Source organism: Marmota flaviventris, chromosome 3 (genome assembly GCF_047511675.1).
Source record: "Marmota flaviventris isolate mMarFla1 chromosome 3, mMarFla1.hap1, whole genome shotgun sequence".
Classification (NCBI taxonomy): Eukaryota; Metazoa; Chordata; class Mammalia; order Rodentia; family Sciuridae; genus Marmota; species Marmota flaviventris.
Window position 1 is genome coordinate 39142995 of NC_092500.1, and position 219830 is coordinate 39362824.

Below are 219830 nucleotides of genomic sequence, written 5' to 3' on the forward strand. Positions count from 1 at the left end.
CTGTCTGTATGCAGAATCTGAGAACTAGTTTTTTTATGATAAGTGGGTAAAAAGTAATGGTAACAGTGAGTTTCAAAATAGTTGTTTTGTAGCACAAGATTTCATTTCCATAAACATTTTGTGGTTTTTAAAAATTAAACCTGTGCTTTTTTTCCCTTAGCTGCAAACATAGATTTGTAGTACATATGAAGATAATATTCCATTGAAATAAAAATTTTACTTTTTTAATATTAGATCATTCTTCAACTTAGATTTGTCCAAGGTTCAATCTATTAACAGTCTAAAGTTAAAACTTTGATTTTTGGTATTGGCATTCTGATACAAGACTTATAAAATAAGACTGTATTTAACTAAATTATTGAATTATTTTCTTTCTACTTTAGTACTTTTGCCTATTTATGCTTACAGAATTGTTGATGTTATTGTAACTTGTTTTCCCCTGAAAAAAACTTGTCATGTGCAAAAGCTTGAAAAGTAGCTGTAAAACTATCACCGAGAGTTCATTTGAAAAAGTAAAGTAGGTTTTAGGCTACTTTATTCATTGCCTAAAAGTTTATTACCCCTTAGTCCTTCCTGGCTTATCTGAGATAGTCATGACTCCCAATGCCAGCACAAGAAGAAAAATATCCAGTAAGCCAAATTCTTCTCTAAACTAGAACCATATTTTCCATAGGGCATAAATAGCTTTGTAGACTTTACTTCTATCATTATAAGCAGAATACAGAGCAAAGTCCACTAACAATTATTAACTACCCATTAGCTTATCTTGTTAATGAAAACCTTTGTTGCCAAGATGAGAGCTGATAGATACAGTCTTTGCTGTTCTGTTTTCTACTACTATATGTGTGTGGTCTCTGTGTGTCTGAGTACGCACGTTCGGCAGGGGTAATTACACATAAATACTACTGTCCAAAAAATATTGGGTTTAGAATAAAATATTATTTATTTTCTTATTATATGTCTCTTAATACTAAATCTATTTGAATTTCGTTTTGGAAAACCTCTGTGAGTAATTACTATATAAATAACAATGTTTTCTTCTTACGTGACAGTCATATTAATATTCAATGTCTACAAAATAGGTTGCAAGTACTAAATTAAAATAAAAACATAGGAACAAGTAACTTAATGTTCTATTTCTGTAATGTAACAATAGAGTATCTAATGCATAATTTATCTGTAATTTGAATTTTTATTAAAACTTTACTATAGTTTACTAGAAAGAAGGCCTTGAGTCAGACTAACTCAAAATGTCACTGCTTAAATTCCAATAAATATCTGGGTCACATAATTAACTGGATTTTTATTTTTTTAAAAAACAAATTAGAAGAAAAGGTAGGCATGTACTTAGTGCTTATAGATCTGGGAGAATAGTAGTAGGAAAGAGATGAGATTTACCTTCCCTTTCTCACAGTTTTTTTTATGGGTTTGTTTTGATACTGAGTCTGTTTCAGTAGCTTATCATTTGATTCTTAACAGGCTAGGTAAATAAGAGCATATCTCCACTTTACAATGAGAAAATTAAGGTTTACAGGTTACAAATTAGGTTAGCTCCCCAAAACTGGTACAATACAGAGCTCTTCCCAAAACTTAAATGTGGTTGTTCCTATTTTCCCCCACTCAAAATCTGAGACTTTTTAATGTATATTAGTTAGTTCATAGTTTATTTCCATTAAATTACATAAAATATTTTAGTCTATTTTATAGGTTTAGGCTGAAGATACTTGATGCTTTGAGGATGGCATTTCTTGATTTTTTTTTCCTAATCCCATGTTTTGAATCTCACACATGCTAAACTTTTCTTCTTTCTTTATAACTTATTACTGAATACCACTTTGGGTTATAGTGGTATTTTATTGTTATTGATTAATTGATAAATGCTCTAATGCTCACTAATTGATTCCCTAGTGCAAATTCTGACTATGGCCTATAGTCACCATAAGTTTGTAAAAGATTTTACATGTATGCATGAAAAAAGAAATGCCTTTTGCATTCTTCAGAAATACATTTTTTTAAACTAGTAACTGTAGTTCTAAGAACTTTTTTTTAAAAAATTCCCTAGTAAGATATACAATATTGATAGTGCTACAGGTTTAGCAGATTTTTTTCTCCCAATGAAAATATATGTAGAATGTTATGTGTATAAAACAATTGCATTTCTGTGAACTCATTAACATAAGCCCTCCCCCCCCCCAAAAAAAAAAAGCATTCCAAATAGGTCCAAGACATTATCATGACAGAAGCATGACTCCCTTACTTGTTCAGTACACAGTTCTTAGGTTGCAATAGCATTTTTAAGCAGTTTTGCCTGACCTGCACTTCTCTTATAAAAGTACTTTATTCATGCTTTGGTATACTAGTTTATATGAGTGAATATGTGCAAGTCTGAGTTTTAAGGTGCTTCTAGTTTCCCTCTCAATGAAAAAAAATCAAATACAAATACAGGCTTCCACACAAAAATAATATAACTTCACAGTAAAAGTGTCTTGGTATTCTTCAATAATTTACAATTAAGTATATTTATAATTTCTAAAGCATTTGAGCTGAATTAAAATATTGTGAGATCTGTAAAATGCCTTTGCAAAACTGTATTCCCAGTGTCTTGGGAGGCTGAAGCAAGAGAATTAAAGATTCAAGGCTAGTCTGGGCAACTTAGAAAAGACGCTATCAGAATAAAAATAAAAAGGGCTGAAAATATGGCTCAGTGGTAGAGCATCCCTGGCTGCAACCCCTGTTACCACTAAGAGGTAAATAAAATAAAACCAATTTGTAAACCTTTACTAGTGAACATTTGGATTCAGTCAGATCTAGGAGGAGGAGGAAAAGAACCCCACTTGATAAATGTCAGTAATGTTAAGCATCTTGTAGTAATGAAACATTTAATAGTATTGTTCCTGGTTTGAATATATTAAAACAAATTTTTCAAATAGTTTACTCAGTTACTATAAACATCTAACTTTTTGCCCTGAAACCAGTAAAAGAAAAAGGTACAAGAGGTGGATTTCAGAGGACTTCTTTGAACCATTGGAAAGGAGACAGTACACCTCTGTAACCTTGCTGCCACACGTGTTCTAAGGATTCCAGGGACACTGACCTGCTACCCATGTGAGTTTAATCTGTTTATGAACCCCAGTTACTGTTTACAAAGAGGGAAAAGTGGCTGGGCATTTATAGGCATCATATACAAAATGTATTTGCCATGGCAGAGACAGGTGGTGTGGGCTAGTAGTTTAGAAATGAAACTTAAAATTATCATTAGCAATTGCTGCTCAGTATGTCCTATTTTAATTACAAGTTATAGTTGTTGGAATATTAGGATTATCACTAATTTTGAATGCCTTTGAAGTTTACACATTGGTTCTTCATATTCTGAAATCATCTGGGCTATTTGTCAGCCTTCAAGTCAGACTAATCTTTTTACAAAATGGTCTCTTGCGTAGCAGTTTTTAAATCTGATTTATTCCTTTAGTCCTGCCTATCTCATTCATTCTCCATGAATACCACATTTCCAATATGTATTACTTGCTTGACTGAAACCAGTAGATGGAAAACCAAAATTTTAGCATATTCTTTATAGCAAACCCTACACCTATCTTGTATTTCTGGTTTTTAAAAAATGTTTCTTTTGCTCTGAGCTCCTGGAGAGGACAGAGTCTTGTTCATCTTTGTTCCCAAAACAGCACAGTGCCTGGCACATAGTTGGTGTCCACTGGATGTTTTAAAGAGGAAAGAGTAAATGAACTACTTGACTGGCATCTAATTCCTTTCTCCCCCAGGACTGACATCTAGATTTTTAAGGAAGTTTTTAAAGTTATTAAATATGAACAGTCTGGGCTAGAGCTATAGCTCAGTGGTAGAGCACTTGCCTAGTAGGCATGAGCTCTGAGTTTGGTCCCTAGGACTACAATAAATAAACAGATACAAACATGATTTTTTCATACTTTGTCTCAGTCTTTCAACAAGTGCTTGTTAGCATTTACATGCCCAACATCCAATAGCAAAGCAGGCAAAAATAAAATCCTTACTTATGGAAGTTACATTCAAATAGAAAAAGATCAAAAACAAACAGTTACATATTAATTTAGAAGACAATCATGGGGAAAAAAATAACAGGGTAAGATATCTCAGGAATTAAGCAAAAGTAGAAAGCTTTACTGAGAAGGTAACTTGAACCAAAATTGCAAGAAAAGCTCGCCAAAAAAATATGTGAATTAAACAAGTTAAAGTAGTGTGAGAGAAAAGAGAGGCAACAAGAATGCTAGATTAGGGACTTAATTTAGATATTTGTTGACCATGCTATGGATGCTAGACTTGTTTCCTCAAAAACCTTATCTATCCTCTTTTCCCAAGAATTATTTGTAGCTCTTTAGAGTAAAAGCCACAAACATATAACTGAAATTGTTTTTTAATAAGTGAGATAATAGTTGGATTATAAATTGTGAATTAGAAAACTTGGGTTGAGTCTCCTGACAGAAACTTAATTAAATGTAAAACATTTTCCAACTCTGCAAGGAATCAAGTCAGAAATGGAAAACTGGATTTTTATAAATATCATTAAAATATAAAAGAAATTTTCATCAGTTCTTTGAGCAAAATAAATAGTTCTTAGAAAACAATTTTCTCTCATTGGTCTGAACATAAATGTACAGATTTCTCAGGAATTAAGCAAAATTGTTACTATGCATTTTTCTAGCATTTGTGTTCAGGTAATTTCTTGTTTCTTTCCTGAAAAGCAAAAATTGAATATTAAATTGTGCCTCCATAAGTATTATGTACTTACAACAGAGATTATAGTCCTATAATCCACATGTGTGATATTCATCATCTTTCTTGTTCTAGGAGTGGTTACCTTTATTTTTCCTCTACAACAGCTTTTCTTAAACCTAAGGCACCTGGGGAGCTTGTCCATACACAATTTGAGCCTGCTTAAGTTTCTATTTTTTTTTTTTTTTAAAGAGAGAGAGAGTGAATTTCAATATTTATTTTTCAGTTTTCGGCGGACACAACATCTTTGTTTGTATGTGGTGCTAAGGATCGAACCCGGGCCGCACGCATGCCAGGCGAGCGCGCTACCGCTTGAGCCACATCCCCAGCCCCTTAAGTTTCTAATTCAGTGTTTTGGGTTTGGGGTGGCACACGATTTTGTGTTTCCATTAAGTTCTTAGATGATACTGGTAATGCTTTACTATATTAATTGCCTCTCTTCTGAGTGGAAATAAAATGTCCAAAAGTAAAATCACTTGTGAGAAACAAAAATGTAAGCATCCTGTGTTAATTTGCTAAAAGGAGACTGTATGGATATCAAACGTTGGATAGCACCAGTGATAGTTTAAAAATAAAAGATTATGTATTCATTCACAACCACATTCCCTGGGAGGAAAAAGTACATTTACAGGTAAGTTTATCAAAAATAAAAACAGGAAAATATTATTTTAATATGTAACATACCATTCTCATACATTTAATTAGGAAAAGATTATCCATTACCCTTATTTCTCTCTTCCCCCATCCCCCTCTGGTACTGGATATTGATTTTGGGGGTGCTTTACCATTGAACTTCATCCCCAGTTTTTTTTTTTCTTTCTTTCTTTTTTAATTGTTTTTTTTTTCTTTGTGTTTATTTTGCTTTTTTTTTTTTTAGTTTAATTTTTAGATGGTCTAGCTAAGTTGTCAAGGCTGGCCTCAACTTTTGATCCTCTTGCTTCAGCCTCCTACATTGCTGGGATTACTGGCATCACCATCATGCTCAGTCTTAGATCTTTTCTCTACGTGCTACAGAGAAAAAAAAGCCAGGTGTGGGTAGGCAAAATGTATTGAAATCTTGGTTTCTTGCAAGATTAAAGTCTGACTTTGAGATTCAGGCTTCCTGCATCTTATTAAGCACATCATGACTAGAGCACAGCATACTCTAGACACTCTATTTTATCTAAAATATTTATCAATTTGCTGCATGGCTTAAACACTAGATATACTAGGACTGCCAATTAGTGTAGGTACGCTTCCTCAGATTAAGGGAAGAATCATCCAATTTCTATTAGTATATGAATCTACATCCATAATTCTCCAGAAACTAATCTGAGACCAACAGTATCAGTATCACCTGGGAATTTGTTAGAAATACAAATTATCAAGTCCTGCCTTAGATCTTTTGAATCAGAAACAAGGGGGAGCCTAGCAGTCTTTTTCAACAAACCCTCCCAAGAAATTATGATGCAAACTAAAGTTTGAGAACTACTTACGGATAGGTGTTAAATCTAAATCACTTAGGCTGAAGTGGAACTAGGGATTGAAAAAATATTTTTTTTCAAGGATATTAGTGAGAAATGAAAAGTTATTAGTGGGGAGTGAGAAATCTCTAGCTGTGTTAGAAGTGCCCTTTTGATTCCATTTCCTTATCTGAAAAATATTAGGGAAGGTCTTAATGTCTGAAACTGCATTGGAGAAGTTCATTTAATTTAAAGTAGAGCAAATTCACCTCAAAGAAAAAAACAACCACCACCTCTCAGTGGATTTCTTTAAAAGGTATTTAACAAAGATTTTTGTTTGAGGACAGATAAGCTTATACTATGAAATAAGAAGTACATTTTTCAGCATTTATCAATTTACAAATGAAGAAACTCAAGATGGCAAGAGGTTGGGATGGGAGGGTAGATCAAATATATTGACATGAGTTGCCAGAAAGTTCAAGAACATAGTTAACCTTTTGGCTAGACCAAATCTGGGTGTCATTTCTCTCTTCTCAGTTCATTGGCCTCATTCTCTCTTAACTGCAGATCAGCTTCCTTCATGCAGCTAGTGGAGGAAACTTTGGGCTATGAATAGCTAGCAACTCCAGAAAGAAATACTGTCTCTTGCCCCAGTATCCAATATGTATCCCAGGAATTGAGCCTTTTTCATCCCTTGAACTTACCTCTTTTTCCATGGAGGTGGAATATTGGACCAAGTGAACCCAATGTCAGCTACTTTTTCCCAAAAGTATTTGCCAATTTGTAACTAGTGGTCGGAAACTGAGTCAGATATGTTATCATTCACAAGTTAGGGGCATCAGAACACAGGAGTTCACAGCCTGCCTAAGGGGAGGAGCTGCATTAAACACCTCAGGCTTTCAGTTTGGCTCTTGAAGGGGGCCTACACTATAGAAAAAATACCTAATCCTGAAATAAGTAGGCCATCTTATTTCTGAAATTAGCTCTTTCCTAAACAAGATTAAGATGATCTGTTCTTACCTCCCTGCCAGAAGTGAAGTATATTATTTCTGAAGAAAATAACATCATCCAAAGGCTCAAATTTTTATATTTTTTGTTAACAATGTTCAGTATTGAGTCAAAAAAATTACAAAACATATGAGGAGAAAAAGCAAATGACCATAAATACAGGGGAAAAAATAGAGGAAATTCCATTTTTTAAGTTGTTTTTATCCGAGTTCAACAAGGAAGCAGAACCAGTATGAGAATCATGGAATAAGGAATTTATTGTAGCAATACTTTATACAATTGTGAGAAACTAAACAAGTAGAATCTGAAAAGGCGGTGGTGGATCAGAGTAAAAAGTCATGAACCAACACTTTTAAAGCACTGATATGGTCAATCAAACAAACTAATCAGAGAAACAGAAGCCAGGCACATCCAGCTGCTGAAGTGGACCTTCAAAAGAATGCTAGATGAGTTGTATAAAATGTATTGCCTCTTCATCTGGTGGTAAACCTGGGGTTATTGTTGGTCACTGAGTTCTTTGGTTATGAAAAAAAGATGAACATGGAAGAATGAGAACAGAGTGGAATCTACTGGCACCATTGCATTTGTTTCTAATAACAAAGACTATCAGAATATTAGGTGCTACTTCACCTTTGCCTTCCAAATCTCATACTTGTTTCTCTTTGGTCAGTTTTAATCCAGAACTAAATGGAGGAAAGGATTCTTTGAAATGTTGTTACAACCTGTATATAGATACACAAGTATATCAGAAGGGATTTTAAAATAGCTGCAATTCACAACAAACTAAAAACCTAAAAGGTTTCCATGGTGATGCCTACCAAGAATAGGAAGAATAACACAAATCTTACATAAACTCTTCAGAAAACAAAGGAGGAGGGTGCACTGTCCAATTTATTTTTTGAGATCAGTGTAACCCTAATCCCAAAACCTAAAAGATATTACAAGAAAATCCCAAATCAACATCCCTCATGAATGTAAAAATCTTTAGCTCTATTATCAAGTCAATCAATATATAAAAATGTAAATCATCAATCAAATGTGGTTTGTACCAGCATTGAAAGATTTAATTCAACATTTAAAAATCAACAACTGCTGGGCACTTTGGCACACACCTGTAATTCCAGCAAATGTCCTTTCTTGCAACTTGTTTCAACTTGTTCCCTTTTGTATATATTCATAAATTTTAAATTTAAACATAAAGTGTATCAGTATTTTTATTTATGATTTTATCTTTGCATTTTATTTAAAGTTTTAACCTTATTTAAGGTTAAAATTTTCACCTTATTATGATCAGAAAGACACAGTCTCCTAAATTTTATTTAAAATGTTAAGGTTTTGCTCTTCATAGTTAAGCTATAATTTGCCTGGAATTTCTGAAGGATCTAATTTTATTATTTTGTTTAAATAACGAACTGTAAAAAGTGAAAAAAATCGTATCATGTCCATTTACAACTAAATATTTTTAAAAAATTTATATAGAGGGGCTGGGGTTGTGGCTCAACGGTAGGGTACTCGCCTAACGTGTGAGGCCCTGGGTTCGATCCTCAGCACCACATAAAGATAAATAAATAAAATAAAGATATTGTGTCCAACTAAAACTAAAAAATATAAAAAAATTATATAGACAACTGAAATATTCACTGCAATATTTTTTGTAGTAATAACAACAACAAACAAGGTTAAAAAAAGGCTGGGTGTGGTGGTACACCCAATTAGTGAGACTCTGATTCTAAATAAAATATTTAAAAAGGGTTGGGGATGTGGTTCAGTGATAGAGCTCTTGTCTGCCATGTGTGGGACTCTAGGTTGGATCCCCAGCACCTCAAACAAACAAACAAAAAGAGACAAAGCTTTATTTATATCTGTTTATGTGTTTCTTTTCTTTTTTTCTTTCTTAATTGTGCTTTAGTTGTAGGCAGACACAATAACTTTATTTTACTTATTTTTATGTAGTTCTGAGAATTGAACCCAGGGCCTCACACAAGCTAGGCAAGCACTCTACCACTGAGCCACAACCCCAGCCCCTGTTTATGAGTTTCTTGAAGTGAGGTAGAAAGCTTAGATTTTGGTATGTCAAGTAGTTCACAATAAGTTGATGTTGCATAGTTGTGGTTTTCGACTTATTCTTAACTTCAGAGTCCTTTTTTAAAATTAAAGCTGATGCAGAATCCCAACAGATGAAAGAGACGAGTTTTCTATTACTTGAGAGGAGGATGGGACAGAACTTTACTCAAGTCTGGCAATGTCTTTACTCTCCAATTCCATCTAGCATAGCCCATAAAAAGTTTTCTCAAACTCCTCAGGGTTTCAAGGGAGCACATTTGAAATTTACTGTTCTAGAATGGTATCTATTTTTAAATTATAAGCTAGCATGAAGTTTTGTAAAAATGAACGTTACATACTAATATATATGTGTGTGTGCGCACGCGTGTGTATTTGTGTGTGTATTGGGTTGACAGTTCCATAGTTGGACAGTATAATTTCAATTAACTTTAAATTTTCTAATTTTGTGATAGTGAGTATGGATTTGGTGAGAGAAAAACATTTAAATGGGGAATCTTAGGGCTAGAATTGTAGATTGATGTCAGTCACATAAAGCTTCACCCAGACACTTCTTCCCTAAATAACAATTATAGACAACAAATTCTTCCTGAATACAGGTGACATGCATTGCATCATGGAGAATGGAAAAGAACGAAACCCTCTAACTCTGATTGGAGGGGCAAGAAACTGTCCTGGGCCACTCCATTAGAAGTCTTTTACTTCTGGGTGAAGGACATGATCTTTGAAAAAACTGCCTGTGAGACCCAGAGATACAAGGTCTGGCTAAATCTAAGGCTAGAGCAAGAGGAGAGAAAGCTCTCCTGCTTCTTTCTCCCATCCCAGTGCCTATCAAACACCAAACAACAAACAATGGAAGTTTCCTGTTAGGGAAGAGGCAAGACCTGAAGAGACCCTCTTTGTGGCACAAACTTAGAGGGAAGGCATAAAATGAAGGAAGAAGCAGAATGTTTAGGAAAAAGTATCTGGGAACGAACTCCCACCCTAAGCACAAGGTAAATCCAATAAATTTAAAACCAGTGATATATGGACTATAAATATAGCAACACAAAAGACAAACCATCTTAAATCTTTACTGTCTCAACCCTCTACAGGCCTAGCAGAAGATGTCATTTTCCGTAATAGTACTTATCACTATTTATCTCACTAGCTACTGTTCTATGCGCTATATTTATTATGCAATTAAAGGGTAAAAGATAGGAAAAAGAAAAAAATAGATTTTCAAGAAACCAAGAAATCAATAGAATCTGATTTGCAGATGATACGGATGTTGAAACCATCAGATAGGAAATTGAAAACAACTATGATTGCTGTGTCAACCTATAAAGAAGGTAGGGACTATGCATGAATAGATGAGGAAAATCAGTGAAGATAAAAGTTATAAGAAAGGCCAATGGAAATGGCAGGAGAGAAAATGTAACATGTAAAGAATGAATTCTATAGAAACATTGATAGATTTAACAAAACTGAGGAAAGAAAAACTGAAGCTGAACAAAGGTCCATAGAAATGATCCAAACTGAAGCTCAAACAGAAAATTAAAAATGAAGAAAACAAAACAAATAGCATTCAAGAACTATGTTACATTGTCTGGTCTACCACATGTAACTTGAATCCCAAGAGAAGAGTGATAAAATGGAACAGATGGAAATATTTGAAGAGATAATTGCTAAAAAGTTTCCAAAAATGAGGAAATGCATCAAACAGCAGTTGGTAAAAGCAAAAGGAGGATTTAAAAACAAGAAAACTAGATACACTATATTCAAACTGCTAAAAACTGAAAAGACAAAATTCTATAGACAATCAGAGAAGAAAAAAATTATATACAGAACAAGAATAATAGAAGACTCCTCCTTCAGAAACTGTGCAAGGCCAAAAAAACCAAAAAACTGAGAAGTGATATCTTTAAAAAAAAAAGAACTGTTGTTGTACACAGCAAAAATATCTTCCAAAAATAAATGACAGGCCAGGCTGAGGTCAAACTGCATTGCTTAGCGAGAACCTATCTCAAAAAAAAAAATGTCTGGAGATATATAACTAAGAGGTAGAGCACTCTTGGATTGCATCCCTATTACTGCTGTATTTCCATTAAATACATAAATGACAAGCACTGGGGAAGCAGCTCAGTGGCAACAGTGGTAGAGAAATTTCTTAGTGTGCACAAACCCTGGGTTTGATTACTAGCACTGGAAAAAATGAAGCCGGGCATGGTGGCACATGTCTGAAATCCCAGTGGCTTGGGAATCTGAGACAGGAGAATCGCAAGTATGAGGCCAGCCTCAGCAACTTAGTGAGACCCTTTCCCAAAATGAAAAATAGAAAGGCCCCCTATGACTCAATGGTAATGCACCCCTGGGTTAAATCCCCAGTACCAAAAAACTCAATATGCATACTTATCATCTACTACAAATTATTATATTATTTCATGTAAAATGAAATTTTAAACATTTGTTTATCCTATTTACTCCCTTTACCTCTTATGAAGGGTGCTAGTGCTATCTTGTGCTAGTGCTATCATACATTTTATATCTACATATTTATGAAAGCCAAAAAAGTTATTATTTTTGCAATAATAGTTATACTTTAACAAAATTAAGAGGGAAAAAGTTGGTGTATTAGACCCAAAATGTCTACCCTAATAATAACCCTCAAATATGTTCATGTCCTAATCTACAGAATTTGTGGATATATATGTTATATGGTAAAGGATAATTAAGGTAGTAGGATAAAATTGAGTTTGCTAATCCACTGACTTTAAGATAAGACTGGATTATATATGTAGATCTAGAGTAATCACAAGAATCTTTAAAATGAATGGAGGCAGTTTGAGAAGGACTTGATTCAACATTGCTGGCTTTGAAGATAGAGAATTGGGGCCATAAGTTAAGCAATTCAGTTGTGTCAGGAACCTTGAATGAATTATGGTCCTTGAAGTGTCTGGAGACAGAGGCAGAACCTCTCCTTGGAAGTTTTCAGTGTTAAGGCACTGACTGAAGTTTGCCCAGTTGCTATGGTGATGTCCTGTTTAAAGGGAAATTCCATGCCAGCCACAGATTTATCAATTCCCAGCTGCCCTGGGTAGAGAATTATGGACACAATCTGATAATTCTCAATGGGCTATTGATACCCTTAACTTCAGTTCTGTTTATAGTTGTTGATGGATCTTTATTTATTTATTTATTTATTTATTTATTTATTTATTTATTTATATGCAGTGCTGAGAATCCAACCCAGTGTCTCAAACATGCCAGGCAACTGTACCACTGTTGAGCCACAGCCCCATTTCTGTTTAACTTGAAGCAGTTTTCTCACAATAAATTCTTTTGATGTTAAAACCTATATAATAAATGTTCATGGTCACTGCTTCTCTTTCTGGGTTGTTAGTGAACTACCAGGACCCAGCTTTTTATCTGTTTGTGTATCTGTCTTTTCTCCATCTCCTCACTACCTGGTTGGTTACCTGAATTAAAGGGCATGCAGGTCACAGCACAGGTTGCCTCTAGAGATTGGAAAAAGCAAGGAAGTAGATCCTGTCCTAAGCTTTCAGTAGTAACACAGCTCTACTGACACTTTGATTACAGCTCAATGAGACCCATTTCACACTTTTGACCTCCAGTGTTAAAAGATGCTTCTGCTTTATTTTAAGCCACTAACTTTGTACAGATTTGTCATAGAAACAATAGAAATATAATATAAATGGTCTTTTTATATTTACCACTTTGGGTGTTCTTTATTTCTCCCTGTAGATTCAAATTATCATATTATGCCATTTACCTTCAACATAGATTTGTATTATCTGAATAGAAGCCTCCTTGTGATGCATTATCTCAGCTTTTGTTTATATCTTTATTTTATTTTCATTTTTGGATAATATTTTCTCTGGATATAAGTCTTGGCTGAGTTTTTTCTTTTCTTTTCTTTTTTTTTTTTTTTTGTTTTTGTTAGTTCTCTTATTTTTTGGTTTTTCATTTTTTCCCAGCACTTTAAATTTGTCATCCAGTGTTTTCTGGTCTCCATTTTTTTCTGATGAGAATTTAGCTATCATTTATTCAATCACCTCCTTTATGTAAATGAATCTTTCTTCCTTCCATTGTTTTGTATCTTTCTTCCTTCCTTGTTATTTTGGTATTTTCAAGAGTTGATAGTACCTAGGTGCTGTTTGTTTTTTGTAAATTTCAGTGAGAAGTTCACTGATAGTTTGTGGATTGTAAATTATTATTTTTACCAAATTTGAGAGAATTAAAGCCATTTTTTAAAAATGTTTCTTCTTCTACATTACATTATTTTTCTCCTCTCCTAAGATTCTAGTTATGTGCATGTTAAGCTATTAAAGCCCTGTTCATTTTTCTTTATCCTTTTCCTCTCTGTTTTTCACATTGGATATTTTCTATTGATCTTCATGTTCACTGACCCTTCTGCCATCTCCATTCTGGCATTAGGCCCATCCAGAGAAGTGTTCATTGCAGATATTGTACTCTTCAGTTCTATAATTCATTTTAGTTCCCTTTTTTTTAGTTTTCATTTTTCTCCTGAGAGTCTTCCATATATCACTGACTGATTATATTTTAAGTCTGAACATATAACTGCTTTGAAGTCCTTGTTGGCTAATTACAACATATAGTTCATCTTATAGTTTGTTTCTGTTAGCTGTTTTTCTCTTGATGTTAGGTTACATTTTCCTGTTTCATTATCTTTCATATTTTTATATTAGACATTGTGTATAATATGTTAATCCATCTTTTCTGAAGAGTACTGACTTTTATTCTTGTAGGCAACTAAGTTTACTGACCGATGACTTTGTAAACTTGATTTTAGTATATTTAGGATGAGTCTAGTCTATTTCATACCCTTAGTTTTAGAGCACATACTAGAAAAGAGTCTTTACACCAAAGGTATGACACCTATTCAGTTTTAGTTGAAAGCCTGACGTGTTTACCAAGCCCTGCTGACTTGGCAGACTTCAAACTCCAAACCCTGTTTCTCCTGCGGTGGGAAACAACTGAATCTCTGCACAGCATTTCCACTGGGCTTTTTTGAGACAACATATACACAATTCAGAGATCATCTGAGGATTTGAAAGAAGTTGTTACATAGGTTTAGGATTCCCATCTCTATGATTCTCATTTCCACAAATCCACCCCCACCCCCAACTTTCAGCTGTTCTGGTAATCCCAAAGTGTGTCCTCTCATTTCTCAAGCCAATATGACTTCAGTTTCAGTTCTAGCTGCCCTTTACTACACCCATTAGGATATGCTCTCAGGGATAAATCTGTTTAAATAACAGATCTCACCAAGTTGGTTTCCCTTCTTTTCGGGGTTGAATCTCTTCCAAGTTTGTGCCTGCTTTTTGTCACTATCCAGTAATTTTTTCATATTTTATCTAGAGTCAATAATTATTATCTGTGGAAGACTTAGTCCAATATATGCTTCTCTGCCATTACTGGAAATGAAACCTCTGTATTACTTTTATAATTTAAAAACTGTCTTTAAAAAGTACTAGAACAGAGTAGAATAGTGGTTACCAGAGGAGGGTTGAATATAGCAGGGGGAAGAAAGGTATGGGTAAATATTGGTCATTGGTTACTATTATAATTAGAAGAAAACAGTTTGAGTGTGCATTGCACAGTAGATTGGCTATTGATAACAATAATGTACTGTATATTTTAAAAAAACTAAAACTAAATAAGGGATTTGGGGATGTTTTTACCACCCTCCCACACACATAAAGGTAAATGTTTGAGGAAATAAGTGTTATTCACCCTGATTATATGAACATTATACAATGTGTACATGTATCAAAACATCACGATATACCATTAAAATGTGTGGTTTTTATGTGCTAATTAAAAAGAAGAAAAATAAAAGGCTAGAACAAATGGGAACCACTTTATAGGTAATATTTTTATTTAAAATGTTTTCTGTTGTTTTTTTAAACATTTTTAAAATTTTTTTTAGTTTAACATGGACATAATACCTTTATTTTACTTATTTATTTACTTTATATGTTGCTGAGGATCAAACTCAGTGCCTCATGTATGCAAAGCAAGCACTCTACCACTGAGCCACAACCCCAGCCCCAAATTAACATTATTTTTGATGGATAAAATTTGTGTAGACTAAATTCATTCCAGATAGTATGAAAGTACTAAGTAAAAGCTGTATTTATGTGAAGAAACATGAGTCATCTTTGGGTTAGCTATTAGGTGAGAGGGCAGGGTGGTTTTGAAAGGGTGAAGAAGTAGTATAGAATTATATTGAAAGAAGGAAATTCCACCATATAGGCAATTAGGCTCATTGCTAATTTCTGGGTTAAAAACAATCTGGATTATCTTGTGTAGTAAATAATCTCCCTCAGATAATGTTGCATATTTTATTTTAAATTTCCAACTTAGTATTACATTTAAAATGAAGATAATAACTGAATGCAGTGGCACATACCATTATCCCCAGTGACATAGGCTGAGGTTGAAGGATCTTAAATTAAAGGCCAGCCTCAGGGCTGGTGTTGTGGCTTAGCAGTAGAGCACTTTCCTAGCACATGCGAGGCCCTGGTTTCGATCATCAACACCACATAAAAATAAATAAATAAAATAAAGATATTACGTCCAACTACAACTGAAAAATAAATTTTGGGGAAAAAATAAAAAGGCCAGCCTCTACAACTTAACAAGACCCTGTCTTAAAATAAAAAATAAAAAGGGCTGGAGATGTAGCTCAGTGATAAAATTCAATCTCTAGTACCAAAAAATTTTATATATATATATATATATATATATATATATATATATATATATATGAATTTTTTTCCTTCTGGAACACACAAAATTGTTAACTTTCACATTCTAATGTTTTCTAGATGGTGGCCTCTGGTATAGGTAAGACAAGATTATGAGAAGCTTCCTTTCTGCCTGCAGTAAGATACTCTCCCACCCCCTTTTCTCTACCTTCCCAGGAAAGTACAATAGAATTGAAGTAAGTAAGAAGAAAATTATTAACAAAAAAGCTTGACTCTGCTCTTATTAAAGTAAATAACTAGAAAACTTCATTCATTTAACAGATATTTACTGAATATCTGCTATGTGTAATGAACTGGTTCTATTTTACTGTTATTACAATTTGTTTTTTAAACATTTATTATTTTAGTTGGACACAATACCTTTATTTTATTTATTTATTTTTTTTATGTGGTGCTGAGGATCCAACCCAGGGCCTCGCTCGTGCTAGGCGAGCGCTCTACCGCTAAGCCACAACCCCAGCCCCTACAATTTGTTTTTAATATTTTTTTTTACTTGTAGATGGACACAATACCTTTACTTTATTTATTTTATTTTTATGTGGTGCTGAGGACTGAACCCAGTGCCTCACACATACTAGGCAAGTGCTTCACTGCTGAGCCACAACCCGAGCCCTCTGTTATTACAATTTACTACACAATTCATAACCGGTTTAGGTAAGTCAGATGTAAGGTAACAGAGAGTTTGAGAACATCCTTGTTTTATATAATTTCAGTTGTTATAAAATAAATTTTAAAATTTAATAATGTAGGAAATATCAGTTGGTCAATATTCAATTATTTAAAGTCTTAACTCGGGGGCTGGGATGTGGCTCAAGCGGTAGCGCGCTCGCCTGGCATGCGTGCGGCCCGGGTTCGATCCTCAGCACCACATACAAACAAAGATGTTGTGTCCGCCAAATACTAAAAAATAAATATTAAAAAATTCTCTCTACCTCTATCTCTCTCACTCTCTCTTTAAAAAAATAAATAAAGTCTTAACTCCAGCATACCTTCTCAATAGTGAGAATAAACAGACTAGAAAGAAGGATTGTGAAGCAAGACTCAAAAATCTAAAATGCGTCTCTTGCCTTTGTTCACTATGTTCAATCACTGCCCAAGTCCTCTTTTCTCTCCCTTTAAAATATATTTCATGTGTACCCCGTTCTCTTAGTGAGTACTACCTGTCCTTCATATCTTTATCACTTGATATCTTCCTGTTATACAATCTCCATGAGCACAGGGACTTTTACTCACTGCTGTAGTACTTTATACCTGATAGGTACTCAGTAAACATTTGTTGTTGAATCATTTATTTCCTGACACATTACTTTCACTGTCTCCTAATCACCCTTAAGACAAAGTCTAAATTCTTTTTTTTTTTTGGTACAAGGGATTAAACTCAGAGGCACGCAACCACTGAGCCCCCCAGCCCTGTTTTGTATTTTATTTAGAGACAGGGTCTCACTGAGTTGCTTAGTGCCTCGCTTTTGCTGAGGCTGGCTTTGAACTCTTGATCCTCCTGTCTAAGCCTCCGGAGCCGCTGGGATTACAGGTGTGCACCACTGCCCCTCTACAAGACAAAGTCCATATTCTTTAGGTTTGTTTTCAAGGGCCTTGTTTTGTAACCTGGCTACAAAATTTCATCACTTCCTTCTCTCCCTCCTTAACATTATAAGCAGTCTTATTCCTTGGCTTCCCGTCTTCAAGTTCCAGCCACCTTTTTCCATGTTCTGCTTGAATGCTGTATGCTCCCTGCTCCTTGCAGGCCCTTTTGTCTCATACTCTACCTCTTTTTTGTTTCCTCTTCTATGGGACTGACAGTCTTTCTGTCTCACTCATTACTATAACCATTGCTCTATTGCTCTTTTCCCTATTGTTACTTACTTTTTTTTTTTTTTTTTTTAACTTTCTCAAATGTTCATGTCTCATCTCCCTAGCTGGACTGTTAGCACCCAGAAGACTGAGCTTGAGGCTCCAGCCATATAAAACTTCTTGGATTTCTTCATATTCCCTTTTTTAATTATTATTTTTTAAATTTTTATTTATTTTTTACATGAGCTCTCTTATTATTTTTTGCATTATAATTCTTAATACACCTTTATACCACAATTTATCATATCTCTGTATACAAGATATGTTGACACCAAATTCACATCTTCATACATGTATTTTGTACAACGATGAGGGTCTCCTTCCACCATCCATGCAATTCCCCTTCTCCCTCCCTTTCCCTCCCACCCCTCTTCCCTATCTAGAGGTAATCTTCTTCCCATGCTCTTCCTCCCTACCCCATTTTGAGTCACATCCCCCCTTATATCAGAGAAGACATTCGGCATTGTTTTTTTGGGATTGGCTAACTTCACTTAGCATAATCTGCTCTAATGCCATCCATTTCCCTGCAAATGCCATGATCTTATTATTTTTTAATGCTGAGTAATATTCCATTGTGTATAAATGCCACATTTTTTTATCCATTCATCCATTGAAGGGCATCTAGGTTGGCTCCACAGTTTAGCTATTGTGAATTGTGCTGCTATAAACATTGATATGGCTGTGTCCCTGTAGTATGCTGTTTTTAGGTCCTTTGGGTATAGTCCGAAAAGAGGAACAGCTGGGTCAAATGGTTGTTCCATTCCCAGCTTTCCAAGGAATCTCCATACTGCTTTCCATATTGGCTCCACCAATTTGCAGTCCCACCAGCAGTGTATGAGTGTACCTTTTTCTCTACATCCTCGCCAGCACTTGTTGTTTGTCTTGATTCATAATGGCTGCCATTCTTACTGGAGTGAGATGGTATCTTAGAGTAGTTTTAATTTGAATTCTCTGATTGCTAGAGATGATGAGCATTTTTTTTGTATATTTGTTGATTGATTGTATATCCTCTTCTGAGAAGTGTCTGTTCAGGTCCTTGGCCCATTTATTGATTGGATTATTTGGGTTTTTTTTTTTGGGGGGGGGGGTGCTTATCTTGTTGAGTTCTTTATATACTCTAGAGATTAGCACTCTATCTGATGTGTGAGGGATAAAAATTTGTTCCCAGGATGTAAGCTCCCTATTCACCTCACATATTATTTCTCTTGCTGAGAAAAAAACTTTTTAGTTTGAATCCATCCCATTTGTTGATTCTTGGTTTTAATTCTTGTGCTATAGGTGTCTTATTAAGGAAGTTGGGGGCCTAGCCCCAAGTGATGGAGATTAGGGCCTACTTTTTCTTCTATTAGACGCAGAGTCTCTGGTTTAATTCCTAGATCCTTGATCCATTTTGAGTTAACTTTTGTGCATGGTGAGAGATAGGGTTTCAATTTCACTTTGTTGCATATGAATTTCCAGTTTTCCCAGTACCATTTGTTGAAGATGCTATCCTTTTTCCAGTGCATGCTTTTGGCATCTTTGTCTAATATAAGGTAGTTGTAATTTTGTGGGTTAGTCTCTGTGTCCTCTATTCTGTACCATTGGTCTACCAGCCTGTTTTGGTCCTTTTTTACATTATTGTAGGAGGCTGACATAGTATGTGACCAGCATTTGTCTCCCCTTCTGATTGGTGTGGCATTGTCAGTCACCTTGTGATCTGGTTGCCTAGGTAACCATAAACGGTAGCTCCTATCTTTAGGGTTTAGCAAACGTGTCCTCGTGCATGGGCATGCCTTCCTACATCCCCGTGAGTGGAGCTATGCTCACCTGTTCCTTTGTAATATTACCCTTGCCCTGTTTAGGATAGAATGTTCCATGGAAACACCCTTTGTATGTTCCTTTCTCTTACTGAGCCCTTGGGTGTGGCCTACCTAGTTGTCAGGCAACCTGCTGACAGCAGACATCATGAAGCTAGACTCAGCCCCCTGAAAACCTGACCCCTTGCCTCATTTGAATGGCTTCTCCTCAATAAAAGGGGTCAGCACGTGGGCGCTCTCTCTCTCTCTTTTCTTCGGACCCTTAAGGTCAGAGGAGCCGTCAGAGTACCCCAAAGAAAAAGGTACTTCTGTCTCTTGTGTAGTTATTTCGCGCGGCCCAGTTCCCCTGGAGTGATCCCTGAGTGTTTAAGTCTCCGGGAAAGCAACACATTATGTTTCCTTGTTAATCTTCATCTTTCCCCTTTTACCTGACTGACTCACATCTCAGGTATCAGCATGAACATCCCCATCTTCTAATAAATTTTCATTTATTTGCTGTGCCCTCATATATAATAATACATTAACTATAGGCTAGGTGTTTAATATATTTCTATTTGATGAAGGAAAAGAGGAAAAGGATTTTTAAAGTCTATTTATAAGCTCAGAGATGAGTACAGGTATGTCTGGGAGACAGGAATTGAGCTATTCACTACAAAAGGTCCCATTCCTAATATTATCACACTGGGTGTTAGGATTTCAACAAACAAATTTTGGAGGGACATAAATATTCAATCTACAGTGGAATGTGACTACTTCAGATAGTGTGGACAGGAAATAGATCTTTCTAAGGAGAAAACTTTGACCAGAGATCTAAGAGAAGTGAGAGAGAGAAGACAACAGGCTAGAGCAGAACTAACCAGGGTGAATAGTGGTAAGAAATAAGAGAGGTAAGAGGGCAGAAATGTAAGCCCTATGAACCAGGGGGAGGTTTTTATTTGGATTTATTAGAATTTTATTTGGAGTGAGGGAAAGATTTTAAGCTGAAGAGTGACATAATCCACTCAGCATCTGTTATGTGCCAGGCACTATGCCAGGCCTCCTTTTTCATCCATACTTGGTTTGTCTTCATCTGTGCATCCAGAGCATATCTGCACTCTTAGAATAGGCCTCTGATTTTTCATTCCTTTACCCATGATATACCTTGTTTCCTCTGCAGCTCTCAGGATTCAGCCTAGAAAGCACCAGTTTTGTAAAGACTGGTTTTCTTTGGGTTCCCATGGCACTACTTTTTGCTTTTGCCACAGTGGTTAAAATTGGTTATGAGTACATCAGTTCCTCCCATTAGACCATAGGTCAGCAGCATATCTTATTTTTGTCTAAGGCCCTGACATGAGTCATTTCTTCCTTTTATACTTGTACAAATTAAAACCATTTTAGGGGCCATTTTAAGCATGAAAGAACAATCTGTATAATAAGATAGGAAGCAAAACTAGTTCAGTGACATAGGAAAAAAGATACTGATTGAATCGTAAAAAAAAATAATTACAGTACTAGCTAAATTTTATGAAGATTTCATCATTCATAAAATTTAACAAAAAGTTTCAGTGGATACCATTGAATCACAGAATTGAGTTGATCTTGTAGCCGGCCTCCAGATCAAGCCAGGGAGGTTGGAGGCTAATCAGCCATCATGTCAAAGAAACAATGCCTACAGCTAAATTCTCATGCAAGCAGGCAAGGATGTCAGAGACAGAAATGAGGAAACAAAGAGCAAGAGTAGAGGAAAACAGGTACTACTGAGTTAATATCACAAATGTGGAAAAAAAAAACACCTCTCCATTTTCACACCCTCAGGGACTCCTTGCACAAGTCAATTGTGACTGTGGAACTCATCCCCAGAAATGTCTTTTGTCCTTTATATCTGGATTTGGAGTATTAGAGCAACATTTAGAAGCTCCTACACTCTCTTCCATACTTCTTCCCCTCAGAAAGGAGGAGAGGAATGTAAAAGAAGGACAGTAACTATATTAAAGGTGAGTTTAGATGACTGCTCAGAAAGAAATGCACTTCTGAAGTATTTTTCCTGCAGTCTTGGCTAGAATATACTCATCAGGGATACAGGCAAATCCAAAAACTCCCCTGTCTTGTGAGAAATGCTCAAAATTGAATGAATGATTGAATAATTAACTTGAATAGTGTTTAATTGAATAATTTAGTTGAATAGTGTTAGATGTATATCAAGGGACAATAATACAAACTCATAAAAATCAAAAAACAATGTTGAGGGCTGGTGTTATAGCATAGTGGTAGAGCACTTGCTAGCACGTGTGAGGCACTGGGTTCAATCCTCAGCACCACAAAAAATTAGCAAATCAAATAAAGATATTGTGTATATCTACAATTGAAAAAATATATATATATTAAAAAAATGTTGATGGGCTAAATTTTTGTAAAGGCACTACTGGGAAAAAATAAGAACAAAAATCCTTTTAGTGGCTTAATTAGGGAAATATGCAAGATTTCAAATGGCAAAACTACACACTTAATAGGCATAACTAAATACTATTTCTTTTTTTTTCCTGTTGACAGTATTAAAGCTGTTAGCTTTTTAAAAAAAATTTATTTATTTATTTTTTAGTCATACATGACAGTAGAATGTAATTTGACATATTATACATACAACTATTTCTTACATATAACCAGTACTCAACATTTTAAATTATTTTTAAATTACATTATATTTTTATTTTAAATATTGCCAGATTTTTTAAAAAGGGCTGAACTTGCCCTTTATCAATATGCCTGTCTCTTTTTTCCTTCTACCTTTGTCAGTAAACCATTGAATGAATATCTATATGCACAATTTACTAATGTGAGAGTGTTTTTAGATAGTTGTTGAGGGTCCATAATGTACATACTACATACATCTCAGTATTTTGCCAGTTATAACATGTTTATGCTTCTGGAGTTTGGACAGGAATAACACTATAAGGGGTACTGAATCCTGAGTAAAATTATTTAAAATGATCATCTGTAATAATTTATACATCTTTGCAAATGTCAATAGCAGCAAGAATATTTTCTCAATCTGGGTTCGAAAATATTTTTTTAGGAACTGCCAACATCTCACATTTAGTTGATACTGATCCTAAAAATAGAGGTGTTGTTTTTGTAGCTTACATACTTATTATGCCTTATTAAAAAGTCCCAAACTAAGAAATTTGCAACTTCAAGATAAAATGGAACAAGTTAGTTTCATTACCTTGTAATTATTAGAAGATTTAAAAATATGTAACCGGAGGCACAAAATCTACTTGTTATAATTATATATAATAATAGATTCTTTGGGCATTAAAACTTTTATGTGAAACTTATTAAAAACAACCTGTGACATTTTACCAGTGAAGTCTATGAAACCAAAAGACTGTGGGAAAGAATTCTGGAGGTTTTTCTGGTTGTTTTACTAAGTATTGTCTGGTATGTTGAGTCACAAGAATAAAAACAAAAACAAAAACAAAAAAACATTTCTTGATCACCTACTGTGTGGCACCTATGCACAGTATAACTTAAGATTCTCTCTCTCTCTCTCTCTCTCTGGTCTTGGGTATTGAACCCAGGGGTACTTTACCACTGATTCACATCCTCAGCCCTTTTTTTAAAAAATTTTTGAGACAAGGTCTCACTAAGTTGCTGAGGGCCTTGCAAAGGTGCCGAGGCTGACCTCAAATTGTGAGCCCCCTGCCCCAGCCTCCTGAGTCACTGGGATTACATGCATGATTATACTGTGCCCAGATTTATGATTTAATTTTCACAACCATATAAAACAGTATGATTATTGATTTATAGAGGAAATAAACTGAATTAGTGATCATAGGGCATAAACAACAAAGTCAAGATCCGAACAACACCTGATTCAATGCACAATCTACTTCATATTACTTCAAGAAATCAACACAAAAGTCCCCATATACTTTTCCTTCAGGAATGGCGGTGGGGGAGGGAGCATGGGAGGAATGGAGAAACTTTAGATAGGGCAAAAGGGAGGAAGGGAAGGGAGGGGAAAAGCAGGTAGGAATGATGGTGAATGAGTTAGACATCTTTACCCTAACTACATGTATGAAGACACGAATGGTGTGAAAATACTTTGTTTACTATCAGTGACTTGAAAAATTGTGCTCTATACATGAAATGAATTGCATTGTGCCATCATGTATAACAAATTAGAATAAATAAATAATTTATTTAAAAAAAAAGATCTCCCATGTATTCAACATGCAATTTGAACTGTTAACCTAAAGAATCGTGAGGGCATTTCAATATTCATATTTTTTTAAGGACAAAATAGTCTTCAATTTGTTATTGACTTACATGAAGGACTTAATATTTCCTGACATGGTTCATGAGTACTACCATAAACTTTATCTCTGATCCTAGCCCTCGGAAATCAACTACATTTGCATGATGTTTTCTTAATAACTCTTTTTTGAATTGGCAATTTGAAAATTATACCTCTAGTCAACTGTTTAAAAAACTCAGTTATTAAAATAAATAAATATGGAACAACCAAAAACTCAATTTTTAGTAAGTTACGTTTTAATGGGCACTTAAATTTATATTCCAAATTCCTCTTGTTAAACTTTTTCAGCCTTATCAATCATTGTCTCAGATCTTTTCCCCTTTCGCAATGGTGATTATCTCACTTTTTCTAAACCCTCTGAGACCTTTGGCTATCCTTGTACCCTGTTATTCTTGGATTAATTCAGTTTCCCTACAGACTTGTTAACAATATTACTTTTCCTTGTCATCAAATATCTCTTGTGTACTTGAATATTTAGTCATCATTGTCATAATTGTTCTGAAAATAGCTTTGATAAGTGGGCCAGCTTAGAAGACCAGTAATTTCTACAGTTAATAACACCTTGAGCAAACAAATTATTTTATGATTCACTCCTTTTATGACCCCTTATAAGAGAAAGAAAATTGTTATATGGTGAGACTATAGATGTAATTAAGTGTTTTAAATATTCAGTAGTTGTGGTGATGGGCTTGGTTTGCTCAAATAATTCTTTTGATGTTAGGACAAGGATTATATCTGTTCAATATAACTTTTCATTGAACGAAATGTATGCTCATAGAATCTTCAAACAGTTAAACCTTCTAATGATTAAATTATGCACTTAATTCCAACTGTAGTCCTTATGCTATTAGTCTTTAATGTGGCTATAAGATTTTTTTAACACAGAGTAATATCTGATTTAGTAAAAAATGTAGGCACAGAATTTTTTAAAAGAATGTATTAGTACTTTTAAGTATCTACTAAACCTTACTATTAATTTTACAGGAATCCTATGGATCACTACTAAGTAAGAGTTTACTGTTGTGATTTAAGAATTAGTTGTAATTAATAAGCAATTTGGGTTTGCATATAATTTTTCAAAGTTATTTTTCTATCAAGAAGAAAACCTCTAGTTCGCAGGGATAAACTTTAGCTAAGCCAAAATTCAGTCTCTTACTTTATATTCTGAAAAGCATATTTCACCTAAAACATTGTAGAAATAAGGTGCCTGAAGCTGGGTGCAGTGGTGCATGTCTGTAATTCCAGCAGCTCAGGAGACTGAGGCAGGAGGATCCCAAGTTCAAAGCCAGCCTCAGCAACAGTGAGGCACTAAATAACTCAGTGAGACTCTGTCTAAATAAAATACAAAATAGGGTTGGAGATATATATCAGGGGCTGATTGCCCCTGAGTTAATCCCCAGTACTCCCCCGCCCCAATAAAAAGGTAGGCTGAGGGAGTTGGTAATGACATTTAGTCTATAAACTGAAATAGCATTAGCAAAGGAGGGATTTTAAATGTCTTCTGAATTCCTGGTATTAGTAGCTATCATTCTTACCACTAGGTGGCACCAACAAGCTTTTTCCAGTATACACTCTAAGCCATCAAGTATGTTGAACACTACAAATTCTACCCACAGTATCCCATACCAACATTATCAAACATTATCAAAACGTCTACAAATCCCATCCATATGCTTAAGGAAGACTATATAAAATTATGCCTCTAGACAACAATAAATAGGATTCCTTTGGCAAAACACTAGCTGCTTAAGAATCTATTGACAATAATGTTGAGAAATCAATCAACATACAAGACACCATGATTTAGTGGGGGAAGAAAATAGCCTACTGGACTGAGAGTCAGATAGCTTTTGTTTTGTTCTCACCAACTACTTCCATGTCTTAAGTAGGTCACTAAACCTCTTTGATACTAGTCACTTGGTCAACAAAATGGAAGATTGGGACTAAAATCCATTAAGTAAAAGCCATTTTTTTTCTTGCAAAACCTCTCAGAATCTGACTGTGGAAAACAGATGAAAGCATGACTGAGGGAGAGTTGGATGTTGAGAGGAGAAGATATGAGAGGCCACTTCTGCCTTGCTTTTCTTCTCTCATTCTTCCAGTGTCTTAACTGATAGTCCCTATGGTCCAGAAAAAAATAATAGAGAGCCCAATGAAATAGAAAATTACTAATAACCCTCTGTTCCAGAAGTCTTTGACTCCAAATATGTAGCACACTCTAAGTTATTAAGTGTTTTCCAACTTTAGGTACCCAATTTCAGGATATAGTGTATCTGTTATTTCCTCCATTTTACAGATGAGTAGTAAATGACACTGACTAATGTCTGTAAATTTCCTAGATATAAGATCAGAACCCACATCTTCTGGCCTTTCTTCTTTTAATTAAGTTTTTTATTTTGAGAAAATTTGTAGTTTTGCATGTACTTGAACACAGAGAAATCCCATATACCATTTAAGCAGTTTCCCCAGTGGTAAAAATTTTGTAAAATTATAGTACAATATCACAACCAGGATACTGACATTTACAGTCAAGATACAGAACAACTGCAATACCACAAAGATCAATATGTTTCCCTTTTATGGCTATAATACTTCACTTCTACTCCTACTCCTCCCCACCTAGGAACCACTTATGTATTACATTTCTATCTTTTGTCATTTCAAGAATGTTATATAAATTGAATCATATGTAATCTTTCAGGATTTATTTTTTTTTGCTCAATGTAATTTTTAGGAGAGTGACCAAGGCTATTGGTCTTGCATATACCAAGAGTTCCTTAATAGTGGTGGGAAATATTCCATGGTATGAATGTACCACAGATTTTTGAACATTTACCCATTGAAGGATATCTGGATGGTTTCTAGTTCAGGACTTTTATACATAAGGCTGCGTATTATAAGCATTTATATACAGGTTTTTATGTGAATGTAAGTTTTCATTTCTCTGAGATAAATAATACCCAGGTATACATTTGTATTTTGTTCTGTATTGCATGTTTAGTTTTTAAAGAAACTGCCAAATTATTTTCCAGAGCAGGTATATCATTTTATATTTCCATCAGCAATGTCAATTGATCTAGTTTCTCCCCATCCTAACCAGAATTTGATGTTCTCCTCCATTTTTCACATGCCTATTTAAAATCTATACATTGTCTTCAGTGAAATGTCTTTTTCTCACGTTGTAATTTTTTTTTTAACTGTCGAGTTTTGAGAGTTTTGGGTTTGTTTGATGTTTTTGTTTTTGTTTTTTACAGTACTGGGGATTGAATCCAGGAGCACTCTACTACTAAGCTACCTCCCCAGGCCATTTTATTTTTAATTTTGAGACAGATCTTGCTAAGTTGCAGAGGCTGACCTCGAACTTGTGATCCTCCTGCCTCAACCTCCTGAATTGCTGGGATTACAGGTGTGTATCCTTTTGCCCAGGGAAAGTTCTTTATATATTCTAAACTTTAGTCCTTTTTTTTTTTTTCATCTCTTTAACAGGATCTTTCACACAGCATACATTTTTTTATTGTGATAAAGTCCCATTGATCCATTTTTCCTTTTCAGTTTCTTTTCTCTTTTCTAGAGTTTTTTTGTTTTTGCAATGCTGGGTGGGGACTGAAACCAGAGCTTCATGCATGCTAAGCAGATGCTCTATCACTGATATACACCCCACCCCTTTGTTTTCTTTTTATGCATCCTGTTTTTGTTGTCAAGTCTAAGATCTCTTTGTCTATTTCTAGATCGCAACTTTCATTTTTTTCTAAAAGTTTTAAAATTTACATTTATGTCCATGTTCCATTTTGAGTTAATTTTTGGATAAGCTCTAAAATTTAGGTTGAGATTCACTTTTTCAAATGAATGTCCAATTGCTCCAGCAATAGTTTCTTTTTTTTAACCTTTATTTTATTCATTTATTTATTTATCTTTATGTGGTGCTAAGGATCGGACCCAGTGCCTCACATATGCAAGGAAAGAACTCTACCGCTGAGTTACGTTCCCAGTCCCTACAGCAATAATTTTTAAAAAGGCTTTCTTCCACAGTCCTTCCTACTACATTCTTCTTTTTCAAATTAGTTTTAACTATTCCAGTTTCTTGGCCCTTCTGTATAAATTTTAGAATAATCTTGTCTATATCCACAGAAATCTTCCTGGGGTTTTGGTGGTAATTACAAATTACATTCACTTTGAATATCCAATCAGGGAAAATCAACATCTTTACTGTGTTGTCTTCTAATCCCTAAACCTGGTTTGACTCTCCTTTTAGTCACATCTTTGGTTTCTTTCACCAGTGTTTCAGAGTTTTTCAGCGGAAAACCCTAGTACATATTTGGTGATATTTATGCTTAAATATTTCACTTTTTAAAAAAGACAAACTACATTTTAACAAATGAAAAATAATACCTATAAATATTATAACACATTCTTTTTTTTTTAAAGAGAGAGAGAGAGAATTTTTTTAATATTTATTTTTCAGTTCTCAGTGGACACAACATCTTTGTTTGTATGTGGTGTTGAGGATCGAACCCGGGCCGCACGCATGCCAGGCGAGCGCGCTACCACTTGAGCCACATCCCCAGCCCAATATAACACATTCTTAACCAGTGATTGTATCACTACCTTTATATATATATTTATTCAAGCAACAATGTTCAATAAACATGCAAATTCTCATTAAGAGTAATGCCAGGGCTCAGCGGTAGAGTGCTCGCCTAGCACAGGCGAGGCCCTGGGTTTGATCCCCAACACCACATAAAAATAAATAAATAAAGATATTGTGTCCAACCACAACTAAAAAATAAATATTAAAAAAAGAGTAATGCCAGATATAGACAATGCTTTTTTTGAGTCAACAACAATCATGTCAAGAGGAAGCAAGTGATATTTAAAATACTGTTGTTGCCTTGGGTTCATTATGCCCATAAATGATTTTTCACAGTGTATATTTTTGATCTAGAAGGACACAAGGACTATCTCACAAAAAGTCATTTCTATGAAATAAAAATATTATAGAAACAAACATTCTAAAACACAAATTTAGCTCAAAAATAATAAGGCAAAATCCCCCCCAAAAAAACAAAGGCCAAATGTTCTCTCTGACAAGTAGATAGATGCTGATCCATAATGAAGTGGGGAGGTGGGAAAAATGGAGGAACTCTGATTGGGCAAAGGGAAGCAAATGGTGGGGAGGGGAAATGGGTCCTAGAAAAATGGTGGAATGAGATGGGCATCATTACCCTAGGTACATGTATGACTGCATATATGGTGTGACGCTACCTCACGTACAACCAGAGAAATGAAAAGTTGTGCTCTATTTGTGTACAATGAATCAAAATGCATTCTGCTGTTATATATACCTGATTAAAATAAATTAATTAATATTATTTAAAAAACAGTAAAAATTTAGGACAAAATCAATTTTCTTTGCCAAGAAATTGCTAATTTCTTACAAAATGTTGGGTTTGCTGCTGTGGAGACGCTATCCGAACATTTCTTTGGTATGTACCAAAGAACTGAAAAGATTTAATAAACTATATTTAAATAGACTTTAAAAAAAAATTTTCTTAGATGTTGATGGACCTTTTTATTTTATTCACTTATTTATATGTGGTGCTGATAATCGAACCCAGTACCTCACACATGCTAGGCAAGCTCTCTACCACTGAGCCACAACCCCAGCCCTTAACTAAACTTTTAATAAACTAGTTTATTAAATACAGCATATATGCTGGGCATGGTGGTACACACCTGTACTCCCAGCAGCTCAGGAGACTAAGACAGGAGGATTGAGAGTTCAAAGCCAGCCTCAGCAATTTAGCGAGGTGCTAAGCAACTCATGAAATCCTGTCTCTAAATAAAATACAAAATAGGGCTGGGTATGTGGCCCAGTGGTAGAGTGCCTCTGAGTTCAACCCCACTACCAAAAAACAAAATAAAACAAATACAACATATAGCATTATACAGCATAATAACAAAGTAGAGCTTCTGTCAGTCATGCTGAAATCAACATCACTTACTTGATATTGCATCTCTTCATCTGTATCCTTCATAATATCGTTTATAATACATGGGTAAACAGGACTAAATTCCAAAGTGTGTGAAAATGTGTCAAGAAAAAAGACAATGAGAAGAGGAGTATGCAACAAACACTGTGGACTCTCCTGGCCTAAATCTTAGGCTTAACAAAAGTTCTTTACCTGTTTCACTTTGGACTTCAGACTCATCTTTTCTTGATGCAAAGCTTCATTAATTGAGTCTTAGATTCCAATAGGTTTCTTTCTTTCTTTTTTTATTTATTTGAGGATGATAAGTTTATATGGGCCTCACTCCTTCAGAGGTCTCAGTCCATAGATGTCCATCTTCATTGCTCTGGGCCCAAAATGAGGCAGAATATCAAGATGGAAGGGTGTGGTGGAGGAAAGCAGCTCAGGACATGGCAGCAGAAAGCAAAGAAAGCTCTAATAGTTTCCTTGGCAATTGAAGATTAACCATGATAATAACCCCTACTTTGGTTTTTTTTCCCCTTCAATATGGAGCAGAACTTTATTTCCCAAATCTGTAACTAATACATTTTTCAAACAGTTCAAGTGTCTATTTTTTTTTCACTCCATTTTTATGGAACAATGGTGTTTTTGACAATTTCATAAAGGTCAATTGAGACTTAAAACTTCTTTCTCAGGCCAAGTTGCATATATCTTGAAATGCTCTTTTTGCAATCTCTGCTATCTCCAAAAGTGGATTTATGTGATCTCCTTTTGCTGGTTTCACAACCCAACCTGATTTCCAAAAGTGCTAATCCCTCAAAAGAGTGAAGTCAAATGTTTTACTTGAAGGATTCTGAAAGAGCATCTGTATCGATGTTTACTTCTTCTTCATTTAATACTTACACTATTGTAGAAGCACCCAAAGTTGATAATCAATTCAGTAAGTTGATTATCTTACACTATTGCATTTTAAAGAACTTTAATTCTTCTTGCAATTTGTTTGTTGATTACTGGAATGGATAGGAAATAGATGAGTTGGTAATCTTTTTGCCTTTTCCTCCTCTTTTTTTATAGTGCCCGGGATGGAACCCAGGACCTCACTACCCAAACCATCCTCTTCTTTATCTGATCACTTCTTATTTACTACTTCTTGAATTTATTTGAGGTACATCACACAATCATCTCTAATATCTGTTACGTCTACCAAAAACTATACAATTTTGGCTATACATTCCTCTTTTCATTCACCTGTCTGCTGATACATACCCATGCTTACTGGAACCCACTACTCATTTACCAATCAACTACAAAGGATACAGATGAAGGAAGAGATGCACAGGTTAACATATAGGAAAAAAGGTGCAGATCTTTCATGCCCTCTCTTAGCATGTCAACCTCTAGGAACCTCCATATGGTCAGCTAACAAGAAGCTTTTAGTATTATTGTGCTTTAACTTTTTATATGTTTATTGTTGCTGTTATTGTTATTATTATTTTGGTTATAGATGGACACAATACCTTTGTTTTATTTATTTTTATAGGGTGCTGAGGATGGAACCCAGTCCCTCACAAGTGCCAGTCAAGCACTTTACCACTGAGCCACAACCCCAGCCCCATATTTATTGTTATTTACCTGTATAACATTTCCTTATAATTTAAAAAATGCTAAAAAAATTTTTTAAATAAAAAGGAAAACTGGGCTGGAAAGGTAGCTTAGTGGTAGAGAACCTGTCTAGCACATAGAAGGCTTTGGGTTCAATATTCAGTCCCGGGGGAAAAAAAAGAAAACTGTGCATTTTTTTTTTCTTGGTGTGGTGCTTTAGCATTCACCTCTTTTTTTATAAAAAATTCCCTGTAATTCTGAAGGTAATTCCCCCTTTTTGGTGCAGTTCAGAAACTACTGACTTACCATTAGAATAACTTCTAAAATCATCATTGATTGTGAATCCATTTTTCCATAATTTTATCTATATGTACCTCTTTTTTCTGTTCAGAGGGGGACAAATATTTGGCTCCAACCTTCTGAATTTCCTCAAAAAGCCTGTAAACAAAATATTCTTCAGTGAAAATATATAGGCCTAGATATTTCTTTTGGAGAAGTTTTAAAAACAAATTCCATTTCCTTAACAGTTATAGTCTACTCAAATCATCTCTCATATTAGGTAAGTTTTTCAAAGAATTCTAATTGATGAAGGTATAGTTCTTAATTCCTTGGTTTTTTTTTTGATGTCTACAAGGTCTATATGATATCCCTGTTTCATTCATGATAGTAATTAACATTTTAACAAATTTATCGTTTATGTCTTCTCTTTTTCGTTCCACCTAAAGGATTGATTGATCTTTTTTAAAAAAATTTTTTTCAGTTGCAGATGGACACAATATCTTTATTTTATTTATTTATTTTTTTATGTGGTGCTGAGGATCAAACCCAGTGCCTCACGTATGCAAGATGAGCACTCTACCACTGAGACACAACCCCAGCCCCTGGATGATACTTTTAAGAAAACAATACTGTTTCACTGATTTTTTTGCTTTTTTTTTTTTTTTTTGCTTTTGATTTCACTGACTTTATTGTTTTTCTGCCTCCAATTTTGTTGATTTCTGCTTTTTTCTCTTTATTATTTCCTTACTCCTGTTTGCTTTGGTCTTTGTGGCGGGTGGGGGGGGGTTCTTCAGCTAGAAGATTTTAGACATTTTTGTCTTTTATAATGTATGCTTTTAATGCTTAAATTTCTTGTCAACACTGTTTTAGCTGTGTCCTGTAAATTTTGATATGTTTTGTCTTCATTGTCATTTAGTTTAATGTAATTTTTGTTTCCCTTGATATTTCCTCACTTATGCATTGTTTACTTAGAATAATATTGTTTAATATCCATGTGTTTTGAGATTTTCCTGTTATCTTTCTATTATTGAATCCACAGTAGTCAGAGAACATATTCCATATAATTTTAAATTTGGTGATATTTGTTTTAAGGCCTAGGATATCATATGTCTTGGTATAATCTATTTTGGTATATGAAATTCTATGGGAATCTGAATGAGTATTTTATTGTTGTCAGGTATAGAGTGTTGTTGGTTGATAATGCTATTGAGTTCTGTATCTTTACTGATTTCCTACCTAGTTGTTCTAGCCTCTATTAAGAGAAAGGTGTTGAATTTTCCACAGATATTATTGTAGATTTTCCTATATTTCTATTCAATTCTGTTTTCTTCTTTACACATATTGCAAATATGTTTATTGGTGCACAAATATTTAGGACTGTCACGTCTTTGTAGTGAATTAACTTTTTCCCCCCTTTACAATGTTCTTCTCTGTCTCTGGTTATTGTCTCAAGGTTTCTACCTTTCTGTATTTCCCCTTTCTTGTCCTTTAGTTAAAGAAAGCAATCTTTTTAGGGGCCATTCCTTCTCAGTCTGTGCCTATTGGAATTTTTGGGTCATGCACTTCTCTTGCAAATGATTCAAGATATATAAAACAAAAAGAAAGCAAACAAAAAATTACTACTGTGTCATTCCTTGAGTCTCAAGATCCCCAATTGTTCTTCCTTCTCTATACTATTCAGAGATTGTCTTATAGATAATACCAGAGTTTTGAGTTTACTTAGTAGTATCAGTATGGAAAATTATGTTTAGACTATCTTCCCAGAATTGGAAATCTCATTTCTGGTCTTTTTGAGATCACAGTATCTACCTACTGTAGAAAATAATAATAAAGGTATTTCAAACTATGTGATTAAGATCAAATACAGAAGAGATTGTTCTTGCTTAAGGACTCTATGAAGCAAGAAAGATTTGAGCTCTCATCTTAATAAGTAAATGTTTTCCCACAATTCCTACAATTCTCCAAATAGTATCTAATAAAAAACTCAGAAAGAATGAGCTTTTTAGTTTTTACTATATGCCTGATACTGTGTTTATTGGCTTAAATGCAGTTATATTCTCAACAATCAAATGCAGTAAATATTATTATTATTATCCCTATTTTGCAAATCAGGAAACTGACACTTATAGACTCAAAATAAATAAGCTAGGTTTTGAATTTGAAAAACTTTTGTCTAAAACCAAATAATAAACTTTAATCACTCTACAATACTGATTTAGTCCTTTTGCAATCAAAATACATGCTTTTAAAAGGACCTCTGGGCACCATCTGCCTAATGCAAACCAAAGCTAAACAGGTACAGATAAACAATAAGTGAATAAAAGTATTTGATAAAGAAGCAAAGATTTTACTTCTGACAATGTCAATTGCCTTCATGTTCCTCAGTTTCTCTGTGGGAGGATGATGTGTAGAAACGGCACTGTTCTTTAATTGAGTGTGATGTAAGTTGTGCCAGCATTATGAATCAACAAGACAATGAAATATTTCATGTGGCTTTAAAGCTCTTGAGCCTCAGGGGAAAACACATTCCTGGTCAATGAAGTGTTAGGAGGTTGTACATCAATTTCTACATTTTCAAGTTATATAAAAGAACTTTTCCTTTAACCATTAGTGTTGTCCTTTTCATTAATCAAATGCATAGCAACTGTATCATCTTTGAATTCATTATTTTTCTTTTTAAACATATAGGTCTCTGGGAGTGTCATTCTAGACAAACACCTCTCACAATAATTTGAAAACTCAATCTGAGTCAGTCTTTTCTTGTTTGTATTCTACTTCTCTCACCAAATTTAGCAAATATCCTTGGTCTTTCATTCTGACCATTTGAATCTCATCATATGTAAAAACATTCTAGTTCAAAGATTGTCTCCTTGGAGTTGAAGACTGTGAATCAGCATAACTGTGCCAAAGCTAAATAGAAACACAATATAGGGATTTGGATCATGAGCCACCCCTCAGACACATGGCATCCCCTTTACTAGGCATCTATCAATCGTGTGTTGCCTCTCTTCATTGACATACTCTACTCATCAAAATGTGCTTTTGTTTACCAGAAGACCAAAAAGTATTTTGTTTCAAGTTTTTATATTTCTGTCACACAGAACTTTATAACTAGAAATTGTGGTTTTTATTAGTATGTTAAGTAATATTTTTAATGTTTCTATATGATCCTCATTTACAAATTACTAAATTCTTCATATATTTGAATTATATAAAATGGAGTCCTTCCAGAATTTATATATTCTTTAAATGTCTAATTAGCTTTTTAAAGAATTAACTAGGCATTAGACAACTACTGAATATTTAAGGACAGGTTTGTGAAATAAACAACATTTTAAGCTTTTTTTAAACAATTAGATAATTTTAGAAGAAACATCTGTAGCATACAGGTCAATGTACTTAACTATTAATAGTAATAGCTACCACTAATTAAGTACTTTATAAGATTTTGGTTGAGGATTTTAAAAAATAATTTCCTTTATTTTTTTACAACAAATATATGAATTAAATACATTTTTTTGCCCATTTTACAGATGAAAAAGACAATGCTTAGAAAAGGTAAAGAAATCCTTCCAAAGACAAACCCAGATGTGTTTAACCCCTAAGTCTGATCTCCCCTGGAATATCTATAAAAATAATTAGAAACTCCAGATTCTTATTTCCCCCTACATCATGACTGCTATGGTCATAGTTTTCTTTTTTGACTGAAAAGGTCTAGTGGGGATAACATCCATCTAGTAGAAAATCGTTATATGCTAAGCACAGTTCTAAGCTCTTTATAGTTTCATCCCATTTATCTTACACAAACCAAATGAAGTATTATCATTTTCCCCTTATTCAGGTGTGCTAAGAGCCACAGCCAAGTAATATGATGCATGGCATTTTTGGTTGAAAGGTGACACCAGCAAGCCATTGAGATGATATGATTATGTTAAGATCTGCATTCATATGGATATTGGACTCCTGCTGTCCACCTCGGCTAGCTACGGGAATCCTGGAGAGTTCCCATTGGTTGGGGAAGTGCGGTAGGAGAGAATTCTGGAGGAGGGACTTCCTGTGGGAGTCCGGGAGAATGCCGCGTGGGTTGGTGGGCAATCTTGCCGGGAGCGTACAGGGCATTGGCGGCAGTTTCAAAAATAAAGTTTGTTCCTGCATGAGTGGCTCGTGATTTTGTGCCCAGCCAGACTGTGGCAATTGGTGGCCCGTGCGGGGGACGCCTGAAGCTTGGAGGTGAGTAAAATTGCTTGCCCCTGAGGGAAGGCGAGAGAATGGGTGACCATTTCAAAAAACAATGTGTTCTTGTTTTGATTTATTTTGTTTTTGTTTCAAGCTGCCTATCATTAAAACTTTCTCAGGCAAACTGGGAAAAATGGTTGGCTCAAGGTTTGAAGTTGTTCAGCCCTGAGAAAGAGAAAATTGATACAACGATTTTTTGTTCTGTTTTTGTTTCATTCTGTTTCGGTTTTGTTTTATGTTATCTTATTGGGTTGTGTTACCTTTATAGTAGATTAGAAATTAGTAAAAAACAAACCAAAAGACTGTTAAGTAAATTGTTAGAGGTCCAGACTATGGTAGAAAACATGTTAGGTCAAGCAAAAGAGAAGGTCTCTCGAGCTAGTCAGACAGAGGAAAATTTAAAGGAAGAAAGCTTGAAGGACAAACAACCATCAGGTGAGGAGCTACAACAGGAGGCTGCTACTAACTCTGTTCTATCACCAGAGGGCGTAATTCAACCAACAGCTCCATCTACAGCTGAGTGGCCCTCAACTCCCGTAGTTGATGGACGGAATCCTGAGGCAGGACCCCAAAGATTAGCATGCCCTGTACTTGAGCAGGCAGGAGGGCAACGAATTCACCGTGCTTTAGATTTCAAAACAGTGAAGCAATTAAAGGAGGCTATGACAACCTATGGTCCGCAAGCACCCTTCACTGTGAGCATGGTCGAATCCATTACCAACTTGGACATGATGCCAGTAGATTGGGCTAACATGTGTCGATCTGTGCTAAATGGAGGAAAATATTTGTTATGGAAGGTTGCCAATGAGGAATTTTGCACGGAGACAGCTAGGCGAAATGCAGCAGCCGGTTACCCTCAAAGAAATCTAGACATGTTGTTAGGAAAAGGACCTTATGAGGGTCAACGGCAACAAATTGAATATGATCCTGGCATATACGCACAAATTGCTGTAGATGCGGTTAGGGCATGGAAAACTTTACAGGGACATGGAGATTTACAAGGACAATTATCTAAGGTAATACAAGGAACTAATGAACCTTACGCTGAATTTGTAGACAGGCTTATTCAAATGGCTTTCAGAATTTTTGGGGATACAGAATAAGCAATGCCATTTATAAAACAACTGGCTTATGACCAAGCAAATCGTTGCTGCAGAGAGGTCATTAGACCATGGAGACATGAAGATTTAAACACATATATTAAATTATGTAGAGACATTAATGAACAAGGGCAAGTCTTGGCAGCAGTACAACAGGCTTTAGATGCCAGGCCAAAAACATGCTACAATTGTGAACAAACAGGACATTTTAAAAGAAGTTGCCCCATAGGAGGAGGGTTTAACAAAGCTAGGTATCAAAGGAATAGAATACCAGATATTTGCCCACGATGCCGTAGAGGGAGACATTGGGCTAATGAATGCCGTTCTCAAACCACCATAGAGGGTACTCCATTATCAAAAAACGAACAAGGACCAAGTGTTTCCACGATATCGTGGAGAAAGGCATCAGGCTCCATTGCCAAAAAACGGACTGGGGGGCCCAATGCTCCGGGGCCCAACCACAAATATACGGGGCAATGGAGGAACCCAGCAACACCATCAGGGTAGTGCCCAGGACACATTATCCATTAAATCCCTCATCAGACAAACTAGAGGGAGTGCAGGGTTGGACATCTGCGCCTCGGCCAGAGCAGTACTAACTCCAGAGATGGGAGTTCAAATCATTCCCACAGGAGTAAAAGGACCTCTTCCCCAAGGAACAGTAGACTTATTATTGGGACGCAGTTCTTCTACACTAAAAGGACTTATGATAAGTCCTGGGGTAATTGATCCCGATTATGAAGGTGAAATAAAAATTATAGCTAGTTCTCCAAGAGGTATATCAGTAATTTCACCAGGAGATAGAATAGCACAGTTATTAATAATACCCAGCCTGCATGATAAATTTTCCAGTCGTTCTGTAGAAACAGGTTCCAGGGGATTAGGCTCCACAGGTGTGGATTGGGCTATGCTGTCTTTAAATTTAGATTCTCGCCCAATGCTAAAACTAAATATTCAAGGACATGAATTTAATGGGCTACTGGACACAGGTGCTGACCTTAGCACCATATCTCGTCAAGAATGGCCAAAACATTGGCCATTACAACAAGCCACTCAAACGCTTCGAGGCCTAGGAGTGGCAACTAATTCCCATAGAAGTGCAATGGTATTAGATTGGAAGGATCCTAAAGGATGTGAAGGAACTATACAGCCCTATGTATTGGATCATCTTCCTATAAATTTATGGGGACGAGATGTCCTAGATCAATTAGGTTTGACATTAACAAATAACATCAATCCTAACGCGCCCACTACTAGGGCTAGACAAGGCTTTAGGAAAGAAAAAAGATTAAGAGAACAAGAACAAGGTATGACAGCACCAATTCAAATAGATCAAGGAATAAACAGACATGGATTGGGTTTTCAGAAAGGGCCACTGAGACAATCAAAATTACTTGGAAATCAGAAAGACCAGTGTGGGTTCCTCAGAGGCTCCTGACTAAAGAAAAGATACAAGCAGCCTGGTCAAACAACAATTAGCAGAGGGACATATACAACCTTCCGTATCTCCCCATAATACTCCCATTTTTGTCATTAAAAAGAAATCTGGTAAATGGAGATTATTGCAAGATTTAACAGCCATTAATAATGAGATGGTTATTATGGGACCTGCTCAATCAGTGATTCCCCAATTGTCTGCTTTACCAAAAACCTGGTATGTTTTAGCTATAGATATTAAAGATTGTTTTTTTTCAATTCCAATTCATCCTGAGGATAGTCCACATTTTGCATTTACTATCCCTGCACCAAATCATGAAGGTCCTGATCAGAGATATGAATGGAAAGTACTCCCTCAAGGGATGGCTAATAGTCCAACTATGTGTCAAATTTATGTTAACAAAGCAATCCAGCCACTTAGAAATCAAAATCCTGAACTACAAATATTTCACTATATGGATGATGTGTTATTGGCACATAAAGATAAAAACACATTGCTAGAATGTTATGCCACACTTACAAATTTATTAAAAAATTATAATCTAGAGATAGCAATAGATAAAGTACAATTAAATCTTCCAATTAATTATTTAGGAGTTCTATTATCCTCAACCATGGTCTGTCCACCAAAAATTCAAATACGAGTAGATCAACTCAAATCACTTAACGACTTTCAAAAGTTATTGGGAGACATAAATTGGATAAGGCCTTATCTAGGCATACCAACAGGAGAGCTAGGACCTTTATTTGATATCCTAAAAGGTCCATCAGATCCAAATTCACCCTGCATGTTAACACCTGAAGCAAGAAAGGCATTAAAAATCATTGAAACATATATGGAAAATATACATTTGGATAGAATTGATACAAGTTTGCCTTTATTATTTATTGTACTACCAACAAAAAATATTCCTACAGGAGTATTTTGGCAAGAAGGTCCATTATTGTGGATACATTTATCTTATTCTCCTAACACTATTCTTACTAGGTATCCTGAGGCTATAGGACAATCAATACTCAAAGGAATAAGAGCAGCAAAGGGAGTGTTTGGGATTTCTCCCAATAAAATTATTACTCCGTATACTATGGATCAAATTGATGAGTTAGCTAATGAGTTAAATACTTGGGCAATAATCATGTGTAAATCTAATGTTTCATTTGATAATCACTTAACATCTAATCCTTGGTTGTCTTTTTGGTCTAAGCATCCTGTAGTTTTTCCAAAAATAACAAGAAAAACCCCTATCATGAATGCTCCAAATATATTCACTGATGGGTCAAATAATGGTACAGCAACAGTAGTTACCCCTGATAAAACTTTTACATTTTTAGTACCCAAACAATCAGTTCGAAAGGTAGAGCTTAATGCAGTATTACAAGCTTTTGTGATGTTTAAAGATTCTGTATTTAATTTATTTTCTGATAGTCAGTATGTAGTTAATGCTATAGTATCCCTTGAAGATGCTGGTAGGATTTCCCCTTCTTCTACTGTTTTCTCTTTGTTTTCCACTATACAAAGTCTAATCTGGGACAGAAAAGATCCATTCTTTATAGGACATATCAGGGCACATACAGGATTGCCTGGAGCCCTTAGTTTGGGCAATGAATTAGCAGATAAATCTACACATGACATACATATTTTCTCCACAATAGAAGAAGCTATAAATTTTCATAAAAGGTTCCATGTCAATGCTAATACTTTACAAAAGCATTTTAAAATAACTAAAGAACAAGCCAGACATATAATAAAACAATGTCAAAGTTGTGTGACCTTTTTACCACAAGTTAATCTTGGAGTCAATCCTAGAGGACTGATACCTAATCATATTTGGCAGATGGATGTCACACACTTGCCAGAATTTGGAAAATTAAAATATTTACATGTTACAGTTGATACTTCTTCCGGATTTTTGATGGGCTCCCTTCATGCCGGAGAAAAAACTAAAGATGTTATAGCTCATTGCTTACAAAATTTTGCCACTGTGGGCGTTCCAAAACAGTTAAAAACAGATAATGGTCCTGGTTATACTTCTACCTGTTTTAAACAATTTTGCTCATCATTTGGCATTACTCACATAACAGGAATTCCATACAATCCACAGGGACAAGGCATAGTTGAAAGAGCTCATCAAACTATTAAAATGTACTTATTAAAACAAAAGGAGGGAATTGGAAAGGGGTATATATCCCCCAAAGATAAACTTAAAATAACCATTTTTACTCTAAACTTTTTAAATTTAGATTCATCAGGGCTTAGTGCTGCGGAAAGACATTTGTATCCAAAAAATGTACATAAGCCTAAGGTACTTTGGAAAGATATTCTAACAGGACAATGGAAAGGTCCTGACCCAGTGATTGTCTGGAGTCGGGGTTCTGTTTGTGTGTTTCCACAGGGAGAACAGCAGCTGATTTGGATTCCAGAGAGACTAACCAAAACAATTTCTACAGACCAAAAAGAAGATGATTTGACTCAAATCCATAACAGCTGATATCCAGAGCTCCAGCTTGGCTATTCTTACATCTGCGACAGTGATTAACCAGGATGCTTTTTTCAATATCTATTTTATTATTGCTTTTTCCCACATCATAAAGTTCTATTTTATTTTTGAGCTCATACAGACCTAGGTTAATGTTTTTCTGATCAGTTTTATTTTTTGACTGTGGAGCTTTTAAACATTGCAATTGAGATTTCACCTAGGTAAAGCTACAAGGCCTTTACTATTGTCTTATGTGTTGTATGTTACGTGTGCACACTTCTGTTTTGTGTTGTATGTCTGTATGTGCGTATGTCCATATATCATATATGAGGAGTGCTCATGAATAAATGGATCCGAATTTTTTTTTATTATTCACGTGATTTTAATGGTTTAATTTAAATTGGGTAAACAGCTGTTGAGGATTGTTTTAATATGTGTACAAATAAGCAGGTTAACAGATCTGTTTGTTTACTTTCACCTTTCCTTTTCATTATATTTATTAATTCTGTTCAGGATAATGTAAATTGTTCAAAAAATTGTTTTCTTAGTACCTGTTGGAATGTTACATAATTTTTTTTTTTTAGCATCATTGTCAGAATTCCTATCTTCATCCTAGTGCCGGTGAAGACAAAGATGAAACCAAACTACAGTTTCTTCGATAGTTATCACAACAAACTGTATAAACTGATTCATCAATGAATAATAACAAGTAATGCTCATTCAAGGAGTCGATTTATTTTGGGAGGAAATGGACATATTGATAGATTCCTCCGCTTTGAACTGCTTGCAGAACTTGCCTGGACTATGTATCACTTGTATGCATTGTGATCTATCTGTTGATGCAGCGAATTACGGTAGTGCTGGCGTATCTTTGCTGATGTGCCACCAGTGATGCAATTTTTCCTAAGGAGCCATCAATTGGCTTGGTGTCGTGGCATTTCTGTATCCTCCTCCCTTCTACTAGTGATGGTCTAATTTTGGGGACCAACAGAGGTGAGGCAAAGAACCTCACCCCCCCACCGGCACCAAGGCCAAATTTGGGGGCCAACAGAGGTGAGGCAAAGAACCTCACTCCCCCACTGGTGCATAGGCCTATCCACAAGTATGGCTATATGCTGGACCGGTAGTCAGTGACGGGTATGATCCAATTGCAGTGGTCTCAACCTAAGACAGGAGGCTGACGCCTAGAGGTCAGTTCATCCGATGATGGGTAAGAACCATATGTTGAATTGGACAAACCTAACAGGCACGGTCCCTAGCCACATTGCTTGTTGCTTAATTAAACAGAAGGGGGGAGATGCTAAGAGCCACAGCCAAGTAATATGATGCATGGCATTTTTGGTTGAAAGGTGACGCCAGCAAGTCATTGAGATGATATGATTATGTTAAGATCTGCATTCATATGGATATTGGACTCCTGCTGTCCACCTCAGCCTGCTACGGGACTCCTGGAGAGTTCCCATTGGTTGGGGAAGTGCGGTAGGAGGGAATTCCGGAGGAGGGACTTCCTGTGGGGGTCCGGGAGAATGCCGCGTGGGTCGGTCGGCAATCTTGCCGGGAGCGTACAGGGCATTGGCGGCAGTTTCAAAAATGAAGTTTGTTCCTGCTTGAGAGGCTCATGATTTTGTGCCCAGCCAGAAACTAAGTCAGAAGAAAGTAAGTTACTTGACACAGAGTAAGTGGAATAGACAAGATTCAATGAAAGAAAGTCAGACTTCAAAATTCATATCTTAAAGAACCACTATATGATGTAGCAGTTCCATTACTGGGTGTATATAATTCAAAGGAAATGATATCAGTATGTAAAAAAAAAATCTGTATTTCAATATTAATTATATATGTTTTTTACAATAGCCAAGATATGGAACCATCCTAAGTGTCCATTAACAAATTAATGAGTAAATAAAATGTAAGACATACAATGGAACATAATACAGCCTTTTAAAAAAGAAGAAACTATATCTTCTATGACAACATGGACAAACCTGGAGTACATTACATGGAATAAAATAAACCAAGATGAGAAAGAAATGCCACTGATCTTATTTATGTATATTTATATACATGTGAAATCTAAAATAATTGAACCCATAGGTGTAGCAAGTAGAATGGTGATTTCCAGGGGCTGGCGGAGGAGGAGTTGGGAAAATATTTGTCAAAGGATACAAAATTTCAGTTTGATAGAAGAAACAACTTCAAGAGATCTGTTGTAAGCCAATAGCAATATTTTTTGTTTTGGTTTTGGTACTGGGGATTGAACTTGGGCACTTTACCACAAAGCTATATCCCCAGCCTTTTTTTATTTTATTATTTTGAGATAGGGTCTCACCAAATTGCTTAGGGATTTACAAAATTGCTGAGACCAGCCTTAAACTTGTGATCCTCCTGCCTCAGCATACTGAGTTGCTGGAATTATAAGCATGTGCTGCTACTGAGCCCAGCATTAATAAAAGTGTATCCTTGAAAATTGCTGAGAAAGTAGATTTTAAGTGTTTTCATCACAAAAAGGTAAGTATGTGAGATAATACATATATGTTCATTGACTTGGCTTAGCCATTCCACAATGTACACATATTTCAAAACAACATATTGTATAGGGTAAATAAATATGCATATAGTGTATTAAAACATTTTAAGCTGGGTGTGGTGGTGCACACTTGTAATCTAGAAGCTTAGTAGGATGAGGCATGAGGATTGTGAGTTTAAAGCCAGCCTCAGCAATTTAGCAAGGCTCTAAGCAACTCAGCAAGACCCTGTCTCTAAATAAAATATTAAAAAGTGCTGGGAATATAGATAGATCAGTGGTTAAGTGCCTCTGGGTTCAATTCCCAGTACAAAAAAAAAAGTTTTAAGACTCTTTAAAAATAATAACAATGATAAACAATCTATATTTTAACCTGTAAGCTATATAGTCTCTGGTTAATACTGATACTTTCATTTTTGTGGAGCCCTTCAGAAGATTAATGTGGCATGAACATATCTTTTACTTTTAAAATATTTTTAATCCATTTCAGCTTTTTTCTGTGAAGTTTAAGCTTATGAATTGGCTGATATTAAACCATTTTTAATGACAAAATGGCAATTTTTTGATAATTTGGTGGAACATGCTTGTCTTATCTTACCTCTCCCTTGATTTCTTAAATGGCCCTGCTATTTTCTCTAACTGCCCAAATCTTTCACAACTTTATAGACACACAAAAGTATCATCACACAAGAAAAAGAAATTTTGGCCCCATCGTCATTCTAGGCAAGCACTCTACCACTGAGCTACAACCCCAGGACCCCCATCTTCACTCTAATATGGGCCTATTGCTTTCTGATCTGCAACCTTTTGAACATTACTTGGTACATTTACTGTAGTATTTATACTGTAATAGCTAGAGCCATGGGGAAATCAGTCATGATTTTAGGGAGTTTGAGAATGGCTATGTTTTTCCCTGTTATTTACCTAGATTTGAAAGAAATAGGCCCAAGGCAAAAATACAGTTGGATTTTTTTTTTTTTAAACTCAGGGGTACTTGACCACTGAGCCACATCCTCAGCCCTATTTTGTATTTTATTTAGAGGGTCTCACTGAGTTGCTTAGTGCCTCACAGTTGATGAGGCTAGCTTTGAACTCTTGATCCTCCTGTCTCAGCCTCCCAAGCCACTGGGATTACAGGCATGTGCCACCATGCCTGGCCAGTTGGGAAATTTTTCAAAGGAAATTTCTTCTTTCAACAGTTTTCAATCAGCATGTATTAAGTACCCAAAAAGGTATTGGCACTCTATGAGACTCTGAAGTATAGAGGGTTGTAAAATGGGGGGGGGGCGGGGGGGGAGGAATCACCTTGGCCCTAGATGAACTCCAAGAATAATTTATAATTTTTACAAAAGCTGAACAATTAAGCTTTCTTTGAGATTTTCTGGTTTCTGACCATCAGCTCATAAGAGAATGATATAGAAAAATCTGACAGGGGATCTTTATTTTTCATCTATTGTTGACTAACTTTGCAAATTACCAATTAGGATTTTTTAAAAATTCTGATTGAGAGTTCACAAAATAATTTCAAAAGTAACAGCCATATGAATCAACTGATTATCAGTCTACAAAGTTGGCCGGCAAAAAGTCACCTCAATTTCTTGGATCACTCCGGTTGGTTAGTCTCACAAACCTGGATTCAGGGAACACTGAAGACACAAAGCGTCCTTGAGTTCTTTCATGCTCTGGGGCCCACACCACACCAGTGGACTTTACACTGGAGGCTGAGACAGTAGGAGGGACCAAGCCTTTTTCTTTGACCCTGACTTGCTCCTCCAAGATGAAGTGATGTATATAGTTCATAACTTTTAGGTCTCATGTTATTTATTAAGGGTGGTTCTTTTTCACATTCCCATCATTTACTTATTCGTTTGGCAAACATTTGCTCAGGGCCTGCTTTCTTGCCAGGTCCAATGCCACATTTTGAGAAAATGACAATGTACTCAATATGTTCATTAACCTTGAGGATCAAGGTCATGCAAAAATGTAACAATTATAAAATAGGATAAAAGTAAAGTACAGAGGAAGAAGCACTTAGATCCTTTGGGAGTGGGCATAAAGAGCATCAAAGAAGGTTTACTAAGGGAAATATTTGAGCTGTTTCTTAAAGGATAAGTAGGTATTTTCAAAGCAGAAGAGGGAGAAAAGGGAAGCCACTATAGAAGAAGAAAATAAATTTTTACATGCTAGTCTGTTTGTATGTACCCAGACTTACTTAAAAAGCAGGTAAAGACAAGATTTTAAAATATATTATGAAGAGGAGACTTGGAACTTCTACTGAAGTAAACTAGAGAAAAATATTTTTGTAGTGTATCATTCAATTTATATTATGGAATATCATTCTCCTTTTAATGTGGAGAGTAACTTCATGGTTAATGGAGTTTTCCTGTCTAGAACAGAAAAGAGTTTTCCAGACTGGAAGATAAGGCAGAAATCTATGAGATTTTGAAAGTAGAAATTTCAGTGACTGGTTATTGATAGAACATGAGAATTGAGAGAGGGCAGCCTGATGATGACCTTTAGGTTTCCGACTGCCTTTAGGTTTCAGACTGGATTGTGGTAATAATACATATTTCATCAATTTTAAGAAGGACCTTTTCACATTTTAACATCTCTGAAATTGAGATTCATCTTATATTTTATGGTCTATCTACCTAATTGGCAGTGTTTTATTCTTCTGCTGTGATAAATATATAGTGGTACAACCTCCACATGATGACACATTAGATTTAGTAAAATATGGGAAATAAGTTTTAAATATAAAACTGCTTATTTTAAAATAAGCAGTTTTTTTTTAAAGAGAGAGTGAGAGACAGAGAGTAAAGAGAGAATTTTTTTTTTAATATTTATTTTTTAGTTATCGGCGGGCACAACATCTTTGTTTTTTTTGTATGTGGTGCTGAGGATCGAACCGGGCCGCACGCATGCCAGGCGAGCGCGCTACCGCTTGAGCCACATCCCCAGCCCGAAATAAGCAGTTTTTAAAGTGAGAGATCAAATTTAGATCAGAGGGAACAGATCATCACCTGTGAGAGATGAGAGAGATGATGTTGTTTGGTGCTAGGGAGTAAACCTTACTCTACCACTGAGCTACACCCACAGCCCTGGAATGGTGTTTTAACCATTTTACATTACTTCATTAATTAAAACAAAACCTACATTCCAATTCTCTGCTTGAGTTGATGACAGGACATGGAACACTTGATTATTGATTAGGCAGATGAAATTTTCTACTCATGTTTCTGGACATTATGGACAGAGCTCAGGTTGACATCTTGGTTTACAGAAGGATGAGGCGGTTTCTCACTGACTCATCTTCTTTTGAATTTGGAAAACTTCATTGTTAGATGTTAATTATTAATAAAAACTCTTAATATAAATGAATATCTCTAAACTTCAATCTTGTAGTACTTTAGCAGTGCAAAATACTTCGATTTATCCCATTCTAAAAAAATAAATAAATGATCACAATCCTATCAGCAGACACCATGAGTCAATATGTGCTACTCCTATGGTGTCCTAACGTCTCTGTACTTTATGCTTCTCCTTTTGTATTCATTACATACCAACCAGAGTCATCACTTAAAACCAAAATTTCATGTTAGCACTATGCTCAACCCCCCGCCCCAGTATTTTCTATTACCTTTTGAATAAACTCCAAATTTATCTCAGTCTGTAAGTTACTGTATAATCAGGGCTACTTACCTAACTGACCTGATCCTTCATGTTCCTCTCTAGTCAAACCTGCCAACATCACCATTGCTTTGTCACCTCAGGATCAGTGCCTGAGTTTTTCTCTCTGCCTGGATTGTCCTGTATCTAGATTTTTCCAATGTATGTCTCCCTTCATTTGGGTATCTCTCTGTCAAATATCACTGATCCAGTGAGGTTTTGCCCAAACACATAATCTAAAACATATAACACCCCACACTGCCATTATCTCTGTCTTCAGTCTATTTCACTTTTCCTCATTATATTTACCATAATCTGAAATTACATATTTAATTGCTCACCCCATAAAAATGTAAAATATAGAGGACTTTATCTGATTCTAGAACTGGGCTCAGCACAGTAAGTTTTCAATAAATAAATAAATAAATATTCATTGAATGAATACCATAGCATTCAAGATCTGAAATAAATGTTGCTGTACTAGGTAAAAATCCATGCTGTTTTAAATGCCCAACATGGCCACAGTGGTCAAAGATCCTTGTGTATAGATCTCAATATACTTTGCCTTGACTGATTAAACCAGGGAATGAGCCATCAGAACCAAAGACTAATATGTTTAGGTTTACATCTCAAAGTGTAGTCAAGCATTAGCATCTCCTACAAATCTGTTAGAAACAAAACTATCCCAAAACTATTGAATCAGAATCTGTGTGTGTTTGTATGTGTGTGGTGTTGGGGATCAAACCCAGAACCTGATACATGCTAAGCATATGCTCTACCACTGATCTATACCCCAGCACAGATTCTGGGTTTTTTTGTTCTTGTTTTCAGTACTGGTGATTGGCTCTAGGGTGTTCTACCCCAAACTAGATTCCTAGCCTCACATTTCCCACTTGTATTTAATTTTATTTTGAGACTAGGTTTCACTAAGTTGCTGAGGCTGGCCTTGAATTTGTGACCCTCCTAACTCAGACTCACTGGGATTATAGGCATGTGCCATCACACCCAGTCAGACTGTGTTTTTAACAAGATCCCTAGATGACTTGTGTGCACACTAAAATTTGAGAAGTAATGATCTTAGTACTATTTTATAACTCGCAGAGTTACAAAATCAATTCAGCACATACATCACAACTACAAATTTTTTAAATGTATACAGTAGAATGGAATAAGATAGAATTAAGAATAGAACCTATCAGAAGATAAAACATAGATTGGTTAAGTATTATCTTTAAAAAGCACATGCTTGTATGCATAAGATCACATGTAAAATATATTTATTACTATGAATTGTGGTCAAAATTCTTGATAACTCTGATCCACAGAGCAGCCTGGAACTTGATGTGAGAACCTATTGAGGACCACAATATTATAACAATTGAACCAATCATATCTTCTTTCTCCTGGATTTTTAATACAATATATGCTAGGGAGTATGAACTAGTAAGGAAAAGTAGAGTGAGTGAACAGGAGCCAGTAAGCCATGAGAAAGCAAGATTACTGAATCTGCCATTGTAATTTACTGTAGATGTAGCTTATAAATCTGGTCTTTCCTTTGCTGCCATGACTTCCTTTCTTACTCACTTTCCTTATTTTTTCAATAAATCTTCATCACCAGACAGAGAGACCCTGCATACAGAGCTCACCTAACAACTGGAAACAGCCCAGAACACTGGCCATTGCCAGTATAAGGTTGTGAGAAACCAGCCTCTGATGCATCTAGAAGTCCTTAACACTCACTTAAGTGAGTCACTGAACTTATCCACTAGGGGAATCTCAGGACCGGGGAATATATACTTTACTATAAGTACTGTCCTAAGTAGACTGTTTACATATCTACTTTACCATGCAGGACCTAATTATTGGACTAGAGTTCATTTCTCAAATAAGTGTGGGGACCAAGCAGGTAGGAAAAAGTATTTGAGGCAGCTGAGTGAAAAACAAAGGAGATAACACAGAGATTAGGAACCTACAAAACTGACATTTACCTTCAAAAATGATTCAAAATTATGTTTAAAAGACAAAACAAAATCAAATAAGAAAGCTAATGTGCTAGTGAGGAAAAATCTGAGAACCTGGTAGCCACCAATTTGAGTCCTGTGTTAGAGGCTATCTAGTGTTGCTTCTAGCTTTCTCTGATCCTGAGATTCCTCTATTGGATAAGTTTAGTATCTCACTTAAGTGAATACTGATGACCAGCTATCATCAAAAAGTATCATGTAGTACAGAAAACTTTATTTCCTGGGATTATTTTATATATTAACTGTGTTGAAATTATGAAACATTGAAAGTGACTCTGAAGATAAATATGAACATTTTCTTATTCAAATAAAAATGTTAGAGAATTATTATGAAACATTTCTTCCTAATTAAAAAAAATTTTTTGTAGTTGTAGATGGATAGCATGTCTTTATTTCATGTGTTTATTTTTATGTGGTGCTAAAGATCAAACCCAATGCCTTACACAAGCTAGGCAAGTGCTCTGCCACTGAGCTACAGCCCCAGCCCTATTTCTTCCTAATTATATTTCAGTAGTTGAAACTACTAAGTCTGAGCTGCATCCCTTAGGTAGAGAAGTTAATATTCTAAATGGAAATCTTTATTCAGTTTACTTATTCATTTAACATCATTTAGTAAGTGTCTTCCAATTGATTTGAATATTAATTATGAAATATACTAACTTATAGGATTAAGGTCTTTTTTTTTATCAATGGCTCACATCAAATGAATAGCTAAGAGTTCAGAGAATTAAACCAATGGGGTTATTCTGAAGAAATTGTTTTTCCAAACTATTAAATTTTTTTGGTTTTGTCCTTTCACACATAGAATATGTAATATCACATGTATTCATTTCTTTGTTCCCACCACTGAAATTTGAAAGAAAAAAATAAGAGACTAAAACATCTGAAAAATCAGCAATTTAGGCATTAGAAATATCCTTACCTCAACATATGTACTCTTAATAAATAACAGATTTAGAGGTTATATAGTGCCTTGGGGGTGTTTTAAAGGGAAAAGAAAAAATATCAGAGGATAAAATAAATTTTATTCATAATGCTTGATAGTATTTCCGTATAAATCCAATTGTTAGCAATCCATTAAACTCAATATTTTTGTAGCAATATGACATTTTGAAACTATCTGCATTTATCACCTTTTTAAAAGCTGATGCATATGTTAGACTAACTAAAGTGTTTCATTTGTTCGGCAGACATTGCAACACATCACAAATATGAAACCACACAGGGTGCACTAATTACCTAACATTCATTCAACAGATATTTTTAAACATCTGTTTTACTTAAGGCATTGTGGAGAATGAAAATGAAAGCCTTTGCACTTCTCAAAGCAATTTTTTTTTTAGACAGGAAATCTTGAGTATTGATAGATTATACAAGTAGAGACCAGATTTTTGTGTTTGAGAAAAAAAGAAATAATCTCTAAGCTAAGACCAAATTTTGGCTAAGTAAGGATTGATGAGTTTGTGTACTACTAGGGAACTTGACTCTTTTAACTTCTTCCTATTCTTATTTGGCAATTTCATTATTTACCAGTACATCTATTAAAAAATGCACAATTTCAGAGCAAAAAGTAAAATTTTTATCACTTGCAAAAGGTTTCCTTTTGGAAAATGTTGCTGCTGAATATAGCCTATAATTCTTGAGGAGATAAATTTCAGACAATCCCTTGTTGTGTAAAAGTGTAAGGAAGATGTTAGTTTAGCAAAAAAAAAAGAATGAAAAGAGTAATTAGCAGCCACACTGTCAAGGTTTCTCATCTCCCTTAGTTTCCAAACAACCTTATGATAAATACCCATTACCAGAAAGAACCTATGTATAATTGTCCTTATTTTCAAGGAGTTTGGTTCTGGGTAAGCACTCAGATTATGATGATTAAAAACCTGTCAATTTATTTATTTTTTATTTTTTAATATTAAAATTGTTATTTCTTTTCTTTTTAAAATTTTTTAATTTTTAAAATACATGACAACAGTGGAATGCATTACAATCCTTATTACACATATAGAGCACAATTTTTCATATCTCTGTATATAAAGTATGTTCAAAACCTGTCAATTTAGACTTCAGCTTCTAGCTATGACAAAGCAACTTGTATGGGAGTTCCATTCCCAGCCATGTCAGGAGTAGGTAAAGGACCTTCCTTGTCACTACGACTATTCAGTCACCACAATTAGTTAACAGAAATGAATACAAATAAACACTGGGAAAACTAAAGCACAGTAGTCATTAACTGCTAATGGTAAGTGATTATTTACCTGGATAACTTAAAAGAATCATATGATAGCCTGCTGAAAATATAAGAATTCAAAATTAATATATTAAAACTAAAGGTTTTTATATAAATGGAAGAAAAAACTTTGAAAAAATAAAGTATACAGAAAATATGAAAGATTTGTATGAAGAAAACTGAAACACTACTGAGAGGTACAAAATAAGAGGTATCAAATGATATAGGGAAGTCTCGATGTAGAAATTTTAGCATGACTAAGGTTTCGATTCTCCCTAAATCGATCCTATGAATTTAGTACAATCCCATAGAAATACCAAAATGATTTATTTTGGAACTACGTAAGTTGATAGTAAGGTTCAAATAAGAAATAAGTGAGGAAAGTAAAAACAAAAAAACAAAAACAAAAACAAAACACACCAAAAAAGTAAAATGAGATGCATTTCTCTATCAGATAGTGAAACGTAAGTTCAAACATTGTTAAAAGTGGCACATGTGTGCACATGTACAGAACACAGCCTGGCACAAATGATAGACATTTGTAGAATAAATGAACAATCAAATCAATGGAATTGAATAGAAAATCCAAATTGGAACCAAATGCTTTGGAATTTGACATATGGAAAAAGAAGGAGTTCAAATCACAGACAATAAGAATTATTATTCTATAAATGGTATTCAGAAAACTGGGTAACCAATTGGAAAACAAATGAAGACATGACTATACCTTACACAGAATGAATTCCATATGAGTCAAGTATTAAAAATTAAGGGTAAAATACTAGAATAAAACATAGGAAATTTTTAAAAGTAATTTGGAAGGCAAAAAAGATGATTTAATTGAACAAAAAAAATAATAAAAAGTTTCTACATACATTAATACTGTCAAAAGGAAGCAAACAAGTTGGGTAAAATATTTACTATCCTCATCCCAAAGGGTTAAATTCTATACTAAAGCAGGGCTTCTACAAATAAAAAATGAAAACATGCAAATAAAACCAAAACATTCCACCACCATCCTTGAAAATTAGCAGACACAAACAGCAGTTTACAGGAAACAAAACGATCTTAAAACATATAAGAAGACAGACACACTCTATCAAAAAAGTGAAATGCAAATTAGGTCTATTATAATGGAATTTTATATTTTACTCACCAGGTAGGCATATATAGTGTTTATATGACTGTAAGCTCCTTGAACACGAAGCTATTATTCCTCTTTGAACTCTTTTGCCTAGAATAGTAACTTGTGTGAAACAAAAATTAGGGGCAGTCATACTTTTGGACTGAGTTCCTGCACTAGATACCAACAGATCAGACCAAATGAAAATGGTGTCATTCAAGCTAAAATCAAACCGAAACTTTAAGGAAGTGTATAGATCTCAAAATTGATCTGTTTTCCCAGAAGAGAGGAGATTCTAATCAATTCAATAAAAAAGTCCTTCTGCTTTAACCCTTACCAAAAAAGTAACCAGATGTTAGCCAGTTAGATTTTCCCCTCATCTTGTTCTGTTTCCTTGTTTTCACAAGGAAGACCTCTGCTCTGCTGTTGCTCAGTTTCTGGCAGCTCCATTCTATTTTGTATAATGAAAGGTGCCCTGGTTTCATAAATTGCAAATAAGAACTGATTAATCATAATAAAATTGGTGTAATATTTTTACAGTTGCATAGAACAAGCCTGGCACACAGTAGGATGTACTCAATGGTAACCTTTGTGTGTGCTTGGAGCCAGGGAAGATTGAACCCAGGGACACTTTACCACTGATCCATATTCCCAGTCCTTTTTACTTTTTATTTTGAGACAGGGTCTCACTAAATTGCAGAGGCTGGTCTCAAACTTGGAATATTCCAGCCTCAGCCTTGAGTCACTGGGATTTCAAGTGAGAGTTATCACATCAGGCTCCAAAATGTACCTTGAGTGAAGGACTGTGATCCTTTTCTTCATGTAGTTTATAAAATATTAACTTTAAAATTAGGAGCAATTTCTGTTAGAAGACAAAGAACTCTTTTGAGTGGCCTTTGAAAACATTAGTCACCGGTACTCTGAAGTTATAGTAGAATGGCTACTAATAAAATTGCCCTGGGAAAATTAAATTTTTTAATGTTAAAAAATTGATTTTGCAGATCCTTCGGTTCATAAGCGTGATGATTGGGTATTCATGCTATTGTATGATATGTGCCTCCCCCTAAACCTTGTTACAACATCGGCACATGAACTTTGAGGAAAAAAAATTGATTTTGCAGATATGTAAATTCACTTGAAAGAGATCTGACCAAATAAACATAATCATAACCAGACTAAAATCATGAGCATATACAAAGAAAGAATGTGTTCCTCAGTAGCAGGGTTAGTCACCCTTCTTAGCAGACAGGGTCCCACTGCAAAGGTCCTGGGAAGAACCATTCTGTTGTGTTCACTTTGGCAGGACTTTCCTTATTTGTGGAGACATGTGTTGTGCTCTCTTAGCTGAGGCCAGTAAATACTAGATGCCTCTAATTAACCCTCCCTTATTCATTTTCCATACTTACCAAGTAAACTGCCAGTTATGCTTTCATTCCTGTGTAGGTCTGCCTTCTTGGAAAATACAACACTGATCATGATGACTTTAACAATCTTGTATTCCTGACCCCATATTTTTTTTTCATTGTCAATCAATAAATTATCTGGGTCTAACCCATCAGGCAAATGGGCTTTGTTAATGTGACTGTGCCCTTGAGACATTAATATGCTCTTCAGATGTGATAAAAATCAGCATTCTAATCAATTTTGCAAGACTGAGGATCGAACACACTCTATGTATACTTATCAAGAAATATTTCCTCAACCCAAACTGTCACCGTGACTCTAGCAAAGACCTGGGATACAGTGAGCTTCTTCTGAGGCAAACTCAGGAGTCATCTTGATTGCATGCCACTTGACAAAATATTTATTCATAGAGCACCTATGGATGCTGCACATTGATGCAAAGAGCAACCAAAAAAGACTCCCTATGCAGCCCAAATTATGTGGTTGATTTAATCCAGTGATTCTTAGTCTTTTAATGATTATGAAGCCCTGAAATTTGAAATCTGAACAAATGGTCACAAAAAATGCACAAAAATTAAACTGTTTGCATTCAGGGTATTTTATTGCATTGAAAATTAACTCCTTTGGTATATAAACTATGAATGGGCTCCAGAATCAGAGAGATGTGTGCTGAAAGACTTGGCATTATGTACTAGTTGGACAAGTAACACTGGACAAGTTACTTTATCTGTTGTGCCTTCTTTTTCTGATAGGTAAAGAAAAGTAACATTAATGCTCCTTTCATGGGACTGAAATTAGACTAAATTAGACACTATATAAAATGGCTAACATAGTGCTCAGCTTATAGTAAGAAGCAAATCTCTGCTATAATTATTAAGCAAAATATTATATTTAGCAATTTCAATTAAATCCAAGTTCATTGGTAAAATAAATTCAATTTTTAATTTTGCTCAATGGTAAAATGGCAGTGGAAGACTTTACTTTTGATTTGAATAAGAAGTTAGGTTATGTTATCTATGTTATGCAATTTATTTCTTCTCTTTTTTTTCTAGTTGTAGGAAACACCAAGAAACTTTGATTAATATAAGTCAATACTGAAAGATGAAACTGAATTCATGTTATATCACCATTATTGTACAGCAACAGAATCATCTTTGGTGAAGTATATATCTTTGAAGCATTTTTGTAGGCCAAAAAGGGTGATGAATTCATGTTTAATTTTAAATTCATCTAAGCAGAAGTAACACGCAAAAGTATCCAGTGGTGATGTTTAGGTATTGAAAATTTTTGCTTGCAGAGAAACCAGCAAGCTTTTCAATGTGCTTCAGACCATACAAAGTCTTTCCTCCTACACATTCCACCTCTACTTTTTGCAATTGTGATTAAAATAGTTGGAGTATGGCAGGTGCAGTGGCGCACACCTGTAATCTCAGCGACTCAGGAGGCTGAGACAGGAGAATTGCAAGTTCAAAGCCAGCCTCAGCAAGGGTGAGGCACTAAGTGACTCAGTGAAACCCTGTCTCTAAATAAAAATACAAAATAGGGCTGGAGATGTGACTCAGTGGTTGAGCGCTCCTGAGTTCAATTCCTGGTACCAAAGAAAAAGCTGGTATAGCTTCTTTTAGCAGCATCCATAATACTCTGTGTAGAATCAAAAGATTTATCTTAGTCTCGTGATAAAAAAAAATCTACAGGCTGGGGATATAGCTCAGTTGGTAGGGTGCCGGCCTTGCATGCACAAGGTCCTGGGTTCAATCTCCAGCACCAATAAACTTTTAAAAAATATTTTTAAAAATCTACAATGTATTTAAACCATTAATGATTTCTCCTAAGTTGTTCTGAGAAGGTCTCTCCCACACCAACTTACCCCTGAATTTCAACCACAAACTTCCAAGATTTGTTCCTTGGGAAAGTCAGAGGATAATGGGTACTAGAGAAAAGCTTTCTATTCTGATCTTCTTTTTAGACAAAATTTCTTGAGGACACTAAGGTCAGGATCCAGCTCCGATAAAGCTGATGACTTTCACAACAGCAAACTCCTTTCAAACTTGCTGGCGCAGCCCCTGTTGATGGAAGGAGCAGTGAGTCACAGCCATATGTGGAGCGTCTGCAGCAAAGCAGCCAGACCAGGTGTGTTTCTGAGCTTTGGTGCTCTGTTGTGTAGACACACTGTCTCTATGAAGTTTTCTTTGACAAAGATGCTTTTTCACCATTTTGAAAATGATGGGGGTTTGTCAAGTTTCCCAGAGGGGCTTCAATGGCAATGGCAATGGCACTGTTATACAAATAAAGAGTAATAATGAAGAGCTAAAATGAGAGGCATCAGCAGTTTTGCCCAGCCGTTTGCCTGTGAAAGTAAAAAGGTTTAGGAGCCAGTTGAGATCTGTTTCCAGATATTAGAAGAAAGATCAGTGAGATTAGAAGAAAGATCAGTGTTTCTAAAGGGGACGGTGCTTTTTGAAATTGGCCTGGCTTCAGTTTTCTTTTGCTCCAAGCCACAAAACATTTCAAATATTTCCAGGGTACACGGCTTCAATAAGTTCATCCCACTTATGTGGGGTTTTTGCTTGTCAAAAAAATAGGGAGGTTTTAAGGTTACCCCATGACAAGCTGGGACAAGTCCAGTTTTGTTAAAGTTGCAGCCTTTTAAAATCAGTCTGTTCTTATAAAAATATTTATAAAAATCTAGGCATTTTACTTTAAAAATTCCTTAAATTCTGGTATATTTCTAATGTGCAAAAGTACAGAGTATAAAAGTATCTCAAGTACTCCCACTCAGATTTAAGATTTTTATTAGATCACTTTCTTTTTAAATAAAACATTATAAAACCACAATGTCTCAGCTTCTATACTTTTTTCTCTTCATTTTTTCCTAAGAAGTATCTAATAAAGGGGTTGGGGCTGGGGCTCAGTGGTAGAGCGCTTGCCTGGCATGTGTGAAGCAGTGGGTTTGATCCTCAGCACCACGTAAGAATAAATAAAGATAACTGTGTTTGTCTACAATTAAATAAATATTAAAAAAGAAGCATCTAATAAACTGAATTTGATGTACTTGTATTTTTACTACAAATGTATCTATCAACAATAAATGTATCATTCTTTGTACATTTTAGAAGTTTATATGAATGGTATCATGCTTTTGATGCTCTTTTGAAACTGTTTTTTAAAGATGCTTCTGAGATGCTATAAAATAGTCCATTATATTAGAAACTTATAGATCCACTTGACCACTGGTTAGTCTTTCCACTTTATCAGTCTTACCATTAGTTGCAATGCACATTTACATCCATGTGTCCTTGTGGCTCATCTTTTCCCTGTTTATCATGAGTGACTTTTTTAGTGTTAGTCAAATTATTCAGTCTTCTGTGCTTCGGTGCCTTAAGACATTTCCCCTCATTCTGCTATCTTAAGGAATTCTTATTTTCTTCTTTTGGCCATCTAATTACAAGACAGAAGATACTCTTTCAGATTTGTTGAAATAAGCTTTTTATTGGCAACAGTCTTTCTATATAAAAGAATGCTGTGGCTTTTGTGTCTCAGTATGTTCAGTGGTTATGTAAAAAGCAAAGTTAGAAGATAAGTTTCATTTAGTATACCCAATAATACGGTGAGAAGAATATTATGACAGAAAATTTAATTAATTAATGTCACATCATTATAGTGAGCACGAAGAAGTATAATTTAAATTCCTGTTCTTGACCACACCTTACCTACCTCTGTAGTAGTTTCTTCTTTAATATTTATCAACTTTCATATTTACCAACTTAAACTAGGTTTGATATAAGCAAAAGCAGAAGCCCATTATTATAATGACAGAATATATTAAACTCCTAACAATAGACAGATCATAATATGAAAGTCATATACTACTTAACCATATAAGTCATAATTTGACATACTAAGTAATTTTCTTTGTATTCAGATAAATTTTATTTTATTTTTTATTTGTTCTTTTTAGTTATATATGACAGCAGAATCCATTTTGATATAATTATACAAGCATGGAATCTATCTTATTCTAGTTAGAATCCCATTCTTATGACTGTACATGGTGGTGGGATTCACTGTGTTTTTTTAATATTTGGGAAAACTAATACATTTTAAATAAGAAAAAATCATCATGAAAAAATAAACTGTTTTTCTCACTTGATTTGTAAACCTTCCTAAATCTATCCAGAGAACTCAGATTAGATGAATACCTCACATTTATTGGCTGGCAGGTTGAATACCTAATATTTATGGGGAATTACTGGTGTTGGAGATACACCTGTGAAGAGAATAGGCAAGATATCTGTTTCAGCATGTTTACATTCTAGGGTGGGAGAGATTGTCAATAAACATATATGGAAGGGCTGGGGATGTATGTAGCTGAGTGTTAGACTGCTTGCCTAGCATGTACAAGGCCCTGGGTTTGATCCCCTGTACTGCAGAGCAAAAATAAAAACAAAAAGACTACCTATGGCTAATTTCCAACAATGATAAGTGTTGTAAACACTATAAAACAAGGGACTACAATAGTGACTGAGGTTTGGGATGAAGAATTTGACATTTTTATATTGATCAGGGAAGGCATTTGGGAGGAGGTGACAGTTAAGCAGAGACTAGTTAAAAGGCTGAACTTAATAAGAAAGGGAACAAGTCAAAATTAATTGTAAAGGTGGAAATTCTATCATCTAGGATCTGTATAAGTTAATTTTTCATTACTTAAATGAAATACCTCAGGTAGGATAACTTTATAAAGAAAAGAGGTTTAGTTAGCTCACAATTCTGGAGATTCAAGGGTATGGCATTGACATCAGTTTGGCTCTGGTGAGGACTTCATGGCAAATGGCAGGAGCATGAGCAAGAGAGAGCAATCACCAAACAGGAAGCCAGGGAGGCTAAAATCGCATAGTCATGCTCCCAGTGTCTTAAGGACCTCCCACTAGGCTCCACCTCTTAAAGGTTCCATGTCTTACACATTCATCCTGGGGACCAAGCCTCCAATGTATGACTTTCTGGAAACAAACCAAATCCAAACACTTCTGTCTCTTGCCCCTAAAGTTCATATTCATCTCACAATGCAAAATGCATTAAAATTTTATCCTCAACAGTCCAAGATTCAACTGTTCCAAATCACTCAAAAATCTAAGTCCAAATGTCCTCTGAAACTCAAGGCAAACTCTTACAACTGTTAACTCTTGTAAAATAAAAGTAAAACAAACAAAAGCAAACAAACAAAAAAACAAGTTATATGCTTCCAAGACAATGGTGAATTAGGGATACGATAAACATTCCTATTCCAAAAGGGAGATGGAGAAAGGCAACTCAGCCCAAAAGAAGATCAGAACCCAGTAGGACAGACATAAAACCCTAGAGGTCCAGATCCAGCACCCTTGGTGCAATTCTGTGAGGGGTAGAACCCCAAAGCCTTGGGCAGCCTCCTGCCCCTATGGCTTTGCTGTTTGCCACCTACCTGGTTTCTCTCTCAGGCTGCACACTGATGCTGGAAGCTTTATAAAATTGGCATGGCACACATATGTCATTCTACCTTCTGGGACCCTCCCTGTAACTGTACTCCCACAGCTCCACAAGGCATTGCTTCATTAGGTGCTCTCTGTGGGGATCCAACTCAGGAGCAAACTTCTCCTGACTGCCTTTGCTTTCCTTTGAAATCTCAGTAGAAGCTTCCAGAACTCCATAACTCTTGCATTCTGTACAACTGTAGAACAAGCACCACATGGGGAAAAAAAAATGGTGCTGCTGGCATGAGCTACACATGGGACTATTCAGATCAGAGCTGCAGGCGTGGAAGGGTTTAGGGATAAATACAGGGAAACAAATCCCAAAGCAGTCCTGGGTCTAAGTATATTTTGAGAAGATCATTCTGGTTGTTATGAGGAATAAATATATTTTGAAATTGCTGCTGATAGGATGATGGACTGGATTATGGGGTAAGGGAAAGAAATGAATCATGGAAGGCTTTTAGGATTTTGCTCAAAAAACTGGATGGATGATGAGACCTTTTATCATGATGGGGGAGAGATCAGAGAAGAATGGATTGGGCCAGAAGGAGAAGTGGCTAGAGAGTTTTGTTTGGCTATAGTCATTTTAAGAGGATTTTTAGACATTCACATGGAGATGTCAAATGGTCATATGGGATATGTGACTCTGGAATTCAGAGAAGAAAGGTTACTTTGAGTTTTGGCAGTGATTTGTAAAACTACAGGATTCCATGGAATCATCTAGGGAGAGAATGTTGCCTGAGGGCTAATGACTGTGTCCTGGGAAGACCTTAGTTTTTATAGGTTAAGCAGCAGAGGAATGGGTAAAGGAGACTGAGAAGAGTATCCATTGAGGTTGGAGGGGAAAGAAAACTTTTCTGGTGGATTAAAACAAAATTATAAGAAGGAAGATTTAATGGATGAGGGAAACATTATTTGTGCCAAATAATGCAAAAAAAAAAAAAAAAAAAAAAAAAGCTAAGTAGGATTTTTTTTTTTTAAAGATATAAGCACTGGGTTTGTCACCATAAGGTTTACTGATAATTTTGACAAGCATAGTGAGCAATAAGTGGAGTGGTGAGGAGGACCAAAGACCATTTGGAAATGATTAGAGAAAGAATGGTGAAAGTAGAAGCAGCAACAGTGACTAAAGATAATTCTTCCAAGAATTTTGAACTGAGAAATAAGAACATTGACCAGATTGGATTCTAGAGTCAAAGGAAGTTTATTTAAGATGGTGTGGCAGACAGATAATGATCCCCCAAAGACTTCCAGGCACTAATCCATGGAATTTGTGAATATATTTAGTTACATGGCATAGGGGAATTGAGATTGATAATCAACTGACCTTAAAATAGTGAGATTATCACGGAACATCCAGGTGGTCCCAAGGATCCTTAAAAGTGGAAAAAAAGGCAAAAGAGAGACTCATAGGGTAATGTGAATATGGTGCACAAAGAGGACCACCAGCTTGCTTTGAAGATGAACAAAGAGGACCACCAGCCAAGGAATGTGTGTGGTCTTTAAAGGTGGGAAAGAAAAAAAAAAACACAAACATCTAAAGGATTTTCCATAAGAACTTCTACCTTCTAAAAGGAAATGTGACCCTATGGGCCTCTTGATTTTAGCCCAGTGAATCTGGTGTAGAACTTCTTTTAAAAAAAAAAAAAAAAAATATATATATATATATATGGATATATATAACTTATATATATATATATGGATATATATATATATATATATATATATATATATATATATATATATATATATATATATATATATATTGTCAATGGACCTTCATTTTACTTATTTACATGTGGTGCTGAGAAATGAACCCAGTGCCTCACACATGCTAGGTAAGTGCTCTGCCACTGAACCACCACCCCAGCCCCTGGTGTACAGCTTCTATCCTATGAAACTTTGAGAAAGAAAAGTTTAAAAATGACTTGTGGAAATGTCTTGTAAGAGTAAATAGGAAACCAATCAGGGGGAATTAATAGAGCTCGTTTCTGTGCTGAAGAAAATGATTTAATAGAGAAGAAATTGATTGTACATGACAGATAGTTATAATTGTAGGATCAAAGCCCTTGAAAGGAGAGAGACAGGCAAAGAAGTTCATCTTAAAAGTAAGAAGGCAGATCAGGTGGAGGCATATGGGCAGAGTTGTCTTAGAAAGATGAGGAGCTGTATTCTGAGTAGTTACTACTTTAGTCAGTGAAGCATGAAGGCAAGTTCATCAACTCAAACTAGTCATTTTAGAGGACAGGCAGGGAGTCCCACTAGGATTTGCCAGACAGTGTGGACTACCCAGTCAACTGTCTTGCATTTAAAATGGGATTAGGAAACATGTCACATTGTTTTAAACCTAACCTTATTCCACTGAGCAGGTATACACAGAGAGGAGGCTGATAATGATAAACTTCAGAATTGAAGCTGAATAAGGAAGTTAGGACATGCAAAGGATAGGCAATGAAAAGTTGGTAGGACCTGTAGAACAAAAAAAAGGCTGGGGTAGGGGTACTAGAGTAGGTGTGTAGAAGAGGTGGGAGGTAGTGGTTGAAAAATAGAATGGCCAGAGATGAGATTTTAGAGGTACAAGTACAGGTGATGATGAAGTCAAACTGTGGGTGAAGAGGGGTGAAGAGGAAAAAGGTTACTGGGAGTGAGGAGGTCAAATATCTGAGATTCCAGGAGATTAATGATATTTTTAGCTGTTATCACTAAGAACTAGACATAAATAAGAGTGCAGAGGAAGATAGCCAGTCAGCAGTTCCTTGGTAAGTAAGAGTAACTGGGAAGTGGGTTGATGATAAAAATGAGGAAATTCTTCCAATTATCAGATGTGTAATATAAGCAGAGAATTCTGTTTTCACTGACATCTAGTCAAAACTGAAGTTTTATCTTATCAGGAATATAGTAAACCATACAAGGTATAAAACATGAATGCTAGGACTGTGGCTGTGGCTCAATGGTAGAGCGCTTGCCTGGCACACGTGAGGCACTGGGTTCAATCCTCAGCACCACATAAAAATTAAATAAATGTATCTTGTTCACCTACAACTAATATATATCTCTCCTCATACACACACACACACATATGAATGCTCAATGAATTATTATTTTTTCCTTATGGGAATAGTATGAAACAGAATTCTTGTGTCTATGATACATTGTTATGCCTTTAAATATGAGCTCATGTGTGAGACAATGCAAGAAAGATTAGAGGTAAGATGATTGGATTTCGAAAACCTTAACCCAATCAGTACATTGATCCACTGATAGGATTAACTGGGTGATCACTGTAGGCAGGTAGGGTGTGGGTGAAGGAGGTGAGTCACTGGGAGCATGCCTTTGGGATTTATATTTTGTCCCCAGTGAAAAGAGAGTTCTCTCTGCTTCCTGATTGTCATGTCTTGAGATGTTTTCCTCTGCCCACACTCTTCTTTGGTGATGTTCTGCCTTACTTTGGGCCCAAAGTAATGGAGCTGGCTATCCATGGACTGAGACCTCTGAAACCATGAGTGCCAAATAAACTTTTCCTTTTATAAAATTGTTCTTGTTGGATCTTTTGGTCACTGTGATGAAAAAATGGACTAAAATATGAATAAACATATATTTACTTATATTACAAATAGTGAATACATCTGGATGTGAAATTACACATACTTTATGTACCAATATATAATAACAAAATCAATAATAAAGTACACATACAACAATATTGTGAATAGGTCAGGTTTTTAAAATATTCATCGAATTTGTCAATTTGTTTAAACATAATTAAAAATATTTTTCATTCAAACTATTTATTTTTATGCCTATTCTTTCTTAAAGAAGGTTCAAAAATTGTATAAGCTTCAGGTACCATAGAACCCAGATCTTTCCTGGTAAAGCCAAAATTCTGGTATTAGATTACCTGTAAGCAATTACAAGAAGATAAGTCTCTAGCTATATAATGTATAGTTTACTAGGGTTAAAGAAAATGAAACAGCTGGAAAAGAGAAATACATCAGTAAGCAACACAGATGTCAGAAAATTTCCCCCCTTTTAAAAAAATAATAGAAGCATCGTATAATGTAATGGGACCACATATTAAAAACAGCCTACAGAAAATAAAACATTTTGTAAAGTTCTTTCTTACAGTGATAATCAGTAGTGGCTTAAGATGTGTAATTCAATGAGTAAAGAAATAAGATGTAAAGGTCTCTACTGATCTGAACCTACAGAGCACATTTCACAGTATTTGGAAATCTGCAAAGTAGATGAATTGGATTTCCTACTATAGACACCAGATTAAACACACGTTTATCCTTTTTTCACTTAAGTCACTTCACTAAAACAAAAGATAAAATGATAAACCAGTAACAATGAAGAGGATGGGATATAAGAAGGTAACACTGGAAGATGCAAGATGGATAACAGCAGGTAAAGATGAGTTCTAATGATGTACAGGAGACAGAGTCAATAAGGAGTCATCCTTTTTGTCCTGCAGACCCCTGAAGAAAGTTTTGGAAATTGTAAGCAGCAGCATATAATTCTGAAAAGGAGCAAAGGATGGAGAGAAAACAGAAAGATTAGTTCAAAATTGACACAAGAATGGCTGGATTTTCATGTGCCCTCTGCAGGGCTCATTAGCAAGGAAAGCTCTTTCTCCTGATCCTGCTGGAGGACTGAAAACTCACCTTCTGCAGATGTTGAATCACAAATGCACTGCACTTGAGAATGCCAGGCATACTGAGCTTATGCATTCATTAGAAACCTGCAGATTGAGTAATGAGACTCCCCCTGTCCTCCTTCCTTGCTTGGCACCTGAGACAGTTGGCAACAGGCAACACAGGCAGGGACACATTTTTCTTATGGAAACTGATGCAACCAAAAGAGAAGCTGCATAAATGCTGACATATGTAGGACATGACACATGCCTCCACAAAATGCCTGGGTCTTTTTAAACCTACACCCATAAGTCATCAGGTTCCACCCTTTCACAGAAGGGCTTCCAATCAACTTTCTAGTGCTTCAATCAATCTTAAAGATGAATGAACAGATGATTGATGAACAAAGCTCTCACTTGAAAGATTAAGATTAAACAAGAAGGGAAATATAGGCAAGGAACAGTGCAGGATCAGTAGAAATTAAAGACATTTCCTCAGGGAGGGAAAAGATACTATAAATGTGACCTAAAAAACAGCATGCTATGGAAAAGGAACATTTAAAGAACAAGAAACAGATCTTAGAAAAAAGTAGTGACAGAAATAGAAACTTAATATGCTGGCACATAAAATGGATAAAATGTCAATAAAAGTAGAATAAAATCCCCCAAAAGACTGAAAATAGGACAGAAAAGATTAAAAATGTATTAGAGAAATCCTAACAGTCTAATACCTACTTAACAGGAGTTTTAGAAAGAGAGAATGGAGAAAATAAAAGGAAAGAATTATCAAAGAAATAGGATAAGGGAATTTCCCAACTGGAGGGCAGATAGCAGATTAAAAGGGTCCACTGTAAAGCTAACAACAATGAAAAAAGATCAAATCAGAGCATATCTTCAAGATATTTCAGGAACTCTCATTAAGAAAGACTCAAAAGCTTTCAGGGAGAAAACAGAAAGGAATCAGTCTTTGAAACAGCAACTCTGGAAAATAGCAGACAATATACTGATGACTTCAGAATTATGGAGGAAAATGATTTCCAACCTGGAGTTCTGTTCCCAACAAACTATTAATCAACTGGGAAGACAAATTTAAACTAATTTCCATCATGCACAGTCTCCATGAACGTGTAATTTATACCATCTCCAGAATATATTGAGGATGGACTTCACTAAAATAAGTGAGAAACAACAAGAAGGAAAATATGGAATTTGTGAAATAAGTGGTCTGCACAGAAAATGATTCCAAGTGTTATAATAAAAACATAATTCCTGGATGACGACAGAGAAAGAGGCCTTAAAATCAATCCAGGGGATAGAGGGCTCCAGGAGAGATGTCCCTAAAAAAAAAGAGAAACAGAACTGATAGATTACCAATGTGGGTGTAAATTTGTGTATAGTATATAGAAAAACATGACAGTGATTAAAACAAACAATGGGGAGTTGTAACTGCAGAAAAAGGAATGGTGGTTCTTTTTTTTAAAAAAAAAAAGAGAGAGAATTTTTTAATATTTTTTTTTTAGTTTTTGGTGGACACAACATCTTTGTTTGTATGTGGTGCTGAGGATCGAACCTGGGCAGCACGCATGCCAGGAGAGCATGCTACCGCTTGAGCCACATCCCCAGCCCCAGGAATGGTGGTTCTTTAAGGAAAAACAATTGTAAAAGACATGACAGAAATGCATTCATAGTATACCACATAGCTCTGCTGTATTTGTATTGTAACCATACTGTACACATTGAATATGTATTCAATAAGAATTATGATATAAATACAGTAGGAATATAGGAGTAAGAAAAGTATATGTATAGCTTAAGACAGCTAAATCCTCTCCTTTAGTAAGACATCTAAAAATGTAAAAATTAAGTACACTAGTAGATAAGTACATTAAAAAACTCTTACAAGCAGCATAATTCACAATAGCTAAATTGTGGAATCAACCCAGATGCCTTTCAATAGATGATAAATGCATAGGGAAACTTTGATATATATACACAATGGAACATTACTCAGCATTAAAAGAGAATAAAATCATGGCATTTGCAGGTAAATGGATGGAGTTGGAGAATATAATGCTAAGTAAAGTAAGCCAATCCCAAAAAATCAAAGGCCAAATTTTTTCTTTGATATGAGGATGCTGACTCATAATGGCAATGGGGGGGGGGCATGGGAAGAATGGAGGAACTTCAGATAGGGCAAAGGGGAGGAAGGGGAAGAGAGGGGTTAAGGGGGTAGGAATGATGTGGAATGAGTTAGACATCATTACTCTAAGTACATGTATGAAGGCACAAATGATGTGAAAATACTTTGTGTACAATCAGTGACTTGAAAAATTGTGCTCTGTGTAATATGAAATGAATTGCATTCTGCTATCATGTATAACAAATTAGAATACATAAATAATTTAATTTTAAAAAACCCTCACAAAGAGCAGAAACAGTAAGTAGAGTTGAAATTTCTGCATAAGGGTTTTTTGTAGTTGGGACGGTAAGAAGGGATTGCTGTCTTTTGTTATAATCCTCTGGAACTAAATTATTTAACTTTTTATAGTATGCAAATGTGTTATTTTGATTTAAGGATATGTTCCAGAAATATTTGCATTGAAGTCAAAGTGGCTATTTCCCAATATATTATTAGTTATTTCAACATATAGAAACAAGTTATTTCACATCATAGCATAGCTAATCCACTGTCTGGAAAACATTAAGTAAGACTTAACATACATAATAAGTTTCACTATGACATTTAAAAATAAATTGTTTTATTAGCATCATCATATTTTTCTTTACTATTAAGGGCAATGGGTCGCTAAAATTAGTTATTTCAGGCCAATTCAATGGTTCTCATTGTCACCCAGGACCCCATCACCAATCCTGAACATTTGGCAATGGCACAATGGGGATAGGAGGGAGGAGGCTACTGGTATCTAGTAGGTAGAAATCAATGATGCTGCTTAATATCCTACAATGAACAGGGAAAACCCCAGAACAAAAATTTACCCAGCCCTGAATGTCAATAATGCCGAAGTTGAGAAATCAAGCACTGAGTCTTTGAGGATTATTACATCAGAACTCTATACATAAAGATTGATGATGTGTAAACAATGTAGGACCAACTCAGCTAAAAATATCTTGGTGCAATGTTGGGAGCAGCCTGGCTGTGAAATATCTTTGGGAATACTGAGAATGGCAAAGACAAAAGGTATAATAAATGATAACAATAATAAAACAGTGCTTTGTACCTCAATAATCTCTTTAATCTGTAGTTCCTAGGGCACTTTATAGACCAATAATAACTACTCTGGTACTCACATACTACCTTTTATCTAAGGACCTTAGGCACTTTCACAACACTCTGACAATGTAGGAAGTATTATTATCCCCATTTTATATGTAAGTAAACAGAGGCACACAAGTTAACCAACTTGCTCAAAGCCACACAAGTCTATAGTAGCCAGCATTCCTGACTCAAGAGTCTATTTAATACTAAGAGAACTGGTAGAAGTGATGCAGTGACAAATTTATGTGACATAAGTGTTATCCTAGTTCATTCAAAAGCCTATTGTTTTCAGGTTAATATTGTATATTCAGTCCCTCATTTTTTTTTAACCATCTCCAGACACTTCTTAGAAACCCAAGATTCTAACTGCTATCTTATTAATAGGAGGTACTATGTTGAGTGCCTTCCTGAACAAAGCACATTCTACTTGCAGTATCACTTTAAAATAAGTCATTATTGCTGATTTTATAGTCAAGAAAGCTGCTGAGTTTCAGAGAATTTAAACATATGCTCAAGATCTTGCAGGTATTTAACATGTTTGTACCCATACTGACTATATCATCTTTCTACTATATCATCTTTCTACTATATCCTACAGCCCCTCAAAGAGAAAATCCTCAGAGAAGTTATGAAAGCCCATTAATCTGCATACATTTAATACTCAAATCCCCTTTTCCCCATCTTAAAACTCATAAAACAAAGTAGTGAATCTGTAATTGAGAAATTTCAGGTGGTGCACCTAGGTAGATACCAGGTAGGCAAATGGCCACTCAGCCATTTAAACCTATTCCCAAGGAAGGCCTTTAATTTTCCACTGAATTTTCCAGAACCCCAACAGTCAGACCAAAGCCCAGAACTGTGTGACTTTGTCTTTGACAAATACAGGGCATGTGAATCATTTTCTCATTCCCACAGCAGGCACACATTGATTACCCACCTTCCATATACTACCAGGTCCAAATATTAAGTAGGACAAACAGTTTTTGTTAGGGAAGAGTGTGGCTCAGGCCTTCCTACTTTTTACAAAACAGAGACCTAGCATTTGGGGCTTACAACAATGATGTGCCCTGACATTTGATATTATTTGGATATAGTGAAGTCAGTCTACTCTGGTGTCTGCCCATGGTAGCCCACCCAGCCCTGATCCAGAAATCTTCAATAACTTGTAAATCTTGTAAATGTAAGGATAAGTAAGGATGGAAAAATAGAGACTATCACCGCTCCAGCTCATTTCAAATCAAAATCAATGCAGCTTTCGTACTTTGACAGGGAGTTTTGCTGCTGAATTTACTATTCTGGAAAGAGAAGGCCTATAGAATGGTTAAGAGGAACATTCCAAATAGGGTCAGCATCACCAATAAAATAAAGTGTCCAAAGGAGGTTTGATACTTCTGCAAGCCTAAGGTAATAGTAAACTCTCTTAATAATTCACGGGGCAGTTTTAGCCTTTCTTTTTAGGCGATTCCTTTTCACCAGGACATGCGTTTCCTTAGGTTTCCTCAGGTCCACCATCCTAAGACATTTCAAAAGGGGTCAGCGACCAAGAAGAGAAACGAGTGGGTATTTTCTCACCCTGGCCAGTTAGCTCCTGAATCTTCACAAGTCGATCGCACTTTCCCCCTTGGCAATATTCGAAACTTTCGTTCAAATAAAATTATGTACTTAAAAGGAAGAGTGGCGGGAGACTAGCGAGGAGGAGAGGGGAGCCGGGAGAGGGGCGTTGGAGTGCCGTTCCCGCCCCAGAGTCGCAAGCGCCAAGGAGGCCGGTCGCCCCGCGGCTGGCGGCCCAGGAATGTGCGGTGCGACCCGCCGCTGGCAGGGAGCGGCTGGCCGGGGGAAGGGTTGGCGCAAGGCACTAGGCTGCCGCTGGCCCGGCGCCGCGCACCTGAGTGCCGGGGGCGGGGCGTCGCCGGACACTGCCTCCTCCTCACCGGGAGCCGCGCCCCTCGTGCGCCCCTCGGCCTTTTCCGCCCGCGCTTCGGCACCGCTCGGCTCCCCTCCCGCCCCTCGCTCCCTCCCTTTCTTCTTCCCTCCCTTCTAGTCAGGGACTTGGGAAAGCAGGACAGCGAGTTTGCCGCGTTCCTTCCGCGCGTCCGGAGGTTGCGCCGCACCTTCGGCTCACTCGGGGTACTCACTCCCCGTCCCGCGCCTAGTCCCCCACAAACTCCTCGGAGGTAAGGGGCTGCTCTCGGGCCACCAGCACTCGACTCGTGCTTCGTCCCCGCCTCCTCCGCGAGCCGGTTAGAGGCTTTACCCGGGAGTCGGGTTGTCGGTGACGAGGATCTCGGACTGGCGGTGGCCAGAGCGGGCGCTAAGTTGGGCCGACAGGTGGCGGGGTCTGGCCATGGTCCCACGTCCCCCGCAGGCGCGGACCCGGGTGGGATGGGGCGGTCGGGCCGGGGGTGGGGTCACGCCCTCTCTCCTCCCCTCGAGGGGCGGTGATCGTCGGAGCCGGCGGTGTAGGTGCTCCGGAGAAACTTTGCAGGGTGGGGACGGCGGCGTCCACTCGCCGTTGGAGACGAGTGGGTGCGCTCTGGGGGTACTCGGAGGGGCGCGAACGGGAGCCAGACCTTTGGGTCCGACCAAGACCTCACGCCTCCCCTCCCCGCCCCCTTTTGTGTTTCTCTTCAGACCCACTTGCTGCTGGGGGAGTTTCCGCCGCCCGCGCCGTGGGTCCTATTCCTTGCGTCCTCGCGGTTGCGGAAAGGAGGAGGCGGCGGCGGGGACCAGGAGCTGGGAGCCCGGGTGGCCGTCTGAGGTGAGCACCGAGCCAGCCCCTCTGGGAATATGGCGACCGGTGGCTACCGGACCAGCAGCGGCCTCAGCGGCAGCACCACAGACTTCCTGGAAGAGTGGAAGGCGAAGCGCGAGAAGATGCGCGCCAAGCAGAACCCCCCGGGCCCCTCAGCCCCGGGCGGGGGCAGCAGCGACGCGGCCGGGAAGCCTCCGGCGGGGGCGGTGGGCACTTCGACGGCGGCTGCCACGGCCAACGAGCTCAACAACAATCTCCCAGGCGGCTCGGCCGCACCTGCTGTCCCCGGCCCCGGGGGCGTGAACTGCAGTGTCGGCTCCACCGCGCTGGCTCGGGCGGTCCCCGGCCCGCGGCGGCCAGAGGACGAGACCCCCGCCGCCGCTGCCTCCGGAGCTCCGCCGCCTCGGGGTGACGAGGAGGAACCGGATAGCGCCCCGGAGAAGGGCAGGAGCTCGGGCCCAAGTGCCAGGAAAGGCAAGGGGCAGATTGAGAAGAGAAAGCTGCGGGAGAAGAGGCGCTCCACCGGCGTAGTCAATATCCCCGCGGCAGAGGTGAGCGGGCGGGGGCCATGCTGTTCCCGGGGCCGCCACCGTCTGGCGTCCTCCACCCGAGGGCTCCTGGGTCCCGGGGCCCAGGTTTCTCCCTGACTCGTCCTGCTGATCCTTTGACCGAGCTGGGCAGGCAGCGGGTGATGGAGTTTTGCTTTGAGCAAATACTTCCTGGGAAGTTCCCCAAACCCACAGTGTAGGACACGTGCTTTTCCAAGCTTCCTGGATGAGGTCTCAGATCCTGAATACATACTTGTTTAGAGCGGTAGAAAGACAACTTCTGGACCGAGACTTGCCTACCTAGACCTATCTGTTTATGCTTGATCAGTTAGGAAAATTGATTAGTGGTGACGATGACGTACTCTAGTTTCCCACGTGTCGGTCTCAAGTTATCAGATTATCTCCTCTTTCTCTTGATGTTTACAAGCACCGGTAAAGAAAATGTGGCCTTAGCAATATCCAAGATAGCTTTATCTTAATGAGCCTATGATGAGTGTATCCAATGAACATATGCATGATATTACACACACACACACTCTTTTTAAGTGGTGCTCCCCATCACAGTTCCCCCACCCCCAGTCATCCCAGTCATATTTAGGACATTAGGGATGCTGCAGCAATTCACAGTGCTGTTTGCTTAGAGTTCTCTTTTTGTACTTAAATATCTGGAAAACATTTGTGGTAGGGGTGGCGTGTATTTTTTGTTTTCTTTTTTTTTTTTTTGGTGATTTTAACTAGTCTCCATACATTTCTGCAGTCAGCAGCAGCATCTCATTAGATGACTGATAAATACTTTTACGGAGTGTATAATCACACCTCTACCTGAAACAAAACAATCCTGAACAAGTTTGGATTATTTTAACAGTAGCTCATCATGTTTGGGAAGTGATTGAACTACGTTTTTTTTTTTTTTCCCAGAATAGGCATACCTTCTCATTGGCTCTGCAGGTTTCACTTTTTCCCCTCATTTTACTCCTTGCCTTCTAATTCACTCAATTTTGCTACACACTAAATAACTATTAAGAATTTACCAACTTTAATTGTGGTTTAAATAAAAGCATTTGTAATAAGTTAGGGTGTATTATCAAGTATACCTAAAGTTTTAGATATTAATATGATTCCATTCCCAGAAAATCAGAGTATGTCTTTGTAGGGTGTATTTTTGTATGAATGTTTCAGAGATTTGTATTAGCCAGCAAACTGTCCTTTGTGGTTTGCTACTTGCACAAAATATCTGTTATTCATTAAATTACTTTAAAAGGAATTCGTAAGAGTGGTAATCAAATTTCCAGGTTTTTTTTTTTTTAACTTAAAAATATGAAGATTAAGGGGAAATTGAAGACAAGGCTTTGGAAAACCTACATTCCTCAACTTTATTTTTAAAAGCTGTGATCCAAATATGAGAATTTGTCATTTTCAATCTTTACTCATTGTTCATCTGACAGGGGTCTTATTTTGGCAAATATCTTGGCAGATGTTAAAATTTGCTTTTTGTCCTGCTGCTTGTGCTAAGATTATTTTTCAAGTATTTATTCAAAACAAGAGCAATGTTTACTAGGGGAAATAAGTAGGGTGTATCTTGTGAGATCCTAAGAAACATCCTTTGTTAGTACTCCTGCTTTGAGTGAGAGAACTTAGTGCTGAGAATGTAGATGACTCCCCACTACAATTGAGTCTAATTCTCTGGAATGTTTTTCGTTTGGGTGTTGGCAACTCCTAAATTTAATCTTACTTAAAACAAAACAACCCTGGGCACCCTTTTTTGTGTGTGGAATTTTTTTTTAATTGAGTAAGGAGTTGAGGACTGCTTTCTTTTAGTGGTAACTATGGCTCTATCTGTTTCAAGCTGTGGGACCCAACAAAACATGGTAATATTTTACCACAGTATCTAATTATCAGGCTTGAGAGCCTCCTCCCTATATTTTTAAAAAAGTCTTTTATATTGTGTCAATACTACTGAAATATGTCAGGAAACTTTGAAGGTAAATTATTTTCATGTCTTTAGATTTTTTAGAATTATATGCCATTTCTTCTAGTAGTTTCCAAAGTGAGAATGCCACTTGCTGTGGAGGTTCTTAAGCACTCCTGTTTTAAAAAGGCATATTGCATTTTATACATATTACATTTTATAAACTTTTCAGATACTGAAAATACTACAGATGGATGAAAATCACCAATCTGTCAAGAGTCAAAAGTACACTTACATTTTATCTAATGTGTAGTAAGATCCACTTTCAATTTTCCCAATCAAGTTTGTATTAGAATAGTATGTAGTTTGTGTATAGAGAGCCTATTTTAGTGAGTGATAAGTTCCTTTAGGAAATACACATTAAACATCTGTGTGAAACACTTGTGGTTTTTATTAACTCATTAGAGTATTTCATAATATTGTTGTAAAGATGTATGACAGCACCTAAAGGTAACAAAGTCTGCTAGGAGATAGTTTAGCAAGGAAGCAGGCTAAAAACTGAAACTGCCAGTACCATCAAAAACCAAAATAGGGTTGGGGTTGTGGCTCAGTGGTAGAGCACTTGCCTAGCATGTGCAAGGCCCTGGGTTTGATCCTCAGCACCACATAAAAACAAATAAGCAAAATAAAGGTATTATGTACAACTAAAAAATAAATATTAAAACAAAACAAAACAAAAAGCCAAAAACACCCTGGCTGATGCGGTTTGAATATAGGGTAGGTACTGAGTGTGACGACCATAGAAAAGTCTAAATATCCAGCTGCTCCTTAATAAGATAAATTTTGGTTTTCATTTTCTAAAAGATTTTTTTTTTTTTTTTGGTAACAGCTTGCCTAAATTGAACAATTTGGATGTGACATACTTCCTGTCAATAATTTTTGTGTATGTTTATCAGATTAGGCAAATGTTTATTACATGTCTGTGTTCAAGGCACTGTCCTAATAAGCACTGGAAGAAACAAGAAGAATAAGGTAGTGTATGTTCTTAAGAAGCAAGACTGTAATCTAGAAAGAAGACATAAGACATAGTTATATGAAAAACTTAAGTAGTGAGTTAACAGTTTAAAAGCCATTGGAGTACAGCATGGAATTGATTATTCATTATAAATATTTTGTTTAAAGGCAAGAGATGATAGGGTTGGGAGAAGCTATTGAGGTTGAGAGTTTTGACTTGAATCATGAATATTTCTATATCTATGTTTATATGTATATCCTCACATACATAAATATAGTATTGTAAGCATCAGATTGCAGATCCACACATTGATATCATGTGTGGATCTCCCCCGTGCTGATTTTTTTACCCTCTCCACTACCCATTCCCACTCCCTTATGATTTAATGCACCTGGAATGGATCCCAGGCATTGATACTTTTATAAGCTCTCAATGTAATTCTAAAGTGAGTCAGGGTTAAGAACTATTGGACTATAATTAGGGATACCAAAATGAACACAGGCATTTTTAACAAGGTGTTCTTTCAAGCAAAATAAGGAAACAGATAAATACCATAAGGAGTAGTATAGCCCAGTCCCTGATCAGGGTACCTAACTCAATAAAGAGGGATAGTTGAAGAGGTCTTCCTCAGTAATTGGTTCTCAGAGTGCTTGTGAAGTTACTGCTGTTGAGTAGTAGGTTTGCATGAATGAATTAGTGGATGTGATTGCCATAGAAAATATAATCTTTCCATAGGTAGGAGTAGCATTGAAGTATAAAAGTTAACGTATTAAAGCATTTTTGCATAGTTCTTGGCTAAAGTGCTTTATGTACTTTTTTAATGCTCGATGCAATCTCACGTGATAATTACACTCTTTCCCCCCCATTTTCAGAGGAGAAAATGGAGACTTTTAGAGCTTAAATGACTCAAGATCACAGACATAAATATATACAATTCTTATATGTCAGTTAAAAAGATTGCATAGAAAGCGATAAAGCACAATTTTAAATGTTCTGTGTGGTTTTATGTATGTGCATGTGCACGCACATGCATTGGGGAAAAGGGAAATTTTAAAGAATTAACCTATTTTGCATTATTTAACATTTTCCTAGGTTTGTTTGTTTATTTATTTATTTATTTATTGATTTATTGTTGTAGTTGGACACAATACCTTTACTTTATTCATTTACTTTTATGTGATGCTAAGGATCGAATCCAGCGCCTTGTACATGCTAGGCGAGTGCACTACTGCTGAGCCACAACCCCAGCCCTCCCTAGGCTTTTTTTTTAAAAAAAACTTTTTATTTAAATATAAATTAAACATTTGAAGAAACAGTGAAAGCATGGAATTGAATAGAAATTAAGATCAAATTTATAGGCTTAGAGATTGCTTTCTGATCATTTTATCTATAGTTTACTTGGCAAAATTTTGCACATCAGACTATCAGCAAAATGTAATTTTATTTTTGGTTAGTGGTCCAAAACTAGGAACTTTGATATTACTTAATGATGTATTATTTTTCTGTCAGGATGGGTTACTCCTCCATAATTTGAACTCGGGATGTAAAAGGGAGGGAAAAGGAGCATTTAAAATATAGAAAACACTTTGACATGAACACAATTTAAGTCATAATTATTTAGTATATTTACTAAATATCGCATAGATCTTGTTCCACTTAGTATACTTTACAAATGTTTTTTGGTATTGCCATTATGTTCCAGACAGTCTACCTTTCTATGTGATGAGTCAGGAGAGAAACTAATAATGACTCAAGTAGAGAAAATCTCATTGTGAATGGAATAAATATAGGATAAACACTGAGGCTAATAACATATTGAGCCCAGCTTTCTTAATGTTCAAGCTCAGTAGTAAGGTAAATTGAAATCTCAATGTTATCAGGATTTGTAATGAGTTGCCTAAGATGGGATGCTATTTCTTATAACAATAGTAATTGCATAATTAAAGTAGGTGACATTGGTAGTGTGTTTCTTAAGTACCAGGCACTGTTCTAAGCACTTTGCATTTAATTATCATTACACTAAAGGGCACTAAGGGAAAACTGGGCAGAGAGTAAGTTATTTACCTGCCAGAGATCATACGTGTAGAAAGAGGTAGAAAAAGTTTGCTTTCACAGTCTGGTGGTTAATAGCCATCTTACTATTCTTGAATGTATTACATACTGTATATCTAATTTAAAAATACAAAGATAATTTTTAAACATATTTTTTAGTTGTAGTTGGACACAATACCTTTATTTTATTTATTTATTTTTATGTGGTGCTGAGGATTGAACCCAGTGCCTTGTGCGTGCTAGGGGAGTGCTCTACTGCTGAGCCACAACCAGCTCCATAATTTTTTTTTTTTTTTTTTTTGTAAGGGCTGGCATACAGCTCAGTTGGTACAGTGTTTGCCTTGCATGCACAAGGCCCTGTGTTCGATCCCCAGCACCACACACACACACACAAAATAAATAAAAGAAAGAAAGAAAAGAAAAAGAAAAAAAAAAGATGCTAAAATGATTACTATACAAAATTTGAAATTTAACTTGTTTATAAAAGATGAAGTGTATTAAATTACATGAACCAATAAATGCCCTTTGTATTTTATTTAAGAAAAAAAAGATGAAGTGGAACTTTGGAAAAAATTGAGAGCAAGTAAATGTATAGCTAATGGTATTAAAATTCTTAAAATCATTATCAAGCTAGTGGCCAATTTATTGTCTTTATTGTTTCTCTTTTGATTTTTAGACCTATGATGCAGGCCAGAATATAATTGTCATTTAATAGTAATGCTGATACAGTGTGTTAGAAACTAAATTTATTGGCAAATATTAAGATTAGAAATTTTCTCAGTGCTTCTATTTTTTCTTTTTAAAAATTGAGATCATTCACATGTCATAAAATTTTCTCTTTTAATAAGTGAACAGTTGGGGATGGGAGTACAGTACAGCTCAGTGGCAGAGTGATTGCCTAGCATGCATAAGGCCCTGGGTTTGATCCTGAAGCACAGTACAAACAAAAATCCAGCTCAGTTAAGTGAGTTTTAGTGTATTCACAAAGTTGTACTGTAGGTATTTATGTTTTCATCTTAATTTTTCATTCTGCTCCTAGAACCTTTAGTAGTTAAGTTTTAGGTCAAACTAAAGCGCAATGGTATTTGAACCATGAGAAGCGAATAATCACTTAAAACAATTCAATATCAGCTTTTCCTATAGTTCACTGAGAAATTGTGGTAGAATCTTCCCAATTTTAAGTTCTTTAAAACTTGGATTCTTACTAACATTAGTTTGTATTAGAATTTGGTAGAACAGATACTTATTTAATTTAACCAAATATAATATTTTATCTAAATTTTTAAAATTTTATTTAATTTATCTAAATTTTTAGATATTTTTTTGTGGAGATCTGTACCACTCTATGTAAACATTTGGGAACATTGATTTAGAGGGAAAAAAGAGGACTTTAAGACCACTTACAGATTTAGTCATTTTACTATAAATAACGTCCTAAAATATGTAGCTGGGGTGGGAGGGACAGTCTACCTATGCCACTATGACCTGTGTTTGTTTTATATGCAGACTTATCCATGTTGGTGGGCGCAGTTAACTAGACTGCATTTTTTAAAATATTTTTTTTTTAGTTGTGGGTGGACACAATACCTTTATTTAGTATTTTTTATGTGGTGCTGAGGATCGAACCCAGTGTCTCATGCATGCTAGGCAAGTGCTGTACCACTGAGCCACAACCCCAGCCCAAAACTGTATTTTAACATGTTCTTGTGTGATGCTTGTATATGCTAAAAGTTTGGAAGAATTGACTTAAAATGCCTTGAAACTGGTTTATTGATATCTCCCCAATGAAATTGATTTCATTGACTATCAAACTATCAAACAGGATTATTGTATGGATCAAACAAAATGTTTATAAAAATGTTATACAATGCTCAAATGGTAAATTAAAATTATTGCATAGGTTACATTGATAATTGTTGATGTCTAATGGAAACTTCTTATAAGGATGGTAAACATCTTATTTTTTACTTTATATTTTATTTATTTGAGTTATTATTTGTGGGTCTGGGTATTGAACAGTGGTGCTTTTACCACTGAGCTATATCTCTAGCTCTTTTTATTGTTTGAGATCCTTCTCAGCAAGTTTTCTAGGTTGGCCTTGAACTTGCAATCATCCTGCCTTAGCCTCTTGAGTCACTGAGATTTTCTGTGTGCACTACCACATCTGCTGAAAAACTTATATATATTTATATATGTTTATACATATTTTAACAGGTAATGAGTTACTTTGAAATTCTAAGCACTTTAAACATTTCTATAATGTCATATATTTAGTGCAAAATGTGGTGCCTATTTTGCTTGTGTTCAAAATTTGTTAGAAGTCTGTACTACAGAAAAAAAAAACCCTATAATACTTAGTGGGTAATTATAACTTAACTGTCACTGATTTTTCATTTTTACGTATCTTTAAGGAAAAGTATATATTATCGTTTATAAATATGTTTAATAATTAGCAATTCAAATTCTTAAAATGGTTATCTGACCATTTGTCAAACTCCTATCAAGTGTAAGAATTGTTTTTTTTTCTAATCTTACATATGAGATTGTTGGACTTGGCTAGCAATTGATTGTTAACATATTTGGTTAACTACTGAGGCAACTTTCAGTTTAAATTTTAGGTATTTGTGGAATATCCATAGTATCTACTGTATATAATCAGCTATAGCTTCAACTGTTATTTTTCCTTAGGTTACTTAAAAATACACTGAATATCATGTGTGAATGAAACTGTAGAATACTTAATTTCTAAAAATGGCAAAATTATGCATTTCAAAAGTAGAAATAGCTGAGCATGGTGATGCATATTTGGTAATTCCAGCTACTTGGGAGATTTAGGCAGAAGGATTACAAAATAAAAGTCAGCAGCCTACACAACTTAATAAGACCCTGCCCCCCCCCCCAAAAAAAAAAAAAAAAAAAAAAAGAAGAAGAAGAAGAAGTAGTAATAGTCAAGGGATGTAGCTTGGTTGTAAAGCCCTTGCCTTTTATGAAGGAGCCTCTGGGCTCAATCCCCAGTGGTGGTGGTGAGGATGGGCATTGCCTTTGAATAATTTCTCACATGGTATTTACTCACCTACAAATGTTCCCTCCCTGCCTTTCCCCTACTCGTGTATCTTTGAGGAACTCCTGTGCTTCTCTAAGCTATGCATCTACATTCTAGGTAGAGCAAATGGTATGCACAGAGGCACAGAGCATGTCTATTGCCCAACACTGAGCAGGGTGGTTTTCATGTTATTTCACATTATTTCACATGTGATTTTCACATTAATTCACAAATTAGATATTTTTACATCATGATTTTTTTTTCCCATCGTTTTACAAGATGAGGAAGTTGAGTCTTGAAGTTGTGAATTGCCCAAAAGCTGTACTGGTAGAACTTGGCTTTGACTCCATATTTGCTTGGATGCCAGTGCCAACACATTGATTATCATCATTGGAAATAACTAGGATATATTCTAACACAGGGAACTTTGATGTGCAGAGAATTTATGGTGGGGAGTGAATGGAGAACACTTAAAAAGGAAAGATAAAGACCAATTGTTATGGAATCTTCTGAATGACATGCCCAAAATTCAGAATTTATTCTCCTGTTCTTTGTTAGTATTTTTGGCTGGGCACTTGCTTCCTCTATCTATACCTATTTATACAGTAACTCTCACAATTTCTGGAAAGGAAACAATTTGCCTGTTTAATATGAAATCATTAAGAGGGGTTTCTTGTTCAGGGACAAACTTATTCAAGAGTTGTAAGGTGTGTGTGGTGGTGCACTCCTGTAATACCAACTACTCTGAAAGCTGAGGCAGGAGGATTGGAAGTTGGAGACCAGCCTCACCAACTTAATGAGACCCTATCTTAAAATCAAAAGGGTTGGGGATACTGCTCTCAGTGGTAGAACATCTACAGGTTCAATCCCCAGTACTGCCAAAAGATAAAAATAAGTAAATAACACAAAATAGTAGGCATATGGTAGAATAAATAAATCCAAAATTCTTATGAGCTAAAAGGAAACTAAAGGCTAGGATCCAGAGTTTTATCAAATGATTCTTTTTTGATTGTAAAAAATAATTCTAATGAAAAAATTTGTAAATGACTTTGGAGGCAAGCCAAATGGAATGGAGATGAAGTGCTCTGGTGATATTAAATTGCCATAGTCTGATCTGAGTGTAGTTAACCATGGAGAAGTTTATAGCTTTATGTTGTCTGTGAGTTTAGACTTTGCCCTGCACTAACTATAAAAGCAGATGTTATTCCATTTTCAGGTTCTTCCTGTTCTTGAAATACACATGCTTAAGGATGGGCATTGCCTTTGAATAATTTCCCACATAGTATTTACTCACCTTCTACAAATGTTCCCTCCCTGCCTTTCCCCCCTCATATATCTTTGAGGAACTCCTGTGCTTCTCCAAGCTATGCTTTAGGAATAATGTTTATTTATTTATTTTTATCACAAAAAGTAATGACTTCTTACTATAAACATTTGAAATAAAACAGCAAAGCCAAGATTATGCAAGATCAACTATAGTTTGACATATTTTCTTCCATTTTTCCTTTTTTTTTTTTGGTGGTTAAACTGAGGACCTGTGCATTCTAGGCAAGCACTCTACCAACTGAGCTATATCTCCAGCCCCTGTGTTATTTTTATATGTTGTGGTTATATTATGTGTACATTTTTAACCTACCTTTTGATATATCATGAATATTATTTTATTTATTATAAAAATATTATTTTAAATTTTCCGGAGTAATTTTTGACAGCAGATATGTTAATAATCATATTTCTTTGTTAATATAAAAAGTTTATAGGGGCTAGGGTTATAGCTCAGCGGTAGAGCTCACATGTGCGAGGCACTGGGTTTGAGCCTCAGCACCACATAAAAATAAATGAAATAAATAAAGGTTTGTGTCTATCTTTAAAAAAAAGCTTATAAACATGTTTTTAGTTTTATATCTAACTATATGTTAGTGTTTTCAGTTGGAGTACTTAGTGGGGTTTATGATTACCTTGAGTGATTGTTTTTATCTTTGATAATTACAAAGACAACACTTAAGCCACAAATTGCTTATACCACAAGTTGAAGTTTAGAATATTTAATTATTTTGATTATGGATGAAGAAATGTATTTTAGAATGAGGAATACATATTAATATTAGATAACATCTGTTTGCTTACTGGGCCTGCCTGGTACTATTCTAAGACATTTATACATATTAACTTGTTTACACTTTAGAAGAGCTCTAGGGAGGTCAATATATGTCCTATTTTATTGATGAGGAAAGCAAGGCACAGAGAGGATAAACCATATTGAATTTTTGATTTGAGAAATAAGTTGCCAGCTTTGCCCTTGCTTCTACTCTTGATTGTTTCCCCCTGACTACACTTCTACTTTACACTGGGGTCAGTGTCACATTTTAGTACTAGCCTAAACGAAGTTGACATCTTATTAAGCTTGCTGCTTTCTTGTTTTTATTATTTTCTTTCCTGCTTGTTCTGATGTAAAAGTTGTATGTTACAGAAGAATGAGTGAAAGATCTTATTATCTTAAAAAGGAGTAGGTAGTTTATAATATCTGGGAGAGCTGAGAGTACAATTTATCATGGTTAATTCATATGCTGATAATCTAAAATTAACTGAATGTGAAAGACCTGAATATCTGATACAAGAGAATTCTAAAGTCAAAAGAAGTGCCATAAACTTGCTTGATTTTTTTAAAAAATTTCTCAATTTCTGAAAATTCCCCAGTTGTGAGGTGTTTTTGTGAAGAATCAAAAATGCTAATATAAAGTGTTCTGTTTAATCTTAGCTCTTATTTGTAGTTCACACAAATCTGCTCTAAATCAGAGTAATGACATTCTTAATAGCTTCATATTAATATTTATCTTTATTAATGAGCTAAGAAAGTACTCTGTCATCAGCATCCAGTCTCCAGTTTGGAGATAGAAACCCCATCAATTATTAATTGAAAATTTAATGTAAAGAATTAGGTAACAGAATATGCAAGCAGAGAATACTAAGACATCATGGATTTAGCAGCTGCAGGAGACAATTATCACTTTTAGAACTGGGAACAAAAAGTGTTAAAAATATTTTAGAAGCATGTTGAGGGCCTGAGGAGCCAAAGCTCAGACCTCTGAGAAGGGGCCTGTTTTCACCTGCTGCCACTTGAATCAGAGCTGTCACAGTGAAGATATGAGGCTAAGGTGAAACTTAGCAGAACAGGGAGAAAGAAAGTTTTAAGAAGCAAACTTGAAGGGACAAATCCCCTCTTCTCTAGCCTTGCAGTTTCCCTCTAGTTCTTTGTATATGATGTAGCCTGACAGACATATGATTAAGTTGACTTACTAGTAATGGTCATAGTAATTGAGAAAGTTGACATCTGGTTGGTTATTTGATAATATTGAGGAGTTATTATTTTAGTTGTAATCATATAATTTAAAGGAATCCCTTTAGAGATTGTACAGTGGTATATTTAGAGGTAAAATATGCCTGGGATTTGCTTATGGGAGGGGCAATAAATAGAAGTAAGTGTAGGTAAAATTGACAGTTGTTGAAATTGTGGCAATGGATTTTCTCTACTGCTGTATATATATTTGAAAATTTCCGGAGTAAAATGTGATTAGACTTTTGAATTGAGATCTGAATTTTGGAAAGGAATCTGTCAGAGCTAAGGAGAATAGAGGTTACAGAAATGCAAAGGCTGTAAGGTAGGAAGTTTCTTGGAGTATTCAACTTATATTGAAAAGGTATGCATAGCTAGAGTGATAGAGATGAGGAGAGAACAGGCAGGTACCAGGTCATGTTAGAGTTTGAACTTAGTATTCTGAGCCACTGTGTAGTTGAAGCAGGAGACAGACTTGATTTAAACTTATGCCCAGAAAGTTTTCTCTAAGTTCTAGAGAAATAGTGGGCTTTATGTGGGAGAGGAGAGAAGGACCATTGCAGCAGTACAGAAGAGAGAACAGATGGCATTATGGGTAATGGAGAGAAAAGCTTACACAAGGACTATATTTTGATATTTTGGAAGTAGAACTGCCAATAATTTCTGTGAGAAGTAGGCAAAGGTGATAAGTAAGTTTTTGTTTAGAATAATTTGGTCAAAGTTGATGCCATGAACTAATAATATTTTACATTTCTATTTGTGTGGTAATAGAATGTCATAGAATTCAGCCTTTGAATATAGATAGTTATCAAGCCTCTTCTCTATTTGTCTCTAACATTTTGAGTTTTTAAATGCTAGGCATTGTTCTAAGCCCATTATATATATTAACTTATTTAATTGTTTTTCACAATTATATGAACCATGTACTACTATTATCTTCATTACTCATATTTAGGAAACCTAACAAAAGTATAGTAAAATCTTGTCTAGTATGAGGAAAATTATATACCATGACATGTACAGTTTATCCCAAACAGGCAAAATTGGCTTAACATTTGAAAGTCAGTTAATGTGTCAGTGAATGTCATTCTATCAACAGGTTAAAGAAAAATCAAACAATGATATCAGTAGATTCAGAAAAAGCATGTGACAAAATCTAATACCTATTCATGACAAGATCTCTTAGTACTGGGAATAGATGGGAACTTCCTCAGATTGATCAAGAATATCTATAAAAACCTGTACCTAATATCATTTGTTCAACAGACCATGTTAAATTATTAAGGGAAATTCCAAAAGAGGACCACTAAAAATATTTTAGCTAATGATGGTTTTTTTTTTTTTAACAAGAAACCTTATAAAAAGTACATAAAGCTTTGAGAAGATAATATTTATGTGATCATGTCAAATAGGACATATTTATGTTCAAATATTAATCACAAACTTTTAATTCCAGACCTATATGAGTTTTGTGTGGTTTCCCACTAAATATCTCATCAGGTGACTTTCCAAAGATCCTTAGGAAGAAATATTTATTTTTCATTTATTTGATGAAATGTCAGAAAGCCAAGCCCTCCAAGTGCTTTCTTTCTGCCTGGCTTTCTTTCTTTTTAACATTTGTTCTTTTTAGTTATACATGACAGTAGAATGTATTTTGACATATCATACATATCTGGAGTATAACTTCCAATTTTTGTTGTTGTACATGATGTGGAGTTACACTGCACATGTACTCATATATGAACATAGGAAAGTTATGTCTGATTCATTCTACTGTTTTTCTGATTCTGAACTCCCTTCTCTTCCCCCCACTCCTCCCTGTCCAATCTGGTGAACCTCCACTCCTTCCTCCCTCCACTGATTGTCAGCATCCACATATCAGAGACAACATTCACCTTTTGGATTTTTGAGATTGGCTTATTTCACTTAGCATGATATTCTCAGTTCCATCTCCATTTACTGGCAAATGCTATAATTTCATTTTTATTTTATGGCTGAGTTTTAGTCCATTATGTATATATAACACAGTTTTTTCATCCATTAATTGGTTGTAGGGCACCTAGGTTGGTTCCATACTTTGGCTATTGTGAATTGAGTTGCTATAAACATTGATGTGGCCACATCATTATAGTATGCTGATTTTAAGTCCTTTGGTATAAGCCAAGGAGTGGGATAACTGGGACAAATGGTGGTTCCATTTGAAGTTTTCTAGGGAATCTCTATACTGCTTTCCATAGTGGTTGCACCAATTTGCAGTCCTATCAGCAATGTATGAGTGTACCTTTTCCCCCTACATCCTCACCAACATATGTTGTTACTTGTATTCTTGATAATTACCATTCTGACTGGAGTGAGATGAAATATGAGTGTGGTTTTAATTTGCATTTCTCTAATTGCTAGTGATGTTGAAGAGGTTTTTAATATATTTGTTGACCAATTATATTTCTTCTGTGAAGTACCTGTTCAGTTCCTTTGCCCATGTATTGATTGGGTTATTTGTTTTGTGGTGTTTTTTGAGTTCCTTATTTATCCTACAGATTAATGCTCTATCTAAGGTGCAAATGGCAAAGATTTCTCCCATTTCATAAGCTCTCTCTTTATGTTTTTGATTGTTTTCTTTGCTATGAAGAAGCTTTTTAATTTGATACCATCCCATTTATTGATTGTTGATTTGATTTCTTGCACTTTAGGAGTCTTGTTGAGCAATTCTGTTCCTAAGCTGACAGGATGGAGATTTGGGCCTGCTTTTTCTTCTAGTAGGTGCAGGGTCTCTAATGCCTATGTACTTGATCCACTTTGAGTTGATTTTGAGAATCAGTTGTGGGGTTCAAGATTGGGGTCTATTTCATTTTGTTACATATGAATTTCCAGTTTTCCTAGCACCATTTGTTGAAGAGGCTATCTTTTCTCCATTGTATGTTTATGGCACCTTTGTCTAGTATGAGGTAACTATATTTATGTGGATTTTTTTCTCTGTGTCCTCTATTATGTACTGTTGGTCTTCATGTCTATTTTGGTGCCAGTACCATACTGCTTTTGTTACTATAGGTCTGTAGTATAATTTAAGGACTGGTATTGTGAGGCCTCCTGTTTTACTTTTCTCGCAGAGGACTGCTTTGGCTATTCTGAGTTTCTTATTTTTCCAAATGAATTTCATGACTGCTTTTCTGTCTATGAAGAACCTTAATAGGAATTGCAGTAAATCTGTGTAGTGCTTTTGGTAGAATGGCCATTTTGACAATATTAATTTTGCCTATCCAAGAACATGGGAGATCTTTCCATCTTCTAAGGTTTTCTTTGGTGTCTTTTTCTTTAGAGTTCTGTAATTTTCATTGTAGAGGCGTTTCATCTCTTTTGTTAGATTAATTCCCAAATATTTAAGTTTTTTTGAGGCTATTGTGAATGAGATAGTTTTCCTAATTTCTCTTCCAATTGATTCTACTGATGTATAGGACCACAGCTAATTTATGGGTGTTAATTTTGTATCTTGCTGCTTTGCTGAATTCATTTATGAGTTCTAGAAGTTTTCTGGTGGAGTTTTTCAGGTTTTCTAAATATAGAATCATGTCATTGGCAAATAGGGATACTTTGAGTTCTTTGCCTGTTCATATTCCTTTAATTTTTTTCTTCTGTCTGATTGCACTGGCTAGAGTTTTCAGGACTATGTTGAATAGAAGTGGTGAAAGAGGGTATCTCTGTCTTGTTCCAGTTTTTAGAGGGAATGCTTTCAATTTTTCTCCATTTAGAATCATGCCTGCCTGGGGTTTAGCATCTATAGCTTTTACAATGTTGAGGTATGTTCCTATTATTCCTAGTGTTTTGAACATGAATGGATGCTGTATTTTGTCAAATGCTTTTTCTGCATCTATTGAGATAATCATGTGATTCTGTATTTAATTCTATTAATGTAATGTATTACAATTTGTTGATTTTCGTATGTTGAACCAACCTTATTTCCCTGCAGTGAACCCCACTTGATCATGCTGCAATGTCTTTTAATGTGTTTTTGTATGCGATTTGTCAGTATTAAGAATTTTTGCATCTATGGTCATGCGTGCTTTTGGTCTGAAGTTTCCTTCCTTGATGTGTCTTTGTCTGGTTTTGGTATCAGGGTGATACTAGTTTCATGGAATGAATTTGGAAGTGTTTACTCCTTTTCTAAAAATTTCATGGAATAATTTGAGGAGGATTGGTGTTCTTCTTTGAGGGTCTGATAGAACTTGGTTGAGAATCCATCCAGTCCTGGGCTTTTCTTTCTTTGAAGGCTTTTGATGGCATCTTCAATTTTACTGTTTGAAATTGATCTGTTTAAATTTTCTATGTCCTGATTCAATTTGAGTAGGTCATATGTCTCTAGAAATTTGTCAATGTCTTCAAGATTTTCTATTTTATTAGAATATAAGTTTTCAAAGAACTTTCTGATTTTTGTCTGTATTTCAGTAGTGTCCATTGTGATGTATCCTTTTTTATCATGAATGTGGGTTTGTCTCTGTGTCTTCTGTTCTCTACCATTGGTGTTTATATAAGTAATTTGAGTTTTTCTTTTTCTCTTCATTAGCTTGGCTAAGGGTTTATCAATTTTATTTTATTTTCCCAAAGAACCAACTTTTTGTTTTGTCAAATTTTTGAATGATTTATTTTCTTTCAATTTCATTGATTTCAGCTCTTGTTTTAATTATTTCCTGTCTTTTACTGCTTTTGTTCATTTGTTCTTTTCTAGGGCTTTGAGATGTAATGTTAGGTTATTTATTTGTTGACTTTCTATTCTTTCAATGAATGAGCTCAGTGCAGTGAACTTTCCTCTTAGAACTGCCTTCATACTATCCCAGAGATTTTGATTGTGTTGCTACTCTCATTTACCTCTAAGTATTTTTTTTAAAATTTCATCCCTGAATTCTGTTATTCATTGGTCATTTAGTAGCATATTGTTTAGTCTCCATGTGTTAGAGTAGCTTCTATTTTTCATTTTATAGTTGATTTCTAATTTCATTTTATTATGATCTGATAGACTGCATGGTATTCTTTGTATTATGATTATGATTATGATTATTATTATTTGTATTTGCTAAGACTTTCTTTATGGCCTAAGATATGGTTTATTTTAGAGAAGGACCCATGTGCTGCTGAGAAGAAAGTACATTCAGTTATTGATGGATGAAATATTCTATGTATGTCTGTTAATTCTAAATTATTAATTGTAGTTTTTAGTTTTGTAGCTTCTTTATTTAGTTTTTGTTTGGAGGATCTATCCAGTGATGAGAGAGACATGTTAAAATCACCCAGTATTATTGTGTTGTGGTCTATTTGATTCTTGAAATTGAGAAGGGTGTGTTCGATGTACATAGATGCTCCATTGTTTGGGGCATAAATATTTACAATTGTTATGTCTTGCTGATGTGTAATTCCCTTAAGCACATGAAATGTCCTTTTTGGTCATTGTGATTAACTTTGGCATGAAGTCTACTTTATCTGATATGAGGATAGAAACTCTTGCTTGTTTACAAGATCCCTGTGAATGATATGTTTTTTCCATCCTTTCAACTTTAGTTGGTGGATGTCTTTGTCTGTGAGGCGAGTCTCCTGGAGACAGAATATTGTTGGGTCTTGTTTTTTAATCCAGTCTACCAGTCTCTATCTTTTGATTGATGAGTTGAGGCCATTTACAATAAGGTTATTGAGAAATTATTTTTATTCCCTGTCATTTTGATTTATTTCAGGTTTTTAATTAGAATTAGTTTCTCCTTTGACTGTTTTTCTAGTGTAGTTCCTCCTTTTGCTGGTTTTCACTTTTATTTTTCATTTCTTCATGAAATATCTTATTGAGTATGTTTCGTAGTATAGGCTTTCTAGTTGTGAATTTTTAAAAACTTTTGTTTATCATGGAAGGTTTTTATTTCATTGTCAATTTTGAAGCTTGATTTTACTGGGTATAGTATTCTTGGCTGGCATCCATTTTCTTACAGGGCTTGGTATGTATTATTTTAAGACTTCCTAGCTTTGAAGGTCTGGGTTGAGAAATCAGCGGAGACCTGGATTTCTTTCCCTCTAAATGTGACCTGTTGTTTTTCTCTGGAATCCTTTGAAATTCTATCTTTATTTTGTATGTTAGGCATTTTCATAATAGTGTGCCTTGGTGTGGGTCTGTTGTAATTTTGTATTTTTGGGATCCTGTAAGCCTCCTGTATTTGATTTTCCATTTCATTCTTTAGGTTTGAGAAATTTTCTCACATTATTTCTTTGAAAAGATTGTATATTCCTTTGGTTTGTATCTCCAAGCTTTCACCTATCCCAGTAAATCTTAAGTTTGGTCTTTTAAGGTTATCCCATATTTTTTGAAAGTTCTTTTCATGGTTCTTTAACATCTTTTCTCCATGATCAACTTTGTTTTCAATGTTCTATATTTTGTCTTCGTTGCCTGAAACTCTTCCAAATGATCTAGTCTGTTGCTGATGCTTTCAATTGAATTTTCAGTTTGGCTTATTTATTCTTTCATAATGAGGATTTCTGCTTGATTTTTTTTTTTTTTCAGAATCTCTGTCTCTTTATTGAAGTGATCTTTCATTTCCTGTATTTTCTCTCTGATTTCACTCCTTATATCATTCTTTACCTCACAGATCAATTTTACTATGTACATTCTAAACTCCTTCTCTGACATTTCTTCCACTGTGGTGTTGATGAATTCTGTTATTGGAATATCTTGGTTTGTTTGGGGTGATTAGTTCCCTTCCTTTTTCATTTTGCTCATGTGTCTACCCATCTAACATGCATCTGAGGCAGTAGAGTTTCCATCTTAAGGACTTACGGTGTCCCTGAAGATTTCCAGTACCAACAACAACCACTAATGTAAACAATATATAACATTAAACCAAATAATTCCTGCTGTGATGTTGATGAAGTAAATTGTCACAGTAAACAGAAATGATATGTTCTGTTATTGCCTATAATAAGAACAGCAAGTTTGCCAAAGGTTTTACAGTTTTGGATGGTGTACAAGGAGAGAACAGAAGTGATATTGGATGTGATGATTATGATGGAGGATGAGAGAAGACAGAAGTAAAAAATTAGAGGGCTGTAGTTGTAGCTCAGTGGTAGAACACTTGCCTTGCATGTGTGAGGTACTGGGTTCAGTCCTCAGCACCATAAAAAATAAATAAATAAAATTATTGTGTCTATCAATAACTAAAAATAAAAAAGTTAAAGGAAGAGTTAAAGAACAATAGAGATTAGCTGTTAGTAGAAGAGAAAAAGAGAATTAAGGGAAACAGGTGAGAAAAATATAAAATAAAAAGTTTAAAAATTAAAAAGAAAAAAGAATAGAAAACAGGCTGCTGGAGTTGTAGATCAGTGGTACAGCATGTGCCCAGCATGTGTGAGGCTCTGGTTTCAATTCTTAGCACCGTTTATAAATAAAATAAAGGTCTATCAACAACTAAAAAAAAAGCATTTTTTAAAAAAGAGTAGAAAACAAAACTGAAAAATACTAATCAAACATCTTAGTTCTCAAAAAAACTGATCCATGAAAAATAACTGGCTTCAGAATGCTATAAATGAGAATAAAAGCAAATATGAATATGTATAAATGCCCATTAAACAAAAAAGAAAAAATAAAATTTCAATGAAAAGTTAAAGAATTGTTTCTGTTGGGAGTTCAAAAGATTCTCAACAGTGTTAGGTGGTGTAGTCTGGAGTGTGGTGCTCCACCCTCTGGATGGATTACTGTAGCAGGAGGAGTAATCCTGTAGTTGGAACTGCTGGATGTGGGGTTTAGGTTTAGGTGAGCTCCAGGCTTTTCGTGGAATGCCAGTTGGTCTGGAGATTTAAATCAGCTCATTTCCAAGGCCCAGCAATTGGTGAAATCCATGCTGGAAGACTGTATCCCAGGGATGTCCCTGGGGTTCCACTCTGTGGTGGAGAAGCCAAATCTTTGACCACTATATCACATGTAGACTCCACGTTTTCTGGTCTCTGGTTTAGTCTCCAAACTCAAATCTCTCCTGCCCCTGTCCTTTGGAATTCCCAGTTAGGCCCTTCTCTCCCAGCTGGTCCTGCAAGCAGCTGGATTGGAGGGGGGAGGGGGGAGGCGGGGAAGCTGGATGGGTTTCCATGACCAGTATTCCTCTGTGTAAACTTATCTCCATGTTCGATTTTCTCCTAGTCTCTTAGGCACACTCTGTGTTTTGCAGTATTGGTTTGCCAGGCCTGGATTTCAGGCTAAACCCTGGTTATCCAGGAATCGGCTTCACTGACCCCTGCACTGGGGCTACAGAATCCTTTCTTCCTCTGTCATCCACCTGTACCTGGGAGAGATTCAGCTTCTTTCTGCATAAGGATATTCAGAGTGCACCCTATAGTTTAGTCAGGTAGAAGTGTCCTTGATCTGTAACTCTCTGTACCCAGACATGCCTCAGGCCTCCTAAAAATGCTGGTTCCTTTAATTCCCTTATCCCTCCACTTTACTCTTGGAGGGACCTCTCTGGCTGGTATCTCTGCCCTGGCAGTGGCTGTGGTGCTGAGGATTTCTTCCTTATTTTATTATATCCACCTCCTGAGTCCATGATCTGCTTTGAATGTCCAGTTTTAATTCCAGTAAAGTCCCCCCCCCCCTTTTTTTTTTGTTCACCCCCATTGCTGAGAAGCTGTCTGTCTACTTTCTTGATTTCACTACAGAGCAGTGCTGGTCTTATTTCTAAATGGCAATATGTTTAAATTCAGATAAACTGTTTCCACCTTAAATAAACAGAACGTTAAGGCCCATGTTTCTAGCATATTGATTAAGGGCTTCGTTGTATTGATGAAATATGTCTACATGATTTTTCTTACAGAAGAGATTAAGTTTTGACATTAGTGGAGTATTTTAAATGATAAATTGATTAGGGCAAAGATATTTTCATCACATTGTCCCAACATTTTTAATTTTGTTGAATTCAAATTTAAAACATTGAACATTGAACATCAAATTGTCAGACTGACTATTTGAATGTAATGTTTTTTTCTTTTTTCAGCTAGGTTTTTCCTGAAAAGTAACTTAGTATTCAGTACTTATTTGGCATGTAGGATTAAGATAATTATTAAGAATGGAGCAAAATGTCCTGATGGAGTAATTCCATTTATAATTGTGTTTTCTCCAAGAACTCCTAGAATTCTGCTATAAAATCACAAAATATTGAGAAGTATACTTAAATATTGGAGTTAAAACTCATGATAACCCCTTTTAGAATTGGGAGGTACAATTTCAATATTCAGTACTAGAAACTGCCAAATTTTTTCTGTGAGCTTTAAGAAAAACCAGTTACAGTAATTGTTCTTACCTTGATAGTTTACTAATAACAACTCCCTTTGTAATATTTGGTGTCTCAGGAAACATCATCATCATCATCATTGTCATTATTTTTGTTCAATGGAATTTTTCAGAATGAAATTGAAGAGAAGATATTCTTAGCATTTTGAAACCTATAGTTTTCTCCCTTTTCATTCTTTCATTCTGTCTTTCCCCTTGTTTTTGCTTTTTCTTCTTTCTTTTACTGGGGATTGAGTCCAGAGCCATGCACTTGCTGGGCAAGTGTACTTCTGAACTACATTACCAGCTCTTTTTATTTTTTTATTTCTTGAGACAGGATCTTGCTGGATTGCTGAGGCTGGCCTCAAACTTGAGATCCTCCTGTCTCAGACTCCTGAGTAGGTTGTTATTACAGATGTGTGTCACCACTCAGGGCTCAAACCTATTGATTTTTGTATAAAGAATTTTTATTCTTACTAATTGGAGTTTTTTGTGTATGAAAAAAATTAGTCACATATAAGATGGGGATTTTCATGGTAAAATATATTTATCTCCTCTGTTTTTCTCTTGGTTCCTGGAGCAGATTTGATTGTTTGGGTTTTTTATTTCATGTTAACAGTTATAAATAAGCAAACTTTTTTATAATTTAGTAGCTTTCTCTGCATTTTTCCCTTGATCTTGTCTTATACACTGTTAAATAGTTCTTTAAAAGCTTTTCTTTTGTGTTAGAATTGTTTAAATTTTAAAAAAGGAGGGTTGGGCTGGGGTTGTGGCTCAGCGGTAGAGTGTTCACCTCGCACACGCAAGACCCTGGGTTTGATCCTCAGCACCACATAAGAATAAATAAGTGAAATAAAGGTATTGTGCCCAACTACAACTAAAAAATAAATATTAAAAAAAAGGAGAGTAACCCCCCGAATTTGCTGTGGTTCAAGGAATGAAACGGTATGTTTAACAGTTTCATTATTTCAAACACACACCTATAGATAGCATTTTGTATACTGGTAGGCTAAAAATGTTGACATTTTTTTCCTTAGGAAAGTAACCCACTAAGGACAAAGAAGGGAATTTTTATCCATATATAAATAACTTATTTAGCAGCTTCAGTCTTTATTCCATGTATCTGATTAAAAAAAAAAAAAGAACTCTTGAGTTACTCAGCATAAGGACAGATTATCGAAATATTTATTAGAGATGATTATTAGAAGGAGAGATGTTATGTACATATGTTTCTTAGTTAAGTTGCATGGGTACAGTGATCCTATTTCCCAAACTAGTAATCAAGAATAAGATCTGATGATAACATAGTATATTTGAAATTTGATTGATCCCGGAAGAATAGACATAGCTCTTTTGTGTTATATGAAACTTTCCTGCCATGTAAAGAAAGTTTGAGGACTCATTGACTCATAAACTATTATGCAGATTAAATTTTGTTGTTTTAAATTCCATTAATGTTATTGTACAGGAAATCTCCAATTTAAGATTATTGGATTTACATCTTGTCTCTATTGTATTGGGATTTCTGTTCATGTTTCAGGTCAACAACTTTTAGGGATAGTGTGTGACCTTACCAACTTGCTGTCCTGGTACTTGTCTTCTTTGTAACCTTCCTTTCTTACCATTTGTTTGAGAAGTAACATGCTGAAGGGCTGCCTTTTGAAACAGAGATACCTAGAGAGAAGAAATGCTGGTTTTAATATCCTCCTGTGTCCAAGGAGACCTAGTAGCATAAGAGTAAATTAATTAACTTATTTAAGGAAATAAATTTTCTTTTAGCTTGAAACAGTAAATGAAAAACTTAATGTTTACTGTAGGAAAAAATCAAGCAGGAAAAAGCAAGATAGTATAAAGCCTATGGTATAAATGTATCAGTAATCATTAGTTTATGGCCAATTTTCTTTCATCCATTCCCTCAACCCCTATTATTTCTAGGCAAGTCTAGATATCATATATATAAATTTCATTTACAAATAATATGAATTTATGAATTCATTTTAGGGATAACCACAATACCATTATTATATGTAAATAATTCCTTAATAATAAATACCTAGTCATTGTTTAAATTTCCATGATTGAGTCATACCTTTTTATATTTTGTCCAAATAAGGACTATGCTGGTTGCTGTGACTTAACATTCTTTTAATCTTCACATTCTGTTTTATCTTTTTGCAACTCATTTATTGAATAATGGTCAGTTGTCGTTGAGTTTTCCCATAGTCTGGATTTTGCTGATTGTATTCCTCTGGTGATACTTAATGTAATTCTTTGAATTGCTTTATTTCCTATAAATCAACAGATGTGAATTAAACTAGAGGTTTGATCAGATTCATTCAATTTGTTTTAGCAAGAATACTTTATAGGTGGTGTAAATCTGGTCAGTTCTCTTTCTGTAATGTTTGCAGGCATTGGTTAATTGCCTAGATCAGCTATCATCAAACTTTGAAGTCTCAGGATTCCTTTATATTCCTGAGCATTATTGAGTAATCAAAAGGTGTTTTATGTTTAAATATCATATCTAATAGTATTTGCCTTATTAGAAACTTAAAAGTGATAAATTTTAGAAATGTTATTCATTTTTAAATGACAGTAATAAATTTATTACATATTTGCCTCAATGTATTTTTGGGAAAACTATTCTTTAAAACAAAAACTTAGGAGATTGACATCGTTACGTTTTGTAACGTAATTTACAAAACATTACGTTTTGTAAATTTCTTTATTGCCCAGCTGAAAACATGTGGGTTTTAACATCTGGTTCATTCTTTAATTTGTTGTGATATCACAGATCACACACTTAATGTAAATCATGAGAGAATGAAGGGATAAAAATATCAGGTAACAGCATTATTGTGAAAATAGTTTTCATGTTGTAGACCAGAGTTACTTGTACTGTGCTTTGGGAACTGCTGGTTTAAGTTCATTTTTATTAGTGGTTGTAAGATGGAAATGTTTTTTTCTAGACAAGTCTAGATATCATATATATAAATTTGTCATTTTGTATTTTATAAATTTCCTTTCATCAGTGTAGTTCAGGGTTTGTATAGCTTGTAGAAAAAAGGTAGGCTAAATGCTTGCTTCCTTTCTTAAGGAGATGGAAGGTTTACATTTATTTAACTATATAAGAAAGAGATGAGAGAGAACTAAGTCCAGTTTGTACTATTTGAAACCACTTATACCTAGAGAGTTCTACAAATGAAAGAAAGTCTCCTCTAATACATTTGAGTTGCCTTCTTAAATTATTAAGATGCAGTTTTTATCTTACAGGTTGCTTAATTTACTAGTGTATCAAATAACATCATAATGTCTTTAAGAAACTTGCTGGAGGAGTCTAAAATGAATTGGAATCCTCCAAGTTATAAATGATGTCACCTGTTTGCTTTCTTATAGAAATGTTGTAAAGATTAATAAGATAATGTCTGTGAATAGTATAAAATGCTTGTTTATTGTGAGCTATGTTACTGTTAACTCCATCAGAGGAAAATATATAAGCCCTATAAGGGATGTCAAGTTTTGCTGTAGTTTGATTTTGGAAAACGGAACTGTTTAATCTGCTTCCAGGATTACTTTTAAAATTTGAACCCTCTTGAAGCAAGACAGGGAGTTGTAAGCTGTCAAAAATGATAAAACCCAGAGACTAAAACTTGGAATGGAACGAAGTCTAGAGAAAGGAGATGTATGTCAGAGAAGTGTAAGCAGTGGATTAATTAGGCATAATAAAATTTCAGTTCTTCAACATAAATGAAAAGGGAAGGTCATTTTAATTCCATCCATGTATATACTTGTAATTTCCTGTACTTAACAATTTTTATTTTAATTGACTGCTGGAGCTTTTATGATACAATAGAAATATGTTGAGACGAGTTTATTGAGCCAACTATCTATAGATCTTAAAATATTTGGCAGTTTAAGTACTTAATTAATGTGGGTTAGCAGTGGGAAGGATGTAAGTTGAAGGATGGAAGTTGAAGGATGGAAGGAAGCTGAACCAAATAGAATAATCTGTCAGCAAAATAAATCTTTTCCAGTTAGACTTAATCTCTTGTTATTTTTGGACCTGATGAAAATTGTTTTGGAGATAAGAACTTAATAGCACGATTATGGCTTGAAGATCTGTTTTAGTTACATTTTTGTAGATTATAAGAAAAATAAAAAGTAAATATAAATGATTTTTGAATTTATAAAATTTATTTGAAAAAAACCGTATATACATTTTTAAAGAATTTTATGAGAAATACCATCATTACAGATTGGAGAAGAAATTAAATCTTTCTTTTATTGTTTTAGCTTTTTTCTTAATTCATTGGTGTTGCATAGCAAGCTTCAGAGCTGAACCCTAAAATATAACTATTGTTGACATTTGGAGAAAGATTTATTGAACTGCTATTCCCTCCAAATTGGAAATTGAAGCGTTATTGTCTGGGGTCAATTTAAAAAAAATTTTTTAAAATTTGTTTTATGTAAATAGTAGATACATATTAACTGTGGGTACACAATTATCAGTATGTTTTCTTTTCACATGTTTTTTTAAAAATGTACACTTTGAAGCTTTAAAGAAGTCTACTCTGACCTTCAAGTAATTTACTGTCATAGTTGGGACTTTATTTTAAATATTGCATTTAAAAATGTTGACTTTCTAAAAAATAGTTTATAACCCCAAACAAGATAATGGCATGGATTTAGAAACAGGCAAAAATGCCTTTGTAATATCATACTAGTAAATACAGGTTTGATGTAAAATTTTGTTGAAAAATTTTGGTAATTAATGGCTTAAAAGTACAGCATGATTCTAACTGGCCAAGAATTTAGAGAAGATTCTAAATAATAAAGAAAACTTTTTGAGTGTTTAATTTAATGTGCATGTGCGGTGCGTACACACACAGACACACACACACACACACAAACTTTTTAATTGAAGGAGAGTTTTGCAAAGGTGGAGTGAAAAAAGAGGATCTTCCTTTAAAAGTAAACTCACTTTTAAAAAAGTTGGGCTGTAGTTGTAGCCCCAGCCCTTGAAGTTATAGCCTCTTATGACTATTTTAAGAAGATTCAGTTTGTACAGCTCTTAAGAAAATAATCCTTTATGAAAAGAAGGTAAATAGTCTTAAATTTCTCACTAGGCCTAGTTATTGTTAATGGCAAATTTATGTTTGATATATAAGATGGACTACTTTTAAGCTATTTTCTTTGACCATTTCATATTTGTCAATAACTAATGCCTTTCCCAGAATTTATATTTGTATATGCTTTGTATTTGGATTTGTTTTGTCAGTTTATTACATTATAAACACTATCATTCATTTTTGTGTGTGTGGTGCTGGGGAAAGAACCCAAGGCTTGGTATATGGGAGGCAAATGCTCTATCACTGAGCTACATCCCCAGCCCTCATATATCTTTTTTTTTTTTTTGATATTTTATTTTTTTAAACATTTTTTTATAACTTACTTTATTATGTGGTGCTGAGGATTGAACCCAGTGCCTCATATATACTAGGCAAGTGCAAGTGTTCTACCACTGAGCCACAATCCTTATCCTCATGTATCATTAACTGAATTGTTATGAAATCACTATAAGCAATATAACTTATTTCTCTTACAAGTTCTCACATCAGAAGTTCATAGTGAGCTATTTAAAACAAATGTTATTAAACTTTATTTGCCTGAAAATCACTAAGGGAAATTTAGTAAGGCTGTATGCCTTACTAAATAGGCCTGATTAATCTTCTTTTAAAAAAATCTCCCCAGTTAATTCTCATGAAGGTAAATCATTAACAATGCTTTTGAGAAACTTTGATTTACAGAATTTGTTAATAGCCTCATGTTAATGGAAACAAATTACCTACTTCAAGTCTTATTTGCTTTCTTTTCTTTTTATTTCTGATTTAAGCAATTTTAACATGAGCACTTTTATTTTATTGTATATATTTGTGGAGTACCATGTAATATTTTGATACATGTATACATTGTATAATGTTCAAATTGGGGTGAGCATATCTAATTAAAATACTTAACATTTCTTTGTGGTAAAAACATTGAAAACCTTTTCTTCTAGCTTTTAGGAAAACTACAGAACTTTATAGTCACTTTCTTGTCCACTAGGACAACCCAGACTTATTTCTTCTTACTAGCTATTACTTAGTACTTATTGACCCTTTCCCTAACCCTCCTTCCTCTCTACCTACTCTCTCCCCAGCCTCTATATCAACTTATGTGAGATCAGGTTTTTTAGATTCTACATATAAGTGAGTTCATGCAGTACTTGTCTTTCTATGCCTGGCTTACTCATTTAACATAATGATCTCCAATTCTATCCATGTTGTTGCAAATAAAAGAACTTCATTGTTTTTTCTTATGACTGAATAGTATTCCATTCTGTATTTATACAACATTTTCCTTATCCATTTATATAGACACTTGATTGTTTCTTGGCTATTGTGAATAGTGTTGGAATAAACATAGGAGTGTAGATGTCTTTTTGACATATTGAACCCAGAAGTGGGTTTGCTGCATCATATGGAGTTATATTTTTAATTTTTTGAAGAATATCCGTACTGTTTTCCATAATTGCTATCCTACTTGATGTTCCTATGAAGAGCATATGTAAGGACTCCTTTTTTTCCACATCCTTACCAGCATTTACATTTTGCCTTTTTAAAAAATATTTTTTAGTTGTCAATGGACCTTTATTTTATTTATATGTGGTGCTGAGAATTGAACCTAGTGCCTCACACATGCTAGGCAAGTTTCCACTGAGCTATAACCCCAGCCCTACATTTTGTCTTTTTGATAATAATCATTCTTTAAGGAGTTAGGTGATATTTCATTGTGGTTTTGGTTTGCATTTTCTTCAGATGAGTAATGTTGAGCAATGATGTTGAACATTTTTTCATATGCTTTTTGGCCATTTATATATCTTCTTTTGAGAAATGTCTGTTTAGGTCTGTGGCGTGACTTTAAAATCAGATTATTTTTGCTATTGAGTTGTTTTGAGTTCCTCATGTATTTTGGATATTAACTCTTGATTAGAGGTATAGTTTGCAAATATTTTCTCCTGTTCTGTGCACTGTCTCTTCATTCAGTTGTTTCTTTTGCTGTGTAAAAGTTTTTTGGTTTGATATAATCTCATTTGTTTATTTCTGTTTTTGTTTCTTGTGCTTTTTGGGTCTTGTCCAAAATATTCTTTCTCATTCTAGTATCATGAAGAGTATCCCCTATTTGGATTATTTTTCTTGACTTTCATTTTAAAAATCTACTTTTCTTATATTTCTTAATTCTTATATTTCTTAAGATTACTGAACTCTAGGTACCTGGAGTGTGAAGATGGAAAAAGAAAGCATCCAGAAAATTCTGTTTTAAAATGCTAATCATTAATTACAAGGCCATAAAGAAAATGCTATGTTTTCATGCTGTCATTATAAATTAAAAATAGCTACCCTGGGGCTGGGGATGTGGCTGCGCGCTGGCTTAGCATGCGCGGGGCGCTGGGTTCAATTCTCAGCACCACATAAAAATAAAATAAAGATGTGCCACCAAAAACTGAAAAGTAAATATTAAAAACAATTCTCTCTGTTTCTCTCTTCTCTCTCCTCCCTCTCTCTCTTCTCTCACTCTCTTTAAAAAAAAAAAAAAAATAGCTACCCCCTTGTTTGAGAACTCTTATGTGGCAGATATTTTGGGTAAGTGCTTTTATTTAATCGTTAATCTAAAATAGGTAGATGAATCTTTATTTCACTGAGAAACCTATCCACCTTCCCTAACTTTACACAGCAAATAACTGATGGTCCTGTTTATTTTATGTTTATTTCACTCTAAAATTCATCAACTTCAGTTTTTGTGTAATACAGTGAGTGGACAGATATTTAGCAGTGTGAAGCTTTCTTCTTTGGTATGGCTATGGAATCCCAATCACTTTCTGGGTTTATCAAGTTTTTCCACAGGAGGTATGGAAATTTTCTGAGATTCTTGATGATGTCCTGTTCCTTTTTCCTGTCTCTTGCAGAGTTTTTTATTCATATATTTTAGAACTATTTCTGTATCTTCTCTGCCCTTTAGGAATAGGCATAATGGAAAATGAGTGCCATTTTATGACTTGGAAGTTTTCAGATGTGTAAGTAGACTTTATGTGATTTGGTTTAAGCTTTATGGATTTCCCACTCTGGAATCCATGAAGAGCTAGGATTCTACTTTGATCTCTGTATGAATGATACTTTTGCTTCATAGAGGGGATAGAGGGAGGCAAGCAGAACTGTTCATTGAGTTCAGCTTGGAACTCCATCATTAGTCAAGGGTTCAGGACTAGAATGTTAGTAGAAGCAAGAGATTAATAATTGCCAGGTATCTAGATTTCCTCATACAGTAGGTACAGTAAGAAGTCATAGGCCAAGGACTAAAAGATCTCTGACTTGTTTCTAGCTGTACAGCTCTGAGCAAAATGGCATGACAGCCTTTTGCCAGGGTTGTTGGGAGATTAATACAGGATACTCTCTGTAAGAACTGTTTAGTTTAATGTAAAGTTGTATCCCTGCAAATGAGTTGCAATATGGTTTTTCTCCTTTTTCAAATCTTCAAGCACTATTGTTCTTACTGATGAGATTTTTTGCTGTAATTCAGATAATGTGTCCTGAGTCCCAACATAGAGTAGGACTCTTTGAAAAGATTATTTTTTAGTTTGAGAATCTTTTCTAACATTTTTGAGTGTCGTTATTTAGATTATTGTTAAAGGTATTTTTACTTTTGCTTTTTGCTGCTTTTCAGTTTTACTTTCTGAATGATTAACCACCCCATAACCACCTTACTCTGAACCCTGTAGTCTTTGAATTCATATTAAATTTACTGATGACACATAAGCTTTTCATAGATGCTTATTCAAATAAGTGTTTGAATAAGCATCTATGAAAAGCATATGACACATAAGGGCAGGTTTTTTTCTTAGCTATAAGTATATATTTACTATTGGTATTAATTCTGTAGTTGTATGATTCCATCTTTTATTTTATTTTGGTACTGGGGATTGAACTCAGGGGCACTATATACTGAGCTACTTCCCTAGCCCTTTTAAATTTTTATTTAGAGACAGGCTCTTGCTAAGTTGCTGAGGCTGGGCTCAAACTTGTGATCCTCCTGCCTCAGCCTCCTGAGTTGCTGGGATTATAGGCACGGGCCATCAAACCTGGTTGATTCCATTTAAAAACAACCACAACAACAAAACTATAAAATGTTTTTTGGCCATCCTGCTAGATCTCAAGTCTAATTTATAGGGAAAAGGTCAAACTTAGAGATAATGATTTGTAACTAGTCTCTAGCAGTGGTTCACAAACATTATTGTACATCAACCTCACTTGAAGGGCAGTTACAATTTACGTTGCTGAGGTATACCTGTGTTAGTTTTTTTGTCACTGTGACAGAATGCCTGAGAAAATCAACTTCAAGAACAATTTATTAGTCTCACTGTTCTAGAGGTTTTAGTCCATGGTTGGATAGCTCCATTGCTCTGGGCCTGAATGCTGACCATCATGGTGGAGAGGGTATGGCTTTGGAAATCTGCTCACCTCATGGCATCTAGAAGCAGAGAAAAGAGGGCTGGGGATCAGATACAGTCTCCAAGGGTATGCCCCCAAAGACACACTCCCTTCAACTAGGTTCCACTGCCTATGGTTTCTGCTACCTCCCAAATTGTCCATTCAAATGAATCCATCAATGGATTAATTCACTGATGAGGTTAGATTCTTTCACAATCCAATCATTTTCTAGAAGCCCCGTCTCTGAACATTGCTGTATTGGAGAGCAAACCTTCAACACATAATCCTTTGGGGAACATTCCAGATCTAAACCATAACATTATTCAAACAGTTTCTGATTGATTAAAGCTGGGTTGGTGTTTGAGAATTTGCATTTCTAACATGTTTCCAAGTGATGCTGTTCTGGGGATCGCTCTTTGATAACTAATTATATTAATTAAACCATGTAAGAATAGACAGGTTACCTACGGAGGTAGCTTGGATATAAAAGAGTCAGGGTCTACAGGCTAAGCATGTTTAACACATGAAGGCAGTGGATGGATGTAGGTGGGTAGGGTGATGTTCTGATGTGGAGGAGTTCAGCTAGTTAGATGAAATTGGGAAGTCCTGTATAATATATTGCTCTCTTAAATTCAAAGTACACACTAGAATAATCAAAGGATTTGAGAAGTTCCTGAGAAGGAAAAGCAAAAGTTTTGAAGTAAAGTTATGTGTTACTGCCTTGAGAGCAGAAGGAAGGGGTTGTACTTTATTGTTTCTTTCTAGGGCCATGCAGAGAAGGTGGAGATGTTATTGGGCAAAAGCAGAGTCATTTGGATTTTTACCAAAAGAATATTTTACCAGTCAAAAGGTTTTAGAAGAATTTCCCAGTTCTGAAGCAAGCCAGTTTTTCTGTTTGGCTGTGTTTGGGAATCACTGATTAATACAGGTATTTGTAGTTTTTATAGGTGAATATAAGACATAGTCTGTACTCTGCTGTAAGTTAATTTTCACTTTCACCAGATGATTTTCTTCGGGGTCTGGATTGATGATGTACCACTGAATCATTTTAATTGTGCAAGTGCAGAGGTTTATGCCTTTTGTGTTTTATTATTTTCAGTTATATCTTTTTGCATTCAGTTTCACAGTTTTACTCTGATACACAGTAAAAGGGGAGCTGAATAAAGGCCTTCACTTTTAATCACTTTAGCAGATTAGGTAGGCATGAATGTAAGGAATTTGTAGTCTTCAGTTCACTGAAACCTTTGTATTTCCTTGCCTGGTTCCTTAACACTAGTCCTATCTTGACTTTTGAGCACTTGCAAAGTGAAGGATCTTGAATTGAGTTGTACTGTGTGTATAAAATACACATTGGACTTTTCAAAACTAGTTATGAAAAATATTAATATTGAATTATTAAAATATTAAAGTATTAAACCTCAATTTTTAAAATAAATTACATGTTGAAATGATATTTTTCATATATTGGATTAAATAAATACATTATTAAAATTAATTTTACTTGTTTCTTTTTGTTTTATTAATGTGGCTCTAGAATGTTTAAAATTATATGTATGTTTTATAAGTATATTTCTTTTCTCTTTTTCTTCTATTTTTGGGAATTGAGCCCAAACCCTTATGCATGCTACTCATGTACTCTAGCATTGTGCTAGATCTCCAGTACTTTATAATTTATTTCTGTAGGACAACATGGATTTAGAGGGGACAAGAGTCACAACAGCAACATTCAAATTCCAATATTCAGGCCTTTATTAGTGGACAAAACCTTTGGAAGAGGGCTGGGGTTGTGGCTTAGTGGCAGAGCACTTGCCTAGCATGTGTAAGGCACTGGGTTCAATTATCAGCACCACATATAAATAAATGAATAAAATAAAGGTTCATGAACATCTAAAAAATATTAAAAAAAAACTTTGGAAAAAAAGTTGAACTAGATAATGAATTGCAACATTATTAAAAAGTTTAACACAAATCTGTTATCTTTAAATGACTTGGCAAAAGCAATTTGCGTAGGTAGTTTAAAGATAGAGTAGTAGAGAATCTTCTGTAAATGTTAATTATAATATATACTTTTAGTAGAAAATCATTTGTTTCATGAGTCCTTTCCTCAAGCAGGCAAGGTAGGTCATAGATTAAAAAAAACAAACAAACATAGCAGTCATTAGTACTCATGTAAATAGGGCTTGGCAGCTTAAAATGAAATGCACATGATATAATTTGATAATATGGACTTCAATTTTGGTAATTATGAAAAAACACAGTGTTATGCCACTTACAGATTTATTATACAAGCCGATGCTTTTCACATTGCCACCAATACTTCTGGACATGAAAAGATATAATTCTATATTGTAAGGTGCTTAAGTTGTACTATTATGGATACTTAGTTCTTTGAAGACTCCTGTCCCCCGAATCATTGAATACTTTTAGTGCTTTTATGTCACATATATACTGCATCTCTGCAAACTAGAATGCCATGGTATATTTTAAGAAAGAGTATGTGTATCTTAAATGAGAAATCCAGCTTCTGAGATAGTAAAAATTTATTAGATCAGGTATGTCTTAAGGGTCTATATGACTATATGAGTTTTGGATATAAATAGGAGAATATAATGTTATTTGCTTGCTTTTTTTTTCCTCTTTTATATTCCCTTTCTGACTATTGTTACGTGGAGCTTACTTCTGTTGCAAATTATCTCCCTCTAACCTGTACTCCAGCTGTCAACTCTTCCTATGTATGGGAACACCCAATACTTTTGGTTTCTTAATTGCAGCTTTTGAAAATAAAATTTTAATTAATAGTATTTTGTGTATAGATATAGTAACCAAATTTGCCAGATACTTCAATACAGTTTATATCCTGGGTCCTACACTCTCCACGCTTCAGCTTCCTCACTTTTAAAACGAGGCTAGTATTTATCTGTGTTGATATATGCATTAAGAATGGTAATGACTACAGCAATTGAAAGCTACGTTTATTACTAGACATCATGTCGTTGGTATCATGATTATTCCTGTTTTATAAATGAAGTAATTGTTGTATCTGAGATTCAGACTCATCTCTCCTGTGTTTATTGACTTTATACCCTAGCACCCTTGACCACCATATCATTTACCACCCAAGGTACTCATTAAATGATAGGTTAAAACTAACAACAAAGAAAACCATAAGAGCAAAAACTTATTTAATGGATGGGACAATAGTTGAATAAGAAATACAAAGGGTAGATAATTTGTCCAAGGCCAATCGTCTAGGAGATGAGGTAGAAAAACAGATTCAAGTTTTGATCTTTCTTACTAGGCAAATGGTTTAATAAAGCCTAGTTTATCTGTAAAATAGAATAATTATCTTGTTAAGGGTTGGTTAAAATGTAACTGCTTAATATAGTGTCTGACTCATAGATATTTAATGAATTTTAGCAATGATGATGATTAGTATCATAACTAGCTAAAAAACAGTACATCCGTAACAAATCTCTTCTTCACTTGCTTTTAATTCACTAAACTGTCCTTTGTATAATATCTTTTTAATGATATAAAAATCATTTTTATTCCTAAACTTGTACTTTTTTTCTGTCTCATTGTCACTCAGATTCCTCTGATTTGTGACCTCCCTATGAAATTAGTGTCCACTTACTGCAATTTGCATTTAGACTAGAGCAGTTCTTGCTATGAACACTTAATTTTGGGGGTGGTGGTGGTGCTTGAGGACAGAACCCATTGCTAGTAGGTAGGTGCTGTACCAGTGATCTATGCTCATACTCCCCAACACTTACAAATGTGTGTTCTTTCTCTGTCTTTATATGTCTGTTTCTCTTTTTAGTTACGCCACCTCTACCCCCACCCCATGCTTTCATTCACTTCTGTTTTGTCCTTCCTTCCATGTGTTTCACAACCGTCTGTAGTAGTAAATAATTTTTGGATACTATGATAAATTATCCAGTGTGCTATAATCCATACAGTGGTAGATTAGTAGAGTCCCTTGCCTCTGAGAAGACAGATATTAAGTAAGTGGTACTGAGTTGGATGAGTGTTACAAAAGGGTAAGTATAGAGTAATGTTCATAATTGTGCTTCTGGGTCTAGCCATACCATTTCCTAAGAACTTGTTAGAAATAATAATTTCCTTGCCTCCCCCCAATCCTACTGTTGTAACAAACTCTCCAGGTATTGTTGATGCATGCTAAAGTTTAAAACCTTTTGGTATTAGCTATTATAAAAGTATATAACGGAGGGAAGTAATTTTGACTGTGAGAAGGAGATGCTGCTATTGTGGTGGCTTGTGGTTTATGTGTGGTTATCACCAGACATTGATTCAAGCTTTGCTGTCTTTCATTCTCCTCTCTCCCTCTATTCTCTTTCTCTAGATGCAACCTGGCTAGCAGTGTTGTCTGTTGCTTGTTTCTGTTTCTATCATCTTGAATTGTTACGTGGTAGTACTTAATAATTTCTTTCTCTGCCTCATAATATTTTCAGTTGATTAGGAAAGAACCAGATTCTGTTGCTACATGAGGAAGTTTACCCCCAAGTAAAAGCATTTTTATCTGTGCTGTTTCCTGTTTCCCTCATTTCATTTTCCCTTGCTATTTTTGACCTTTAAAAAAAATATTAGTTGTAGTTGTACACAATATCTTTCTTTCTTTCTATGCTGAGAATCGAACCTGGTGACTCACACTGTACCACTGAGCCACAACCCCAGCCTTCTGTTCTTGATTTTAAGACAACTCACTAGCTGATTGCAGACTTTCAGGTACTAACATTTATAATCTTTATACCTATGTTTTGTTCATTTAATGGCTAGTTATGTCTCCCAAATTGTTAACATGGGCCTAGCACTAAATACAGTGAGAAGTATATTGTTTTCAGCATTTTCTTTTTACTATTGTTTCTTGTAGCTTTGTCTAATAAAATAGTGGATTATGAAGAATGAATCTTTTTTCCATGTCTTCACTTTTCCTCACGGTTGCCTTTAATCTGTCTTCTTTTGCACAGATTTGTAAAACTACTTTTGGGGAATATGTAGTTTTTTAAACCCAAATATTTTCTTTTGTTAAATATCAGAAAAGAAAAAAAAAAATGTAAACAGGATGGGCCACAGACGGAATCTTTTATAAATATCACAAAATAATTTCTTAAAACCTAATGTTCTGTTTTATCAATGATAGAATTTTTAATTAACTTTCAAGCCACTATAGTTTATTTTTCTCTAGAGTTGCACAAGAATGCAATAAATACTCTTGTGATTGCAGATAAAAATGTGCATCGTTGTAAAATGGGATTTACTGTGAAAAATTTCATCTAACAATTTAGACTTATTTAGGGATTGATTGGTTAGTTTTGATAATATAGTGGATTAGTAGGCTTTTTCTAGTCATGTATTACTCTGTACAAATGTAGATTAGGCTGCTAATGAGGTAGAATGCAGAGGCAGTGTTTGTAATGACATGAACAAACAAAGCCAATCTGTATTTGTTAACGTATATGGTCATATTTGACTTTTTGCTTCTTCTTTTAACTAATGTTTAAATGCTTTTGTTAAAATATATTACAATAATTTTTTAAAACTTGATTTTAATTTTTTTTTAAATATGTGAGTCAAGACACTTGATAAAATCTATTTTAAGCTTTTTTTTTCTTTTTGAGATATTTAGTGAATTGAATGTCTCTGCAATTATGTTTGTTTACTTTGAGGGGTAACTGGTTTATACTATTGAAATTTTAGGGTTATGTATTTGTTTTGAAGATTGATTGCTTAATTTAATTTGTTGAATTGTGTGTAGTGATGATGTGCATCTGGATGTAAACATAAGTTTTTATTCTAATGTGAGGCAAAAACAAGTCTTGTTTTTCTGCTTGGTCGTCTGATAGGAGGAACATAAATAACCCTATTACTTATTAAAAAGAAAAATTAGAAGAATTTCAAGTATTTTGTTTCCTCTTAAACTTAGACGGGGAGATAGACCTCCAAGTTGAACTTTCCTTCTTCTTAGTGTATGCATTAATAACTCTTAATTCTGATTTAATTTCTTTTGAAGAGTCAATTAACGACAATTAAAAACTGTTTATGTTGAACATAGTATATAAGGGGGGATTTGCTAATGCCAAATGCAAGAATTTGTTGGCATCTAGGATTCATATTTTTTCTTAACTGTCAAATCTAAATAAAATTTTCTGTAGAAAACCTAGGGGTATAGTTCTTTCGTAAGATCACATACACTCTGAACCTTGGGTTTTAATCTTAGCATTCAAAACAAAAGCAAAAAGACCCAACTCCCTCTCCCCAAATCCTTTAGATTTCTTAGTCTTTCTTTTCTTTTTTCTTGGCACTGATGATTGATCTCAGGGGCACTCCACCACTGAGCCACATCACCTCAGCCTTATTTTGTATTTTATTTAGAGACAGGGTCTCAATGAGTTGCTTAGCGCCTCACCATTGCTGGGCCTGGCTTTGAATTCACGATTCTCCTGTCTCAGCCTCTTGAGTTGCTGGGATTGCAGGCATGCGCCACTGCGAGGGGCTAGATTTCTTAGTCTTTCTAGGTAAATGATGCAAATTATTGCAAAAGGATGAGGACTGTAGGTCTTGGTGTTCTTTCTTCTCCACCTGATGCCTATTTTATAATCTTTCTCCGTTTTGTACTTTGGATTTAGTCCTTATCTGTGTTCAACATTGTAGATTGTTCTTTCCTTTTCTCTTGTTGAGAGAAAACTTTTCTTTGCTTCAGGGAAGCCACACTCTTCAAATTTCTAATTCTTTGAACAGTCTCTTTGCTTTACTACTTTCTTAAATGTTGGCATTGTTTATAGTCCTCTTATAGTCCCTCCCTTGAATCTGTATAGGATTTCACAGCAATGTCAGCACCTCTTTAACTTTAGTTACTATGTGCTATGCTGGTAGGTTTTAATTTTTTTTTTATTGAGGCATAATTGGCATATGATAATTTCCCCTTACTTGAATTATAAATTTTACATGTTTGGGCACATGTATAAATTATCACCACAGTCAAGATACTGAAGGAAAAATCTATCACCCCCAAAAGTTCATTTGTGCTTTTTTGTAATCCTTTCTTCTAGTCCACATCAACCACTTTTATTGTGCTGCTACAATAGATTACTTTGTATTTTCTAGAATTTTTATTTTAATTTTTCTGTAATTATATATTTCATAATTGTACTTTATTCCCCTCAAACCTTGTTTTACTCTTTACAGTTAATTTGAGATTCATCCATGTTGCCTTTATCAATTTTGTTTTCGTTTGCACCCTTGAAACCTTTCAGGTGGTTCTCTTCGCAGCCTTGAAGTATGTCCACTGTGCATATACTGGTCAGTATTTAGATTAAATCTAAAGAGAGGCCTCTGAGCTAATCTCTCCTTTTAAGAACTCTGACTTGTAAACTCAGCTAGCCTTAGTCTTCCTGGATTCCCACTTACATTGTTTCAGTTCAGGGCGATTGCTAGGCTTTCTCCAGGAACTTACTTGTGCCTGTCAACTACAGTAATTGAAGAGCTCACTCTGTTTTCTGTCTCTCAGGGATCCTTACACGGGCTGCCTTATGTTGCATATCTGCAATTCATCGTATCAAATGTTTGATCTATAGTTTGTTATTAAATTTGGCCCCCTATTATTCCAGCTTGACCAGAAGTGGACATCATTACTAAATTTATTAATCTGCATTTCCAGTGCATATTGTCTTCCTGCATTTGAAACCGGTGTACCAGTCAGCTTATTGCACATTTCTGTTTTTTTCCCTAAAAATCAATAATGTTCTCCTACTAAATTTTATGGTTTTTGTGTTTCCTGACTTGTCAGTTGTACCACCATTACCTAATTGTTCTAAGTCATCAACATGAACATTCTGAATTGGTGAGTCTTTTCCTTATTTCCTTGCCTCACCTCATATCACTTCCATTCATTGAGTGTATGTTATGAATATTTAGCTTTCTAATTGTTGGTCAGAATCATTCACTTCTTTCCCATCCTTATTAATAGTTCAGTCCACCAATATCACTCATTTGGATCACTAAAGTGACCCCTACTATGTCAGTCCTCACCATCTTGCAAATTAAAGCTTGCCTTTAAGGCATAAATTTTTTCATATAATTTTCCTGTTACCTTTAGGAAAAGTCCATAATATTTAAGATGATTTATAAGATTTTTTATGTGCTGGCCTTTGCTGCTTCTTTCCTTTCAATCTTGTCTCTTAGATAATCTCTTTCACCTTCTTGACTGTAGAAATAGTGAATACTGGGTAACTTTACTGTGATATGCTGTTTTTTAACCTTCAGATCTTAAGATGTATTATCCTTTTCCTAGAGGAATTCTGTCCCATATGTGCTTCTCTTAGATGTCACTTTAAAAATCTTCCTCTGTCCTCATATAGGTTAGATACTTCCCATCAGCATTCTCTTAAGTGCTTATTTTTTTCTTTCACGTTAGATTATGTGCTCCATGAAGGTGACTTTGCCTAAAACAGTGTCTGACATGTATGTGAATGTTGTAAATTGGAAGCCAAATTCATACTTGACTGTGGAGAAAAGAGGAATTGAGAGCAAAGCTTGTGGTTTTATTTAGTTTTTCCTGAGTTCTTGGATCACAAGAGCAGAGGCCAAGCAGTTTCTTTTCAGAATATTGTTAGAATATAGTGTCTTAGGCCTCAGTACAGACTGAATCAGAATCTTTCAACAGATACATCAACTTAATGGTTGCCTTTAAGTTTGATAAGCCATGTTCAAGTTTACTGATTATACTTTTTTCTTTTCTTTCCTTTTTTTTTTGTGTTAATGAATCTTTTTTTGTTTTATTAATTTATATGTGGTGCTGAGGATTGAACCCAGGGCCTCACACATGCCAGGCAAGCGCTTTACCACTGAGCCACAACTCCAGCCCTACTGATTATCTTTTTTCTTTTTGGGTACTGGGGATTGAATTTAGGGGCACTTGACCACTGAGCCACATCCCCAGCCCTATTTTGTATTTTATTTAGAGGCAGTGTCTCACTGAGTTGCTTAGCAGCCTCACTCTTGCTGAGGCTGGCTTTGAACCTATGATCCTCCTGCCTCATGTGGGAAACATATGCTCAGTATTTAATTTAATCCTTTGCTATAGGTCCTGGACACTGATATGTTTTATAAAGCTCCTTTAGAGTTTTCAGGAAAGTTAAGATTAAGAACCTAGGCATTAATTCAAGTCCTCTCTCATTTTAGTCTGGAATTTGAGAAAGTGTCAGTTCATATTCAGATATGCTTTCATATATCCATTCTAAAGATTAAATATTTGGAAGCTGGTGATAAGTAATTTTGCCTAGGGCAAATTGGGGATATCAGATTGGCTGGTATGACCACATTAGACCAGGAGGCTCTTTTTGAAATGCAGAATTTGTTTAAAGAAATTGGAATTTGTTTGAAGGTCTAAGATTGTGCATTTTAACAAGCTTTCAGGCAACACGTTGGAAAACTAATACATATGCTACACAACTTCAATAAAAACAAATTTTGCACTTCTGCTTCCTTAACTTTTCCATCAGAATACATCAGCAAAATGAGACCACTTTAGCAAGTTGAAAGAATTTCTTGATTGTTACTGAACAGAATAAGGACATTTAAGTGCTGGCCATCCCCAGTACTCAATTGGTAACTCCTCCTGTGGAGTGATAAAGAATTAACCATAAATAGGCTTTAAATTTTTTTTTTAATATATGACAACGGAACGCATTATAATTCATATTACACATATAGAGCACAATTTTTCATGTCTCTGATTGTATACAAAGTATATTAACACCAATTTGTGTCTTTGTACATGTACTTTGGATAATGATGCCCATCACATTCCACCATCACAGAAATAGGCTTTTTGAGCAGCTTTCTATGTTCAGAAGGGATGCCACCTCTCCCGTTGTTTTGTTTAGTTGATTCATGGGGACAGGTTACACATTGCTTTTTCACAGGGGACAAAAGAGCTATCTTGATCTGTTGTCTTTGAATTGATGCAGAAGTTTGTTACATGGAAGCATAACCCTTAAAAAAAAACATTGATCATGTGTTCTGCCTTATTGTTATTTTCGGTCACATTTTAACCGTTGAATTGACTGGCCCATGCCTTTTTCCCCTCTCCTGGTTTTTTGGTGGAAGAGCATTTATACTTAAGATAAATTTTAAATGCAGTTATATTTAACTGAATATATTTAAACATTTATGTAAATTGAATGGTGGGTGCCAACATTGTGGGAAGACTTTCATCCATTATTCTAATTACTGTTATTGTGCCAATAAAGATGCTGTTTCCCTGAGTCATAGGACTGGAATATTCTTCACAACAAGCTTGGTTTTTTTCCTGTCCTTTTAAGGACTATCAATTCATTATTTTTAATCTTTTCATCTTGCGCTCTCAGGTTTGAAGCAGCTGTTCTAACATGCTTCACTATGTAAATTAAGTTGCTTGACAGTTTGCTGGTTATCAGAAAGATTTCATATAATTTAGTTAGTACTTCAGTATTATTTGATTTTTCTGTGATTTACCATGCTACAAATAAGGTTACTTTAAATCAGTTTTTAGGCCTAAACTAAAAGCTCCAGGATTAACTGAGTTCCTGTTGTGTACAATTAAAATAATTTTTCAAACTTACTTTTTTTAACTAAGTATTTGAAGAATAAACCGAATGAAGGGATGGATTTTTAAAGAATAAGCTCTGAAAATGTTCAAGTGAAAAATATTTCAGAAAATTAAAATTGTATCAACACACACACACACACACACACACACACAGAGACACAGACACACACACATACAGTGCTGCTTTTTAATAGAAAACTCCTGTTCCTGAAAAGTAGATCAGTTAAGTTTTTAAATGATTTGAAGTAGGATTTCCTGAAGTTGGAATAGTCTTCATCATAGTCTTCTTTTCCTCTTCTTACTGAAAGAGAAAGGTGATTTCAAATACTGTATTGTGGTAAACAAATAAAGCTCACACATAAGTGTGGAAAATAACCAATAGATAATTTAAATTCAGCTTCCATTTTGTTTTGTTACTGGTGTTGAAAAACATAACCACATAAACACATGGTAGAACAGTTGTTCAGAACAGAAATTCTATCATATCCTAAATCCAATTCATTGCTTTTAAGCCAGGTTTCAGTCCTTCACAAACTAATTTAAATCCTCCCAGGAATGCACAGTGTCTCTGCCAAAGGTTTTCACATGGTGATTGATGAAAAGATTTACTTCAGAATATGCATTCTTTGTAAATACATTTCAGGAACAGGTTAATATAGAGGTTGGAAAATGATGTAAGTGGGAGATATGCCATATTTTTGTCTTATTTTATGATTGAACCCGTTCCAAATATCTTTTGAAAAGACACATTTCCTTCACAATCACAAGGAAGAAAAGTTTTCATACAAAAGCTTTAAAGTGACTTGTATTGAAAGCCACTTGTATTGAAAGGATTTTATAATCAGCTAAAATCCTCATATCCATAAGATTGTAATTTGTATTACAAAGGTATAGTTAGCCAATGAGTATCTCTCTATTACTTAATACATTAAATGTTTAAATTTCAATAATGTTGTTGAAAGGTTTTTAGTCTTTGCATTTGTAAACTTAATTGCTTTCAGCTTTTCTTCCTTCTTTATTAATGTAAAATATACATAATATAAAACTTGCCATTTTACAGTATACAGTTTAGTGGCATTAAGTACATTTGTCTTGTGCAGCCATCATCACTGTCTTTCTCTAAAACTTCTTCATCTTCTCAAACCGATACTCTCCATTCATTGAACAATAATTTCCTAACTCCCCCTATCCCCAGCAGCCCCATTCTTTCTTTCTCTTTGAATTTGATTACCCTAGGTACTTCATAGAAGTGAAGCTGTACAATATGTGTCCTTTACTTAATTTTAGCATAGTGTCCTCAAAGGTTTGTCCACATTGTAGCATATGTCAGAATTTTCCTCTTTAATATTATAAGAGTATGTATTCATCAGTAGGTTGGTAGACACTGGGTTGGTTGCTTTCTCTTCTTTCCTTTTATAGCACAAATGTAAAATACTGATTGTGTCAGTATCTTCTGGTGCTTTACAGATGGTTAGGAAATCCACCATGGAAGGGACCAAAGAATTTAACCATGGAATTATTCCTTTATTTTTTGATTTTATCATTGTTAATTGAGGTTTTGTTTTTTGGACTAGCCTGAATATAAGAATAGTCTGATCATCTGACCTGATTTAAACAAAACTGCTTGATGAGGCAGCTGTATTTGGAGGGACTGAGCTGAGATATGGAAGACTGTGATCTGGGACCCAGGATTCAGACTTACGAAGGAAAACATCAAATGTAAATTCCTTGTCATAATTTCTTTAACCAGTTTTTCTCTCTTGTTGGTAATTTGCTTTTCTTTGAGATTGTGCACATTTAGACTTATTTATTGGGTGGTGTTTCTGTTTCTGAATCAACTCTTTATGTTTACAGTATATTTTGTATGCAGTCACTTAGAGTAAGCACTTGAAGTGTCAAGAAAGACAAATTTTTAAATTTTAGAAATGTAACATTTTAAGTTTGTTTCTTGAGATTATCCTTTATGCATGTTCCAAGTACCTGGTTCTTTCTTTTTTTTTTTTTTGTTATTTCTAATCAAGCACTGAAGTATTCATTCTAGCACTGAAGTAGGTTTGCTAATTGTAGATTTATTACGGTAGGATGTATTTATGTAAAATTATTTCTTTCTATCATTATAATACAGTGAAAGGTTGCTTTCATATTAACTTTTTGAATTTGCCTTCACATCAAAACTTCCCTTAAAGCGTGTATATTGTAACTTGCAAATTGAATGTTTGCATAATCAAAATGAAAACATGCAGTCTAAAAGTTAGCCTTCTCTATTATTCAAACTAGAGAACTTATCTCTGACCTGTTAACTAATTCAACTAAATATGACCTTTGGTATGGACCCAGTTGGAAACACAGTAAGAAGGAATGGATCTTGATAGTGTTTAAAGTATTAGTTCAACCCTTGAGTTTTGGGTGAAAGAATGATGGAGATAATGTGACCTTCCATTGCTGTATGTAAAAGGAGATTTTTAAAGTTAAATTGTGATTGGCTTCTAGTCAAAGAAGAATGTTCAGCTAGAGCCAGTGGTATTTACCAACTGCGCCTGTGAAAACATTCCTTCTTACCCTCAGATGCTCACTCAGCCTTCTTTTTCTAAGTGACATTATTATAGCTTTTAGTTGTCAGAGAAATTAAAAGCACATTTTAAAAGCACGAATAGCAGAGTCTTCCTTTAGTTTCACAAAATTATTACTTTTTATGATAATATAAGTGTGGAAATATTTCTGAAAACTTAGGGAATTAGTTTAATTGCTAAATGTTTTCTTTGATTTTTTTTTTTTTTTAAGGGCGTAAATTATAAAAGTGTAAAGCACGGTACCCTTGGGTGTGGATATGGATGTTGTCTTTTTTTGTTGGGTTGCATAAAATTTCTGAATTTGCTTAATTGAAAAGTGGAACTATGGCCATTTGAGATGTTTGGGGCATTCAGTTTGAAATGATTCTTTATCAATTGAACCAATAATGTAATTAAGTTCCCAGGATAAGAATGATGTGATGAATTCAGGTGTCCCCCCCCCCCCGTACAATACCTCTTTGGAATGTCAAATGCAGCAAATCTAATTTATTGACGATTGTTTATCTACCTACCTGTCTTTTAGTCATTTTATTTACCTTATGAACTTTATAGGAATTTTCAGGTTAGGATGTGAAAAAATCATATAGGAAATTTAATTGTGATGGTTATCAAAGATTTTTTTAAATTTTTTAATTTTTTTATTAGTTGCTCAAAACATTACAATGATCTTGACATATCATACATTTGATTCAAATGGGGTATAAATTCTTATTTTTCCACGTGTACAGATTGCAGGATCACATTGGTTATATAGCCACATTTATATATACAGCCATACTAGTGTCTGTTGTATTCTGCTGCCCTTCCTAGCAAAGATTTTTTTTTCTCCTCTTTTATCGTTTTGGGATTCACTCTGTTGTTTTCATATATGTACATGATAATACTATGTCAGTTTCATTCCACTGTCTTGGGCCTGGTTAGTTCTTAGATAAGAAACCACTTGTTCTTGATTGAGATGCTAGACTTTGTCTACTGAGAGTGCTACCTCTGAATTGCTATAACTGGATCACAGTGAATAGACTCATTGGACTTTCACATTATATAAAGAAACACTATAATTGGAATCTAATAGCTCTGAAAGCATTTTGGAAAAGTTTTGTGCATTATTAATAATGTTATCGTTGATAAAATATTTGTTGTTACCAAGACCTGTGTTAATTTGTTGAAGAGTTTTGGGCTGTTTTATAAAAATACTAGATGTATTTTTATGTACCAAAAGAGGAAGGTGATACAGTGCAAACAGAGTATTTTTCTCTGGAGAGAGCTGTAGACAAACTGGACTTTTTTAGGCCAGGACTGGACTTCACAGTTAAGACAAGATGGGAGCAGGTAGAAAATGTTCTTTAAAAAGGTGAAACTCAGACATTTGTATATAGATTATAATAGCCTTCACACAAGTCTGATGGCCTTTTGATCATAATATATGCTAAAGAAGCTAATTATTGGCTCACTGAGTTTAATTATAGCTCCAGTGGCATTTCAGTTTATACCATATCCAAAAGTTCCCCAGACTTTCTCAGTTCATTATACTCTTTAAAAATTTTTTTTCAGTTGTAAATGGACATAATAACTTAATTTTGTTTATTTATTTTTATGTGGTACTGAGGATTGAACCCAGAGCCTCACATGAGGCAAGCACTCTACTGCTGAGCCACAACTCCAGTCCTCATTATACTCTTAGTTGACCGTAATTTTCCCTTTTGCCCTTAGTTCTGAACACCAAATACAATCATGCATTGCTTTTTTAAAAATATTTTTTTAGTTGTAGATGGACACAGTGCCTTTATTTTATTTTTATGTGGTGCTGAGAATCAAACCCAGTGCCTTCCACATGCAAGGTGAGCACTCTACCACTGAGCTACAATCCCAGCCCCATGCACTGCTTAAACAATGGGATACATTCTTAAAAATTTATCATTATGTGATTTTATCATTTTGTGAATGTGATAGAATGTACTTTGACAAACCTACATGGTATAGGTCAATCGCTTGACATGGCCTCTTGATAAAATCAGATGACTCAGGAAACTTGAGATGTATGAGGTTGCTGCTGGTGTAACAATGCATGCCTCTGATTTATAGTAAACTATAAGTAGAAGGAATACATTCTGTGATTAAAACTATGTATAAACATAAACCAGTAACAGTTGTTTATCATTATGAAGTATTGTGTTGCTGTGCATAATTGCACATACTATATACCACTATACTACTGGTAGTGTAATAGATTTACTTACACCAACATCACAACAATCACCTGAATAATGCATTGCTCTATGATGTTATGATAGTTGTGACATTACTGTGAGAGCTATGATGTCACATGGTGATAGAATTTTTTAGTTCTATTATAATCTTAACGACTATAGTTAATGCAGTTGATCCTTGACTGAAATGTTGTTTATCAAACATGGCTATAGTTTCATTTATTTAGTTAGGTTCAAACAAGTATATATATGTTCCTATAACTTAGTAGTCATTACATAAATAATAAATATTTATTCTTTGAATTTGTTTGAAGCAATTTTTTTATTCTTGCGTAGCCACAATTTCTTTCTAATGGGATATGTGTGTTTCTTGGGCAATGTACAATTTTCTTGGAATCAGATTGGATACTCTACCCTCATTTCCTACACCACATTGATTTTTTTTTTAATTATAGAAACTCAGTTTTGGAAAGATATGATGGCATGGAAAGGAATATAATATAATAGAATCTAATTTTGAAACAGTGTACCTCTGTACACCAAGTGTACACCAAGTGGTTTAAGCAGTGTTCCACAAATAGATAAAGTTACTGTTTTCCCTCAGAAATTTAAACTGTCTTTTGAGGAGACTGAGTTGGGGAATTGTTAGGGCTATTATTTGGATTCTATTTGAAATCTAAGGGAATTTTAAATCCTATTTTCAGTTAAGACCTCAGGTGGTCTTTTCTTTACCTTGGATTTTTAGTCTTTAAATTGGAAATCATATTGCAAACAAAATTAACACACAAAGTTTCCTATTTTGCTTGCAGTTTTTTAAAGATAATCATTAACATAAGAAACAGGTTTTTAAACATCTTTCTGGAAAAAGGCACTATGTAAATCACAGTTATTTGATAAAGGGAATAGGAAAATAACTGAGGTATGAAGAAATGGAATTTTTTGTTACTTAGTGTCCTATTTTAAATCTTGTCCTTAAGTGATTCAGTGATTTGGTCAACAATAAATGTATTCTGAACACTGAAGGAAGAAGGTATGTAAATGAATGCTTCATGATTATAATTGTTAAGCATATAATTTGATCTCAACTGTGTAATAGGAAAGGCATATTATTATCATTCTTTAAAAGACTTTGAAAAGAATACTGCTCAAGAGCATTTTTCAGTAAACATCAAAATTAACTTATTTTCTGTAGACATTTTGTTTCTCCCTTTCTCATTGTAAAAGTCCATTTGTATCCTGATGAGATCAAGAACTTTGGATCTTTTAAAAACAAACTAAAACTCTGTGTTACTGGATTTGGGCAATTTAAACAAATATTAAATATCAGTTACAAAGAAGAAAAACCACATAATAAGCACATTTATACTGAAGGAATGTTTTACCTTCTAAATAACTGTTGAGTGTTAATGTTTGATTTGATACGTCTGAACCAATAAAGCAGTGTTGTTGTCTTACTATTTGCTCCATGATAAATTGTCTGAATTTATAAAGAAGCATAGACTCAATATGTCAAACTGTATGTTCCTGAGGCTAATATTCAATCTACTGACATTTTATAAAATATTTTTTTCATATGGTTGACACCAACAAAACATTTGTATATTGCTTTACTTTCATTATGTAAAATTCTGGTATTCCTTGATAGATGAAAAATAGCCAGTCACTATTTATGAATATCTCTTTAGTTTATCCTGTTTTCACTATTCCTTTGTAGACTTGAACCACAGGTATAAAAAAAAACCCTCTGAGCTGGCTCCTCAGTGAAGGATTTATGAGTATGTAGGTTTTAGAGCCGGTATTGCATGTAAATTCTGTGTGTTGTGAAGGCTTTTTGTATAGTAGATTAATTAAAAGAAATTTTTTTTTGTTGTTGTTGAAACAGAGTGCTGGCTTTACAACACTTAGGGCTGGAGTTGTAACTCCATGGTAGAGCAAGTACTTAGCATGGTTGAGGCCCTGGGTTCAATCCTCAGCATCAGCCCACTCCCTGGCAATTATAGGCCTCATAAGCTTTGAAAGGTCTTTTTACGTTATGTCTGTTTTGCCTTTTAAATAACATTTACATGTTCATTCAGGGGGAGTTGGATTATTTTATTGAGAAGATTTTCTATTTTTATGAGATATGACCATGAAGTCAAGATGCAACCAAAGTTGATGTTATACCTTAAACTTCTCTCTATATATTAATACCTTCAAGTATTTTGATTCAGAAATAATCTGTAGTGCGCCAAACTAAAGCAGGTAAGAGTTAAGAGTGTTTTACCCTAAATTGATAAATATCTAACTTATTTTCTTCTCCTTTCCCTCTTGTTTTCCTTGATTGCCTTCCCCTTACTCCTTCTTGTATTTATTGAGCAAGTACTAAGCTGATCATTTTGTAAACTACTAGCAAGTCAGATAAACAGGTTCTTATTGTAAGTATTGTAGAAACTGTTATGTGGAAAATTGCCTGAAATCAAGATTTACCTTTTTAATGCAAAATGTGAATTGATTCTAGTGTACAAATATAGCAAGAACAAAAAGTAAAGATACTTTCTTTAGCCTTAAACAATTTTTTAAAATTCATGCAATTATTTATTTTAGTATCAATTGACTACCTGGTCTTTTTTTTCCCCTTCTGAATTGTTGATCCTACAGGTATTACTGTTACCTCAACAGTGACTTGTTATCATAAATACGAAATTTTATGTTCTAGGACTGGGTTCAAATAAAATCAGTTGTTATGGACTGTTTTGACTAGATTTGGAAATAATGCCATTAAAGAGGTAACTAAGGTTAGATGAGTTATAAGAGTGGAACCCTAATCCAGTATGACTGGTGTCCATATAGAAAGAGACAGAGTTGGGGGAAACACACACACACACACACACACGCACACGCACACGCACACGTGTGCACGCCAGATGCATGCATGCAAAGAAAAGTTCATGTGAGACTGCTACAAGAAAGTGACCATCTGTAAGCCAAGGAGAGAATCCTCAGGAGGAATCACACCTAATGGCCATTAGAACTATGAGAAATAAATTTCTGTCATTTAACTCTCATAATCTGTGATTATTTCTTTATGGTAGCAGTGACAGATTGTTGCATATATCCCAATGTAGGGATGTGTTTGATAAGCAAATTTTGCTTATTGTCTTAAATTCTCTTAGCCATAATTTAAACCCCAATCCTAAGCTGTTTTTAAATTCTTGATTTCTTCCAAATATATAGATTCCTGGAATGATACAGCAGATATCAAAAAAAAGCTTTTCTTTCTTGTTCATGGTCACATTTATTAAATAGTTGTGTATTGAGGGGGTCCTTGATATTTGACTGTATTTTATTGACTTAGTTATACTTTTGTTCATTTTTAATATAATGGATTCTATAAAATTTATCTGCTGTATTTAGGATCTTGTTTTATATCATGATACACAGAGAACAAACTATTTAACTATCATTAAATAGTACACATGACCTAGTGGTTAGAGTGTTGGCTTTTCAGCCAGATTATTTTGTTCAAATCATGGTTTCATCATTTATTAGCTTTGTAACTTTACGAAGGTTGCTCAGCTACTTTCAAATCTGTAAAGTACGGATAATGATCATATCTGTCTTTTAGGGTTGTCATGAAAGTTAAAGTTTTGCTCTCAAAATCTCTTACAGCAGTGTTGAGCATAGAACTGCAAAATGATTGTTAGCTGCAGCTGTTATTGCTCTATTTAATTTAATGTGTATAGTGTTTTATCTAAAAAAATTTTAAAAAATAATTATAGAATTGCTTTTGTGTATATTCAACAAAACCTGATAAGGTTACAAATAGGTCTATTAAAATTTAAAAATTTAAAAGTTAGATGAACTCAGTGTTTTAATGATGGATGTGTTGTATGATAATTAGATAAAATCAGGATTAGTTTCTTCACTTCCTTTAGTATCTAGTCATTGCCAAAATAATAGAATATATGATTTAGTTATCCCTCTCAGACTTTCAGATGTACATATACACATACATACTCTCATCTAAGATCTCTACTTGTCCAACTTCCAGGATTGATTTCTTTGGTTTTGCATCTCTGCTCCCACCCAGTCTTCTGCTATGTCTTCTATATGTAAGAGATGTGTATGTCTAGAGTATCACAGAGATGTGTGTGTCTAGAGTATCACAGAGCTTGAGGAGACAGAATCTCTGTTGGTCTTAAACGCTGAATTGTCTACTTGAGTCACGGGCCAGAGAAAGAGAGAAGATACAGCAAATAGGGCAGAACCCTTGAGTCTTAGGTCAGAGAGATAAGAGAGAAGTGGAGGATTTAAGACTAGGAGTGTGCTGTATGTAGAAAGAACAAGCAGTCCTTCCCTTTATGAGTCGGGAACAAGCTGGGGTACTGTAAAGTTGTTCATTTGTCTAATAGTTCATAAGTACCTGTAGTGTGCCAGCATCAGTGCTAAGTGCTAGTTTACATTCAAGGCCAGTTTTAGTTAAAAAAAGAAAAACTTCAAATTTCTTTAAGAGGAACAGTGACTTAGGAGGTTGAGGCAGGAGGATCATCAGTTCAAAGCCAGCCTCAGCAGTGTAGCGAGGTTTGAAGCAACTTAGCAAGACCCTGTCTCAAAATAAAAAATGAAAAGGACTGGGGATGTGGCTCAGTGGTTAAGTGCTTGGTTCAATCCCTAGTATCCCCTCTCCCTCCCAGAACAGTATATATTAATATGAATGATGTATATGAAAAGTTTAAATTTTTTAACATGAATATATGGGTGAAGAGGATGTGCAGGGTACAAGGAGATTTAAACAAGAATGTAAAGCTTTTTGATAGGGACATATTCCCCTGTGATGAATGAATATTCCTAAGGGTGGGGGTGGAAAGAAAAGCCAAAGATGAGCCATACAGATCTTTAACCAGAAAGGTAGAATCTGCTTTGTGCTCTACATGTGGGAATCTAATGATGACTGAATTCATTCTTCTCTGGGATCCCCTTTCCTATAACCTTATGTTATTTAGTAATTTCATTTTAGCAGTATTCACCACTGGTGCTGTTTTCTTGAAGATTCTGGCTAAAGGAGACAGAAGCCATTTGATTTTGTTTCCCAAAGCATAAAAGTGAACAGATGGATTTAGAGCCCTTGGGTACGGACCTTAGAGGAGTGACAAGTGAGGGATGGTGGGTGGGGCCCTTACTCCTGTAGGAGCCATAACTCACATAACTCACTGCCAATTTTGCAGCTCTGGATTATTCTCTGTATATGACTAGAACAATTGCTTACAATGTATTCCAGTCTCAGTATACAGCATATTAAATATGAGGTGAATTATTAAAAGTAGTCAGAATTTAAAGATATATGTGTTTCTTAGATCTTGAAGTAGGGAAAACCTTTTCTTAGCAAAATGACAGAAAAATCTCAAGGAAATACCAATAAAAATTGTCAGAGAAAGGGCATCAGCAAAGAAAATGAAGATACATAAAGTCAGTAAAAATCTGCCAAAAGAGCATCCTGATGACTAGAATTCAAATGAAACCATTATTTTTCAAAAAGGAAATAAGGGTAAGACAACCTTTTTCAACTGTTCTGGAGGAAAATTGCAGCCTATTTTAAAAGCCATAAAAATTAGAGATGTACACAAAAATTTGTGTGGAAGCCTATTTGGATTTTGTGTCCCACAACAAAGATAAAATTAAACAAATTATGCTGAATTTACAATTTGTGCTGTGCCGCTACTAAAGTTTTTGTTGTAAATGATGAGGTGATATATAAGTACATCTCAAAATGTGATGTCCACAATTTTCTGAGTTAAGAAATGCTTCTAGGAGAAAGATTTGTACCACAACGAAATAGCTAAAGATTAAGAATGATTTTTAGTTTTTCTTATATTCAGTTTTAAAAGTGATTTTATAAGGTACATAATTAATTTTGTAACTAGGAAAAAATGTCATTTTTCTTTAAAACTACTTTATTACAGTTTATTTAAATTTGTTGGAACAGATGACAGATCTGCCTTTGTAATCATGAATATTGCTGTTTAGAGAACTGGATACTGTTGAGCCCTGAGATGTGATGAGATACAATAATAGTATGAATGGGTACCAGCCATTGCTGAATTATATCTGATAGCATTACATGGCATTTCAGCCATGGGTGCTTTAAAAATTGGAGAAGAATGGAATTTTGTCTGTTTTTATTTCTTGTTTTTGGAGGGTTACAATTTCAGATTGTTTGGAAATGAGATTTCTTTTTTTCTAGAATACTCTTATTTTAAATCCATACAATCAAATGTTCCAAGACATGTTAGCAAGTTGTTATAAAGAATAGATAATTTGGTGTGATCAATCAAATTGGTTGCAAATTTACAAAGTAAATCTGGGTGTTTGGTCATTACCCTTGAAAATTCATATATTTTAATTTGTTCTGCTTAATAGTCAAATTTTCTAATTCAAGAGTGTGTGTAGCCATTTTGTAATAAGGAACACAGATATGCAGTAGCTTTTTTTCAGCTACCTAATTAGGATTGATCATTTGTTTATATTTCCCAGTTCTTTTCACAAAGAAATTATTTATTTGAACTTATTTTAGTTTTCTTTTCGTTGAGAAGATTTTTTTTTCATCATTTCAAAATAAAATTTTTCTTAGAAAACAGGGATGGAAGGTAAGGAAAAACTAGGTCAAAGTTGAGTGATGACAGAGTGCTATATGCAAAATAAATGGAGGATGAAAAGGGTATTACCAGAGGAGGAGGCAGATAAATCAGCAGCAATACTGATAGGATTGACATGGTATTGCTGAAGAAAGAAGTGGAATTCATTCTAACTCCCCTACTTTCATGGCTATGGTAACTTTAATTTTGGAAAGCAGAGCTATTTAATCCACTTTCATGGTTTGTATAATCCCAAATATAGACTCCCCCACTCCATGGAACTGTAACTTTTTTTTGTTTTTAATTTCTGAAAAAGCTTTGCAAAGATTGTTAATTGTCTCTTCCATGCCATTGACAATCATCCTGCTTTTAGAACACAGTTGTGTGACTTATTATACATAAATACAATGAATTTACTTCATTATTTGGAATTTTCATTTCACTTTAGTTTTATTGTAGTTCTGTTCCTCATTCTGATTCACTTAAAAAAAAAAAAAAAAGCGCTATTTTCTGTAGTTCCCAGAGCTTTGTAGGAAAGCATATTTGATGTTTATTGAAAACCTAAAACACCTAAGGGATCTTATGTGGATTCTTTATGTTAAGGTCGGATTTGTGTATGTTACTTAGATTGAGACATTTATTTAGAAAAGAATGAGATTAATTTTTTAAAGATTATTTTTAACATTTTGAAAATTAAAGAAGCATTATGGAAGATCAGTATCATTTAAATAATTTTTATGAACTTGTTTTTATTGTCTATTTGGAGATGAATGAATCATTGAATTCATTTTTAAGACTCATCATTTATGAAGGAAACAAGTGTGAAAAGAAAAAGGAATGTGAAGCCATATCCAGATGAATTCTTTGAAGAACTAGATAGTGTGCCAAAGAATTTTTTTAAATAAATGTTTTTTAGTTGTAGTTGGACACAATACCTTTATTTTAGTTATTTTTATGTGGTGCTAAGGATTGAACTCAGAGCCTCACATGTGCCAGACGAGCACTGTACCTCTGAGCCACAACCCCAGCCCCAGTATGCCAAACAATTTTAGCTGTCAAAATAATCAGTTAAAGGTCCTCTGGAATATACTATTTAATATACATTAGAAGTATCTTAAAATGTGTTACGACAAATTGTGTTTAAAATAGGTAAGTGTTCAGGGCTGGGGTTGTGACTCAGCGGTAGAGTGTTCACCTCGCAAGTGCGAGGCCCTGGGTTTGTTTGATCCTCAGTACCACATAAAAATAAATTAAAAAATAAAATGTATATAAAAAATACTCATTAAAAAATAAAATAACTAAGTGGTATGTTGATTGCTTTTTCTGAACCCCTGAATTTGTGCAATTGTTCTATAAAATTTCTAAGAAAAAATTACCATGAAAGAGTTCATTTAAGTTGTTTCAGTCTATGAACTTGTCAGATTTCTTGATACATTAAAAACCTTGGAAGTGTAATAATAGAAATCTTAGTAGTAGGAAACTATTACCCTTAAGACCACCAAGTCAAGTTTATTTCAGTGCTTAACACTCACACTCTCTCTCTCCCCCCCAACCCCCTCTCTCTTGCTCGCTCGCGCGCTCTCTCTCTCTCTCTCTCTCTCTCTCTCTCTCTCTCTTTCTCAAGAAGTTACTGTGATTGGCTAGTTTCTTTGTATTTTAGACTTCAAGTTTCACTTTCTCCCTAGCCTCAGAGCCTTTTTGTAATCTGATCCAGTCATTCTACCACACAGTCCCCTATTTAGCAAACATTTCTTGAAAAAAAGTTTACATATATATATATTTCATGTTCTATAATAGGAGCATGAAGTACTGTGGTGATGCTAAAATTGTGATTGTGGAGTCTGTTGCATTAAGCAAGATCTTAGAATTATAAAAACATAGTATGATGGCTTTCAAACTTTTTTTTTTTTTTTTTTTTAGATAAAAATGTGCTTCATTGGGGCTAGGATTGTGGCTCAGCAATAGAATGCTCGCCTAGCATGTATGAGGCCCTGGGTTTGATCCTCAGTACTACAACTAAAAAATAAATACTAAAAAAAATTTTTTTAAATGTGCTTTGTTAATGATGCAAATACCATGAATAGTTTTGCTGTTAGTGATGTTTTCTAAATGTCAAGCAACTTTTTAAGTAAAATTACAAACAAATGAAAATTTAATATTCCCTGGGTTTACAAGATAGCTGTCTTCCCGGAAAAATCTTGTATATTTTAAAATACTGCATTTCCCTCCTCTCCTTTGTTTTTATAGGTAAGTGGTTGACCTCAGATAATTATGAACTACTTTCTGTTTGCATGTCTATTTGCTATTACATTCTACAATAAGATGGGATATGAGTTAGTTTTTCTTTTTCTTTTCTTCTTCTTTCTGTGTTGGGGTTTGAACCCAGGGTCTTATGCTTGCTAGGCAAGCACTTTTATCACTGAGTTACACCTCTAGCCATTAGTAATTTCTTAACTATCTTTTTTTCCTCTGCAAATTTCAAGATATGTAGCATTCCAGGCTTCTGTAGTAATTACTAGCAACTCCTACTAATTCCATATTCTACAAAATTACCTAGCATATACCCAAGGTAACCTACACAAAACGTTTTGAAAAGCAGTCACTGATATTTTCTATTCAGTTGCTTCTTTTTCTTTATAATAATTCTCTGTTGCATTGTACTACATCAGTTTGATAACTGACACTTCGTTTACTCTTGGCTGTTGGAAAATTGAGTTCAGAGTTTGGAGTTAAACTGCTTAGGTTGTAGTTCTAGCTTCACCACTCATTAGCTTCGTGTTCTTAAGCTCGTTACTTAATTTTAATCCTCAGACTCAAGACTTTTTTTTTTTTTTTTTTGATTTAGGGATTGAACTCAGAGTTACTTTGCTACTGAGCTACATTCCCAATCCGTTTTATTTTTCATTTCAAGGCAGGGTCTTACTAAGTTGGTTAGGGCCTCCCTAAATTTTAAATATCAGACCTGGTCTGATTTCAAAATCTAAATTCTCTGATTTCAAAAATCTAAATTCTTATTAACACATACTTTTCAGATGATTCTAAAGTAAGCAAAATTAAAAAAAAAATAAAGTTAAGTGGTTGGGGTTGTGGCTCAGTGGAAGAGTGCTCTCCTAGCACACGTGAGGCACTGGGTTCAATCCTCAGCACCACATAAAAATGAAATAAAGATATTGTACCCACCTATAACTAAAATAAATATTTTAAAAAGTAAAGTTAAAAATGTTAATGGGAATTTCAAACATGCACAGAAATGAGAAAAGTATAATGAAGTAACCCATATACCTATCCTTAAGCTTTAACAGTGGTCAACTCATGATCAGTTTTATGTGTACTAAAACACACTACACACTCTACCTCTTGCACTATTTTTGAAACAAATTTCAAATAGCACGCTCATTCTTAAATTCTTCAGTATGTGTCTCTGAAAGACAAGAACTTTTTTAAAAACAAATGACAATATTATCACACCTGAAAAAGTTAAAAAATTCTTACTTAATCTTATCCGTATTTATCTATTCATTGTTCAAACTCTAAAACCATAATTTTAAGAATAGTTTCCTTGAGCAGTTTCCACATAGTGAGGTCAGAATATTGTTATTGGTTCACATGTCCTTTGTTTTTTTTTTTTTTTAATGTATAGGTCTCTTGTCCTTTCTTTGTTCCCTTTACATCCTCCTCTTGCCATTTATTAATGGGAGAAACTGGACCATGTATTTTTTTTTTTTTATAGCAGAGGTTTATTTTTGTATGACAGAGAGCTAAGAATGATTTTTACGTTTTTAAAGGGTTATTTTTGGGGCTGGGGAAGCAGATCTTATGTAGCCCAAAAGCCTTAAAGTATTTGCTCTTTGGTTTTTTATCGTTTTCTGGTCAATATTTAGAACATCCTAAAAATCTAGATTTTCATGATTGCATCTACATGGTGTTGTCTAATATGTTCTTGTGTTCTATTTCCTATAATTATTAGGTGGATCTAAGAGACTTGACCAGATTTTTTTTTGTGTGTGTGTGTGTGTGTAATTTCCTACCTTATTTGTTCATCACATGCCTTTCTTAAAATATCATTCATTGGAGTCATTTACATGCAAATATTCTGCTTTAGGAGTGCATTTTGATGAATTTAGACATATGTTCAGAGATTGGTAAGGCACCATGAAAATCATGATATGAAACATTTTCATTACTTCTTCTGTCCTTTTTCAGTCATTCCCCATCAAACCCCATACTTCGCTCATAGCAACTGTTGATGTGTTTTCTATCATTAGAATTTTGCTTTTTCTATAATTTCAAACAAATGCTTGAGACTCAATTCATTTTGTTGCTGAGTAGTATTTTACTACTTGGATGTGCTACTATTTGTTTACTATTCACTATTTGATGGACTTTTGTGTTGTTTCCACTTTTTAGCCATTGTGCTAAAAGCTGGATTTTTGTGTAAGTTTGGGGTGACCTACCTTCCTCCCTCCCTCCCTCCCTCCTTCCCTCCCTCCCTCCTTCCCTCCCTCCCTCCCTTCCTTCCTTCCTTCCTTACTTCCTTCCTTTCATTTTGATTAAGTAATCAGAGTCTTAATTCTTAGGTTATGTGGTAGCATATTTAAGTATATAAGAAACTGCCAAACTGTTTTCCTACATGGCTGTACCATTTTCAGTTCCCACCAGTTATGTGTGAGATTTTTAGGTTTTTCCAAATTTTTACCAGTACTTGATATTGTCAGGCTTTACTTTTAGTCATTTTGGTAGGTGGATAATATAACTCATTATATTTAAAATTCACATTTCCTTAAAGATTATTAGGTTGAGCCTCTTTTTATGTGTTCATTTGTCATTCTTAGATTTTCTTTGTTGAAGTATCAATTCAAATTTTTGGTCCTATTAAATTGGGTTAATTTCTTTTTATTATGTTACCAATATCATATATTTTTCTACTTATTTAGGTCTTTTTAATATTTCTCAGCAATATTTTGTAGTTTTTAATGTCAGTTTGTGGCATTTCTTGTTAAATTTGGCCATAAGTATTTTAAATAATATTTCTTTAAAGTTTTAATTTTTTGTTGCCAGTGTATAAAAATGTAATTGATTTTTGTATTTATTTTATATTTTGTCATCTTGCTGTACTTATATTCTATGAGGAAGATATTGCCATCTATAAATAATGAAATATGTGCACCTTTTATTTCTTATGCTTACCTTTTCCTACTGACTTGAACTGACAATAATAATGCTGTATAGAAGTGGTGGAAAAAAGAAGTGGTGTACGGAGCCAACCTGATTGCCTTTAGGGAAAAGATCTGCTTATTTTACTTTCCAGTGGGATGTTATATATGGATTTTCCTGATCAAGTTAAGACAGCTAATCAAGATGATGTATGTTTCTGTCATGCTTCTTATTAATGTATGATAATTTTATATGTATGCTTTTTCCCCTTTATTTTGTAAAGATGGCAAATTGTGCTGATACTTGAACCATGCTTTCTTGGGATAGATCCTGTTTTGGTCACGATTATACTTTCCTAATATTTTTCATTTGCTTTTCCCAAATTTTGTAAAGATTTTTTTTAAACCAGATATATTGGTCTGTTCTTGTATATTAAGGTTTTGTTTGTTTGTTTTTGAGGAGGTAATTGGATTAATGCCATCTTATAAGTTGAGAAGTATTTTCTCCTTCTGGAAGAATTTTTATACAAATGGTATTTCTTTAAATGTTTGATAGAATTTACCAACCATATAGTTTAAAGTTTTCATTGTAGGAAGGCTTTTAAACAAATTTAATTTCTTTATTACATAGAGGATCATTCAAGATTTTGCTTTTTGGTAGCTTTTCTTTTTTCTTTCTTTGGGTAGCTTTCAAGGAATCAGAGTGTTTCATAATATTCTTTTAATCTTTTGCCATCATAAAATATCATTTCTAGTGATGTTTCCACTTTCACTTGCTATAATAATTTTTTCTCTTTCCTTTTTTCTTCCTGATCAGTTTGGCTAGAGTTTTACTAATTTTATTATTTCCAGAAAACTGCTTTTGGTTTTACTTTTTACTTTATCTATTGTTTTCAGTTTCCTTCATTGTTTTTTCACTCTTATTTTTTCCTTCCATTTACAGAATTTTGGTTTAATTTGCCCTTTTATAGCTTTTTACGATAAAATCATTGATTTGGGACTTTTCTTTTTTCTAACAAACATTTACTGATATTGAATGTGTCTATTTTTAAAAAAATTTTTATACAACTTTATTTTATTTATTTTTTACTTTTTATGTGGTGAGGATTGAACCCAATGCCTCACTATGCTAGGCAAGTGCTTTACCACTGAGCTACAGCCCCAGCCCTTGAATGTGTCTGTTTTTTACCAGACATATTGGTCTGTTCAGTTTATTATTGTTTTGTTATTATTGTTTATTATTACTTTGTGTCTGTTTTTTTAACCAGATATATTGGTCTGTTCTTATTTATTCAGTTTTTATTTTTATTCACTGATAAATGTTTAAGCACTGCTTTAGCTGAATCTAATTTTTTTTAATATTTATTTTTTAGTTATCAGCGGACACAACATCTTTGTTTGTATGTGGTACTGAGGATCGAACCCGGGCCGCACGCATGCCAGGCAAGCGTGCTACCGCTTGAGCCACATCCCCAGCCCATGAATCTAATTTTTTTAATAACTCATTTGAAAATATTTTCTTCTTGTGATTTCTGTGACTCAAGAATTATTTAGAACTTTGTTTAATTTCTAAATATTTAGAGGATTTTTTAGACAGCTTTCTGTCATTGATTTCTTATTCAAATTCATTAGTGGTCAGAGAACATTCTTTGCATGATTTTACTCATTTTTACATTTGTACAGATGTTGTTTATGTTTCAGAAAATTTTCTGTCTTGGCAAACATATTGTGTGCTTTTGTCAAAAGTATATGTTCTTATTTTTGTGGTGTGTGTGTGTGTGTGTGTGTGTGTATGTGGTGTTAGAGACTGAACTCAGGGCTTTATACATATTAGGCATGTGATCTACCACTGAACCATAAGAGCTCTTATTTTTACAGAGTATTTTATTTTATTTTTTTAAATTTTTTATTGTTGGTTGTTCAAAACATTACAAATTTCTTGACATATCATATTCCACACTTTGATTCAAGTGGGTTATGAACTCCCACCTTCACCCCATACACAGATTGCAGAATCACATCAGTTACACATCCATTGATTTACATATTGCCATACTAGTAGTGTCTGTTGTGCTCCGCTGCCTTTCCCATCCTCCACCATCCCCCCTCCCCACCTCTCCCCTCCCCTCCCCTCCTCTCTCTCTACCCCCTCCACTGTATAACCCTGAGGGTCTCCTTCCATTTCCATGCAATTTCCCTTCTCTCTCCCTTTCCCTCCCCCCTCTCATCCCTGTTAAATGTTAATCATCTTCTCCTGCTCTTCGTCCCTACTCTGATCTTAGTTACTCTCCTTATATCAAAGAAGACATTTGGCATTTGTTTTTTAGGGATTGGCTAGCTTCACTTAGCATAATCTGCTCTAATGCCATCCATTTCCCTGCAAATTCTATGATTTTGTCATTTTTTAATGCAGAGTAATACTCCATTGTGTATAAATGCCACATTTTTTTTATCCATTCATCTATTGAAGGGCATCTAGGTTGGTTCCACAGCCTTGCTATTGTGAATTGTGCTGCTATGAACATCGATGTAGCAGTGTCCCTGTAGCATGCTCTTTTTAGGTCTTTAGGGAATAGACCAAGAAGGGGAATAGCTGGGTCAAATGGTGGCTCCATTCCCAGCTTTCCAAGAAATCTCCATACTGCTTTCCAGATTGGCTGCACCAATCTGCAGTCCCACCAGCAATGTACAAGTGTACCCTTTTCCCCACATCCTCGCCAGCACTTGTTGTTGTTTGACTTCATAATGGCTGCCAATCTTACTGGAGTGAGATGGTATCTTAGGGTGTTTTGATTTGCATTTCTCTGACAGCTAGAGATGGTGAGCATTTTTTCATGTACTTGTTGATTGACTGTATGTCCTCCTCTGAGAAGTGTCTGTTCAGGTCCTTGGCCCATTTATTGATTGGGTTGTTTGTTCTCTTATTGTCTAATTTTTTTGAGTTCTTTGTATACTCTGGATATTAGGGCTCTATCTGAAGTGTGAGGAGTAAAGATTTGTTCCCAGGGTGTAGGCTCCCTATTTACCTCTCTTATTGTTTCTTTTGCTGAGAAAAAACTTTTTAGTTTGAGTAAGTCCCATTTGTTGATTCTAGTTATTAACTTTTGTGCTATGGGTGTCCTATTGAGGAATTTGGAGCCCGACCCCACCGAATGTAGATCGTAGCCAACTTTTTCTTCTATCAGACGGCGTGTCTCTGATTTGGTATCAAGCTCCTTGATCCATTTTGAATTCACTTTTGGGCATGGCGAGAGAAAGGGATTCAGTTTCATTTTGTTGCATATGGATTTCCAGTTTTCCCAGCACCATTTGTTGAAGATGCTATCCTTCCTCCATTGCATGCTTTTAGCCCCTTTATCAAATATAAGATAGTTGTAGTTTTGTGGATTGGTTTCTGTGTCCTCTATTCTGTACCATTGGTCCACCTGCCTGTTTTGGTACCAGTACCATGCTGTTTTTGTTACTATTGCTCTGTAGTATAGTTTGAAGTCTGGTATCGCTATACCGCCTGATTCACACTTCCTGCTTAGCATTGTTTTTGCTATTCTGGGTCTTTTATTTTTCCATATGAATTTCATGATTGCTTTCTCTATTTCTACAAGAAATGCCTTTGGGATTTTGATTGGCATTGCATTAAACCTATAGAGAACTTTTGGTAATATTGCCTTTTTGATGATGTTAGTTCTGCCTATCCATGAACAGGGTATATTTTTCCATCTTCTAAGATCTTCTTCTGTTTCTCTCTTTAGGGTTCTTACAGAGTATTTTATAAATGTCAGTCAAGTTAGTCGACATGGTTTAAAATATTTGTATCTCTAAATATTTAGTATGTCTTGAGTTTATTTAATCTCATAACATCACCTTTATTCATTTTAATTAAATTTATTTATTATAGTTAGGTATATATGACATCAGAATGCATTTTGATTCATTGTACACATGCAGCTCAACTTTTTTCTCTGGTTATACATGTAGCGTCGCACCGTATGTGTAGTCATACATGTACCTAGGTTAATGAGGTCCAACATCCACCTTTCAATTGAAATGGCTAGATCATGTGCATTTAATATAATTATTGAGGTTAGATTTAAATCTTTCACCTTGGTATTTGTTTTCTATTTATCCTATCTTCCTCTTTTTTTCTTGTCTTCATGTGGGTCAGGTATTTTTTTAATCATTCCATTTTTCTTCAGTATTGGCTAATTACCATACCTATTTGAAAAGCTTTTTTTGGTGGTCATTCTAGAGTTTACTACATATAACTAACTCTTCTCAGTCTGTTTTTGTGTACTATTATAACTTGTCATATGAAGAGTAAGAACCTTGCCACGTCTATATCTTGCCTCCTGCCTTTGTTTCTTTACCATACTTTTTTGCTTTTCTGGATGTTATAAATCTTACAAAATATTCTTATTTTTGCTTTAAACAATTTATTGTATAATAAGGGGATTGGCAAAAATTAGAAAAATACAATTTCTTGTATTTATTCATGTATTTATCATTTCGTATGCTCTTCAGAAGTTCTTTAAAGGTTCTGAATTTCCATGTAGTATCATTTTGTTCTAGTAAGGAACTTCATTTAACTTTTAAAAAATACTCAGGTGTTATTGTAAAAGTCTATTTTGCATTTATTTTTGAAATTTTGCTGTGCATAGAATTCTTGTTTTTTAAAATGTTTTAATTTGTTCTAATTACTTATACATGACAGTAGAATGCATTTTTGACACATCATATGTAAATGGAGTATAACTTCTCATTTGTCTGTTTGTACATTATGTAGAGTTACACAGTTATGTAATCGTATGCACATAAGGTAATAATGTATAATTTTTCTGCTATCATTCCTACTCCTAAACCCCCTCCCATCCTTTCCTCCCTTCTTTCTAATCCAGAATATCTCTATCCTCACCCCCACCCCATTGCAAATTAGCACCCACATATCAGAGAAAACATTTGGCCTTTGGTTCTTTGGGATTGGCTTATTTTGCTTAGCATAACATTCTCTAGCTCCATTCATTTACCTGAAAATGCCATGATTTTATTTTCTTTTAATGCTGAGTAATACTCCATTGAGTATATATACCATAGTTTCTTTATCCATTCATCTACTGAAGGGCATCTAGGTTGGTTCCACAGGCCTGGCTATTGTGAATTTTGCTGCCATGAACATTGGTGTGGCTGTGTCACTGCAGTATGCTGATTTTAAGTCCTTTGGGTATAAACCTAGGAATGAGATGACGGGGTCAAATGGTGGTTCTGTTCTATTCAAAGTTTTCTGAGGAATCTCCATCCTGCTTTCCATAGTGGTTGTACCAATTTTATATTCTCATAGGCAATAGTAAACTATAAAATGGCCTTAGTCACTAAGCTATCTTTATGTATCTTATCTTCTTTACAGGATTATACATTACTTGTTTCTAATGTATCTTTTGTCACCCTCTATCCCATTTAGGATAGACACAAATTACTCGTTGAAAGATTAATAAAGAACAAGTGAACTTCATCCCTGTAAGAAACCTTGTCTCTGGTGATGAGAACTTAGAGAAAAGATATGTTGCCAGGCATATGAATGTAAAGATACCAGTTTTAAGCAAAGGATTTAATTTACAAGAATTAAGTATGAGCAAAGGATTTAATTTACAAGAATTAAGTATGTATATTGCTGAAAAGAACACAGATTTCTGATGCTATCAAATACATTTTCATATATCATCAAAACATTAATAATTCTGTTATACTTGGAAATAAAATGGAAACTTTTCTTTTTTTTCAGTGCTTAGATGAATACGAAGATGACGAAGCGGGGCAGAAAGAGCGGAAGCGAGAAGATGCAATTACACAGCAGAATACAATGCAGAATGAAGCTGTAAGTTTATTAGATCCAGGCACTTCCTGTCTGCCACCGGTGAGTATTTAAAAGTATCAGGAAGTCACTAGCTATTTTAACAACAATTTCAAAGTTGTTGTTAATAATTTTTTCAGTCTCATTTGGTAGCAGCAGCTTTTAAAAATTATTTCTAGTAGATTTAACCATTGATTTCCTTATATTCAAATACTTTTTGACTTAAGCAGTGTTTAGCTTTAGTTTCTTATCAGTGAGTATTTGCCAACTGACTAGCAGGTTTAAGTAGCGTCAACTGTAAAAATAACAAAAGAAAAACAATTACCTCCTTGCTGTAAAAAAAAAAAAAAGTATGAATTAGTAAATTGGATTGAGTGACCATTTCTATGCTAGGCTGCTTTTTGAGTTAGAATCACATAGCAAATAATTGAACATAATATTTTCTCCAAAGTCAAATGTTTAAACATCATAAGCACAATATATAGATCATGAATTTCCAGGAATATCTATATTTCTGTGTAATTATACTTTTAAACTAAATTTTAACTCACTTTCTAATTAGCGGCTATTTTAGACTTTTGTGGTACAGAAAATTTGATTGGCAATAGAGGTTACAGGGTTGTCTCAGTAGCTGGGTATAGTGTTGTATGTCTGTAATCCCAGAGGCTTGGGAGGCTGAGATAGGAGGATCTCGAGTTCAAAGCCAGCCTCAGCAACAGTGAGGTGCTAAGCAACTCAGTGAGATTCTGTCTCTAAATAAAATACAAAATAGGACTTAGGGCTCGGGGTGTGACTCAGTGGTTGAGTGCCCCTGAGTGCAATCCCTGGTCGTGTCCTCCCCTAGCCCCTCAAAAAGAAGGGATGTCTTAGTATATAGAAAAATCACTATAAGTGTGTGTGTGTGTGTGTGTGTGTGTGTGTTTTGCCAGGAATCAAACCCAGGGCCTTAAACATGCTAATATGCATGTTTTTTACCGCTGAGCTATATTCCTAGCCCTAGAATCTTTTTATCTAAACTGTAATTTGGAAATATTCTTAATATAATCTGGTCTTAAATTATTTTTGTGGCATTTTGAGATCTTGAGCTTAATGTGTGTCTTTTCAGAGTTCTATCTTGACTTTTTAAATGTGTTTTATTATAACACTTTAAAAAGAATTTCAGAGGAATATACACATCTCCCCATTTTATTGATTTAAAATGATGAAATATATCAACTTATATAAGATTATGAAGGTAAATGAAGGCCCAATATTTTGAAGTGATTAGGAACCACAGAAGTGAAACTTCTTTCTCCTCTACTTTCAGAGGCAGAATGTATTGACATGCAGTTTCATGGAGTGATATAGGTTCATCTGTTTTGTATCCCCCCCAAGTTGCTGCTGCTGAATTGTGATGGTAATCATCACAATTCTAGGAAAAATAGTACTGTATTTTAACATGGTATAATCTATCAGCCAATTTTCTTTCAGCATTTTTGTGACTGTTCATTATCTAAAATAATTGTTCCATTTGTGTAACATAGTTGAAATTAAATTTTAGTGAAGACTTCCTGCAAGATGAAAGCTTAATTCATTGAGTCTAAAATTGGTTTCAGTTCTTTCCCATGCTTACTTACTCTGGCATACCCAACCTCAGGCAGTGGCTTAAGAAAGTGAGCTTTCTTTTGTAGCCATAGGGCTCTATCCACTCACAGTCTAATATTATTTCCAAATATATGGACAGATTTGGAACTCAACTGTTAACTCAGCTGACCCGGGCTCTGAAGAGCTTTTCATTTCATTCAATTTTCCTTCTTTGCTGTAGCTTTTCTAGTCTCTTTCCAGGCCCACCCCACCGCCACTCCCTACCCCCCACCCTCTGTGCATGCTTTAAATTATTATTTGGGATTAGTTATTGATCACTCATTGGTAACCTTGGTTTCAAGTGTCTGTTTTGCCAGTTATTTGCTTAGAGTGAGAGTGAGGCTAAGATTTTCTTGTGGGCCTCCCTAGTTGCCCCATTAAAGTTGGAGTGGGAATAGGGAATACTCTGTCCATATAGTTGATTTCTCTGAGTTACTATCTATACTCACATATTCTGTGACTCATAAAGGATACACATTTGTAAACAACTCCAAACAACAACAACAGAGAGAGAGAACAAAACTACTGACGTCATTGGTTGCTTTAAAGCTTTTGGAATAGGACAGATAGAAAGACTATTCCCAGTATTGTGACTGAATCTTAGCCCTTAGGTGGAACAAATCTTTAAAAATGAACAGGATGGTAATATGAGTATGGCATGACAGTATGCTTTATGAAATTTTAGAATATTTTAAGTTTCTAATTAAAAATTTTTAAATGCAAAATAGTATTAACAGATAATGAGAATTCAGAAGTTTTATATTTTATCTATGATTTTATACATATTTAAAACTTTTTAGGGGCTGGGGATGTGGCTCAAGCGGTAGCGCGCTCGCCTGGCATGCGTGTGGCCCGGGTTCGATCCTCAGCACCACATACAAATGAAGATGTTGTGTCCGCCGAAAACCAAAAAATAAATATTAAAATTCTCTCCCTCACTCTCTCTTAAAAAAAAAAAAAAAGATTAAAAACTTTTTAGATTATATTAGTTTTGCAAATGAGAATTTCTGATCAAATGGCAAATTTCAATGATCAATGAAATTTGGAAAATAATAAAGCATGTGAAGAAAAGGGAAATTATTTTGGTTGTTCAGTTTTCTTTTATGCTCTGTTTTTTAAAGAACAGTTTATTAAATTTGAAACTTTAAACGTAATTTATTGCCAAGCATTGTGGCACGTGCCTGTAATCCCAGCTGCTCAGGAGGCTGAGGCAAAGGATTGTAAATATGAAGCCAGCCTGAGCATATAGCACAAGACCCTCTCTCAAAAACAAACAACAACAAGAAAAATCATTTTTATTTAAACTTAATTTTTAAAAAGTGGTATATAGTTTTATGCTAGAAAACACAGAAGCATAAAAGGATATATGATAAAAATGCTTCTTCACCTACTTGGTTACCTTCTCTGGAGATAACTAATGCTTTCCTTTTTTGTATATTCTTTTAGGACTGATCTATAAACAAAAATTTTTCTATATCCATACTTATATGTCTGTATATGTATTTCTTTAAAAAAATTTTTATTAATGCCTAATAATTATATACACTTGTGATTCATTGTGACATATTTGCTCATGTACATAAAACGTAATTTTATCAATTTCACTTCCCAAGGCTTCCTCTAGCTTTCCCCTCTCCCTGACCCTCATCTTGTGCTCTGTTGGTCTCCCTTCTATTTTCATGAGATCTTTTTTTCCCCTTCTCTCTAACCTCCACCTATGAGAGAAAAAATGTCCCCTGATTTGCTGAGCTTTGCTTATTTTTCTGAACTGGATGTTCTTCAGTTTCATCCATTTTCTTGCAAATGACATAATTTCATTCTTGTTTATGGCTGAATAAAACTTCATTGTGTATATTTATGGCATTTTCTTTATCTATTCATCTACTGATAGTCACTCAGGCTGGTTCTATGACTTGATTATTGTGAATTGTGCTGCTGTAAACATGGGTGTGTATGTGTCACTATTGTACATACGGTTACTTTAATTGTTTTGGATAAATACTGAGGAGTGATATGGCTGGGCCATATGTGGTTCCATTTTTAGTTTCTTGAGGAAGCTCCATACTATTTTCTATGTGATTATACAAATTTACTTTCCTACCTACAGTGTGTAAGAGTTTCTTTTTCCCCATACCCTCAATGGTATTTATTGTTGTTTGTATTCTTAATGGTTGCCATGCTAACTGGAATAAGACGGAATCTCAGTTTAATTTTTAAAAGTATTTTTAAAAATTTTTTTTAGATGTTTATGGACCTTTATTTTATTCATTTATTTATATGTGGTGCTGAGAATTGAACCCAGTGCCTCAGACATGCTAGGCAAGCACTTTACCACTGAGCCACAACCCTGGCACTCAGTGTAATTTTGATTTGCATTTCCCTAATTGCTAAAGACATTGAACATTTTTTCATATATTTGTTGGCCATTTGTACTACTACTTTTGAGAAATGTCTTTTTCATTCATTTTCTCACTTATTGGTCAGGGTTTTTATTTATGTTTTTTGAGTTTTTCATAGATTCTCAATGTTAGAAGAGTAAATGGCAAAAAATTGTTTCCATTCTGCAGGCCATCTGTTTATACTTTTGTTTCCTTTTCTGTACAGAAGTTTTTAAATTTGATTCCACCCCATTTCTTCATTCTTGGTATTATTTCCTGAGCTTTAGGAGTCCTACTGAGGAAATTTTTGCCTGCCTGTATATTGTTAGAGTGTTTCTCCTATGTTTTCTTTCAGCAATTGTAAAATTTCTAGGTTTTTGATCTACCTTGAGTTGACATTTATGCAGAGTAAGAGGGACATACATATGGATACCCAGTTTTCCCACCATTAGTTTAAAATGCTGTCTTTTTTCCAGCATATGTTGTTTGTGCCTTTTTCAGATATCTGTGTGGGTTTGTCTGAGTCTACATGTTCCATTGGTCTGCTTGTCTCTTTTTATGCTGGTACCAAGCTGTTTTTGTTACTATAGCTCTGTGGTATAATTTGAAATGGTATATTGTGATGCATTCAGTATTGCTCTCTTTTACTCAGAATTGCTTTGGCTATTCTGGGTCTTTTATTCTTTCATATGAATTTTGGGATTTCTTTTCCTAGTTTTCTGATAAATATCATTGGTATTTTGATGGTAATTATAGATCACATAGCCAAAACTTGAGAGATATCTTTGTCTTCTAATGTCCTCTTCAGTGTTCTTTAATTTTCATCGGAGAGATCTTTCACCTCTTTGTTTAGATTTGTTCCTAAGTGGGCTTTTTTGTTGTTTTTTGGATTTTGTTTATTTGTTTTGTTTCTGTTGTTGTTGTTTTGAGGCCATTGTGGATAAAATTGTTTTCCTGATTTCTTTCTCAGCAGCTTTATTATTGGTGTATATAAAAGCTATTGATATTTTTATGTTGGTTTTGTGTTCTGGTACTTTGCTAATTTGTTTATCTTTTCTGCCAGGCTTCTGGTGGAGCTTTTTGCATATTCTAGATACAGGATCATATCATTTGCAGTGTTAATTTGACTTCTTCCTTTCTTATTTATATCCCCTTTATTTCCATCTCTTGCCTAATGGTTCTGGTTAAAATGTCAGGATGCTATATTGAATAGTAAGGATGAGAGTGCACATCACTGTCTTGTTCCTAATTTTAGAGGAAATAGTTTCACTTTTCCCCCATTCAGTATGAAATTGGCTTTGGGTTTGTCATCTAGAGCATTCATAATGTTGAGGTAAGGTCCTCCTTTTTCCCTTGTTTCTTCATGAATGGGTGCTGAATTTTGTTGAAGGCCTTTTCTGCATCTGTTAGAATGATCGTGTGATTCCTCTCCCCTTCGATCCATTTATGTGGTATATTGTGTTTACTGATTTGTATATGTTGACTCATCCTTGCATCCCTAGAATGAAACCAACTTCATCATGGTGTATAATCTTTGCAATATGTTGTTGAATTTGATTTGTTTTATTGAGGATTTTACATCTGTTTTCATCAGGGAATATTGGTCTGTAGTTTTCATTCCTTGACATATCCTATTTGGTTTGGTATCAGGGTAATAATTTGCTTGGTGGGATTAACTTGAGAACATATCTTCCCTATTTCATAAAATCATTTGAGGACCATTGGAATGAATTCATCTTTAAGTGTCTGGTAGAATTCAGCTATGAATTCATCAAGTCCTTTGCTTTTATTGGAGGGATTTTATTACTACTTCAATCCATTGCTTATTATTGCTCTGGTTAGGTTTTCTATTTCCTTTTTGTTCAATTTTGGTAGATTGTATGTGTCTATAAATCTATCAGTTTCTTCAAAATATTCCAATTTTTTAGAATATAACTTTTCAAAATAGTCCCTGATGATCCTCTGGATTTCAGTGGTCTGTTGTGATAGCTCCTTTTTCATCTCTAATTTTATGAATTTGGGTCTTCTTTCTTTGGCTAAGGGTTTTATCAGTGTCATTTAGCTTTTCAAAGAATGAACTGTGTTTCATTGAGCCTTTGTATTTTTTAAAAAATTCTCTTTTATTAACTTCAGTTCTGGTGACATTTGTTTGTTTCCTTCTGTTGGTTTTGAAATTGGTTTGTTCTTGGTTTTCTAAAGCCTTCAAATATATCATTAGGTTGTTAATTTGGGATTTTTTAAAATTTTTTATCTTTTATATAGGTGGTCATAACTATAAACTTTCCTCTTAGAACTGCCGTTAGTGTGTTCTAGAGATTTTGGTATGTTGTCTTTCTGTTCTCATTAGATTGTAAGAATTTTAAAATTTCTTCCCTGATTTCTTCTATGATCCACTCATCATTCAAAAGTGTACTATTCAATTTCCATGTACTTACGTAGTTTCTATAGGTTTCTTGCCATTAATTTTTAATTTCATTCCATTATAATATTTAAAGATGGAAGGAAGAATTATATGGACTTTTTGTTTGTTTGCTAAGACTTGCTTTGTGGCATAAACTATGATGTATTTTGGAGAAAGTTCCACGGGCAGCTGAAAAGAAAGCATATTCAACTATTTTTGGATGCAGTATTCTGTAGAGTCAGTTTAGTCTATTTGGCCTGTATTATATTTAAGCCTGTTTTTTCTTTGCTGATTTTATGTCTGGATGACCTATTTATTGGTGAGAGAAGTATATTGAAATCACCCAGTATTATTGTACTAGGATCTATTTGAACCTTTATGTCAATTAGTGTTTGTTTTATGTAATTAGGTGCGCCAACACTTGCGGCATCAATATTTATTGTCATTATATCTTCTTGTTGGAGTGTTTTTTTTAACCAGTATATAGTGACCTTCTTGTTTCTTTCAATTAATCTTGACTTGAAGTCAGCTTTATTAGAGTAACCATTCTTGCTTATTTTCAGGTTTCATTTGCATAGAATATCATTTTCCATCCATTTGCTTTCAGCCTGTGGATGTCTGTCTTTGTCTTAGAGATATTTATTGTAGGCATCATATAGTAGGGTCTTGTTTTTTAATTCAGTCTTCCAGTCTATGTCTTAATTGGAGAATTGAGACCATATACAGTCAGCGTTATTTTAGGAGGTATATTATTACCTCCTGCCAATTTGATTCCTTTCCAGTATTTGATTTTGATTCTTATTCTCATTAGCTTATCTACTCTCCCAATGAAATTTATTGTTTCCTGGGTTCTCTTGGTTGTTTTAATCTTCTCTCTGTAGGGATTTCTATAACTATCTTTTGTAATGCTGGTCTAGAAGTCATGAATTCCTTTAGTTTATGCTTATCTTGAGTGGGTTTTATTTCTCTTTTGATTCTGAGGGATAGCTTGGATATAGCAATCTTGTTTGACAGTTATTTTCTTTCAGGGCTTTACCTACTGCTAAGCCCTCCTGGATTGTAGCTTCAGCTGAGAAACCAGAAGTTATTCTGATTGGTATGCTTCTAATTGTGGTTTGATGTTAAGGCTCTTTTAAAATTCTATCCTTGTTCTGTATATTAGGCATTTTAATTACAATGTGTTGTATAGAGGTTCTTTTCTGGTCTTGTCTATTTGAGGTTCTAAATGCTTCCAGTATCTGAATGTCCATCTCATTCTCAAAGTTTGGACATTTTTTTTTGCTCTTATTTCACTGAATATGTTACCAAACCAGTGGCTTATATCTCTGCTCCTCCCTAGGTACCTATGAGGCTTGAGTTAGGTCTCTTATTGTTGTGTAAGAGTTTTAGAGTCTATGGCCATACCATTCTGAACATGCCCGATCTTGTCTGTACAAGAGTTCTTAGGTATTCTGATTATCGTTTCTTTCTTCCTCTTCCTTTCCTTTCTCACTTTCTCTCTCCCTCTCCTTCCTTCCCTTCCATCTGAATGTTTCATCTTTGTCTTCAACTTCTGAAATTCTGTCCACTAATCAATTGCAGAAACCTTACTAAGTTTTTATTTGATTCATTGTGCCTTTAATTTCCAAGATTTCTGATTGGTTCTGCTTCAGAAACTCTTATCTATTGAAATACTCTTTCATATCCCATATGTTCTCCCTTAGTTCCTTTCTTAGATCTTTTTAACTCACTGATCATTTTAGCAGTCAGCTTTTTAAATTCGGGGCATTTGTCTACTTTAATGTTTGTGGATTTTGTTGTTCAGTGGTTGTAAACTTTTGGAGGTATCTTGTTGGTTTGTTTTCTCAGACCCTAAGATTTGTGCATCAGCTGTGAAGGATTCCTATTCCTCGTTTGTGTGAGGGTCTTTTGGTGAGCAAGAATCTCATTATAACCCCTGGACTTGGTATATCTTAGTATCAACACATCATATCAGATCAATAAAAGTGCTAAGATCCACCACCAGCACTGCTTTGAGAGGAAGGAGTAACTGCCAGTAACACAGTGTTTTTTTTTTTTTTTTTTTTTTGGTTCTGGGGATAGAAACCAGGAGTGTTTAACCACTGAGCCACATCCACAGACCTTTTTAATATTTTATTTAATGAGACAGGATCTCACTAAGTTGCTTTAGGGCCTTACTAAGTTGCTGAGGCTGACAATGAACTTATGATCCTCCAGCCTCAGCCTCCTGAGCCACTGGGATTACAGGTATGTGCCACTGGGTCCAGCAACCATGGTAATTTAAGAACAAACCATATATCAGCATATTTAAAAAAAAAACAAACTTACTGCTAATGATCTGTATAATTCTGCTAACCAATGAGAAAAGTGGGTGTGAAGTAATACAGAATAGGATGAAAAGCTAAGCATTAGTGATAATGTACCTATACTAACGTATATTGGATGAAGAGAAAAAAAAGAAAGGAAAAAAGTGTGGGGAGGGAAAAAAAAGAAAAAATAAGGAAATAAAGAAGGAAAAGAGAAGGGAGAGAATGGAGCTGAGAAGAGTGGTATCAAGAAAAATTCCAATGGAAAGACTACATAAAATTAATTGTAACTATTAAAAATGCAGTAATAATCATGAAAAGATTCATTTTTTTTCTGAGATATTTAAAATGGAGAAATTTATTTCGCACGCTGTCCTGGTTATAAAACAGATGTGAGCTCATCCATTTGTAGTTTTCATGCTTTGGGTGAGGCAGCACACAGAAGAGGCATGGGGCTCTACAGCAGCTGGGGTGTGGGGTAGCAGCTTGTTGATGCTAGTGGGTAGTGGCTGGGCATGGAGGAGAGGGTAAGTTGCTGGGGGGCTTCAGGGTGCAGGATGGTGGCCTGTGGCTGGAGTGTGGGGGTGTTGTCATGACACAACTGTGCCAACTGTGGTGGCACAGGGGTGGCTGGGAACAGAGGCTTGCATTGCTCCCTAGGCACTGCCCTTACCAGCAAAGTGGTTGGCAGAGTCCTGCATTAGTATACAGCTCCATAGCTGTCACACACTCTGAAAGTGTGGGGTACCCTTCTCTACTTCACCCTACACCCATTGCAGATGCTTGTCAGTCCTCCAGTCTCAACAGTTCTGCACAGGTTACTGTCTACCTGTGTCAAAGGCATTTCCTATGATATTATTAACTAGTATCTATAGGTGGGATGAAGGTGTAGAGATTTAATTGCTTCCTAATCTTAGATGTGGTCTCTGCAAAATGGCTGCCTGGCACAGTTCTCTGCCAGTGAATTGAGAAAAAATGAAGCATTTCTTGTTTACAAGGTAGCTTTGAACTCCTGTCCTAACTTAACTCAGTCTTTCTTCTCTACCACTGTTTTGAAAGTAAGCTTGCCATCTTTGCCTCTTCTTTCTGCCTTTGTTATTCCTCCCCCCAGACCTGTCCTGATAGTGCAGATGCTTATTAATGGTTAACAAATACTTCCCTGTTTTCTCTTCCAGTAACCAAATTTTTCAGGTCCCTTAAAGTCTCTAACCTTCCAGTTATTGTGAATCAGTGCATTCTGTCACCCACCTCTGATCAGCTGTTTTCTTATTGCTCTGATTCCCTGAGGAGTTGAGATCTGCAGCCTATCTCATCTCTTCCATCTTGTCTTCCCGAACCCACATGTGTTTATTTTTCACATTTTACTCATACAGTATTTAAGCATGCTATTTTGCATCTTGTCTTTTTTGCTTAAGACTGTGTACAGACTTCTGCAATAGTACATAAAGAACTTCCCTATTATTGTTTTTTTTTTTTTACAAATGTGAATGTTCCATTTTATAGCTACACTGTAATTTTTCTAACTATTGAGGACTATTCAGTTTGTTTATGTTTTGCTATTATAAGTAATACAGTGATGAAAAACTTTGTACATGTGTTATTTTGCATATTTGTGTATAAAATCTATAGGATAAAATCCTTCCCTGAAATTGTTGGGTGAAAGGAATATATATTTATAATTTTGGGGTTATTTCTAAGATGTTATTTTCTGTTGTTGCAGCATAAGCAGTTTTATTTTTTTATTCAAAACACTATATATTATTTTCAGTGGCATAGAATTTTATTTATTTTTTGATGTGTTTAATGTTTTCTACAACTTTCCTATTATTGGAATTCCTCAGTGCTTAACATTTTTACTATTGTAAGTGATTCTAGAATTGACATCTATATAGTTTAAACCTTTTTGCATTTTGAATTATTTTCTTTGATCAGTTTTCCAGAGAGAAACTTACTGGGCTGAAAAATGTAAAACATTTTAAGTATTTAAAAAGAATAATACATATCATCTCAGTTACTTTTGAAGCTTATCAGTTTGTGTACTCAGTGGTATCTTATTAGTAATTTTTATTCTAAAACAGTCTCAGTTTACTGAAAACTTGCAAGTACCACATAAAGAACTTTTTCCCCCCAGGCTGGAGTTGTGGCTCAGTGGCAGAGCGCTGGGTTTGATCCCCAGCACCACATAAAAATAAATAAACAAAATAAAGATATTGTGTCCATCTATAACTTTAAAAAATTTTTTTAAAAAGGAACTTTTTCCCCTCATATTGTTTTGATATTAAGTTGCTAATCTCATGTTCCATTAGTCTTAACACTTAACTGTGTTTTCCAGAAAAGAGAGAAAAAAATAGTCTATGATATAACTAGAATGTAGTTTTTAAAAATGGAAAGTTAAGCCAGGTCCAGTGGCACATGCCCATAATTCCAGTGTCTTGAAGGCTAAAGCAGGAGGATCTCAAGTTCAAGGTCTGCCTCACCAAGGGCCTGTCTCAAAAAACAGATGAAGAAATAGCTCAATATAGAGCACCCTTGAGTTCAATCCCCTGTACCACTGAAAAATAAGGAAAGGAAATTAATTTGACACATTATCATCTAATATTCAGACCTCATTTAAATTTTACCAATTGTCCCAATTGTTTCCTAGTTTATAACAGAAGGATCTAATTCAGAATCATGTGTTACATGTACTTGCCTGTGGCTCTTTAGTTTTCCTCAATCTTTGAGAGTTCCACAGTCTTTCCTTAATTTTTTAAATATTAACACTTGTGAAGATTGTAGATGAATTATTTGGTGATATTTCCAGCAATTTTAGTTATCTGATGTTTACTTCTGATTAATTCAGGTTATACATCTTTGTTGGGAATGTTATAGAATTGATGCTTAATTCTTTTGTTGCTCCTTATCAGGTGGTACATGATTTTGATTTGTTCCATTGATGGTGATGATCACTTTGGTCATGTGATTATGTCAGGTTTCACTGTAGGATTATTTGTTAGGTTTCACTGTAAGATTATTCTTTCTTCCTTTTCTAAGAAGAATTTTGTGGATAATTACTTTGAGTCATCAAACTTCATATCTATCCATCCGTCTATCTGTATCCGTAGTGACTCACTATTACTTAATTTATTTTATAGATTATATGCCTTACTCTGTTAGTTTCTTTTGTCTTAAAAGAACACAAATTTATTGTCTTCTTGTTCTGTAAATTAGAAATCTGACACAGGTCTTTTGGGCTGAACTCATAGGCTAAAATCAGGTCTGTGTTCCTTTCTGGAAACACAAAGGAGGAATCTGTTTCCTTGATCCCCACCCCCACCCCCACACCTTAGAGGCTAACTGTATTCTTTAGTCCATGGCTCCTTTCCTTCTTCAAAGCCAGGGACTTGTGAGTTGAGACCTTCTCACATTGTATCATTGTGGCCTTTGTTCATCAGTCACATCTTTCACTGGTCTTTTTCTGCCTCTCCCTTTCACTTCTAATGAAATTTAGTGATTACATTGGGCCCATTAAATAATCCAGAATAATCTTATTTAAGTTCAGTTGATTAGAAACTTTAATAGTCATGTAACCTTACAGATTCTTTGAGGGGTATTATTCTGCCTAGCTCATTGTCATTATTTGTTTTGATATTAAAATTGTACTAGCTTTGGCCAGCAGGAATTCCTTTACATGTTTGTATCTTTTGTCATGTCTCCATCATTCTTGGAGCACCTTCTTGTTTTCTGGTATAATAAGATTACAGACTGACCTTGAACTTTTCCTATCACAGCTTAACAGCTGTGTCCCTAAAGAGCCCTGGTTCCTTTTTCTCGAATGATATTTTGAAGTCCCCAAATCTGTGCTTTAGATTTCAAATATTTTAAGTCCATTGTTTTTGGGGTGTCACCATCCCCAGTCCTCTGTGCACAGACCTACAAAATGTATGTTTGTATACATACCCATACACACACACACATACACCTGTTTGTTTTCTGCCTGCCTGCCTAGCTGCCTACCTATATCTGTCCATCTAGATATTGAATTTATTTATACTGATACCTCCAATTCTAACACTACAGGTTGTTCTAGCATTTGTAATTCCCCTTTGTGACATTGAGAAACCTGTTTCCCACTATCCTTACCATGTTTTCTTTTTTGTTCAAACCCTCCACATGTAATCCATCTTCCATTGTCACCTTTCCTCCATACTTATGCCGTCCATACTGCAAGTAGTTCTGCCATCACATACTGGCTCTTGCTGGACACTCTTCTCACTTTTTTCAGGCTTAGGCATCTCATGCCAGGCTACAGGGTGCCTCCTTATCCTTTGACCAGGTGCTCTTCCCCAGGATTTCTCTTCAATTATGCTCAGACTTTGTACCTTTATGCTGGATTGATCCTCCATGGGGACTGATCCTCAACCTGATTAGGTTTTTTAAAAATTTGTTTATTATTTATTTATTTATTTTTGTTGATGGGCCTTTATTTTATTTATTTTATTTTTATGTGGTGCTGAGACTCATACCCAGTGCCTCCCACATGTTAGGCAAGTGCTCTACCACTGAGCTACAACCCCAGCCCCTGGTTAGGTTTTGACTTCTCCATGTGGACATACTCTTCATCCTTCCTGAGCTCTGGTACAGAATACCCAGAGCTCTCTGAGGTTCCATATTCTTTACTCTTCTAAAACTAACATTCTAACAACACTTTATTCTGTTTATTTTCAGAACAAATTAACTTCATACCCTGCTTGGGGCTCTAGCTGATCCTTCATGGGACTCCCTTTCTAACCTTACCTTAGAACTGAGGCCTTCTGTCCCTGCTTTGTAGACACTGTTCTCATTTTGCTTAGGTTCTGGTTTCTTGGGCCAGACTAGTCTTTCTGTTATATAGTGATCTCCTCATTTTGCTTGAACTCTTTACTTTCTATGCCAAGCAGCTCTTCTTTGTGTAGAATGCTAGTCTCTTGGTACCCTGGTCTGAATCATGAAGTTTCTTCCCTTCCTTGTTCTACCCCATCTAATGGCTTTGGGGTTGACTTATTCAGGAAAGGATGGCAAAGTATGAGGGTTCCCCTCCCTTTAAAAATCTTTCTTAATAAAGTTCTTTTTTAATTCTTTAGTTAATTTTTTATGCATTATAGGAATTTGCAGCCATCTTCAGCAATGTATCTGACTAAATTATATAACCAATGTAGATATTTTAAGTTAGCACTGAGAGCCAGTTAGTATGGTATACCAAAGTTTTACTGAGGGTTCTGGTTTTGTTGCTAATTAGGTTACTTGAAAAACCTCAGTGTTGTTTTGGTATATTCCACTGGACTTGTATTTGTCTGATCTTATTTCAAAAATGCGTTCCAATTTGTTTATATGTTACAAGTTCTTATCTGTAAAGACTATGTTCACGGTATTTCCTTATTGACCATTCTAAGCTTAAATGAGGCAGAATGTTTAATTAAACTCACACAAAACACTGTGTTTTGCCAACATTTTCTCGGCTCTACATAGTTGTTTCCCTTTTCTTTAGTAATGTCAACTGTCTCATTGCAAGGAAGATTATTCAAGGAAAAGGATATTTGAAATCAGTTGTATAATAGACTTTGGGGTTTTTAGAATATCTAATTGCATAGTTGCTAAAACTTTTAAAACCAATATCAGTCTTACCAGTTGTACTTCCTATAAGCAGTTTTAGTGATAGTTGTATTTCTCCATTTTTTCTACATTTAGAATGAAATTGTTAACTTAAACAATTATGATAATTATTAAGGATGTTCTTAGTAATCATATAGTTAAGTTCCTTTGTTTAGAATTTTTTGTGGCCACAGAAATTTCTAATTAACAAATCTAAGGTGGATTTTATATTTGTGTAGAATTTTATTACAACGTGAAGGAATGTTTAACATTTTTCTCTTTAAAATTTTAAAGTACTCTTGCTGTACTATATGGTTGATTTTGTTTATTCTATCTAACATTTCTAATTCATTTTATGTCCAATTTTCTCGTCTTTGACAAGGTACAGAGATCACTTTAAAAATCCATTTGTAGTTGTCAATTTCTTATGCATGTAAGAAACAAGCTGCCACCACTTCTAATCTCTAATAATGCTAATACAATGTAGTCTGACCAATTTCGTGAACATCCGTCGCTAAAGTTTATAATTTCACTTTTAGAATCACTGCAAAATAACTTTTAGCTTCAAGATGTGTAGTTTGATAATAATTCAACTTTACCAATAAAGAGTAAGCCTAAGTGATACCTGTCTGCATCAGGATTTCTTAACTATTGAAGTACTCTTTATTTAGAAATATGTATAACTTAAATTCTAATTGTTTACATGATTTGGACATAGAATGATAATGATCAGGCATATCAGAGTTCTCATTTTATTAGCTGCAACAAGTTAGTCATATAGAAAATATTGTGCTAAACTTAGTAGATGGGGGCTGGGATTGTGGTTCAGTGTTAGAGCACTTGCCTAGCATGTGTGAGGTACTGGGTTCCATCCTCAGCACCACATTAAAAAAAATAAATAAATAAGATTAACTTATTAAAAAAGAAAAAAACTTAGGAGATGTGTTTTAAGTGACTAGTGGCTTCGAAAATATAAAATTTTGTAAATAAATGTAGAAATCTGATGTTATTATATGACTATTTGTTAGTATACTTAGCTGGAGTTTATTATTGTCTTTATTTTATAAACTTGTTAAAGTGTAAAATTTATTATTATGCTGTTACAGGTTAATGTTGCTGAAAATGTCCTACATTTCCTTTTCTGCATTAAAATTCTGCTTTCCATCTGTATTAATATTTATGGAAAATACCTATCTCAAGCTTCAGAAATAGTATTTGTTCTTAACATTTCAATTGGTAAACTAGCAACCTACAAATACATAAATCTAGTATGTGATTGCTTTCTTTTAGCAATTCTGCTTACTCCATTTCAATAAGAGGTAGCTTACACAATCAAGCATAAATGTGGCATGTACTAAAACATTTCAGATTAGGTGGAATGAGAGATGTGATGTTTCAGAACTTTATTTTAGAAAGGTTGGCATTATCAACATTTTTTCTCATGTATATTTATTATGAACACTAAGGTATGTTTGTTTTAGTTCATATAGGATGATGATTTTTTAAAAATATATAAAATATTAATTGAAATACTGTTTGAGAAATTTTAGGAGGAAAAGTTCCATATGAAATCATTATCCACATTTAGTAATATGAACTTTGAGTGGATACATATGAGCCTAATACTTCTGCTTTATCTAAGCAGCCAGTGATAAACATTTTAATCTAGCTATTAAGCTCTCAAAAATAATTTTAAAGCTAGATCTATCTATCTATCTATATAGATAGATACAGACCTATCTATATATGTCTCATACACACACACACACACACACACACACACATATATATATATAGCTGTTATTTGCTAGAGATACCATATTTTTATAAGTAGGGGATTTGTTTGTTACATAAAGAAGAGTCTTGTCTCCTCATTGTTAGGAGGCATGGTTTAGGGAATCCGTTTTAATGATAGGCAGGTAATAAATCCTTTAAAGTTTACTTTTCTAGATTTTTGTGGCTGACTTTGTAATAAGACCAGCTGATTCCCAGTGATATGTAAAATGTCTTTGTATCAACTGTCAGAGCATGACTTCCCTAGAAGTAATTCTGTTCATGGGATAAGGACCCCCCTCCCCACACCAACAGTCCAGGATACTATCGCCTGATTACTTCATACATTTAATTTCCCAAGTGGTGCTTTCCCAACTGTGGATTACAAAGGAAGTTATTTCCCTAAGCTGTCCATATATATTTATTGGGTTTAAAGAGAGAAAGGTGAATCAAGGGGGTATCCCTATCTTTCAGAAGCTTATATTTTACTTAGAAAAGAAGATATATAAATGAAAAATTGAGATAAAGTTATATTTAAGTGATTTAGGCTGTTCTAATTGGAATTTATTGACTTGGAATAATTAAAACAGATTTATTAAAATTTTATATAGAGTGGCTGGGGTTGTGGCTCAGTGGTGGAGTGCTTGCCTAGCATGTGAGGTTCTGTCCTCAGCACTGCATATAAATACATAAAATAAAGGTCCATTTACAACTAAAAAATATTTTTTAAATTTTTATATTTAAAAAATAAATATTTTTCCATATCCCAGTTAGCTTTTAAAAAATTGTAATCAAATTTAAATTAAGCCTGTTGAAAAGGTGTTGTGTTAATTGTACTCATGTCATTTAATCCCTACAACAACCAATTGGCATCATTGTTATTCCATATATAATGAGGAGACCAAGACTGATAGAAGTTTAAATACACAGTTTTATATCTACCAGGTTGTCTGTCTGGTTGGAACTTTGCTTAATTCTTCCTTTTAACCATCTGGTTTGCTGTACTAATTTTCCAAATGGCTATCTTTTATTGTGTTATGCAGTCAGTATTTACTGTCTAGCTCTGGAACTTGGTCATTTCATAAAGGGAGCTTATTCTTTGATTTCAACTAGGTTAGAAATTAATTATAGAGTCTTTCTTGGAGACTTAATGATAAACATTTTTTAAAGGTTATTAATCAGTTTTTTAAAGACTCATTTAATTTTAACCTGTTTTATTAAAATTAAACTGTAAAAATATTTGGAGAGCCTTGGCTATAAAAATTACTGCTTGCCTGGTTAGTTGCAAGGTGATTTTTCCACCCTAGTGGTTAATGTTAACTTTCAGCAGTCTCTCCTTTTTCCCTTCCTCCCTCCCTCTGCCTGCCATGCTTGCCTTCTCTCTCTTACTCTCCCTCCCCTCTCTCCCTCCCCTCTCTCCCTCCCTCCTTCCCTCCTTTCCTTCCTTCCTTCCTTCCTTCCTTTTCTGTCATCACAGTAAAGTATACTTTCTCACTTTTCATTTTTTAGTTGTATATAGTCTAAAAATAATGATCATTGTTTATATGTGGTAACTTGGCTTTTTATTTAAAAAAACAAGGCATAAAAAAGTCAAAGGGAGGTTTATGGTTGTAGCTCAGTGGTAGAGCACTTGCCTAGCATGTGTGAGGCACTGGATTCACTTTTAAATAAATGAACAAACAAGCAGACAAATAATAAATAAATAAATAAATGGATAAATGAATAAATAAATAAATAAAGTTTCATCCATCAGCAACTAAAAATATATATTTAAAAAAATAAAGTCAAAGGGAAATATATGAAGATTATAATGGTTGACTTTTAAGTGTCCATTGACTTCTAAAAGAATTTTTTTTGAGAGAGAGAGAATTTTAATATTTATTTATTTTTTTTAGTTTTCAGTGGACACATCTTTCTTTGTATGTGGTGCTGAGGATCGAACCCGGGGCGCACGCATGCCAGGCGAACGCGCTACCGCTTGAGCCACATCCCCACCCCTTCTAAAAGAATTTAAATTGACTAATGATGTCCTATGTACCCCAACCATTTTCTGAGCTTTTTAAGTACTTAAACTTTTTAATTATAAGAGTGATTGGTTTGGACTGAAAAATCAGATATAGTTTTTTTGTTTAACCAGTGGTGTGAATTTAAAAAAAAAAAAATCGTTGTAAATTGCTTCTTTCAAAATTTGATATTCTCAACTGTTTTTTTAGTTTTTCAACTGTTTTTATAATCATGCACGCGCACGCACGCGCGCGCACACACACACACCGTCCAAACTGATTTGTCATTACTTTTACTTTACAGGAAACATCTAGAACTGTTTCAGGCAGATATAAAAGGTAAGAATCCTTATGTTTTAACTTATATTGTATAATGAGTGTGATGTCTGTCTGACAGTGACCTAACCAAGTAGAACTGTTCAAGGCAACTCTTTGAAAAGTAAGAAACTTTAACATTGTGCTCTTAGAAAGAAATTACATTATAGGCAGGAGTTTGATGTCTTACCATGATTTTGTTGTATCTTGTAGTTTTTGAAAACTGCCTCCCCCTGAATTTGCATGGGTCCAGTGAACTTTGCAAATAATAACTTTAAAATGGCTTACAAGTAGACCAGTAAAATAATCAAAAGACTGGGTATGTAGCTCTGTGGTAGAGTGCTAACTGGATTCAATCTCAGTATCATAAGAAAAAAGGAAAAAACCCACAAAATCTAGAATCTGATTTTATATCTGAAATTAGTATCAAAATCTAGTATCTGAAATTATCCATTCTTAAATCTGATAGGAATGTGTTATACCTTATATCAATAATTCATTTCTTTTATCAACCTATCAGCAAGTTGTAGCAATGACTAGAATATGCATGTTTCTTAATAAGGGTATCTGTTGACAGATGGAGATGGTTAATAGGTTGAAAGATAAAACTTTGATATCATATGATAGAAAAAATAGCATACATTGTGTAAATGTATGTAAGTACACACACTAACAGGTGGAAATAACTCAGAAGCCTTTAGAGGAGTCAAGTAACCACAGAACTAGTTTTATGTGCATATATGTGTGTGTGCGCATGCATTATTTTGGCACTGGGGATTGGTGATTGAACCCAGGGGCAATTAACCACTGAGCCACATCCCCATCCGTTTTTTGTTTTTTATTTTGAGACAGGGTCTGACAGAGTTGCTGAGGCTGGTCTGAAATTTGTAATCCTCTTGCCTCAGCCTCCTGAGCTTCTGGAATTAACAGGCACTGCACCCATCTTTAAATATATTCTTACAAATTACTAATTAAGTATTTAATTCCTGTATCAAAAATGTCAAGAATGTACTTTTTTTGTTTGTTTTAAGCACTGAGTCTGTTAAACATTCAAACTAGTTCTTATATTTTAAAATGGAATCAATTCTTGTCAAGAGCTTTTCAGTTCTCATTTGATTCTAAATTTGTTTCATAGGAAATTGATTAGAACCTTTTTAATTTTGGAAAATGAATTATTTATTTAGAAAAAATTTTATGCAAGATTTAAAGTGTTGCAATACAACTATGTTAACTTTTTTTTCTAAATGGAACTTTCTTATACCATTGTTTTAAAACCAGTAGTTCTTATTTGATTACACATGTGTTTTGAGAACCATGCAATAGCAAGAAATATCCTTGATTTGTTGGCCAATGATCAAACTAGAAAAACTTGTCAAATTCTTTAAAAAGTGAGAAATCCAGACTAAGAAGTATCAAATGTGTCTGTATTACATATATTGTATATTTTGCCAGGCCTCCAATATCTATAGCTCTTTTGGTTAATGAATTTTTCAAAAGAACATGAAAACCACAAAGTGGTACTTTAAAGTGAATTGGCATATTGGTGCAGTTTATGGACTGAATTTTTCCCTGGTGGATTTGTGAATTTATCTGTTGTAAATATTCTTAGCTAAGATTTTTTTATAATATTTACTATTTACCAGTTACTGTTCCTTTTTACATACATTCATTCCCCAATAGTATTATGAGGAAAGTGATTATATTATCACCATTTTACAAAGAAGGAAACTGAGGCACAGTGAAGTTTAATGATTTGTGTGAGATTAAACATATTAATTGGCAGATTTTGTCAACATATATTTCTTTACCTCATTGTAGTATCAGTTTGCCTAGTATGGGTAAGAATGGGGTATTGTGGAAGTTTGATATAGCTTATTTAGTCTCTAAGTCTTTGGAAGATTCCAATAGCTAGAATTTTTTGTTTAATATAAGCTTGAAAAAAAATTTTTCCCCAGTGACTACTGCATATATGATCCTGGATTTCCCAGTCTACCCAGCTCTCTTTGTTAAGATAACTTTTGTTCTTAATTATAATCTTGAGGTATTAGAAGTTCTGAAGTATCTATATAATTATGAAAGAGAAACTATGCACTAATGTTTGGCATAATTTTACTTTCTTTTTTGTGTTAGGGATTTAACTCAGCCCTTGCATAGCTTAGTAGGAGCTGTACCATCCCCTTCCCCATAATTTTATTAAATGCATTTTATATGTTTTATTTCTTGGTAAATTAACCACTAAAGCTGAAAATACTGTTGTCATTTTATTATTTTTTAAAAAGTCTCATTAAAATGTAATTTAAGTACCATAAAAAATCGCCCTTTTAAGGTGTATAATTCACCAATTTTTAGTATATTCCCAGTTTTTAAAAACATAATATTTTTTTAGTTTTAGGTGGACACAATCTCTTTATTTTTATTTTTATGTGGTGCTGAGGATCGAACTCCGTGCCTTGCACATGCCAGGCGAGCACGCTACCACTTGAGCCACACCCTCAGCCCTATATTCCCGGTTTTATAGAGGTATCACTACTCTCTGGTTCCAGGGTTTGTTTCCCTTCCTAAAAGGAAGGTCCTACCCATTAAGTACTCAATCTCCATTTTGCTCTTCCTATATCTCCTAGCAGTCAGTTATTTGTTTTCTGTATATAGGAGAGATTTCATATAAATATAAACACATAATAGGTGGCCTTTTATGTCTGTCTTTTTTCAGTTAGTATGTTCTTAGGATGTATATCATAATCATATCATATCACCATGTGTGAATATACCACATTTAATTTAGCCATTTATTAGTTGATGGTTGGTATAACAAAATATTATATACATTGTATAATTTGATATAAAAGTTCATGTACAATTTTTGTGTAATCTTTTATTCTTATAACAGAAATTTTTTATATTGTTTTGTTGAAGCCCCCCCGCCAAAAAAAGAAAAACATAATAAACATTATATGTCATTATTGATTCATTCAGAATCAGTGCTAGTTGTTTGGGAGACTCATGTTAAGATGAGGAGTATACAGTTTTTGCTGTTCTTACTGAATATTGTGAACTACATTTGAAAAAAAATGTTTTCTGGATATGTTTTGTCTAGTTCTCAAGTGGTAATATTTGAATACTCAGGTGTATTTAATGAAAAAAAATTAAATATAGTGAATATATTATATATTTAATAGCTATATATTCTACTATATTCTTTATATAATAATGTAAATGTATTTACTTTTAGAAACCAGAAATAAGGATGTATAATGATATCCTATAACTGGGGGGGTGTACTGAGGACTAAACCCAGGGTCGCTTTACCACTGAGCTACACCCGTATCCCTTTTTAATTTTTATTTTGAGAGAGGGTCTCATTACATTGGCCTGGACTGGCCTCAAAATTGAGATCCTCCTGCCTTAGTCTCCCAAATCACTGGGATTATAGGCATACACCACCATTCCCAGCTGGAACAACTATATTTTTAACAGTGAGATAGGTTATAAGCTATTACATTCATGTAAACAATACAATGTAGCCATTAAGATACTATAGATGGAGCCGGGCATGGTGGTGCACACCTGTAATCCCAGTGGCTCAGGAGGCTGAGACAGGAGAATCACGAGCTCAAAGGCAACCTCAACAACAGCAAGGCACTAAGCAACTCAGTGAGAACCTGTCTCTAAATAAAAATACAAAATAGGGCTGGAGATGTGGCCTGGCCTAATGGTCGAGTGCCTCCTGAGTTCAATCCCCAGTACCAAAAAACCAAGATGCTATAGATGGACTAAAGTTGTCTCAGTGGTAGAGCTCCTGCCTGGCACATGTGAGGCATTTGGTTCGATCCTCATTACTACATAAAATCAAAATGAGTAAATAAAATAAAGATCTATATAAAAAGATGCTATAGGAAAAAAAATGAAACGTAGGAAAATTATTACCAATTTATGTTAAATGGGGAAGGACCGATAGAGCATAAGACTACAACAAAACAAAATTTATCAAGTATTCTTAATCTGAGATCTGTTGATGTCGTGAGCTGTTAAAATTGTGTGTAAAAAGATATTGCTTATTTTTCTGAGAAAAAAAAAAGCTGTTTTTTTTTTCATCATATTGTTAAGGGGTCTGTGATCCAGAATGAAAACTTAATGTTGTAAAATGTTAATAGTAGTTATCTCTGGGTTGATGGGATTGCCGAAATATTAATTTTTATTTTTTAAGTGAATATATATCAACATTTTAATAAAGAGTCTAAGAGTTGATTTTGATTGTTAGTTTTTGGAATGTTCGTATTTTAAGGAAGAAAGGAGAGAAACCTATAAAGAGCATAGGGCTGTTTTGAGGTGTGGGAGTAGTGGTAGGAGAGCACAGGTTAGTGAAAGACACTAAAAATACAGAAACCAATCATGTACTTATTGGTTATATAGGTATTTTGTGATATATCCAAATACTTCTGGATATTTAATATCCAATCTAAAAGTAGATTTTTACCCATGAGTCTTATAATCATTAAGCTTTAAAATGTCTATATTCGTGGAAAATTCCTCTAGCTATAATCTCTTGATGCTGCCAATCTCATTCTCATGATAGTTTTAGAATAACAGTGCTATTTCTATGACACCCTCTCATCTTTCCACAAAAGATGAGAAAATTCCCAGAAGGGGAAAAACTTCCAATAAAGGGTGATATTTATCTCTGATGATACTGTATATTCGTTTCCCTTTTCTGAACATTATGGTTAATATCTTTGTAGCTAAGAGCAAATGGAGGATTCCTTTTGGATCTTATTAGTTAGAGATTTTTGTTAACATTCCTAAGTAGAACACTACAAACTTTTTGGAGTTAATGAAACAATCTTTTATTGTAAGTATTTTCCATTGTGCATATCTGGCCTACAAAATAGGTTAAAAATGCTCTGTTTTTAGGATAAGCAGCTAAATTTGGCAGTAAAATCAAGTAACACAGTTCTTCATAATTATGACAGTATTCCTTTCAAACCTAATATGTACTGGGGATACAAAACACTGATTTTATTTTCAGTAATAATTATTTCTTACTTTTAAACTTGCATAATGGTACCATTTGTGTATTAACAAGCATACTATGAAAAGAGATTTTTTAAAATTGTTGATAGATTAAACTTTTAAAAAAATAGTGTTTTACTTTTTAGTTGACATATTTATACATACTTTTACAGGGTCTAGTAAATTCAGTATACAATGTATAATGATCAAGTCAGGTAATTAACATTCCATCTCATTTATCATTTCTATATTTTGGGAATCTTTTGACTATAGTTATTTTTAATGCATCATAAATTGTTGTAGACTATAATTACCCTACTGTGGTATAGAACACTATAGCTGATTCCTGCTGTGTTTTGGTGTTCATTATCTAAGACCTCACTCCTGCGTCCCCTCTTAGTCTCAAGTGACCTCTACTCTATCATCTTTTTTGCTTTTATAGGTAAGTCTTTACTTCTTCATTTCTGAAGGATAACTGCGCTGGGTATAGTATTTTGTTTTTTTTTTTCAAGTTTAATTTAATTTTTAATTTATTTTATTTTTTAAATACATGACAGCAGAATGCATTACAATTCTTATTACACATATAGAGCAAGATTTTTCATATCTCTGTATAGAAAGTATGTTCACACCAATTCATGTTCTTTGGATAATGATGTCAATCACATTCCACCATCATTGCTAACCACCTGCACCCTCTCTTCCCCTCCCAACCCTCTGCACTATCTAGAATTCGTCTATTCCTCCCATGCTCCCCCTTCTGACCCCACTATGAGTCAGTGACCTTCAATCAGAGAAAACATTCTGCAGTTGTGTTTTTGGTATTGGCTAACTTCACTTAGCATTATCTTCTCCAACTCCATCCATTTACCTGCAAATGCCATGATTTTATTCTCTTTTATTGCTGAGTAATATTCCATTGTGTATATATGCCACATTTTTTAATCTATTCCTTTACTGAAGGGCATCTCTGCATTTAGAGAAATGCAAATCAAAACTAAGATATCATCTCATTATAGTCAGAATGGCAGCTTTTATGAAGACAAACAACAACAAGTGTTGGTGACTATGTGGGGAAAAAGGTATACATTGCTGGTGGGACTGCAGATTGGTGCAGCCAACATGGGAAGCAGTATGGAGATTCCTTGGAAATCTGGGAATGGAACCACCATTTGATCCAGCCATCCCTCTCCTCAGTCTATGCCCAAAGGACTTAAAAACAGCATACTCCAGGGACACAGCCACATCAATGCTTATAGCTGGGTATAGTATTTTGGTTGGCAGGTTTTTGTTTTGTTTCTTTCTTTCTTTCTTTTTTTTTCCCAGGACTTTGAATATATCAGCCCATTCTCTTCTAGTTTGCAAGAAATCTGTTAGTCTAATGAGTTTTCCTTTATATGGGACTTGATGCCTTTTTTATTGCTGTTTTTAGAATTCTCTTTGTCTTTGACTTGACAATTTGATTCTAGTATGTCTTTTACAGGGTATCTCTTGGTTGAGTCTGCTTAACATTCTTTTAGCTTTCTGGATTTGGATGTTATCTCTTTCAAGACTTGGGAAGTTTTCAGCTATTATTTTGTTAATAGATTTTTTTTATACCTTTATTGAATTTTTTTTAATGTGGTGCTAAGCATCAAACCCAGTGCCTTACACATGCTAGGCAAGTGCTTACCACTGAGCCACAACCCCAGTCCCTGTTAAATGGATTTTTAATGCCTTTTCCCTTCTCCTTTGGAACTCCAGTAATGAGAATATTTGTTTGCCTTAGTGTTGTCCCATAATTTTCTTTGGCTTCCTTCTTTCCAGCTTTCCTTCCTTCTTCCCTTCTTCCATGTCTTCCATTCCTGTTAGGGATGGCCTATCTTCAGGTTCTAAAGTTCTTTTTTCACCTTGGTCTAATCTGTTGTTGAATTTCTCATTTGTATTTTTTATTTCACTGATAGAATTCTTCAACAACAGGATTTCTGTTTGGCTCTTTTTTTGTGTGATTGATTTCTTTGTTGAATTTCTTATCCAGATTATGAATTGTTTTCTTCATTTTGTCGAACTGTTGATCTGTATTGTATCTTGCTGAATTTCCTTAGGATCCTTATTTTGAATTCCTTTTCAGGTATTTAATAGACTGTTGGAATCTGTTTTTAGAGAATTACTGTTTCTCTGGAGAAATCATGTTTCCTTGCTTTTTTTAAAAAAAGTTTTTTTTTTTTTTTTTTTGCTACAAAGGGACATACAATATTTTTGTTTATTAATTTATTTTTTATGTGGTGCTGAGGATTGAACCAGTGCTCACACATGCTAGGTATGCACTCTGCCACTGAGCTCCAGCTCCAGCCCCTCCTAGTTTTTTTATGCTTATGTCCCTTTGTAGATATCTATACATCTGTTCTAACAGTTGCTTCTTTTAATTTTATGTACTAGCTTTTTTAAAAATATTTTTTAGTTGTCAAAGGATCTTTATTTTATTTTATTTTTTTATGTGATGCCAAGGATTGAACCAAGTGCCTCACATATGCTAGGCAAACACTCTACCACTGAGCTATATCCCCAGCCCTATGTACTAGCTTTTGCAAGGAAATACTTTAGTTTTACATAGACTGAAGGGTGTTTGTTGGTTAGGGTCTTGGGCTTTGGCTTTGGTTCTGAGTGTATAACGTCTGTGTGATTTGTTCAGCTGTAGTTGTCATCATCAGTGTCTGTAAATGCCTCAGCAGTCAAGATTTCAAGTGTCTGTGGAGGCAGTAGTGCAACTTGCAATTGAACATGAGCTGCCAGAAGTGTGACCCTAGGCCCTGAGGAGGCAAGTGTTGATGGTGGTGGTAGTGTTAGCTGCACAGCTAGGGATGCAGACTGTAAGGATGGGGTTCCTCAGACTCTCAAGAGGTAAGCACTAATGGTGGTGGCAGTAGCACAATGCTGAGGCAGCTGGCTGCAAAGTACCATGTTCATTATCAGCATGTACTTAGGGTGCCAGCACCTTTGGCAGTGGTACCCATAATGCTGGGGCTATAGGTCATGGAAGAGCTTGTTCTCAGACCCCATGAGGTGAGCTATAATAGTGGTGAGGCATGTCCTTGGGCCCCATAGAGGAGTGTTAGTAGCTGCATCTGAAGCTGAGACACTAAGGGTAAGGAGGGTGTGGAAGAGATGGATCTTCAGGCCCTCTTGCTTGAGATTGTCAGTTCCCCTGGTTGGGACCTGGGTCACCTATATCCTGAAGGGCAGGGTTCCATACGGACTAGTGTGCTAGAGTCACAATTGCATAGCTGGTTTTAGCTGGGTTCATGAAGTTTCATTCTTTTATGCAAGTATGGTAGAACACTTCTGGGACTTCAGGGATGGCAAGATGCAGTGGCTACTTATCCCTAGGGCAGAATGAACTGTTTTGGTATCTCAGTTGTCAGATGGCTTATGCTGTTAGCACTTTGGACTCTGCAAGTTGGAGGAGGGACTCAACTTGAATTTCATCTCTGGAGCATCTCTGGATGCAGTCACAACTGAAGCAGTTCTCCAAACTGACTTCAGAGCTAGTGAGGACTGTGGAACACTTGTAGGTCGTGTGATGATAGAGGGTCCTGTGGGGCTGTCCTGTTTACCTTCCTGGCAATGTGGAGTTATATCTGACTGGGGTGGGGGCAGGGACCCTACTTGCTGTAAGCTTTGTTCCTCTCTTTGTGCTTTGTTCTTGTCTCTGTGCTGTCTTCCCAGGTCTCCATGCCTTAGAGTGTTTTTGCCACTCCCTTGAGTTTCATTGTTCTCCCTCAGTCACTGTTCTTAAAGTATGGTCATTCATTTGTTGTCCTGTTTTTTCTCTATGGAGGAGGTGAGTATTGGGCATATTTTTTTAAGTGAAAAAAAGGATCCTTTAAAATGTTGCTAATGCTCTTCTGTAACACAGCTTGGCTTCATTGGTATCTTATTCTTGATTTTTCTTCCTGTCATTTTGCTGGTATTTCTCAGTCTTTGTAGTTCTTTGCCTTTCCTATATCTATTCTTTATGTGTTAGCATTATTCAACTCTCTATTTCTTTTTGTTCATTATATCTGTACTAGAAATTTCATTTATTCCAATAACTTCAGTTACTACCTATACATGTTCTGATGACTCCCTGTCATTAGCTTCATACTGTATAACCAACAAATATTAATCATCGGCTTTTAGAAAGCTGGGCATGGTGGTGCACATCTGTAATCCTGCTGCTTGGGAAACTGAGACGGGAGTGTCACAAGTTTGAGGTCAGCCTCAGCAACTTAGTGAGACTTTATCTCAAAATAAAGTATAAAAAGAACTGAGAATGTAGCTTAGTGGTAAAGTGTCCCTGGGTCCAATCACCAGTACTGCAAAACAAAACAGAACAATCTACTTTTAGATATATGAGAAGTATACTAAACTCAGTGTGTTCAAAAATAAATTTGTGAACCATAATGAATTTTAGTAGTGTATCTACGTTTACTCTTGCCAAAGTCAGAAACGGTGTCACTGTTTATGACACTTTGTACAATTACCTTACTGTATTCAGTCATTCACCAAGGCTTGTTGAGTTTATTTACTGAATTGCTCATTGCCACAATTCATACTAGAACATCATCATTTCTTACCTTATTATCATTTTCACACTAGGATATCATCACAGTAGCCTCCAAACTGGCCTCTCTACTTCTAGCTTATCTCCTGTTCATTTTGTAAAAATGATTCTGTAACTTTCCCTGTTTTAATGACTTCCCATAACTTTTATATGAAAGCTAAACCAGTAGTCAGTACACTTGTGCACAAGATAATCTGCTAGGGTACAGGAGGTAATTATTAGAAAGTCTATTTGTATTTACCATTTTTTTCCCTGAAAAACAGTAATACATTTATATTTAATAATTTGTACTGTTTACTAGTAGTCATCCCTTCTTTCATATGTTAGATGGCTACTTAATACTGAAGGTAACCTAAAGAAGTATTCTTTGTTCCCTTTCTGCATGTTACATGATACTGTAATTTGAATGTCTGTTTAATGGACATATGTATTATCTAGTTATTACTCTCAAATGGTTAAGTCAAACCAAGTATGTAACTGCAAAGATGTTGGTCATTCAGCTGGCAAGATACACAAAATCAGGCTGGGGATATAATTCAGTTGGTAGAGTGCTTGCCTCACATGTACAAGACCCTGGGTTCAATCCCTAGCACCTCAAAAAAAAAAAAAAAAAAAAAAAGATACACAAACTCAAATCTCTTCTCATAAATTAAAAAGAAAATATGCTGATTTTGAGATTTTAAGTGAAACTTTTTAATTCAGTCATATTTGTAATCCATGTCTTTTTAATGTGATAGCCAGTAAGATTCAGATATGCAAACTGATAGCTCTTTGAATCACTATCACAAAATGTTAAAATAAGATTTTCAGAAATGATGAAGATAAGATTGGGGATGTGGCTCAATAGTGGAATGATTGAGGCCTCTAGCATGCACGAGGCCCTGGGTTTGATGTCCAGCATCACATAACTTCAGGGAAAACAGAATGATGACAATATGTAGTCACTTTTTATGAGAACAAGTGTTTGTACCATAAACAATTAAAAGTTTAATTTTAGTTTTTCATCCCTTTATGTTCTATTTTTCATGATACAGATATTTATAAATTTTATATGATTATATTATAAATCCTATAAAACAACATACAAGTAAATATATATTGACATGGGTACATAATTAACAAATTTCGAGACCATTATTTTAAATTATTATATAAAATAACTTTCAGGTTTTCTGCTTACTTTTCTAGCCTCTTACCTCACCTCTTATGATTACATTTCATGCTTTAGTCATATTGGACTTTTTTGTATTTTAAAAGGGCTACATACTCTTTGCTTCAGATATTTGTGCATTCTTAGTCCTCCTTTAAGTCTTAAGTTTAAACATTTTCTAGAGTAGTGCTACTCAGATTGTGGCCCTTGAACTGTCTCTTACCTATCTTTGACCAGTTAAGTAAAGAATACTAGAATGAGCATTTAGAAACCTGAACTGCAGCCAGGCACAATGGAGCACACCTGCAATCCCAGTAACTAAGAAGGCTGATTGCAAGTTTGAGGCCAGCCTAAGTAACTTAGTAAGATTCTATCTTGAAATAAAAAGGACTGGGGATGTACAGAACAGACTGATTCAAGTGCCATGGTGAGTTGTGTGCTAGTCATGCTCAGCAACACTATCTTCACCATCTACAACATTTTTATGTTAGCCATTTATAACTCAGAAACGTATAAAAATTGAAGAAAATGTAAGCATTTATTATTTTTAAAATCATGCTATTAATCAGATTTATATTTTGGTCTACATATAATTAAAAAATATAATAATAAAAATAAGTAAAAATTATTTTCATTTTTTAAAGTTTCTGCTTTTATAAGTATTATCTAAATCTTAGAAATAAAACATTATTTTTAATTCTAATTTCCTGATAACAAAGCAAGCTTTACTGGTCTTTTTGGACCAAAAAAAGATAACATGTTTTCTGAATGTGACAGTAGTAATGAACTAAATGATGTCAGTGTGACAGTAGAAATTATTTTAGAGATATAAACCAAAGGAGTTTGCACTTGATTTTTTTTTTTTTTGAGAAGCATTATCTCTCTTAATATGATTGAGATCAAGTTTTAGTTGTAATTGATGGAGAAGTGCTAACCATAGTGGATTATTTGAGGCTATGCTGGTTGCTGAGATAGTAAAACCACCAAAATTTAAGTGGCATGTATACATATGACATAAATATGTCTAAAACCAAATTCATTATTTTAAAAACTATTATTATTAAAAATTGATGAAAGCAGATGTTCAGGATTTCACATGTAAAGTAGTATTTTGTGAGCTTCAATAAAGTTTCACTTTAGATTGCCAACACTGAAAAAAAACTGCATATAAATAATAAAATAAAATGCTTGCTTGGAAATGTTGATTGAATCTGTAGCTGAGAAGGCTAACATAGCTTGATGCATTTAGGAAGATAGTTCTAACAAAAAATTCATTTGTCTTACCATTGACAAATAAGGAGTTTTGTTAAGATTTGTTGAATGCCTTGATTTTGTTAACATGACAATAATGTGAAGTAAGAATTTATTTTTCAGCTTCATTACTGGTAAACACAATCTGCACTAAAGTAGATAAAACTTTGAAGGGCTACAATATTAATGAATGTGGTTTGAAGTTTTGCTTTGCTTTTGTAGTAATACATTCTAATTATACAGAGGTAGTGACAAAAATTGTGCTGGAGATTGACCCATAATATAATCAGTGTCCTGCTTCTTTGCTTGAGAAAGTCTTGCTGTGTCAGTTGAATGTATGCTTGCCTTATCAGCTGAATTAACAGTAGTTTACTGTGAATTATTTAAACACAATGCATTAAATTTGAGATTCCTAAAAAATTAAATATTAACTTGTTAACATTTTAATTAAATCAGTATTAACTGTTAGATGTTAATAACATAATTAAATATTAACTGTTATATGTTGAAATATACGTTGGTTTACAAAGGGAAAATTTCAGTTGAGTATTTGAACTTTGAGATGAACTCTTAGTATTTTTGCAAGATAAGAAACCAGTTTGTGGGGGCTAGGGCTGTGGCTCAGCAGTAGCGCACTTGCCTAGCATGTGTGAGGCAATGGGTTCGATTCTCCGTACCATATAAATAAATAAATAAATAGATAGATAGATAAATGTCTGTCAACAAATAAAAAACATTAAAAAAAAAAAACAGTTTGGTCCCCAGCTTTTTATATATGTGAAATAGATTTATTTAACTGATGGCTTCACTTAAAAAAACAAAAATCTCAGCCTTCTATGCAAGGCAGAAATGTCAAATGCTTTTTAATGGCAGACAGCATCAAAGGACAAAAAAAAGTTAGAAATTTAGGGGGATGTTTCTGTGCCTTGCTGTGATGGATTCTATAATATAGCAACAATCAGTAAAATAGGTAGTGATCTTGGTATTGCACATTTGAAAATATTATAATCAGATACACTACCAATTTGATATTTGATAAATAAAATTCCATAAAATGTTAAATAAATTTTCTCTTTTCCATAAAATTTTTTACAAATTTCATTTTCCATAAAAATAAAATATATGAGTAGGAAATTCATAAATCAGGAATCCTTTTTCATCAGAAGTTATTTTAGATTTCACTATAATTTTTCTGGATAAAGTATTACAGCTGGCTGCTAATGACAGATCAAGCACAAATGTTAAAGAGCAAATATTCTGCATTTTGGATAAAAGTTCTTAAAAATGAATATCCTGAGTTTGCTGAAATCTCTTTAAAATCTCTCCTATTCCTGTCAGCATACTCCCATGGTATTAGTTTGTTTGAGTGCTATTAAAACAAAATGTAGAGTTTATATACACGTTTATCTCTTGTGAGTAACACTGTCACTAGTCCAACCTAGATTAGATAAATTAATAAATGTTGTGGCTAGCCTTCAATGTAGCCCCCAGTGACCTACCTCTTTAATCCCCTTTCATACCAGGATTAATATGTGTGGCAGATGTGTTAGTGTGTCACTTCAGAGGTTGGATTATAACACTGCAGCTTCTGTCTTGGTTGTTTTGTCATTTTCCTCTCTGGATAATTTTTATATAGTAATAGATACAGCATACAAACAAGAAACAATTCATTTAGTTCATTCAAATTTTTAAATATTGATATATGCTATTAATTCAGTACATAAATTGGTGCTTAATTTGAAGAGTTGCTTTTCACTCATAACTTTTGGTTAAATTAGAGGTGTGGAATGATAAAAGTTACTAGTGTGAGAGTAGGTTTACATGCCTATATGTATACTGTCAATGAAAATTCTTATATGATCTTTTTTACTTTTATTTTCCAATATCATTTTAATTTAATTTTATTTTATGAAAATATTGGTCCATGAGCTATTGGGATTTTTAAAAGAAAAAAGGAAAGGAGAGTGGTTATTCACACAGATTATCTAGATCTTCTAAGATCTATTTGGTCATAGTTCTTGTGGTACTGTATGCTGGTGTTATTTTTAAATGGTCTTATTGCTACTATATTATAATTGAATGTATTCCCTGTTAACTGAAAGCTAGAATCCATGTCTGTTTTTGCTTTTAACATCGTCAATACCCAGAACAATGTCTAGTACACGGTAGATATTGGTTGAAAGATTAATGTTCCTTTTACATTTTTCTTATTGTGTTAGAATGATGATTAATTTTTGTAGTTGTAAGTATGCCATCTATTATAACCATTTATTTGTCCTTGGGGAATGTTCATTGCGTCAGCTGAATAGAAAATATTCTTAGCATTTTTCTTGTGGAGTACTAGGGACTTTTATCAGATATATGCTTTTATATTTCCATAGCACAACTACTGCCTCTGAAGATGATGTCTCAAGTAGATATACCCGAATAGACAGAAGTGGGTTCAGTAGGTATAACAGAGATGCAAATGTTGCGAGTAATTTGGTCTCAAATAGCACATTGGAAAAGAAAATTGAAGATCTTGAAAAGGTATGCTATATAAATTATTTAAGATTGATAAAATTAATACATCACCAGGATTTTTTTTTCTTCAGTTTCAGAGCAGCTGAGAGAGGAAATAAATTGAAATTTGCTGGGGAGAGATAGTGTCAAAAAAGAGTGGGGGAGAGGGTACTAATGGGAGACACTAATATTGATCCATATTTCCATGCTAGTCAAATAGCTTTTAGTCACTGTCTTATGTTTTAGTTCTTAGATACATAGTGACAGGGTATTTTCTGAACTTCCCTTAACACTTTTCTTTCCAATTTTGATGATGTTTAAAATTTAGGCCAAGCATGGTAGCACACTCCTGTAATCCCAGTGACTTGGGAGGCTGAGGGAAGAGCAACACAAGTTATTCAGTTGGTAGAGTGCTTGCCTTGCATGCACAAGGCACTGGGTTAAACATCCAGCACCACAAAAATAGATAGATGGATAGATAGCTCAGTGGCTCAATCCCCAGTACCAAAAAAAAAAAAAAAAAAAAAAACCATTTGAGAATGGAGCAAATTCTTGTATCCCTAATATTTAATGGTCATTCCTATTTTGCTAAGTGTGTAAATCTCTAATATACTGAGCAGTCTTTATCTGAGCTGGCAATATGTTCTACTGTGTGTTTATTATATTATATTATCCAAACAGAATAATTGTCAGAAACTGGTAGAGCCAGAAGTGAAATTAAGGACCATTGTTTTTCAGTTTAGAATTTTCAGTTGAAACCACTAAGTCATACCCCTAGTTTTGAAACTTTATACATTTAATAAAAAATTTTTTATCTCCTCAGTCAAGACTAATTTTTCATTTTAAAAAGTTCATAACTAACAGTAGTGATAAGTTAAATAAAGTCATTAAATCTTTCAATATTTGTCAAAGAATTGAGTAAAACATGGGTTTTATCAGAAACATTTGACAACTCCTATATTCTCTCCATTCCCTGATTATTTACTAGTGTGGGCCCTTCCTTCCCTTACTGAGTGTCTTAAGGAGTTCAATGGAAATCTTCATATATGTAAGATAACTTTACCAAACTTCGAAAATGTGTGTGTCCTTTTGCCTCTTTTTGAGATAGAATGTCCTTGTGTTGCTCAGTCTGCCCTCAAACTCATAGGCTCAAGTGATTCTCCTGCCTCAGTGTTCCAGGTAGCTGGGAGTACAGGCACAGACCATGTGCTTAGTACAAATTCTCTTTTTAGAGGAGCATGAAAAAATTAAAATTTACCTTTTCCTTGTTAATTTACAGATATTTTAAATTTTTTAAAATATCATGATTATAAATAATCTACTCTTTAAGAAATAAACGGCATTCTGACAATCTTGCACTCAGTGTCAGAATTTGGCTAAAAGGATCTAAGGATCTTTTCCAATGGTATTAGGCAATTTATCTATGTTTAGAATCTTTCACTGTTACCTATAGATGTATGCCATTTAAGATTATAAATAACCATTTACTTCCCAATTAATGCCATGTTATTATATCTACTAGGAAGTAGTAAGAGAAAGGCAAGAAAACCTAAGACTTGTGAGACTGATGCAAGATAAAGAGGAAATGATTGGAAAACTCAAAGAAGAAATTGATTTGTTAAATAGAGTAAGTATTTCACATACTTCAGTTCCCAGATTGCCCTTTTTTGGCAATTGGATGAAAATACATAAAGATGAAGAAATTCTTTAATTGCATTGCTGAGTTTGTTCTTTTGTTAATAAGATAGTAATTTATGGTGAGAACCAGTATTCATTTCATAAACTGATTTTCTCTGGGCAATTATCATTTAACTCACTTAATTTTATTTTTTGGTGGATGGACTGATAAAATATGTTTCTTTTGTGTTTCATTAAGAGTTTGGAGGTGAGAGGCAGCTTATATAAAAATGGATATTGGCACAGAATTGCATCAATAAAGAATTGCTATTTTATTATTAAGTAGAACTTCAGATATCTTTGTAGGTAACTTCACCAGTTTTTGTATCTAGTTGTATTTTATACATTTTCAACTTTAGGCTTAGGTTCCAAGCTCTGTATTATTCCTTTCTATAGCTCTATTTTTTTTTTAACCTCCTACCCCAGCCCCCAAATTTACTTGCTCCTTAAGAAGCAGGCAGGTCAGACCTTTGTAATAGTGATGAGAAAAGATCCCATAATTTTGCTTTCTGCAGGAATTTAGATAAAAATGAAGGAAAGAAATGTTTGCTTCAAGGAGAAAAGGAGCAGACCCCCAATCCAGTCTTAACTACAGCCATGAAGGAAGAAAAGATAGCTCCATTATGTGCAGAATTGTTCTTATAGAGTTTGAAGGCAGTAAGTACAGGTTATAGAAAAGGACAGTGATACTCCCAGTTGAACTTGCTGAAGGTCACATATAGTCATTGACTGAGCCAGTATTTGATTTTATATAGCCTTTCATCTTGGTTCAACACAGGTGTTCCTCTATTTGTGATGGAATTATATTCAAAAAATTCTGTAAATATTTTTAATGTTCGTGATGTATTTGCACTTTTAGGCATTGTGAGCATTAAAAAGAATAAAATCTCTTGTTTTAACATATTTCATGATTTACTTCTTAATTTTAGTTAGATCTCAGTTGTGGTAATTTTAGGAATCCCATATTTTTAGTTGTTGTTTGAACAGATTTATTTCCTAACCTCATTCAGTTTGTAAACAAAAGCAAATTCTGATTTTTGCAAGTTTTTAAATAATTTGCCTAATTATCTAAGACAGTGTACTAAATTTATAAGAATGTTGCTTGCTATCCTATAGCATACTTGTGATTCAAATTGTGTCGAGTTTTAGCATTATAAATAGGATAAATCTATAAATGTCTTCTTTTCTAACAATGGATATATAGTCTGCCTTGAAATATTGTTTGTAAACTAAACCTTATAGAGGATTGTTTTAGTATTAACTAGATGATTGTGTATTTGAGACTAGGATTAATATAGAGAACATAGAGCTGGATCATATACTTTAAAGCTGGAGAGTGAATGCCTGCTTTTAGTGGCTTCCAATTTTTTTCAGCTTTAAAACTTCTCCCTCAAACAAAATGACCATGAAGAAGCTCAACATATAAATTGAACCAGATCAATTGTGTGTATTCTAGATCCCCTCTTCTGATTGCCTCAGTTCTGTCATCTTCTTAGTGTCATTCCCAAATATACTCCTTTAAAGATTAGTGCCAGGCATGGTGGCATATACCCATAATCCCATCAATTTAGCACCTCTGGGTTCCATTCTTCCCCAGTTTTAGGAAAAAAAAAAAAAAAGTGGTAGGAGTATGTCTAGAACTTGAATGTGTATTCTTTGATGCCCAATTTGACACATAATTGTAACCTTGGACCCTATACCACCTGTAGCCTACGTATATATTTTGTTTAACCCTCAGTTTTGAAGAGGTGAATGGAATTTAATTTTAACCAAAAAAATTAAGTTATTTACTGTAATTAAATATTGGAAATTTTACTATTTTAAAACCCTGTCTTTGGCTTCCTTTAAAAAACTGAGTGATCTGGAAAGAACTGACCCATATACCTATGATAAAAATGAAGACTCAAGTAATGGATGCTCATTTTAGGTGGGACATAATCCACTAAAATTATTTCTAGAACCTTTCCTCATTTTAAAATTAACAATTAAATGAATTATCTTTGTGTACTTAAAAATGTTTTAAAATCTCCTTTCAAATATTTTTAAATATTTTAAAAGTATTATTTTTCTTTTTTTCTTCCCTTTTTAAGGACCTAGATGACATAGAAGATGAAAATGAACAACTAAAGCAGGAAAATAAAACTCTTTTGAAAGTTGTTGGGCAGTTGACAAGGTAGAAGATTCAAGGCCCAATATGGAAAAATATTTTAATAACTACTGATTGAATGTTACGATTAATGCTAGGACAATATTCCTATGCTTGCAATACATTAAAGTAACTATGTATATTTATTTCTAGAAAATGGATGTTTATTTTCAAAATATTTCTTTTTCATTATTAGTTTCAAAAAAGCATCAATCTTTTATTTCATAAATAACATCTTTCAGTTATTGAAATGATAGGTAATGTCTCTCTAGGTTTTGTGTGGTATTCAAATAATATATGGTTTTAAGTCACAGCCGTTTGAATATATTTTATCTGTTAGTACATTTTCTTCATAAAGGTATATCCATAGTCATTGTTTACATGAATTCAAATATTTGGGGGAATTACCTACAAATGCCTTATTTTGCTGTGTGCAGCCTTTTATATGTTGAAGACTTGGTCATTAAGGTCTTTGTCTACTGTCATTTGTTCTTTCCACTTATTCCAAATGATTTAGAGTAACAAGTAATAGTTGCAGTATTTTGTGTAACAGTAATCTTTTAAAGGAAAGCTGTTATAAAAAGTCACTTAATATCATGTCCTAGTTGGCTAAAATTCAGAGAATGCTTGAATTATGCTATAGTAAATGAGTTTACTATTTTGTCTTTGAATATTGAAAAATTTTTCAATTACTTCAGCTTCTTAAAAACACAGTTGTAATTTTAATCTGTAATTTCCTGTGTAAGTACTACTTTTTTTTTTGTCCCAAGTTTTATTAGTGAATATGGTATATTTAAAAAGATGTTTATTCATGAGGCCTCAAAAATGTGTTTAATTTCAATGTTTAAGAAGAAAATTCAGCATATTATCCATATGCATGAAAATCAGAAACAAAATATTTATCCACACTTAAGACATTTATACATATTTTAACAATATGTAAGCAGAAGTAGTACTAAAATACATTGCCTCATTTCTAAGTTGGAAAATCCTTTGACAGTGTTTCTCATGAGTCCATTCACCTATACCAGTTTTAAGGGCTTTTTCTTCCTAACACTGAAATTTTAAAAAAGTTATTTTTTTTTTTTTAAGAATTATAAACATGGTCTCTTCTATTAAATATTCTTAGGGTTGTTTTATATTACATTTTTATGTTGAGTAAGAGCTCACCTCCCTCCTTAACATACATTAAGGATGTCTGCCTGGTAGTGAATCTCAAGTAGCAGTAATGATGTCCTTTTATCCTGTCAATGTATGAAAGTGGCTTGAACAAAATCCATTTTGGTTACCCTTTTCTTTTTTTCCTTTACTTGCAAGCTCATGCATTTATTCACTGTTAGAAAAATAGGGAAGGTAAGATAGTGGGGAGAAAATGTGGAGTAATTATAAATATCAAATGTTAAATTCTGAAAATTTCTATGTTCACCCAAGTTATCTTTTCCCACTCTCCACTTGAGAAGTTTCAAGATTGGGTGATCATCAAACTCACTTGAGAAACTACAAAGAGTTCCCAAGTTTAGTTCCTGAATAGGTTTAAGTTGAGATCCTGGATTTAAGAATTTTTAAAGCCTATCATCTGATGATTCTGATTATAACTTAGTTTTGGAATCAGATACTATTGTGTTTGTGTCTTTGCTCCAGTAATTCCCAGTGAAGATCCTGAAACTGACAATTTCAGTTACCTGTATTTTCCTCTTTTTAGTTTATTTAATGATTAATCTGGTTCGGGGAGCAGTTTTTATGTCCATATAAATGTTTACTGCTCGATATTAGATTCCAAATTTGGTATAGTTCCAGAATTACTATTAAGCACTTCCTTCCTAGATTTTTACTTAGTATAGGAACAGTGATCTGCTTCCCACATGTCAAAGTAGTGTGCTAGGCCTAGTTACCATGTTGGTTGCGAGGTACTCATCTCTCTTTAGCCATCCTTAGGTATATGACAGAAATGTCCCCATTTCCTAATTCTTCTTTACCTTTTATATGTTGTGAAGATGTTGTTAGTATTCAACCTCAAAAATATATTGGTATATTGGTTTTTCAGTAAAAGAATTTCTTTGAATTTTCTACTTAATTCATTATGTAAATAAAGGAACAATTCATTTTACTTTTAAAAATTACATCAGTTACAGAAGTTTTAAAGACTGAGCTATTTTGAAATTTTCCCTTCTTTTAATGGGAACATTTCAATTTTTGCTTTTTTATCTTAATGATACCAAGGGCATATACAATAATTGCCTGACAATTTAGGCAAAGCATTTCACATGCAGTCCTTCCCCCACCTCCTTAGAATGTGTATGTATTTCACATACAAATTTTTACCCTATTGAAAAATGAATAGGATCTGCTCCAATTCCTCTTTGAAATTTATTTAAAATGTTGAGACTTTAAAAAGGTAACTTAAGTAATGTGTACTGCCCTAGAAAATTTCATATTTTTAGTAAAGTACAAGTAATTTATGAAATTTAGTCCTATTAGGAAATATTGTTTCTCATATTTCCTGGGAATTTGTGGCAAAATAAAGCACATCCAGAGTTCTAATGTATTTATGACATCATTTTCTAAAAGTTTATTATCTTTAAGATGAACATGACTTGCCTCCCTAATTCTTATATGGATTGCTTTAAAAATAACTACTAATCTTTATTTCATTTTCTAGAATTATTGATAATTTTATTGTAATGCAATTATCTTTAGAAAGGAAGGGGAAGGATTTGTGATGTTTTTTTTATCTGAGAGATTTACTAAATAATAGATTATAGCACTGTTACACTTATTCAAGTAGTTTAAAATGTAGAAAAATAAGTATTGGGGCAAGCACATGAAGCAGTGTAGTTATTTTTTTCTTAATAAATTAAAAAAATGTTAAATTGTGATAGAAGCACAATGTGTTCTTAAGGTGAAAAACCTACCTCAGTTATATTTGGTTTATGTTTTCTGGAATAATCTGGATTTTTATAATTAGAAATTAAATGTACATTTTTGAGTCCACGTTTACTTTGTTGAAAATAGTACAGGTCCATGTAGTAGAAGTATCCATATGCTCAATACCATAAGACGAAACAATGAAGACCTTGGATTTGATATTGGTCTGATGTCCTAAACAACCTTTTTGTTGTTTTTGGTTTGTAGTTTTATGAATTTGAGTAACTAGTAAGTTCCAAGTAGTGTTGGTACTTACTTTTAATAACTAATCATGATATTGTTAACTTGTTCCAAGATTTAGGTGTATATTTTCATTCTTGCAGTATATGAAACCAAGGACATCAGTTTTTCATTAGAGGGAATATGTTAAATGAGAAAGAATCAGCATTCAAGATTCAGACCTTTAAAATAAGAAGTTCAGATTTGTGTGAAATGTTTTCATTGTATTTGTACCAGTCCTAATATGTAACAGCAAAGCTTGAGTCCTTTTGCATTGGAAGTATGCTTTCATAAGTAAAGGACATCCCATTAATGAGAATTTTAACTTACACTAGTGAGACACTTTTCTTTTGTTCATTAAACTGAAAGCATAATATTAATAGCAAATTTGCTAAATAAGCACAATGACAGAGGCACCTTCCTCTAAGCTATTCAGATTTTCCTTGATGTATATAAGTTGAAATCATATCCTCTCCTTATCCCCACACAATAATTATGTGTGAGTTTGTAAAAGTATGTATGTGGGTGTTGTATTGCATTTTCATACCTATTTCAGCAAGTATTTATTAGTCACCTGAGTGTACTGTTACAGGTGTTAAAGAATTTTTAAATCAGTGGACATGGACCAACTCTTCTGTTTAGCAATGTACAATCTATATAGTGTGTTTCAGTAGCATAAAACATACATAGTCTTATGCAACATTAGCATGTCTGATCTGAATAGTTCATTCAAAAATATTTTGAATTAATTATCCAGAAATTGTCTTTTAGATGTAGTTACTGTAGGTACTGTTTAATTTGCTGCAACATTTACTGAAGAGTGGAGAGAAAGAACTGATGCATAATAAGAAGTATCTTAGCATTTTTTTAAGATAATTGTACTTTAAGAAAAGAACATTATTAAGGAATTTAAAGCAGTAGCGAAGTGAAAAGAATTCAGTGTATATCAGATACACCAAACTGTTGATAATATTCAAATGTGATTTCAAGTTAGTATTTCCATATATATTATTGATTAATGGTATATTTTTAAGTATGGAAATTGTCTTTAATCTATAGTTCACATACTGGCAGTCACTTTGATAATAATAAAATGTTAGTGATGATCACTTGGTGGACATTAAGTACTTGTCTTTTGTTTTCTCCTCTGGACACCTAATTAGATATATGACTTTTTTGGTGAACTTGTTTTTTAAAAGATTTGGCTGTGCTATGCAGGGTATCTTCCTTCATGTTGTTTTTCCTAAATTTAAGAAGTAGCTGTTGGTACCAGCAAAGACCATGTGAAAACAAAAACTATATTTTGTTGAAAAACCAGGTAATTCAGATAACCCAAATATTGGTGGGAAAAATCCAGATAATTTATTGAACATATTAGTATTGTTTAGACCTTTTTTGATCATTCCTATTGCATATGTTTTCATTGTGGAATAGTCAAGTTAATATAGATTCACTTTTAATATGCTTTGCATGTGAAAAATAATAAATATTCAATAAAAAAGTAAGTTTTCATTTATTTTTTCAATGCTGGTTGTTTTTTGTCTGTTTTTGTTTTTCTCCTTCCTGTTCTATTAGTGAACTCCTCTCCATAAGTCTTATTTTTTAAGTTAATGGATAATGATAATCTAATTGGCTTTGTAAATCATACAGAAACAGTATGCAGCATTATAAGAATATTTACTTGATGTATTATTTTAGAAGAAGTAATATTTTAAGAAAAGAATACAGTGTTAAGATCTAAATACATTAATAATGGGCTTCTTGAGAAATGCACATATGTGTTCGCTGTGGAAGTTTTAACTGTGTTTTTAAAGTACATGGTTTTTTAATTCAAAATTGGAACTATAAATGAAATCTAATGCTGTTCAAAGAATTTCAGACCTCTCTTAGTTTGAAAAAGATAAGTATGACTCTAGAAATGTGCAAATCTAGTCTTTGTTTCTTTAGTAAATGGTTTACATAACCTTTTGTCTCATGTCATTCTTCATACACCTATACAAGCTAATCAGTCTGCTTCTAGAACTTTAAGTCTTCCCAGTGATGTCATACATGTCTAACAAGTAAACAAGTATCCTTGTCAGTCTTTTTAGGTAATATCTCAAGTCCTTATATAAGGATGTTTTCCACTAGCAAGCCTATTGACAAAAATTAAGATCTAGTAATCTTAATTGTAAGTGGAACCTTTTATCTTAGACTTCATTGAATCCCTATTTTTTACAGTCTAGATTAACTCTGCATGCATGGGTGCACATACTTTATCAGCAGCTGTAAAACATCCACATATTTTCTTACTCTCATCTCTCTAGTTTCTCCATCCCGACAAGAAGATACATTTTCTTTTTTGTCAACTCTTGGGGAAAAAAAATCTGTAATGTCAGAACTGTATGCTAAAGAGTTGGGACTAGTTACATTATCTTTTATGATCTTCATTTAATTTTGGTATTGAACTAGATAAAGTTTAAAAAGAATCTAGAGCAAACCTTCCCTTTTAATCCTGGCACAAATGCATAATTTGTTCTCACTTTTTAAAAATACCAATGACTAAATTGTGCTTTTTAAAATTTTTTGGTAGTGCTAAGGATTGAACCCGTAGGACCTCATGCATGCTAGGTAAGCAGCCCACCACTGAACTATATCCCTAGCCATAATAATGCTTTAAAATAAAGCAAAAAGTTCTGTTTGTGTCATGTATTTGAGCAACATGGAAAAAAAATTAATAAAAAATTTTGAGGCCAATATATGAAGGTGAGTAGAACTTCTTTAAACATGTGAAGAACAAATTTTGGCTACAATGTGTCCTTTTTGTGTTACAGTTTGCTCACTTGTTCATCATATAGTCTTATTCCATATGTAATCAGTTGTTATTCTTTAGACATATTTGGGGACATGAAATTCACCATCTTTAAATTATGTTGTAAACTTCCATCCAAAGAAATATTTGAATTTCTTTAAAATGTGAACTATTTATTATGGCTAACCAAAGATATATAACGCCATCAGTGGACATTTTAGATTTATAGATAAAAATTATTCAGAGAAATAAAGAGAAAGATGTCTGATTTATTTTATTATTATTGTAGTTCAGGAATAAGAAGTATCAAAAATATAGGATGCCAGGTATGGTGGAGCATGCCTGTAATCCCAGCAACTGGGAGAGCTTGAAACAGAAGGACCAGTAGGTGGAGGCTAGTTTTAGCAATTTAGGTACGCCCTAAATAACTTAGCAAGACCCCTCCCTCAAAAAAAAAAAAATAGGAAATTCAGTCTGAAGAATCAATAACAGAAAATAAAATGATGCCAGTCGTGTTCATATTAACTATTATTTAAATCTGAATTAGTGGCTACTTTAATGGAATGAATAGAAAATAGACACTTTGAAAATAGTAATTAATGAGCATAGGAGGCCTAAAAGTGCCTCCTGTTTCTTGTAATCCTTTTTAAAAAGATTAATGTGGTTTACATTCATCTAGACAACTCAGGTAACAACGAAGAATAGCTTTAACCCTACTTTATTATAGCATAATTGTATTCAGTAGTTACTAAGGGACCATATGTGTTAGTGTGTGAGGTTCATTCTGTGTGTGTGTGTGTGTGTGTGTGTGTGTTTTAAATGAGTTTTGTTTGTAGTACTGGAGTTTGAATCCAGAGGCACTGTACTGTACAACTGAGCTACATTCTTACCCCTTTCTACTTTTCATTTTGAGATAGTGTCTCTCTGAGTTGCTGAAGCTGGCCTTGAACTTAAATCCTTCTGCCTCAGCCTCCCAAATCACTGAGATTTTAGGTGTGCGCCACCACACCTGGCTACATATTATTTCATTTGATGCTTTAAAATCTGAAGGATATACAGATCGGAAGGGTAATGATGCTTTATGGTGTAACACTCACTTTTGTGACCTAATCATTATCTGTTAAATATTCTGCCAGTGGTTCTCAAAGTGTGTTTACCACACCACTAGCATTCAGCTTCACTTTGAAATCTGTTAAAAATACTAAATTCTTTGGCCCCACCCAACACTTGAATTAGAAACTTTTGAGTGTGAAGCCTAGCTAGCAATCATTTTAACAAAGTATAGGTACTTCTGAAGTGGCCAAAGCTTTCAAACTGTTACATTATGCATTTCTATGTTTTAAGCAAAGATCTTCATTTGTCTTTTTGGACATTGTATCAATATATAAAATGTGAACTTTTTTTTTTTTTTTTAAAGGCCCTGTCTTTTGCTGTTTTCATTGCAAAAGATTGTTATCAGTAAAAACTTCATTGTGGACATTGGCAGCTTGACATAACCCCATTAGTTTAGTATTATCTCTGGAACTCGAATCAGTTTTCATGTCCAGGCGACTGTGGAATGATATCTTTGTTGTTCCGTATTAATGTTTATCTGTTATTGCCTGAAGGTTTTGCTAACTGAAATTCATTTTTTTCTACCTTTAAACCTTGACAAATAAACATGTTTCATAAGTTACAGGTTTGGTTTTTTAAAAAAATGTGTAGACACTGTGGGGTGGTCCTTGAGGAGTGTAAATCTTCAAGATTATTCCCTTATGAGCTCAGAAAAATCAGTGGCCCTTTCTAGCTAATGCATCAGTAGGGATAAATCCACAATTTGTATCCTTGAGAGTAAAGATAATAGACTGTATGTATTGATTCATGGTCATTATTTTTTATATATAACATTTAAATAACTTTATTTTTGTAAAACTTTAGAACACTTATAGATTTACAGATTATTAAAAGTGAAGATAATATAATACAGTTTACTTGGATGCTACTGTATCGTTACCCATATTAACATCTTAAACTAGTGTTACACATTTTTCACAATTAATGAACCAGTATCGATAGATTATTAAAGTTCACATTTGATTCAGATTTCCTTAGTTTAACTTGCTATCCTGTTTATGCTATAGGATCTAGTCCAAGCTTCTATATTATGTCTCTCTTGGATATTACAGTTTTCAGTACTGGTCAGGTATTTTTCATATTTTTCTATGGACATGTCAAATAGACACAAAAGTAGGGGAAATCATCAGTATCTCACCAATTTTATTTTGTTTAAACTAGGATGAAAATTCCATTCATCCTATTACTTCAACTTATAAATATTTTAGTATGAATCTAGTAATGAGGATTTGAAAACCACAATATGATCATACCTAACAAAATTAATACTAATTCCTGAATTTTATTTGTTTAGTCAGGGTTCTCTGATATGCAAGCATGTAAAAGATTTATTGGGGAACATGCTTGAGGAAAATTTGAGAGGAGGTTGAGAGAGCTGTCAGAAATCAGTACAGGGCTGAGTGCTGAGGCAAAGAGATGGAGGTTACTTGGGATAATTTTTTAAAAGTGGTGCCCAAATTATCCTCCTTGTTAAAACAAGTTTAGCAGGGTTGATGAGTCCTCAAGCCAAAGGTGCATGTTCCTCTTAGTAGTCTCAGATCTTGGAGGAATGGACCTGCCATTGTATTTCTGTTATGTTCATTTGGCAGGGAGCAGCCAGTACAAAGTGTGGCCTCAGGTGAAGACCATAGTAAATTCAGACCACAGCAGCTGGTACTGTCAATTACCCATCCTGAAATTAGACATCTGAGATGTCTATTTTCATGACTGCCACATAATCTAATACATTATGTACAGATTTCCCCTGGAATCTTAAGGCCTTTTTCTATTGGTTTATTTAAAAAGGGTCCAACCAAATTTTATCCATTGTATTTGGTTATTATGTCTATTTTTTGTTAGCCTATAAATTAAATTGGTCCCTTCATTTTTTATGCCACCACTTTTTAAGTTGAAGAAGTTAAATAATTTGTAGAATTTCCTTCATTGTGGATTTGATTACATCCTTTGTGATATTAAAGATTGATCTCAGGGCCTTGTACAGGCTAGGCCAATGATGTACCACTGAACAACATCCCCAATTCAACAGACTGCATCTTTATGGTATTATTTATCATGCCCTTCTTTTACTCTATTTTCTTCAAGTTGTTAGATGTAGACAATCTATTAAATTCAATAGTGGTGTGTACTTTCTATTGAAATCACATCTCAAGGCACATTATGTCTAGTTGTTTCACTTTTTAATGATGTTAAGATTGATTAATAGGTTCAGATTCTATTAACTTGATTGCTGTTTGTTAAAGTTTCTCATTAATCTTGTATATAATGGTTTTAGCAAACTGATATTATCCATTATATCATTAGAGGTTGCAAAGTGATAGTTTTCTAATTCTATCATTCCATTTACTTTAGTAGTTGGAATTCTTTAAAGAGGAATTTTTCTTCTTCGACTACTTGGTTTCCTTAAAAATACAAGAAAGATAAAATCATGTTGATTGTTTTATTTGCCAGTTTTGCAATTGTGAGCCAGCACGTTGGCAACCTCCAAAGGTAAGTCATGAGTTTGTTTTATATATTTAATGTGCTTTAATCAATTATAATTGTTAATTTTTTAAGTAAGAAACAGAACTCTAGTTTTTGTTTTTGTTGGCTTTTTTTCCCTTTTTTGTTTTTCTAATTTTGTTGTTGTTTGTTTTTTTGAATAGGAGGCAGATCTTAGATATATCTTGATTTGTCTTTGAAATTTTACATCTATTGATGCCTATTGGTAACATTAGAAGATTAATTATAAAAGTCAAGATTTTTATTTTCTGAGTAGTTAAACCACTTTAAAGTTGTGTTCAAATTAGGATATAGTTACATAACTGTAAAAATGTGTAGACATTCATTGAGTTAGCTGTGAAAAGAGAGCAGTGCTGTAGAATTTAAACCCATGATTTTTAAAATGTGGTGTCCAAATTATTCTCCACCTTAAAATTTGACCCAGTTTCATAGTATGAGTACAGAGAGACTAGATACATCTGAATGAGGGTCAATATACAGATAAGTACCAGTGATTGGGGTTTTCACAGCTGGTTTTAAGGTAGTCCTGGAGACGAAAGAGTGTTGAATGATGGCCAAAAACAGATTAATTGCCTTGTGACTGATCAAGCCACCAAGAGTCTCTGCAGTGCTTGGAATGAAGCCCAGTTCCTGGCAGCCATCACCTAGGGTCCACCTGATAATTAATATTGGCAAAACCCTTTCTCTGCTATCTCCAATACCTCCATCCAAAAAGAAGAATTCGCTGTTTTCTTCCAGAATGTGGAAACAAACTATAGCCTAGAATTCTTGGATTTTGCAACTTGGTTCACAAATATTTACTATGGTGCCTACTTTTTGTTAGGCTTTCTTATGAGTAATAGGAACATAGCAGTGAACAATAACAGCAACAACAAAAGTCATATCATGTTTTTCCTTAGTAATCCAATGAAAGAGTGTTATTACAGTGTTGAGAAGTGGTGGTTCCTTAATTAAAAATATTCTTTGGTCCCAACATAAGAATTGAACTCATTTAATGAGATGGCATTAGTACCTGTCATGGGCCATAGTTTGTGTTGTAAGAATCATGCTGATAGGTTAATGTTTATAAAAGACGTGTGTGTGTGTGTGTGTGTGTGTGTGTGTGTGTGTGTTTGTGTGTGTGTCCCTAATTTTGAGAAATTGGGAGTGGTTGGGGATTGGGAATGCAAATTCATGTTTCTGTTAATTTATGACATAAATTTTATTTATTTATTTATTTATTTTAGATGTAGATGGACACAATACCTTTATTTTTATTTATTTATTTATTTTATATGGGGTTGAGGATCAAACCCAGTGCCCCACACGTGCTAGGCAAGTGCTGTACCACTGAGCCACAACCCTAGCTCACAAATTTTATTTTTGCCACAAGTCATGTCTTTAATAGTCAGTGCTATTAAATCCTCGGTCAGGGTCAGAGCTCCACATTTTTCACTACACTTTGATTATGTGAAACATTAGTAATTGTTCAGTTTCTGTTCTTAGGTTTGTAATGGGTCTCTAAGTAACAATTCATATAGCTTATAAAATTCCCAAAGTTACTCATGGTTAACGGTTTACGGTTACTCGTGGTAGAACGGTTTTTCTTGTGTTTTTCTTCTGAGCTTTGCAACTGAGGTGGAATTAATAAGTACAGTATACATTTATAAGTTCTTGGTATCTGGTTCCATGAGAAACACTCCCACTGTGGTTGAAATCATCTTTTTACTTTTTTCCTGGTAATTGGACAGGATACTTTATTTTTTTTTTGTTATGATTCTTGTTTAAAGATTTATTTCATTTGGGAAGGACGTACTTGGGGGAATTAGAGCCAGTTTGCAGGATTTACTCCTGATTCTCTTAGAAACTTACAAGACTTTATACCTTGATTTTAAAAAAACTCTCAAAACAAATTATTAAGTATTTTACTTCCTCAGGATACTTGAGAAAGAGCTGTTACTTGATCTCAGATGGATTTGTTTATAGCATCTTCCTGGCTAAGAGTAGAAATTAGCTCTAATTTTATACTTGCTTCTTTAGAACATGATTTTAATGTACTCTTACAGATAACATTTGGGAGTAATATTTCATTAAATGTGATGGTTTCTACCTCTGTGTCAAATTACCTGAAATGAATAGAAATACTTAAATGAATCAGACTGTTCTCATAAAAGCTTACATGTGTGAAGAAAAGAATATACATAAGCAAAGAGGAGGGAGAGATTAGTTCCTTAAAGGACTGGGGATACTTCTTTAGAATCTAGCATTTGAGGCAAGCAAATTGTGAGGGGGAGGGTTGGTATTAATCATAGGAACATTTAGAAAATGATATTACACTTCTATACACATACCACTTAATGAAGTGGTGGCTAAGTTAGAGCCTCTTGAACACCATCTTCTAAATTAGACCTAGAATTCAACCCCATTCTAGCACTAGCTATGTGACCCTGGACAAGTTGCTTTATAATTTTGCATCTACAACAAGGACAAAATAATGGCTAATTTTGTTGCATCATTATGAAGAAAAAAAGGAAATGATATGTGTAAATTAAGTGACATAATGTATGCTCATAACGAGGTTTACAGCAATAAAGATTGAAAAGAGGCTGATGCAGGAGAATCACAAGTTGAAAGGTAGCCTTGGCAATTTAGTGAGACCTTGTCTCAAACTATCAAGATAAACAGGGCTGGAGATGTAGCTTAGGCGCACAGCACCTGCCTTTGGGTTCATCCCCAGTACTGTAAAAAAAAAAAAAAGTTGAAAAGATTATAATGGTAGTCTTTACTGAATTAAAAAAAATAAGTTATGAAAAAGCTTCTGAATTAGTAATAAAACTACCATCTGGTCTTATATTTCTGCTTTTCTAGGAAGACTCTGTCCTTAGAAACTGAATAGAAGTGAATCATAACTTGGTCTTAAGAAAGAATGCAGTATGTGTTGACATGGATGTAATATAATCTCTGCAGCCCCTGCTAAATTGTAGCTATTCAAGAAACATTGAATAAAGTTCTGGGTAAGGGAAAACATCCTTCAGGAAGAAAAAGCTTCTTGAGTTAGTTTACTTGAGAAATTCAAGTATTTCCCAGTTAGATCTCTTCATCACAGATCCCCAGGCTCAACAGGTCTTTACCTGAAATGCCTTCTCCTGAACTACTAAACAAATATATTCCAGGGCAGTATCATTAAACAAAATTATATGGAAGCTAAACAAACAGGGCAACTAAACAAACAGGCTTCCTTTTTTCAGGTTGAATTCACATGGGGTTGGCCACAGACCAACTAACAACTTGGTTTTTTGTTGTTTTTTTCAGTGAATCTAATTAATAGTATGTCCTGATAGCAAAGAACAAGGAAGCATATCAAAGCAATAGAATGTCTACTGACCTCCTGTTAACAAGAAGCAGTTTTACTGATTTGTGTATACATACTAAGGCATTGGCGTTAGGAATGATGTCTATCGTTGGGGCGCTTGAAAGAGTAGAAGAAAACATTTTTCTTTTTGAATTATGCAAGTTTGAAAGTAATGCTTGCTTTGTGCACTAGAAAAAGAATCCAACTGGAATGTGGATAGTTAATTTGTCCAATTATATGTACTAATGTGAAATTATGCACCCCAGGCTAATTTCTTTGTATTGTATTTTCAAATATGTTTACTCTTATCCATTCTTAGACTTCATGTCTGATGAATGTACTAGAGGATGATAATACTTTCTCTGTTTGTCTGAAGTGTGGTTAATTGTGACTTTTGTGGAAAATAAGAAATAAAATTCAAATCAGAGATAACCCCCTGCCCTCCTGACTCCAGTGAGTGAGATTGCACAGAAAAATTCAAGTGGGCAATAGAATCTTTTCAACTGAAAATATTTGGGACTTCAAATTAAACTGATAGGGATCACCAAAGTTAATAAATTTTAAAGACATAGATAGGTTTTCTGAACAGCTAAAATATGGCTGACTCAGCCATTACATAAGAAGAAAGACATTAAAAGGGCACCTTTTAGAATGGGAAAAAAAAAAAAATGGCCAAAGGGAAAACATATTCCTTAGTGAAGTGCTGTCTCTAGAAATAAAACTAGAATATCGCTTTGCTCTTGCTTCTTGATTTGTACCTTCTCTATGTCTACTGCAGAACTTCATTGGTAGAGACAAACATTGTAGGACTGTCAGATAAAAGTTTAGAAATAATTGAAATTTGGTGTCTAGATACATTTGGCTTCCTTTTTTTCTTTTTTCTTTTTTTTACTGGTACTGGGAATGGAACCCAGGGAGTCTCACTAAGTTGCTAAGGCTGGCCTAAAACTTGTGATCCTCAGCCTTCTGAGTAACTGGGTTTAGGTGTGTACCATTGCATCTGGATGAATGCCTTGACCTTCAGAAAGCCCATAGTATTCAGATACCTGTTTTGAATAAGTGAATACAAGAATGAATGAATGACAAACCTTGGATACTATTCTTTTTTTTAAAAAAAATACCTTTATTTATTTTATGTGGTGCTGAGGATTGAACCCAGTGCCTCTATATGCAAGGCACGTGCTCCACCACTGAGCTACAGCCCCAGCCCTTGGATACTATTCATGACTACCCTGACTCTTTAAAGTTTTCTTGTTTTAGCAAATTACTTTATATACCCATGGTGCTACTTCCTTATCTATAAGAAGGAGTTTAATAATACCTATCACATAAGCTACTTAATAAGTGTTTGTTAAATATCTAAATTAACCTTGATTTCCAAATCAAGATACTGATTTGACCCAAATTTTCTGAGGTGTGTGAGATCTAAGGATTTTCTCTTAACAACATCTGGTGACTTTTATGTACCTAAAGTTAGAAAATCACTCATTTAAACTCTGTTGTTTGGAGGCAGGACACTATGTTAAATGTCCAAGGTTGTACTAATACAAATTTTGTCTCTGTCTTCAGTAAGCTTAAATATTATAAAATGATTGACATAACATGGGGTTGGGGGTGCTCAGTGGTAGAGAATTTTCCTAGTATGTATGAGGCCCTGGGTTCAATCCCCAGCATTGCAAAAAAAATAAAAAATAAAAAACAAGAAAAGACATACATAATGTGAATAATATGAATAAACAGGAAGGAGTGGTTAATTTCCTAAAGGATCAGGGAAACATCTTAAGGATCTATCATTTGTAAAGATTAAGATAATAGATTTTTTAAAATGCCTACACTAGCTGAGTGCAGTGGTGCACACCTGTAATCCCAGTGGCTCAGGTTCAAAGCCAGCCACAGGAATGGTGAGATGCTAAGCAACTCAGTGAAGCCCTGTCTTCTAAATAAAATACAAAAAAGGATTGAGGATATGGCTCAGTGGTTGAGTGCCCCTGAGTTCAGTCCCCTGTACTCCCCCCAACCCCAATGCCTAGACTAATACATGTCACTTGTCGAATACAAAATTACTGGTTTTATTTCCACATATGCTTTGTCTATCCATTCCATACATTTCCTCTTAGTCTGAAAGGACAAATATTTTTTAGTAGACCTCCAGTCAATTTATAAATTTCTTGCAGTGACTAGACTACCTTTCCTGAAAGATTTTCATGATTATTTTACTGTTCAGTGGTGGGGTTCCCAAAAGCGGATTTTCTTCTTTTCTTTTTTTGTCAATTAATTTATGCATTTTCACCTTCATTTTGTAACTGGCTATAAAAAAAATTCATGAAAACAGAATTTTATTGTGAACTTATTTTGTGCCTTGCAGCTGTATCCTGAGATTCATGGTAATTGAAGAAAATTCATTTTCTAAACTACAGAGAAGATACCCATTTAGTTAACTCTAATTTAGGCAGAGTTAGGTTTTTCTGGCTTGAGGATTATCCAGGTGCTTTGCTTTTGCATTTTTACATACTGTTTTCCTTTTACCTGTTTTGTTGTTTATTAAACATGAATAGAGGAAGAAAAAGAACCAAAGGAAACAAGGTGAAAACAAGGCTCATCTTAGAGAATTCTATTGATATTAAAGAGGCTGTCACAGTTCTGTTTTGTTAGCAGAGGTGTGACCTAATCAGTCTGGCATGGTTAGGATATTAATCAGAGATTTTGACCTTTGATCCTGCTACCAAGTTACTTTGTAACTTGTGCAAATCAATCAGTCTATTGTGTAACAGGTAAAATGCCTACATAATTTTGGATTCATGGTCCTGAATGATGTCAGTAAAAGGAATTTAAAGAATTTACTGAATGTGAACTCAATATTTTAGATACTAAACAAGAAAACTAAAAACAAAATGCTGTAAAGGTATTGCATGAGATGAAACTCCCTTTTCAAAATTATCTCTTCCTTTTTAAAATTTTTATACTAATAGCACTAGTTACTAGATAAAATATTTTATGACCATTACTTTTGTACTGCTTTATAAAGTTTAAAAGATAATTTTTATGCCCGTTTACTAGTGTGTAAAATGGAGGCACAGAATTTGAGGGACTCCCAGCTCTCTTGCTAAATAATGTTAAAATGGGAACGAAAATAGCTTTTTAAAATTTCTTGTTTACCTGCTGACATGCTCTAAGCAATGTACATTTTGTTCTGTTTATGGAAATCTGATATATTTGTAATCTGATGTTATTATGTTTAATCTTTGTTTTTAAACCAAAGGGGACAGATGATTTTAATATATATTTTATTCTTATTTTTTTGCAGTACTAGGAACTGACCCACAGGTACTCACTGAACTCCTGAGCTACATCTCCAGCCTTATTTTATCTGGAGAGAGTCTTGCCAAACTGCTCAGGTTTGCCTTGAATTTATGATCATCCTGACAACCTTCTGAGTATCTGGGATTACAAGTGTGCACCACTGTGCCCAGCCAAGTGTTGTTTTTAAAGCAAAATGAAAGGTTGAGGACTGATTAGGAATCTTCAGAATCATAGGAGGAATTCTCCATGTTTGTAGCCTGGTAGTCCTAATCCCTAGCAAAGTGCACAAAAGCTTAAACTGAAGCTAAATTTAAATTGGGGAAATGTGGAACACTGCTTTGATAGTCTTACAATTTGAATTCAGCTTCCTAAATGACCTAGGACATGTCATCTCCCCTTTTTGTGCCTGTACTTCTTAATATACAAAATGGCCATATTAATAGCGCTACTATTTCATGTAAGTGATTTTGAAGGCGAAAAATATTGTGGAAGTTTGTAATGAGCTATAATAATATTAGTGACTTTTCACTAGTGTAAAACCATATTACAGCTATTATTAGCTCTTATGTTGTTACAAGTGGCAGTCAATCTTCAGATGAAGGTTTTTAATTCTTTGAATTAAAATAATCAAAGCTTTTGGTTACCAAAATCAAAAGAGAGGTTTTTAACCCAGCTTACTCAAAAAGTAAGAGCAGATTAAAAGTAAAGTTTATGTTCACAGATTTTGCAACATACAGATAGAATGCTAGAGGTGATGGAAAGTGGCTTCATTGCTGAATTGGGCACTAAAAAGGAAATACCCTCCTGAAATCACTACTGTTAAGATTTGAGGTCTCTATAATCGTTGAATGAGTAAATGCTATGCATCTGCTTCTTTGTTGGCTGCTTTTCCTGTTGGAAGACTTGATGTTTTACATTCAGATTCTACAACAAACATCTTACCCAAGTTATGTCTTTTGGGCCAGTTATTTCCATGCTTGCTTGTATTTTTCACATTCTTTTTTTGGCCTGCAATCTTATTCTGTGACCTCTTTCATGGATTCCAGTAGGTCATTCAGTTGGGACCCAAGGAAGTCAGTAAATTAAACTTGATTTGGAATAGAATACATAGGGTGTGTGGCTTGGATTAGAATCAAATTAGGTTTGGCTAATCTTATTTTGGTTTAATCTGTGTGGGAAAGAATAGGACTAGGGGAAAAACAAACAAAAAACAGGGAAAACTATTCTTGTATTATAAGTCGTTTTTCTAAGGGACAGTTCTGAGGGTCAAATTATTTTTATTTGAAGTTTGGAGGACAAGATTCAGCAAAGGCATTTAAATTAATTTCTCCAGTCATCATAATTGGTGTTTATTTTTCCAGTTTTCCCAAGCCAGGATCTCCAGGCTTTTAAAATGTGGATGTTCCACAGACGGCATGTTACTTAATATAGTTCATGTTTTTAAATCTTTTCCAGGGCTGTGGAAATGGATAAGCCTAATTTCTGGGAAACCCTATCAGCTAGGGAAACAAAAGAAGGTTCGATGCTGAGTTTATAGTCAAATTTTTGAGACTTAGTTTTGAATTTCTTATGCAGTCCTAAGGAGAAGAAATGTTGAGAAAGTACAGTAATGTCATGCTAATGATTTTCATTAAACTGACTTTCTCTCCTCTTCAATTACTTGTAACATGCTGTGTGTTGGACTACTAAGATTAAACCTGGGTGAACAGAGTTCAGGAAATCCCCTTTTTGAACTGGCTGAGAGCCTTTGAATAATAAGATTGGAAACATTTTCAAAGCTACTGGGGAAGGAGGAAGCCAGGAAGAAACAAGTGAAGCCCTAAGAGTGAGCTCCCTTTATTTCAGAGTGGGGAATCATGAGTGGCATTGTTCTTGGAGGGAATTCCCTGATTGCCTGGTAAATTCTTACAAAGGAGAGAGTCAATATTAAACCATTCAGAAGTCTCTGAGATATAGTAACATTTGTTCCTGACAATTGAATTTCCTTTCCCAGAAGCAGGGTTTTGTTCACTTAATAGAGAACATTCTGTTTTCATTTAAAAGAAGGAAGAGTCCCTACACTACTTTTAGTAGATTAAAGGTGTGAATTAAGGCTGCAAAATATGAAGATATAATATGGAATTTGAAGTCAGGGTTTGTTCATTTAATAGAGAAAATTCTGTTTTCACTTAAAAGGAGGAAGATTCCCTACACTACTTTTAGTAGATTAAAGGTATGAATTAAGGCCACAAAATATGAAGATATGATATGGAATTTTTCCAGTACTTGATACAGGGATCTGAGTTTGTCACTTAGTCATCTTATATTAGTGAAGTCTTCACTTGCCTAAGCCCTAATAGAGGGGAATAATAATGGTTTTTTAATCTGTCTAAAGCAGATGATTAAATGATTTCATACAGTTTTTACAGTGTTCAGGTTAATGATTCCAAAGCAACAAGTGAATTTGGGTTTTGGTTAATTTTTTAGGAGTAAATTTAGTTAATTAGTGGCAATCTTCCAAAAAGGTGACTTTTATATTATTTTATACAATATTTTCTGCATATTAAATGATTATACACACACACACACAGTGTAGACAGAGGTTTGAAAAATGAGAAAATGAAGATCAAAGTGCTTACAGGACAGCTCAAATGTAATATATTCTGTACTTTTTTATTGATGTTAATAAGGTCTGCGTGAATGTGGTTCAAACAAAGGGATACAATTATTTCATTCTGTTTTGGAATAAAAGAAGTTGCCATTTCATTTTGTTCAGTTTTGATTCAGACAACTGGCTTTTGTTGTTTTAAAATCAAATTTTAAAAATATAAACTTACTGGCTCATGATGTCTGACTATCATTGCTAATAGAAAAGTGGCTAGATAAAATAAGCCTCATTCTAACCAGTAATCTTTTTAAAAGGGTTTATAAAAAATATGGACACACTGCAGATGCTTGAAATCTTTTGTGGAAAAAAATATATGTTTGAACAAGTAAGGTTGAAAAGTACTTCATTGTTAAAAGTTTAAAAGGGAGGATAAAAGTTGCATGTTTGTTATAATCACAACTAATAATAGGAAGAAGAATTAAAAAGTTGTCTATTTTTCTGGGTTATAACAATTCTCGCTCCTGTATCTTCCTGTCATATTTTCCAAACTTTGTTAAGCATGTTTATTATTATAATGGAAAAGACCTCTTTTATTGTTAAAAAAAAAAAAAAAAATAGATCTCGTTGAGGTTTCCATGATGCTCATGCTGCCCTGGGTTTATTTTCAGTTACATTTTTAGTGTTCTTCTGCCACCTTGTGCTTCCTGAAATCCATTGCAATGATTAGCTAAGAAACAACAATGGTGTCATTTCTTTGGACAAATGTTATTTCATAGTGTGAGGTAAAGGGGAAAGGAAACACATTCAAATACATGGAATATATATATAGAGAGAGAGAGAGGGAGAGAATGGAAAAAAAAAAAATGTGTGTGAGAGATCTGTTCAAAGGTCCAGGGAATTATTTACTTTTAGAATACTCTATCCTAGGAACTGCAGCCTTGTTAGGAGAGTTAAAGAAATGGATTTTAGTGCTAACAGCAAAGATTTAAAACACATTTTGATACTTTCTGTCCTTGCCTGCCTTTTAAATATATTCCTTTCTGTATAAGAAAACTCAACAAAACAGTTGTGCCTAGAAAGCTCTGCTTAGCTTTTAAAATGCATTCCTTTAAATTAAAGGGCCTGCTGTGTTTAGGTGAATTGTTTTTCTCTTTCCACATTATCATTCCAGACAACATTCCATTTGCTCAGTGCCTCCAGCTGTTTATATGGTCTGCTGCCTTGGAGTTATGCTGGGTTCTAGAAAGGAGGACCTTTACCTGGAACTTTGGCCTCCCTGCTTGACAGTAAACAAGCTAGGTTTGATGACTTGTCTGAGAAGCTCTTAGATCTTCTTCTTCCTCCTCTTCTTCTTTTTTTTTTTTTTTTTTTAAGGGGCATTAATTTAAATACATTTGAATTCAAAATGGTATTTAAGAAACATAGATGCAAGTAACATGTTTTCAGTGGCAAACACCTATTTTTAGGATGATAGTGAAATGGTCTTTCCTCCTCTTGATATTGAGATCACCAGCCTGATGCATATTTACTCACCCTCTGGTGTCATACTTTCATTCAACTATAGAGTTAAAACCCCAGAGGGCTTGAATTGGAAAGAAATAATATGTACCACATGGTAGGCCTAGTACAAGGCTTTTTACACATGTGGTCACATACAATCCTCAGCTCAAAACAGATATACATATTGTCTTCTTCATTTCTTATTTGAGGAAACTGAGATCAGAGATTAAGTGGTTAACAGTCCAAGCTTAGAAGTGGCAAGGTAGGAATTTGAATTCAAGCACCTGATTCTCAAGTCCATCCTACTTGATGTTGATAGATAGTAGACTATCTTACTGCAGCAAATCATAAAGGTCTTTATAATCATAGTTGTCTGGAAAGGGAACTTGCCTCTAGAATCTAGAGGGAACCATACATAAAGTTTGGATTAAAGGCAGGAATGGGGCCTGCAGGGAGGCATGCCTGCAGCCTCAGCAGCATCAGCTCCTGTTGAAGCCACATCCCCCAACCTTTTCTAAAGGTTTTCTTTTTTTTTTTTTTTTTTTTCATTTAGGAACAAGGCCTCACTAAGTTGCTTAGGGCCTTGCTAAGTTGCTGAGGCTGACTTTGAACACATAATCCTCCTGCTTCATCCTCCTGAGCCACTGGAATTTTAGATATGTGCCACTGTGCCCGGCTAGGACAATACTAGATCTTAATCTTGTACTTCAGTGCCCAAGACATTGAGAAAGTGCTTATTAGTATCTGTAGGGTGGGTGAGAAAACCCAGAGCATTCCTAGTTGCCTTGCTTGATAAATCCAAGAAATATAGTGACTGGAATGGGAAAAGATGCTCTGGCTGCCAATCCACAGTACTGTCACCAGAGTGCCATAGGATTTCAATACCACCCTAAATTGATGGTTCCATGGCTTTAATAGTTGTACCTGAGAAGTTCCCTGCATGGAGATCGGCACGGGTTCTCATTTAACCAGTTCAAAATGGGGAAGAACATACTCAACTCTGCTGGCATCTCATTCTGTGATTCTCAGGAGTCTTCCTATTCCAAACACATTTTCTGAGGGCATGTGAACATTGCCTAATGAGAAAACCATTCATTCTGGGTGAAAGTAGAGAAGAAAAAAGCAAAACAAAAGATCCTTTACTGGAAACAGATGGTCTATATCAATTATACATTCAGAATAATACAGATTGAAGCCAAGTTGTCATGTACTGAAACTACTCTATTTAGCCAAGTTACAACTGCCATCTCATCTACTGTTTACTCTTTATTTCCTAGCTCTCTATTTTTATTTGTCTCTGTGTGCCAAACCTTGGTTTTGTAAAGGTGATCTGGAAGAGGTGAGGTTCTTGCTTCCAGATTTCCTGGGGCACAGTCCTGTAAACAAAATGCCTCTAAGAGAAAAGGCTAACATGCCTCCTGATACCGTCCCTGAGGCTGAGCAGGCCAGTGAGGGCCTGAGGTACCTGCTGCAAAAAAACTCCTCTGTCCAGCTCCACCCTTAGTCAACATTCCACCCAGTCAGGTTTTGCTAGGTCAGGAGTCATCTTCTCTATTAATATTTTCTTCTCTTCGCTGGAGGCCCTCTGTGCCACACTTCCACCCTTTGTTCTGTACTTTTACATCACTTTGCCTGCTGTGACAGTGTTGGCTCAACCCTGGACTCTGCTGCTAAATTGTAATCCTTAAACCTCAGGACTGTTTTTTTGCTCCACTTTTCCCCTAACAATGTGAATTTGTTGAGTTACATTCTTCACCTGCTTAGTTTCAATAAGCATTTTCTCAGGATGGGACTGTAGCTCAGTGGTAGAGTGCCCGCCTCGCACGTGTGGGGCATTGGGTTCAATCCTCAGCATCACATAAAAATAAATAAAGATATTGTGTCCAAATACAACTAAGAATATATATATATTTTTTTTTTAAAAAAAGCATTTTCTCTATTATATTTTTCCTTTCAAAAACGTAGCACATGCTTGTGACTCTTTGGGAGAAAACAGGAAAAGAGAAGAAAGTCTTAGGTAAATAGTATTGGCCTTGAGTAAAGAGTGTCACTGTTGCTATATAGCTGTGAAAATACAAAAGCTAGACAAAATAACATAGCTATTGTCTGAATGTGGCCCACTTGAACTCTGGATAGTATTTCGGCATTGTAGAAAAATTCCAGAAATCCCTCTGTCTACAAATATTTCCCTTACCTTATCTGCCTCTGCTGATAAACCAAGGATACGCTTGACATCAGCAAATATCAGTTGTTTAAAGAAGTACAACATAAGTGCTGGGAGAGAATTCCCTGACCATGAAAAGCTACTATCTTTTACCTGATATTTTAATACTTCCTGATTTACAGTTCTAGCTAGGTCTTTAGTCAGTAGGCTAGTTTGCATAACTTATTGAAATACTAACCTGAGAGAAGTTAGTTGATAGTTTGCCCTTATACAAGATGCAAGGTCTGTGCCTTGGAGCCCTAGTTTGAACTTGAAGGAAGGGAAATTCTGCCCCCAAAGCCCAAGGCTTCTACAACAACTAGGATCAGATTTGCTGGATCTCAGGTTTTTTTTTGCCAAGCCTAAAGTGCCCATATTTGTGTACATGAACTGTTTGGACCAAATCAAATACTTATAACTTGAATATGGAAACAAAACAGAATCTTACTCAAATAGGCTGCGTGGAATTATTTATCTCTTCATTTCTTTGAGAGGTTCCTTTTGCTTTTAGGGAGAACATTTATGAGATATTCCAAAATTCAGGGAGAAATACAAATTTCAATTCTGAATTTTGAGTTGTGCTGCAAAATTAGGTAAAGTCATTCAGATTTACTTGTAACTTTGACCTGGGAAACTCATGTTGTGTGTTTCTGTGACGCACATCTGGATATATCCACCCTATGGCTGTTTGTTTACAATGGGAATTGAGGAAGAGTTCTGAAACTTCCTGTCACAGGATGTGTGGACTGGCTGCCTGAGTTCAGAAGCCAGAAGAAATCAGAAGAGTTTAGGTGAACAGTCGTAACATTGCCCTCTAGTGGTTTGTCTGTGGCTTAAAATGAACAAACTGCAGGTGCGACCAGTTCTCCAGTTTACTCAAATACCCAGATTGCATATAGGAGTATAGGAAGGAGAATGGGAGGAGGGAGAAAAAAGAGAAAGAAGGGCCGAGATTCTTACCAGTATAGCTTATCTCAGCAACTCCAAAGTTCTAGTTGCTGGTCTTTCTAGAAAGGACTTTAGAGATTCAGTGAAAACACAGTCATGTGGGCATCTGGCAAATTATTATGGCTAAAACTGTTTAAGATTTGTGCTAGGGCCCCTTGTTCCTTCCCATCCACCATAATTTGGTCCCGCCCTCCCCGCCCCCACCCTCCCCTCCCCCACCCTCATTCCATTCCTGGGTGAGTCACCACTGAGCTGGGTGGTGGAACCTTCTGTGCAAATTGGCAAACTGCTTACTAGACCAAGCTCCCTCTCCTGCAAGCATTCTCCACCCTCCTTTGTGTTTCCTTTAGCCTTTGCACTTAACTTCCAGCTGGCTTCCCACAGAAGAGCTATTGGCCCAATTCTTCAGGTGCCTGTGGGCAAAAATGTTTAGGGCACTGCCTCAGGCCCTAGGGAACGACAGGAATGCTGAGAATTTCAGACACTGCTTTTCAGACGCACAGGAAAGAATGTTCAGCCCAGAGATGGAAAAGAGGGAGTCTTTTAAAACACCTCAGATCTCAAGTACAGAAACCTGTACAACTGGCCGGAAGCCAGTCTGCTCTTGGAATCCTCCCAGGTCTGGGAACAGACACCTCTGGGACAGGTGGTTGGTTGTGTAGCAAGCTATAGTATGCAAAATCACTTTGGTTTTGAATCTTAGATCTGAGTTAGTTTTGTACTGTTTTAGTTGTAATCAGTATTGGTAAAGAAAGTGGGATGACTACATAGCTATTTATGATCCATCTTTCAGTGTTGAATTGTTGGTTCAATAAATTGTTGGTTCAGTAAATCCTGGAACTTCTCCTGAAATCATTTTCTGTTTACAGAAAAGCTATGGTTTGATTCTCTACTATCACCACAGTCTCTGGTTCTCAGTCCACATAAATTTTTTTTTATTTTGATATATAACAATATGTACATATATAAGGGTACTGGGGATTGAACCCAGGGGCACCTTACCACTAAGCTATATTCCCAACCCTTTTTTTGTTTAGACACGGTCTCACTAAGTTGCTTAGCCTCTCCTTAAGTTGCAGAAGCTGGCCTCAAACTACCTACCTCAGCCTCCCAAGTTGTTGGGATCACAGGCATGCACCACCATCCCTGGCTTATTTGGTTATATTTGAACTTGCATTTAACTCACACAATTATGAGGACAGTCATCAAGTTCAAACCTACATCATAAACTCAACAACTTCTGTGACAACTAGAATAATCTCATGGGAAGAACATGATTTCTAATGGTCTGATTTGGTTGGTTGAGACTTGGTCTGGTAACATAAGGCCCCTGTTTTGAATTATTTACTTACCTGTTATCCTAGGGCATGTCTGGCTCTTGATGAAGAATAAGTATTATCTTCAAACACTGCAGCCACTTCATACTATCTTTCTGCTCCACCTTTGTCTCCATGAAAACTTCCTTGAAAACAAATGTGTTAGGAGAGGTAAGGTTTCAGATCACATTCATAAAGTGCAAATGTTAACATGTATAACCAGTTTAGTGAGAATATTTGCCTGTAATAGGGTATAAACATGAAAGTGTTTAATTTTTCCCATAATTTCGCTACAAACTGTTTTCTATCAAGACTCTCTTTGCCTGCTGGGTTGTAAGCTCCCTAATGTCATCTAAGTCCAATTCCATGACTTGAGTCCCTTTCAGTTTATTAAAACATTGTCATTGAAATTGTAAGGCTAAGTAGTGTTCAATTTATTTATTTATTTATTTAACTTATTTATTTAGGTGATGGGGATCAAACCCAGGGCCTCACACACGCTTGGCAAGTGCTTTACCACTGAGCTATATCCCAGCCTTCGCAGTGTTCATCCTTAAAAGTTTAAAGATCATTTTCTGTTCAAAGGAAAGCAAGGTGGCTGAAGTCCAACCACCTTTGGAGTCTATCAGAACTGTGAGAAACACTTGTATTCTTGCTACCCCAAAGATTAGCCTCGTAATCCTAAATTCTGAAATTCTTCCATCCTTGGAGGTCTGTCTGGTCTGTTCTCACAGACCAGCCCCCTTTCCTGTGCTTCCCTCTGGTGGAAGAACTGAGGCCCATGTTGACTCCTCTTTCCAGCTGGCAGAGGTTGCCTTGCACTCACCTCACCTCTTGGTAGGTGTGGCTGCATACCTGGCCAATGCTGACTGTCCTGTGGTTGAGTCTATGTGGATGGAAGGAGTCTGACCATGGTCTCTCCTGAGATACATCTGCAGTTCTTCAGTGGGCTCTACAGGCCACCCCGCCCAGGCTCCCAGTGGAGGGCCTACTCAGGTGCAACACTCTTTTTCTCAGTACACCACTTAACAGAAAAGCAAGGTGGCTGAAGTCCAGCCACCTGTGGAGTCTATCAGAACTGTGAGAAACACTTGTGTTCTTGCTACTCCAAAGAGTAAGCAATGCTGCCTTCTAGCACTTACTCTCAACTTTTGTACCTCTCTCCTGCTCCTCCCTCTACTCTCCCAAGAATGAAGTGCTATGTCAGTTAGGTAATTTTGCACCTTTCAAACCAGAACCAATCTCCAGTCCTCAATTTGGTGAGGGTGGGAGGTAACGTTTTAATTTTATGGTGTGGAGAACGCAGGTCAGATTCCTCCAAACAATGAGGGACAATGAGAAGGATAGTTGCCATTCTACAAAATGCATTCCCCCAAGCAGTAACCATTTTTCCCAAAATTACCTTTTTCATCAGAAGGAATGAGTCTACTGAAATATTGACTGTCTTCAATCCCTGTGTGAAGGGGTCTGCCCCCTACATCTGTAAATTCTTTTAACATGAAACATGAGGTAAAGTTTTATTCTTAGCTATAGGCTTTCCTCAGCAATTCTTGATGTTTATCATCCAGTACAGTGAGGTGGTAGTTCTCAGGTTTGGCTTTGTGTTAGATTCATTTGGTCTGGAACAGGGATCCAAGTGTTGGTAACTCTATTATTTCTTCTGTTTTTCTTTTTTGAATCACCTAATGATCACAGTGAGGATTATGAAACTTCCATGACCAGTGGAGAGCAGAATAGGTCACTTGAGAGACAGAATTCAGAATTCATTCTAAAGCAGGATATAGGGTAATGTAGGATCTTAAGATACAACTTAAAAAGCAGGCTCCTGTATGAGTGGTTTGAGGGATAAAGGATTTGGGGAAGGGATCCTTGAGTGGTTTTGTGCCCTTCCCAATTTTTCCTGAGAATCATTTTGTTGTTCTCTGTATCAAATACCCAAACGCATTCTTTGTAAACAGACAAACAAAGAACTGGAATTCTCACTCTTGAACTTTTTCTTAATACTGTTAGTTGGGCTGCCCAAGGTACCCAGTGTCCTAGCCTCATAACATAGTAGAAAGTAGAGATAAAGATAAAATTTCTGCAATTAGTAATCCTACAGAGCAACTGGTTTCTTTAAGAGGCTTAGCTCCTGACTATGAGAACAATGCAGCTTTCTCCTGTGGCACTTAAGTCTCCTACTCAGATCTCTCTCTCTTTCTTTCTTTCTTTCTCTCTTTGTGGCTGTGGGAATGGACCCAGGGACTCTCATCTGTTAGGCAAGTGCTGCACCACTGACCTGCACCCCCAGACTTCTTTTTCTTTTTTCTAGGCTTCCTTTGTCATCTGCTAAAATGTTGCCCACTGTCTTACATTTAGCTCACTGAGGAGGTGTTGACCCTCAAGTCCCGAGGAAGTAGGGGAACATCTCTTTCTTGTGTCTTCTTTTTAGGAGAAAACTTTCTACTTACTCCCTTTTGTGTCTCACAGACCAAGATTGATAAAGCATATGTCCATTTTAAAACCAATGGCCAGTGAGTGAGGGGAACGGGATTCTCATGGATAGCTATTCATGAGGTGTGGAATAGATACTGGAGAGTCAACCATCATGAGAACTGCACTGCTGCCCTGTAGCATTTTAATACCATTTTGTAGTAATTCCTTTATTTTTCTGATTTGTCTAATAGTTCACGGATCTTATCCCATTTATCTTCTCTCTCCAGATTCTCCATAATTGCATAATCTAGTTAGGAATGTAAATCACCCCATGAAATGTACACACACATATGTTTTTGGTAGATGAATTTTAGGTGGGTACATTTCAGAGCTAAGGTTATGCCCTTGAATTTGAGTGCCCTAACAGACTCAGCAGTATAAATGGTTATTATGGCAAAGTGGACTGGAAATGTGCTTCCATTTATTAAAAGTGGCAACAGCCTTCCAGTCTCTTCAATTCCTCTGAAGTCATGATCTGCCTCTAGCTATATTGTGTTGGTCAATCCTCCCTGGGTGCAGTGCTATTTAGGAGGCCTTTTATAAAGTCACAGGACTTCTACAAGTTTCTTATGACCTAAAGAACATTATTCTGTTTCTTTCAAGGTGCCTAGAATTGCGATAATACAGGTACTTGAAGGTTTCCTGTGATACTCTTTGTGGTTCCTTTTAGGAGTCACAGCACCATAATTTGGAGAGTTTTTGTCAGGCATTATTGGTCAGGATTGTTTGCAAGAGCAAAAAGAATAAATGGAGAGATGGTATTGGAATAGACAAGATACTTAACTCAGGGTGGCATGGTAGAGTGGTTGGTGGCTAAGAGAGTATAGTGTAGTCTTCTGTGCTCAGTGCAGAAGAGAAAATCTGTATCTAGCAAGTATAGGAAAAATAGATATAAACAATGATTTATAAAATGTTTCTGGAAAATAGTTCAGACAAATAGGCTTAAAAGGAATAGATACTAATGGAATGACTTGTATAATAGGGAACTAGCTTGGGGTGGCTGCTCAACTCACTTCTGCTTTTTCAGATGTAAACCACTAATCCTTGTTAAGAGAAATGGTTTTAAGTGATCAGGTTTGTACCATGGAATTCTTGCTGCCACAGATTATGCCAAGATAGAGGTGCCTGACCCAAGCTTAACTAATCAAATTTTCTTTCTCAGTGTCCTAATGACCCCAAAACTATTATCAGGTAGAGTGAAGTTAGACCCAGTATCCAAAATAAATAGTAGTTAGGATTAGGTTTGATTTTAAGGGGTAGAAAGAAAAAAATTATAATGCCTGAACAAGATTAAAGGTCATTTTTTTTTTTTGCATTTAAATATAGACTGTCCAAAAATTGTAGGGTGAGCCATTTCATGATCACTGGGGACACAAGTCCCTTCTGTCATATTTCCCTGCCATCTTTACCATATGACTGCTATTTAGTAGTGTTCTGATAAACTGGAGCTCTGAAGAAAGGGGGGGGGAGGCTTGATTTGATTTGCAGCATTTGACTGATTTCTATGGTGAAAATACTCCCACGATGGCCAATTTCAAACTCCTCTGATTTTACAACCAACTTGAAACTTTTCTGAATGTTTAAAAATCTGTCCTCTCAATTCCACGTGAGCCAGTTTTAGCACATTTCTACTTCTCCCTCATAGTCCAGAATGGCTGCTCTAGCTCAGACAGTAGAATTTTCATTTCAACTAGTAGAAAAGAAGAGCCAACTCCTCCTCTTTTAGAATATTTTCTAGAAGTTGTGCATAGTTCTTCCATTTAAATCTCATTGACCAGAATTTAAACATACAACCATACCTAAGACGGAAATGTATCCTTTATTTGGGGATGCCATTTATCCACATTAAATTTGGATGTTCTGTTAATTAAGAAGAACAGGGAAATAAATTTGGGGGGAAATGAGCAGGTTTTGTTACTAATGGTAGCACCAGTTCCATATAAATGTTCAAATTAATGAGGAGCTAGAATCTCAAATTAAAAAGTAGTTCGTTTTCAGAGTGGAAATAATTTAAGCGGATTTACAGGAAGGATCGTAAAATATTCAGCACCAAATAAAGAAAGATAGGATAGTTGCCGGTTATTTAAGTTTTAGTGTGACTATTAATACCCCTTTCTTCCTTTCCTAAGATCCAATAAACAACTGAAGCACAGATGATTAAGTCAGACTGATTGAAATAAAATTTGTCATCTTATTCCTGATTAAGCTCTTTGGAGAGTAACTTTAGTCTTTCAGTAACTAGAGACTTCAACCTAGAAATAAACTTACCACCAAGTCAAAGTCAGAGTTGGAAACAGCAGGGCTGCTCACCTGTACCTGTTGTTTCCTTCTTTGGGCACCTCCCCTTGAATGTGCCCCACAGAAAGCACAAAGAGAAGAGAGATGAGGCTGCACTTAGGATATGTAGTTTCTTCTTTTAAACTCACCAGAGTATTGAAGGATATTGATGGAAAGTTAGGGAGAGACGTCAAGGTATACCCATCTATCTTGGAGCATGAGAAATAAATGCTCTAACTGAATACTTATGACTTTTCAAAACTGCAAGCTTAGCTAATCATCCTGCCATTGGCTTACATGAAACCCATCTGAATCTTCCTCATACCTCCTTGTATTTAAACTAATAGATTTTTTTGGGGGGGTGGGGTACTAGGGATTTAATCCAGGAGTGCTCAACCCTGAGCCACATCTCCAGCCCTATTTTGTATTTTATTTAGGGACAGGGTCTCACTGAGTTGCTTAGCACCTCACTTTTGCTGAGGCTGGCTTTGAACTCAATATCCTCCGGCTTCAGCCTCCTGACCGATGGGATTATAGGCATGTGCCACGGTGCCCGGCTTTATTTTTATTTTGAGATAGGGTCTCAGTAAGTTGCTTAGGGCCTCGCTAAGTTGCTGAGGCTGGTCTCGAACTTGCAATCCTCCTGCCTCAGCCTCCTGAGTTGCTGTCATTACAGACCTACACCACTGTGCCTGGCCTAACAGATAAGGGCTACATTAAATGGTTCAGATACTAGATGCTGTTCATGAGAATGTTTTTAAGAAAGTTCATGAGAATGTTTTCAAGAAAAGACTGGAAAAAAGAAAGTATTTTTCATAGAAGCAGTAGAACTTGAGCTTGCTCTTTAAGTCTGGGCAGGAAGTTTGGTAGGCTGAGGGAACTGAAAGTGGTACAGTCAAGGGGAACTTTGTGGATGCAGTGAGAATTGGGGAGATGGATTTGGTGTGGTCCAGGTCTGGGATAAGACCACAAAGACTCTAGCTAAAGTTCCTGTTGGAGTGGAGGGAAGTCAGGTAAGACAGGTAATCCAGGAGGAAGGTATGGACAACTCTAACAAAGGAGTATGTAGTTGATGGAGAAGGAAATTTGGAACTGTTGCGAAAATATGGTGTTTTTCACAGATTATTCTGGAGAGAGCATTATTCCATGATTTTTCACTTGCATGGGCCAGTAGATTCCCTTTTCTGCTTCATCCAGTTAAACTAAATTGCACTAACACTTCCCACTGAGGATATAGGAAACTGATTCTTAAACTTTTGGTGCATGGGGCTTGGGTTGTAGCTCAGTGGTACAGTGCTTGCCTGGCATGTATGAGGCACTGGGTTCGATCCTCAGCACCACATAAAAATAAATAAAGGTATTGTGTTCATCTACAACTAAATAATGTACTTTTAAAAAAACTTTTGTTGCTTTAGAATAAACTGAAGGCCTAGTTAAACTGAAGATTGCTGAGCCTCACCTCCACTGTGTCAGATCCAGTACATTTAGGATGGGACCCAAGAATTTTCATTTACAGAAAGTCTCAGGTGATGCTGATGCTGCTGGTCCTTGGGACTCACACTTTGCGAGTCACTGGGATTAATGTGGGCCTGTGATGAATCCTGTCTAATTTTGGACAAATGAATGAAATGAGAATGAATTCCCTAAATCATATAAAAAGAGATTAGATGAAATGGTCTCTTCGGTCTTTCTGAGTCTATTTCTGAGATTCTAAGTAACATAATATCCTTTTCATATTTGGTTCCCATATAGTAAAAAGCTTAGTGTTTACTGACACTACCTTCATCTCATTTCACAGAAGGGGCTCCTGTCATCTAGGTGTGAATCTGAAGGCCTGTGATTGGACTCAAGATGCTTTCTTAAGAGGGAAGAAGACCCACTTAACATGGGTCTTCCATATTTCTAGACACAAGGGGAAAAAAATGTAGCAACTTATTCAAATCTTTCCCTTACTACTTAAAAGGTGAAAAGAGAAGGGATGAGACATTGTCTCTAAGGAAAAGCACCAGACCCAGCACCAGAAACTTTAGAGAGCATTTACTCAAACTGTTAGAAAATTTTAGACTAAAGAAAATATTTACTCAATTCAGCTAGATGGCTGACCCAGGGGTCCAGGCTTCCTGGTGGGCTCACTCTCAATCCCTGAGTCCCACGTAGGCCAGTCCAGCCACAGGTAGAGGGAAGCCATGAACACTTGCTTCAGAGTCTCCTCACTCCAACCCATCTACTGTTGGCTGAGTGAAGGCTGGTCCATGCAAGGACAGTTGTTGGCAGCCACAACGAAGACTCTGTCCAGACTCAGCTGTTTCCTGAATTTCATTTTGAGTGATCTTACATCATTTGCATAAATTTCCATCTAAACCCATTATATTGTAAATTGCTTTGAGGTTGGGCTGTATTTTATTCAATTTATTTCCTCTTGACTTCCACACTGTGAGTACATGTCAATATATTCTCCATACATATCTATATTCTTTTTTTTTAAAGAGAGAGAGAGAATTTTTTAATATTTATTTTTTAGTTTTCGGCGAACACAACATCTTTGTTTGTATGTGGTGCTGAGGATCGAACCCGGGCCGCACGCATGCCAGGCGAGCGCACTGCCACTTGAGCCACATCCCCAGCCCATATGTCTATATTCTTTAAATTAAAGAATTAAACCCTGGTACTACTTAACCACTGAGCTACATCTCCAGCCCATTTTATTTTTTATTTTGAGATAGGGTCTCATGTAATTGCTGAGGGCCCTGCTAAGTTTTAGGGGCTGGCCTTAAACTTGTGATCCTCATGTCTCAGCCTCCTGAATTGCTAGAATTACAGGCATGTGCCACACCAAACACATATCTATATTCTAAAACAGTGCTGGTAGTTGTAAGCAGAGTTCATAATACCTATGCTGGTAGTTGTAAGCAGAGTTCATAATACCTAAGGTCATAATCTTTTGGAAAGAGAAGAGAGGTGAATTAGAATCATACTATTAACATAAGGTTTTTACTCACCTTACCCTGTTCATTTTGATCCCATTTGCTTAAAATAGCCTTTAACTATGTCTGCTGATAAATTCTTATTCATTCTCAGAAACCAAGTTCAGTTACTGCCTCCTCTGTAAGTTTTTCCTTTTTCTAATTCTGTCCTTTAAGTATCCTTGTAATTATTTAATGAATGAAAAATTGTTTACATATCTGTAAATTATGAGCTACATGAAAGAACAGTCTGTTTTTGAAGTTTGTAACAGAACTGATCACCACAGTGTAGGTGAAGCAGGCAGCTGCTGAGTGGCCCAATGTCACAGGCTCAGAGAGACTCCCCTGTAGTCCCCCGACCCCTTCACTTATTCTTGAAAACAAACTGTTTCAAAGCTCTGATTCCTGTTTGTTCTCCTAGCTCCTTGACAAAGGTCATCCTTGAAGTTTCTAGCAGACATTTATTTTAGTGCTAAGGAATTCAAATCTCTTGCTTTGAGGTTGTTTTGATAGGGAAAGAACTTGAGGGCTAAAGAGGGACAGAAACATGGGGGAGAGAGGAGATAAAGGGTTTATCTTGGGTCACCAAAGATAAGCTTTGCCTAGTTTCTAATTTCACCAAGACTTGAAGTCTCTTAATGAGTTAGTGCACTGAAAAACCTAGTTTATAGTGAAGCTCAACTTCAACTCATGGAAGCTGGGGAAGGGAAGGATAACATTATTTTCATCCATCATATGTTGAAAACTAGGTCCAAAATGATTTTAAAAATCTTAGATGGTAAAGTGGTGGACGTTAAATCAAACTATGCAATGTATTAAGTTCTAAAAAATGTTAAAATATTTCTGGGCTTTTTTGGGAGAGATCATTAACTAATTTCTGCACCCCATCTCCTGGAAACTGAGCCAGCTGGACATTGATTAGGTCTTGATTTGATGTTACTTGTAACTATTGGCAGCCTCATGAATGACCTTTTGTCCCTAGGCAAGGATCAAAGGATGCTAGTTAGTGAAAAATATTCTTTTTCTTTTAAAAAAAGGCATTGCTGCCTCTGGTAGTAGCTGAATCTCTATGCATCTAGATATAGGAAATCGTTTACTTTTAATTGTCTCATTTCTGGGTCTGACTAGAATGGACTTTGTGTTTTGTGTTTGTGATTTTTATATTGTGTCACAGTGTCTGCTGGCAGAGATAAAATACCTAAGAGAGAAAATTGCTAAACAGTTTTAAGTCTGCTATAGAAATCAGACGTCGGAAGATGGGAAGGAGAGCAAGTCAGTCATCAAATACTTACAGGTCCTGATTAGTATTTAATAGTTAGAGATTATTGTATCCAATCTAAATAAGAACCAAATGCTCTATCTTTTGGATATTATGCATGTGTTTTTTACAGACTATAATTTCTTATACTTAGTTTCCCAGATCATCTCAGTGGTCTCATAGGAAGCATTACCTACCTTGTATTGTCTCCCTTCCTTGTTTTTCCACAGAGTGGAGCTGTAGCTGCACTATGGTGAAGCAGACAGGTCTCCAAAGATGAAAGATAGAGCAAATGATAGTGAGAATTGACCAGAAGTTTCTGTTTATCAATTGTCTGGAGAGAAGAAATAACTCATACTGTTTAGTTTGAAGAGCTCAGGATGTTGAAATCAGACTTTTAGATCTTAATCCAGTGGGAATGAAAGATGGATGACCTATAGTGTCCGCCCATGACAAGTCATTTCTTCACTTTGGGATACAAATCTCATCACACAGTGGCTTGAAATATTCCTTTCAAAGAGATAAGTTGTTTGTTTTCCAAAAAAAGTGCCTTCCAGGTGTGCCAGTTCTCACAACATCCACATCTAGTATTTGTTAAAGAAGGCTCTTTGGTGGGCATAGGATTCAGCGAGTTGGCAGATGTTTACTGATGTGTGTGTTGTGCCAGGAACTGTTCTGGTCCTGAGAAAAGAGCTGAGGATCCATCAGCTGAGTCCTTGCCCTTAAAGAGCTTCCACTTTAGTGGAAGGTGGCAGATAATGAAATTGCAACCATGAAAATGATAAATAAGCTGATGTAATAGAGATTGACTTGCGGAGTGACCTCTGAGTTTAGGTCTAAATGCTGGGGGCAAAAAGAAGTCATTTGACAATTTTGAGGGCGTAGGGGGTAAGCTTACATGTTTGATAGAAACAAGGTCAAAAGATTGGGATGTGCTGTGGACAAGGGAGATGAGGGAGAAGGACTACAGAGGAAGTTAGAGCCTGGGACACTGATAGTCCATGGGGAGAAGTCTGAATTTCTTCATATTGCAGTAAATGTCATTGAGTGTTTTATGCAGGGAAGGGATGAGATCTGATGTAATTAGGAAAGATAATTTGTCCACTGTGAAGAAGATGGACAAATGGGGGCAAGTGTGATGGCAGGGGACTTGTTAGTTGACTTAAATTAGGGTGATAACAGTGAGGGCGAGACATAGTCAGTTCAGAGATATTTTATTGTAGTCAGAGCTGTCAGGACTTATTAATGAACTGGATATAGAATATGAAAGAGAGACTCAAGGATGACTGCTAAGTTTTTATCTGATCAATGAATAGATGGTAGTACTATTGACTAAGGCTTCTGGTGATATTGGGGAGAGAAGGAGGTTTTACAAGGAAATGATTCTTTACATATTTCTTTTCATATTTGTGTAAAGCAATCAGTCATTCTGTGCAAAACTACTCCACTGATGTAACTATAAAGCTGAATTAATATTTTTAGCTAATGATAGCTATCCAGGACACTTTTAAGTGATAGTTTGTTTCCCAATTTTCAGTGGCCTATAATTTGTGGCCTGTGTGATGAATTCATATTAATAATATATGATTTCTTTAGTTGATTTTTTTTTCAGACTAAAACAGTACTTAGGAAGTGAATTGACATACTCATCAATTCCCTAGTCAGTAGATGACCAGATTACCATTTTATTTTCAATCAAATGGTTTGTTTAGTTGACTCCAGGAGCTTTTGGAGTGATAAAAATTAGCCTTAAGGGTAAAAAAGTAAACATAAGTAAATCTATCACTTTTTTGGATTCAATAACCCCTACTGAAGAGAGCAACCAGATATACAATGCCTGATTGTGTTGGACTTTCAGATAGATAGATAGATAGATAGATAGATAGATAGATAGATTCTTTGTTAGTATCAATCCTGATGCATATATATTAATTTTTCACCTATGAATATGAACTAGCAAATTTTCCATCATAACTGGACAGAATCTTATAAGAATGATGTCTTATTTATTAATTTCTTTGTTCTTTGATTTCAGTGAGTAAGTAAATATCAACTTCTTTTTCATTTTTTTTAAAGCATCAGCTGTTTTTAAGCATCTCTCAGCCTCCATGGAGAATAAGACTTAATATAGTGTATTATTTTCCAGAAATTATTATTAACTCTTATGCCAGTTAAAATGAGTAATAGTTACTATTGTAATTTGATTAGAATTATCAAGATAAGTTTTGTGCCCAATTCTGAAAAGAGTTAGACATCATGTTGAGGGTAGTCTTGAGGATGGTGGGAGCTATGTGAGAATGACCCAATCTAGACTTGCATCTTAGAGCACTATGGTAAATGTATGGAAATGAAAATTAAGTTAATAGGAGTACCCTTCACCCTCCTGGATCTGAGCCCTCCCTCCCAGGACTCCCCTTTGTGCAGAAGCTTGTGGCTCAGCCACCATTGGTGTCTTCAGTACCTTTTAGGAAAGATAGATTTGGAATATGGGCCTTCCTGAAATTCCATTAAGAAATGCTCTACATCAGAGTAACAAAATTGCCAAGTAGGTTAGTACTAGTAGCTTTTTGTATCTCATAATTTAATTGCTATATTATAGGATATAATTTTCTATATTTTATGATATTACCTGAGTAATTATGGATATAACCTGAAGTATATGATTGACTATGTACATCACCAGCCCCTTTATTCCTCTAAGCCTTTTCTTATGGGGTCAAGCAAATGCAACTGCAAAGACTTGCAGTCGAGGTCAGGTGAGATTTCCTCCCAGAGTTTAAAGAACCCTGTCCAATTAACTGCATCTATACTAAGAGTCTTTCTTCTTTCTTTCTTCTTCTTCTTCTTTTTTTTTGGTTTTGGTTCCTTTTTTTTTTTTTTAAATCCTAAATAGTTTTCTGGAAATGTCTTGGAAATAGCTTCTGAATTTTCTCTCTGATGGATTGTGAATCTTTTTTTTTTTTTTCCTTTTGGTAGGATTTATGGACATTATCACTCAGATAGCAGTGAGCCAGAGAGAAAGATTAAAGGAAGATTTAAAAAAAATAGGAACAGTTATGTTTCAGATTTCTATTCCACAATACTTATATACTATCAACAGGTAAAAGAATGAGAACAATACATTTTAGTAATGGGGCCTCATCAGCTATTTAGAAAGTGCCTCAGTATGCCAGGCAATGTCAAATGCAGTTCCTACCCTCATAGCTAATTTGGTTGGCACAGGCTTGGAAATGGTTTAGAAAGCTCCTTAAAGAAATAATTAGGGCTGGGGATGTGGCTCAAGCGGTAACGCGCTCGCCTAGCATGCGCAGGGCGCTGAGTTCGATCCTCAACACCACATAAAAATAAAAAATAAAGATGTTGTGTCCACTGAAAACTAAAAAATAAATATTAAAAAATTCTCTCTCTCTTTAAAAAACAAAAGAAAGAAATAATTAATTCCTTAAACTTCATCAGTAGGGTTTACTGTGTAAGTTTGTTAAAATATTTATTAATTTCACAAATATATTTATTTTGATTAATTATTGTAGAAAAGATTCTCTAGGCTAAGTTTCATGCTTCATGAAAGAAAATCAAATAAAGATGCAGCTTTCAAAGCACTATAGAGACCACTGCATTTTGATGGTTCCTGTGGCGTCAATAAATGCATCAGTAGAGTTAAATCCAATATAATAACCAGCAGTAGTTTGAAACACTCATTTGAAATGTCCTGGGGCTAGAATAAATAATGAATCATTATTATGAAGTGCTAGGTCCCTGGGGAGTATGATCTTTAGACCAGCCAAAGATGGGATGAAAAGTGTTTCTGGTCACTGAAGCCATGTGAGAATCCAGCAGCTGTAATAAATCCAGTCACGTCTCAGGATACCTGTTAGGAGACTGCTACCTCCTCTCGCATGTCTCTGGCATTTTCTGTTTCTTATACACTGTGCTTTGCATTTTCTAAACCCTACCGAATTTTTCTCCCTGGCTGTGATGAACATTTCCCTCTAAAAATTTTTGATCACTATCACTCTCAGAGTCGCTGACAGATATCACAAATTTAAGGCCTGAAATGACAAACCATGTGCAAGTAAAGATGAAAAAAATGTTAGTGTCAAATGGCTGTGATCCATCCAACAAAATTTTGGTTTTGTTAATGTACAAAATAGTGCCACACCTTCAGGATTGTGAAGCTGGGAGGTACTGTTCACCATAAAAAACATCTGTTCAGGTGTCAAGTGTAGAAAGATCTGGAAAATGTGCACAGCCTTTTCTGCACGAATTCTTGAAAAATAGATTGAAGGTAGAAGATGAGGCTGCAAGATTAGACTTTGAGTACCAGAGGACTTGGGGCTATGAATGGCAGTTTTTTTTAGCATATGAATTTAAGAAGAGGGTTGTCTCTTTTAACTCTACAAGATAGGTTGTTTAAGATCCTCATTGTATGTACTATTTCCATTTATAAAAGTAGTTGAGGACCAGGTGTGTTGGTATACATCCGTAATCCCAGTTACTCAGGAGGCTGAGGCAGGAAGATCACAAGTTTGAGGCCAGCCTGGGCAAGATAGTGTAACCCTAACTCAAAAGATAGTGTAACCCTTTTAAAAAGGGCTGGGATTGTAGCTCAATGGTAGAGCACTTGCCTAGTACCACACATAAACATAAAAAACTATCTGAATTTTTAATGAAGTAAATGATTTAAATTAGATGCATGTGTCTAACAGATACAGTATAAGGCTAGGAAAAACACAAACTTTCCCATTAGCTCTTTTTAAAATCATGGCAAAGCTGCTTACTAAAATTATGTGATCATGGTTGAGTTATTTTGTTTTTTTGTATCTATGAAACAGACTTAAAAAACCTGTGCTGTTACTGGAGGAAGTTCATCTTATCCTTTGGATAAATGGAAGGAGACTGTTACGACAAAGAAAAAGGTTATAAAATCTTTATCTGCCAAAGATAACAAAAACTGGGCATATATTAATTAAACTGGATATTAGGGGTGGTCCTAGAAAGATTTAATAACCTTCCCCCACACCCAACAGTTTTTTTTCTCAATATAAAATATACATGGTTGATTTAATAATTCAAAACATTCACTAGTGTACAATTCTGTTCACTAATATGATCTCCATTAACAGTCTAATGTATACCCTTTCATCTTTTCCCACTTAAATGAAAATGTACAGTTTTTTAAAAAATGGAATCATATTATGCGCATATTTCTAGAACTTGCTTTTTAAAATATATCTTTGTCAGTTTGTTGAGTTCTATCTAGTTTTAATTTTTATTTTGGTAGCTGCATGATATTTCATATTATGATTACATAATGACTTATTTCAGTCTCCTACTGTTTGACTTTTAGGTTGTCTCCAGGATTTTTTTTTTTTCTAATAATAAAAGATACTGCAATGGACAACATTGTATGTTTTTCTCTAGGATATAGTCTATGAAATTCATATGGCTAGGTCAATACATTTTTAATATTATAATACATTAAAAGACATACTTAATTCAGGTTAGGATTTATTTTAACTTCCTTAAAAATAGACATATATATGTTATACATATAAGCATACATATTGTATATGTGTGTATACTTGTTGTGTGTGTGTGTGTGTGTGTTTTATGTGTGTGTGAGAGAGAGATATAGTCCTCTTTGACATGGAGGACTAAAAGGTACTGTAGTTAGGCCATTGATGCCTTTTAGTCCTCTGTGCCAAAGAGTTGGAGATCCAGTTTGAAGTGTGATCTTGGTTCATATCCCTAAGGAGAATGTCAGGATAACGCAGGCAATTTTCTCTTGTATTTTTAAGAGTGAGATCAGCTTGGAGAAAATTGATGTGGGAGAAATTTAGCATGATTAGTTATCCATCTTGTGTAACTGCTGGTTGTTTTAACAACAGGGAACCAGAGAGTCTGTGTTATCTACATTGTTTGGAGAGAGAACTGTAGCTGAGGGTTTTCTCTTTCTTTGTCCTCCAAGTTCCCTTATCTCCCCCTGTTTTAAACACTTTCACTGCCAAAAGCCTAATCTACCTCTGTACAAAGAGAAAACTACTCTAGTAATTTTACAAGGAAAAACATGGAAGCCCTTGGAATCTTCTTGGGTGAAAAGCACTTGTATCAACTTGCTGATTTGCCTCAGAGAAAAATTCCTATTTTCTCCCCAGTTGCCTCCAAAAGAGGAAATTAATATCTAGTTTTGAATTCATTTTTAATACACATTTTAAAAACTTTTATCAAAATAATACATACACATAATTTAAAAACAAAATAGTACAGACTCCTAATAAAAAGCAGTATTTACCCACCTCTCCTTCCTCAACTCTGGTCCCATTATTTATTTATTTATTTTTGGCACCAGGGATTGAACTCAGGGGCACTTGGCTCTGAGCCACTTAGAGACAGGGTCTTACTGAGTTGCTTAGCACTTCTCTTTTGCTGAGGCTGGCTTTGATCTCACAATCTTCCTGCCTCAGCCTCCTGAGCCACTGGGATTACAGGTGTGTGCACCATGCCCAGCATCCATTATTTTTTTTACATATACATACATACATACATACATACATACATACATATATGTCAATGAGCCTTTATTTTATTTACTTATCTATCTATCTATTTATTTATTTATGGTGCAGAGAATTAAATCCAATGCCTCACACATGTCCGGCAAGTGCCCTACCACTGAGCCACAACCCCAGCCCTGGTCCTATTTTTAACTCATGTTTCTGTTGATCACTACCTCAATCTCTCTAAATAATATTCTTGGACTACCACTTCTTTCTGTTTAAAATCAGTTCACTTTTATACGTGAGAATTTGCTTCCCTTATCTTTTCTCCCCACTTTGATCTCCTTCCTTTCAGTATAGTTAGATCACCATTTTTAACTCTTCATCATATGTTAGGTTGTATTTACTGTCAGTTGTATTTCATTATTTAAGTAGTAAAATAAAAATGTATTTTCTTGAAATAGATGTCCCAAGATGCCAGGCACAGTAGTGCACACCTATCATCCCAGCTACTTTAGAAGCTAAGGCAGGAGGATTACAATTTTGAGGTCAGCCTGGATAACTTAGTGTAGACCTTGTTACAAAAATAAAAATTTTAAAAAGCAGGAGAGTGGGGAGGAGGCCTGGGGATACAGTTCCCTGGTAGATAGCGCTTGTCTGACATGTTTGAGGCCTTTAATTTAGTCCTTAGTACTCGGGGGAAAATGATGTCTCAAGTCAGCTATAAAATCAGTTAAGTCACATAATGTCTAAAGGAGGCTGTTTTGATCCCTTCTAGAAAGCCAATGCAGATTCTGCCTCCTGGCTCTGATAAACCAGCAGAATACCCAATTACTTATAACAAGGGTGTGGAATTGTCACAATTTGATTAATGACAATTTATTCCTGATCATTCTGATCCCAAAGAATAATGTGAACACATGAATAAAATCTGGGCTTTGCTGGCAAGCAATGGGAAGGGTGGAGAACAGGTAGCAATAGGGCAGGTGTCGATAATGTTCACTATAATTAACTCTGAAGCTTTAGTTCACTTATACCTTTATTTATTCTTCTCTTGACTCTAAGTACCTTGAGTCCCCAGCCCTTTCCTTAAGCAGTTAGTTTCTCTATCCTTTCCACTCCCAGTATCCTCATCTGTGCTTTCTCACTGTCACTTTTACTAACAGCCACAGGCAGCTCTGTGCTTTGTTGGGGGGTGGGGTGGGGTGAGGGTGGGGGACAAGGGATTTAACTAAAGGGCACTTGGCCACTGAGCTACATCCCTAGCCCTATTTATTTATTTATTTATTTAGCTTTTAAGTTGCTTAGGGCCTTACTAAATTGCTGAGGCTGGCCTTGAACTTGCTATCCTCCTGTCTCAGCCTCCAGAGTTGCTGGGATTATAGGCTTATGCAACTGCACTGGGCCCATTCTGTTTTTAACCTAATCCAAGCTGTGTGCATAGATTGATCCTAAAGATTGAAAATTGGTAATCAATGTTTGTATTACTATGATGTATAACTCTTTTTCTGTTTTTGTTTTTGGCAAAGGGATTGAACCCAGTAGTGCTCAATCACTGAGCCACATCCCCAGCCCCTCCCCCCTTTTTTTGTGACAGGGTTTCACTAAGTTGCTTAGGTTGAACTCTTTTTCAACATCAGCATTCTTTTTCCTTAAGGGTAGACATGTAGCTCAGTGATAGAGTGCCTGCTTTGCATGAGTAAGATACTGAGTTCAAACCCTAGCACCCAGAGGGAGAGGGGAAGAGGGAGAGGGAGGAGGAGGGAGGGAGAAAGAGGAGAGCAGTTCTTTTTTCTCCAGGGATTTGCTTAAAATCATTGTGCCTGATACATAGCAGGTGCTTATACATATTTGCTAAATGAATGAATGTGACTGAGTTATTTATAAATGGATTCTACTATAATGTCATGTTCAGCAGGGTGGAGAGAGGGTGGGAAAGGGTGAGGGAACGGATGTAAGAATATGCCTCAGTTTAGGAACCTGACCTTCTCGTGTTGGGTTCTGATATTAAAATAGTTAAAAAGCTACTACAGAAAAAGAACCTTTGGCAAAAGGGAGGTCTCAAGTTGCATATGTAAATTGCAATGCCGTATGATTACTCTTCTAAAAATTGGAAGACTTTCTTTCAAAGAAGTGATCGAGCATGTGTTATTTCCTGCTGGTGATTTTTTTCTTTCTTTTTTTTTTTTTTTTTTTTAATTCTATACTGGTGTGTCCTGATGCAGGGTGCAAAATCATTCCTAAGCTTAGTGCTGACATCAGATTGCATACAGGAGATCATACAGACTTTCAATGGGGATTTCCTCTGTAGGCTACCTTCCTGTGATAAATGACAATGGGGAAAGACAAATGAAGCCTGGCACTGGGCAAGCTGTTCTCTGAGAATAACTGCTCTCCAGGTATTGTCAGTGAGAATTCCTGGTGAGGGGAAATGAATAGTGTTCAAGGAAATTAAAAAACACACACAGGAGGAGTAAGTATTACTGAGGGGACTGTGAGTGAGGAAGAGTCGATAGCAGATGGAGGGAGAGTTAGAAATGTGGGATTTATATAGAAAATCTTTGTCACTCTAATTAGAGGCAGAATATGGATTCAGCTCAGAAAGCAGATCTGAAACACTTGCCACTCTATTTCGCTATTCATGCATTTCACATGATTTAGCTTATCAGCAGGCAGAAACCCTGGTTAGGATGACGCTAATTAGAATGTCGGTACTCACACCTAGTGGACCATTTCTGAGCTTTGCATCTCAAGTAGTGAATGGAAAAGGGAATTTTAATGATGTCCTATTAAGGCAACTAAACAGTGCGACAGATAGTTCTTGGTTACTTGGCTGGCATTGTTAAGAAAATGATTTGTTCTAGTGAATTCTAGTTCTTTAACAATTGGGGGTTATTGTTGGTTCTCCAAGGTCCACTGATTCAGATACCTCTTTGGATGGAAGTAAGGGGAAAAAGTAAGAAGTCTCTGTGTGTGTGTGTGTGTTCTCTTTCTTTTTTTGGTATGGTTCACATAGAGAAGAGGAGTAATTTTACTTCTCTCTTTGAAATTGTTTCCCTCCCCCTTATGATAATTATTTTGAACTAATTTTCTCCCACCATGTCCCAAATTAGAAATAACTGTGAAAATATATATTTAGGGAAGTGGTGAGCCAAAATTCCTGCATCAATAAATTTAGTATAAGAATATATGGTTACTGTAGAAAGTAGCCATTTAAGAAGCTACTGCCATTTCAAACCAAAAATGTTTGGTCTAAGTTTAGACTGACCTTAGAGATGCAGGGCTTGTTTGATCTGGTCTTAGGGCTTGTCTGAGTAGAACACTGACAACTCCAGTCCCCCTGCAGCCTAAAGTAAGGGTTTACCTTAGGTGAAACCCATGTTAACCCTTTAGATTACTACTTCCAACCTGGTCATCAACCTCCTGCCTTTCCTGAACTCAAAGACTGTTCTGTGGGTAGGCCACATGCTGGAACTCACTCTGATATGACATAATACTGGAGAAGCAGGGCTGTGGATTAAGGACACAATCCACCCCAATGCCATGGTATTCACCCTGAGTAGCTAACATTGCTTGCTGTTTGTACCAGTTCCATTGCCCATGTTTCCATCCTTTTTGGTTGGTTTCCTATGCCTTTCAACATCAAAACATCCATCAAAATAGCTTCTTCCCAGTCATAATGGTGATGTCTTCCTGAAACCAGTAGGGCCCCTGGTTGGCAGGAGGACTGCAGATTTTGCTCCATCTGATGAGGGTTTGAAAGCAATTTCCTTTGTTCTTTCACTGATGGCTGAGTCATCTCTCCTCTTAAGATCCATGCCTGTCATCAGGATTTTTAATCTATCATCCTTCTCTTCTACTTTTTCTTTCTCCCTCTGCTGGCTCCTTTCTTAGACCTAAAAATGTGTTTAGGTTTCCTTTAGAATTAGCCCAAACATATTTATTTCTGTATATATCTATGTTTTTATCTCTGTCTCCCTTTCTTAACCTAATGTCTCACTGAACTATTGCCAGAATTTTGGAGTCAAGCTACATTTATCACCTTCATATTTCATCATCCAGGTCTTCCTTGACCCTTTGCAATCTGTCTTCTACCAGCCATGTTGATCCAAAATGGCTTCCTTCAAAGTAACTAGTGACTCTTTTTTTCCCGCTTTGGTACTGGGGACTGAATCCAGAGGTGCTCTACCACTGAGCTACATCCCAGGACCTTTTAATTTTTATTTTGAGACAGGATCTTGCTAAGTTGCTCAGGGCCCTACTAAGCTGCTGAGGCTGGTCTTGAATTTGTGATCTTCCTGCCTCAGCCTCCCAAGTCACTGGGGTTACAGATGTGCACCACTCTGCCCTGCTGACTCTTTTAATTAAAAATCTTTATTATGGGAAATGTTAAAAATATATAAAAGTAGAGATAAAAGTATTCTTCAAATGAATTCCTGGTGATTATAATATTTTAAAAATAGTCATCACTCCCTCATAGTTACTAATTGCCCGAATGCCTAGTAAGTATAGAGATTAAACTGTACATTACCAGAGAAAGACATTAAATATATCCATATCTGTATCTGTCACCACAGTACATACAACAGTTCCTTGATATCATGTAATTCTCAATTCATATTCAAATTTTTCTGATACTAGTTCTCTTGGTTATTTTTTTTATTTGTTTGGTGCTGGTGATTGAGCCTAGGGCTTTATGCATACTAAGTAGGTACTATATTAGTGAGCTTCATACACTTCCAGATTTTAGTTATCTTTTGATTGTCTAAAATGATCTTTTGTCTTTATTCCTTTGATTTGTTTTAACAGTCTCGGTAGACCTTTTTAGTATAGTTACATTAAATTCTAGATATAGTAATGTCTTTGCCTCTTCTCCCATTGTGGTTGCTTTTCCTTTTCTTAAATGTGGGTTAAGGGCCAAGCATAGTCATTTCAGATTTTTTTTTTTTTCCTCAGAGGATCTAACATCTCAAGGAAACCTTCCTCATCTGCCTTCACCTAGCCAGTCCCAATCCAACTGTTTGTCTCCTTGGTTCCCATTATTTAAAGGTTCTTGAAATAGTTCCCATTGGACAGTGAGCTCACATTCATACTTGTACCCTAATGCTTAGTTGAATAGTACTTGAACCACTTAATTTTTAGCATCATTATTACTAATACTGAATATTTATTGAGTGCTTACTCTGTGCTAGGTACATGCTAAGTGCTTTACAATGCTTTGTTTCATTTAATCCTGATAACTGTAAGTGAATCCCTTTTGTCATATTGCTGTACAGATGAGGAAGCTGAGGTTTAATGAAGTCATCTCTTGACCAAGGTAAGCAGTGGCACAGTGTAGAGAGATTGTATGGCAGAAAGAGAGGCAGAGCCAGATGACCGAGGCTTGAGTTCCTGCCCTGCTGCTCTTCACTCTTAAGATTAGGGACAAACCTTGCTAAACTGCCTGGGTCTCCACTTCCCTACTTGTCATATGAGGATTGAAAAGATACTTGCCATACCAAAAGGTGAGGACTAAATGGAATAATGCATTTGTAATCACTTAGAAACTGTGGGGTTTGTGAGAAATCATGTATAACCCTTTCTTATGACCTACTCTTCCAGTTATGAAAATATTATATTGCTCTATGTTTCTTATTGATCTACGTTTCTTCTTTTTATTGCTAAGTATATCATATATAGAAGAGTATATGAAGTGTACATATGTACATTTTAAAGAATAATCTGAAAATTAAAAGTTATTTGTATGCTAATCAGGTAAAAATATTACCACACTTTGGAAGCAGTTCTGCGTCCCTTCCTGATGGCACCCCTTTCCCTCCAATTCAAGAGCAAACGCTTTACCAGTTCTGCTGTATATTCTGTATAGCTGTATTGCCTGTGCATGTATCTTTCAACAACATATTGTTTAATTTTAAGCTGAATGGTAATCAGAAACTTATCATGTGAGGAAGAGGCAATTTTCCCATTATTAGATGGAAACTTCCAAGAAAACCTAGCTTGTACTGAATCACAGGGTCAGAGCCTTCCCTCAGTTTTCCTCAAAGTTTCCAAGATCCATTTTGGGGGAGTCAGAGACATGATCACAAATGCCAAGAAACGGGGTTGCCACAGCTGGAGTGTCTGGCAGGCATACAGAGAAGCCAGGTGCTGGTTGTCCAGTAAGAATGAGGGAAAGGCTGCCCTTTATTTTTTGCTTATGAGCTCTCTAGGCCTACCTTGAACTTTCAGGTATAGGTCAAAGCAAAATATTTCACCGGAGACAAAGGGCTATTCTCAGCTGAACCAAGTCAGGTTGTGGAGTGAAGCATCTGCACATGGTTCAAATAAATTAGGTGCCTATGAAATTTGGCTGGGCTCTCCTTGGCCCTTCAGTCCTTAGGCAAAATGATGGCAAAAAGGCAGGAGGATCTCCCTAGTGATATCCTCAATGACAGTCTTTCGAGTAGGCTCTTCTGTACTTATATAGCTGTCATCTTCACATCTTCCTTCACTTCTCTCTGGGGAATTCCATTCTTCTCTTTCTTAACTTACTTCCTACTTTGGTGGAACATATTCATCAGTTTGACTTAATGAAAGGTTGTGGAGATAGTTTTTTTTTTTTTTTTGAGGCTATGAATGTCTGAAAATGCCTATATTCCACCTTCATGCTTGTTTGATTGACTGAATATAGAATTCTAGGCTGGACATCAATGAAGCCACTTCCACTATCAACTAGTTTCCAGTGTAGCTCTTAAGATGTCTAAAATTCTTCCAGATTCAAATTCTTTGTACAACCACTGCCTTTTCCTTCTCTTCCTTCTCTCTCTGGAAACTTGAGAATCTTCTCTTTATCCCTAATATTTTGAATTTCACCCTAATATGCATCACTCTGGATTTATTTTCATCCTTTGTACTAGTAGTTACTGGATCATTTCAGTATTGGTTTGATTTTTTTTCTAAATTATTTCATTCATAATTATGTCCTCTTTGTTTACTGTTTCTGGAACTCCTACTACTTCAGCATTGAGATTCCTGGATTGGTTTTCATCTTCTTTCTCCAGTTTTCATCTTCTTTCTCCTGTTTTCCCTGTCTTTGTGCTGTGTATATGTGTCTGTGTACAACTTATAGGAAACTTCTTCAAACCCTACCCCCCCCCTTTTTTTTTGCTTTTGAAATCACATTTTTAATTTGAAAGCATTTTGTTTATCCACTGAAAATTCCCTTTAAAAATAGTTAACAAAAATAGTTTTTATTTTATGAATGCAATATTTTCTCTGATTAATAACCTATTGTTTGATGCATACTTTTTTACACCCCCCCCCTTTTTTTTCATTTTTCTTTTTACTAAGTTGTTTTTCTACTTTCTGTTCTGGGTCTCTATATTCTATATTCAATGAGCATGTTTTCAAAGATTTAAGGGCATTTGTATTTCCTATTCTGATCACTGTCTAGTGTTTTAAAATTGGCAATCAGTATTGGCATGAATACAGGAAAAAAATCACTCCCCAAAACTCTTGGAATACAAATTTATGACACTATTGTTGCAGACCAGTAGTTAGTATCTCTCAAAATTCAAAAGGTACATACCCTTTGATCAAGAATTCAGCACTAGAGAAATGCAAATTAAAGCATCACAGTTTTCTGACCAAGATGGAATAAATGGACAAGATTTACCTTCTCACTTTAAAAAACTGGATAAAATATACATGAAACAACCATTTTTCAGACATTGGATAATCTTCCTGAGAGAAGGAAAATAAACAAGATTAGCTCTCTGACTATACCAGTTTAGTATCTGAAGGCAGTTTCTAAGCCACAGTACAGGGTGGGGGACCCAAGCAGAACCTCACACTCAGTCAAGTGGGAAGGCAGAGATTGGGGTTTGGGAGGCTAAGATGCAAGTATTTGTGGACCAGAGAACCATAAAGAATGGAGTTGCAGATTGGTGCAGCCAATATGGAAAGCAGTATGGAGATTCCTTGGAAATCTGGGAATGGAACACCATTTGACCCAGCTATACCCAAAAGACTTAAATAAAATAAAATAATCACTTCAGGGACACAGCCACATCAATGTTTATAGCAGCACAATTCACAATAGCTAAACTGTGGAGCCAACCTAGATGCCCTTCAGTGGATGAATGGACAAAAAAAAAAAAAAAAAAAAATATATATATATATATATATATATATATATATATGGAATTTTACTCAGCAATAAAAGAGAATAAAATCATGGCATTTGCAGGTAAATGGATGGCGTTGGAGAAGATAATGCTAAGTGAAGTTAGCCAATCCACCCCCAAAAAATGCCGAATGTTTTCTCTGATATAAGGAGGCTAACTCGTAGTGGGATAGGGAGGGGGAATATGGGAGGAATAGATGAATTCTAGATAGGGCAGAGGGGTGGGAAGGAAAGAGAGAGGGCAGGGGATTAGCAGGATGGTGGAATGTGATATACATCATTATCCAAAGTATATGTATGAAGACACCAATTGGTGTCAATATACTTTATATACAACCAGAGATATGAAAAATTGTGTTATATATGTGTAATAAGAATTGTAGTGCATTCTGTCATTTATTTAAAAAAATCAATAGAAACAAAACAAAACAAAGAATGGAGTTGCAGATATGGAGGAAGAGAGGATGGGAACATGGGGGGAGAGAGAGGGTGCCAGAGAGATTTAGCAAACTAGCACACCTTGCAGAGGGGTCCTCTTGGGGCTGTGGCTGTGTATTGATTAGTGCACTTGTTTCTCTGAGATCAGAAAAGCAACCATCAGAATGGAATAGGATCAATGACTAGAGCTCTAGTAAGGCTGGGAATAATAGTTCAAGTTCCCACCAGATGCACTGGGAAAGGCTTCCAATATAGAACACATTTGAGTGGAAGCTTCAAAGAGTATTACCTTAGTCCTGGCACTGACTAATGGCTGCTCTGAATACACTGAACAAAACTTAAAAGTAAACCCTGAGAGCATCTG

At 35.0% G+C, this 219830-nt stretch overlaps 1 protein-coding gene, 1 non-coding gene and 1 pseudogene across 3 annotated transcripts; 2 read left to right on the plus strand and 1 right to left on the minus strand.

Annotated features, from left to right (window-relative positions):
- Positions 1 to 29436: 29436 nt before the first annotated feature.
- LOC114082573 (A-kinase anchor protein 7-like) lies at positions 29437 to 31932 on the minus strand (annotated as a pseudogene).
- Positions 31933 to 53678: 21746 nt separating this feature from the next.
- Positions 53679 to 53778, plus strand: LOC114088934 (small nucleolar RNA U13). Its single transcript, XR_003582094.1, has one exon. It is a non-coding gene; the product is annotated as a small nucleolar RNA U13 (small nucleolar RNA).
- A 15723-nt stretch (positions 53779 to 69501) lies between these two features.
- Pawr (pro-apoptotic WT1 regulator) lies at positions 69502 to 175244 on the plus strand. 2 transcript variants are annotated; one of them, XM_071609665.1, is made up of 7 exons: positions 69502 to 69669; positions 70127 to 70798; positions 133870 to 134001; positions 152337 to 152371; positions 166719 to 166866; positions 168362 to 168466; positions 170607 to 175244. In XM_071609665.1, the coding sequence occupies exons 2-7, from the start codon at positions 70283 to 70285 to the stop codon at positions 170691 to 170693; spliced, it is 1023 nt and encodes a 340-aa protein (XP_071465766.1). In that variant the 5' UTR covers positions 69502 to 69669; positions 70127 to 70282; the 3' UTR covers positions 170694 to 175244. The 2 variants fall into 2 exon arrangements, with proteins under 2 accessions (XP_071465766.1, XP_027775529.1); XM_027919728.2 differs by lacking the exon at positions 69502 to 69669 and having other exon boundaries at positions 69987 to 70798.
- Positions 175245 to 219830: the final 44586 nt, after the last annotated feature.

Coding starts and splice junctions, on each gene's coding strand:
- Pawr (XM_071609665.1), top strand. CDS start 70,283: ATGGCGACCGGTGGCTACCGGACCAGCAGCGGCCTCAGCGGCAGCACC. Junction 134,002..152,336: donor GCACTTCCTGTCTGCCACCG/GTGAGTATTTAA, acceptor TTTACTTTACAG/GAAACATCTAGAACTGTTTC. Junction 168,467..170,606: donor AAATTGATTTGTTAAATAGA/GTAAGTATTTCA, acceptor TCCCTTTTTAAG/GACCTAGATGACATAGAAGA.